The sequence below is a fragment of the Podarcis muralis genome, chromosome 10, assembly GCF_964188315.1.
Source record: "Podarcis muralis chromosome 10, rPodMur119.hap1.1, whole genome shotgun sequence".
NCBI lineage: Eukaryota > Metazoa > Chordata > Lepidosauria > Squamata > Lacertidae > Podarcis > Podarcis muralis.
The window spans coordinates 55,754,935-56,043,292 of record NC_135664.1 but is presented as its reverse complement, the minus strand read 5'-3'; the positions used below and the strand labels follow the sequence as shown (position 1 = coordinate 56,043,292).

The 288,358-nt window shown below is 43.8% G+C and overlaps 1 protein-coding gene across 3 annotated transcripts; it reads left to right on the top strand.

Annotated features, from left to right (window-relative positions):
- The first annotated feature begins 72,305 nt into the window (after nt 1-72,305).
- CHRM2 (cholinergic receptor muscarinic 2) lies at nt 72,306-248,237 on the top strand. 3 transcript variants are annotated; one of them, XM_028746317.2, is made up of 5 exons: nt 72,306-72,576; nt 98,177-98,335; nt 129,178-129,316; nt 242,740-246,883; nt 247,049-248,237. In XM_028746317.2, exon 4 carries the CDS (start codon nt 242,780-242,782, stop codon nt 244,184-244,186), a length of 1,407 nt encoding a protein of 468 aa, XP_028602150.1. In that variant the 5' UTR covers nt 72,306-72,576; nt 98,177-98,335; nt 129,178-129,316; nt 242,740-242,779; the 3' UTR covers nt 244,187-246,883; nt 247,049-248,237. The 3 variants fall into 3 exon arrangements, with proteins under 3 accessions (XP_028602150.1, XP_077791206.1, XP_028602151.1); XM_077935080.1 differs by lacking the exon at nt 72,306-72,576 and adding an exon at nt 97,067-97,274; XM_028746318.2 differs by lacking the exon at nt 72,306-72,576 and adding an exon at nt 97,629-97,780.
- The last annotated feature ends 40,121 nt before the right edge of the window (nt 248,238-288,358 follow it).

The window sequence follows — 288,358 nt, the reverse complement described above, 5'->3', positions numbered from 1 at the left end:
GTTTAAGGATACCATAATGAAAATATTAAAACACAGTAATCAGCCACAGCAATTAAACCTGAACATTTTGCTGCGGCTAACTCAGCAGATGCTTAGCTTTTGTTATGTGTCCTCTGTTTTTGCAGCCCAGTGAAGGTTATCCAGCGGCAATGATGTGCTATAATAGCTACTTGCTTTACTTGTGTTTCTGTCCTGTGGTTCTGATGTGCTCTAATGTGGTGTTTAAGACTGCAGGTGGATCCAGTGTATGCTTGCCTGGGACTTACTACCATGTTAATATGCATGGGGTAGGGTGGTAAGGTTTGTATTCATAGAGAGGCTTTGGAGGGAAAGGACACAGATCATGGCAAATCAGAAACTCTGCATACAGAAGGTCCCAGACTCCAGGATCTGAAACCCTAGAGAGCCATTGCCTGTATGACTTGACACAGTGGCAGACCTGGAGGTCTCAAATTTCTGTGGTGCCCTGTGTGACACCAAAACCCAGCACCCCTGCCTCTCACCTTCCATTCTACAAAATAGTTACGGCGCCCCCGAGGCTCCACATTCAGTGCGACCAAACCAGTCACACTCCCCTAAATCCACCTCTGCTTGACGTATGGCAATTTGCTATATGTTTCCTAGCTTCGAGCAAAGTACAAAATTACTAGCTTGGCCTGCCAGTATCCAGAACATAATGGCTGTGAATCAAAGTGGTAGTGATGAATTTTTAAGCTCAGGAGCTCAACATGACAGCCCCCCATGGGAACATCCCCAAAGACAGTCCACAGCTAAGCCCTCAAGGAAAGTCCAAACATGCAGGAAGCTCCCATGATCCATTATGCTATGCCCCAAACACCCAAAGAGATCCACCCAAGTTTTTAGGATCAACACAATAGCATCCCCATGCAGAGTTTGCCAGCTTTATCTTCAGCCAGCTGAATTGCAACCTTTAGCTTTCAATTAGAAATGCAAACGATCTTGTAAGGAAGTGTTAGTTGAACTGCCAGTGTGAAGAAGTGATCCCATTAAAGAAGGAGAAAGAATTACCTGCCTTCTGCTTCGTTATTTTCTCTGAATTCCTCTATCCCAATCTGTCATGAGCAAACTTGAGAGCCTTGTTATTGCTTCATTCACTTGGCAGGGCATCCATCCATTATCTGGGAGAGAAGGATTCAAATTCCCACTAAGGAATGAAGGGCACCTTGGGCAAGTCACTGTCTCCCAGCCTCACCTACCTCACAAGATTGTTGCGATGATCAGATGTGGAGGAGGAGGGGGAGGACCATGTATGACAAACTGAGCTCCTTGGAAGAAAGATGTGAAATTAATTAATTAAATAAATAAATCTAGCTGGTGACATCATCACTCCTGCTCTGAAAACAACAACAACAACAAAACATCCTGGAGCCACACTCCTCTGAGTTCCCCTAGTACACCCCTGGTAGCAGTATAAGAAACTAGTCAAGGAAAGAAAGGAGAGGCAAGAATAGGATCTATAGAAGCAGATCGCTGACTGCATTGGTATTGTTGTAAGAAAGCCTCTCATTAAAACTCAACATAGGCTAGGAATTCTTGGGGTAGATAACCACATTCCTCTGACAAATCTCAGTTGCTCCTGCAGCAACAAATTTTGGAAATAACACGATTTTATTATTTACCTTGTCCCCCCCTTCTTTGAATACAAAGGCCAATGTTCGAGGGTCACACTCATTAGCACCCTCCCACTTGTAAAACTGTCAAGAAATGAAATATCCTGCATTAAAGGAGTAGCCTTCTTGGCCTGCATTTTTATTATGAAGCATGAATTTAAAAAGAAGTGATTTGGAGCATACTGGAAAGCCAAATCGAGGATGCCCATTATTTAATTTCACAACTGCTTGCCTGCATGGGGGATGTTGTTCGAGGCATTATGAAACAGGACGGCTTGCAATACTCTTAGAATTAAGTCCTTGCCGGGAAGGCTTCATGTGAGGTATGCTGTAAGATAATCCTCTTATTAAATGGATGTAGGAGGACATTTTTACAGCCAAAACAAAAAAGTAAATTAAAACGGAACTCGGAGTCATTTGTTGAAACGGGGCTCTTTCAATAGCTCAGAATGGCCCGTTGCCATCCCATCTCCTAGTCACTTGCTGTCGTTCCCTTTTAACAAATGGGCTGTTTATAAGGGAACCACTTGCGCGTTACCAAAGTGGGCAGAGGAAGGCATAGTTTTGCATAAAAATTGCACCTGCTCATTTACATGTATAGGTGCAAATTTAAAGATGATTACTATGATTTAAATAGAAATAGAATACGTCTCACCACAATGGGGAAGAAGACTGTACAGACGTACCTTGGTTTTCAAACAGCTTAGTTTCCGAACGTTTTGGCTCCCGAACACTGAAAACCAGGAAGTGACTGTTCCGGTTTGCGAACTAGGTTTGGAAACCGAACGTCTGATGGGGCTTCCACAGCTTCTGATTGGCTGCTGGAGCTTCCTGCAGCTAATCAGAAGCCACACTTTGATTTCTGAATGTTTTGGAAGTCAAACGGATTTCCAGAATGGAATAACTGGCCCACTTGATAGCTCCATGTGTGCATGACAGGATTGCCTCAATTTTTTTATTTAATGATATTTTGTCACTACAAAACAAACAAACAAAACAACAACAACAAACACCAAGATTTTAAAAAGTTTAAAAAACAGCATTTGTGTTTTCACTGTGGCATTTTAGGGTATAAATGGTAGAGAATTACTGATTTAATTATTAAAAGAGATGTTGAAACCTGGAGTTGCAAACAATATACAGTGGTACCTCGGGTTACATACGCTTCAGGTTACATACGCTTCAGGTTACATACGCTTCAGGTTACAGACTCCGCTAACCCAGAAATAGTACCTTGGGTAAAGAACTTTGCTTCAGGATGAGAACAGAAATCGTGCTCCAGCGGCAGGGCAGCAGCAGGAGGCCCCATTAGCTAAAGTGATACTTCAGGTTAAGAACAGTTTCAGGTTAAGAATGGACCTCCGGAATGAATTAAGCACTTAATCCAAGGTACCACTGTACATCTTTTCCCCTTGTTCCTTTGTTTCAGCATCAGTTCCTAAGGAGGGCTGTTGTCATGAGAGAATGCATGTTTTCTGGGGCTTTCATATATGTATATGTATATGTATATGTATATGTATATGTATATGTATATGTATATGTGTTTGTGTGTGTGTATACTCTCTCTATCTATCTATCTATCTATCATCTATCTATCTATCATCTATCTATCTATCTATCTATCTATCTATCTATCATCTATCTATCTATCTATCTATCTATCTCTATCTATCTATCTCTGCTGTGCTGGGACAGCTGTCTGTCCCTTACTTTTCCCCTCCTAGATGCTCTCCTATTTATTTATTGATTGATTGATTTAAAAAGGGACATGGTAACGCAACATAAGGCTTGGCATCATCAAAGGAAGAAAAGCCTTTCTCCCCTGGTTTGGACAAATCCACGAGCTCCCTGGCCATTTGATGGAGGATGCATCATTGTGAAAGGTTTTGCAAACATCCACTAATCCTTCCCCAATTCTAGGCCCACTGTAAGGTGGAATGAGAAGGCAGCGAAGCAAAGAGACACCATCTGCAGCTACATGACTGCATAGCAATAATCTCTACACATCAAACGTTCGCTAGGGGAAATTGGAAAGAAATCCAGTTCTCTGAATGAAGCTCTTGACAAAATCTCCATATTTGGCATGGCAATTGGCTCTTGCAGTTTCCCCACCCCCGCCCCTTTGTTCCTGATGAGTGACAATAGCTTGTTCTCCATTCTGTGCAAACAATTGCAAGACTCATCCGCATGGTTAATGTCACTACCAACTTTTCACCTAACTATGTTCTTGGAGTTAATCCCAAGCCAATAGAGATCCAAAAGATCTCTCAGGCCCACTGTTACATTTTGTCTGACTACTATTCATACTTCCTATGCCTCCCTTTACTGCCCTCGCCAAGCAGAATGTAAGGTCTTGCAGACAGGAATCTTCTTGTTGTAAATGTTTCTCTGAGTGACGGCAGCTTATCCCCCCCCCCCCCCGTTACTGCCTAGGAGAGTAACAAGAGGATCCAGCAAATTCCACATCTCAGAAGGGTTTATGACGCACAGCAGTGGTGCAATCGCTCCCAAGTCCAACAAGCTTTGCATGGGAACAGAAGATGGCGCTGCAACTGAGGCTTGTCAAAGTGAGTGTGTCACCAGGAAAGGCAGGTTGTTGCAACATTGGGAAAGGAGTACTACAAGGCTGTATATTGTCTCCCAGCTTATTTAACTTATATGCAGAATTTATCATGTGAAAGGCTGGGCTGGATGAATCCCAAGCCAGAATTAAGATTGCCAGAAGAAATATCAACAACCTCAGATATGCACATGACACAACCTTGATGGCAGAAAGTGAGGAGGAATTAAAGAACCTTTTAATGAGGGTGAAAGAGGAGAGGGCAAAATATGGTCTGAAGCTCAACCTCAAAAAAACGAAGATCATGGCCACTGGTCCCATCACCTCCTGGCAAATAGAAGGGGAAGAAATGGAGACAGTGAGAGATTTTACTTTCTTGGGCTCCATGATCACTGCAGATGGTGACAGCAGCCACGAAATTAAAAGACACCTGCTTCTTGGGAGAAAAGCAATGACAAACTTAGACAGCATCTTAAAAAGCAGAGACATCACCTTGCCAACAAAGGTCCATATAGTTAAAGCTATGGTTTTCCCAGTAGTGATGTATGGACGTGAGAGCTGGACCATAAAGAAGGCTGATCGCCGAAGAATTGATGCTTTTGAATTATGGTGCTGGAGGAGACTCTTGAGAGTCCCATGGACTGCAAGAAGATCAAACCTCTCCATTCTTAAGGAAATCAGCCCTGAGTGCTCACTGGAAGGACAGATCCTGAAGCTGAGGCTCCAGTACTTTGGCCACCTCATGAGAAGAGAAGACTCCCTGGAAAAGACCCTGATGTTGGGAAAGATGGAGGGCACAAGGAGAAGGGGGCGACAGAGGATGAGATGGTTGGACAGTGTTCTCAAAGCTACCAGCACGAGTTTGACCAAACTGTGGGAGGCAGTGGAAGACAGGAGTGCCTGGTGTGCTCTGGTCCATAGGGTCATGAAGAGTCGGACACAACTAAACGACTAAACAACAACAAGTGCAGAGGAGTGTAACTTCAGGGTTCAATAGGGCCAGCTCTGCCTGCTCTGTTGCACTTCCTTCAAGAGTGGTTTTTTGTCTGGATAGAACTTCCACTTATGGGGAATACCAGAGGGGTAATGATATGTGGTACCCTGAAAGGGAACACCCAATGCTGCAACATTTTGCTGCAGCTCCCGCTTGCATTTGTTTGTTTGCTTGCTTGCTTATATGAAAACAAGAGGGTTGTTTGTTACTTCCTATGGAGTCAGAGAGCATGGTAAAGACAAATTGCTTCATCCCATCTCCAATGATGTATCCTCACTAAAGGAAGCCTTGACTTAATTAAAGGCAGCATAAAAGGTAAAGGTAAAGGGACCCCTGACCATTAGGTCCAGTCGTGACCAACTCTGGGGTTGTGGCGCTCATCTCACTTTATTGGCTGAGGGAGCCGGCGTACAGCTTCCAGGCCATATGGCCAGCATGACTAAGCCGCTTCTGGCGAACCAGAGCAGCACACGGAAACACCGTTTACCTTCCCGCCGGAGCGGTACCTATTTATCTACTTGCACATTGACATGCATTCAAACTGCTAGGTTGGCAGGAGCAGGGACCGAGCAACGGGAGCTCACCCTGTCGCGGGGATTCAAACCACCGACCTTCTGATCGGCAAGCTCTAGGCTCTATGGTTTAACCCACAACATCACCCGCGTCCCTAAAGGCAGCATAGTGACTCTCAAAAAGAAACAGGTATCCAGATTGGTTATACTTAGAGAATAGCCATTGAAATCAACAGACACAAGGCAGTTATCTAAGTTCACTCATTTCCATGGGCATACGCTGAGTATGTCTAACATTCTACATCACCCAGTCTGTTCTTGCATCCTTCTATGTAAATTTGCAGCCACAGGGAGGTTATGGAAGTACACAACACTGCTGAGCACAAATAAGGTGGAGGCCGTTTTACATCCCATAATAATCACTCCTAAGGAGGGTAAGATAAGGGTGATCGAGGCACAAGTCTCATGCTGCTCCCTGCAGGAGATTTTAAACATCACATGGCAAGAACTGTGGTTAAGAATTGAGGATGTGCACTTTATTTGTTTTCTTTCCTTTGCTTTCACTTGGAAGTTGAAGCACCACCCACAGTTAGAGACATGACGCCCAGTTTTATCAAGCGGAGGCCTCACTCAGCACAGCAAAGTGTGGAATGTGCTGAGTTTGACCTTTGGAAATGTTTCAGGTAGTGTGCTAAGACATTAAGAACATCAGCATCCCCAGGAAAGGAAGGCTACACAAATGACGGCCATAAAACATTGCCTGTCCACCTTCTGAATTGGAGCCAATCTAGAGGTGATGTTCACAGAGGACTGTTATTTTCTAATAAATATATAGCAGGAACCAGGAGCTGTGTGTATGCCAAACCAGATCATGAAGTATAATGTCAGGATCAAGGGAAGTCATAGTACCACTCTATTCTACCCTGGTTAGACCCCACCTGGAGTACTGTGTCCAGTTCTGGGCACCACAGTTTAGAAAGGATATCGACAAGCTTGAACGTGTGCAAGGGAGAGCAACCAAGATGATAAAGGGTCAGGAACCAAGCCTTGTGAAGAACAGCTGAGGGAGTTGGGTATGTTTAGCCTGGAGAAGAGGAGACTAAGAGGTGATGCGATAGAAATTGGATGGCCATCTGCCAGGGCTTCTTTAGCTGTGATTTCTGCATTGCAGGGATTGGACTAATTGACCCTTGGGGTCCCTTCCAACTTTGTGATTCTATAATTCCCTGAAATCAGGTTTTATTGAGGCTGTTCCTTACTCTGCAAGCTTTAGCGTCTGTGGTTTAGAACATGAGGATGCTTTTTCTGTGCTGTAAATATTGTTTTCTGTCACTAGGTGTCACTATAGTGCTGCTTGCATAGCAAACTGCGCTGTAGCAGCAGCAGGTGGTGAATAAGATTAATAAAAACACATTTCCTTGAAAACAATTGCTCATTTATTCTCTGTGGTTTTAATGAGAACCCACTTTCATTCCATGTTCTCCTCCTCACAAATAACCTCCACAGGTTAAGCTACAGCCAATCAACAACATGACAGAACTCTTAATAAAATGGAATATTTAGTGAGATGGGAAACATTTTTGTCACATATCTTACCTGTGGTATGCAGGTAAGCATACAGACCCACAAACAGGCTTCCGCACTTCTATCACATGTTGGATTGGAACTAGGGGTATAAGGAGGCAGATATTTCTAACCCATCCCGTGCATGTTGCAACCAGAGCAGTTGTCAGAAGCAAGGCAAGTTTTGTAGCTGGAGTCAGTCAGGGCCTTGCCCTCCCAGACCAGGTGGAAAAGGTCTGCAAGGCAGAGAACAGGTCTTCTAGGACTCACAGCCAAGATATACCATGAATCTACATTCAGGAATGGATGTTGTCTACCTAACACCACTGTTTCCAAGGAATGTCCATCCCTTTCCAAACTTTTGCACGAGTCAAGTGTAACACACTGAACACATGATCAGAGCTGGACTGGGTTGCTCACAAGCAAATTCACAAAGGAACCTGTTCCAGGCTAGGAATGTGGTGAAGCTTGGCCAGAAAGTAAACCTAGATGCCAGAAATCAGGACCTTGGTCAGCTCTTTGAGATCAAGGATAGAGCAAGACTCTGTGTTCAACTGAGTGCTTTAATAATTCCACAGGCCGGATGTTCTCACTACCTCTGCCTCCTCAAAGGGAAGCTGTTGGGGTTTCCCCAGATGTGGCTCCAGCAGGGCTGCGGCTCACTTCTGGTGGGTGGTAGTGATAATCTCCTAAACCACAGAAGATTTTGATGTTGAAGAGTTCTCAAGATCAGATGCTGGTAAAGCTGGCTCAATGGGCTCCATTCACAGAGTTTCCAACAAGACAGGTGTTTCTAGAGATTTCTGGCAAGTCTTCCCTGTCTTTTGAGTCAAGAGTAGCCAATATGGTGCCTCTAGATGCTGCTGGTTTCCAACTCCCATCAGCCCCAACTGGCATGGTCAGTGGTCAGTGATGATGGGAGCAATAGTACTGGGGTGGGGAACCTATTAGCCCCAGCAACCATGGCCAATGGTCAGGAATGATGGCAGCTGGAGTCCAGCAACATCTGGAGGAGCAAAGGTTCCCCATGCCTGTTGTAGTCCAACAATTTATGGAGGACACCATACTGGCTACCACTTCTCTGAATCATTATGGCCCAATTCCAGGTCCATAACATTTGGCCCTTGGCTATGTAAATTTTCCTTTACAAAGAACACATGACAAGGCTTTAGCAACAAGAAAATTTGAATTAAATAAAGCCATAGAGGGAGTTGTTCTGAGCATGGTATTTTATCTTTGATCACACAGATCAGAGTGTTCCACTGAATATCTGCAAAGGGCTTGAAATATTTATCTGAAGGACTTTAAGCTTCTTTTAAAACACCCTCTTTTAACAGATATTTTTAACTACACTCCTTTTAAAACAACAGATATTTGCTAAACACTAATGCCAAGCAAATTCTTTAATTCAAACCTAGCCATTCCTTAGAGGAAGAAAATTAGACAAAGCTTCTAAATGGGTTTTTTCAAAGTGGAATTTAAATAAGAAAGATTACTCATAGATCAGAACAGATATAGAGAGAATAATTAAATGGATCCAAGGTCTGTCTTCAACATCTAAAATGGATTTGCTTTTTGTGTGTCTATGTTGTGAGGGGATTCAGTATATGAATCCCATGTGGGTGAGTGTACAGCAAAAGAATTGACTGGGTGCCTAGATTTAAAAGGTGGAGCTACCACACAGAAAGACCCAACAGAGTTTAAACTCACAAAAGTCAAGTGTTAGGAATATATGTTGTTAGACCTTTCTTATCCTGTTTACAACACTCCCCTCTTTCTACCACTTTTGCAAGGAACAGACCACACACTTCTAAGTAAGTTTAAAATGATTTACTTATAGGTTCAAAGGTCTGATACATGCGTTGTCCCATGCAGCTGCAAGGAGAACGCAGGCAAAATACACTTGGGTAGATAATACAGAATATAGTTCCAAGCACATGGTCTAAGCTTGGGAGGAAGCTTACACAAGTCCTCCTATGTCGGTTACATGGTGTATACAGAGTGTGTGAGTGAGGGAAAGGAAGAGAAGGGTTCACTTTCTCCCTCTCCAGATGAGAGAGGGCATGACCTAGCTGAACTTAGGAATCTAACCCTGTGCTCTTAACCCCTTCATGCACTAACTAGTCTTATTATTATTATTATTATTATTATTATTATTATTATTATTATTATTATTATTATTTTATTTATACCCTGCCCATCTGGCTGGGCTTCCCCAGTCACTCTGGGCAGCTACCAACAGAATAGTAAAAACACAATAATTTATGTTATGCTTGATGCAATTTCCCACATATATAACATTATGTATAAGTTTGAATGTGCGTGGGGAGGATTGAGCAAAGAGATGAGGGGTCTGTGAGCATCCATTATCCACATAGTTAGGCATCCCTGCTTAAACTGAATGCTTGCCTTATTCTTAGCACAGAGGTTGCAAGCAGAGCCTGTGGGTGTGATCCTGCTCCACTGCATGCACTCAATCTATTGAAGATCTATAATGACTGCTTAGAGCTGTAGGATACTGATTTAAATGTATATAGTGCAGACAAGACCTCAGTTGCAAATCTTTTTTTGTTTTGTTATTTAAGTAGGTCGTTAATATTTCCCGCCCCCCGCAGCATCTAAGAAGCATCCAGCTGTTTAAAGCCTTTAATTGATTAATCTGTACTTTGCGTACCTCCTGCGGTTGAAAAACAAATAATTGTGATGTTTTCAAAAGCAGAAGATGAGGTCTGAGGAAAGAATCCTCAAGGCAGGCTTTCCCAGCTACAGAGAGTGTTGCACATATGTTGAATGGTTCATCATCTGACTATTAGTCTGGGTTGGGGATAGAAATCTAATGGAGTTTCATGACCCAATGTTCAGATTGAGGTGGTCTTATATTAGTAGGACATGACTAAGCTTTTATATGTATGTATTTTCAGCATTCCCATCCAGCATTTCAATAAAAATGAACCCAACAAACAAAATTATATAGATAACCAAAACCAATCAAATTAAAAGTACAGTAATATAAATATTATAACACAGTCAAAACAAAAACATTATCAGTCAGAATTTAAGAGCCACATTATAATCACATTATAACACATTAAGATGTGTGGAACATCTTTCTATCAGATGTCAAAGAGATAAATAATTGTATGACCTTTTGTAGACATCTGAAGACAGCCCTGTTTCAGGAAGCTTTTAATGTGTGATGTTTTGTTGTGTTTGTGTAAATTCTGTGTGAAGCTGCCCAGAGTGTCTGGGGCAACCCAGTCAGATGGTCAGGTTACAATTATTATTATTATTATTATTATTATTATTATTATTATTATTACTAAAACTACTACTCCTCTACATTTCTATTATTCTATTATTATTATTTTGAGTAGGAGACCACATTGTCCTGCCCTTAAGTATGGATGGTAACCAACATGGTGCCCTCTAAATACTGATGGACTACAAATCCCATCAGCCTCAGTCATCATGGCCAGTGGTCCATAATGGTTGGAGCTGTGGTCCATCAACATCTGGGCATTGCCTCTTGGCTATTCCTCATGTAGCAGAGCCCATAGTGTCCTTCTCCAAACAGCCAGGGGAAGAAGGGCAACTGGACGGTTCTCCATACGCACTCCGTTTCAGGGGTATCAGCTGGGTGCAGTAACAGGCAACAGAAGACTCTCCTGGGGATGATAGATGCTCTGTGAGGCTTCTCATTGCCTGCAGACGAAATGCAAGACTCATGGGGCATGAGGAAATTGACCAGAGAGAATCCAGAAAAGTTTTCTTAAGGAATGATCTTACTACCATCATTTTTAGACTGAATCAGCCTGGGACCATCTTCCTGGCTTAGCCAGCCATCCCCAAGTCACCCATGCAGGTCAAGGGCCATAAACACAATTTCCACCATCCTCAGCTGGGTCTGACAAGAGTTGTAGTCCAAAATATAAGGAAGGAATCCCATTAGCTACCTCTATTTTAGATTATTGTGAGTTCACCCCCTAAGGTTTTGAAACCCTTGCCAATGCAACAATGATTCCATGCCTGAGAGTTAGGGGGAAAGCTTGCATTCCATTCAATGAACTGAAAGCAATTTAGGCACATGAATGAATCTATCCTTCCCATAATCTTGTATGGTAGGATAAATGTCTGTTTTGTGGCCTTTTGAATTACAGAGGCAAACACTTAGGTTTTCAAAGCAGTATGGCGAATTTAGTTAGACATATCTTAAGCTCTTCTAACTAGCATATAGCCTCTAGCTTTGCATTTCCCAGATCTCCACATATCCAAAACACTTCAGCTGTCCTTATCTAGCTTCTATAGGCACTTTCCGCAGCACAGCTTCTGTTCATGCACAGATCAACAGCACATAATTTTAAACAGCACATCACAGGAGCTACAATATATTTTATTATTCATTTTTATTTCCTGTATTTACAGTCAGGTTCATTTTTAATCTTAGCAAGGGGATGGCCACTGCCAATCAATGCCAGCACTCCATCACCGGCAGCGGGTAGAACATAGAGACCACAAAACAGGCAGTGGTACATAGTGACGCAGGAAGCTGCCTTTGTCCTTCCAACTTAGTTTTGTCTACACTGACTGGCAGCGGCTCTCCAGGGTTCCAAGCAGAGGACACTCTCAGCTCTGCCTGGAGATACTGGGGATTAAACCTGGGACCTTCTGCAAGCAAGGCAAATGTTCTACCACTGATCTAAAGCCTTTCCTCAGCAGTTTTAGGAGCCAGTGTGGTGTAGTGGTTAAGAGCGGTAGATTTGTAATCTGGGGAACCAGGTTCATTTCCCCGCTCTTCCACATGCAGCTGCTGGGTGACCTTGGGCTAGTCACACTTCTCTGAAGTCTCTCAGCCCCACTCACCTCACAGAGTGTTTGTTGTGGGGGAGGAAGGGAAAGGAGAATGTTAGCCGCTTTGAGACTCCTTCGGGTAGTGATAAAGCGGGATATCAAATCCAAACTCTTCTCTTCTTCTTCTTTTCGGCCCTCAAACTTCAATGCAAGAGTTCACAACAGAGAACTTTTAGTGCCAATGTTCTCCATTCCCACATTTGACCCTATTTGTGAGTGAGCAGGGGACTTCCGGAGGCGGCGCCATCGGCAATGGCGGATTCCCTCTAGTCTGGAGGGAGAAGCTCCGCGGAAACTGGGTCGTGCTGCTACGGTGAAGTGGGGACCCTATTGAAAACCACAGGCGGGTGAAGCCTGTGACCGTGGGACTCGGTGGGCACCAAAAGCGCCCCCCCAACTTGCAAGGGAAACCCGAGAGGGGCTCCGGAGCGGAACGGGGGATGGCGCGGTGCTGAGAGTAGATCGCTACTTCCGTGGAGTGAAGCCGCGCAGCTGTTGCCAGAGAGCGCTGACCTCTTTTCCTGTGACAATTCGGCTACTAAACAACAACCCGTGAGTAGGGCAAGCTTTAAGATTGGAGGCTAAAGGAAAAATAAGGTGTAATTTGGCACTGAAGCGGGAAGGTGTAAACAGGAAGTCCACCTTCCGTTTTGTATAAAGATCAAAGCAAAGACTGTTTAAGCTAAGACCGGGTGAGGCGCATTAAAAAGACTTAAAATCCAAATGTCAAATCAAAGGAATTCCCTCCCTGAATTGAAGGAGAGGGAGGGAAGAAGGGAAACTATTTTCTGCCCATTAAAAATTGAAAGGAGAAAGAAGAGAAGGACAGAAAAGGGATATAAGACCATCACTCAATTCTTGGGAACGGACTGCCAAGTTTAAATAGAATTGCTGTATTGAGAGTCGCACTATTTATGGACAATGTAACTTTCTGACAGTCAACTCTGCAAGGGAGATATTTTGGACTTGAAACTGTTATTTATTCTGCTGAAGGGGGGCTTTTGAGAAGTTGGTAAGATACTCTGTTCCATTTTTACTGACTGTTACTGTGTCCCCCTAGAGGCTCACTGAAATTGATACAACAGGTTGGGGAATTTTCCATTTCTAACTAGCCTGGGAAACTTCCACTGCAAAACAAGTTTGATCGTGGGATCGACCTTGACTCTCATACAAAGTGTTATGGATGAAAGGACAACAAGATCGGGCAAGGTCAGACAACAACAGACTAGTGCAGTATTGCAGCAACGCAGAGCATCTGCATCCGGCCCTTCTGTATCACAAGGGGAAGACTCAGCACAAGCTGGGGCAAAAGGTATGACATCAGAAGAAGGATTTACTTCAGTTTTAAACAAAATTTATGAATCCTTGGATAAACTAAGCAAACAAGTCACTGAAGCGACAAATAAAATTGACCAAAACACTACAAGTATTAAACCAAATCAAAACAGCAGCAAAATTATTGTTCACTTTGCATACGTTCCTTTAGGAAACACTGTTCAATTTGGAGCTGCCATTTCTGCAATTTTGCTTCTCCGATTTTGGAATATCAAGCTGCATTCTTTCTACATCAACTTTTCATCATGAAGATCCTGCGTTCAAAACTGGCCTGACAAATTAATTAGCAATGTGCAGAATAAAATCGAAGCCATCTTAGTCATCCATAAATCTTCTGGTCCTGAAGTAGCATACACACACTCTCTATCACACACAAACACTTTCTCTCCAACCGACACTGTGTACATTTTGTAAGCATAGATATTATGCTCCTAAAGACTACTGGAATCCTTCCAAGGCTGATTCAAAGGTGTGAAGGGCAAGAGATCCATCATAGCTCAATGTACTTTTCTGTGTGTGCTTTGCTCTTCCCTGTGTGTAGAATGCTACTTTATGCTGAGGGTATATGCTTCTGAAATTCCCCACAAGCACCTTACAAATTTTTGGGGATATTCTGACTATTGCTTGCAGTTTGACACCAATGTGGACCGATTCAGCTTGGGCTTTGGCTATGTCTGGTGGACAGCTCTAGCAGACATTCATTATTACTATTTTCCATCCTATTTCCACCTTTGATGCATAACAAATCTTCCTTTCCAATATCCACACCAGTCATGAAGTTAGGCATGGACTTTATTGTCTCTCTCCAACAGGAAGAGGACAGACAGAAGAAACTTCTGACTCCACCCAGATACAACTAAGTCTACTACCATCTAGTGATAAAACAAGGTAATAATGCTGTTCACAGAGGCACAGAATTGGGGAAACAGTGATCTCAGCAATGACTATTCAGATACAAATGCTTAAAAATTCACCTATAGACTCCTGCACTCAGATTTGCCATGTGGTGAGAAGAGCAGCAGCTGTTAAATGACTGGTTTTAATCTCAAAAAAAGCATGTAGCCACAAGGTAGTTCTGAGGTTCAATGGAAAAAAGAGATTTCTCCTGCAGTTGTTCTAAGTATGGAGTGGGCCTTTCAGGCTAGCATTAGGTGGCTGTTCATGCATTCCATTCCCCTCTGAAGAAAATGTGTGCAGTAAAAGAAATTGAAGTGCACGCTTTGATGACAGCGGGCCCCAACAGTTGCAAGATATCGTTCGGAAAGGAACGGTTGTGAGATAGGTGAACGGAATTTCACAAAGCTCATTTTGCAGATCCTTAATACTGACTTACCAAGTCTACTACTACTACTCCATGTTCCCTCTATTAATGAAAAGATTCATTTGTAGCTTGCAAAATGTGGCAAGTTTTGGGTATTTTTTGAATAGCAGCGCACAGTATATTTCCTCTGTGGATACATGGGCTGAGAAATACAGAGATTGTACCAAGGTTGCCTAGTTCACTCATTCTATAATTTATGCTTTAGTCCAGGGACTAAAAAACTCTCCAGGTAGGTTCTCATGATACCATTAAAATGTTACAAGTACATACTTGTTGAACACAGAAGTCGCTGGGAGAGATCATCAGGGGGTTTGGGCTGGGTGTCCATCAGTATGTAGATGACACCCAGCTCTACCTCTCTTTAAAATCAGAACCAGTGAAGGCTGTGAATGTCCTGTGTGAGTGCTTGGAGGTGGTTGGAGGATGGATGGCGGCTAACAGATTGAGGGTGAATCCTGACAAGACAGAAGTACTGTTTTGGGGGGACAGGAGGCAAGCTGGTGTGGGGGGCTCCCTGGTCCTGAATGGGCCATGCTTGCTTGAGTTGATGGGATCTGTAGCTATCGTTTATTATTATTTATTAAATTACACTACAATGCAAATGTCATTTGAAACCATTTCATTTTTTTAAAAAATTAAATTTGCTCACCACTTTATCTTGCCCAATGCAGCCCAAAATGACTTACAGCCAACCAACCAACCAAACCTTTGGAACCACTGCAACCTGGATCCTTTAAGAGCTGCCTCATAATGCTGGAACTTTGTGGTTATGTGGGAGGAGCATGTGGGGGTATTTGAGTGAACCATTACAAATGCCTATCTTATCAGAAATCATGTGTCCATGAGGCCACGTCATGAATCTAAGTTAACCCATAATGTGCCATTTTGTTCTACTCCTGGATGCAGATAGTTTGGCCTCCGTTGCTGAATTATTTCCCATCCAACAGCAACTCAGATGAAAGCTCTGTATTGCCTTTGATTGCTCCGTTGGCTCATCAATGCACTTGTTCCCGTTGTTCGAAAGAACAAAACATGAATAGCTGACTGGTTGCAGAGGGTTGATTATCCTCAGTGTGGTGCCTTTAAAATGCACCACTTGGGAGTCCCTGCCAAGCCCCAAAGCATGAGTATGTCATGGAAACCATAGAGCAGGTTTGCTTTAAAATGCCTTGCTAGTGAAGGGTGAAAGGGTCAGTCAATTTACCACTGTCCCTTCGAAGAACAAGAGACGTGCCAATCATGCCGTAAATACTTTCTCTGAGTTGACCTGCATTTCTAACCCTAAAGGATCCCTGCAGAAATCTCTCACCACTGCTCTTATACTCCTGGCAGATGAACAAGGTGGCTGGCACAATCAGCAGGGCATAAACTCTGCAGATTTAAATTGGTTTAATGTTCAGCTAACCATGAGTGGTGGTTCTGAGGAGGAGGGATCGAACAGAAAGCTCACAGTAATGTCACCAAAATACAACCCACAGGTTACTTTGCGGGAAGCCAAGGGAACTAAGTTAGTATAAAATTGATGCAAGTTTTTTTGGGGGGGGGGCACAATCACTGTTCTGCCCACTGAATTGAATGGAGCTCACTCTCAGGTGTATACAGGGCCAGATTTAGGTTTGATGAGGCCCTAAGCTACTGAAGGTAATGGGGCCCTTTATTTGTCCAAATGTCCTTTGTCAACAACAAATTGTCACTGTATTTTTTTTGTGTGTGTTGTTGATGTTGTTGTTTAGTCGTGTCCGACTCTTCTTGACCCCATGGACCAGAGCACACCAGGCACTCCTGTCTTCCACTGCCTCCCGCAGTTTGGTCAAACTCATGCTGGTAGCTTTGAGAACACTGTCCAACCATCTCGTCCTCTGTCGTCCCCTTCTCCTTGTGCCCTCCATCTTTCCCAGCATCAGGGTCTTTTCCAGGGAGTCCTCTCTTCTCATAAAGTGGCCAAAGTATTGGAGCCTCAGCTTCACGATCTGTCCTTCCAGTGAGCACTCAGGGCTGATTTCCTTAAGAATGGATAGGTTTGATCTTCTTGCATTCCATGGGACTCTCAAGAGTCTCCTCCAGCACCATAATTCAAAAGCATCAATTCTTCGGCGATCAGCCTTCTTTATGGTCCAGCTCTCACTTCCATACATCACTACAATTTATGGAACTAATAGGTATCTAAAGCCATTTACACATAACAAAATATGTATTTTATCAAAGTAATTGTTGAACTGAAATACAATTAAGAAGCATATTAATAGTGAAATACTTTAAAAAATTTGGGGGAGGGGGCCCAAGAGAGTGGGACCCTATGCTATAGCTTGTTTACCTGATATGTAAATCCGGCACTGGGTGTATAGCAGGAGTGGGGAATTTTTTCCAGCTCAAGGGCCACGTTCCCTTTTGGAAGACTTTCTGGAGGCCACATGCAAGTGGCAGAGAGGGCCAGAGGCAAAAGTGAGCAGAGCAACGAATGCAAATTTTACCTTTGTATGATCACTAATTTCTACACACACATACACACATCCCTCTTTATCCAATCAAGCGAGAGCCATTATCAGAGTTCAATGGCACATTCTAGCCAGACAAAAACACCCAAGGAGAATGCAAAGGAAGGCTGGTGAGGGATGCGACCTGGGCAGAGTCTGAAGGGCCAGATAGACAGGCCTGGAGCCAAATTTGGTCCCCCAGCCCTAAGGCTCCTGACCTCTGCTGAATAGAATTGTGGTATATACACATTTGTATGGAAAGAGGTCCCATTCAACTCAAAGGTGATTATTTCTAAGAAGACACATCTCAAACTATTATTATGACTCTTGTTCATGGATACTTATGTTTGTACATGGCCAGTGATCATAATATATTGCCCTATTTCACTGCCATAAACAATTATGGCATGAAGATCGATGGCCACCTTCTACTGACGTCTACTGTTTGCCCAAAGCCTGACTTTGCTCGACAATATTCTTGCTCCAAATGTGATGGCTGTATAAAGCTGCTAGCTCTACGCCAGTATTTGATGTAGGGACTCTGTAGCAAAATATTACTAATACTAGAGGGGTTGTGAAAGGTTGTGAAAGGAATATGCTTTTGTAAGAAAATCAGGAATAGGACCTCTGAAAACTGATTCTAGGATTTTACTGTATAAATTCAATTTAAAAATAAAGTTACTTTGGATCCAGAGGTGGTTTGTGGACCATTGCTTGGCTATTTATGGTCTGGATCTAGCTCATGAAACCTGTCCCTCTTGGAGCTTTTGGTTGATTTTAAGCAATATGTGCTTGTTTTATTCCCCACCTCTCTGCTTCACTTTTAAGGAAAATAGCAGTGAGGCTATTTGACACTTTAATACCTTTCAGATGCCTTTATTGTATGCATAGGAAACATGTGGCCCTCCAGATGTTTCTGCAACTCCTATAAGCCCAGTCAAAGATCAAGGATGATAACAGTCAAAGTCCCATAACATTTCAGGGAGTCATTTTGGGTATCCCTGCTTTAATGCATCATCCCTTTCTGGATTTTGCATGCAATGGTCATAGTTAAGATAACCCAACTGAGCCCCAATGCACACCTTCTCCGACGGAAGCCAGTTATATCATCTCACTATTCTCACATGATGACATAAGTTGCAAAGTTGGGCTTTTGCAAAGCCATTGCCCTTCATCCTAGTTATTGAAAACCCAGCTACTCATATCAGGCTCTTGAGAAGGTACTGGTGCCTTGTAATGGAGTGCTCCACAGGATAATCCCAAAGGGGGGTGGGGAAGCTATTTGTTTTGATCACACATGCATTATAGCTCCAAAAATGGCCACGAGAAGGGGATTAACTCTCTTCATCCTTTTATGTTAGCAAATGAGCTTTGAGTGCATTTCTCTTGGATCTATTGTGTGGTCTAACCATTTTAATACAGGCATTGTTTTGTTAATGCTCACTAATGCCTAAGGAAATGTGCAGTGATGCACAAGTGTCCCCTGTCATTCCCTCTGCGCCCGTGGCTGCTCTCTGCTAGATTATCAGACAGCCTACCAAAAGTGATGATTACACCTTAAAAAAAGTTTATTGCAGTGCTTGTCCTCAGGCCTAAGAGATGCCCACCTTTACACATAAATATTTTGCCGCTTCCCTTGTGTCTTGGCATAAATACTTTTGCAAGCAGAGAATTGATAGTATGAAAACAGCAGGGTTTGGCACTTCTGTCCTAGTTTCAAATGCCTGGATTCAGCTGTGATCAAATCACAGAATTTCATTCTGTTGACACTGACTCTTCTCCAGCTTAAAGCAACTGATCACTGCTTATCTTTCCAAGAATCAAGGACTATCCTACTGAGTAAGACAGAAGGGGAAAAAACCAATCACAGTGTGTGTGGTGGGGCAGAGCTGTGGAAGTGAACCAAATTAATCTACTCTCCCTGAAACAATATGAAACCAACAAAATGGCCACACTTCTCCAAATTATGTGACGTGGTTCTCCAACTGTACAAAATGTGTACATTAGTGCAAAGCATGCATATGAGTTTGCGTAAATAAAGTACAAAGTATGCTATACTAAGGAAAATTGCTTGCAAAAATAAAAATGTGTCGATTAGGCAGAAATCAAAATTGATGGATTCATCAATCCCTACCTTCAGCTCAGCAGAAAGGAGGATGCAGCTCCTTCCTCCGTCAAGCTGCCACGATGGTGCAGTGAATAAGGCACCTTGGTTGCGGTGCCTGCCACAAAGGCCCTCCAGTTTAAGACTTTTGGTAGGCAACTAACTGGTGCACCTCAGCCCCTTCCAATCTATGCCCTGACAATCTTCCAGAGAGAAACTAAATGCAGCATTGAAGTTATGAAGCAGCAACAGGGGCCCAATCAACAATGGCATAATGCATTGGGCATGTCACTCCATGCGCCTCTTTATATATGCAAGAATCTATACAGCAAACAAGCTCCGATCTAATCGGGGACACAAAGATAACGGTATCGGACAGGGCTCTTAATCCAGTTTGTTTGCTGGCTGAGGCTTTGTCAACATTTCCATTCAGGAATTGGATTAATGCCTGTTAAGCACTAGCCCACTGACACCTTCACTTTATTAAAACGCAAGGGCATTTTGGGAAAGATTTCCATTTGCAGCAAGTAACTCAGCTTTATGGGTTGCAGGAGGAGGCTCAGGATATGACTATTGATTCCATTAGAATAAAGAGCAGACTTTAGTCACTATTAGACTATCGAACCATTCTGTCCTTAAGGCTAAATGTTGTATGGTTGTTGGGGAGCTCTATATTTCCCTAGGAAAGAAAGACAAGGTGGGGAACTTTTTCTGGAATCATCCCAGCACAGTTTTTTGAGGGAGAAAAGATAAAAAGTGTATGTCCACAGATGGCATGATATTAGCTACACACAAAGAGCAGGGCTGTTTCAGACCTATGTCTGCCCAGGTCCACAGACTAATCACCCACTTGCCAGATACCGCCTAGCTATCCATGTGTCAAGGACTGCTGGGTCTGTGTGCAGCTTCCCATGTAGTGTAATTCTGAACTGCAAGTGACTAGTTCTGAAGTACCTTCAGACCCTGGATAGACTCTGTCCTCCTAGGCTGGACATTCTATCCTCTCAGGCAGGAAGGAGTAGCCTGTCAGGGTTCAGACTTGCCAAAACCTACAATATGAGGTCTTCTCAGAGAGGGGCATGGGGAACAGGGTCCTTGCAGTAGATCACCATGCTACCAGCAACCCTAATGAGCCAATGGCTTCAGATATTCTTGGTCTAGGATTGGAGGTCCCTACACAAGTTGCCTGGGTTCCAGGCTGGCTCATGGTTGCTCCTCATATTCCCCAATGAGCAGAAGAGACAAAGAGACAGACAAGAGCTTCAGAACTCCCAGGAGCTTCAGAGAAGCCAGACAGAAGCACTGCAGCTGAAATGCCCAGTTAGCAGAGTGGGAAGAACATGGAAGGCTAGATCAGGGCCTGGCTGAGAGCCAGGAAGGGGTGGAACCACCAGCTGCTACATAAGCTTCCAATACGAGCTGTCTCATTGCTGAAGAAACAATTCTGTCCCAACCTCTAGCATTCCTGGCTGGGGAAATGAAACAGTTCCTTTTCCAGTTGAGTTTCCAATTGCAGCACAAGGTCTCCCTGAGATCTGGTGGGTTCCCATATTCATGGTTTTTCTTGACTTCTGGCTTGCTCCACAGTTTTGCCTGCTGGTTTATCCTCTGGCTCTGACTTGCTCTTTGGCCCTTTCTACTGGAACGGGATCAGCCTTGCTCCCATATTCCCACCCCTGGAATGTAGCATTGAAGACAAACCTTACATATTATGAAATAGATATTGAAGGACATGCACCAGATACATTTTTTCCCCTTTTACTGAAGAAAAGGAGTCTGTTATTGGGCTTTAAAATTCCAAGATGAGGAGCAACCTTGTATTTTATTTTCACATTTGACATTCTATTTAAAATAGAATAGTAACCAAGGACACCCAATAAGTGGGTGCAATGCTCCTTAAGTCATAACTGACTTTTTGCATATGGATGCATGATATGAAATTATATTTATATTTCACAAGACTTTATGTATTGTACTATATAATTTAAAGCAGAGGTAAGTCCTAAGCATGCATATACTGTACAGTTGTACAACAAGAATGCTGGATGCAACACTATGGCAGGAGCGAATTCAACAATTCAGGATTGCCTTTTCTTTCTAGTAAATGCAGAGTTGCAGAATGTAGATCCTGAATAAATGTTTCTCTGAAAGGAAGTCAAGAGCATATCCGATGAGCAACTTTAGCACTGTTTTGAATTGGCAGATGAGAAGTACTGATTTGACTCCAATAGAGAGTTTACATCATGAGTACATGATATGCAGAGTTGTTGAGCATAGGATGTCAAGTGGCTCTTCCCATTAGATAGGATGACACCAAGAGGAAAGGAAGGCAGTTTGTAGGATGAATATAATGATTAGGTACAGGCAGCTTCTGATTTAAGAGGAGCTTGAGGAGATAGAATATTGCTGAAGGAAGAGAAAGAAACCTATTAACATAATCTCAACCTTAAATGGAGAAGAAGGGGCTGTTGAGACCCTCATTTAATCATTGGTCGCAGACCATTCCAGTTCTCCAGTGGATCCCAGGGAAAGAATTTTGTGCATTTGTTAACAAGATATCAGCTTCTAGTTCTTATTTTAGGGACAAATTTCTCTATATTTTTGAAGGGTTGTGTAGAACTATCACCGCCCCCAAGAAATGTTGCCAGACATCAAAAGGCTCTTGGCTTTCCCTGAAAGCCTCCAGTGTCTTCCTAAGGAGTAACATCAAAATCCGCTTGAAATTTCACACTGGCTCGATACCATCTGCAATCCCCTAGGTATTGCAAAATGCAGACACATGACAGACCAAACTGTCATGAAAATGGGTTATATTTCTTCACAATATAACAATAGACAGGATCTCCAAACCAATAAATCAAAAGAATTAACTGAATCAAAAACAAAGTACAATTGTTATGCATGTGTGTGTGTGTGTGTGTGTGTGTGTGTGTGTGTGTGTGTGGCAAATGCTGGAGATCCCAAATACTCTCTCATGACTTCATTCTGGTGGAAAGTGAGAATTCCTAACACATAATTTTCACCAGGAAAAAAAAACCAGGTAATTCTGAACTTCAGGATCTTGGAAGATATTTGAATGAGAATTTTGGAAGCACTCCTGAGAAAGAGGGCATGGAAGATGAGGCTATGAGTTAACCATCGTTCCTCCAACTTCTTGTATTAAATTTTTAATGAAAAATACTTCAGGTGCCTGGGATAAGGATTGTATATTGATGATGTGTCAACACTGCGGTGATGGTAATGATGGCGACAGCGCTGTAGGACTCATATTGATAAGGCAGAAAGCCTAGTATTTCCCCAGGAAAACGTTGGTCACAGAATGCAAGAAAAAGATAATGAAATGCTTCTGGTCGGAGCAGCTATCTTACCTGAGCTGAATGCTTGAAATAAAAAACCCCTATCTATCTGCAGATGGAGATCTATTCACTGGAATGCGTTCCACTAATAATTATGATGAACAAATTAATTCCGAGAAAGCCATAAGGTCTTGGGTAGAAATAGTATGGGCTGAGAGAGAGTGAGAGAGAGATTCATACAATGTGTTATTTGCTGTGGCTTATTTGCTCAGCTTTACTTCATAAGCTTCAAACTGAACTCCGAATGCATGGCAGTGTTGACTCTTGCTTGCATCCATGGAACAGCAAAGCCCAAGTTCATTTTCTGAAAGGGCATGGGGATAATTATGATTTCACATGAGATAGTTGAAATGTTCTTTCACAGGGGGAGTTGGTGAACGAAGGGCTGGTTTGCTGAAACATGCTGGCCTGCTTGCTCAGTCCAGCTCCTCAGCGTGAAAAGTCTCTCACATCTCATCAAAGGAGGTAAAGGGAGTTCACGCATTGCATCCCACAAGTGTACAGTCGGTGTACCTGCATGCCGTAGAAATGAACAAGTGTATACTCCTGCGCACACTTGTCCGTGTGTAGAGACAGCATGTGTAATGTGTAGATGCGGCTAAAGTGAAGAGGTCAGAGGAAAGGGCATTTTTGAAGACTAGGGTTGTGAATTCAAGGTATTGAAAGTGGGGGGGAGGGAGGGAGGGGGAAATGAAATGGATTCTGGGTTGTGGGTGATAGGAGGGGGGCAGAGTGATGGCGGATGCGATGAAAAGTGAGTCAAGTTGGAGGCTGCGGGGTGATGTAAGCAAGACAGGTGGGAAGGCAGGAATCATTTCCTGAGGTGAGGAACTTTTTCTTTCCATCTCACACATTTTAGAAGATTTCCACTCGTTTTCTTTAACGACAAGTCTAATTCTGAACATATATTCAGGCAGGGTTCATTACATTGTGCCATACAGTAACCTTACACAGAATACCTATTTTTAAAAAGGAAATGTGAAACATGCAGACCAAGTCAGTGCCAATTACTTTTTCCCTATTAGCTTTTTTTTTTTAACAGTACGACTCAGCAAGTGAGAATTTGCTGAACACTATGCAGTGAATATTCACGAAATCAATAGACAATTCTTCTCATTGCTGAGTCCAAAAGGAAAATGACCCAGCAGAAAATAAAAGATGCTTGGCTAAATCCTTACTAAGTTGTTCTTGTCTTTGCTCAAGCATGACTCTAAATCAGCGATGTGCCACTGTGACTTTTATTTTCCTTTCCTAGCAGGCACACGTAGGTCTATTTTTCTTCCTGATTGCATTATATGATGAGCCACTCTGCTGAGAAAGTGCATCGGAGGATGGGGCTCTAAGGTCGCAGTGATCAGGATGGTTTGTTAAATTCCTATTCTGCTGTTCCTCCCAAAAGGGTCCAGGGAGACAACGGAGCTGTAAAGGCAACACCATTAAAAATAAAATAAAAATAGATTCAAAACAATTAAAAATAACTAAGAATGTCTAAAGACGTTTTAAAACTGGTACATACCTTCACGACAAATCATTTTAACATTGCTGGGAACAGTATCTTTCAGGCATTAAATACTTGGGTAAAAAGGAATGCTTTTAAAGTCTCCCTGAATGTTGATAATGAATGAGACTGATGCGTCTCAGCAGGGAGGACATTCCACAAGTGGGAACCACCACTGAGAAGGCCCTGTCATGACCTGCGGTGGCATAAAGGGGTGGGGAAGTTGCAGTCCATGGACTAATTTCAGGTGGGTGGCAAGGAGAGGGAAAGATGACAGAAATAGCAGAATATTGCTTCATCTAGCTCAATATTGTCTGCATTGACTGGCTATGGCCCTCCAGGATTTCATACAGGGGTTACCCATAGCCCTACTTGCACATGCTTTTTAAGCTGAAACCTCTCAAAAGTTAAAAAAAGGAACCATACATAAAAGAATGAACAACAAATCATTTTAAGATCTACCCCCAAATGAACTTAATTCACATTCAGTTAAGCTGGCAGTTATGGGATCTACTTGTCAGGAGCTTGTCCTACACTCGAGTAGGACCTTGGCAGAGACACATGACCAACTGGCATGTTCCCTCTCTCCTGGTCAATCGCTGAGGAGCTTCATTAGCTTTCTTCAGCCCGAACATCACAGCGACTGATGCTAACAGACACCGGCACACTTAGGGATCCGCAGAGTCTTCACAGCTTGCGTAACAGAACCCCAGCAACTCAGCATTTTGGCTAATCTACTTTATTCACATATAAATACACACGGAGCACTGCAACATGGCTCCCTCTCTCTCTAGCATCAGATAGCAGAGAGAAAAAGAACAAAGGACAATAGTCCCACTTCATGGAACACAGTAACACAAACATCCTGTCTCCGTCACTTCCCACTCTGTGGAGTCAAAACATATACCGTCATGTGATAGACAACAATCCTATAACTGCAATCATGGAGCAGGAATTTTAACACTACTTTCATGTGTAGTTCAGAGATTTTAGAATAAATTCAGTGAACTTTGTTGAACTGAACGAATTCATTCCAAGCACTTACTGTAATACAGTTATTCTAACACCGAGGAAATGAACTTTAGTATCCACTGAATGCCTCAAAAGCCCACCAAATCTCTTCTGGAAAAACATGAAAACTTCCTCAGCCAACAATATTTTGTTCTTTCCCCTTAAGACCAGAAAATGGAAATGAAACCATTTTTGAATGCAGAGGATTTCCATCCTGATCAACCAGGGCTTGGGACAGAAGGGTCTAAACCTGCAGCCTCTTTCCCCCCAAAATATCAGCCTCTTAAAACCAGCTTTTGGGAACTTTCCACTTGGTTCCTCTTAGGCTTAGGAAAGCTTTCTTACCAAAAGAAATGTCTAAAAATCTCTCTTGGCAGGGATTGAACTGGCAATGAGATCATTCCTTAAGTCCTCTTACCACAAGACGTTATCGGCAGAAAAAAATTAATGAAGGCTTAGACATTTCATTGCACTGTTTTTAAGGGTTGGGGTGCTGCTGCTGGAAATATATAGGGGGGTTTCTCTAAGAGTTCTATTAAAACATTCTGGAAACCTCAATTGAAGCTAGCTACTAGATGCACTGCGGACCTTGCTGTCTTTTCCTGCAGCGCCTTTCAAGAAGCCCTCGAAAATCTCAGGTCATTCACAGAAAACATCTTTTGCTTTGCTGTGATAGAAGAAGAATTCAGAACAGAGGGGCATGGAAGTAAAATATTGTCATAGTCCTTTCTTCCCTTGTTAGGTCTACTCTTAAGGTCCAAGCAAGTCCATAGTTGTTTGAGGTGCTGCTCTGGCTCCCTTGGGAAAGTACAGCTAGCGGAAAAAAAACAATCCACAGCTTCAGGCTAAATAGTACGAGTCATATAGGACCTTGTGTTCCATAGAAATAAGGCCATAGCTTCATTTTCAGAGAAAACATGACCCACGCTGGCAGTACCACCCAGGAGAAGTACACAAACTCTGAGAAGGATCAGGCATCAATTTCTGTTCAGTGACAGCACCATTATATCTTAAATAACATGTTCTGTTGGCCACTGAAATAACTCAAAGAATGCTGTTTCCTTTCATGAATGCAAAAGACTTCAAGAGCCCTTCTGAGATATTTCAAAATGCACAGGGCTCACCAAGCCTTTTTGACCCTTGGGCAGAAAGGGGAGAAACTGTCCTGGGCAACATATACCTCAATTAAGCACAACTACATGCTTCTCTTAAGCCCAGTTTCCCAGACACTGACCAGACCCAGATCTGCTTAGCTTCAACATGGTTGTGGTTCCCATGTGCTTCGACTGGGGCTTCCCATTGGACTTCCCCCTTTGAAACCAGAAGAAAAGGACAGATAGAACTGGATATTATCAGCCCACTGAAAGCCTCCCCCACCAGGCTTATATAGATCAGAGATCAGGAACCTTTTTCAGGCTGAGGGTCACATTTCCTTCTGGGCAACCTTATGAGGACCACATGCCAGAGGTGGGCGTGGAGAGAGACAGTAGTGGGTGGAGCAGCTTTTGTACAGTAGGCCCGCTTCTATTCATGCTCACACACCCCTCTCTATCCTCCACCCTGATAAGGAAGAGTCATGAGCCTCGGCCCAGTATACCTGAAGGAGTGTCTCCACCCCCATTGTTCAGCCTGGACACTGAGGTCCATCTCTGAAGGCCTTCTGGCTGTTCCCTCCCTGTGAGAAGTGAGGTTACAGGGAACCAGGCAGAGGGCCTTCTTGGTAGTGGCACCCGCCCTGTGGAACACCCTCCCATCAGATGCCAAAGAGATAACAACTACCTGACATTGAGAAGACATCTGAAGGCAGCCCTGTTCAGGGAAGTTTTGATGTATTTTTAAACTTTGTTGGAAGCTGCCCAGAGTGACTGGGGAAACCCAGCCAGATGGGCAAGGTACAAATAAATAAATAAATAAATAAATAAATAAATAAATAAATAATAAATAAATAAATAAAGGATACAGGCAAATGGAAGCACTTGGATTTGAAGCAGGGACAGGGAGGGTTGTGGCTTGAGTAGAGTTCCCAGGGCTATCTAGAGAGGCTTCAAGAGCCACATTTGGCCCCAGTCCTGACATTCCCCACCCCTGATGCAGACAAGACAGGAACCCAGCTTCACCTTTGGCTCCTGTCCTCAAATAAGAGCAGAAACTACACACACAAACCTATTTCCCAGATGCATCCTAACCAGTCTCATTGAAACACTTCCCGCATCCCTTGAAATTCCTCAGATGTCTTATCTGAGCGGGAAGCTGTAAATGTGCCTCGAGATTTTGCTTTAGGCAGCATGCAGTGGGAATTCTACCTGTTGTAAATGAAAAGACCGAGAGTTTATTTTGAGACAAGGACGCTGGCAGAGTTTTGACGAGGGTAAAGCAAGATAAAGTGATAGTGGTGACCTTACGTTGGGAGTGGGGAAGAAAGAGTTCTAGAAGTATTGTATTGCCAAGTCTAACAGTGCAATCTTATGTGTGTTTGCTCAGAAGTAAACTCTCTTCAGCTGGGCTTCCTCCTGAGTAAATAGATATAAGATTGCAGACTGACAGTGCAATCCTATGCACGCTGAAAGTAAACCCCACTGAACACAGTGTGCCTTGCTTCTGAGTAGACCTTGCATAGACTTACAGCATAAGTCACCACCATGAATCTGCTGAAGGAATTTCACTGGCTTTCAATTAGCTACCCTTTGACCAGGGTCATCTGCATGATGTTAGGATCAGGCCTTTAGTGTGGCGCTTTGTCTCATTACCTATCAGACAGGTGCTTTTTGTTGCCTATTGAAACCTTTTAAGCTGACATCTTTATCCAAGTTTTAAAAATAATTTAATAATAATTTATTATTTGTACCCCACCCATCTGACTGTGTTGCCCCAGCCACTCTGTATTTATGTTGGATTCCAAATTGTGTTTTTTTTAAGGAATATTTTAATTGTTTATATATGAAATTGTTTTATAAATGTTTTCAGTTGTTGATGTTTTCATTGCTAAAGGTATCTCATAGGAAGCAATTCATGAATGGAATCAAAGAAGCGACTTTTTTATTGGAAACATGCAAATCATGTTTTTGTTTTTAAAGTCTGCTTTCGCATTTCTAGTTTGGCTCCAGCTCAGCTCTCTGACTCCTATTTTGAAATCTATATGGCTGATATTTTATCTCAGGGCCGATTCACGTGACACTACCTTCCATCTGCCCAGCTTTGAAATTGTCCCCTAATGCCAAATAACATTTATCAACGTCAACAGGAGCTGACCTTTTCAGTAGATTTGCACATGTCACCCTGGTGTTTAGATCACTGCAGATAGCATTGTGGAAAGTCACTGGAAATTGAGTTGAACCAGGAAGATGTGCTGAGTTTCAGATGGGACATGCATTAAATCAGCTACTAGATTGCTTTGAGGTTTGACAGTACACTGCAAAAGGAACCCCCATGACGATTTCAGCACATTTAAAGGAGTATACTGTTTTCTCCCGTATGATTTTTGCCTTTTTCCTGAGATTACTGCATCAATGGCATGCGTATTTTCTCTTCCTCTTTCAAAGAGGTGAGGTTTGCTTTAAATATTTAACTATATAGGCATGCACACATGCACACATTTGGATGAGCTTGCACAGGAACACTATTTGGTGAATTAATACACACCAGATTACCTGAAAAATGTCCAAGCTTGCCTCAAACTCAATTAATCTGTAAGCCATTAAATAAACGAAAGAGAAAAATGTTTCCTTGTTGTGCCAAACTATCAATACATTAATGCTGTTTGCTCCAGCTCCAGGCCATTAAAATGACAAAGCTAGACTAGCTGTACACTCATCATTTTCAGGGAAACGAGACTCATGTCCTAATCTTCTCATTAGTCTGAAGGCACAGCAAAGTTACCCTTTTGGGGTTCATCTTCTGGAAGTCTTTCCCCTACAGACAGTGCTTTCCATCTCTTCAGCTCTGAGATTGCCCTCTATCTTATGTTGGAAATAGAGTAGACACAGGACAGAGACAGAGGGCAAACTTTGCAAGGCCTAAGGTGCTGTTGTCACCTCCTTCTCCTCTGAAACTTTAGAACAGTTCCCTAGTTAACAAACGGGACTGACATGAACTGCCCTCATGTGTTGAGAGAGGTGTGGTATTGTTTTCCTATTGGCCATGCATCCTATTGACCATACCCTCTCACGGCGGCGAGTATTAGAAGGGGCCCTTCTCATGTACCCAGGAAGAGCTCCCTCTCATGAAGATGATCCTGCCCTGGCATAATTCCTCTTTCCCAGCATGTATAAAGGAGCTCTGTGTCCATGAGAAGAGTCTCACACTCACTAAATGTGCAGCTGGTGGATAGGGATGGGTGAGTCTCCCAAATCTGCGTGCTCTCTGCTTCTCATTTTTCCAAGCATAAGTTCAATTCTCCACATTTCCACCTTTAGTTTGTGGATTTGGCTGTGATTCCTGCATTGCAGGGGGCTGGAATAGACTAGGTTCCTTTCAACTCTGTGATTCTACACACACACACACACACACACACACACACACACACGGAGATTCCTCAACATATTGATGCAAATTTAACCCAATATACTCATGCTTGTGTACATTTTTTGTATAATGTACACATTTATTCAGAGTAGTTTACCCCAATATAGTCCATTTGTGTGTATTTTTATTTTATTTGTGTGTGTATTAGTTTTCACTAATATGTGGATTTTTATGATCTACCCCAGGATATGCATTTTTGTGCACATAACTTGGCTGGAGAAGTGCATTCTCAGACCCTCCAAATGTCCCTATTTTCCAGGGCTCTCCCTGATTTCATAGAATCATAGAATCATAGAGTTGGAAGAGACCACAAGGGCCATGGAGTCCAACCCCCTGCCAAGCAGGAAACACCATCAGAGCACTCCTGACATATGGTTGTCAAGCCTCTGCTTAAAGACCTCCAAAGAAGGAGACTCCACCACACTCCTTGGCAGCAAATTCCACTGTCGAACAGCTCTTACTGTCAGGAAGTTCTTCCTAATGTTTAGGTGGAATCTTCTTTCTTGTAGTTTGGATCCATTGCTCCGTGTCCGCTTCTCTGGAGCAGCAGAAAACAACCTTTCTCCCTCCTCTATATGACATCCTTTTATATATTTGAACATGGCTATCATATCACCCCTTAACCTCCTCTTCTCCAGGCTAAACATGCCCAACTCCCTTAGCCATTCCTCATAAGGCATCGTTTCCAGGCCTTTGACCATTTTGGTTGCCCTCCTCTGGACACGTTCCAGTTTGTCAGTGTCCTTCTTGAACTGTGGTGCCCAGAATTGGATTTAGAGAAGCCGTCCTGGTTTCTGATTTGATCCTGGAATGTCCCACTTTTCCTTAGGATATCCCTATTTTCATTGGAGAAATGTTGGAGGGTATGGAGTTATTTGACCCCCCCCCCCGAGCCGTCTGAAGGCAAACCTATATAGAGAGGTTTTTTAAAAAAAAATTTGTTTTTTTATTATGTTTTTATATGTGTTGAAAGAGGCCCAAAGTGGCTGGGGCAACCCAGTAAGATGTGTGGGGTATAAATAGTAAAATTATCATTATGGAATGGGACATCCCTATTTTCATCGGAGAAATGTTGGAGGGTATTCAATTCATTCTAAAATTCAGAGGATTGCGCATTTTGAAGGATGGCTGCATTTTGGTCCTTGTATTGCTTTAGAAAGTGTGAATTAGGTCAGTTCACCTTTAAATGTGAACAGAAGCAGATTTATCTCCCACTGCCCCCAATCCTTAACCACTACAGTGGTACCTCAGGTTACAGACACTTCAGGTTACAGACTCTGCTAACTCAGAAATAGTACCTTGGGTTAAGAACTTTGCTTCAGTATGACAACAGAACAGAAAACAGCGGCAGCAGCGGGAGGCCCCATTAGCTAAAGTGGTACCTCAGGTTAAGAACAGTTTCGGTTTAAGAACAGACCTCCAGAACGAATTAAGTTCTTAACCTGAGGTACCACTGTATATGCAATACCTACCAGTGGACGTGTGGTCCACAGACATGCTGGATGCTACAGCAGTTCGGACAGAGCTAGGCTGTATGTTCCCAGAACCCACATCATTCTTTTCAAAAAGTGAAAGCAGTGCTTGAGTAATTCCATATTGATCCTACTGGTTTAATGGGCATAATGTGTTTTGGCTGAATGGGTGAAAAAGGCTACGATCACACAGGAAGTCAGGTGCCCAAGCAGAACATAGGACACCACAGAGCCCTGTTTCAGCTCAGCTCTGTTTATTTCCAATCTATCATAACACAAAAACACCTACATCTCTTTTTACTGGGTTTTATATCATGACAGAGAGATAATCAGATAGAGAGAGATAGCGCCGAGCTATGTGGCTTTGTCCTTGATAAGCAGGAAGAAAAGGAGCTCTCCAGAGACAAGAAGGTGGGGTCAGATGTGCAATCTATTATCAACCCACAATGATCTTCCTTTTCCTTCCTTTGAAATTTGCCAAAGCAGGTATCACAGTGCAGTGCAAACCTTAGAACCTATTGTTACAGCTCATTACAGCCCTGGGAAACCACCATGGCAATTTTCAGTTCCATTTACATACATATGTGTTTGGGAGTGTTGGGTGGAATGAATGAATTGAACATTTAATCTGCTCTGCCAAGGGATTTCCCCCCCTTCCATTTAGCGCTTATGTTTAACTAGCTTTGTATTATAAGCCAATTGAGGATTTAATGGGTTCCTGTTTTGTCACTTGCCTATCTCTCAGGATGACATGTTTGTATCATTGCCACACACAGACCTTGGGGATGGCAGTTAGCTCTGTTAAAAGTAGTTACCGTGCATTGCAATTTCCACTATCTGGTAAATTTAGAGAGCTACAGAGGTAGCTCCAAAATAAGGCACCTGTGTATTAAGCATTCATACTGATTTGCTTGCACAAACATGTGGAGGTGAGACTATGGGCTCTTCCACACTATCGCTTGTCCCTTGCCTAGTCAGAGTGGTTTTCTACTTGGCCCACGTGTCTAGGTATATTTGTGAATTGTTTTCCCCTTGTCCCACTCCTTTCTCAAGGAAAACACACTCTTTGGTGCTAAATCAGAGCAAACATCAATCCGGAGAAAACATGAATTGCTCTTTGTTTTGACTGAGTGCTAAAGAAAGGTTTCCCCCAAGGGAAAGCAAGACAAGAGGAAATGTGGATAAGCCCTGTGTCTTGCCTTTATTGAGCATTCATGTTGTTTGTGGGGTGGTTATGCCACCACAAACATTTATCCTGATTTGCTTGCAGAATAATAGTACAGTGGTACCTCAGGTTAAGTACTTAATTCGTTCCGGAGGTCCGTACTTAACCTGAAACTGTTCTTAACCTGAAGCACCACTTTAGCTAATGGGGCCTCCTGCTGCTGCCGTGCCGCCGGAGCACAATTTCTGTTCTTATCCTGAAGCAAAGTACTTAACCCGAGGTACTATTTCTGGGTTAGCGGAGTCTGTAACCTGAAGTGTATGTAACCTGAGGTACCACTGTAGTAGTAGCAGTAGTAGTAGTAGTAGTAGTAGTAGTAGTAGTAGTAATAATAATTTATTATTTATACCCTGTCCATATGGCTGGGTTTCCACAGCCACTCTGGGCAGCTTCCAACAAAATATTAAAATACAATAGTCAGTTAAACATTAAAAGCTTTCCTAAACAGGATAGTTGCTGGGGCTGTGCACAGCTGCCCCAACCCACCCTGTGGCCCTGATCCAGAGGGCATCAGGCTGACCCATCTTGGGTCAACCTGGGGAATACTAGCCCACCCTGGATCTGGTCCCCAAAAAATTCCAGGGACAGGGCTAATGTTGAATGATAATGATCTCCGCCAACAATTCTTAGACCACCTAGACAGAGGTTATACGCTTCTTATTACAGGGGAGAGACCAGGAGTTCACCAAGACAGTAGCCAAGTTCCTCTATTTGATTTTCTGCCGCCAAAGTACGCTACAGGACCCTGCCCTTGCTGGACAAGATCGCATTGGCCTATTTATTCTGAATGTTTGTAAATGATGCCAATAAAGGTTTGATGATGACGATGTCAGTGTGGAACCATCAGGATTCTGGTATATGCTACCCCAGGCTTTGAGATTCTCTTCTCAGATTGCTAGATCTGACAGATTTTGCTTGTTCGTTTTTCCTTCAGTGCTTCCTGCATTTTCCTTGCTAAATGCAGCAGTGCGGATAGCTGCGGGAGCCCATTGTATATAACTATGATGAATGCTAAATAGGTAGCACTCAGGACTCCAAGTAAAATAGCAACAACAGGAACCATGGGAGCTATTGTCCCTGGAGCCATGCTGTGTGCAGCCTCCATTCATTTCAATGAAGATCACACTGATTTCACTTCTATGCGTATTTTTTTAAAAAACCAGCAACCGCAACAACCCCACAAAGTGTTGGAATAAACCAAGAGGTCATTGATAACCACTCACTACATATTAGCAGGAAATATAATAATAATAATAATAATAATAATAATAATAATAATAATAATAATAATTCATTTGTACCCCACCCATCTGACTGGGTTGCCCCAGTCACTCTGGGCAGCTTCCAACATATATGAAAAAGGTAATAAAACAATAACTGCTTTGTAGTTAAGGGCATTAGCTATGAGCTGGCAGTTCTTGCTTTGAATCCCCTCTACACTCTCAGGAACTCAGGATGGTTACATAGCTCCAGAATTGGAAGGAGAACAAGAAATTCATGAAAAAAGAGAGAAGGTACTTCATAGGATCAATATTTTGCACCAGAGAGGGCATGTCATCTGTGTTGGGTGTAACCTGGGAGTTAGCAATGTTCCCATGTGGATTGTGACTATCAGGCACACTGATTCAGCATACTAGTACCTGCAAATGCTTCTGCCTGGAAGGACATTTTAACATGATGCATGGCATGGGTGTGGGTAGAGATACGTTTTTATCCCTCTCTCACTAAAACTAGGAGATATCGATTGCAGCTGAATGTTGGAAGGTTTAAGACTTCTTCTCATAGGAGGCAGTGATGGCCACCAACTTTGGTGGCTGGAAAAGAGGATTAGATAAATTCATAGAATTAAACCTATTGCCCGCAATTGTCATGACAGCTGAACAAGCTGCAGCCAGGATCATCTGTGTGGTAAAATGTCAATTCCTAATGTTCTTTTATATATATATATATATATATATAGTAATTTATTTATTTTTATATAAATTTTATTAGTTTTTTAAGATATCATTTTATATCTTATATAGTTTTTCATCAATCATATCTGAAAATTTTCCAATCTATTCACTTAATTTACATTTCTTACTTTCACTATTACGTTTAAATCTCATAACTAATATCTCTATTCTTTCTCTACTTTCCAATGTTTCATATATTCCTCCTTACAAAACTTCTTGTAGTCCTACTAGCGTAATTTGTTGATTACAGTTGCTCTTCAAATAGTTCGTATATTTCTTCCAATCTTCTGTGACTCTCTGGTCCCGCAGGTTTCGAATCCTTCCTGTCTTTTTATCTAATTCTGTGTAGTCCATTAATTTTGTCTGCCATTCTTCTTTCATCGTCAATTCCTAATTTCCAGTCATAGATGGAGATCTTGTGACAACTCCAGTAGTGGTGAACCTTGGGGAAGTGGTGAAACTAGGCTTTATTTCACCCAGGTAAAAATAACCCGGGCTAGTTCCCCTGTAGCTACGGCTCTGCCTTGGGGTCTTGACTTTCAGTGGTGTCCTGGCAATGCAACAATTCAGTGCCCCCCTCACACACCATTCTAAATCATAGTTGCAGTGCCCCCAAGGCTCTGTGCCCAGTGGGACCACTCCCCTAAATCTACCTCTGACTACAGATGTTGTTGGCTTACAATTCCCATCACCCCTGACCATTGATTGGCCATGCTGGCTGGGGGTCATGGGAAAGCCTCGCCTCCTCCTGGAGGGGAGGGGTTGTGAGCGGGAGACGATTCCAACATCATGCAGGGGGCGTTCCACCACCTGCTTCAACCCCAGGGCTGGCGCGCCACGCCCCTCCTGGTTGTGCACCCAACAGGGAAGCTCAGCGGGGGCATGGCTTGCCGCTCAAATGCGGCCGCGCCAGCCATCCCCGCCATTGCACACACATTTTCTTCGAGTCAGTGGCCATCGCCTTCCCCAACAATTTTGGGTATTCCGCTAAAGGAATCCGGTGGTCGTGGATCCTGTCCAATGCCCGTGTGGCGGGGGGCCATGGCACAAACCTTGGTGACATCAGGAGAGAGGCTATAGTTGTATTCGCATCAACAGGCTCCCCCTACTGGTGGTTAACCCCTCCTCAGATTCACCCCTCTCCGAGCGGGTGGAGTCTAATGTTCCGTGGTCCAATGCCTAAGCCAATACCTTCTCACATGCTGTAATCAATAAAGTTGTGGCCTTTTCCTTACCTATTAACCTTACATACTGTGTCCACGTGTCTTTATTCCCGAAGCGGGGATCGGGTCCTCGAATCACAACTGGAGTCCAGCAACATCTGGGGGAGGGAGGGCAGAGGTTTTCTCCTCTTTTTAAATTATGCCTGCTTTTGCCTTGTTGTTACCAAGAAGCATGGTGAGGGCTAAGTAACTTTTATTGTACCACCTGGCCCCTTAAATGTTCTGATACTTCAGGCATAAGTATTCAGAGCAAAAGCAAGTTTATTGGATGTTCTTATACTTTGTCATTTTACAGCTGTTCTGATCAAGCGCAAAATCATATAAAATTGTCAATTCCACCTCCAGCCCATCTTTGCTTCAAACCCTCATAACTTTTAAACAATCAGTGAGTCCAATAAAGAAGCATCGTTTCAGCTGCTCTGTTTCTCTGCTGATGTGGGCTGAATGCAGTGACTGGCAAATGAATACACTGGTCTCCACAGTCCCTTTTCCTGGCAGATGTTGGATTCATGTAGGTAGCTTATACTGAGTCAGTAAGTTGACCCATTTACTTTGATTGGCACAGGCTTTCTACGGTTCCAGTCAGAGGTCTCCCCCCCACCCCCAATCAGCCCTGTAACCTGTCTGTGGTCCTTGTAAGTGGAGATGCTATGCAAACTCTGCACTCTAATCCCGACCTATGGCTCATCTGCCAAAATTACATGAACTTCCTTTTTTAAACAACTACAACACTTTTTTTGTAACATACAAAGCAAGATATGCAAGTTCTAGTCATGTGGTCAACACACACATTTTAGCATGGGGAAGAATACATGAGTGGCTGCTCCAGAAGCTCTACTGGAAGTTCAGAAAAATGGATGTAACTCATAGACCTTCTGTTGCTGCTTCTTCTTAACATTCAAAACTGTGTTCACTCGAACGGACTCCCCCAGAAGGTGGTAGAGATTTTTAAGCAGAGGTTGGATGGACATTTGTCATGGATCCTTCCAGCTCTACAATTCCATGATTCAATGAAGAGAGGATCCACAAAGAGTCTGTTGCCCCTTAAAAATCTGAAAACAACATTGTAGTATAAGCTTTCATGGACTAGAGTCCACTTTTGTCATATATATGATGTGGTTGGCTTGGTAGGTGGATGAACCAGGTAGACTATGGCGGGTCTAATTTGGTGCTTGATGTCTTTATAATGGATCACAGGATATGGTTTGAAGGCTTGTGCGGTCACCACCTTGCTGAAGCTAAGCAGGTCTGGGTTTGATCAGTTCCTGGGTGGGAGACATTCTGGGTTCCATGATGGAAGAAAATTGGGGTGTATGAGGAATAACATAAAATAAAAGATTGTATCCAATTTGGTTAAGATATGCTCAGAGTAGACTCACTGGGCTGTATTCAACTAAGTCCTAATTAGAGTAGAGCTATTGAAATCTATGTGCATAAGTTAGTTGTGTCCATTGACTTCAATGGGTTTACTGAGTAGGGCCAATGTTGAATACCACTGATTGAAATCAATGAACCTAAGTTGGTCATATTCATTCATTTCAACACCTCTGCTGGGACTAGGATTAGCAATGGATACCCCCCAAATAGAACAGGTCAAGCAGGCTGCTGGCCTTGGGTTTCCCATCCCCATTACTTTCATCTGACTAGATCCTTAGCACCTTCAAATCTCTACTTCAGCTTCAGTTCTAATGCCTAGCTGTTCGAGTGATACCAAAAATAGAAGGACAGATCCTCTGAGATATTTTGAAAAGGGCACATGTGACAATGCAATCTGTCTCCTGTTCTTAATAAGACAAAGAACTCATGCAGGGGCTTGGCTACTTCTAAAGCTGGTATTATTACTGGAGGCAAGACTACGCACATAGTGATCTACTTCCAGCCTTTAATATTGTATATAAGAGGGACTAGGTCTGAGAAACAAAGAAACATTGACGATGATGTGAACAACACACATATCATGCAGTGATGATTAGAATAAACTGCAAGTGCGGGGTGCATTTGCTTAACATTACTAACTTGCATGTTTTACTGTGTTTCATGTGGGTTGCAGCATGGAGGGAAGCATTTATTGGCAAAACCTATTTGGTGTTTCGCAACTTTCTGACTAGTTGCAGGACCTTAGCCAGACCTAGCAGAGTACACACAGAATCCACGAAAGCGATTGGCGACTTGGCTGCAGACAGGATAGACGAAGCAGGAACCAGGATCTTGTAGTTAAGTGTTTATTATATACAGTGGACTATTTACAGGAACAGAACACGGATCTTTTGCTAGCTCTCTCTGACACGAATCACAACTCCTACACTGACACAGAACTCTGAACTCAAACACTGAACTAACACATTCCAGTTAGTAGGCTATTAATTATCACTCCCTTGAGAGAGCTTGACCAATCAGGGAGCAGTCTCCATGTCTCTGTTATCACCAGGCAGACTTACTCCTTCGGATTGCCTTCTGGCTGTCTGCCAAACCTTAATCGACTCTGTGTGAAACACGTAAGCATCACGTGAGCACAAGGGCTGGCTGCTCGCTCAGCCTGTCCCAATAACACTGTGTGTGGTACTTTGGAAATCATAGAAGCATAGAACTGTAGAGTTGGAAGGGACCCCAAGGGTCATATCATCCAATCCTCTGCAATGCAGGAGTTTGCAGGTGAATTGAACCCACAACCTTGAAATTGTCAGCACCGCGTTCTAGACAACTTAGCTAAGAAAGTGACTAAGTAAAACATCCAGCAAGCTCAGGTCAGCAACAAGCAAACTGTGGCCTGTCATGTATATTTAGACTTCAGCTCTCATCAGACAAAGTCTAAATGGTCAATAGCCAGGGACGATGGGAGTTGTAGTCCAAAAACGCCTGGAAGGCATCAGGTTGAGGAGCTGAGGAAGAATTGTGTTCATACTCACTGGTCCTCCCCATATCGCTTGCTTGCGCTGACCTAATGTGCCTTGCCTCTTGGAGCTCAGCACAGACAGGCCACCTGCTTTCCATCACTGTCACTCAAGATGTTGCTTGCAGATTTTAGGGTGCTTGTGCCAGTAATTAAACTGTGCCAGCAAAGCACTATTAAATTTAGTTATTGCAGAAAGGAGCAAAAGTAATTGATTGGGTCTGACTGGCTCATCAATCCCCCCCTCCACCTGAACACAATAAAACTGGGGAGGGGGGAAGGGAGGAGTTGGAAGGAAGGGGGCACATCAATTAAAAAGAACATGCCAGCGTCTCAGAAGACATTAACATTGATTTCATTCTAGGGGACTGGCTCTAGCAGCATGGCAAAAAGCTGGGAGGGTCAATTAAAGAGGCACACACCCCAATATATATGGTATTTCTAGTGGCAGAATGCAAAAACACTGCAACCCCACAAGAAGTGGAAATGAAAGGGAAGCACTCCAGAGAGCTATAAAGGCTGATGGGCAGCCGTTGTGCTGGTTGCTGTTGTTGATTGCTGTGTCTTTGTCACAACCTTTAAGCTTTGGTCCTTCTGCTGAATATTTTGCTTTTTGTTATTTTGGATCAGGACTCCCTGACAGCCCAAACGACCTGAGCAGCAGATTGAACATGAGAACACATTCACCAGGTATGCCAGCTGTGGCTAAATCCGAATCAGGATAACCTGGCCACTGTAGTCCATGCATTGGTAACATCAAGGCTGGATTACTGCAATGTGTTCTACATGGGGCTGCCCTTTGGCCTGGTCTGGAAGCTCTAGCTGGTGGAGGATGCAGTGGCGAGGCTGCTGATTGACACCAGGCAGCTGCCGTCGCTCTATTCTTTTTTATGCCAGCTTAAAACATTTTTGTTTAGGAAAGCCTATCTAGACAGGTTGACATTTTCTCTTTTTATCTGTTGTTGATTTTAATCACCTTTTGAATATTTTAAAATACAATGGTACCTCAGGTTACATACACTTCAGGTTACATACGCTTCAGGTTACAGACTCCACTAACCCAGAAATAGTACCTCTGGTTAAGAACTTTGCTTCAGGATGAGAACAGAAATCACACGGCAGCAGCGGGAGGCCCCATTAGCTAAAGTGGTGCTTCAGATTAAGAACAGTTTCAGGTTAAGAACGGACCTCCAGAACGAATTAAGTACGTAACAAGAGGTACCACAGTACCTGTTTTTTTTACCAAGAATTTTAATGTTTTATTCCTGATATGTTGTAAACCTCTTAGAGGTTGTGGCTTTTACAGTCAAGCGATATATAAATGGAGTTAATAAATTAAATCATTAAACTTGTATTGTAATAATAATAATAATAATAATAATAATAATAATAATAATAATAATAATATCTTTATTGTCATTGCCCCCTCTCGGGGACAACAAAATTACTTGGCTGCTCCATCCACCCAGGTAGGGCACTCCACACAAGTGCTTGAAGAGTTGCGCGCCACCAAGGAGACATGGGCAGGAAGGCCTCCCCCAGCCTTGTGGGGGTTTGAAGAAGGTGAGACACAGCTACCCCTTACCTTCAGCAATGGGGTCAGCTTGCCCACATTATCAGGCTTAGATTACACCCACATTTAAAGCGCATGGCTTCTCCCAAAGAATCCTGGGAACTGTGTTTACCCCTCACAGAGCTTCAATTTCCAGCACCCTCAGCAAACTACAGTTCCCAAGATTCTTTGGGAGAATTCATGTGCTTTAAATGTATGGTGTGAATGTGACTTTAGGAGCTACTTGCAGATTAGATTCCCAAACATTTTCCTTACACACAGATCTGTTCTGTATTAATAAAAGGGGCCCTTTATGGCTATCTCCCATTGAAGCAATTACAATTAAGAGAGTTAGTATGGGCAGACAATGGACAACCTACAGGGAACTGCTGGATTTTATGTGTATGTGTGTGTGTATAACCCAAACTGAAATCAATGGAAAACTTAAGGAGCCATGTTAAGGATGGGTTACAATATCACCAGTTATATGACTTGCTTAAATTAGATAGAAAGAATGGATTTCTAGACCAAAGCTCGCAATTTGAAGAAAAAAAAAACTTTTACAAAATAAGGATAAACTTTTGTCAAAAATGTATAATTTTCTGCTAGAATGGGAAACAAAAGACAAACTTGTTAAATATTCAGTGACACACTTGGCAATAGATATAGGACACAATATAGATCTCAGTCTCTGGGAGAAACTCTGGAAAAGTGACTTGAAATTTACTGCATGTTATTCATTGAAAGAGAACTATTTGAAAATGATTCATAGATGGTATTTAACTCTGAGTAGGTTGGCTAAGATTTATAAAACAGAATCAGACATTTGTTGGAAGTCTAAAGAAGCGGAGGGAATGATTTTTCGTATGTGGTGGGCATATAAGAAGGTAAAAGTGTATTGGGAAATGATTTATAATGAATTGGAAAAAAAATGTTTAAAACTACTTTCCCTAAAAAATCCAGAGTCCTTTTTGTTGGAAATAACCCAGACAGAAATTCCTAGGTGTCAGAAAAGCTTATTTATGTATGCAACAACTGCGGCCCATGTTTTGTTAGCCCCAAAATGGAAAATGAGCAAGGTCTCCACCAAAGAGGATTAGTAACTTAAGTTGACAGAATATGCAGAACTTGCAGATTTATCATATAGAATAAGAGAGCAAGAAGAACATACATTTAAAGAAGTGTGGAAAACATTTATTGGCCGTATGGAAAATAACTGTATACAGCTGAAAACACTGGCAGCATTAAGATAAATTCAACAGAGTAAATCATTTTTGATGGATGTAAAAGTGTAAAACTGATTTGAATAGTTATAGCAAAATATGCAGGGGTGTGTGATAAGTAAAATGAACCATGGAAAGAGAAGAAGGAAAGTCGCTGGATATTTTAAAGTTTATTTGGAATTGCAAAATTGAGAATTTAATAAAAATTACCAACAAAAAGGGGAGGGTCCTAGTTCTCCCATGTTATTCTTGCCTTGCCACTTACTTCCATTCTTCCACCTGCAAAAACAAGTGTTCTAAGGGAACAAAAGCCTGAGAAACACAGACCTAATTGAAACACCAGTGCAAGTGGAAATCCATGTAACTCATTAGGTCAGTTAAAGGCAATTTGTGTTGTTCTGACCAAATGACACTGACCTTTCTCCACCTGACAGTGGGAAGGAGGAATCTATCTAATCCATGCCACATCTGCCTGTTGGGGAATGTAGGAAGTGACCTTATATTGGATCAGATTAATTTCCCATCAAGCCCAGCATTATCTACTCCAGTCCCCCCCCCCAATAGGTACCCTACAGGTGTCTTGGTGGCCAAATTAATGTTTAAAAAGAGGACTAGAGGATTCCTGGAGGATCAGTAGCTTCTATGCTTTATCTCCAGTGCTGAAGGCAATGTGCTCCATGTTGCTGGAATCTCAAGTAGGGAGAGTGCTGTTGTTGTCAGGTCCTGTTTGCAGGTTTCCCCGTGGGCATCTGGTTGAGCACTTTGAGAACAGGTTGGGCCATTGACCTGGTCCAGCAGGCTCTTCTTAAGTTCCTAAGAAGGGCATTAATAAGAAATGGGAAAGTAGGAAGGAAGAATATGCACTAGAAGTCAACAGCTGCAGGGAGAAGGTCAGGTGGGCCAAAGCTCAGAATAAGCTCAGGCTTGCAAGAGATGTTACAAATAAGTTTAAAAGGTTTCTTGCTTAAAAGGGATGTTCAAAGCAAAAGGAAGAACAAGGAAATGGTAGGTCCTCTGGGTGGAGAAGATGGAGAAATGCTATTGGGTGACAGAGAGAGGATGGAACTGCTCAACACCTACTTCATCTCTGTCTTCACCCAGAAGGAAAGCAATGCCCAACCTGGTGATAACAGAAGAAACGATGTAAGGAGGGAGCTGCAGCCCAAGACAGGAAGAGGTGGTAAGGGACCACCTAGCTACTTTAAATGAGTTCAAATCCCCAGGGCCTGATGAGCTGCATCCAAGGGTGCTAAAAGAGCTTGCAGATGTAGTTTCAGAGCTTCTGTCTACAATCACTGAGAATTCCTGGAGAACAGGAGAGGTCCCTGCAGACTGGAGGTGGCCAATCTTGTCCCCATCTTCAAAATGAGGAAAAAAGAAAACCCAGGTAACTTCCTTCTGCCATAGGAAAACATTTCTTCACTCTTCAGCCCTCACCTCTTCATTTGACTCTTATTAGTTTTTGTTGGCTGCCTGAGCTTAATATATTATTGCGAGCCGCTTGACTCATTTTCCCCACCTTCCTGCAATTTACACCATCTAACATCAGCCAGCATGCGTTGTTTAATTTTGCGAGGCATTTTGGGCTGCAGATGTGTATTGAAAGGAGCTATGAAAATAAATATGTTTTGTATTCTTAATAGCCCGCTAAGCTGGGCTGGTTCTGCAGCTGTCTGCTTCTTTTGATCCTCCTGTATCCCCATCAGAGCTCCAAGAAATCCTTTCCCAGTGCACACTTAATCTATTTCTCTCTCTTTTTCTGGACTCTTACTTTACTGATAAAGACACTCCAGACCTGAAAATCAAATCCTCCAGCCCAGCCCAGCAACAGGCTTCTCCTCCTTGATCTATTGTGGGGAAGGGCAGGGGGAGAAGGAAATGGAACGAAGAGACGTCACCCAAGTTCATCATTATCTGCTTTGGAATACAAATGTGTCTGGCTCAGAATGCTTCCCCCCTCCCCTGAATGTCTTCTATAGCTCAGGATGTAAAATGTGATTCCTTTCTGCACATGCACAGAGAATACTTGGGCTGATTTCTAGGTGCAGGTCAGCAAATGTTCTAAGTCAACCCTTGGTTGATCTCTGTGAAAAACTACAAATCCAGTTGCTTAGTAGGGGGAGATATTCATTGTCTTTTTATCTCACCTTTCTTGCAAGGAGCTCAAGGTGGCATCCACAGTTCTCCTCTTTCTCCCCATTTTATCCTCACAACAACCCTGCGAGGTCAGTTAGTCTGAGAGAGAATGACACAGAAGGGGTTTTTGTTGTTGTTAATTAAGGTGAAATCTTTTCTTGTTTGCTGTGGGTGGCACAACCAGACCACCCAACAAAGTCTTTTCTTTGGGGAGTACGGGAGTAGCCAGTCACCCAATCAGGACCGAGTTCTTTGACCCTGGGTCCCCATGTGTTACTGCACTAAAGTTCCCATCATCCCCAGCCACCTTAGCCAACGGTTGGGTATGATGGGAGTTGCAGTCCAAGAACATCTGGAAACTCAAGATTGAAGACCTTCTGGGGGCTCTGCATTAGGAGACTGAGTAGAATTGGGAGTGGTATTTCCCATAATTTACTGAGGGAAATGTCTTTTCTAACCTGTTCCATACTGTCTGTAATCATGGATATGGTGGGTTCATGGGCTCATTTGGCTGATTTGCATTCTGACTTCATTGCAATGGCTAGGTAGTGTGGGCAGAGTTTGCTACCCTGGTAGTCACCTTGAGGCACCAGCATGGTGAAGAGATGCTGGCTACCCCTACCTCTATTTTTCTGTTGGCTAAAGGGGGTGAAAGGAGAGCATCCTTTTGGACCTGGAGGCTTCATCCTTCTGAACAGAGGAAAGGGAGATGAATCAGGTGCTTCTTCATGTTCCCTTTTGGTGAGCAGGCAAGAAAGGGCAAGAGTCAGCCCATCTTCTGATCCGGTGCTCAGAGAGGAGACAGAGCGAACTGCTCCCATCTGTCCAAGGAAAGGGCTGTAGCACAACATTAGAGCAAGTGCTTTGTATTCAGAAGGTCCCTGGTTCAATCCCTGGCATCTCCAGGTAGGGTTTTGGAGTAGACAGTACTTTGCTGGAGTGGCCAATGATCTGAATCAGAAGAAGGCTCCAACATCCCTCCCAGGTAAGGTTGTCCACATGGACTGAATTAATCACTCCTGCCTCACTGCAAATCCTTGTGCAGGTCATTAATAAAGTTGTCGTCTTATGTCCTTATTTCAGATTGTGGGGGACAATCCAAAGCATGGTTGTGTAGATGTAAGTCTACATAACAGTCTTACTCCAGCCTTGCAATGCAATCCCATGAATGCCTATGTGGAGATAAGCCCCAGTGAGTTCAAGGAAGTTCTACAGGCGCAGCCCTAATCGTGTTTATTCAGAAGTAAGCCCTCCTGAATTCAGTGGTGCTTACTCACAGGTAAGTGGGGCTCGGATTGCAGCCCAAGTCTGAAAGCCTTATATCAAGGAGAAAGAAGGCAGAGAAGGTCATTTGGTAACAAGCAGTTCTTTTGACCAGCCGAACAAAAGAAACAGGACACATCAAGTGAAGCAAACTAATTTTTGTCTCATCAGGTTAAGTGTGTCTTTGTGTGCATATGTGTTTAATCTTAAATATATGCCTTTCAATTCCCACCGTCCCTTGCCCTATGTCAATTCCTTATCCATGAATGCATAACTCTGAATAGAATTCATCAATTAAGACAGAAGATTCTTCAAAGTCTTTCATCAAATTCTCATTTAGCTCTCTCTTTTCGTCTCCGCTTTCTGTTTCACTCCTTTTCATTTCGCTTGCAATTACCAGCACGAACCTTATTTATATGTTTAATTCACTTTATGATTACAGGTACCTTCTTGCACACTCTGGCAATTATCAGCAGGGTGGGATGTGATTGGCATGGGTAATGAGGGCCGCTCTCCATCTCAACAACCAGGTGTCTGATCCTCTGCTTCCCTGAATGAAAAGGCTGTTTTCTTTCTATGAAGGTGTAGCGAGTGTCTATGTGCTTAGGTCAACCCACATGAACAGGGGCTTTCAAATGCCACAGCCACCACCTGCTGCACCCATTGTGGGGGACCAAGTTTCTGGAGAGGGCTGAAACATTTGAGCCAATTCTGAGGGTGCAGGAAAACAGAAGGAACATATGAAAGAGCCTTCAATACAAAAATGGTTTATACTAACTTAAACCATTGGTCCATCTAAGACTGTGTACACACCATACATTTAAAGCACAATTTTTTGCCAAAAAGAATTCTGGGAACTGTGACCTATTAAGGGTGCTGGGAATTGTAGGTCTTTGTAGTGGAGAACTATAGAGTCCAGGAATCTTGGCTGTGTGTGTACACAACCTAACTCAGTATTGTTAACAGCAGCTGTTAGTGGCTCTTCAGAGTTTGAGCTGAATCCTGACACCTCCCAGTCCTCCCTGGAGATGCTAGGATCTGAGCCAGAGACCTTTTGTGCATAAGGCATGAACTCTACTACTGAGCTAAGGCCTTTCCTCTAAGTACAATCCCTTCTGAGATACAGTTCAGCTCAGCTACAAGTCTACATGGCCACTTTTTAGAAGTAGCTCCAGATCCAAGTACGTAAAATAAAAGAGATCCTCCCCTGATACCAGCCATCTAAGGCCTATGGTTGACAGAGATGACCCTCTGGCTGCTGCCCATTTGGTGATGACCCATTACAGGGCCTTCTCGGTGGGGGTTCCCTGTTTGAGGAACAGCTTCTCTGATGAGCTGTGTCTGTTTCTGTCATCTGTCACCTCTGTTTCGGGAGCAAATTTTAAAAGTTACTCAGCCATGTGATGCCTGAGAGACAGCAGCCCTGACATTAATAACTGAGGATATGTGATTGCTTTTAAATGCTCATCTAAAAACTAATTGCCTTAAATGTTTTTAGACGGTGTTACATTGTTTTTAGAAGTGTTGGAAAATGTTTTTTGTTTTGCTTTAAATTGAACTGTTTTTATGTTTCGGTGTTTGCCACCCCGAGCTCCCTTGGATGAATGGGAAGAGTACAAAATTCAACAAGTAAATAAGTAAGTAAAGCAGCATAGAATCATTCTGCAAAATGTTAATGTTACTACTTCTCACAAACGAAGGGAGCAGACCCTGTAACAAACCTGTCCCCCACAGGACAAATGGGCCAGTCCCTGCATAAAAGAATAGTAAAGGTAAAGGTACCCCTGCCCGTACGGGCCAGTCTTGACAGACTCTAGGGTTGTGCGCCCATCTCACTCAAGAGGCTGGGAGCCAGCGCTGTCCGCAGACACTTCCGGGTCACGTGGCCAGCGTGACAAGCTGCATCTGGCGAGCCAGCGCAGCACACGGAAACGGCGTTTACCTTCCCGCTGGTAAGCGGTCCCTATTTATCTACTTGCACCTGGGGGTGCTTTCGAACTGCTAGGTTGGCAGGCGCTGGGACCAAGCAACGGGAGCGCACCCCGCCGCAGGGATTCGATAAAAGAATAAACACACACTAATATGTCAATATTCAGAAACCAGGAGTCAAACATTTCAGCCTAAAAGGCCACTCTGTGACTAATCTTGACATGGCCGTTTAAAGGAACTTCAGATGGAAACTCTACTGAGAAACTACTGGAGTGCAGATGGTCAAAGAGTTCAGTTCTAATCATTTGGGTCTGAAGCGGGACAATGATTCCAGTCCTGCTGCAGGTATTAATTTACTCAGCAGCGCGAAGATTATTCTGCTATCACCTTTTCTCTTATCACCTGCTACACCTGAGTGTCACTCGGCTCAGTTTGCATACATCCAAGCTCTAATTATATTGTCACTTTTCTTAGCAGTGCTATGATGACTGGGTCATAGCCAGTTCCTGCCGACATGAAAGGTAATTTTGCATACATGCAAGCTCTGGCTGAATTAAAGCAAATACTTGTTATGTTTGCTGCAACAGTCTAACAGGCTTTCCCTCTGGAAAGCATTAATTAGTATTGCTGTGATTATAAATGGCCTCAGCCCAGTATACCTAAAGGAGCGTCACTTCCCCACATTGTTCTGCCCAGGCACTGAGGTCCAGTGCCAAGGGCCTTCTCAGTAGTGGTACCCGCCCTGTGGAACGCCCTCCCATCAGATCTCAAAGAGATAAACAACTACCTGACATTTAGAAGACATCTGAAGGCAGCCCTGTTTAGAGAAGTTTTTAATGTGTGACATTTTAATGTGTTTTTAATCTTTGTTGGAAGCCGCACAGAGTGGCTGGGGAAGCCCAGCCAGATAGGCAGGGTACAAATAAATTATTATTATTATTATTATTATTATTATTATTATTATTATTATTTATTATTATTATTATTTGACTGGTTTTAATTCAGCAGTATATGTGCATGGGTTTTGACTTAAAGGGAAAGGTAAAGGACCCTTGACATTTAAGTCCAGTCGCGGACAACTCTGGGGTTGGGGCGCTCATCTCACTTTACAGGCCGAGGGAGCTGGCGTTTGTCCGCAGACAGTTTTTCTGGGTCATGTGGCCAGGATGACTAAGCCGCTTCTGGAGAAACCAGAGCAGCACCCAGAAATGCCGTTTACCTTCCCGCTGGAGCGGTACCTATTTATCTACTTGCACTTTTTGGCATGCTTTCGAACTGCTAGGTTGGCAGGATCTGGGACTGAGCAAGGGGAGCTCACCCCATCGCAGGTATTCGAACTGCCGACCTTCTGATCGGCAAGCCCAAGAGGCTCAGTGGTTTAGACCACAGCGCCACCCACATCCCTGGGTTTTGACTTAGACCTCATCAAATTTGGCAGCATTTTTATGGTGAAGGGCATCTCTCTCTTGAAGACATCTCAGTTTCAGTATTTGTTTGATGAATGGGTGAATATGTGTAAGTTCGTATCTCCACGATCCCACCTGGCATAATCTGTCCTTTCTTGGAATCACTTCCCTTTATAATGGCCAAGCCTGTGGCATCTCATTTCTGCAGAGCAACTTGCATGCATAAGTCTTACAGAATGCTTATTTTCTTCCTTATCTGATAGGTACGTTCCTTGGGGACAAGCAGTCCATCTTGTAGATGCAGGCAGGAGCAAAAATAAAAATATGGTTTATGTAAAATATGAACAGATACTATAGCAACTGGGGTGAAATACTTAAAGATCAAATCAAATGGCACTTCCTGTGTAAACATAGGCAGGGCCTGGGCATAATCAGTTACTGATTATTGTTTTATTTCAAATGTGGTTACATACCAACCAGATGAAATAAAACTGGGTTTTAAATATATATATATATATATAATTAAAAAAGCTTTAAAAAGTCTCTTTTAATAAAGTTCCCACTGAATGTTACCTAAAGTGACATTTGAAGGTGAAATGTTGGAGCAATTTTGAGGGAAAGAAAAAAGGACTTCACAGCATAAGTTCACAGAGTGGCTGAACATCTCTTATGGTTGGAGAGAACACAGAAATTCCAATGAATCTGTGAGATGACCGAGCCTGGTTTAAATGAATGGGGCAGACTTAAATTGGTCAGAATCAAGAACCTTTTGTCATTGCACAGAACCTTGTAAAAAAGAATGGGTATGATGCACGTGTACCAATAATTTGAAAAAAGGAACAATCCAGTATACACTATTAAACAGTAACAGGGAATGGTTATCAGTTACATGTTATACATCAGGGAAGTATTGTTGGAGGTATGTTTTTTTGGGGGGATATCATGTTAATCTTGGAACACTTTTGAGTGTTAAGAGGGTTGTCAAATGGAGGATGGAGCAAGCTTGCTTCTTCCTGCTCTGAGGCTAGGACCTGAGCCAATGGATTCGGGTTGCAGGATGGGAGATTCCAGCTGAACATCAGGAAGAACTCTCTGACACTGTTCAACAGTGGAATAGACTCCCATGAGAGGCGTTGGACTCTCCTTCCTTGGAGGTTTTTAAGCAGAGCCTGGGTGGCCATCGGTCATGGATGATTCCATAGTTGAGATTCCTGCATTGCAGGGGGTTGGACTAGATGACTTTTAGGGTCACTTCCAACTCTACAATTCTATGATAAGCAAATGCTGCAGATTGTCACAATAAAGTGTAATCCTATACATGCCTACTAAGTTCAATGGGACTTGCTCCCAAATAAGTGGCATTTTAGTCTTACTATTTAAATTACAGTTGTGTTTGAAATTCCTGTACAGTGGTACCTCGGGTTACAGACACTTCAGGTTACAGACTCCACTAACCCAGAATTAGTGCCTCAGGTTAACAACTTTGCTTCAGGATGAGAACAGAAATCGTGTGGTGGCTGTGCGGCGGCAGAGGGAAACCCCATTAGCTAAAGTGGTACCTCAGGTTAAGAACAGTTTCATGTTAAGAACGGACCTCCAGAACGAATAAAGTTCTTAACCTGAGGTACTACTGTAATATGAATTTCCCCCCTGGAATTGGGATCTTCCAAAGTATGAGAACTTGTTGCCAAAGTAGAAGCAATAGGGAATATCCAATGTTAATCACATTCAGAGTAGACCCACTGAAATCAATGACATTAACGTTAGTTGATTGTGTACAACTAAATCCTACTCAGAGTAGACCCATTAAAATTAATGGTCCTAAATTAGTCATGTTCATTGATTCCAAAGGCTCAGCTCTGAGTCTGACTAACATTAGATACAACCCAATGAGTCAGCTCTGAATATCGCTTAGCCAGATGTCACCCAAAATTTGGAATCCTCTTCCTTGTTATTTCCAAACTTTGTACATGCAGAGTTTACCACAGATTTTGGTTCCTTCAGTTCATTGGTGCTGTTTTGCGCTCTCTCTCTCTCTCTCTCTCTCTCTCTCTCTCTCTCTCTCTCTCACACACACACACACACACACCCCACACACCTGTACATCTATGTGTTGCTGCAACACTAAGGGGAGAAAAAGCAGACTTGATATGATCATATTATCCAAGTGCATCTAGATTATTTTTACGTGGTGTTTCACCAGTACTTATGTAGAAATGCTAATCATTAAGTGGTATATAAATGTATTGAATACATACATATAATGTGGATTGCTCAGAGTTTAGGAACATAGGAAACTATTGGTCCATCTAACTCATTATCATCTGACTGGCACCGGCTCTCCAGAGTTTTAGGAAGGGGTCCAGATCCACCAGGATCACAGTGGAACTTGGAGCCCCTCTGCATGCAAAGCAGAGAATCTACTACTGAGCTTCTTTTTAGGGAAAACATGTTCCTGGCAGATGCAGAGAAGTGGACATTTTCAATCAATTACCATGTCCTAATTACTCATACCCAACAACACACTGAAATTGTTGCAGTCATCCATTACAGACTGGATGACTGCACTTCAGCATAATTTCCATTTGGATGTTCAAAACAGAAGGACAATAGTCAAATGCTAACATTTGGCCCAACCATTTTCTTTCTTTCTTTTTTCTTTTTATTAAAGATTTTGTTGATTTACAAAAGTGTGTGCAATGTCTCTCTCTCGTATTTCTCCCCCATGTAACATTTTTACAAATCAGTTTCATTTGTTGAGACATTAGGAAGAAAAGGGGGACAGAGCCCAACAAGACAATGACAAAAATCCACCAACAGCATACAAATCAATATGGCTAACCTCACCCAAAACACCCACCCACCCCACTCACACACGAAAACAAAGATCAGCACAGTCAACCACAAATGAATAACCACACCCTAGGCCAACTCCAACCTCTCTCACCACCAAAGGAACACAAGTGAACATCAAAGAACCTGCACAAGCAATGCTGACACCAAACCCTACATATAGCAAGTAAAATAGAAACATCGCCACCCGACCCCACCCCCACCCATCTTTGACCCAACCATTTTGATATTCCGCAAACTGTTTTGCTTTAACATTAGAGGAGATTTTGCTCAACTTTCTATTTAAGTGTCTGATGGGGTTTCTAATTCTTCTCCATTTTGTAAACACACCCTACCATGAAATGCCACATAGCATGAGGGAGCATCAGAATGTAAGAGGACCCTGCTGGATCAGGCCATTGGCCCATCTAGTCCACCATCCTGTTCTCACAGTGGCCAACCAGATGCCTGTGAGAAACTGGCCAGCAGGACCCAAGAACAAGAGCAGTCTCTCCTCCTATGGCTTCCAGCATCTGGTAAAATGCAGAGTGAAATACAGGCTGGTTGATAATGAAGGGCCAACTGCAAAACGGAGGATGCTCCCCCATGTTTTCCCCATGCCTCTCCTGCTGCCGGCATCTCCATTTATTACCTTGCAAAAATAACAATTCTCAGTTTTAATTATTTGCTCCTCTACATTCACCCTCCAGCTCCGTTAGTCAAGGACCTGCATGTCGACTTCCCTGAGGCACGCATTTAATTGTTTGCAAACTTTTATTCTATGGACTTCTTGGTGCTGTTTGTATGCCGGGGAAAAGGGTGGCATTATTAATCTGCCCTGTTTTCATAGAAAAAAAGTTGCTTCTAAAACAAACAGAAGACGCAGACCCAACTCTGCAAATGCCTGCTGCCGTATATATTTATTTATTTGTTGTTGCCGTGGACACGCTGTCGGGTGCTTTCTAATATAGGAGAGTGCCTGGTTTTTATTTTATTTTTTCCTTTAAAAAACTCAATTAATTCAGGATGAAAATAAAACTGTGTGTGGAGCAAGAAACTGCAAGGCAGAGATAAGCCTGCCAGGATGTCGAGAAATGGCTAGCTACCAATACCTTAAGTGGAGAATGGGCAAGGGCCCTCCTGGATGTGAAATCCCACCTCCAACTACATGGTATCTGTCTGTGGTGGATATGCTTCCACCCATACTGGGCTCATCAATATCTCCGTATAAAGTTAGGCAGAGTTTGAAATATGCCAGAGTTGAAAGCACTAATTGCTTGGAGGAATGGAAAAATAATGAAAAACCCCTCTATAATCAAACTCAGCCACATGAGAGATGCTCTCCCACAGTGCTGTCTTACAGAATTTCAAAAAGTGTGTGAACATAAGACGAACCTGATGAGTCAGACCAATGGCCCATTTAGTCTAGCATTCTCTTCTCAGTGTGGTGAGAAGAGAGCCAGTGTGGTCTAGTTGTTAAGAGCGGTGGACTCGTAATCTGGTTAACCGGGTTCGCTTCCCTGCTCCTCCACATGCAGCTGCTGGGTGACCTTGGGCTAGTCACACTTCTTTGAAGTCTCTCAGCCCCACTCACCTCACAGAGTGTTTGTTGTGGTGGAGGAAGGGAAAGGACATTAGCCGCTTTGAGACTCCTTCGGGTAGTGATAAAGCGGGATATCAAATTCAAACTCCTCTTCTTCTTCTTCACAGTGGCCAACCAGGTGCCTGTGGAAAACCTCCAAGCAGGATTTGAGCACAAGAGCACTCTCTTCTCCTGTGGTTCCCAGCAACTAGTAAAGAAGGTCTGGGGTTCCTTCTCTCTCTCTCTCTCCAGAGGAAATTGACCCATTAGGGAAAATTGGACAGTGCTCCACCAACTTCAGCTACTCCTCAGCATGCTGTCTCACATCTGCCCTCCATTGAGTAGACCTGCTCATCAGTGACCTCCTCCTCCATCTCCTAGTCTTGGGTTCCCTGCCTTCTGTCCTACCAGTTCCAATGGGCCTTAGTCACCACTGTTAGTAGACCACAAGAATCTGAAGCAGAGTTGGGGCACTCATGGTGCTCCAGACATTGGTGCACTAAAATTCCCTTCACATGTCTTCCAATATTTTGGGAGGGCAAATTGGGACACACACACACCACACCATCCTGACCCCCCCAAACTCTTTTCTTGCTCCACACCCTTTCTCCCACCCACTTTCCTGATCTCTGCACTCTTTCTCTGTACTCCTTCTCCCTTCTACCCACTCAATCTCCACACCCCTTTGGAAAGACTAGATCTTGTATCATTGCTCCTAATAATGTGTGTGCATTTACAAAAGCTTTAAAATATTTTTTTCAACTATGGAGTTGAAGGAAGAGAATTCTCAGACGAAAGCTGTGATCTAGTGCACACTTCCTGGGGAGTATGTCCCTTTAATCTTTCTTGAATTTGCTTCTGAATAATCATTCACAGTATCTGGCTGTAAAGGGTTGTAATAATAATAAGAATAATAATACCTGTAATTCAAGCATTTTCTTCTTCTTTTTTGAGCAGCATGTAATAGTTGGAAGTGCTTTATTCCTGGGAATGTACTCTGGTTCTGCAGAAAGATCTGAAAGAACACCCTGAACAAATGCAGAATTTAAGGAACTATATGTGTGACACGGTTAAGAAAATCATTTCAGGCTTAATCCCATTACCTGGGGGAATATTTGCTATATTCCAAGCAGTGACAATTTCTGAAGTGAGCAATCAAGAGAATAATTATGTACTATTACTGAACAGCTCAGAAGGGGAATGGAAATTATTTGTTTTGAGGGTATGGAAACAACATGATTTATTTTTGCTCTGCTGCTGAGGATCATTTTCAAAATATTAGTAAAGCTACAAGCCCCCTTTACTCAGATTTCTCTCTCCCATTGCCATACTCCCTGACACCCCAGAGCATGGATGCTGACAATGCCATGTTGGCTATATCTGTGCTAGATGACAGGTAAATCACCATCTTTCGACCTTGTCCTTCACCACCTTACCTTTAAAACCCTTTTCTGGCTTAGCACCAAGCTGTTCAAAGGGGTTGTCCCCTCCCATGCGAATCTGAATATCCATTCAGATGAGTTTACACAGTCCTCTGGCATATATTGTTGCCATTGGGTCGATGGTTGGTGGGAATGAGTGAAAGGATTTAATCTATGGTCCACCCCATTTATGGAACTCGCTGCTCCAAGAGTTTAGAGCAGCCTCTTTCCTTGTGTCCTTTCCCTCTCTTTTTCAACAATTGTTGGTTCTATTGCAGTTTAAGATACAGGCTGCTCTGTGTTATTATTATTTTTTAAAGATATTTGTTAAAGTTTTTAAGGTATAACAAAAAAAGATGAAAAATAAAAAGAAACATACAAAATAAAAACAGTTAAAAACACATTAATTTTCATAACATATCTTCCTTACGCTTATTTCCCCAGACCTCCTCGTACCTCCCTTTTTTGTATTCCAGTTTAGTTTGTTAGTTCAGCAAATCCTTACCATTCAACTTTTACCCATTTGTAAACCTTTTTTTCATATCTCTTAAAGCATTACAGCTGGAAACCACTTATTTTCTATCCAACATCCTTCTAACATTCATTAATTTTACAATATTTCTGTAAATAGTCTTTAAATTTCTTCCAATCTTCTTTCACCGACTCTTCTCCCTAGCCTCGGATTCTGCCAGTCATTTCCGCCAATTCCATGTAGTCAATCACCTTCATCTGCCATTCTTCCAGAGTGGGTAAATCTTGTGTCTTCCAATATTTTGCAATGAGTATTCTTGCTGCTGTTGTAGCATACATGAAAAAAGTTCTATCCTTCTTTGGAGCTCTATCCTTCTTTGGTGCTCTGTGTTATTTTTGCTGCTTTCCGTTTATGTGGTTAAAATACCGGATGGATTTAAAAGGGGGTTAGAACACGTGAACCTGTAATTAAAGAGATTTCAAGATACCAGTATAAATAATTCTAGTCCTACATTGTGTGGACTTTCATTGCCACGATTTTTATGTTCAGCAAAGACCCTTACAAAAAATAAATTACTCGCGGGGGGCGGGGATGAATAAAACAGGAAACGAATCCTTTCAAATAATCTTTTCAAAGAGAGGTTCAGGAATATGTCTAAATAGCTGAATATAAACATTTTTTACAGTAATTACCCAGCATTAATTATAATAATCTTTTGATCTAATAACAGAACACTCTAAACTTTTTTTTCTAATTCCTTTTTTTTTTTTTTTTGCAGTCCATAGAGCCGTTCTTATGTAATGCTAAAGATGGGGAACTGGACCTTCTGCTGCTGAGTTTCTCAGAAGTTAATCCAATTAATGACAGTGTCTGCTTTTCATTTCAAGTTTTTGTTCTCAAGGCTAGACAGAAAATACTAAGCATCTTTCAAAGACCTGCTAAATAGAGAGCAGTGGTACAATTACGGCTGCAGTCCTAGGCTTACTTACTTGGGAGCAAGCCCTCTGAACTCAGTTGGGCTTCCAAAGAAACAGGCATAGGAATGGGCCACCCAGGTACGTTTCTTTTTTAACAAGTGTGGGCATAATTCATCTGTCATGAGAATCCATTCAAGCGGTTCATTTCCCAGGTAGGAATCTTGAATAAAAGACAAGACCAAGGGATCTAAAGCAAAGCACCTGGCAAGCACCCTAATTTATTTTAGACTGTGCAGTAAGACTGAAGCAAGTCTGAAGGGAACTGCACTGAGCAAAGGGTCTCCACAACTTTTATATATATCTATACTTTTATATCTTAAAGTGATGGTGTTCCCTGTAGTGATGTATGGAAGTGAGAGCTGGACCATAAAGAAGGCTGATCGCTGAAGAATTGATGCTTTTGAGTTATGGTGCTGGAGGAGAGTCTTGAGAGTCCCATGGACTGCAAGAAGATCAAACCTCTCCATTCTTAAGGAAATCAGCCCTGAGTGCTCACTGGAAGGACAGATCCTGAAGATGAGGCTCCAATACTGTGGCCACCTCATGAGAAGAGAAGACTACCTGGAAAAGACCCTGATGTTGGGAAAGATTGAGGGCACAAGGAGAAGGGGACGAGATGGTTGGATAGTGTTCTCGAAGCTACCAGCATGAGTTTGACCAAACTGCGGGAGGCAGTGGAAGACAGGAGTGCCTGGCATGCTCTGGTCCATGGGGTCACAAAGAGTCGGACACGACTAAACGACTAAACAACAACAACAACATACTTTTATGCATCTCTATAACTTGCCTGCACTGCAGGCAATTGGACTATATGACCCTTGAGATCCCTTCCAATTCTATGATCCTAACCAACAAACCAATCAAAATAAGGTGCATGCACCCATCGATTCTCTTTGTATTTGACAACTGGCACCAACCGTACACGTGGCACAAAGTCCAATCTAACAATCTTTGTTCAAATGCAAGGTTTCCAACTGCACACATGGCACAAGGTCCTTGGTTGCTTACAAGACAAGCTAACAACCTTTACTCTGACGTTACATAGAAAGTTAAACTTTAAACAGACAATTACAAAGCACTCCCCCCCCCATAATTTCCTTTGCACATTCAAAGCTAAGCCCTTTAAAATCTCATCAGTTTCACTTAGAAAGTTAAGTATGTGCTCCCTTTCCCCCCATTCGATGGGCAAGTGTGCAGCCTTAGGTGGAGCATATCCTATGTTGCTTTGATAAGATAAGACTGCTAACCACCACTGATTTGCAGCAGCTGGCCTGATGCTAGACTTTTGGCTGCATTTGGGAGGTTAAATGGGCAGGTTTTAGATTGCTGTGAATGGTATTGGGCTAGGGAGGGGGTGGAGGTTTTGTTTATCTGCTAATTAGTGGGCAGGAGTGTTAATGCTGTGAGCCCTTCCATCTTATGCTCAGGTTGTATACATGTGTAAATAAAATCATATATCCTAAAGACATCACAGTCTCCAATGACATTTATTTCCATGAAACCGACCCTTGGATAAGTGCTGGCACTCCGGGATCTCTCAGTGCTTGGAGATTGGGGTGTGCACAACACTATGAATTGCAGCCTAAACCAAGCACACTTTTTTTTTTTTAAAAAAAATGGAAAATCTGACTTAATTTCTATGGAATTTTAATCCATTTCCTCTTTTAGAAAATATGAATTAGATCCTTGAGAACAAAGGTACACATTTCTTGTTTCTATTCGTGGATACACTCACATCAGCACAATGAGACCCTCTTTGTCTCCAAAGCCTATATTTCACTTTAGCCCTGAGCCAACCTGAAAAAGATGACTTAGTAATTGTAGCATTTCTTCCTTTGCTTTTGTCTGTGGGGGCTGCATTGCCTTCAGATCCATAGATATGGCATAAAGAGAACGTTTTTAAGAGGAGTACAGGTTACAGGAATCAAACAGGTTTCACTGAATCCCAATGTTATATAGCAATTATGATACAAAAGGGGGGGGGGCAAAACCCTCCTCTTTCTTGCTCCCAATCTGAGAGCTTCTGTAGTACGTGGAGAGACTTAAGAGTTGTTGTTTTTCCTGTCAGTTGAAGCAGATCTTGACATTTCATTCCTACAGACATCTTCTACACATGGATGGTCAACAACATCTGAAAATAATCCCTATAAACAAGACAGCATTTTGAATCTCTCATGCCTTCTGAAGTGCATTTGCTATTTCATAATGAATACATTGGAGGTGGGGCATGCGAGTGGGAATCAGCTGAGTGATAGGGAACCTGGGGCAATAAGACATGGTCTACTGGGACAGTGGTCTGCTTCAGTAGGGACAATATAAGTTTTTCAGAACATCCCTGGCTCTATCCATTACTTATTCTGACTCTTTATGAATGACATTTTGTACACCTGACAACCCTTTACAGGATTTTGTCCCAAATAAGCAGCTTCCTTATCCTAGGTCAGACAATATGTCCCTCCAGCCCAGTATTGCCTACTCTCCAGGTTGCCAGGATTCAAAGGACAATCTGAACCTCTTTGGCTTGCCATGGGAGATCCATATCTTTGGAAATGATCTGTATTGCCAAGGTTCAGCACAGAGCTGATGTGCTACTGTCTGGGTTGGAGAACCCATTTCTCTCCTTTTGTATTTTTCTCCTACTAAGTTTCCCTAATGTGTCTGTAGCCCCCGATAAAGGCAACATTTCCGAGAACAGCCTAGCATGGCTTTTACAGGGCTTTAGACTTCGGTTGGCATTAGTTCTTTCAGCAGCTGTTGGCTAATATGATGTTGGATGGCCTTTCAGCTACCTGCCTGAACAGCCAGTTGGTTGCCTAGTGGAACGACCCTTTAACTAAACATTAAACAGGAGTGTCACAGAAACCTTAGCAATCTGTTAGCGTGATCTGTTTGGGTGAAAGGTTTTCTGGTAGAAGAGGGCCATTAATGGAGATTCAGCACTATGTGTAGCTAACTGTTATCTGGCAAGAAAATGGGGACTAATGTGCAAGTCAGGATGCCTTAGTTAACATATTTTATCTGTTTTCCCCTGTTATCTACAAAGTAGGATAAACTAAAGCATACCAGCTTGCTAAATACTTTACTTAATCCCAATGAAAGATTAATTAGTAAATATTAGTACAGAGTTGTTTTTGTAAAAAGAAAAGAAGCTGATGCTTACAACTTTTAGAGTTGCAAACTGACTTGTTGCTGGAGGAGGCAGGAGCAAGGCTCCAAAGTAAATAGGGTTGCCAACTGATGAGAAAACTAACAAGTCTGTCCTGCTCTTGTGCTTTGAGCAGCAGTGTTTCCTGGCATAGAAACACTGGTAATGTCTGCAGATCAAACATATGCTAAAAGAACAGTTTCAGGTGCCAGTTCAAAAGCTAGCAATCCTAGAGGCAAACAGCATATAAGCCCTGTTCATGCATTACTCATGTGTAGAAGGCCGAACACTTAGCCCTGCCTCCAAAGTCACTAAGCTCCTCCTCCAAGCCCCATCTTTATGGCCATGATGTTTTGGTTAATGCATTCAATGGGGAGCCTTCTCTAAGAAGGAATTAGAATTAGGATTCAGGCCCTGGACACTGCTGCAGGCATGGATAGACATGAATGTGTTTGATTTCAGAGTGGATTAACTCTGAATGGCCACTGACCATCACCAAATTTTAATTAGATCAACCCCAATTCACGTTTGAGGTGAGGGGAGTCTACCCAACTTTAGTCTGGTCATTCCCACCCCCTACATAATTTGAGATGCCTTTGGTTCAGTGGTAAGGCATTGAAGGGTGAAATGTTTAAGGAAACTAGTGCTCTGAAGTCCTTGTCTATTGAGAGTCAGAGGGCCAGCATTCACATCTCTGGAAGCCTTACATACAGTAGAGAACCAGCTCCTATAGGAAGTTGCCTTATCGGACCCACTGGTCCATCCAGCTCAGAACTGCCTACACTGACAGTTGCTCTCCAGGGTTTCAGGCAGGAGGTCTCTCCCAGCCCTACCTGGGCTATGACATAGTCCTGGGAGATCAGGTTTCAAATCCCCACTCAGCTGTGAAGCTCACTGGTCACCCTGGGCTATTCACTGCCTTTCAGCCTAACCTAGCTTACAGGACTGCTGTTCTGATAAATTTGGGGGAGAATCCTGTGTACCACCTTGAGTTCATTGGAGGAAAGGTATAAATGTCATAATAAAGGCATAAAACTAAGTAAGTGATTCTGGGAACATCAGCTGTAGAAAACACCCACTTCAGATTTCTTCTGGACCCTGGAGGAGTCTGGATATCATCCAATGTGGCTGGGGAGAATCTAATGGCTGGATGCCTCCACCCCATTTTCTGGATCCACTCACCACCACCCAAACCAGATCCAGAACCAGATGCACTGATTTCTTTCTCCCGGTAATAAACATTACATAAATAGCAGTGATTCATTACTCTCCTTTTCTTGGCATGAATTGAGAGGAGCCTGGGAGTGATTAAACAAAGTTAGTGAGTTCTTATTCTGTGCTAATGGCTCTGAAATCTCTGTGTGGCCAATAAAGCACTCATGCAGCTGATGGCGCTGGAATGGTTTCCAGTGGCAAGGGAGAGTCGTTTTTACAGTTAGAGCCCTAAAGCAAATGCAGTTCAGTCAGCTGGCTCAGCTCACAGGGAGACTGGAGCAGGTAGGCATGAAGAAGTCTCCTGTTGCAAGCTGGATTCTGATCTCCTCATCTACATTTGGAGCTATGAAACGCCTTGCTCCACCTGTGCATCCTCACACTCAAAGGGGCTTTATTAACTGGACTATGGCAGGGTAACCGGTGGGACCACTCTCAGCGTAATCAAGGATGGTGATGATATAAACACCTTCATCAGGAAGAGCTGAAGGCTACTACTAATGAGAAAAAAACAACCCAAACCTCTCATTTATTTTCTAATGGAGTCCATTTTATGATGAATATTCACTGCCACTTTTTAATATGACGAATTCAATAGCTTCTTCACAAGCCATTTTTGTGCTCATGTTCTTGTAGACCTATGCTATACATGTTTTTTGGGGTGGGCAGATATGGATGCCTGTGTTAATCTGGTGAGCAATGTTAGTCCATGCCATGCTGAAAAACCTGCCCAATGTACCAGCACTTATCAGATTCCAGTGAAAGGTTTGATTTTGCTCAGTAGCAACCCGGTGGAACTTAATGTAGGCGTTTTGTTTTTTCACTGTGTAAGCTTTACTCCTTATTCCACTGCCAGTCCATGTAGGTAATACTGAGAGAGATGGACCAATGATCTGACACAGTATAAGGTAATTTCCTATGTTATTATGCAATGGGTATATGTCACTATGCAATTGTGGGTGGGAAAGCCTCTGTGATTCCAAACAGCTTCTGGATCTGATTCTTTGTTGTCTTCCTGTTGCCCTCCACATCTGCCTCCTGATTGATTTCCTGGCCCACTGTTTTTCCTTCCCACCCCCAGAACTGTGGCTCTGAGGTGGCCTTTTCTCAGGGCTACAGATGTTAGTCCAATTAGTCTTTCCTACTTCCTGCAGCTTCTCTAGCTGCTGAGAACCTGACCCTGCCAGCATTCTAAACTGGGCTTCTGAGAATCCTGTGCCTTCTCATCTGAGGCACACATGATCTCCTGATAGTTCTTACAGTTTTCTGCACCCTCAAAACAATCTGCTTATATCTTGTGTCTGGATATATGCCAGAACGGGAAAAAAGCCTGCTAGATCAGTTTAATGGTGTATCTAGTCCAGCATCCTGTTCTCCCTGTGACCAACCAGATGTATCCACACAGAGAAAGTAGCATGAAAACCATCCCTTCAGGTAGTCACTGGGTACTGCAAAATTCTGCCAAAGAACTAGGGCAGGCAGATTTTGTTTCCATGTTTACAGTCTAATAAATCTTCAACTTGCATTGAAGTAACCCAGAGAACCCCCTGCTTGCATAGAGTTCCTTAGCAAGTGTATTAGGACCACATATGTGGATGTAGAAGCCATTCGTTTTGGAACATCCTACAGCAGAAGGCAACCGATTTAGGATGGCATTCAGCTAAGCTTCAACAGTTGAAATTAATGAAGAAAGCTAACTTAGGACTATTCATTTCTGAGTAAAACCTAGTTGAATAGCACCCTTAACCTTTTGCTCTGTCACACTGATGTTTCCCCCCACTGGTATGGTTATGAAAAAAGCTTGAAAAATTACCTGGGACTAGTAATTGGACTTCCTCTCCCCACCCCACCTCCAGGGATTACTTCTTATTGCTTAGGGCTTGTCAGAATCTTTTCAAATATCTTCCTTTAATGTCAATAAGAAGCTGAAGGGCCTGTCATCAATGAAGCCTTGAGTATAATATACAAAGTTTGGAAAGATGCTCAAGCTCAGGAACAAATTAATTGGAGTGAAAGATGTGTGTATAAAATATGTACAAAGGAAGCATTTCTGTGGGGGAAATACCCACTGACAAGAGTGGAACAAAGGCACCGGCTACACTTCTTCCTCAATTATCCATGTTCTCAGTTATTGCTTCAGTATTCTGAAGCTGAATAAAAAGTGTAGAGCCCAGCGCTGTAAAAAAAGGCCAGCAAAGCAAAGCAAATTAAGAATGGTCCCAGGGCATGGTCTCAAGGCACATAATTCAGCAATCTCTTCTAAGCTAAGCAGGTCTGGGGCCGGTCAGTTCTTGGATGGGAGACCACCTGGGAATCCTGCCTTGAGTCTGATGGAACAAAGGTAGGGATATGAATATAATAAATAAAAAGAACTGGCTGTATAGAAGAACTCTGTGCCTGTAGAGTTGCTTTAAACATTGCTGCAACCAGAAGTAAGCTTGAGAGGGGGGGGGAGGGAGGTTACATAGCACATAATTAGACTTCAGACTTGCCTCCCACAAAATGTAGTAATAGCCACCAACTTATCCAAGGAAGATAAAGCCACCAACCATAAGAGCCATCTCTCTCTGGTGTCATGCCAGGTAGCACGCTAGGAATCTCAAGTGGGGAGAATGCAGTCAGGTCCTGTTTGCATGTGTCCCATAGAGATCTGGTTGGCCACTGCAAGATTATGATGCTGTACTAGATGGACCTCCAGCAGCAATCTTCTTATGTTCTTACTGGGGCTTTGCATCTGATTTGGCCAAAGCTTGAATTCCAAACTGAACTGAGATGGTGCAGAGGAATCCTGGCTTGGTCCAATTTGGGTTGAGACAGCTCTGGACTGCCCTGGTTTGGGCAGCCCTGAGTGATTTGTCAGGGGGCATGACATTGGGTGGGAAAGAAGCAGGGTCTGCTTTGCCTGCATGTTCCCTGCAGAGAATGCCCTGAGGAGGCAGAGCCCAGCAGCTGAGCAGAGGATTCAATCCTTCAGGGTTCAGGGCTCTCATTTGCAAGTGTCTTCCCTGCAGGATTTAACATTCCTTCTCTCCATTGATGGGGAGGAAACATGGATGGAGACATACCTCCATCTTCCAAACCTTGTAAAAAGTCAGCCATCTATGAAAGCAGGTAATGACTCTTCATTGAGTTGATGGTAGTGAAGCCAGTCAGCACCATTGGGTTGATGGTAATGAAATCAAACACACTACACAGCTTGCCAGCTTGCATAAAGCTTCAGTTGGGTTTAGGTAAAGGTAAAGGGACCCCTGACCATTAGGTCCAGTTGTGGCCGACTCTGGGGTTGCGGCGCACATCTCGCTTTATTGGCCAAGGGAGTCAGCGTACAGCTTCCGGGTCATGTGGCCAGCATGACTAAGACACTTCTGACGAACCACAGCAGCACACGGAAATGCCGATTACCTTCCTGCCGGAGCTGTACCTATTTATCTACTTGCACATTGACGTGCTTTCAAACTGCTAGGTAGGCAGGAGCTGGGACCGAGCAAAAGGAGCTCACCCCGTCATGGGGATTCGGACCACCTACCTTCTGATCGACAAGCCCTAGGCTCAGTGGTTTAACCCACAGCGCCACCCTCAGTTGGGTTTAGCTCCCCACTATCTCAATGTCTTATGCTCTTTCTCTAACTACCATAGTAGGAGACAATAAGGCTCATATTGGACCTGTCGAAGGGCTCTTTCCTTCTGCCCTTCACATAAGAAAGCTTCTGAACAGACTTTTACCTAGCAGCCTCCCATGACTTTGCCAGCTTTGACTGGCCTTTACCAGCTTGATTTCACCAACTGATTCTCTCCTGCAAGAGGTCCTTCTGCCATGGGATCTCTGTAAATAGTGGTATAGGTATTATTGCAAAGCTAACATTGGAATTCTGTCTTTACATCTAGCTACCTCCTTAAAACATTTGGTAACATTTATTCAATCAAGGGCCACATTATCTCCCGAGTAAGCTCTTGAGGGCCACATGCTGACTGCCAGTGGTGTAGCGTGGGTTGTCAGCACCCGGGGCAAGGCAAGTAATTTGCGCCCCCTAACCCGTGGATTTGCGCCCCCTAACCCTAACCCCCAGATGTTGCGCCCGGTGCGGCCGCCCCCCCTGCACCCCCCACGCTACGCCACTGCTGACTGCAGGTGGATCCCAAGTCAATGATGCACAAAACCTGTCCTGCTTCAATTCTCACCAAATTAAGAATGCACTACTTTTTTTGCACAGCTTTTTTGTTACATTCATAGACCACAAAGGAAAATATTTAAAATGACCTTTTCATATTGGTGTTAAACACAGGGCAGAAAGCTTCGCATATTCAGTATATGAAATATGGGTCAACAGCCCAACAACACAAATTAAAAAGACAATAATTTTTCTAAAAGCCACTCATGACCTTTCCTTCTAACAATGAGCAGGGTCCCTGCCCCCTTATCATCAATAAATGCTGGCCTGCCTTAAATTTGAAGACCCCCCCCCAATACACTTATACAAAGGGGATTTGCTAATACGCACAAATCTACATTTAATTAGTAAGCTGATTATCAAGTGATAATACCTAGTTAAAAGGTTTTTAACTAATTTTTTCTCACTTCCTCTGCAATGTCAAAGGGGAATTAGGATGAAACGATGCACAGGCTGTGGTTTCCAGATGTTGCTGGGCAGCCCCTGGCAGGATGGCAAATGGTCAGAAGTGATGGGGTTTTGGTCCAACTCCAGTATGTGTACCATGAGTTTGCACACCCCCCCACTGGCCATTTTACATAGACACAAGTCCTTCTTTGAATTTTGCAGCAGTGTGGATAATGGAAACTTCCTTTCCCTCATTGGGAATGTCCAAATCCTATCTCTGGTTCATGGCATGTTGCACAGTATGACTTGTTCTGATAACTTGGCAGGATGGAGAAAGGCTTAACTGGGTCTATGTCTCAGGCTGCAGCCCTGTGCCTCCTTACCTTACCTGGGAGTGAGCTGAACGAAATCAATTAGGATTTATGCTACTGAAATCAGGTAGACATATATAACAGTGTTTCTCGACCTGTGGGTCCCCAATGTTGTTGGACTACGACTCCCATCATTCCTAGCCAGCATGACCAGTGGTCAGGGATGATGGGAGTTGTAGTCCAACAACATCGGGGGACCCACAGGTTGAGAACTGCTGATGTATAAGGTTTCACTTTCATTATCTTTCTACAATATAATGAAAAACGTGCCATAAGCATGCTCGAGTCCGAATGGCTTTTCAGTGACAATCACTCAATATCCTGTCTGCACATAATTAGGCAACCCAGGGTCATTGTTATTGTCACGTTTCACATTATGCTTCAGTGATCTTCTGGTGGCGTTTGTTTTACCGTATTTATATACAGATCACCATGAGAGCCCATTCCCAGGTTGAAATGTGGAATATAAACAAGGCTGGCTCTATGACTTTTTGTGAATGCTCAGGTCCGGTGTCAGAGGTTGATTGGGTTCTTTGTTTTGTATATTTGTATCCTGCCTCTTAATCATAATAATTAACGAAACAGGTAATGAATATATAATCATTTCAATAAAAGCCCAAAATTGCCTAGAATTTTTAAAAAACAACAACAACCATTAAATACAGTAGACAATCATGACCACCACCCCATATTAAAGACTGGCACATGCATGTCCACCACCTTGACATCTTCAAGCCATTTGGTGTTTAAGTGTTCCATAGCTTATTTCTGTTTACCAATTCCCTTCAGAGTTCCCTTACCCAATTTTGGAGCCTGTAAGCTGTTGCCAGCCTCTTCAAGGGAGGCCCTTCCTAGCTTTGTAAAGTAATTCAGGTGATGTATTGCTGGAGGGGGAGTTCAGAATTTAGGTAGCATTTTAGAGACAGTTTCATCAAGCAATACCAGAAAGGTTGCATATATCTTATGCCTGAAGGGTTACCTGCATCAGCAATGTACTTTTAATGCAACCTAATTACACAAAACTGTGGATAGCGAAAAGGAGATAGGGGGGAAATGAGTTGTGAAACTCCTGTTTGAGATAGATTTCTGCTCTTCTGGAAAGAAACAGGCTAGATTTCAATAAAGGTGGGAAATTTGCAAAGCCATTAGATCTCTTCAGGGCATTTCAAATCATTTCTGTAATAATCATATTAAAGAAGATAGATTTTTTTAAAAAAAAGAATGTGTGTGAAATGCTATTTTTCAAACTGAAAAGAAAAAAAAAAGACTTGGATTCAGACGGAGACGTGAAATTGCTCAGGATATGATAAGCTTCATTCAAAGTAGTCCATGTGGGCTGTTTAGTTTATTTAGAAAGATTTAGCAGTTGCTTAATTGCAAAACTTTCTAAGCAGTGTGTGTGTGTGTGTGTGTGTGTGTGTGTGTGTTGTAATGAAAAATATTGATAAAACACAGTTTTATCAGCAATGCAAGCAATGCTTACAACCGTATAAGGTAAGCTAATATCAACAGTAGCATTTATGGACTGGGTGAAAAGGGGATATAGATTGCATTTCCCAGAATGGTCTTTCTAGTTTTCCTCCTTTTGTCAGTGGAGAGAAGGGCAAGATTTATAGGTGAAACTTGGTCAGAAAAACAAGCAGACCTACTTTTACTTCCAAGACATGGTCACTAAACAGCTGAACGGGGAGCAGGGGAATTGTTATTTGCTGGATCTGCTCGCTGAATCTGGATCTGTCCTGGTGGCCAATAGAAACAGTGAATGGCACTCTATGCTTAGACAGCTATGAACTTCCCTGTGTTACTGTCCTCAGCTTCAAAAAGGTTGCCCACCCCAATGCATAGGTTCCTCAATGAAACTGAGAAACCTGTACAATGTGCCCTGTCCTTAATGATTGTCTCTGAGCTCTGCGGAGCAGAACAGCCAGTGGATTAGCATAACTCCCCCCCCCCCCAAAGATGAATTTTATTGTTCAATGCAATCTACCTCTCTTTTTATTATACAGGGATAGCTAGCCTGTTTCCCTAAATCATGTATTGCACTGACATTTTCTTTGACTGTCAAATGGTAGCTCCATAGCATTGTGGGGAATTAACGGTGCCCAGAACCATTCACTGTGGGTCAGAGGCTACCAAATACTTGATATCAGTCCTACCAGTGGCTCCATTGATCAGTACCACAGCTGCCTCCTCCTGTACACTACTGCACCTGCTGATTTCTGCTGGCTCTGACTGGTGAAATATAACAGAGCATCCCAGAGTGAGAGGAGGAGGCAGTAGTAAAAAATGGACCCAGCATGGATGGTCAAGACTTAGAGCTGCCATCATCCACTTACCTGGGATTAAGTCCCATGGAACTGAACGGGACTGGCTTCTAAGTAGCTATGTCTTGTATTGGGCTGTGAATGTGTTTTCACTTCTCAGCTATCTCCAGCTACAGCTGTTGTCTAAAACACACATCTGTCCACAGGCTATAGGATTCCTGTCTTGATACACTATTCCATGCATTTGAAAACAATATACACCATGTCCAAGGAGAGCTTTGTAAATTGATATGAAAGAAAGCACTGAAAAATGCTGTCTTGAAAACATTCTAGAAAATGATACTCACCAGTTAAGACACTTTGAAAACAGAAACAAAAAAATCCCCTTGAACACTCTATTATACAGGAACCTCTCCATTATGAGAGCAGTTTATGTAATGATCGTCACACTTTCCAGACATTTGTCTGAACAGTATTGACCTATAACAAACTTGATGATGTATTTCATACTCTTTAGGGATCCTCTCCCTTTGGAGGGACAAAATAAATAAATAAAGGAGTATTGCTTGCTCACGCTCAGCTATTAAGCTGTCATGCTGCTGAGGGTTTGTTTGTTTTTTTACATTATGATTTCTACTTGATGAACGTGAATTCTGTTCAGCATGTGTCTTGTTCTCATTTCCATAATGAATCTGATTTCTTTTGCAATGCCACCCCGTTCTATTCCATCAAGGCTTTTGCCGGTACGCACTTTGGTGTGGATGTGTCCCTACTTTACATTGGCCATATCCCAGACTTTTTAAATAGTCTTGCTTTTCGTATGTAAGTTACCTTCATTTCCACAGCTGATTGTATGATAAAGTCTCTGTCGTTTTATCTCCACTCTAGTCATTTGCACCGGAAGTGACATTTCCCACATACTTGGGTACTCTTGAAAATCCATGCAATGTTGCTGCCAAAACAATGGCATTCTAGTGTTTTCTCTGGTATCCTTCCATCTATTTTGAAAGGCATATTTTATTCCATTTCTTTGGACTTTCAACGCAATTCCAGTGCCAGCCATTTAGATGAGAACTGGCAAAGCACTCCTGATTCACCCGGCATTGTGGAGTGGTCTGTGATGCAATGGATGACAAGATGGGAGGAATGTGTTGCCAGTATGACATGTTTTACACCAATAAAGATTCTTTTGCAGCCGAGTTCATTATGTCTGAGAGTAGGGATACATGGGGGTGGGGTGATTATATTCAGTTTGCATTTCAAGGTGGATCTACCAAATTTGCACTTATGGAAACAAAAATGCAAACAGTGAAATGAAACACAAGCACCGATCGAAATTTGCACTTCTTCAAATTTTGCCATGCAGTTCTCCAGCCAAGCAATGTGTACACAAATGCATATGTCAGGATAAATTGTGCATAAAATGCATTTATTGTTGAAAATAACATTCAAAAACACATTACAGTCATACCTCGGGTTACAGACGCTTCAGGTTGTGCGTTTTCGGGTTGTGCACCGCACCAAACCCGCAAGTACTGGAACAGGTTTCTTCTGGTTTCGGCGCTTTGCGCATGCGCAACCGCAGCCGCAGCGCTGCGGGTTGCGAACGTGCCTCCCGCACAGATCATGTTCGCAACCTGAGCGTCCAGTGTATATTGGGGGGGATTGCTTGCATGAATGCATAAATTAGGCAAAACTGCATACAAAAATGTGTTCATTCAGATAAAGTTGCACCAAAATGCTGGCAAATTTTCATGAGGAAAATTGCAAGCTGATTTGAAAATGTGGACAACTGAATTTAGGACTGGGGAAAAATGAGAAAATAAGAGAACAGCAATTGACAGATTTGTCCATTCCTATCTGAGAATGCACTTGAAGAATGTATTAGGCTTAAGAAATTTATTTCTGTGCACCTAGAAGCTCCCCTAGTATACCCACTTACTAATAGGAGAGGTGAGTGACCAATATTCTGCTGACCAATATTCTACTATTCCACCAGACCCAGTGCAATTCATCTGTAATTAGCATTAACCTTCCACACTAGGCCTTCAGTAAGTCTGACATCCCCAAGTGATATAACCACAGAATTGCAGAGTTGAAAGAGACCCTGAGGATCATCTAGTCCAACCCCCTGCAGTGCAGGAATATGCAGTTGTACCATACAAGGATCGAACCTGCAGCCTTGGCATTATCAGCACCATGCTTCAACCAACTGAGCTATGCATGGTCTATAAATCAACATTGCCCCTTCCTTGAAAGGGATCAACAAGCATGGGCAGGTAAGCCTTTTTAATCCTTGCACTGTGCAAACAAACAGTATTCTAGGAGCAGAGCAGAGCCTTTATTTCAGTAAACCATTTAAAAAGAAACAGTACTGATTTTTCATTAAAGGCTATATGCAGCGGTGTCCAAAGAGAAAAAGTCTAGAGGTATAAATGTAAAGGGAAATAGTCATTGTTAGTGCTTCAAAGCTGTCAATGGATCTTCCCATTTAAGTTACTATATCCACCCCCCAGCTGACCCGCAGGCTATATTTGGTTTATGAGGTGAGGTTTTTGCAAGCTAAGTATCCTTGATACTTCCTCTTTTAGTCTTAACTATGTTTTCCCAGGTTATTAGGGTCTAGAACAGTGTTTCCCAACCTTGTGCCTCCAGCTGTTTTTGAACTACAACTCCCATCATCCCTGACTAGCAAGACCAGTGGCAAGGGATGATGGGAATTGTAGTCTAAAAACAGCTGGAGGCACAAGGTTGGGAAACACTGGTCTAGAACACACCTCTACCCATGCATTAAGAGAGCGTTCTTCTTCAACAACAACAAAAATCTGATTTAATAACCACCATAATTACTGCCCATTTAAGTGCTCTGCTTTGTGGAAAATAAAGGAGAAATTGTATATGGTAACAGAGATGGAAAGCAAAGAAAGAAAAGAATAAAGGAAATGTAATGGTACTTCAAGAAAAAGAATAGCATTTCCGGTGAAAGTCCACAGTACCAATTTTCCAATCATGACTAATTGGTGTGTGTGTGTGTGTGTGTGTGTGTGTGTGTGTTACACACACATACACAGCTATAAATATGCCGAGAGAGTGGAAGGGGAAAGGAATGCTAAGCATCTCAATCATGATATTTGAAATTACTGGTTATCTCAAATTACTAGTGCACTCCTATAACCCTACAACCATCAAAGCAATTCTTAACCATTCTGGCACCCAGTGCCACACACCAAATGATCTGAGTATCCAGTACGAAGTTATCTAGATGAACTACCATCCTCTCTCCAGTTCCGATAAAACCATTAATGCAGAGTAGAATCCTCACTCCCTTTATGCCAACATTGAAAGGATGGGAAAGATGGGAAATGGCTGCTCTGATTTTGAGCACAATGGGACAAAATTGGTGAGTAATTTCTCTTAAAGTATCTCAAGCATGTACACCAGGTACTTAGATGATTCCTGGGGATGCTGAAGTGACTGTTCCTGTTGATTACCTCTCTCTCTCTCTCTCTCTCTCTCTCTCTCTCTCTCTCTCTACACACACACACACACACACACACACACACATATGTCCTGATAGGGTAAACTGCAAACACTGCCTGATCCTTAATTCAGCATGTCTGACCAAATTAACTTATTTATCCTTTTCCCATAGACAAATATTTATAGATAGAGCTTCTGAAGTTAAGAAGGGTTTGGAGCATTCGAAAAGGAATATGCTTTCCAGAACTAGTACTGATCTGATGAAGTGGCCTCTAAACAACAAATGCTTATGCTATAATAAAATTTGTTAGTCTTTAAGGCGCTACAAGACTCACAGTTTTGAGGATCACAAACTAATAGGACTACTCCCCCCCCCACACACCTTTGGATATAGATGGTGAGAGGGAGGAGAAAAGGGAGATGGGATCCAAGTTTATCAACCCTAAAGAAAAAAATAAGCTCATATTTATGTGGAAACAACTCACAGGGAAACCATAGTTTGTCCCCTATAAACAATAATGACGAGCAAGATAAAGACTTCGAAAGATACATCCTGCTAAAATCCTTGAGGAACTGTCCTTTTGGGGCACCTTCCAAGCTAGAAGGCAAGGGAGCTGTCCAGCGTGCTGAAATTGCTCCGTGAAAGTTGTCCCGATCCCGGGGGCGATAGGACGACGTTTTACGTTCATTGCCTCTGTTTGACTTTGAGCCTTGGCATTCACATTCGCCGGAGTTTAGGTCATATGCGGCTGCGCTTCTACACGCAGTAACCTGCTCAATAAATCCGGTAATTATTACACTGTTAAACTGCTGGCACCTTTCCAAAAGCAAGGCATTTAGGTGCAACTGGAGTTACAACAACCGCGGGAAACTGATTGTGTATTAAACTCTTGCAAATGCATGTCGTAAATGTGTTCCTTTGCCACACACACACACACCCCTTCCCCCAGTTGTATATTCATCGGAGGATTTTGGAGAGGGCATAGCCTCTTGCTAAGAGAACTTCCAACCCCGCTCGCAGTAAATCCATGGAAAATTCTGTTTATCGAAAGGGCTGCTATCTCAGCCTCTGTAAATATGCTTTGCGGCTAAATCTGTAAGGGTCCTCGGGGTCATTCTCAGCGTATGCGACCCTTCGCGCTCACTTAAGTCCCCGTGATGTTTGAGTATGTCATCAAATACCGAGTGTACCGAGGCAGTCGGCCACGATCTGTCAGGCTGCACAAACACCTTGCTTGCTCACAGAGCTATGTCTAACCAAAACCTTCACGCCCCACTCTCGAGTGACCTGTGAAGGGGAAACCTCTTCCCTTGGGCTTCCAACCCACCTGCCTACTCCCCCCCCCCATGCCTATTTTGCTTTTTTGGGGGAAGAACTGCATGCATGTTAATAACCAGATCCACAATTTAAGAGAACGTGTGCATGCACAACACGGAAATCAGCCTCGCTTAGTCCATTTGATCCTAGTCACTCCTACCAAGTAAATGGAGATGGGGTGGCAGTTGTGCAAAACCCCGTCTCGGTCACGTTTACTCGGAATCAAGTCCCCACTGCATTCCGCGGTGCTTACTCGTAGGTAAACGTGCATAGGATTGCAGCCTAGCGGACTTCCCCTATGGCTAGATCGCTTGACCACATTGGAATGGTCTCGTTTTACACGATGGGGCGATCTCACCCAGAGCTATTGTTCCTATGTCACCCCTGATCCGCGCGCGCGTGTGTTTGCTTATGTTTGGGTTCTGCAAAGCAAAAGATTTCCCAAAGAAATGCGAGACACTCGCGCAGTCCTCCTCTCCGAAAGCTGCGACCGGCTTGTCACTTCCATCACTAACAATCTGGTTCCGATCGTTCTGCTGGCGCGTTGGGGGCTGCTAGGCACTCAAGGGTCTCGCCAACAGCCGTCATCGGGGTGGGGGTGGAGTAGGGGGTGTGGAGAAGAGCGCCTGGCTCTGGAGTACTAATGCCGCGTTGAACGCCTCTGGAAAGATTTGGAGGAAAACAACGCCGCGTCTCCACTAGCGAGGAGCAGCTTTGGGGGGCGCCCTGAGCGGCTCTCGGCTGGGCAGCGAAAGAGGCTGGTGGGGCGCTTTTCTGAACAGCGGCTTGACTGAACGCACCCCCTGATTGAGCGCACCCCACTTCCCCCTCCGACGATGGTCTAGGGCCCCTTCCAGGTTGGGGTTCGGTCACTTTCTGCTTCTCCAACGGACAGCCCGATATGGACCCGCAGCTAGCCCAGCGCGCGCCTCTGTCTTTCCAAGGTAGGGCATTTCGCCGTTTCACCCGCTGCATTTCAAGGAACGTCTGGCTCGCTCGTCTTTTGTTCCCATCCGCGTTAATGTAGATTATTTTCATTGCGCACATTGCACGACGAATCTCGTCTCTGCCCCGAACTTGACATTCGCTCACACTTCTGTAGTGCAGGCTCTGGATGGCCACGCATTGACCTGGGCTGGGAGAAGAGGACGGGGGTCCTACACCTTTAGTCGTCTCCTAGGGAAAGAGGGGAGTTCCCAGGGATGGCTTGTCCCGCCGGTGAAAGACCCTCTTTTGCGACGCGGCTATTGAAGGCGTAGAAGCTCTTCTGCATCTGGCTACCTTCCATGTAAATCGCTTAATTCCATTGCAGCTGGTTGCCAATTTCCATCAGCTCACAGAGCCAGCATGGCCAATGGTCAGGGAACATGGGAGGTGTGCAACATCAAGGGGGCCACTCCTCTTGGGTCCCTTACCCTGACTTAATTTTCCAGTCAATTGATGTACTCAGTACTGGAGGCAGCCAGACGTGTGAGTTAGCTAGGCTGCAGGGACGCAACGGGGGTTATTTTGTAGTATTTCTAATGGTTCTATTTTCTGATTAATTTACATTCTCTTTATCTTTCTGCCAGCCGTTTGGGACATATAGTCAAAAGCAGGGTACACATTCTTTAAATAAGTAGGTAGATAAATGTGGAAAGTCCTTCCATCCAGATGTGTACTCTGAGAAGGCTCTTTCACACATGATGAACTTGTTGAAGTGCATGTGTGGAGGAGCCCACAGAAGGATCTTTCCCAAGAAGGGTTGGCGCTGGGAGAGCGAGAGGCAGTGGTGGTACTGAGATGCATGAAGGTTGGAAGGCGGTGAAGGTAGAGAGGAGAACGGATGGCAAAGAAGTTTGTCATTGCTGATGTTTATTCATGAAGGGGAGTACAATAAAATAGATGCAGAAGTTTAAATCAAAGTGGGAGTTTGGTGCTTCGAATGAGTTATGTAAAGGAAGGAAAAGGGAGTGCTAGATTCCAAAGCCAGTATCAAGGATTGGATCAAAATTTACAGGGCAACCTTAAACATTTCTACTCATAAGTAATCCTCGTTGAATGCAATGATACTGACTCACAAGTACATGGGGTTAGGATTGCAATCTTAGCTGTGTTTTAAATTGGTAATGTCTACACAGCCTAAGTCATTCTTTTTCTCCATTTGGATTGAAGCTGGTTTGGGGGGAAACGCATCAGAATGCAGTATTTCATAAGAAACAACAGGATAGGTGTAGATTGTAGCCACCATCCTGTCCTATGTGCACACACAACTTCCTAAACCATCATTGGGAGTGTACTGGGTGTGCAGTAAACAGCAGTGTGTACATAGCCTTAGTTATGTTTATAGCAGACCCATTGAAATCAATGGGACTTTAAGATAGTCATGAATAACTCAGGCTGCAATACCCATTTATCTGACAGCAAATCCCATTGAATTCAGTGGGAATTCTGAAATTCCGGGGAAACAAGTCTGTTAAGTCCGTGCTGATTTTGATGGGTCTATTCTAAGCATTGAGTATGGATCCAGCTGCAAAACAAGTGCAACACAGGTGCAAAAAGCACCACAGTTGATGTAAGGAAGACGTTTATGGACAATGCAATCCTTTCCACATTTACTCAGAAGTAAATTTCACTGAAGGTTATTCCCAGGTAAGTGTACATAGGATTGCAGACTTCAATGCAGTGATAGAAAAAATGCAAAAAAATAGCTTAGTTAACTTCTATATAGCATTTTTTTTCAGCCTTGCAGGAGGGGGTTATTATGCATAGGAGGAGTGGAGTAAAGTGCAGCCAAAGCATGAAAGATGGAAACCGGCAGGGGCTGGAATTAGATGCAACAAAGAAGTTAAACCCAATGCTGGGGTTCTGTGTACTGATGGGATCAGGCATTGAGATTTAGTTACAACTATAAAGTAAAATTGGGACTGGACAGGGAAGATAGAAGCATGGCAGAGTTGATGTGGGCAGACAAAATATGAACCGACAAGCTCCAGCCCCCCACCACAATGTAGGAAAATGTTTTCTGAACAGCCTCCCTAGTGCAGCAATGCTCCAGAAACGCATCTCTGTGCCCCTGTGGGTGCCTATCAGGGATGCCTTCAGAACAGTTATTGCAGAGGTCTTGAGAAAACACTTCTGGGAAGGTCAGATGGGACGGCTCTTGGGGGGGGGGGGGGAGAGATGGTGACTGTCATTCCCTGGCTAAGCTCTAGTCAGAAACTCTATTAAATATCTCTCCCTCCAATAGATCGTGCTTACGTTCCGGTTAGATAGCCTTAATAGTGCTGCCTTGGCTGCTCTGGGGTTTTGCAGTCAAGAGCTCCAGGCATTCAGATCAAGGGACCATTTCCAGAGTTTTATGGTCATTCGAATGCCCTTGAATCAGCTACATTTTTGCCCCTGCTACACTTCCCCTGCTACACATACCTCTAATTTTCTTTGGTAGTGAAGTTGTTGTTTTTTAAGTAAATCTCAGATCGCATTTATAAATGGATTGGTTTGATTTCTAAGATGGGGGAAATGGAATCAGCCAGCATTGCCAATTCAAAATCAGCAGTTATTTCTTATCTTGGATAGACACAAAGGTTTATCAAGGCTATGCTTGTGTACATGAGCATAGTCAGATATTTGGTTGTGTCTAATTGAAGAGGCAAGGGCTCTCCTTCCAGGGTCTCTCAAGCCTGCAACCAAACCGGAGGAGCCAGTCTGACTATTGCTGCTTAAGTGAGTCAGAACCATCACGAGTCTACTAGGCTCAAGTCCTGAACACATTTACCTGTGAATAAGTCCCATTGAATTGGAACAGCTGGGTGTTCCTGAATATGAAGCATGCTGTAGTATCATCCAAGTAGAACTTTAGGGCAGATGCCCAGGTCCTGTTAAGCAGGAAGGTCCCCAAATGCAGCAAGGTTAGTTTTCAATATGTTCCTAGAATCATAGAATTGTAGAGTTGGAAGGGACCCTGAGGATCATCTGGTCCAACCCCTGCAATGCAGTAATCTCAGCTAAAGCACCCATGACAGATGACCATCCAACCTCTGCTTAAAAACCACCAAGAAAGTGAAGCCCACCATCAGAAAGATCTTCCTGATGTTTACTTGGGAGTCTCCTTTCTTGTAACTTGAAACCATTGGCTCAGGTCCTACTATCCAGAGCAGGGGGAAACAAGCTTGCTCCATCTTACATTTGACAGCCCTTTAGATATTTGACTATCACATCTCCCCTTAGTCTCCTCTTTACCAGGCTAAACATACCCATTCCCCCTCAACTGTTCCTCATAAACCTTGGTTTCCAGACCCTTTGTCATCTTGGTTGCCCTCCTCTGCACACATTCCAGTTTGTCAATCTCATTCTTAAATTGTGGCACCCAGATCTGGACACAGTACTTCAGGTGTGGTCTGATCAAGGAAGAATAGACCGGGACTATTACTTCCAATGATCAGAACACTATACTTCTCTTGATGCAGCCTAGAATAGCACTAGCTTTTTCTTTTGCTGCTGCATCAGAAGGTTGACTCATGTTAAGCTTGTGGTCTGCTAAGACCCCTAGATCCTTTTCTGCACCAATGAAAGCATGCTATGTACTACTGACCTGCGATCCATGACAATAGCTCAGCAGCTCCACTTCTTTTACCCAGATCCACTTCCCAACAGCCCCGAGGCAAGTTGCAGAGTCATAGTTTCTGTGGTAGGTACTCCTACAACAAAGGCAAGACCCACTGTGGAAGAGGATTTTTTCAGTACCATCCTAGTCATGTTCCAAATCTCTCCAAATCCACCAGACCTTTTCATTGGAGCTCTCATGTTTTTCTAGGGAATATAGGAATGACATATCTGCACTTCAAAAGTGCACATACCACATACGCATATATCAGCATTTCACTAAAGACTTCTTGGACTAGTCATTTGGTAAGGACATCCAAAATTCTCTGCAGGAGAGCTCAGCTCCTTCTAAAAGAGAGGAATAGGGACCAGTGGTCCTTCATATTTTACTGGATTTCACCAGCACCAACCAGATAACCAATGGAAGTTTTAGCCTAGCAAAATCTGGAGAGCTATAGGTTTCCTCTCCATGCCCTAACAGTATTACAGTTCACCAAGTTCCCTAGTCAAAAGGAGTAACTGTTAAATTAGTTTAAGTCCACACCATGGATAAGCCTTCAAATGCTGTGGCTACTACCTTTCAGGCGAGAAATTCTGTGGTCTGAAGCTCCTGATGTGTTTCTAAACGAGACTAAGTTGCTTTGCTGCTGTTGAAGATACTGCCACAAAATAGTGTTTAAATGGTAATACACTGCAGAAATTGCCCAGTTATCCAAATGTCTCTTGCCTGGAACTTTCAGGCCATTCCCACAAATGATGCTTACATAGGCTTTTTTCATTTCCTGCATCGGGGATTCAAATGAAAATCTTCAGGCAGCCTAGAATGTGCATTCAGTTTGAAATTGGCTTCTATACTGCATGAAAAGACATTCACGAGTTATAGTTGCCGGTCTAAAAACTGCTCTTATAATTGAACTAGCACTGTGCAAAAGTGTCCATAATTTTTTGGGTGCAGAGTTATTAAAATCCATCTTGAACTCTCCATGCTTTAGACTAGGGCCAATGCATGTGTAAGGAAAAGAACCCTCCTCATTTAACTGAGCATTCAATTATCTGAGTGTCTTGGATGTCCCCTGGAGCATTCCGATGAATGGTGCTGTGCTATTATACTAATAATGATGATAACAGCACTGAAAACAATTCTGTAACGATGATCCTCACATGAATTAACGTCACCTACGGGCCCATCGTCTAACATTTTGTCACTGCTGTTTCTTTATTTGATCAGTTCCTTAACAGGGAACGGAGAGGCATCCTTTAAGGCTAGCCTTAAAATACACAATGCACAATTTGGTACCCAGCAAAGTCTGAACATCCACCATAAAAAGGCTCTTGGTGGGTGGCATCCTTATGTCTGATGGTCCACAAGCTGCGTATACCTGCAAAAGAACTTTCTTCTAAGTAAGGGGTTTAGGACTAGTAAAGGGTTTAGTCATGCTGCACGATCCAATACAATTTTTCTTGGGAGTGACTCCAATTGAGTTCTGTTGACAGGGAAACTTAACACCCAGTAAGCATGTCTAGACAGCAGTTCTGTGTTCTATTGGAGTCAGTGAAAATTACTCCTGAGCAGATATGCATAGGCTCGGCGGACAAGTGTTTCAGCATAATGCATTACTGCCCAACCATAACCATGTTTACTCAGAAGCAAATCCCACTTTGTTCATGAGAGCTTATCTCCAAGCAAGTGTTCCCAAGACTGTGTCTTCCATGCTCCATGTTCAAATGTGGGCTTTGCCTTCTGACTGTTTGTGTGCTGGTCATATATTTCTAAATCTGAGTTCTCACCCACATACCATAATACCCCATTCCCATTTCAGTGTTCTAGCACAAGCTCTGGCTTTTTAAACTAGCAGAGTCAAGTGGTTTGAGCCAAAGGTATACTATATAATAATAATAATAATAATAATAATAATAATTCTGTTGCATGCAGAAGGCAGAGTGGTGTTACTAGGTAATTCTAGACCCTGGACTTAAGAGTCTTACAAGGGATTTAGATTGCCATGCATATTATTGCAATTGCAAAGCACACAACTGACATTTCTCTTCCCCTCATACCCCCTCATTCCATGCTTTACAACTGCTTCTGTAATCCTGATACGCAAGACAAAAACAGAGCTTGCCAACCCTAATCATACACTGAACATGTGTGGTTTGGCATTTTAAGTTCACTTAAGTTTAGAAGAGGGGTGAAGAATCTCAAGTCTTGGGGCTGAATGTGGCTCTCTAAGCCTCTCTGTCTGGCCCTTGGGACTCTCCCCACAAACAGTGATTTGGGCGGACAAATCAGGATAAATGCTGAGTAAACAGGATGTCTGGAAGCTGCGTAGGCTACAGAAGAATGAAACCAGATCCAGAAATGTTCTTCTACCTTGTGCAACTACCTGTGCCCACAAAAACATCAGATTCTAGATAATTTTATAGCACTGCTTGAAATTACTCTGGTGTAAGTTCTGGTGCAAGAACTTGTGGAACACCGCTGGCAATTATTTTCCTTCCACTCATAGCTCCTTGGATCCAAGCCATCCCTTTCCTTCACCTTCTTTGGCTTACATAACACAGAATCATTGACATTTATGCAGAAGAATGTCCTGTGGTGTATACACTCAATCAAGTGTCTATAGCAGGCATCCCCAAACTCGGCCCTCCAGATGTTTTGGGACTACAATTCCCATCATCCCTGACCACTGGAGTTGTAGTTCCAAAACATCTGGAGGGCCAAGTTTGGGGATGCCTGGTCTATAGAAAGGTAACCTTACACCAGGAGCCACCAATCTTGTGGAGCACATTTGGATATTTTGAGAGTGAGGTGGGCACCACAGATTATTTGCTTTCCCATAGGGTCTGGGTAAAAGTGGGGTCCAGTGTAATTAAAACAGATCCTTTTGCATTTGAATAAATTTACTTAGCCCCCCTCCCCCCCCGGCAAAAGGTCATCAAATTAAACCTTACTGCACCATAAAAAGTCCCAGATCTTATGCTTGCCAACATCTTGTAGTTTTTATGGTTCAGTAAATGGAGACCAATGTAATCTATAATTTGGTGGACTTCGTAAGAGTGGACAACCCTAGGGGAAAAAAATATATGAAATTTCAAGAGGATCCATTTTAATGGATCCTACCTGTGTTGGATCCATGAATGCATGTTCCTCCCACTCCACTTTCTCTCCCTATCCCTAAAGGTAAAGGTAAAGGGACCCCTGACCATTAGGTCCAGTTGTGACCGACTCTGGGATTGCGGCACTCATCTCTCTTTATTGGCTGAGGGAGCCGGCGTACTGCTTCTGGGTCATGTGGCCAGCATGACTAAGCCGCTTCTGGTGAACCCAAGCAGCGCATGGAAACGCCGTTTAGCTTCCCACCGGAGCGGTACCTATTTATCTACTTGCACTTTGACGTGCTTTCGAACTGCTAGGTTGACAGGAGCAGGGACCGAGCAACGGGAGCTCACTCCGTCGTGGGGATTTGAACTGCCGACCTTCTGATCAGCAAGTCCTGGGCTCTGTGGTTTAACCCACTCCATTTACCTCCCCCAGTCTCCCAAATTGCCCCCTTTCCCCTCCCACCCCTGCTTCCCTCTCAGTCATTTTGCTTTCTGCCCAGCTACTCAGGTGCCAAACTGAGTCTTCAAAAGCACACAGAGTTGAAAGATGTGAGAAAGCGTGTCACTCTTTCAACTTCCTTATTCTGCTCTATGTGCTTTCCAGGAGCAGAGGTGGAGGGGGACAGACATAGCTAGTTTTGCCATCTCATGATAAAGGGAGCAGTGAGTGGTGATGAGGTACCGAAGCTGTGAGGGCCCCAGGAAAAGCCTTCAGGGGTGCCATTGGGCCCATGGTCACAGGTGACCCTAGGGTTGCACTTTCCTGGGAATTTCTCCAGAACAAGCATCACCAGAATCTAGGAATGCTGTGCAAGGGTAATATCACACTTACATCCATTTGGCTGGGGCTTGCACAGAATGATGATTTATGATTATTATTAATTATTACACTCTGTGCGTGTGAACTACAGTTCCCAAAATTCATTGAAGGAAGGCATGTGCTTTAACTGCGATTTAAATGTATGGCGTGTATGCTGCAATTATCTCCTTATTGCAGATAGAAAACTGAGGTTAAGAGAGAGTAGCTTGCCTAAAGCCTCTTAATGCATGCAGGGGTGGACAAAAACCAGGCATTACCTGATTCATAGATCAGACGGTTGTAGTGCAATCCTCATGCCTGTATATTCAGAAGTGAGTTCAGTGGGATTTACTCCCAAATTAGCATGCATAGGATTGCAGCTTTAGCTACTCCCCTGTATCAGCTCCAGGAGAGCTTTCAAGAGTCCTGCGCACTTTCTGTTCTAAAAATAATAAAAAAAAAATAAAAAAATGAGTTTGTTGATGACAGATGTTATACCAGATTTAAAAGAACGTTGTTTACCAGAGAGCCACAGGATTTCAGAGAAAGAAAAAGAGGGAGGGAGAGAGAGAGATCTGCAGAAATGGCTTACTAATACAACATAATTCCTAATTGTTTCTGATATGAATGCTGCAGCAAAGAAGGCAGCGAAGGAGCTCATGGGTGTTCTAATGAAAAACAAACACAAGTACTGCAAAGTCCAGAAATTGGACTATGAAGTCAAGAGTTAGATGGCTTTAAAAGTCTGGTCTCATATTTCTTTTCTTTTTAAAACTAGAATATCTAAGGTCTATCAATATGTTTCAAGATAGATGCAATGCTAAACGTAGCTCTAGGAAGCACATTAAGAATCCCCCCCATGGCAATTTCCTTAGGACTACAGCATGCAGCTTTTTGCATGTCTCATTTTTGACTCCAGTCAGGACACCACAATTGTTCTCTTCCGATTTCAGCTCTGATGCTTCAGTTATACCAAGCATGTCACCCCACCCTATATAAGCACATAAATACATGCCACAGTAGCAAACAAATTCAATACCCTGCCACACACACAATCTAGGGGCTAGCTTATTTAATTAACCAAAGGCCTGGGAGTAGATATATCTTTAAGCACCAGGCAAAAGCATTTAATAAAGGTACCAGGCGAGCCTCCCTTGGGAAGGCATTCCACAAGTGGAGAGTCACTGCAGAAAAGGCCTGTTCTCATGTTGCCAACCTCTGGAACTCTCACAGAAGAAGCCCATGAAGGGCCTCAGGTGATGAATGCAGGGTCCAGGTTGGTTCAAGGCTTTATAGGTCAAAACCAGCATATTGAATTGGGGCCAGAAACTACCGTATTTACTGCTCTATAAGACGCACCAGACCACAAGACGCACCTAGTTTTTGGAGGAGGAAAACAAGAAAAAAAAATATTCTGAATCTCAGAAGCCAGAACAGCAAGAGGGATCGCTGCGCAGTGAAAGCAGCAATCCCTCTTGCTGTTCTGGCTTCTGGGATAGCTGCGCAGCCTGCATTCACTCCATAAGACGCACACACATTTCCCCTTACTTTTTAGGAGGGAAAAAGTGAGTCTTATAGAGCAAAAAATACGGTAATTGGCAGTGCAGCTGGGCCAGGATTGGCATTATATGCTCAAACTAATTTGTACTGGTGAGCAACCTGGTCGCTGAATTCTGAACCAGCTGAAGTTTCCAAACTGTCTTCAGAGGCGGTCTCACATATAACGTTTAGCAGTATTCTAGCCTAGCAGTTACCAGAACATAGACAACAGAAGTTTGGCTATCCCTGTCCAGATAGTGGCACAGATGATGGAAGGCACTCCACACCAACAAGGCCACTCAAGCCTCAAATGACAGCAATGGATCCAGATGCATCCCCACGCTGTGTACCAGCTTCTTCAGAGGGACTATAACCCCATGATGAGTAGGCAACCTCCCATCCATCTGGCCTAGGAAACCACCCACTAACAGTAAGGTAAAGGGTAAAGGCACCCCTGACCATTAGGTCCAGTCGCAGACGATTCTGGGGTTGTGGTGCTCATCTCGCTTTACTGGCCGAGGGAGCCGACGTTTGTCCGCAGACAGTTTTTCCGGGTCATGTGGCCAGCATGACTAAGCCGCTTCTGGTGAACCAGAGCAGCGCACGGAAACGCCGTTTAGCTTCCCACTATTTATCTACTTGCACTTTGACGTGTTTTCGAACTGCTAGGTCCTGCTAGGCAGGAGCAGGGACCGAGCAACGGGAGCTCACCCCGTCGCGGGGATTCGAACCGCCAACCTTCTGATAGGCAAGCCCAAGAGGCTCTGTGGTTTAGACCACAGCGCCACCCAGTCTTACCTGGATTGAACTTCAGATATTGGTTCTCATTACCAGGGCAGGACAATGATTCAGCACATCCACTGCCTCACGTGCAGATGCAAAGGAGAAGTAGAGCTGTGTGTCATCAGCAAATTGCTGACAATGTACTCCAGACCTCCAGATGACCCCACTCAGCAGTTTCATGTAGATGTTAAACAGCATGGGGAGGGGGGATAAAATCAAAACTCCGTGGGGCTGAAGAAAACACCCCAAACATCACCTTCTGGAAATGACCATCCAAGTAGGGCAAAGTAGTGCCACCCATCCCTAACTTGGACAGCTGCTCCACAAGAATACCATGGCTGATTTGACCCACTTGCTAGCAAGGACTGTGGTTCTGTTAACTTGTAGATAGCTGAGAACCTATCCCTGAACGATTGCCAGAGTGGTGACTCTTCCAAGAGTAAGACTGCAGTCTATTGCTGGGAGATGGTAGCGGAACAAGAGCTGGACTGGCAGGTACAGAGACACCACAAAGTATCAACTCTGTGTCCGCAAGGTCTACTCCAGCCTTTGCCAACCTGGTGCCCTCCAGATGTTGCTGGATCGCAACTGCCATCAGATGTGCTGGCGGTGCCTGTTGGGAGTTGTAGTCCAACATCATCTGAGGGGCTTCACACTGGTGAAGTGTGGTCTACTCTTTACTCGCACTGACTGGCCAGTCTCTCCCAAAGGATGACAGAGCAGCAAACATTTATTTCTTCTCTGCTTAATTTCAAAATCTGAGACCGCAACTGCATGGGGAAAGCAAAGCTTATGGGGGGCATTGTTTCATTTTTATTATGTTATGCGTTCTGTGTTTTTATGTTGTAAGCCTTCCCGTGATCGTTGGGTGGAGGGCAATATATAAATCTGAAAAATCATCATTGCTATCATCATGGAGCTCAGTGAGATTTCCTTCTAAACAAGCATGTATGGGATCCTACTCTAAAGCTGCTGTCTGTGAAGGTAACACACCTGTTAGTGAGAAGCAACATTGAACACAGAGAAACTTGCTTCTAAGTAAACACACATAGGATTACAAGGCTACAAAATGTTTACCTAGGAGTGAGACATGTGTAGGATTGCAGTACATGACTGATCATAAACAGATTTACTTTGGAGGATAAATGAGTACTCCTGTTACTTTCAGATTCTCATGTCCCCAGTCTTTAATCCAGTTCTCCACATCAGATTGCAATTTATTTATTTTTAAAACGAGTCTTAATGGAAATCTATCAGCATTTTGGTGCAGATTTCTCCTAATATACATAATGTATTTTTGCCTAATATACACTTTTTGCAATTCTATTTGCCCTATCATCATCCTTTTTTAAAAAAGGTCATTTTCACAAATATATACATTTATATGCACACTTTGCCCCAAGAGGCAAATTTTTGGACACATTACTTAGCTGAAGAACTTCACTGCAACATCTGGAAAAATGCAAATTTTGAAGGAGGCCGTGTTTCAGTTTACATATTGTTTCAGAAAGTGTGAATTAGTAAAAACATATTTTTTTTTAAAAAAAGAAAGTGTGAATTTGGCTTGTGTTCCAATGCTAACTGAGTTGAATTTCTGCCCCATCCCTACTTGAGAGTAAACCCCATTTAATGATGTGGTCCAGCTCCGAGGGCCTTCTGGCAATTCCCTCAATGTGAGATGTGAGGTTACAGGAAACCAGGCAGAGGGCCTTCTCGGTAGTGGCGCCTGCCCTGTGGAAAGCCCTCCCACCAGATGTCAAGGAAATAAACAACTATCTGACTTTTAGAAGACATCTGAAGGCAGCCCTGAAGGCAACTTAGGGAAGTTTTCAATATTTGATGTTTTATTCTGTTTTTAATCCATTGGGGTTAATTGATTTAATTTAATTTAATTGAGTGAGTGAGTGAGTGAGTGAGTGAGTGAGTGAGTATTTTAACTCTTGGATGTTTTAAAGTAGGGTTGTAAATCTTTCTTAATTTCACTGTTTGCTTTTTTCAAACTGCTTTGAGGGTTTGTTTGTTTTTTACAATCAAGTTATGTATTTTAATAAACAGGCATGCTCTGGATCTTGCCACATTCTTTATGGTGCTACCCGACTTTTGCTATGTTGTGCTTTTTCTATTTTGTATGGACAGGAGGACTTCTGCAAAGAGGTCAGTCACCCCCAAGAAAAGACGCAGGGGCATCGGACAGAAAGGGAAGATGAGCACATAGACAGAGTAGGCCTGCCGTAGCTCTTAATCCACCTTGCAGTTGAAAACACTGATTTGCGCATCTGATTATTAAGGCATGATTAATTCTACAGGAATCAAGGTGCACAATCAAATATTCACAGTGCTCACCGGAGACAGCAGAAGTGTGAGTGTGGTTTTCCCCACTGCTGCCCCCTTAGCAACTTAATGATGACCTTGAATAAAGAGCTTTGGCAAGAGGAGGAACGATTGAAACGTATAAAAACCAACTTGTCGCCATCTAGCCTGTCCATCGGACCAGCTGTGATAGCACAAATGTATAGGTGTTTTCAGAGCTCTACCAGGAAAAGAAAATACTTAGACCCTGATCCTCTCCTCTATTTTAGATGGAGTCTTACATAACCAAACACAGCAACCTGTTTTTCATTGGCATATGGGGAAGAGCTACCCATGTCTACCCCTCTTTTCTCTCATATTTTGTCTCTGCAAAAGCTGCCTATTTTTTTGCAGCTTTTGGCCACTGGGGAAGGACTGTAGTTCAGCATTAAGACACATGCATTGCCTGTTGACCACGGCCCAGTGTTGTTGGACCACAACTCCCATCAGCACCAAGCAGCATGGCCAGAATTACTCCAACAAAATCTTTAGGGCACCACATCAGCTACCTCTGGTGTAAAAACCACCGAGATAGATGGATCAGTGGTCTCAGACCTGGCTCATTTAAAGGCAGCTCCCTCTGTTTCAATATAATTAGAACTGTTATAGCGGACATACTAAAATAAATGAACTGTCATTGCTTTCTTCCAAAAGGCCACCAGTATACAATGGCTCTCCCAATGGCCACTGGAATGCATTAAACACAAAGTACAGTAACTGATTGCTTCTAGTTACAGGTAGGTAGCCGTGTTGGTCTGCTGTAGTCAAAACAAAATAAAATATTTCCTTCCAGTAGTACCTTAGAGGCCAACTAAGTTTTTCATTGGTATGAGCTTTCGTGTGAATGCACACTTCTTCAGATACTTGAAATTGCTTCTATTATGTTTCTTCAGGACTCTCCACAAAAGACAACACACACACACAGACATCTAAATGGCCATTGGAATGCATTGGTTTGGGGAGGAAGCCTGTGCACTCATTAATTCAGTCAGTCATTCATTCATATACTATCCCCCCTTCTTTCCAAGGAGCTCAGTGTGGCATACATAGCTTTTCCCTTCACAATAATCTGGTGAGGGAGGTTAGGCTGAGAGTCATTGACCCACCCAAGTTAGTTTCATGGTTGAGTGGAGATTTGAACCCTGGTCTCCCAATTCCTAGTCCAGCACTTTAACCACTACACCAGAATGGCGCCTAGTCTCAGGGTTGTAAAAGGGGAGTGTGGGATAAGAGTACACCAACCTTCTTGCGAGACCAGACCAATGTCTAGTTAAGCCCACCATTCCAGTCTCCAGCAAGGAGGTTTGCCTGAGAAGCTTACAAGCTGGAATGAATATGCTGACCATTGCCTCTTCACCCAAAGCTTCTTGATGCAGCTAAAAGCATCACAGCCACTCCCCTCCACCTCCTCTCCATCCTCAACCTTTTATGCTACTCCAGAAGCACCACTGGCTACTGGTACCTAGCTATAGTTGGCTTCCAGTGCCAGAGTGAGTGGGAAGCTAGCAAGACATCTTAGGCAGTGTGCCTACAGCACAGTGGAGCATAAGATTGGGCTGTCTAGTCTTATTGATCACATCCTTGTGTCTCCTTACACAAAACACTACAGCTGCCAATGTACATTTGGAGCTGTACTTCTCATTCTGCCTGCCTGCTACAGTTCTGGACGTCCCATCTAAATATATATATATAAAGTGGGGGGGGGGGGGAAGGATATCATATCACAGATCTGGAAAAGATACAGGAAAGGGCAATTCTTCTGCTATTGGGATGAATTGCAGTGCCGTTCTGAACGTTCTAAAGCATATTTTTTTAAAAAAAAATGTTTGAAGGTTCAAGAGGGAAATAGAGTTAGCTTCCATTGTGAACATATTGTGCTTTGCATGTCACCTGTGAACAGATGTACTGTACTGAAAAGTGTGCTATTATTACCATAGAACTTTTCCCCAAGCATCCCAGCTAGACAGGTGTGTGTGCTTTATTACGTATTTCTAATTGTGTTTATATCCTACTCCCCCCCCCCCAAGGAATTCAAAATGGCACACCTTGTTTTTTTCCTCCAATTCACAACAACCCTCTGAGGTAGGTTAGGTAGAGAGGCTGAGACTGGCCCAAGGGCACCCCTTTGCACATCATGGCTGAGTGGGAGATTTGAACCGTGGCCTCACAGGTCCTAGTCTGATACTCTAACCATTATTACATCATGCTGGCTGGGTGGAGACAGCTTGAGTCAGGAAAAACTTGAGAACATTGGAAGCTGCCATATACTGCACCAGATCAGACTATTGGTCAATGTGGCTCAGTATTAACTACACCAGCAGTGAGAAAAAGGTAGCTAGGGATCCACAAAAGACGTACAATTCAAATTAAATAACAGGGTGGCTCTACCAGCTTATTGAGCCTAGGAACTTTTGTGTACCAGAACTGAAGTTTCATACAAATGTCTACTCCTTAATCCAAGCTTTCTTCATTTCAGCAGCCTAACTAAAGGGGAGAAATGTCCTTTATTTTGCTGTTGGCATTGAGAACCAGAATCCCTTACTAATCTATTGCCAGCCAGCCATACCCTGTTCTTTCATTTTAACTGTACCTGGTTCCAGTTGGTAGACCTCAGAGTTCTAGTGAAAAATCTAGCTAAATCCAACAAACCTGAAGTCAGCCCACCCCTTGTCTACATTGACTGCCCTTGGCTCTACAGGGTTTTAGGCTGTTTCCCAGCTCTAACTAGAAATGTTGGAATTGCACCTCTGGCATGCAAAGCAGGTGCTCTGCCACTGAGCTACGATGAACAAAAATACTGCAAGTAATCAAACTATTCCAGATCATCACTGAAGTGCTTTTATGATTCATGTGTGAAAATGCTCTGCAGCAATGAGCATAATTAAATCCAAAGTGGTTGTTGCTTTGTACCTACACAGTAACACGGCACAGGCAAAAGTCTGAAATTTGGTGCGGATGGGGAATGATGTGGCATTTTGGCAAAGGATGACAGCTCAGCAGTGCAGTACATCTTTTGCATGAGGAAGGCCCCTGGCTCAGTCCCTGGCATCTCCGGTTAGGGCAAGGAAAGACCCCCATCTGAAAACCTAGAAAGGTGCTGCCAGTCAGTGCACCTGAACTAGATGGACCAGTGAGAGAAGGCAGTTCCCTATATTCCTGCATTTTTGGAAGGCCGTGCCTTAAGGATGACAGCATCTCAGTACTGCATCTAGAAGAGTTTGTATCTGAGCCCTAGAAGAGTTTGTATCTGAGCCCATACAAAATATTCTTCCTCGAGTCCCAAGTTGTCCTGAACCCCCTGGCCTACCTTGCAGCAAGTCAGTAGAATGCCAAGTCCAATGTCCCATGGTTAATCCACTCCAGCAAAGTCCAAAATCCAAAGGTCAGGAAATGCAATCCAGGGTAAAGCCAAGTCTTAAGTCTAACAGCCATGAAAGATAGTCAAACCCAAAACATGGTCCTGTAGAGGTCCTGGAGCATCCAAGCAGAGGTCCATCAACATGGGCAGTTGAGCAGACAGCACCTCAGCTCTACTTTGCCTGCTGATTGCCACATCTGGGCTTGATGAAGCATGTGATCCTCACCTGTTCCAAGCCTACTTCAGCTGAGGAATCACACAGAGCTAGTGAGCTTCACCTGGCCATCTAGGGAGCTATGGGCCCTTCTTTGCCTCAGTCTCCCTCAGAGCCCACCGTATTCAAGGATACCAGGACCCCTCAGTTCTGGTGATGGGTCCTGCTGCTCTGGTTCCTGTGCACTGACCCCCATTCCCCTGCCATCCTCCGTCACCCTGTGAGTACTTTCTTCCCCACCCCCTGCTTGACCCAGTGTGTCCCAGTCCCAGCTACACCCCTCACCAGGATGCTCTTCCTCCTCCCCATCCTCCTGCCAGTTCATGATACAAGTTTCCACTGCTTGTATCTGGGGCAGGATAGCTTTCCAAAGTCATAAAGTCTGCAGCTTCATGGGTTGGGAGAGCCAATCTCTTGCAACACCTCTCGTTTGAGACATCTGCATTGCAATCTTATGTGTGGGTGCTCAGAAGTAAGCCTAACAAGTGAAACAAGCTTGCCTCCCTGGAGGAAAAAAAAAATCTATATAGCATTATTTCCAGGTACAATTAATCAGCTAGATTAAAATAAATCTGCAGCTCCTCTAGCATGTTTACTTGGGCTATTGCCATCCAGCTTGAGAAGACTTGCTTCAGGGAAGGTAAGTTTTGGATGGGATTGTTGGTGTGCAATATGCTGGTTCCCTTTTCAAAGATCTAAGATGAGGGTCACCATTTGCAGCTCAAGGGATGCCTTCCCTCTGAGGCAACCTTACAAGAGATGGGTGGGGCAAGCGACAAAAGAAGGCAGGGCAATGAATGTATTTTTTTTTTTTTACCTTTGTACAGTAGGCTATTTTCCACACATAGTCACACACACACACACACACACACACACACACACACACACACACACACCCTTTATGCAGACAAGCAATAAGCATTATCAGAGTTCAAGGACATGGGGTGGGTAGGTGTGAAAGTGAGGGATGTGACCTGGGGACAGAGTGGAGGTGGTCTGGTGACAAGTCTGAGGAAACTCAGAAGAGGACCACATTTGGCCCATGAGCCAGCATTTCGCCATCCCTGATCTAACACATTGGACAAACTAAATTCATTTTATCCCTTCTGTGATATAGATATATAGCTTTGCCACCATACAGTGGTACCTCGGGTTAAGAACTTAATTCATTCCGGAGGTCCGTTCTTAACCTGAAACTGTTCTTCAGGTACCACTTTAGCTAATGGGGCCTCCCGCTGTTGCCGCACAATTTCTGTTCTCATCCTGAAGCAAAGTTCTTAACCTGAGGTACTATTTCTGGGTTAGCGGAGTCTGTAACCTGAAGTGTCTGTAACCTGAAGCGTCTGTAACCCGAGGTACCACTGTAGTGGTGGTCTACTCAAGAGTAGCATGTCCCACCACCACCAGGTACCCTTTCGCTGATGTAAGGTGGTGACTTCTGTCAAAAGACGGAGGCAAGAAGTTCACGGGCCACTTGCTGGCCATCTCTGATTCAGATAAAGGTTACTATTTCTTTATCTAGCTGCATGCCTTTTCATGTTTCCCCTTCAAACGGAGGCTCCATTCAAGCTGTGAAGCTATGCAGGGTCTCCACAGCCCCTGTGTGCTCTAAATAAATGCCATTCAATGGAGGGGATTCTTGGGAGTCAGTTTTATTTCAAATTACATGCCATAAAAAGGGAGAGTAGACCAAACCAACACAACAAATGCTTTATGTTTATATCTAGCTCACTCCTCCGCCAAAATGGCCAATTCCCTAAAGCCAAGTAAAAGCTTCTTTCAGTCTAATGACTATTAATCAAAATGGAATGGTTTTCACCCAAGGAGAATTAACTGTTGTTTGCCAAAATGGATCTCCTCACCCTAATTCGTTTGTCGGGGTGCCAAGAAGGCAGGCTTCATGAATATTTCAGCACGAGGAAGGGTTTTCAGAAAAGCCTCCACTGGATTAAGGAGCAATAACATATTATTCCCCACACTTCTCTCTACCCAGAGGGTCAAATATTCTATAGGAAAAACCCTGCTGAATCAGACCAAAGGTCTAGGACCAAGGCCCACATGGGGGGGGCACATCTGACCCCCCCATATCACTCTTTCTCCCATCACTGTGGTGACAGTAGTAAGTACATCAGTCCACTCATGATGGGGGGGGGGCTATTAAGGGCATCTAGCCCAATGCCCCCTCCCCTGAAGCCATTGCTTATCTAGCAATCCATGGCCCTCCTGATGTTGACCCCATCATCCTTGACCATTGGTCATGCTGGCTGCAGCTGATGGGACATGGAGTTCGATAGCAGCTAGAGGGCCACAGCTTCCTCAGTCCTGGTCTAGTTCTTGGCTTATTCACACATTGCAATGAACATACGTACAAGTGCTTGTGTGGAAAAGTGGACACTGACTGATTTAGACACCCCAGCTATTTGTGCATACAGGTTCACAGATGCATTGAAGGTAATATGTGAGCACCTTCAATGTTAAGTTCCCCTCTTCCATCACCACCACACTAGGTACTAGTGAACTCAGAGTTGCTTTTGAGTAAGCATTTTTAGGATTGGTTTCCAGGCAAAGCTAAGACCCATCATGTCTTAAAATGTCACTTGGCACCTGCTCTTTGAATTTTGCATTTCTTAATCAAAACAGGCATTTCCCACCAAATTAGGAAGATGTTCTTGTTTTTAGATTCATTTTTCTGCCTCAAATTCATCCTTATATCTCACACTTTCCAAGACCAAATGACTGACAAGGGCAAAGGTTCATCAGACTTGTGGGCACTAGAGACACAGACTCTTTTCAGTGGTGACCCCATATCTCTGGCTCTCTTTCCAAAGTGAAAGATGTATGACCCCTCTTTTAGCTTTTAAAATAATATTACAAACTTTTGTGTGTGTTTCAGTCCGTTGTTATCTGGGTAAGAAGTGTGTGCTGGGCTTTTAAACTGCAGCTGCTTTTGGTTTTGTAATTGGGTTTTTTAAGTGTTATATTGCTTTAATTATGCTTTCAAGCTACTATGAGAAAGCATTGTTTAATAGAAATGTCTTAACTAAATGAATAAAATTGATTGGGAGATGATTCAGGATAGACTGAACAGAGTACGATTTCCCACATAATATACTCAATGGAAACCACAGACACAAGAAAAAACTGCCTCAGCCCAGGAGTGTCTCCACCCCCATCGTTCAGCCCGGACACTGAGGTCCAGCTCCAAAGGCCTTCTGGCAGTTCCTTCGCTGTGAGAAGTGAGGTTACAGGGAACCAGGCAGAGGGCCTTCTGAGTAGTGGCCCCCACCCTGTGGAACACCCTCCTATCAGATGTCAAAGAGATAAAAACTACCTGAGATTTAGAAGACATCTGAAGGCAGCCCTGTTTAGGGAAGTCTTTAATGTTTGATGTTTTATTGTGTTTTTAATATTTTGTTGGGAGCTGCCCAGAGTGGCCTGGGAAACCCAGCCAGATTTGAAAGGAGACTAGACAAAGACTTAGAGGACAGGTGTGTCAGTGGATCATGGTAGTGATAATGGTCAGCAATATGTAGCTGCATATTTTTGGAGGCTTTGTGCTTCTGAAAGTTAGGGGAGAAATTATGGGAGAGGGCTACTGTTAGAGGCTACTGTTAGAGGCAGAAGGGCTGTTCACATGTTCCCCGTGCACACAAAGAGTTGAACTGTACACTCATACAGCCATTCACATGCACTGTTCAGCAAATGTACAATCCGTGTACAAGAGCTGAGCTGTATAAATCAAGACGTGTACAGTCTTTCACATAAATACTTATATATCTTGTACATCTCAATATACCCCAGATATTTTGATCAGGGAGATAATGGCATGTCCCAAGGAGTTAATTACTCATGAGGACCAGTATCGCCACTCAAAATAATTCTGTGGAGGATGCTGCCCCTTTTGGAATTTCTAACTTGATGAACTCATTTTTTTTTTCATGCTGTCTTCAACATGGTCTCCACTAAACTCAACCACTTATGCACAAGTTTGTGATGGACAATATAGAGAAGAAATTGACAATAGGTTTATTGAAAATACCAGCAGAAGCCCATTCATTTGGCTGGCCCTTCGTTGTTGTTTAGTCGTGTCCGACTCTTCGTGACCCCATGGACCAGAGCACGCCAGGCACTCTTGTCTTCCACTGCCTCCCGCAGTTTGGTCAAACTCTTGTTGGTAGCTTTGAGAACACTGTCCACCCATCTCGTCCTCTATCGTCCCCTTCTCCTTGTATTCTCAGTCTTTCCCCAAATCAGGGTCTTTTCCATTGAGTCTTCTAGGTAAAGTGAACCAGCTGCCTCAAGCATTGAATGTTGAGAGACGGTGACAATAGCAGCTCCACACACACATGGATAAGATCAGGCAATATAATTCCCCATGGGTAAATATAACAAATTGAGATGGAAGGATCTTTGAGTTTGAGTTCTCCCAGTTTCTCATTTTTTCCAATCTTAAACTCAGTTTTCCGCAATTCTACAACAATTTGTGATTTGTTTATTTTTAATCTTTATGAAAATTCTCCAGCGTTTTAGTGCAGATTTCTCCCAACAAACACATTTTTGTATGCAGTTTTGACATACATTTTGCAAGCAGTGGTATATTTTGTATGTTATTTCCTCTAATATATTTATTTTACGCACACTTTTACCTAATATATGATTATTATTTTTAGAACATTGATTGGAGAACTGCATCATAAAATTCAGATAACTGCAAATTTTGAAGAATGGCTGTGTTGTAGTTTTCATATTATTTCAGAAAGTATGGATATGATAGACTTGCCTTTAAATATGAAGTGAAGTGAATTTCTCCCCCAACCCTAGTAACAAAGAGGGGTCCAAAGCATTACAAACCCATGGAACATACTGTCATCTAAGAAAATATTTATCTCTGGCTTCACCTAAATTATTTGAGATTATGGAGGGGGCAGGATATCTTCAGCCCTATTAGAAGAACAGGCATAGTAATGTGGATTGTGTTTGTTCTACTTAATGATCTTACTTAAAATGCTGCTTCAAAACTAGTTCTGTGCATGTTCAGGGCAGAGGAACCAGCAAAAATTATTTGGTCAATGATCTGTGGCTCTGGGTACCCACAAACAATGCATGATCTTTGATTGTTGGACATCACCAGCTACGATTCAAAGAAATGTTGATTCTGTACATATTTATTGGAATTTAATTAATCATTGTTCAGAATCTCCGCATTGTGCCATCCTGCAGCAACAAAATTCAAAGGATTCTGTGTGTGAATAGATTTCCTGATTGAAAGAAACAAAAGAGAATTGCAAAGGGGCAGACCATCAGATTCATTTGTGTGTTGAAATGTGATTATTATTATTATGTTTCAAGGTTCTGAAAATTGAGATGCGCATTAGATTCGATGGTGCATTAAACTCGTGTAACTATGGTATGCCCACTACCTCAATGCAATCCTCCAAGACCAAGAATTCCAGTTCACCTACCGTATTTTTCTGTGTATAAGACTACGTTTCCCCCCAAAAAATAATGTCCAAAATTTGGAGGCGTCTTATACACGGATAGATCTCTCCCCATTTTCTTAAACCAGAGCCCCCCCCCAAATAGGGGGCATCTTATACATGGGGGCGTCTTATAGATGGAAAAATACGGTATATTGGCTCAGAGGCTTCTAGCATTAACATATGGACAAATATACAGAGTCTCTTTCCGAGTGTTTCTGGAGCTTGTGTTTTGACCTGCAGTACTTTGGCCTCCCTAAGTTGCTGAACTCACAGTGCTTAGTTCTACACCCACCTCCTGCATTTAATTCTTCACTCACCCCCCCCCCCCATCTTCATCCCAGGGAGAAGATTTGTTCTGAACCGATCCTTACTCAGCTCCTCTCAGTTCCCTCTTCCCCCCTGTAATCAGTTTAAAAGCTTCTCTGCCACTTAAAAAAAAAAAATTAAGCACCAGCAGTCTGGTTCCATCAGAGTTCAACTAGAGCCTGTACAGGTCCAGCTTGTTCCCAAATGCTCCTCAGTGCCAACAAATCCAAATCCCTCCTGACACTGTCTTCTCATCCACCCACTAAGACCTCAAAGCTGCACTGTTTAGCTGGCCTTGTAGGTGGAACTGGTAGCATATCAGAGAAAGCTACCTTGGAAGCCCTGGCTTTAAGCACCCTATGCAGCAACCTACATTTTGCTTCCAGGACATCACAACTATATTTCCCCATAAAGTTGATGCCAACATGCATCATGACCACCGAGTCCTCCACTATCAGGCTATCTATTCAATGGACGACACAACATCCATAACTTTTGCACCAGGTAGGCAATTCACCCTGCAGTCCGCATGGCCATCACACACCCATCTATGTTCCTACTGATTGATCAGATCTCCTGCCACCAGGATTCCTTCACACTCTGGAGAAGAATCCTCAGCACAAGATGATGGCTGCTCCCTTCTAAGGAACCATTTCCCTCTACCTCAGAGTGACACCCTCCTTCTCTGAGTCTCCTCTTCTCCCTGACAACAGGGAAGCCATCACTGTAGAAGTGGAACGCTGCTATGTCTCTGAAGGTCTCACCCACCAACCTCTTTGCCTCTCTCAGCTTCTACAGGTCTGCCCTCTGGCCCCCAGGGAACACACTTGTTCCTGTAGAGTCAGAAGCTCTTTGCGCTGAGGACAAACCTGCAACTTCTGTCCAACATGCAGATAGTCATAGATGTGACACACACTGTTGGCTGTCTACTTGCATAACTGTTGTGTTTTGTTTTGTAGCTTATTGAATAACTTAAGTTTGGTTTAGGTCAAGGAACTGAGGGTTGCAATAGTGTGCCTTGGCTGCACTGGCTTGGTATTTAACTCACCAGGATACTTTGTAGGGTAGGACAGAGACACTTTGTGAGCCAGGGCTCCCTGTAGCTAAAGGCACTAGAGTTGTGAAAGGTACAGTAAGAATGTTTGTTGTGCACAGGGTTGCATCTATCATCTATCTATCTATCTATCTATCTATCTATCTATCTATCTATCTGAACCACATAGGTGGCTGGGATACAATTCAAGCTCTCCTTTAAACCTCAAATGGCTTGGGACCCAAATACTTGATGGGCAAAACAGCCTGCCCGTGCCTTAAGGTCCCCAGAGGGGGCCTTTTCCAAGTTTCCATCATCTAAGGCAGACTTCCCCAACCACACTGGCAGAGGCTGATGGGAGTTGAAGCCCCTCGATGCAGAAGAACACCAGGCTGTGGAAGATTTAATTTACTGGAGCGAGTCTTCTCTGTAGCACTATCTGGGTTGTGCAATGCTCTATACCCGTCTCTCCCCCCCCCCCCCCCAAATGACACTGTTGTCATTTTGGCACCAGGTTTGTTTGCCAGGATACTTTTTTTTAAGAGTTTTGGTGGTGAATTCTGAACCTCATCTGCTTATTGTTTTCCTCTGCCTCGGTTTCTGTTTCTGTTGCTGCTGCATGAGTGTTTTATTTCTAACACCCGGTCCTTGTATCTGCATGCACGAAGGGCCAGTTTATAAATATTTTTAAAGAAATGAATAAGAACTCTGCACATGCTCAGAATGTAAGAACGTAGGAAGAGCCCTGCTGGATCAGGTCCAAGGTCCATCTGGTCCAGCATCCTGTTCTCACTGATGCCTATGGGAAGCCCTCAAGGAGGACTTGAGTGAAACTGCCCCCCTCCATTCATTTCTCCAATCTTCTGTTTAAGCCACCCAAGTACGTGGCCATCACTGCTCCTGCGGGAGTGAGTTCCATAGTTTAACTACCTTGTTGTTGTTGTTGTTGTTTAGTCGTTTAGTCGTGTCCAACTCTTCGTGACCCCATGGACCAGAGCACGCCAGGCACCTCTGTCCTCCACTACCTCCCGCAGTTTGGTCAAACTCATGCTGGTAACCTCGAAAACAGTATCCAACCATCTCGTCCTCTGTCGCCCCCTTCTCCTTGTGCCCTCCATCTTTCCCAGCATCAGTGTCTTCTCCAGGGAGTCTTCTCTTCTCATGAGGTGGCCAAAGTACTGGAGCCTCAGCTTCAGGATCTGTCCTTCCAGTGAGCACTCAGGGCTGATTTCCTTAAGAATGGATGGGTTTGATCTTCTTGCAGTCCAAGGGACTCTCAAGAGTCTCCTCCAGCACCATAATTCAAAAGCATCAATTCTTCAGCGATCAGCCTTCTTTATGGTCCAGCTCTCACTTCCATACATCACTACTGGGAAAACCATGGCTTTAACTATACGGACCTTTTGTTGAATAATTCCTTTTCCCTGCTCTGAATCTCTCCTCATTCAGCTACAGGAGTTCTGGTGTTCTGAGAGAGGTAGGAGAACTTCTCTCTATCCACTTTCTCCGCAAACTGTACAACATTTCATACACCTCTATCATGCACCCCTTGAAGCCAAGGTGTCAGGAAATCTGAAGAAGGAGCACATTATTGGGGAGGCGGTGAACAGGGCCAAAGAAGCAAAGAGAAACAAAATGGATCTCCGATGTGAAAATCTGAGATTCTTCCCCAACCGCCCGCGCGCGCGCGCGCTTCCCCTGTTTTTGTTTGGGTGTTTAAATGGGGGTGGTGGTGGTGGTGCGGCGGCTGGAAAGCCAACCTGCTCCCCCCCCCCCCGCTTCCCTTCGGAAGTGGCGCCGAATCAGCGAGCAGCGCCACGGCCATTGGAGGAGCCGCGTCTAATCCCGTCCGCGGGAGAGAAAAGCGCCCCGCACGCCAGCGCCTGCCGGCTGCTTGCTCGCTCCCGGTCTCCGTCCCTTTCCCCTTCGCACTCCGCCTCCGAGCGTCGCGACTGGCGCGCAGTCGAAAACAGCCAAGCCCGGGCGAAGCTGGCCAGCCGGCAGCCGCCGCTCCGGAGCTCCTCCCGCAACTCCCATGCCGAGGAGGCGAGATCCTCGACGGGGTCACCGCCTGGGCGCTCGCTCTCCTGCCAAGGTGGAAGCGCGTCTCCTGTTCGTGGGGAACTTTGGGGGAAGGGAAGGGGAGGAAAATCCGGGAGACAAGCATCATAATATCCATTTATTATTTATTTATCATTTGTCATCATCATCATCATTATTTCTGCATAAGGGACTCCTGCTATTTGGGTTGATCATGCCTGAATTTTCTAAGTCTCTCCTAGCTAGGGGTGGTGGTGGTGTTTATGTGGCTTGTGTGCCTTTGGAAAGCGGTTTCAATTCGGAGTGGGGCTGCAAGGAGCAGCGCCAATTCGGGAGCGGGGTGCGTGGGTAGCTGCTGCCCCGCGGCCGATGGGGATTTTTTTTGGCTGATGGCAAGGCGAGATGCCTCGGGTTTGAGGAAGACAGGACCTCGAGTGGCTTGCCTTGGCGCGCGCGCGCACAGCGCGATCCACAAGCCTGGTGTAAAGGCGAGGGCTTCTCTTGGAATCGATCGGGACTGGGAGCAGAGTCTTCGGGCGAAGCTGGCGTGAGCATCGAGCTGTGAGTTCGAGTTCGTGAAGCGGGGTGGGAATCCGAGACCGTCGCTTAAACTAAGTCGAGGGATCCGAGGGCGAGTCCTATATGGATGCTTATTGGAGACAGGCTTCCAGCGTTTGAGGGGGTTTAAATATTGGCTCAGGTAAGCTGAGGATCGAGCGGTGGTTGCTGTCTGTGGCATGATGAGCTAGCGGCTTTCCTCGCTTTCTAGCTGTGCAGCAAGATCCTGTGCACATACGGCTTACTCTCAGGGAGCCACTGAGTTCATTTAGGTTTACTCACGCAAGCCGGCATGCCTAGGACTGCAGCCAGCGCTCGTCTCTCTCCACCTCCTCTACAGCCCCAACTAATGTGTTTTTCATCCTCCTCCTCCTCCTCCCCCCACCCCTTTTTGGAAAGATATGGAAGAACAAGATACTGAGGCTACCGCTGGATTCTGACTCTTCCGCCGTCGCCTTCCTTCACCATCTCGCTCCCAGCTTTCTGTGGACTTCCCGATTTGCTGAAAATCTGCAACAGTGTGGAAAAGGAATGAAACTTCTTGGAACTGGATTACAGGTAGGAGGAGATTCCCCCCTGAAAAAAAAGTTCTTGCGATTTATCTACTGTTTATCTTGCATTTATCTCCTAAACCCTTTGCTCCCCACCCTCTTCCTGTTTCCAAATTCATGAGGACTGGAGGCTTGACTTTAGAAATCTTTCCAGGTTCAATCGTCTTCTGAAACAGGGCTATTTCTACATGAAACAAGAGCAGTTCGAATCTCCTTAAAAGAATGCATTCCTTATGAACGGTAGGCTGGAGTAGCTCCAAAATAGGAAGGGTGGCGGTAAATAGTTGTAGCATTTTAAAGACCAGCAGATTTATTATGGCATAAGCTTTGCGGACTAGAGTTTGCGTCATCTCTGCCAAGTTCTTTTGGCTTGTGGGACTTACGTTGCAATCCTGTATCTACTTACTCGGGAGTCAGTGTCAGTTAACTCAAAGGGCTTGCTCCGTTGAGTCCTGTCTCACAGATTCAGGCAGGAAGGCCAAGGAATATGCTTTGTGTATTTTATTTCAAAAAATGGATTGCTGAAAGAGCAAAGTTTGGGATCAGGGCGGTCTGAAAAAAAGGAGGGGTGATCCCTTATCAGGAAGATTAAGGACTGGAGATGGGGAAGAACAGGATGATGGAATGGGGACAATGCAGGACAATGCAGCCTGGCTGGTATTAAACACTTTTCAACTTCCTTGATCCCATTGCTAAGACTGTTCAGCCAGATCCAATTTGAGAATATTTGGAAGTAAGTGCTGGAGTTTGCTTCCTACTAGCAAGTTTAATTCGTGCATTTTAGGACCACTGCATTAAAAGCACTTCATGTCAGAAAAATTGTACTCATAGTTTGCCTGGCAAGGGCTCTTGAGTTCTAGATGAGCACAATTGAGGATGTAGTCCTATACATCCTTATATGAGACTAAGCCTCACCAAAGTCAGCTTCACTTGCTTCTGAGTAGACCTATTTAGACCTATTTAGGATTGTAGTATTTGTAGGAAAGGTCCATGCTAGAGTACATATTTTGCATGCAGAAGATCCCGGGTCCAGTTCTTAGTACCATCAGTTACAGAAGGGCTGGGAAAGGCCTCAGTCCCAGTTCCCGAACAGCCACCTCCAGTTCAAGTAGACAGCACAAGGGTAGGTGAACCAATGGTTAGAGTCACTCTAAGGCAGCTTCAGATGTTCCCAGTAGGAAAATCAGGTGCAGAACTCAGTGGGGTGGGGGAAGAGTAGCCAACCACAGGAGACTGTGCTAACACTGCATTTTCATAAAAATATTATTTGTGTAGTAGTGGGTTTCCCCCTTTCCCACCTGTGATCACTTTTTAAGCAAGCCAATTTTCCGTCCGGGTTGAATTTGCCCATGTAAGTAGTCTTGCTTGCGAAAGAAATAGGGAGAAGCCTAGGTTGAAGGGACCTCAGAGGTCATCTACTCCAACCCCTGCTCAATGCAGGATCTGCAATGCAGGGTGTTACTACAGCATCCTTGACAGATGACCACCCAGCCTTTGCTTAGATAAGCAAAGGAGAGACCCGCCACCTTTTAAGGCAGCTTTAGCGCTTCCTAATATTTAGCAGAAAGATTGTACCGGATGAGATTCACATGCCACTAATGGAGTTTAAGAGAAGATACCTCTCTGCGGGGGGTGGGGGGGTGGGGGTGACAATCAATAGGACCAGAGATGTATCATTGGAAGGAAGAAAGGAAGGGACAAAGTCTCTGGACCACTCTACAGGTTACAACCAAAATCTCCTCTTGTATGAATGACATTTATGTATGCCAAGTATACTTCTAAAGGGTGGATTGGCAAAGGCTTAGGGAAGCATAAGGACAGCGGCATAGTAGTAAATTCTGAAGTGTAGCAATCCCCGTGACTGAGCTCCTGCACCCATGTCCCTTCTAAGATATTAGGACAAAAACAAACTTTTGTCTAAATGCTGACATGATGGTTTCAATGCTAAGGCAGTTTTATTTATTCTTCCCCTGCTCCCGCTTTGCCTAACATTCAGCCCGACAAAGAGTTGCGATAAACTCAAAAGATTGCTTACTATTTTGTGACGCTTTTAGTTGGCCCTCATAAAGAGATCTTGGAATCTTTCAAAGCAATCACGGTGGTTTAAACATGTAGCCATGCATGCTAGCATAATCTATGTTTCCCTCTGGTGCATTTCACTTTTTTGGGGGGGAGGACTTTATCTGGCATGCAGGGGACTGGCGATTTAGCACCCCAAGAGACTTCATCATTGTCTCTGCTCTTGAAGAAGTGGTGGCGCTTTGTCCCCGCCTGTCCGTAATCTACTGCACCACTGTGTGGTTTGGCAGGGGGAGCTTCTCAGGTTCTAAGAACAGGTATCTGAGGAAATTGCAGGCGGGAGACTGGAAAGAGATGGAATTCTGTGTCTAGAGGAAACTTGACTCCTTTCTCCCACCCCACCTCACCTGCCTTTGTAATGCTCATTCCGTAGGTTATTGCCCAGTATCCACTAAGACTGCTGGACCACCTAGCGCAATATTATCTTCACTGCCTGGCAGTGGTTTCCCAGGGGTCTTTCCCCAGACCTTTCTGGAGCTCCCAGGGTTTGGACCAGGGACCTTCTGCATCCAAAGCAGATGCTCTGATACTGAGCTAAGGCCCTTACCCACCCCCATATAGATCACCCGCCAGGGCTTCCTCAACCATATGGTGCATGGGTATTGCTCCGTTCAGGTGACCCACACTAGCTTGCAAGCATCCCACTTGCATACCAATTTTAAAGGCGCTTGCTCTGGGATAATTGGCTTGAGGACTGTAATCGTGTGCTTCCTCTTATGATGCACCATTAGCACAGAGCTGAGGAGAGGGGGCAAAGGACTAGAGTGCCTTCCAGAGCAAGAAGGCAGCATAGGCCAGGTCTCCCTCCTTGTGTTTGATTTCAGATTTAATTCAGCCAAGGAAATTATTTCTATTTCTTTGTGGTTCCTTGCCAGTGTAGCATTGTTTAATGTTGAGCAGCTATGTCATTTGTGGGTTTCTTCCATATTTCCTTAAGAATAATTTCTTAGAGAGAGTCTTCTTGCCTAGAGTACATTTCCCCTGCCCTAGTGTGCGTGCAGTTTTGAAGGCATGCATCGTTTAAATGTGGTAGATGAAAATCCTTTAATCCTTTAATCCATGCCCATTCCAAGACCATGGGTGATCCAGTCCATTTCTCCTGATGCAAAGAGTTTTGTTTTTAAAAATTATATTTGGTGAAATTTTGGGATGTTGATGGAAAATGGCAAATGTTCCAACCAGGAATGTACTATTCTGTTTGTCCACTCATCAGTAGCAGTACAGAGCTCACAATCTTGTCACAGAAAACTCACTCCTGGTTTTCCGCATCACAAGATTCCTTAATCTCATCAGCCTAGTATAGGGGTGTGTGTGTTGTTGTTGTTGCATATCTACTGCAAACTAATCCTAGGTCTACCAATAGATCCCAATCTATCATCCTTGAAGCTCTCACTGCAAACCACTCAGAGATCTCCCAGTAGATCTCCTACTACCCCCCTTGCAGATCTACTGCTGACCATTTGAAGACCTACCAATAGGTCCCAGTTTCTACCATTTGGCCACTCCCACACTTAGGGAATTCTGCTTTGGGGCAGCGTGGCTGTCACCGGTTAGTATTTCATCCCCTGTCCCCTTTGTGTTAAAGAAATCCTCCCACTTTTTCCACGCTGCAGCTGCTGTTGCACAAACTGAAAACCTTCAGCACATTTGCAAGACGGGGGAGAAAAAAATAGTCCATTTGTTCCAAATGCCAAAGCAGCCCTCAGCCCAGGAAGCTGTTGTATGTGTTGGAAGAAGGAGTGGCTGGTTCTTAAAATAATAATTGGGGGGGGGGATGCTCCTCGTCGTTGCAAAGAAGTTTTATTTATCCTCTGTTCGTCATCAGAAAGCTGGTTCCATCTGAAGATGTTTTGAGGTCTGGGGGTGGGGGTAGCCCTCAAATTAAATGCTGCCGTGGAGCTTCCACCCCCCTCTCCCTGCTTAATGGGGAACCTGGTTGCAGTAAATCAAAGATTCACTCATTTGGAGCCTAATTAATCAGCATCCCACTGTAGTGAAACAACGCTTTCTTCCTAATGGAACCTTTGAAACTAGCATGTGGATCACAGCGAGGTCTCCAAGAGACATCAGGAGGGGAAAGCTCTTCAGTGTGAAACACATTTTATTTATGTTTGGCTACTGTGGCTTTCGGCTTTATTCTGAAATGTTTCTGTTTGCCTCTCCCTTGGTCTTCTTCCTCCTTTTTTTGCTGCTGAAACACACAAAACTCCAAGCCCGTGGTCACAGTTCCTTTAATGTGCACTCACAGTGCTGGTTTTTAAAATCTGCATTCATGTGGCAGTTATCCAAATTGCATATGGATCCTGCGTTTTATTATAAAATACCACCATTTGATGCATTGTTTCTCAAACCAGTTTCATGCCAGCTGGAGTCCTCGAGCCATTCCTGATTCCTCTCTAGCCAAGGTGTGGACTAGTATAGGGTCAAGACATGCCACCCTGTCAATGTCCCTGGTCTGCACACCAACAGAAATGAATCTGACACTAATGAAGCTATGCTGGTGTGAACTGCTAGGGGAGAAAGGGCTGTGAAATGCACCGAAAACAAAAACTTGGATGTGCTCAAAAGCAATGATGTGAACACACCCTGGGACATTGGGGTGCCCATGTATTTTGGACTTCAATCACTTTCTGAGTCCCCCAGTAATAAGCAGGTGGAAAAGAGAGAGAGAGAGAAGTTTGGTATGTGAGTGAGTCTTTACTGGCCAATGTGACTGCAGATTTGCATCAGAAATAGTTTTTTTGTTTGTTTACAGCTTGGCATGCAAAAACGGCAGGCAGCTTAAAATCTCTCTCTCTCTCTCTGCATGCGTAGTAAAACTGCATCCAAACCCCGTCTCAAATAATAAGAGGTCTTTTAAGAAATATATATGGTTTCCTTTTTAATTTCACTTTTTGAGGAGACACAGTAGAAGCATCTGAGACTTTCAGAGACACTCGTCCTCATCTGGGTAAAGGAGGTTTTCCAAATAAAACTCGCTGCTGCTGTGCAACGCTCAATGTACTGAGACAGCTCGAAGACACAGGATAAGACAGAAATCCAGATAGCAGATAAGAAGGGCATCCTTTCGGCTGCTAATGAAACACACCTTGATGGTTGCATAGGGAGAAATGGGCAGCCGTTCTGTTTCTCCAGCTTTCCCACAGGAGAACACTCAAAACTGCAAGTGAAACATGGCACTGCTGCAACGGACAGCCAAAGCCTCCTGCTAGAGGAATATAACAAAGTGGGACCTGCAACAAAATGTGGCAGAAAATCTTTGCCCGCTCATAGGAGTGGTCCAGTTCAGGGTTGCAACTAGCCACCAATGCCTTCAGTGTGGTGTGGTGGTTAGAGCGATGGACTAGGGTCTGGGAGACCAGCGTTCAAATACCCACTTGGCCATGGTTAAGCTCACTGGGCCAGTCACTACCTCTCAGTCTAACCAGCCCCGTAGGGTTGTTTCAGGGATTAAATGAGGAGGGACAGAACCATCTTGAGCTCTTTGGAGAAAAGGTGGGGTATAAATGAAAAAAAGCAATCTTATAAGCAGCTGAGGCTGCCCCACCAACCTCAGTTTGCACCCACCTGCTTGACTTTATGCTTACTGCCAGTTGAGATGGGGGAATCTGTCTGCCGTTGGCTCTGGCTGCACCTACTGTGGGCCTGTCCGTTAAGGTTGTTGCAAGTGGATTCCTTGATTTGGACCTCGTGTAGAGTACAAAATGAATTTGCTTTCCACCACAATAAAGATTTTCAAAGCTTTACTGGAAACAGTTTCAAGATGGTTACAAAAAAACTTTGCAAAATACAAAATAGCTCATTGCTCTTAAGCAAGCAATGTGGTCCCATCTTCTTTTTAGTCCTTGGTGCAGTTCAATAAACTTTCCTCTTTCTGATCCCAGAGGGAGATGCTATGCTTGTTCATCACTCCGGTTTCACTTTCCTGAAGAGAGATTGCAGCTCCGGTTTCCGGTGATGAGTCATCAGTTAGTCTAAAGACTAAAATGGAAATATCCAGCCGCATTCGCCAGAGACAAACCTCTTGCCTGATGGACACCTCTCTGCATAGCATTTTAAATTCAAACATTGAAACAATTGCATTTTATGCCTATTAAATTAATACCTTTAGCCCTCCCACCCTACCAGTCCCAAAAGGCACCAGCCAGCACTGATTATAAGCTGTTAAGGGTTCGGACAGGCCAAATCCTTTTCTGCCCCCACTCCCTCCTTCAGTTTTACATCATTCATTTGCAATGGACATAGCGTTCCATTGCTTCTGGACCAAATATGCTTAATCTTCACTGGGCTGCTCTGCGGTGGGTGGAGGATTCCTCCTTGTTTTTTGGTTTTTTGTTTTGTTTTTGTGTGTGTTTTTTACTGTACTGCTTCAAAAAAGCCAGCATTCCCTGAACATGCTGATTTCTCCTTATTAGTTCTCAGTGGCCCCGTTTAATCTCCAGTCCTGTCGGCACTGAGTCTGCCATTAGTGGGGAGAGTGATGTAACAATGCAGATCCCTTGCTCTTCTTTTATGGAGCAACATATCCCACGATCTCTTCCTCCTTAAGTACCTGAATGCCTCCATCTCATGGTATATGGCGACATCGCTCCCCTTCCTTTCAATGACATATCTACAACCTTTGGGCTTGCTGTTCCAAGAACATCAGCTTCACTATCCTTTCGGTTACGATGACTGCATTCTGGCTTTTAGTGCTCTTTCTCCACGTAACCTCCTAAGTGCCCCATGGGCTTTAGCAGCCCGGTGAGATTGGATTACCTAGGCCACTTGGCAAGTGTCATTTCAGGGAAGCGACTTCTATTCTGCAGTGTGTGCAGGGCTAATGGGAATGTCTGCTTTGCAATCCCCGAGGGTACCGAATGCTCTATAAATGCCAGTTCTAGGTTCTGGGGTTCTCTTGTACAAGATGCTCTCTGCCCTCCCTATGTGTGCTCACATTCTCCTCCTCGCCACTCTTGTGACTTCCACTCCACTTGCCTTCCCTTTTGGACCCCATTCCAAGAGCAACCCAATGGGATGTTTATTGCTATTAAGGGCCCCAAATCAAGGGCTGCTCACCTTTGCAGGCCCACAGGCTCATCTGGATTTTTGAGAGAGTGCCATGGGTCACTTTTTACCATTGCCCCCTCTTTTCATAGGGGCTGAGGGAAGGGACCAAAGGTCAATTGAAGAGCACTTAGAATGCCCCATGGAGGACCTTAAGGTCCATAAATAGCCACACTCTAGAGGTCCTGGGCCCTAAGGAAGTTAGATTAGCCTCGACCAGAGCCAGGGCTTTTTCAACACTGGCTCCAGCCTGGTGGAACGCTCTGCCTCATGAGACCAGGGCCCTGCAGGATCTGATTTCTTTCCGCAGGGCCTGTAAGACAGAGTTGTTCCACCTGGCCTTTGGCTTGGAGCCAATTTGATTCCCTCCCCCTCTTTCTTTTTCCTTTCTCCTCCTGTGATGAGGCTGCATTTTAATGTTTCAATGTTGTATTTTAATCTTGTTTTTAAGTTGTATTCATTCAACTTGTTTTTATTATTGCTTTTTAGCCACCCTGAGTCCGGCCTTGACTGGGGAGGGCGGGGTATAAATAAAATTTATTATTATTATTAATCATAGGATTGTAGAGTTGGAGGGTCCCTGAGTATCATCTAGTCCAACCGCCTGCAATGCAGGAATATACAGCTGACCCATACAGGGATCGAACCTGCAACCTTGGCTTTATCAGCATCACGCTCTAACCAACTGAGCTATTTTGCATGCGGAACACATTCCAGGTTCAATCCCTGGCATCTCCAGATAGAGCTAGGGCTGATTCCTGCCTGAAACCCTGGAGTCGATGGTGGCAATAAATGGAGCAGTGGTCTGACTCAGTATAACTTCCTGTGCTCCTCTGTTGACGCTGATTTTTAGTCTTTGCTTGGATTTGGGAATCGATTTAACATTGGAATTGCTGTGATTTTCACAATTTTGTCTATATTTTTTCCAGCTGCTTTAAGTGAGTCCTTTGGAGGGCATAATGCGCACGCACACTTGTACCACCTCTCCAAGGGTAGAGGACTAAGCTTGTGGGAGGCTACAGCTCCTCCCGTCGCTCACCTGGAGAAAGTGAGCAACAAGGAGAAGGAGCAGCAGGAGGCTTCGGATGCTAGTGTTGGACCTTCTACCAAGTAGCAGTTTTTGGCAGGGGCCCAACAATGCCGACTTCTGATGCCGGCTCTGATTCTTCCATCTAGAGATGTGCTGCGTTGCATCCGGTCCTTTGTCCAAGTGAGGTTGGTGAGGACACGCACCTCTGCTTTCTCAGAGCTAGTGCCCATGACACAGAATGTGAATCCTGGCCATATCTGCTTGGCTTCTTCCCTTGCTCTTTTCTCTTTGACAGGTGAAAAATGTCTCTTGGAGTGACATGGGACCAGGCCATGTTTTTAGCCCATCACAGATATATTTATGGTAGCTTTAGTCCAGCTGGACCTTTCTGCTTCTAAGATTGTTTATGTGTGGGGTTTTTTTTAAATACAAATAAAATAAAATTATGCTGTTTAATGTTGCGTGCCTCTCCGAGTGCCATTTGGCAGAGAGATAGGTCTATAAATATCCGAAATAAATTAGTGGCTGGCGTGTAATTGCAAAGAGCATTGAGTTGCGAGTGATCCAGGAAGCCCATATTTCAAACTTCACCCAGTCCTTGAACTCAGTAGTCTGCCTTAGATAAGCCAACAGCTCAGAACTCTTTACTCATTAACTCCATTTGCAGGACATAAACACTGGCCTGCTGCACAGAGTTGTTGTAAGGAATCCTGAGATGTGGAACATTTTAACTATGAATCTAGCTATCTATTTATAAATCACCTTTTGCTAACAATTACGCGCACCAATGATACCCTGATATGGCAGTAAGTAAAAACAACAACAGGGAACTGATGGGTTGTATCCACAGTTCTTCTAGACCAGGCTTCCTCAACCGCATCCCTCCAGATGTTTTGAGACTACAATTCCCATCATCCCTGACCACTGGTCCTACTAGCTAGGGATCATGGGAGTTGTAGGCCAAAAACATCTGGAGGGCCGAGGTTGAGGAAGCCTGTTCTAGACCCATTGAAGTTAGTGGATATGGCTCTAACTTAGTTTCATTAAATTAAATGAAGGTCTACTCTGAGTAAGGCCAGCATTGGAAACAATCCAATGTTTTTATGTAGCAACACCCAAAGTTGTTATAGAATTTAAGGCTGTTGCCCACTGAATGACACTTCACACTATTGATTACATGACTTTTAGTTGATGGATTTAAACAGATAGTTCAATTGACATACATTACTATATGGGTAAAAGCAATATTTCTGAAACAGGAAGTGTTCAAGGCTGCTGCCCTATTCATACTTATATAAGAATAAGTCCCATTGGACTCCATGATTCTTATTTCTGAGCATATATGTATAGGATAGGACTGTAAATTATATATTCATGAGTCAGGAAGGTATACTTTAGAAGAAATATTCTTTGTCAGAAAAAGTGCTGGGGGAGATCACTATCTGCAGTTTTTAAAAGCACTTTCACCAAAAGTGTGTGTGTGTGTGTGTGTGTGTATTCAAACCTGCTGCCCAATTAGCGAGGGACACCACTGTCAATTAAAAGTTTTTAAACTGATTGATCTGATCGATCAGTTGATCGAACATTGCAGCCCTAATGTAATTATTTAATACATAGATAAAAATTTGTACTCCAGTTAGCAAGTGGATAAGGTTGCAGTTGGACTGTAAGACTGCAATCCTATATGCACTGACTAGAGAACAAAGGGGATTTACTCTCAAGTCAAATTAAGTAAAATCTCAGTTGGATTTTCTTCCTTCCTGTAGGATTTATTTGTTTTTATTGACCTGTAGAAGTCTTTATATACTGTCCTCTCATAAAATATCGGGTAAGTGTCTAGCAACACAAAAACATTTTTCAAAAAACCATTAAAAACAGTACCAAAAAAATCATTAAAATGACTGGCTCCTCAAGAAAAAATTAAACAACTGCATAAGTCTGCCACCATAAAGTCTTCAGGAGACGCCTGGAAGTCTAAAGCAAGGGTGCCTGCTGAATCTCTGACGGAAGAGTCGTCCACAGTATGGTACCAGTGACACTAAATAGCAGACTTCTGGTTGAGGCCAGTTGACTCGGCTGGGATATAAGGGTTCAGGCAGGTAATCTGGGCCCAAGTTGTTCAGGGCTTTGCATATCAATGCAAGGGCTTCAAATGTGGCCTAGTAGTCTATGGGCAGCCAGTGCAGATGTTTTAACAGGGCTGCTGAACATCTGTCCCCATCAACTAGCTACTGAATTCTGCTGGTGCCTCCAGGCCATGTCCAGGGGCAGCCTCACATAGAGTGCATTACAGTAATTCAGCCACAAGGTTACCACTGTGTGGACTACAGAGCCCAGGTTCTCATGATTCCTATAAGGCCATTCCTAGCCACAGAGGTCACTTGGGCCTCTAATTACAGATGGGTCCAGGAGTACACATGCTCCTCTAGAGGGAGTGCAACCCCACTGAGAAAAGTCAACTGGCCTATCTTCTGGACACAAGAACCACCCACCCAGAGAGCCCTCATCTTCCCAGGATTAAAACTCAGTTTATTGGCCCTCACTCATTCCCCAGCATTAGAGCTTTGGCTCAACAGCCTCCGTTGATCATGCTTGTCGTGTTGCACTCAGAGCAGGATTTTGGCAGGGAGACATCCAGGACGTAGCTCAGCAGAAAGGTTGGTTTATCACATTTTGAAGTGAAGTGAGACACACTACTGCTGAAAAAGATAAGCCAATGCAAGACCATTTAAAAATCTGGAGTCTAAATTGCCATAAGCACACCACTGATTTCAGTGTGAGTGTGTGAGAGAGATTTGCAAGAAAGTCAGTCATTTTTGGAGACAATTGGAGGGATAACCTACCCATTCTGCCAGTTCATACATTTTGAGTATCACTTTTTCATAACCAGATAGCCACATTCTGTGCACATAGCACACATGGGTTGTTAAGCTGTCAAAGCAGGGAAGTCCAGATGTACTTTCCAAAATTTCTCTGGAACTGTAAGCATCAATCGGGTGTTGTGATTTTTGTACCTGATGTTTTCTGGGCAAATTTGTAACCACCCCAACCATAAATACCTATGCACATAACAGCTCATTCTATAGTGCATAGGGATAATGGGAATGACAGCTCAAAACATCTGGAGGCATCGGTTGGGGAAGGGTTGCTTGATGACGCCTAGGTTGTCCAGGTGTGCTGTATTGGTAGATCTCCTGCAACTAATGGGTTTCCTATAATAATAATAATAATAATAATAAATTTTATTTATATCCCGCCCTCCCCAGCCAAAGCCAGGCTCAGGGCGGCTAACAACAATAAAACAGTACAAAAGTACAGCATAAACAACATTCTAAAATCATTCATTCTAAAATTAATTAATTAGAATAAATGCACCTCAAACCCCTTTGATTGGTACAAGTAATAGAATCATAGAATTGCAGAGCTGGAAAGGTTCATTCTAGTCCAACCTCCTGCAATGCAGGAATCTCAACTGAAGCATCCATGAAAGATGGCTGTCCAACCTCTGTTTAAAAACCTCCCAAAAAAAGTAGAAATCTGCAAGCATAACTACTGCTCATCAGAATTTGTAATTATGGGAATGCATTTACTACCCTTGGATAAATCACCTTATACTCTATAAGAGCTTTTCAAGAACATCAACCTCCTTTGGCAACTGCTGTTCATTCTTGCACATCCGTTCCCTTTCAATGAACTTGACCACTGAGTTCTTTTTTTATCCCTCTGACTCATTTTTTTTCCAGCTTTGTGTTTCCTTTGCTCCCCCCCCCCCTTTAAAAATGCCTGACGGGAACCTCTTAATGCTATTGATTAATCCCAAGCACGTTAGCTTGACTGAAGTCACCCACCAAAACATTTTTATCTTCCTTTATATGATGACCTACATATGCAATATTCATGTGTGTGTGTGTGTGTGTGTGTGTGAGAGAGAGAGAGAACGAACACACACACACACACACACACACACACACATACACTGTTACCAAAGAGCTCAGTTACAAAAGATAGGAAAGCTGGGTCTTAAGATCTCCCCCCTGCATATATAGACCTGCTAGGAATGTTTTCTTTTGCTTGTGAGATGGAGAAAAAAGTAGACTCCAAATGGACAATGGTTTCCAGTAGGGGTGAATGGCTTTCCTCAAAGAATTATGGGAGCTGTAGTTTGTTAAGCGTGCTGAGAGCTGTTTGGTGGCCTATTCAAGGGTTGCCATATGTCTGGATTTTCCCAGATGTTACTGGGATTCCAAAGGCAGAAATGCTCAACAACTTTAGGGGTTTCCTTAAAAAAAAAAGTTCAACAACTTTCGGGGCATCCTGATTTATACTTTCAGAAATATGGCAACCCTACCTTATCCCCCTCCCAGAGCTACAGTTCTCAGAGTTCCCTGTGAAGAAGGCTTGACTGTTAAACCGCCCAAAGTTCTGTAGCTCTGAGAGGGGATCTGAGGTGGTCTAACAACTCTCAGCACCCTTAACAAACCGCAGCTCCCATAATTCTTTGGGGTGAGCCATGACTGTTTAAAGTGGCATGACACTGCTCTAAATGCATGGCTTGAATGTAGCCAGAGACAACACTCATCTAGATAATCCCATGGTCCTGAATGGGGTATCTGTGCCCCTGAAGGACCAGGTGCGCAGCCTGGGAGTCATTCTGGACTCACAGCTGTCCATGGAGGCACAGGTCAAATCTGTGTCCAGGGCAGCTGTTTACCAGCTCCATCTGGTATGTAGGCTGAGACCCTATCTGCCTGCGGACTGTCTCACCAGAGTGGTACATGCTCTGGTTATCTCCCGCTTGGACTACTGCAATGCACTCTACGGGGGGCTACCTTTGAAGGTGACTCGGAAACTACAACTAATCCAGAATGCGGCAGCTAGACTGGTGACTGGGGGCGGCCACCGAGACCATATAACACTGTACATTTCCGAGCACAATTTAAAGTGTTGGTGCTGACCTTTAAAGCCCTAAATGGCCTCGGTCCAGTATACCTGAAGGAGCGTCTCCACCCCCATCATTCTGCCCAGATGCTGAGGTCCAGCGCCGAGGGCCTTCTGGCGGTTCCCTCATTGCGAGAAGCAAAGCTACAGGGAACCAGGCAGAGGGCCTTCTCGGTAGTGGCGCCCGCCCTGTGGAACGCCCTTCCAGCAGATGTCAAAGCGATAAACAACTACCTGACATTCAGAAGACATCTTAAGGCAGTCCTGTTCAGGGAAGTTTTTAACGTGTGATATTTTACTGTATTTTTGGTTTTTATGGAAGCCGCCCAGAGTGGCTGGGGAGGCCCAGCCAGATGGGCGGGGTATAAATAATAAATTATTATTATTATTATTATTATTATTATTATTATTATTATTCAGATATTTGCCTCCTTATGACATCCCTTATTTGATATTTAATTGTTTTGTGGGTTTCCTCAATTCTACTCTTCCCCAATTTCAGTTTAACTACATAGGAGATGTTTTACTATTCAGTACCACCTAGCAGAAAAAAAGATGGAAAACCACACAGGTGCAGAATACCTGACTATTCTCAAGCAGAAAATATCTCTGAAAGCACAGCATGAGATATAATGATATAATATCAATCCCACATTCCACATTTTCACAGATGGAATTATTATATCTCACTCCATATTTCCTTAGATTTATTTTGCTTGAGATTACTAAAATATCAGTTTTGCATCTGAAATGGTTTCCCACTTTGGCTTCTTTTTACATTCAATCCAGAATTGCAGCATATACATTTTGTCCTTTTACTGAGGCACCCATGTCCTGCTTCCCATTGTGAGGTAAAATACCTCACGAAAGCAATCTCAGCATAAGTATGCAGAATCTCATTGATATAATCTCTCTTTTTGGGTGGGGGTGGCAGTGGCAGGGGTGTGTATTATCAATGCACATAACTACAAATATATGTTGGTAATAGGAAAATACCGGTACGTGAATTGAAATCTGTGGCAAATGGTGGGCCCAGCACTCTATATGCCATTATGTGTGACTCTATTTTTTAAAAAGAATTGGTTACTTTATAATTGGTTACTAGAAGCAATTTCAGCAAGTATCCCAATAAAGAAAAAATGAAGACACACACACACGACCAAATAATTTGGAAACCCGTAATCCAGAGAGCAATTCATAGGAGGAGAATTCAGGAAACATTCAGGAAGTCTGATCCAGCAACAAATCATCGAAGTATAGTGTTGGAAGGGACCCCATGGGTCATCTATTCCAACCCCCTGCAATGCAGGAATCTGCACCCAAATGGGGTTCAAACCTGTAACCTTGGCATTGTTATAAGAAAAAAACCTGCCCTTTCCTCCTTATGGGGTATTCAAGAGTCCGTATAGAGTGGGTCCCCTAGCCAGAGTATATTGAGAAGCAAAGCGGCTAGTAAGCCTGATCTTTATTAACTGTTGCAACAGGGTCCCCACTCACCACATGCAGAAGGGAGGAGGAACCCAGAACCATGGTGTGCGAGCCCTTTATATAACTTTTGAAGTTGTCCACCCTGCAGCCCAAAACCACCCACCCCAAAAACATCATACATACATCACAGAAGGAAGTGGTCTACATTAGAAGAGGCGGTCTACAGCAGAAATCCTGTTTGCCAGGATACCTGATAATGGTCACTGATTGCATTACCTGGGCAGCCTGGCCATTCTTTTGTGTTGGTTAATACTTTAGTTCCTGAATGCAGGTCACAGGCTCACCCTATTCATACACAATTACACCCTTAAGAGAGGATTTGTAAGCGAAAAGACAAAGGGAAGACTTTCCCCAATCCCACCCTCCTTTCAGAGAAATATATTGAGGTCAATTTGGGAGAGTCAAAATGGCTTCAGGATTGCTCTCCTGTCCTATTTCAGACACGTGGTTTATATACTTATGTATGTGTTTGCCTTGTACATTTATGAACATTTAACTTATACTTGAGACCTTAGAATTCTTATAACAGCATTATCAGTACCACACTATCCAACTGAGCTAACCGGTGCTATTCTTAAATTCTTAGGTGTGACTTAGGAAAGGGTGTGGCCTGAGGAGATTTCTGAGGGCCAGAGGCGGAGAGAGAGAGGTGTCTGGATGGCTGTATTTGGTTGGTGGACTTGAGGCCTCTGACCCTCTTGCTACAGAAGAGTAAGTTGGCTGAAGCAAAATGAATTGGGTAGCAGAACTGAGTAATGAGAAGTGTGTCTGCTTCTCTTTACTACCTCCCGGTCATGTCTGAGAGAACTAGGAATCACCTGAGCTCTTTACTAATTCTGCAAGGAGTTCAAAGGGTGAGACCCTACCATGGGAACAAACATAAAAGAGATTCCAAAAATGGCTGGCTGGTTGCTTCACAATTGGAGCCAGTGCAGAATCATTCTGCTTCTATTCACAACTGGGTTTTGCAAGAGCAGGATTAGTCATTCTTAGGACCTCAAAATGTGTAAAAGGACAGTGTAAAACATTTAAAGAATCCCACAGAACAAGTTTATTGCAGTGTTATTTGCAGCACAATAACTCATTTTAATTACAAGACCTTCGGAGTATTAAAAAAAAGTCAATATATTGGTATGCTTCCTGAATCTCAAGTTTTCCCACCATTGTTAGCTAGCACGAAATATTAGTTCTTCCTTCTTCTTTGTTATTCATTTGTTTTGACAGGTCTTAAGGGCCAATCTGTTAAAGTCTGAATCACCAAAACATAGGGGTGGGGGAATGAAATAGCTGTGATAACCCTGGCCCCCATATTTTGGGGGCCACCATGTCTGGCAATGACAGCCATAAGCAGCCATAAACAACATCTCCCATCGACCTTGCAAGCAGGATCCCAACCTCCCCCCTTCCTAGAAAATGTCAAGGAGGGAGGAGAAATCGGAGGGCTTCACACTGCCAGTATCACAGAGAGAGGAAGGAGATACATGCTGCCGCCACTAAAATGACGGCAAAGCAACAACAGAAAGTAAACCACTGCCACCACCACCATCACCACAAAGAGGAGGAGGAGAGTCAGGGGAAACATCAAGGCAATGGGAGACCCACACGCTGTGATTTGCCCCCGACCCCTCCTCCTAGGAAGGGTGCTGCCCATTCACACACTAATCCTGATTTTGGGGTGCATCAGATGTGACTTGGAATGGCATCTTCTTCTCTGGCGATCACTCATAGATGAATAAGATTGTCTTCCATAAACACAGTTTTAAAAGTGAGACTGTGAGTGATTGTGGAGGCTAATTCTGGATCCACACATCTTTCCACAGCGGGGACATAGGTTTCTGTGCGGGAGTTGATCACGGTGTGGATTTGCCAAATGTGTCTTCCTCTTAGCGCGTTTCTCCCTTTCATCTTGAGTTTGAGTGTCTTCAAAACCCATGATACCTTTGGGTTTCCCTGCGAATGGCCTGGTCCTCAAACACTCTGCACTTCAATCGGGAGAAAGCTGCACTCGCAGAGCTCAGGTGATGCTGGAGTTCGGCATCACTATTGGCCCTTGTGGAAAGATAACTGCCCAGGTAGGAGAAGTGATCAACATTTTCCAATGTTACACCATTGATTGGAGTTGTGGTGCTGCAGAGGGGTTGTTTTGTGCTTGAATGGCATCACAAGCTGGTCCATGGCATCATGTTGGTAGTGAGATGGCTGTCTGCAGATGCAGGGGAGCATCATTGTGCAAAGCTGTCTCACAGCACATAATGCGGTCCAGAAGTTTCATGGCTCATATCTGTTGAAACGTGAGAGACTCTTTGCTTCAGGAGGCTGGAGTCAGTGCTGTTATTTTGTTCTACCCCAGACCATGATTATTTCCTGGGAGCTATTATGACTCTCACCTGTTCACTGCTTCTACGGGCTGAACGTCTAATGTTGCAAACAATTAAGTAGACCTCTGTAGTAGTTTGCATCCCAAAGTCACTAATTCCATTGAAGTGTGTCTTTTTATAATGTTGCCGCAATTAATCTTGCAGTTTTGCTTTGTTGTCCCTGGGAGCTTAAGGTGAAGGGTGGGAAATAAATAAATAATAGTTGTAATTCAACACAACTAGAAGAAGTTAGCTCCTAAGGCACCACACAAACACTCCAAGGTGGCTTTAGCTCTTGTCAAAATTCTTGTCACCATGCTGAAAACTGAGATGACACCCTTTCTGGTATCGGAAAGGTGATCCCTGAAGAGCCAATCTAAACCCATCCTTGCAGACTTCTCAAATGAAGTGTACAACTTTTATTTACCCAGACTTTTAATTAGTTCTCCTGCTTTAATATCTTTGTCCTTCCCGTATTGCAAGTTTTATTGCTTCCCCATTGTGATAACAATTATCTTCTCCCCCTTTTGTTGGTGTTGCTGTAACGTCCTCTAATGTTGTTAATTGTTGTTTTTTTATTGTGCGTTTAAAATTTTATGTGGTTATATTGGGCTATGTGCCTTTCGGCAGATGGGTAGAAGATACATGATTGAAATAAATAGATAAGGCTGCAATGCCAACGTCACTCGCCTAGGAGTAAAACCCGCTGAATCTCAAGGCTGGGAAAATAAGAAACCGAGAGAATTAAAATTGACATCCCTTGTATTGCTTTATTGGAGATTCTGCAACCCACAAGTCTGCTCACATTTTATTTCCATGAGTGCGCATTCTCTCTCCCCTCCACATACCCTGAGTGACTTTCATCTTTTTTTGTCATGTATTCTTGAATCCCCCTGATAATGTGACCATGTGGTCCCCAGCTTTTTTGGCCCAGAGGTGCATTTGGGAATTTGAGAAATCCCCGTAGGGACCACAGGATATCCATCTCACACAAGAAAACCTGATGATCCTCATAAGGTAAAGGTAAAGGTACCCCTGCCCGTACAGGCCAGTCTTGACAGACTCTAGGGTTGTGCGCCCATCTCACTTAAGAGGCCGGGGGCCAGCGCTGTCCGGAGACACTTCCGGGTCACGTGGCCAGCGTGACATCGCTGCTCTGGCGAGCCAGAGCCGCACACGGAAACGCCGTTTACCTTCCCGCCAGTAAGCGGTCCCTATTTATCTACTTGCACCCGGGAGTGCTTTCGAACTGCTAGGTTGGCAGGCGCTGGGACCGAACGACGGGAGCGCACCCCGCCACGGGGATTCGAACCGCTGACCTTTCGATCGGCAAGCCCTAGGCGCTGAGGCTTTTACCCACAGCGCCACCCGCGTCCCGATGATCCTCATAGTGCCCCCCTAAAACAATAGACATAACACCAACTCCCCCCCTAAAAAAAGTGAAGAATCGACAAAATTAGGCAATGTTCCCCCCTCCCCCATGGGCAAAACACCCCCAATCAAAGACTAAATATGTAAATGGCCTCCAAAAGCTGCCTCCCCAAAAAGATTGGACAATCCCTCCAAATGAAAATAAGCAAGCAAAAGACAACGCTTTTTAAAAATCCAAAATGTAGGCAAGATACACACACCAAAGAAAGAAATAAAAAAAAAAACTAGGAAAGCAGCCTCATGAGGGGTGTTCTGGGAGAGGCAAGAAGTTGGGGTACCTGGAAATGTCAATTTCCAGCCAGGTCAGCACCTTCCCTCAGCATTTTCCATGCTGCCTGGGGTTGAAGGGAACTGGAGCCCAACAACATCTAGAACACACATAGGGAAACTCCAGCCCTCCAGATGTTTGGGACTAAAATTCCCACCATCCCTAGCTAACAGGTCCAGTGGTCAGGGATGATGGGAATTGTAGTCCCAAACATCTGGAGGGCCGGAGTTTGCCTATGCCTGATCTAAAAGGCCAGAGGTGCCCTTACTCCTGACAGAAGAGGATGCTTGAAAAGTTCCCGGTTGAGATCCTTCCTACTTCAGAACCTAATTATGGGACAACAACTGCTCAAATGGTGGTTTAAGGCTGTTATCCTAAACCTTGAGAGGAAGCTCCATTACATTTAACAGGATTTAAGTAGACATAGTTAAGATTGCGCTGTAAAGTCTCCAGTTATTGGGGCAGAGGTAGGGACCACTTAATGAAACTCACTAACCTCGCCTTCTGCTTGCCCACCCAATTCAGTCAAATCATACCTTCTAAATAAACCAGTATGAGGACCATCACAATAAGTGCAGGAGGCATCTCCCTCTGACTCATCAGTAATTTGAGCGCTGCATATTTTACACCAAGTTCAGGTAAATCAAAGCCCCAAAATCGGAGAGATATTTGGAAAGTGAGAATTCCATAAGCACCTTTAGAAATGACAGTGTACCAGTGCAATGAATAAACACATTAAATTGACTCTTCTCGCATTCTTCGCTGTATCAGCCACTTTAGGCAGGCAGGTCTTCAACAATGATATCCTGTATACTATGAGCTCTGTTTGCTGAACTTTATGTAGCTGAAATGACACTATCGATGCACAAGCAGAAGGTATAAGCTGGCTTGGGGAAGCTCAACAATAGCAGAACAACAACAAAAATCCCACTTTGGTCTCCTGAAAGAATGTGCAGCTGGTTGAACCCGTGCACCAGAGCATACCTCAGTGGTAGAACAGCTGCTTTGCATGCAGAAGGTCCCAGGTTCAAACCTTAGCATCTCCAGATAGGGCTGGAAAAAGTCTCCTGCCCTGAATCCTGGACAGTTGCTGCCGGTCAGTGGGGGCTGTACTGACCTAGATGGACCAATTGATCTGGCTTTGTATAAGGCAGTTTCCTTTACATTTTGATGCAGGTCCTGCCTGGCAGTTCCTCAGGCTAAATAGCTGATGGCCTTTTTCTCTCTCTTTTTTTCTCTTTTTTCTTTTTTGAAAACTACCCGGTCTCTGCCATCCAAGTCTGTTCCAAATGATCTAGACAGCACAGCTTTCTTATCAGGCTTGGCCACTTCATTTCTGAATTCCTTTGGCATTCTTGGCTCTCCCATCTAGGACTTGTGACATGGTTGCTTGTTTAGTTTCCCAGATTTTTCCATCACCTCCTCTTGGACACCTCAACAGCTATCAGTGAGTGTATTTTTAAAAGAAGGCGGAAGGGTATAGATAGCCCTTCCACATCCTCTGCTCTGTGCCAAGATGCAAATAATCCTTAGTTTTCTTTCTGTTTCTGTACCTCCTTAAGCATGCCCATCTTTTTTTTATGTCGGTTTTTCCCTTCCTTCCTTTCATGCATTATTACTATGACTGATCAACCCTATACAGCTTAGGCCCAGGCTATCTGAAAGACCATATTATCCCATGCAAACCTGCCCAGGCTCTGGCATCTTCAGAGAAGGCATTTCTCTCTCTCTGACCACCCTTAGAGGCTGGCTTGGTGGGGAAGCAGGAGAGGGCCTTCTCGGTGGCTGCTCCTAGACTTTGGTACTCCCTTCCTAGAGAAGCTAGATGGGCTGCTTCACTGGCGGGTGAAGAGTGTTCTTTTCTGACAGGCCTTTTTTTAAAAAAAGGAAAGTATAGTGTTGTGCTGCTTTTATTATCTGTATTTTAATAGATTTCTTTGTTATATTGTTTTAATTCTATTTGCTTTTTAATGGTGACCTTCTATATGCTATCAGATTTTTGTATGTTATCTGCATTGCTTTAATTGGTGCAATATGCTTTGAGTTCCAGCCTGGGGGAAAGGTGGGATATAAATAGAGTGGTACCTCGGGTTAAGAACTTAATTCGTTCCAGAGGTCCGTTCTTAACCTGAAACTGTTCTTAACCTGAAGCACCACTTTAGCTAATGGAGCCTCCCGCTGCCGCCCCTCTGCCGGAGCACGATTTCTGTTCTCATCCTGAAGCAAAGTTCTTAACCCGAGGTACTATTTCTGGATTAGCAGAGTCTGTAACCTGAAGCATCTGTCACCTGAGGTACCACTGTAATAGAATAACAGAATCTTAGAGTTGGAAGGGACCCAAAGCTCATCTAGCCCAACCCCCTGAAATGCAGGAATCTCAGCTAAAGCACCCATGACAGGTAGCAAAAACCTCACCACCCCCAAATGTTAAGTTGGAATCTCCCTTCTTGCAACTTAAAGCCGTCGCCTCGAGTCCTACCCTCAAGAGCAGGAGAAATCAAGCATGCCCCCTCTTCCATGTGATAGCCCTTAAGATATTTGAAGATGGCTATCATATCTCCTCTCAGTCTCCTCTTTTCCAGGCTAAACATACCCAGTTCCTTCAAGGCTTCCTTGTAAAGCTCAGTTTCCAGACCCTTGATCATCTTGGTTGCCCTCCTCTGCACTCGTTCCAGCTTGTCAATATCCTTCTTATAAAAAATAAAATAAAATAAAATAATAAAATAAAATAAAATAAAATAAAATAAAATAAAATAAAATAAAATAAAATAAAATAAAAAAATAAAATAAAATAAAATAAAATAAAATAAAATAAAATAAAATAATGAAGAAATGCAGCAACATATTGATGGTCTCAATTGTCCTGGAAGTACCAATGTTATGCTATGAGGTGATGTCAGCGTAGGAACCTGGGCAGTTGCCTTAGGCATTGCCCAAGGCCAAGCTCATCATACCAGCTTAATTTATCGCAGATCCACTTTTGATCCTGATTAGCCACTCCATCTCCCCCCACCAGTTTAACCTTAGAACAACCCTGTGAGGTAAGGTAGGCTGATGAGAGAGTATGGCTGGCCCCAGTGGGTATGAATTCTGGGGCAGGCTTTCGAAAGAGAAAGGAAATAACAAACTGAGCAGAGACGCCTGGCGCCGAACCTAAGGTTGGGGAAATGAAAACCTGAAATGGACAGATTCCTTCACATCCATCTGACCTCCAGAACTGACCCTCTCTTTCACCCTCTTAGAGAGATGTGGGTGATATAATAATGAATGAATTGTAGAACAGTTTACATCATTTGATAGGCTCGCGATCACCCTCCAAGATGCACATTCACCCTTAGCTGCAAGAATTGTAACTCTGTGTGTATGTTGTTGAACTCCCCTTCCTCAGAAGCAGCCACATGAACAACCTGAGCCTCTTATTCTGCTTTGACATCTTCTCTGGCTCCGTGAACTTAAATATAGAGTAGAAATCACCAGCTCCCATTTATTAGGCTTATGTTTGCTTTCCGTGAGCACAAGGTACTTGACATATCATGCTTCTCACTGGGTACCAGGGAACTAGAAGTATGTTCCCCTCCCCCAATGATGACTGCAAGCATTCTTTCCAAGCATCTACTTTTCATCCAAGGTTTCAGAGTTAATAAGAATAATGATTATATCCTGTGCTTTCTTAATGTCCTTGGGAGAAGGCAAGGCATATGGCAATTTGCTTTACAGCCTGTTAAACTGGAGGTCGAATAACTTTGTAATTCTGTGACTAGACCTCCAAAAGACTATTTTGTACAGACTTGAGCATCCTTGACATGACTATTTTTGCCCTGACAGCTAAATGGAACCTCCATATTCAGAGGCAGTATATAATGTGTGAGGTGGTGGGTGCACAACAGAGCTCATGCCTTCATCGCCTAGAAACTAGAGTGTTGGGCTAGCTAGATCTTTGGTCTGATTCTGTAGGGCTTCATCTTGTGTTATGAGACTCCCAGAGGTGTTTAAAACAACCACCACAAAATTTCTATTGCTTATGGTTGCAAACATTTGCTTGAATCTATGTAGATAATGTCGGGTGAAATTTCCAAAGCTGGGGGAGTCTGAGCTTAGTGGACCTGTGCGTGTGTGTGTGTGATAGTGAGAGAGAGAGAGAGAGAGAGAGAGAGAGAGAGAGAGAGGGAGAGATGCTCTCCATATCTACTTGCCCTTTGCTGTAGCTAGAAGGAGAATTAATAATGCACAGCTAAGAGGGTATTTAGGGACGCGGGTGGCACTGTGGGTTAAACCACAGAGCCTAGGACTTGCCGATCAGAAGGTTGGCAGTTTGAATCCCCGCAACAGGGTGAGCTCCCGTTGCTCGGCCCCTGCTCCTGCCAACCTAGCAGTTCTAAAGCACGTCAAAGTGCAAGTAGATAAATAGGTACTGCTCTGGCAGGAAGGTAAATGGTGTTTCCGTGTGCTGCTCTGGTTCACCAGAAGTGGCTTAGTCATGCTGGCCACATGACCTGGAAGCTGTACGCCGGTTCCCTCAGCCTGTAAAGTGAGATGAGCACTGCAACCCAAGAGTCATCCACAACTGGACCTAATGATCAGGGGTCACTTTACCTTTACCTTTAAGAGGGTATTTGCACATGGGTTCTATGTGTACAATTGATCAGGTTGAAGAAGTATTCTTGTCTTGGTTTATAATTTAGGGTGCAGAATTCAAAAGGGTTTTATCATAGAGTGGAAGCCTTGCCTTGCTTGTTTACCAGTCATGCTTGGAAACCTGTACTGCTTCCCACCAAAACAGACAAAGCCCAATTCAAAGATGCATAAGACTCAGTTGCACGTCAGATGATGGATATTGGGGATGCAGCAGTGTCCACTCCTTCCCTCTATCAAGTTTCCGAACCTCTGCGTCCTCTCCCTCTCACCCATCTGCCTGCAATGGTTCTCTCTTGCACTTCCTCATCTAGTCCTTGAGATTCTTAATTCAAACAAAAGCCTGAGATGAGAGGAAAGAGAAGCATCTCTTCTCTCCCCCCACCATCCTGTTACTTCTCCAGCACCAAGGAAAGTAATTGAGATGGGGTGGGAAAGGTTTGAAGGCAGACTGGAGGGAGAACCAGTATTTGCTGGTGCTTATTGGGAATGATGGGCTGGAAGGCAGGGAAGTCAGCAGTAGGTAGGGCTAATAGCAGGCAGAGGTGGAGCCAATAGAATCTAATAGCAGGTGGAGCTGGAGTGAATCAAAGTGGAGCCAGGGCCAATGACAGGCATAGCCAATGACAAGTAGTGTCAGCTGATTCTAGTTTTGTCCCCACCTTCCTCCTCTACAAAGGCCAATCCTGAAACTACGGAGGAAGAAATTAGCAGGCAGTGCCACTCCCTATAATTTTAGGTAAATAAAAAGGCAGGCAATTGGGGGCTTGGTGAGGGAAGACAGGGGTTGCTGGGGCAGTGTCATATCTGCCATATTGGGCCAGCCTCCACTGGGGAGGAAATGACGTCTTCTTTGGGTTGCATTGAAATCTAAGCCGGAGAAGAACTTTCAGGGTTGTGATGGTTGCCTTTTATTTGGTTCAAGCTTTCTGGAGCCACCGAGACACCTTATTTCTGAGCCAGGAAAGACAGCATTTGGTGACATCGCTAGCCTGTACGTCAATCAAACGGGGCTGGGGGAGAAGTATTTGGGGGCGGGGATGCAAAAAAAGGGGGTCTGAGATTTTTTTGCTCCCCTACTTCCCTTACTCATTGCCTGGCAATTCTCTGTCTCTGTCCTAACGGCATCCTTTGCTACCAGTATGTCCGCTTTTATGGCTTTAATGATGCATTCAGAGCTGGCAAAAGCTGTCAGAGTGACATTAAAGGGGAGGCCGAAGTCAATCTGTGCGCTATATTTAACCTGACACTGTCAGCTGAGGGCCGGCACTTGAGCCTCTGTGGCAAGAAAATAAACCGGGCACCTCACTTGTGATCATCCTCCCTATCTTCACAAACACTTAGAAGTCCTTTTCTCTTCTTTTCGCATGGGAACAAGGAAGCAGAGAGGAGAAGCTTATAGGTAACACCAGAGCTGGACGTCCAGTCTGCTTCTGACATTAATGATAACTGACCTGTTTAGCTGTCATTAGGGAGGGAAAGGACTGGAAGGGCTCTCCATTCAGTTCTCATTAAAACAAACGTAATTTGCCAAGGCTCATCCACTGCGAGGGAACTTAGAGGACTCTAACAGAGAAGTCATAGCATGAGAGAAGAAAGCTCCTTCAAGAAGAACGTCCAAATGTTTTATCTGCCCTGTGACCTCAAATCCATCAACATGCTGCAAGAGGTGGCGATGTCATATTGAAGCAACCAGGAGAAAAACAGAATAGACCTCTTTCGAAAATCACCTCATTCGAAAACAGAAAGGACATTTCTCATGGAGTTAATTAATCGAACCATCGGTCTCTGGTTGATGTCATGTGTTTGTGCCTAAGCCTGTTCTGTCTCATTTCCATATTCATCTGTTTTTGAAAGAAACCTGTACAAGAAGTTGTGTCCAATCCCTTACATCTCTAGTTAGGATTAGGGAGAGACCTGTTGGAATTCCCAGAGAACTACACTCAGTGTAGACAATACTGAGCTAAATGGACCAGTTGTCTGACTTGGGATAAGGCAGCTTCTGTGTTCAACACACACACACACAGGGCCATCTTACCCATAGAGACTAGTGGCACGGGGCGCCATGACACCAAGTTCTGGAGGGCACCAGGCAAGAGACCGGGGAACACCGAACAAGTACGTTGATTGAGAGAGGGTGTGTGCACTGCTCCCGCCGAGCTCCAGCTTGGTTTTTTCCCTTTTAGCCTGCAGGCGCCAAATTCTGTGGGATGCCAGAAGGCTAAAAGGGAAAAAACCAAGCCAACTCTTAGCGGGAGCGGCGCACACACCCTCGCTCACTCAGCGCACTCATTCGGTGTTCCCAGGACTCTCGCCTGGTGGCCTCCAGAACTTGGCTGCCCACCTCCTCCAGCCCTAAAAAAAAGGTTGAAAACTCTGGGAAGGAGGGGCACTGGAGGGATCTTTGCACCATGGCACCGGATATGCTTAAGATGGCCCTGCACACACACAATCGCTACAAGGCAGTTGGCCATTGTCAAACAGCTCTGACCAAAAGGAAGTTCTCCTAATGTTTAAATGAAATCTGTTTTCTTGCCATTTCCATCCATCAGCTTTAGTTCTGGCCTTTGGCCAAAGGCTTCACAGAAAAAAAGGATTTCCAGGAGGGTTTGGGAGGAAGAGAGAAGTGGTTCTGTGTGGGTGTTGGGTTGGGAGTCTCAAGCAAAAGCTCAGCAGTAGAGCATCTGCTTTGTATGTCAATTCAATCTTTGGAAACTCCAGGTAGGACTGAGGGAAAACCTGCCTGAAACGCTGGAGAGCCTTTGTCAGTCAGTGTAAGTTAGATGAGCTAGATGGACCATTTGGTCTGATTCAATGTAACCCAGTTTCCTATGTTCCCAGCAAGGAAAATTTGATTTCTTTAAGGTAGCAAGATGGTCTGCATCTCATATGTAGGCTCCACATGAATCAGGTCTTGTATCCTAACCCTTGAATTTGACCAAGTTTGCATTGAAAGGCAATCTTCCTAATTCACACTTTACAAAAATAAAATACAATACAGGAACCGAAACAGAGTCATTCTTTGCAATGTTCGTTCCTGTGAATTATTGCAATGCAGTAGTCCAGCCAAGTAATGAGTGTGAAGATGTAGCCATTCTTTGAAGCGTTGATTAAAATGCATGCATGCATGAAAGTAACATGCAAATGTGCACCACAGCAAGGAAAACAGGTTTGCAAAGAGGTGCAGATTAGTGAAAACTGCATAGTAAATGATGAATGTTAGGTGAAAAATGCACTGAAATGCTGCTGAATTTGGTGAACTGAATTTAAGACTAGGGAAATGAGAAAGGGAGAGAGGATGAAATTGACAGATTCGCCTATCCCTATTACTGGAACAGCATGGCAGGGCTTGGACCTTAGAGACCTGGTGCCAGTCAGAATAGACAAGGAGACGATACTGAGCTAGACAGACCAATGTTCTGACTCAGCAGAAGGCAGCCTCTTGTGTAGGAGACCTACAGGCAGCTGGTGGTGGCAGAGTTGCTAAGAGAAAGCAGATTTTGTGAAACTGATGAAGCTTTGTGAAACTGATGAAGCTTTCTGAAACTGATGAAGCTTCCCCCCACCCCACCCCCAAAATACCCCACAAATGTCCAGAAGAGGTGTGCATTGCACAATCACAGAGGGGAAAGCACAGCCTTTCAGATAAAATAATAGGAAAGAAAAAGGTTCATGGCATGATGGGGACATTGTCAGAAGAAGTAAGGACACATTTTTGTTGCTAATGCTCAATTTTCTTGCTATCAGTTGGAAGGTCAAGAGATCAGGGCAACCGCTGCCAAATGAACACAACAGGAGGATACTTGCAGGAAGAGGATGTGGTGCGAAATGCAGCTTCAGATTTTTATATACAGTGGTACCTCGGGTTACATACGCTTCAGGTTACATACGCTTCAGGTTACAGACTTCGCTAACCCAGAAAGAGTGCTTCAGGTCAAGAACTTTGCTTCAGGATTAGAACAGAAATCGTGCTCCGGTGGTGCGGCAGCAGCAGGAGACCCCATTAGCTAAAGTGGTGCTTCAGGTTAAGAACAGTTTCAGGTTAAGTATGGACCTCCGGAACGAATTAAGTACTTTTTTAAAAAAATCTCTTTTTAATGTGTTTTTACGCACCTTTCCCACTACTATACACAGTTTAATGCATTTCTAGCGGGTTGAGAACTGCATCTCAAAATGTGGAGAAGTACAAATTTCTAAGGTTTGCTACACAGAATCAGGTGGTATGCCTTGAATCCCATTTAATCATCAGAGGTGATGAAGTTTTCTATTGCTCTAGAGCAGTGGTTCACAACCTGTGGGTCCCCAGATGTTGTTGGACTACAACTCCCATCACACCTAGCTAGCAAGGCCAGAGCTCAGGGATGATGGGAGTTGTAATCCAACATCTGAGAACTGCTGCATTAGAGGCAACCGTCTGGAAAGTCTCTTCATTGGTTCAACAGCAACATGCAGATTAGAAGGTTGCAATTCACCTTGGGAGATTTAATCCCTTCTCCTCCTTGTCCCCCTGCCTGTTTATGCTGCGTGTTTGAGTCAACAAATGTCTTTTCTTCTGCTGCCATGTGTCACCCCTTCATGCAGATTGTGGGAATGTGTACGCCCAGCAATCACATTTGTGTGGGAGAGACCGTGTGTTCCTCTGGAACAGTTTCTCGGTGTCATTTCTTTGCTTTTTGGCAGTTGCTCAGCTTTTTGTTCTCACCTTTGGATCGAAGGCCATGTAACTCAGCGGCTGAAGCCTGATTAACGTTGCATAATTAAAAAATGGGGTGGGGGGATGCCAAAGCCAATATATACAATCTGTGTAGACGGTCTGTATTATGCTGTTTATTTGCCGGTATTTATAGTGGGGCAGCGCGGGTGGCGCTGTGGGTAAAAGCCTCAGCGCCTAGGGCTTGCCGATCGAAAGGTCGGCGGTTCGAATCCCCGCGGCAGGGTGCACTCCCGTTGTTTAGTCCCAGCGCCTGCCAACCTAGCAGTTCGAAAGCACTCCCGGGTGCAAGTAGATAAATAGGGACCGCTTACTAGCGGGAAGGTAAACGGCGTTCCGTGTGCTGCGCTGGCTCGCCAGAGCAGCGATGTCACGCTGGCCACGTGACCCGGAAGTGTCTCCGGACAGCGCTGGCCCCCGGCCTCTTGAGTGAGATGGGCGCACAACCCTAGAGTCTGTCAAGACTGGCCTGTACGGGCAGGGGTTACCTTAACTTTTTACCTTTATAGTGGGGCAGTGCACTTTGCAGAATGGGAGAATCATGCTGACTTAAGTTATTTCTTCACAGAGCAGTCTCTATTTATTACTTTTCTACCACACCTTTCTTCCAAGAAGCTCAGGGTGGAATACAGAGTTCTTCCCCCTCCCCTACCATTTTATCTTTATAAGAACCCTGTGAGGTAGGTTAGGCTAAGAGATCGCCATGTGAGCATCCTGGCTGAATAGGGATTCAAACTCTGGGTTCCCAGATCCTAGTCCAGTGCTCTAAGTGCTACACCACAATGGGAACCACCCCTGCTCAATGTTCAATTGGCCCTAACAGTTACCAATATATTGTTGATGGGCAATTTAGGAATCAATTTAAAATTATTGGGGGTTGGGAATCAGAGCTTGTTTGACAATGGGAGGTTTATTTTTATTTTTTAATGTAAAAATATTCCTGAGCTGCTTCCAAATAAAACTGATGAGACTTTGCACATCTCTCCTTTTTTTGGGAGGGGGGGTAGCTCTGTTTCATCTTCAAAATGTGGAATATGGTCCAGGATCAGGGCCACCATGCTTAGGTCAATATAATATCCCCACTTGTAATGGTTTGGGTGGGTTTCACAGACAAGTCAGAGATTTCCCAGAAGGTCGGCAAAAATGCCATCACAGGCCATTGCGAAGTAGAATAGAAACAAACTGTTCTTTTGGAAGGTCTTGGCAGTTTTCTCAAAACTATATTGAGAAGCTGAAATGGAGTGTTGGAGAGGGGACGAAAAGTTGAGCTGTGTGATTTATTCATTATTTCCTAAAACAAGTTTCTCCGTTTTCCATCTTGAGCAAATTGAAGAGCTGAACCCAGGAGTGAAAAATGGTGTGATTTTTCAAATCGCCCTGTAGAGACGAATGGATGTATAACTTACGGGACTGCACTTCAGCGGCTGGCAAAGGTTAACATCTTCCTCCTTAGGGGGTGGGGGAGGAAAGGAACAAGACCTTGTTTTACCATAACTTGGGTATGATTCATACAGCATTGGAATGAACAAAAGCGAACAGCAGTGCAGCCAAAGAGTCATGTCGCTGGCTTGTAAAAATGATATAATAGTTCTTCTCAGTGAATGTGAAATATTTTAATTGGGAAACTTGTCGAGCATTCTTTTGCCGGGTTTGGTAACCTTTGCCAGCTGAAGGGCCAGAGTTCCTCCTGGGCAACTTTCTGGGGGCCACATGCCAGTGGTGAGTGGGATCAGAGGCAAAAGTAGGCAGATCAACATATGTAGATGTAACCTTGTACGGTATGCTAGTCTCTACACTCTCCCCTCTTTATCTTTTGTCCAGGTGAGCAAGAGGCATTAACAGAGTTCACTAACATATTCCAGCCAGGCAAAAACTCTCTGAGATGCTGCCAAGGGGCGCCTGGGCAGAGGGTCTGTGGGTCAGACAGAGAGGCAAAGAGTTGTGGAGTAGACATTCACAGTTGGTGCATGAACCATAGTTACCTGTTGAATCTCTGTAATTTTTATATGACAAATGTATGTGTGCATTGGCCTGCTTTTTACAGAATCATAGAACTGTAGAGTTGGAAGGGACCCCGGGGGTGGTCTACTCTAAGTTCAGGCAGGAATCTCAATTGAAGCATCCATGAACAGCTAGATAGTTCAGTCCGTAGAGCATGAGCCTCTTAGGTGGAATCTACACACATAAAAAAGTACTGTGAAAATGCTTTTTTAAAAAACATTTTGAAAAAGACATTGGTTTTTGCATAGCTCACTGTTGCCATCTAGTGTCACGTTTGCATATTGCACTTTGCAACACATTTAAAATGTTTTATTTGCAACTGTATAGCTGAGTCCTTAATCTCAGGGTTGTGGGTTTGAGCCCCACATTGGGCAAAAAGGTTCCTGTTCTGCAGAGGGTTGGACTAAATGACCTTTGTGGATCATTTAGTCCTTTGCAGTTCTATGATTCTATGACAGATGGCCATGCAACCTTTGCTTAAAAACCTCCAACTTTGTCCTCACTGATAATGGGCCTAACAGGAAATCCACGATGGTGGCCATCACTGCCTCTTCTGAGAGCAAGTTCCATCGTTCGGCTATGCACTGTGTGAAGAAGTATTTTATTTTGTCTGTCCTGAATCTTCATCTATTTGGCTTCATTGGGTGTCCCCAAATTCTTGTCTAATGGGGGGGGGGAATCCACCCACTTTCTCCATGCCACTCAGAATTTTATAAACTTCTACCATGTCATCCATCTCTTACCTGCCTTTTCTCCAAACTAAAAAGCCTCAAATTATTGCATCAATGGCATGTTGCAGAATACGCACACAGAGACATAATCCATCTGGAGGGAATCTTAGATTCTACATTTCCCGCCTTTGCTACAGGTGATGGCATCAGGAGAACAGGCGACGCAGCACTGCAGGAGAGCAGCATTCCCTTCATGCCTCCGGTTAGCTTAGAAGAGGCCAATGATACGCCTGACAAGCGGCTAGAGCACTGAACATTGAACCCAAGTCTCCAAAGGTAAAGGAAGGTTTCAGTTCCTCTTTGATTCTAACTAGGCAAGCGGGATGAATAAAGATGAAACGCTTCCCCATTCGCTTGAATTCTTGCTGCCCTTCTTTAAGGGCTGGCTGGCTTGGTGCGTTGTTATGGGGGAGGGGTTAATACAAGGTGGCAGCAAACGTAACTGGGATATCCCAGGAGTGCGTTCCTGGCTTTTAAAAGAACATCTCACTGCAGCAGTCTCGGGGACAGCATTTTCTCTCGTTATGTCACATTTCTTTCCCATAGCCAAGGAAGGAAGGAAGGAGAATGGATGATTAAGTAGCAATGGAAGGTGATGAGAGTAAATAAGGCAAAAATTAATTACTTATTTTGATGGCTCATCCCCCCCCCCTTCACGGGTTGCCCCATATATTTGTTTTTGGTTGTTTTGCTAATTAATGAGCTTTCTTCCTCCCACTGAGCACTGCTGCAAAGTGCCGTTGCTGCAGTATTAAGAGATTACATTTTTAAATAATCATCTAATGATTTAGCTAACTTCCTGTACTGGGCAACATAGGTTTAGCCATTGTGGGGAAACCCCACTTCCCCATCTCTTTTCAATGCATCACTTCTCCCACTCCAAGCATGGCTTTTCCCCCTCTCTGAGCTAGTGCTTCAAACCTGTTCTTTTCTCAACATCCATGTGCCTGAGAACATAAAATTCCAACATAGCGTTGGAAGGGACCACAAGGCTCATCTAGTCCAACGTTCTGGAAGTGCAAGAACAAGACAGGACTTGGTGTAGTTAGGCTGAAAGAAGGTGAGATGGGGAACAGTAGAAGAGTCACCTTGTTGTTCAGATTAAGACAGCAGCTCTAACCCAGAAGTTTTGCTGTGGATTGGCTTTAACGTACAATTGATCTGCTCTGGCCTACTGATGTTCAAGAGACTTCCTTTATTGAGGGGCTGGATACCCTTTAGTACCCTTCTTTGACCAGAGCTTGGTGGTGGCGCTCTACGTAACATCCCGTGCATAGGCCTTGTGGGTCTGAGTCCAGACCAACTGGTTAGCTTTCTTCTGGTAGAGTATCTTGGTATTAAATTGCAAATGTAAATTGAGGAAGATGACTGTGTTTCATGGGATTTCTCCACCCCAAAAAATATTTTTAAGGTTATGGTCACTCCCTTGCTCTTCAGCCAAGATGGCCATTGATTAAGCTTTATTCTCTCAAAATATTGGTGGGTATCTTCTGTAACCATTCATGTTTGTCTTCCATTTCTGTGTCGACTTCTTTGAAAAATTCACTGACAAGGCAGCCTAGGTATTCCCTGCTCATTCTCAATGTGCGTGTACATCTAGGATACCACGCATTCTTTATACCTCACTTGTTCGCCATGAAGTGTTTCATCATCAAGGCAGTTTTCCCCAAGCTGGTGCCCTCCAAATATTATTGGACTACAAATTCCATCAGTCCAAGCATAACCAATGGTCAGGGATGATGGGAGTTGTAGTCCAAAGCATCTTGAGGGCATCAGGTTTGGGAAGGCCAGATAAAGATTTCAGTCAGGACAGGATGTTATGCCATGCTGCAATGTAAACACAAATAAATGTCTATACCTAGTCTGAAAGCTGAGCAATTTGTCTATCTCATACTTCCCGCTGCTACAGTACCTTAAAAGTTTTGTGCTGAAGAAGTGCAAAGTTTGATCAGAGTTACAAAAGAGGTCAACAGCAGAGATCTGATTAGCTCACCCATTTCCTGTCCTAAGTTACTATCCAGTTAATAACTCTCCATATCTCCATATCTGTATGTCAGCCAGACTGACCTCTAAGCCACCATTGGACTTTAATCTTTCCTTTATGGACTCAGAAATCAGAAGCTAATACTTCTCCCTCCTAAAGAGAAAGAAAGGAAGGGAACAACAGAAAACTCAATAAAAGCCTCTGCGTTATGGAAAGCCTATTAAGTAAAAAATGTATTTTAGCCAATTAGCAAGGGTCAGTGAGTTATCCTCACAAATCTGGCAGCAGAGGAGCGGAGGGGGTGGGTTGAGTTTAAAAGTAGTCAAAAAATTATTTAGCAATGTATTTTATATCCAGATCTGAGTTAAATAATGGATCCTTGCAGCCAGATCATGCAACGTTAACTTCAGAGGTTGCCAACCTTCCTTAGCATACAGACACATTTGCAAAGTGGAGAAACTTCTGTGGCTAGCAGACACCCACACACACACCAAGTCAACACACACCGGAACCTTTTCTACTGGCTACAAAAGAATGAATGCTTCTTGCGTGCCTAATTTCAGTGAGAGGAGCAGCAGAAGGGACTACAGCTGTGGGCACTGGCCAATACCTTTGTGGGTGCATGTGTACCTACAGGTTCGATGCTGCTGACTCCTTGACCTAATTTATGGCTTGGAGCTCCTTTCCTTCCTCATATTCTTCCATTCTTCCATAGCAAACTGATCCATGGCTGGAGACAGTAATGCATCTGGATACTAGTAGCAGCAAACCATGGGGTGGGGTGGGGGGCTGCTCTTGTGCTTGGGTTTCCTACCGGTATCTCCATCTCCTCAGAGTATTGTGAAAGAACAATGTCAATCAACATTTGATGATCTCCTTCTATTGGTCCACAATAGAAAGTGTCCTTTCATACTGCATCACGGTGTTGTATGCTGGTTTGACATCAACTGATAGGAAGTGCCTACAGAGGGTGGTGAATACAGCACATTATGGGCTGTCCCGTGAATCAGCTGGATGACATTGTGGAAGAATGTTGCCTCAGGAAGGTGAGGAAAATTATCAGGGATGATTCACACCCTGGCCAGCACTTTCTTGATCTCCTGCCCTCAGGCAGAAGATATAGAAGCATGATTAGTTGCACCAACAGGGTAAAGAACAGCTTCTATCCATGGGCTGAATGAAAAGATAACAACAGGGCAACTGGCTTCTGGGTTTGGTGGGTGTGCGTCAGTAAACAAGGGGAATTAAGACTAAGAGAGCTGAGTGGGGGGTGCTCGTGTAATCTCACTGTATACAAGTTGTACAAGTGACAATTAAGTATTTCAATGTGTCTGGTAGGCCACTGTGAGATCAGGAATGCTAGCCTGGGTGGGCCTTTGGCCTGATCCAACAAGCTCCAATTATGTTCTTAACATACCCCACCTATTTTCTTAGGCTCCAACAGGATTCAGCTACTCTGCATTATGTACAATCATCTCTTGCTTTCTATCACTTTTCGGTCTAGCATTGAAGAATGCTTTTGTAAGCCCTCCATGCACATGTGACAGTGGGTGGGTGGGTGTTGCTGTTACCACTTCACATGGGTGGGCTGACTCACACAATTTATATAAAGGGAGGCTGCCTGAACCTTTGATTTGGAGGTTTGGGGAGGGGCTCTGATAGCCTTTGGGGGCTATCTCAGGGGATAAATTACTTTCCCTGGAGACTTGGGAGCTTACAAAATTGTGACGCCCCCCCCCCTCCTTTGCAGTGTGTCGTGTCCAGGACAGAGGGTGTTCACATAATCAGTTTGCACATAATTTTCATACTACTTGGACCTCTTATTGAAAATGAAAAATTCAACAGGAAAAACTTCAAACTCAGCCCATGATTGCATGTATTAGTTTGTTTGGTACTTAATTATATGCAAAGTGTGGTGATTGTGTGGGGAAAACCATGTTGCCTAATGTTATTGTGATGTCAGGCTGCTGACAAGGGATTACAGTGGTATCTCGGATTAAGTACTTAATTTGTTCTGGAGGTCTGTTCTTAACCTGAAACTGTTCTTAACCTGAGGCACCACTTTAGCTAATGGGGCTTCCAGCTGCTGCTGCACCTCCAGAGCATGATTTCTGTTCTCATTCTGAAGCAAAGTTCTTAACCTGAGGTACTTTTTCTGGGTTAGCGGAGTCTGTAACCTGAAGCATCTGTAACCTGAAGCATATGTAACCCGAGGTACCACTGTAATATTGTAGGTGAACCAGTTGCACTGGAATGAGTAGGATTTCATTTCACTTTGCCTGACAAGCAGACCAGTGTGACTTTTCCCTGGGTGTCTACATTGTCGCTTAATAGGGGCTTGTACCTGGTTGTGAGTGCTGTGTTGAGGGCATCTAAACAGCTTTAGGTTGGCCACCGTGTGTGTGTGTGTGTGTGTGTGTGTGTGTGTGTGTGTGTGTGTGTAAGACAGTTAGATAGGGATGTGGTGATCACTCACAGGCACTTTTAAGGTGATGGGGAGGGCCTTAGGTTTGTTGCTCAGGGTGGTGGGACTTATAGGATTCCTTCCAAGGCCAACTATTCCATTTACCAGAATCTGGGGGCCTGGAGGTGGGCTCTGAAGTGGTTAAACAGTCAAGCCCTCTTCCCAGGGAATTGTAGCTCTGTGAGGGGAATGGGGTTCTCCTAACAGCTCTCGGTGCAGTGGTACCTTGAGTTACAAATGCCTCAGGTTACAAACTCCGCTAACCTGGAAGAGTTACCTCAAATTGAGAACTTTGCCCCAGGATGAGAATGGAAATCATGTGCCGGCGGTGCAGCGGCAGCAAGAGACCCCATTAGTGAAAGCAAACCTCTAGTTACAAACTGTTTCAGGTTAAGAACGGACCTCTGGAATGAATTAAGTTCATAACTAGAGGTACCACTGTACTTTCAATAAACAACAGTTCCCAGGATTTTTTTGTGGGGAGCCATGACCGTTTAAAGTGGCACGATACTTGAAAAACAATTGCAATCAATTGACTATGCTTGTAGGATTACAAGAAGTTTTGTAAGGAGAACTATATGAAATATTGCAGGGAAAATTTATGAGAATGGATTTTAAGTTATGGACTGTTGAAAGTAATAGTGGAAATAATGAAATGCAAGGCTAAGTGATGAAGGTTGAAAATCATTAGACGTGGTTGATGGAAGTCCTAGGCTTATAGCCAAAATGTTGTATAAGATGAGAGGAGATGTTATGTTTTGTTTGGAAAATATATATAAAAACTAATAGATAGATAGATGATAGATTGATAGATGATAGATAGAAGTGGCACGATACTGCTTTTAAGGCATAGTAAAGATGAGGCCCGTATTTTAAGCAAGCTATGTGAGACTATGGAACACTTTTATTGCTTATATCAGGGATGGGGAAACCTGTGGACCTCCAAGTGTCTCTTCATCTCTGACCACTGACCATGCTAACTGGGTCTGACATGAGTTGCAGTCAAGCAACATCTGAAGCACCACCGCTGGTCCACATACCTGGCTTACATTAAGACAGCTGTGTTAATTTCTGCTTTCCATTCTTTTTGGTGCATGAATAAATGTGTATGCACTTTCACTCTTCTGTCAAACAAAAGGCTTTTATTTTAATCCTAAGGGGGAGGAATATAATAAACCCGGCTTCAATAAGCTCATATGCTTGATAGGCTTAATCCTGTGCAAGGTATTTGGTTATATCATTATCATTAATTTTATCCCTTGCTTACATTTACATAAGCTGAAATACTTAAAGCGTTATCAGTTTTGTTTCAGAGGTCTTTTAAAAATGATGTTTTGTAACGAACTATGTAGTTAGTTTGAAGATTTATAAATTTGATGGAATGTTTTATATATATATATATATATATATATATATATATATATATATATATATATATGCTTTCGTAGATTTTCACGGGTATAGGAATGCAGGTTTTGGTGTCCTCGGGTGTCTTCCCGTGTAAAAGTTGGGGTGTCTAGGCGACGTTTCGACGAGGTCTCACTCGTCATCTTCAGGCTGGTGCTTTCGGCTTCTTGTTACTGGAACAGAGCAGGATCTCAGTGTTTGAGTTCCTATAAATACTGTTGAGGGGTGTGGTGTATAGCCTCCAATGTTCTGGGCAGAGAGGAAGTTCCCAGGCTAGTGTGCCTTTTCTTCTTTTGTTCCTTAATTGCTTGAGGGATATCTTGAGTGATTTCTTGAGTGATATCCTGAGTACCACTTAGGTGGGTCATTAGGTATGGATTAGTTGCTAAAGCCTTTGTGTCTTGACCTCTTGAACTTTGTGAAGAGTTTTTCTGAGAAGATGGCTGTACTGCATTTAGTTGTGCTCTGGCTTGGCTTCGTGTATAGGGGCGAGCTGTGGTTTTGTGGCCTGTGCCAGCCAGATCTGTGTAGGGATTGCAGGGGGGTGCAGCATCCGGAGGTGCCACCATGGTTTGGCTACTGGATGGTGTCTGTAATTTATCTGTGGAGAGGGTCTGGGTTTGGGTCTGGTGTGGTTGATTGGTGATGGCGTTCTGTGTGCCTCTGGATCTGGTGTCAGTTTTTGTGGGGAGGGCTAATTTCCAGATGTCTGGCAAGCGGGATGTGTCGTCACGCTTGTTCATGTTGTGAGGGTGTTTCTCTATCTCGATGGCTTCCATGATTATTCTCTTGTGGTGATGTTCCATGTTAGAGAGCAATTTGGAATCTGCAAAATTAATTTCGTGTCCTGTTTCTTTCATGTGTTGGAAAAGAGAGGAAGTTTTTTCTTCTTTTTTGACGGCATTCTTGTGTTCTGCGATACGTGCATTTATTCGTCTGTTTGTTTGTCCAATGTACGTGGCTGGGCAGACTTTGCAGGGTATTTCATAGACCCCTTGGTTTTCCAACTGGATTTTATCCTTGGGGTTTCTGAGGATATTGGCTATTTTTTGGTTGGCGCAAAAGGCTGTTTTGATATTGTGTTTATGGAGGATTTTGCTAATTTTATCTGTAGTGCCCTTGATATAAGGAAGGAGGGCCATGCCATTGTTTTCTTCTGTGTCTTGGTTTTTGGGGGGTGTTTCTTTTTGGATTAGCTTTGTAACCCTGTTTTGCTGGTATCCATTGGCAATTAACACATTTGAGAGATTCTGTAACTCAGTTGTCAAGTGGTCTTTGTCAGCCAGGCGTTTGGTTCTGGAGATGAGAGTCTTGGCTACGGAGTTTATTTGTGCAGGGTGGTGGTGTGATTGTGCATGTAAGTAGCGGTTGGTGTGTGTTTTTTTCCGGTAGATAGTGTGTCTTAGGGAGCCATCAGGTTTTTTGTAGATTAGGACGTCAAGGAAGGGAAGTTGGTTGTTGGCTTCTATTTCCATAGTGAATTGTATTTTGGGGTGTAGGCTGTTGAGATGTGTGAGGAAGCTGTCCAGTTTTTCCTTCCCGTGTGGCCAAATTACAAAGGTGTCGTCAACATATCTGAGCCAAAGTTTGGGTTTGTGTTCTGACTTGTCTAAAGCATTGGTTTCAAAGTGTTCCATGTACAGGAACAAAAGAAGAAAAGGCACACTAGCCTGGGAACTTCCTCTCTGCCCAGAACATTGGAGGCTATACACCACACCCCTCAACAGTATTTATAGGAACTCAAACACTGAGATCCTGCTCTGTTCCAGTAACAAGAAGCCGAAAGCACCAGCCTGAAGATGACGAGTGAGACCTCGTCGAAACGTCGCCTAGACACCCCAACTTTTACACGGGAAGACACCCGAGGACACCAAAACCTGCATTCCTATACCCGTGAAAATCTACGAAAGCAAATATCTCACCTCTACGGGGAGGAAACCTTCCAGCTGACAAGAACCTACGAGAAACTAGAAATCCGAAGAGCCACCATCTTATGTGATCTCTTGTTCCTACGCAACTGCCGTGACAACAACTTAATTCCCACATGCTTCCAACTTAAATTCCACTCTAAAACCCCAGCTACCGAAAGGATCCTGAAACGAACTGAACTATCCCTAATCAGAAACGAACTACACAAGAAAAGATACCTACTAAACCAAACCAACAAAGATCTGCTCACTCTTCACCTCAAACTCTGCAACAAAATCCACCCTGCACTCTGGGACAAATGCAAACAACTAGCCGTCTGGAGAGCTGAAACGGAGACCTCACATAAGACAGACACACACACCAACAAACTCCACAAACTAGAGAAACGCCAGAAGCCCAGCCACCCTCCACAACAACCCATGAAACAAACAGTACATAACATATCAGACAGGATCCTCACCTCAACTGAAACCAAAGTACTCTCCAAAGGTTTCAACTTTGCAGTCGCCCCGAGACGCATCCCCACGGAAAACATCATATGCGGAGTCGAAGCTAGCCTAACCAAAATCAACCCAGATGAAGCCAATAAAATCAGACTTGAAGTCACCAACATCCTCTGCTCCAGCAAACCACCCAGAAGCAATTTACACAAAGAAGAACAGAAAGCACTCACCAACCTGAGGAAAGACAACAACATAATCATTCTCCCAGCAGACAAAGGTAATGCCACTGTTGTGATGAACACATCGGACTACCAAGTAAAACTATCAAATCTACTCCAAGACCCTACCTACCAACCTATAAAAACAGATCCCACCACCTATCTGGAAAAAACCACCAAATCCAAAATAAAAGCCTCTCCTATCAGTGAAGAAATCCAGCTAAGAATCATCCCCAGAGAAAAATCATCCAGATGCCCCAAACTCTACGGCCTCCCCAAGATACACAAAGAAGGAACACCACTCAGACCAATAGTCAGCTCCATTGGCTCACCTCTACAAAATCTCACTAAATTTCTCGCCAAGCAACTTCAGCCCTATGCAGAATCCATCTCTTCACACGTTCCAAACTCCTTCCAGTTCATAGAAACAATAAAGAAGCAAAACCTACATCCCAATGACCTACTTGTGAGCTTCGATGTTGTATCTCTCTTCACACAAGTGCCCATTAATGAAGCCTTGACAGCCATTCAAAACAAATACAATCCCCCCGAATACATCTTGGACCTGACCAACCACTGCCTAACCAACACGTACTTCATCCACAATGGACAAAGATACAAACAGATAGAAGGAGCACCTATGGGATCACCCCTCTCACCGGTCATCGCAAACCTGTACATGGAACACTTTGAAACCAATGCTTTAGACAAGTCAGAACACAAACCCAAACTTTGGCTCAGATATGTTGACGACACCTTTGTAATTTGGCCACACGGGAAGGAAAAACTGGACAGCTTCCTCACACATCTCAACAGCCTACACCCCAAAATACAATTCACTATGGAAATAGAAGCCAACAACCAACTTCCCTTCCTTGACGTCCTAATCTACAAAAAACCTGATGGCTCCCTAGGACACACTATCTACCGGAAAAAAACACACACCAACCGCTACTTACATGCACAATCACACCACCACCCTGCACAAATAAACTCCGTAGCCAAGACTCTCATCTCCAGAACCAAACGCCTGGCTGACAAAGACCACTTGACAACTGAGTTACAGAATCTCTCAAATGTGTTAATTGCCAATGGATACCAGCAAAACAGGGTTACGAAGCTAATCCAAAAAGAAACACCCCCCAAAAACCAAGACACAGAAGAAAACAATGGCATGGCCCTCCTTCCTTATATCAAGGGCACTACAGATAAAATTAGCAAAATCCTCCATAAACACAATATCAAAACAGCCTTTTGCGCCAACCAAAAAATAGCCAATATCCTCAGAAACCCCAAGGATAAAATCCAGTTGGAAAACCAAGGGGTCTATGAAATACCCTGCAAAGTCTGCCCAGCCACGTACATTGGACAAACAAACAGACGAATAAATGCACGTATCGCAGAACACAAGAATGCCGTCAAAAAAGAAGAAAAAACTTCCTCTCTTTTCCAACACATGAAAGAAACAGGACACGAAATTAATTTTGCAGATTCCAAATTGCTCTCTAACATGGAACATCACCACAAGAGAATAATCATGGAAGCCATCGAGATAGAAAAACACCCTCACAACATGAACAAGCGTGACGACACATCCCGCTTGCCAGACATCTGGAAATTAGCCCTCCCCACAAAAACTGACACCAGATCCAGAGGCACACAGAACGCCATCACCAATCAACCACACCAGACCCAAACCCAGACCCTCTCCACAGATAAATTACAGACACCATCCAGTAGCCAAACCATGGTGGCACCTCCGGATGCTGCACCCCCCTGCAATCCCTACACAGATCTGGCTGGCACAGGCCACAAAACCACAGCTCGCCCCTATACACGAAGCCAAGCCAGAGCACAACTAAGTGCAGTACAGCCATCTTCTCAGAAAAACTCTTCACAAAGTTCAAGAGGTCAAGACACAAAGGCTTTAGCAACTAATCCACACCTAATGACCCACCTAAGTGGTACTCAGGATATCACTCAAGAAATCACTCAAGATATCCCTCAAGCAATTAAGGAACAAAAGAAGAAAAGGCACACTAGCCTGGGAACTTCCTCTCTGCCCAGAACATTGGAGGCTATACACCACACCTCCTCAACAGTATTTATAGGAACTCAAACACTGAGATCCTGCTCTGTTCCAGTAACAAGAAGCCGAAAGCACCAGCCTGAAGATGACGAGTGAGACCTCGTCGAAAACGTCGCCTAGACACCCCAACTTTTACACGGGAAGACACCCGAGGACACCAAAACCTGCATTCCTGTACCCGTGAAAATCTACGAAAGCATATATATATATATATATATATATGTCTACTACAGATATAAAATGTAGAATATAGAAAAGCATTATTATTCAACTCAAATTTTCAAAATCAATATTCGTTCTAAGATATATGAGCTTTCTGAGATCTGATAAGGTAGATGCTTGCCTGTGACACTTCATGTATTTTTTAAAAGTGCTGTAAGACTCTATTGTCTGAGGGCCGCAGAATAACACATCTACTCTGCTAGAATAGAATAAGCAATGGTTATAGCTTTTTACCAGCCTAACTTAGTTGTTTGAAGTATTGAAATACACAAAGCTTTCTCTGTGGCCCAGGTGTTTGGTACAGAAATCAGATAAAATCGATTTACCTTTCTGAACATTCAGACTTCTTGGCTTGTCAACTGATTGTTCTGAGAACAAAAAGAGGGTGTGTGATGTCCCCAAGTTGCAGTTTTCATTTGCTGTACCATTTCTGGGAATTAAAAAGAAAAAAGAAAAGTGCTGCACAGAAAGATTGTTTTCAAAATGTCTACCTGAAAACTGAACAATGGTGTGTTGAGAATCTTGGCATATCTCTGTCTGATTAATGAAAATACTCATGGCTTTTTTTCTTTTTTCTTTTAAGAATCTCTTGTCCAAGCTATGATGGGAGGAGGGTGTCTTAGTGGATCATTTTCATGGGCGAGCGCAAAATCACATAGTCCACTGTTGCTTCTTCTAAGAGGTTTCAGAATAATACAATATTGCAGTGTACATCAATATTGCCCCATTTTGAAGGTTCAAAGGCTGAATCACACAAACAAGCGCAAGACCCAGGGGGCACATTTTCAAGACTTATAATGTAAACTTGTGCATGCCTGCTCAGAAGTCCCGTTCCATTCAGTGAGACTTGCTCCCATGTAAATTTGGATATGGATTGCAACGTCAGCGGCTCGTTCAGCTTACTGCTATGTGTCTGACCTATCTCTGTGGACAAAATATGCTTGAAGTCTTTGTGGGGGGCTGAAAAGAGGCCATTGTTGCAACTGGCACAAGTAACCTGTTGCTTTTGATGGCTGCTGCACCAAAGCCTGGCTGGTGTTTATTCCAAGGTGTCCTCCTTTTTTCAGTGTTGCCCATGTGTGAGTCAAAGCTTGACTTAGGTTGGCTGTGCGTCTTACTTTACGCAGGACAGTCTTCTGTTTGAAGGAGTCCTCTATTTGAAGGGCTGTCCCATCTAAGTCAACTCTCATGTAGGGTTGCCATGTTTAGAAAAGCGAAGTTCTTGAGTTATTTTAAAGGATGTTTGCCAAAATATACACTTCTGACATTGGTTGCCGTACGCCCAGATTTTCTCGGACATTTCAGCGATTCCTGCCTGGATGCTGTTTACAGCGGCCGCATCCTGGCTATGTCCAGGAAATGGCAACCCTATCAAATGATGAGGTTCCCCTAGAAGGGAGAGCCAAAGGGAGACTTGAAGTTGCCATGACTCACATCCTTGGCCACTATGGGGAGATGTATTATATTTCTTTTGAAAATTATAGTGATTCTACTGGAGCAAGGACTTTTGGCTGCGTAATGAACCTTCCCCACTGTCTCCTCTCTCCACATGCCTCCTAAAGCTGCTCTGAGTGTCCCATCACCCTGAAGCAGATTTGGGAAAAGCAAGGGGGCACACATGGGGGGAAAAGGAGGGGACGTTATGGTGAACAAATAGAAATTCTTGCATTGGGGAAGCACTTTGCTGGATCCTGCCTGTAGTAATGATTCCTAAATTTGTCACTCTGTGTCTAAATTGTTGTGTGCACCTTTCCTGCAAATCAATGTCAGTTTTTGTCCTCTTTCCCCCCAACAATGCGTAAATGGCCACCCTGATTTGACTCCTCATCTAGAAAACAAACACACACAAAAGCTTCAGGAGCATAACTCCCTGCTCAGGAACAAGAGATCTGCAATAGATTGGAAGTGTCAGTTTCTTAGAGAAGAGAAGAAAGACGTGAGACCACGAGAGATCTGAAGAGTGATTGTGGCTTCATTACAATGGCTGCTTTGCTGCTGAAACAGGTTATTGCCTGTCACAAGTTGTTTTTATTTTCTAGCTGCTGGCTGGTGCAGGTCTTGTCCTGAAAATAAAAGCAATCCATCCTTCCCCCCACCATCTTTTTAGGTTTTTTATAAAAAAAATCTCATCACTCTTCCTCTGCTCAGGGTTGATAGAGTCTTGTGCATCCCCCCCCCCCCCAATTCAGCTTCTCTCCCTGTCTCTCTGTTATACAAAAGTAGATGGGGTGAGCCAGAAGATCGTGACTCTTTCCTCCAGGTCTGCCTACTGTGCTGCATTAGCATTGTGTTCTAAGCTATGTAGACAGTATAAGGCAGTGGTCACCAACATGGTGCCCATGGGCACATGTGTACTCACTGTGGCCTTACCTGGTGCCTGCAGGGTCCCTGCTGCCCACTTCTGCAATCCTTGCAATAAATATTCTATTTTGGCCCATGGGATAGGTTGTGGCATGCATATGGCTGCAAGGTTTGTGTGGGGTCTGTGTCCGTTTATCCACTTTGCAAATGTGCTCATGGATCCAAAAAGGTGGGTGACCTCATGGGTACAGCACTGTACTCTTCAGCCAAAGCATGAGTGATCCTGAACAGATCAAATTCCAAAGTAGCAAGTACAAAAGCAATTTTAGATTAGCTCTTCATTAGAAGTGCTTATACCCTGCCTCTCCTCCTAGGGCAGGTAATGACTGTCTTTAAAATTCAATCTAAAAAAAATAACCCAACTTCAAAAATGCAGCGTCAAGCAACATGTTTCCTTTGTAGCAGTATGCCACTAACAACTGGGTGCCTGATAAAATGAGAATGTTTTAAGGTGATTGTGGGGACAATCTGATCTCAGCTGGGAGTTCCATAAAGGGGGAGCTAGCAATATGAAGTTCCTGCACCACCATTCCACTAGGAAAGTGTCTAACCTGCATTCTGGAATTGGTGTTCTCTTTCTCCTCCTTCCCCCTCTTTGCAAGATGGGAGTGCTTGCATCAAGGTTATTGTACCGTTGCACACATGTGCTTCTAAAGCATCAAACACCAAGAGAAGCTTGGTTCAACTATATCACATCAACACTGGTGTGGTGGCGGCGCATGTTTTATCCGTGCCCATTTGTGTGCCAGTAATGCGGAAGAGGGAGATAGAAAAGAACTGGGAACCTGAGAAGGGGGACTTGTGGCCTTCCAGATGTAGCTGGACTGACATTCCCATTATCCTTGGCCATTGGCTATGCTGGATGGGGATGGTGGGAACTGGAGTCCAGAAACATATCCAGGGCCACAGGTTCCCCAACTTTGCTGTAAACTGCCTGCAGTTCCTGTGTACATACAAAATTCAGAAATTTAAAAAGAAAGAAAGAATAGAGGATGCCAAAAGCATCCTTGTGCTCCGGAAGCAATTCATAACTCTGAATTCAGATGAGAAGAAGTTCAGAAGCAGCCATAATCTGAAGGAAGTCCCAGAGTGAGCGTGCCAGAGGCTTCTGGCTGTCCATTGTTTGAAACAGAATATTGGCTAAATGGGCCTACATTAGGTTCAGAAAAGGCAATTTCTTATGTTCGCATAATTATACTGGGATTTAGATTTGCTCTCCAGGCTATTGGCTTGGGGCCAATTCAGATGTTACATTATGAGCAAAAAGAGAAGAAACAAGAATTTTCTTCAGGGCTCTAGTGCCTTTTCCACTAATGAGCTAATATGTGAATCACAGAAATACAAAATTCACTCATGGTACTCATGAGCTGTGAATATTCCGGTTCACACACCTAAATGTGTACAGCCTCGATGACTTACCTAAGGATACACGAGCAGCTCTCTGCTTTCTCTGAAAGGGGTTGAGCCTTTGTGAGTTTGACTGGCCCTACCATTAGGGAGAGTGAGGTGACTGCCTGGGGCAGCAACAGTCTATGGCGATTCCTCTTGAACCTCCCATCCATGTCCATCTGTTGCTACATGGCCTATAATGCCCCCTCCCCCATCCTGCCTCAGGGTCAGTGAGGGGTGGCAGTGTTAGCTTCAACTGCCAGTTCCATTGTGGTACCATCTTGTCCTTTGCATCCGACAGCAACATTTCTGGGGCCAGCCCAGTGGCTATTAGCTATGTTCTTCCTCCACTGTTGGAGGCAATATGCCTCTGTAAACCAGTGGCTGGGTATCACTAATGGGGAGAATGTGGTAGGACTCAGGTCCTGCTTGTGGACTTCCTGTAGGCATCTGGTTGGCCACTGCGAAGACAGGATGCTGGACTAGATCATTGGCCATTGGCCTGATCCACCTGGGTTCTGTTCTCAAGTGCCTGGTGAAGCCCCACCAGAAATGTACCTGGGATCAAGTGGAAGGTGGAGGTGGCAATTCTGGATGATCATGGGTGGAAAGAGCTCAGTGCATTATTGCTTTCACCACTTAATATCTCGTATCCAAATAGGTGAAATGTTTCCACGGAAAGCCCATTGTGCTGGAGGAGCTATGACCATTCTATCCCTAGGTTAGATTTATGATGGCTCATTTACATGTACAAGCCGCCATTGGGTACTGCACTCATCACAGGATAGACATGAAGTTTGCGATTCTGACCCCGGGGTAGCTCTCGACTTCCGGGAGGTATTGGTAGGGGTTTCATTCCCACATTCCCACTTCAGCCCCCACTGAGGAGCAGAGGTCTGCTACTACACTTGGCCAACTCCCTGCTTTCCCTCTGGTTCTTAGCATATCACTCACCGCCTTGTCTCTTTGAACCATAGTCATTTCTTGTGCACTGCATGGTGGGAGCATGGAGAGAGCGTCAGTAGTGGCAGAATGTATTACAGGCAGAGGACTGTTCAATCATGCAGGATAACATGTGAGGGCTACTGTGTAGAGGCACCAGAGCTTGTATGCAGACCCTTGTCCTTAATGTCCCCAGATGCACTGCCTCTCTTTCTCTCCTACATATTTGTACATTGAGCATGAAGGTCTGCAGGGACAGTCTGACATTGTTTAGCTGAATGTGACCACAATCTTCACTTTGACTATTTTCAGGTGCATTGCACGATTTGAACCTCTCCACATGTTTTTGAACACCTGAGTAGATTTTGTTTTGGGGGGAGGGGGGGAGAAAGATTGCATGGTTTCTCAAATCTGATTTGTGAAGGATCCAGCATTTAGATCTAAGATCCAAGTCATCCCAGTGTGGACCGATTTAGTTCTTACTGAAAGCCATAAAGATATCAGAAGCATATTTCTCCTCCCCACTTCTCCCTTATAGTAATGAGTAAGCTTTGTTTATTTCTTTTCCCATTTTCTCTGTAAAGTCAGGGAGCACCCATGATTACATTCCCATTTAACGAATGAGGCAGTCTTCATAAACAGTTGATTTTCTTCAGGTCGTCGTCTAGAAATAATGAGTACAACCGTTTGTTCTTCAATCTGTCTCGCTGTTCTGTTGCTATCCTCCCAGCAGTCCCTAATTCTTTTATAACAGGGTGTGTGTGTGTGTGTGTGTGTGTGTGCGTGTATGCATGTATTTTATCACTTGCAAAGATCCTCTGGTTTCAATTTCAAGTGTGAGACAGAAGAGGGAGAGAGAGGCAAAGACAACATAAACAAGGTTTATCAAGTGAGCAAAAGTGTTCCAACCCCCCATATGTCCCATCTCATACCTCAAGACCCATAAGCAATGATATCTGCATAAAATAAGAAAACAGGCAGATAGTGGAATCTATGCATGCATGATATCACTACAGATACAGGTAGCTAGTCTCCATGGCTGCCGAGGGCTAGTGCCTTTGGGTAGATACTGGAGGGAATAGAGCATTTTAGGGGGGTCTTGTGCAGGATCTGGGTCAGAGTCCTGGAGCCTTGGTTCTGCAGAGGATAGCAAGAGAAACAGCAACTGGAATATCTTATTGCACTTCACATGTTTTGTATTGGATATGTAATACAGTGTTTTATATTGCAATCAGTATTTTATATAGCTGTTGTGTATTGGATTTTTGTTTTGTGGTGTAAGCCACATGGAGTCTTATTTTAATAGAAAAGTGAGCTCTCTCTCTCTCTCTAGATATAAAAAAAAATCTAAATTGATACAATACATTTGCTTCCCTGTCAAAGGCCTCAAACTGCTTGACATTCTATAATGATGACTTATAGTCTAAAGAACATGATATAAAATGAAGAAAAGAATGTGTGAGAGGAGGAAGAAAAGCACAGAAACAAAGGAGTGTACAACCATAGAATTGTAGAGTTGAAAGGGACTAGTGTAACCCCCTTGCAATGCAGGAATCACAGCTAAGCAAATCAGTGACCAGCATTTTCATCCTTCTTCATAATGGCTAGAGAATGATCAGGTGACATGACTGCTGATGGAGACATTTCTGGGAGAGGAGAAGCCAAATGTCAGTTGATTCTAGGTAGGAAGGGGAATCATTTTCTAAGGCATACACTAATTTAAAGAGGGAGGAAGAAAAAATAACCAGAGAAGAAAGAACTCCACTTATTGGTTTATTTGCATTCATATTTTGTGATGATCAGCCGGAGACTCTCTTAAATATGGATGTCATTTTTCACGGTCCAACAGCTGATGTGTTCAGTGAGTAGGAACAAATAGTATAATCGCCTACAGGTTGTGAATTTCTCTGCCACGGTTGTACCACAGGTTGCAATGCAGCTAATGTTACTTAATGGGTGTCAGCTGGAGTGCACAAGCAGAAAAAGATCAGCTAGGTCTCACACTTAAAAAATATATAGCAATGGTGAGCTTTTAGGATGTATATTGTACCATTTCAACTGCCTCTAAAATGGGGCCTCCTCTGCCAAACTGTCAAAAATTTGGCTGCCCTGACCTTATGAAGGAATACTAGAATGCCTGGAAATGCCGTGCCAGTTGGATGGTAACACTTATAGGCTGCAGAAGATGGTCTGAGTCTCACCTTGAAAGCCATGGGAAATAATGAATGAATTGGAGGAATGAAAAAGGAATGACTGAATTCCAAATCTGTTTTGAAAACGAATGCGATGCAAAGCAAAGAAATGACTAATGAACCTTACAATGATGAAAATGAATGGAATAACTAAATGCGGGAAGGAGGTGGAATCTGGCACACCCCTACTAGAGGGGAGATAAAGTTCTGAAAATAATGCCTTGCTTCTCGAAGCAGCAACTTATTCTTGCAGTCTATTTTTCTGGGATCAGCTGAAGGGAAATCATTATAGGGTCTCTGGGAGGATGCATTACACACACACACACACACACACACACACCATGGCTTACACTCCTACACAAGCAATCTTCTTTACTCTGTTTTTCCTTTTGGGTTCAGGCCAGCTCAATATGCCTGCCAAAAACCCATTCGGTGATACAAAGAGCAGCCATGAGCCTCTTGATTGTTGCCCTTTTCCTGTAATTTTAAAACATCTCCAGCTATCCTCTCACTGTACCACCTTGGCTGTAGCGAAGAGAACAACGGGCATGATTGGAAAAGAGAGATCTAAATGAGACACACCACCTGCGAAGCTCCTCTTGCCCTACTGCCCATGCATAAGAGGGGGCTGAGGAATTGGCACCCCACATTGGGAGCACAAAAGGAGGATATCAGGATGTGCCAAGAGACTTGATCACCCCCCAGTGTTTCCACAGTGATAACCTTTCCCACAATCCCCTACCTTGAGTTGCAGGAAGTACTTAGGTGGCATTTTATGGCTAGGTAAAGGACTCCTGACCATAAGGTCCAGTCGTGACCGACTCTGGGGTTGCGGTGCTCATCTCGCTTTATTGGCTGAGGGAGCCAGCGTACAGCTTCCAGGTCATGTGGCCAGCATGACTAAGCCGCTTCTGGTGAACCAGAGCAGCGCACAGAAACACCGTTTACCTTCCCGCCGGAGCGGTACCTATTTATCTACTTGCACTTTGATGTGCTTTCGAACTGCTAGGTTGGCAGGAGCAGGGACCGAGCAACGGGAGCTCACCCCGTCGCAGGGATTCGAACCGCCGACCTTCTGATTGGCAAGTCCTAGGCTCTGTGGTTTAACCCACAGTGCCACCCGCGTCCATATTTTATGGCTAGGCATGGACAAATCTGTCAATTTGGTTTCTCAGTTCTTTCTGATTTTCAATATAAAGGTAAAGGGACCCCTGACCATTACGTCCAGTCATGGACAACTCTGGGGTTGCTGCGCTCATCTCGCTTTACTGCCCGAGGGAGCTGGCATACAGCTTCCAGGTCATAAGGCCAGCATGACTAAGCTGCTTCTGGCGAACCAGAGCAGCGCACGGAAACACCGTTTACCTTCCCGCCAGAGCGGTACCTATTTATCTACTTGCACTTTTACATGCTTTTGAACTGCTAGGTTGGCAGGAGGATCTTCAGTATAGTTCTCTACATTTTGTCAACGATTTGCATTTTAAAAATATATCAAAAAATCATCAGTATTTTAGTGCAGTTTCCTCCTAATGTATACATTTTTATGCCATTTTGATTAATTTTGCAAGCAATTCTCATTACCACAATGCATTTTTGTACATTATTGTTATACATGCATGCCTTTTTATGCACAATCTTCTCTAACATATCCCTTTTTGATTGGACAACTGCATTACAAAATTTGGGGAAGTGTGAATTTCAAAGAATTGCTGCATTTAGGTTCACATATTGCTATTAGTTACATTTGCCTTTAATTGTGAACTGAATCAAATTTCTTCCTTACCTTTTTTTTTAAAAAAAAAATTATGTTGGGAAAATCACAGACAAGAACAGAGGAGAAATGGGCTTTAAACAGATTTATGCACAAAATTTGGCAGCTCGCTCAAGATGGACTGGTGCTGTATTGAGCAGTCATTTTTATATTTATACATGTCGTTCAGTTGGAGGTCTCTTTCACAAAAGTGTGGGCTTTGAAGCATAATCATGTTTTTTTGCTTTGTGTGCTAGATAGAGAAGTGTGGATTATGTAGTTTCTCATTAAAATGTAAAGAAAAACAGATTTCTCCCACAGATTTTTCCCTGAACACTGATCTTGCTAGCTAGGGATGATGGGAGTTTGTAGTCCAAAAACAGTTGGAGACTCAAGTTTGAGAAACACTGGCTAGATGGATCAATGTTCTGGCTTGGTATAGAAAAGCTTCTTTGCTCCACTGCACTGGTGCACAGAATGATTGCACCAAATGAAGAGACCCACTGTTCTGGCTGCCACCGTGGAGTACAGTCATACCTTGGAAGTTGAACAGAATCCCTTCTGGAAGTCTGTTCGACTTCCAAAACATTCAGAAACAAAAGCGTGGCTTCTGATTGGCTGCAGGAAGCCAATTGGAAGCCACAGAAGCCCCATCGGACGTCCGAGTTCCAAAAAACATTCGCAAACCGGAACACTCACTTCCTGGATTGCGGCATTCAGGAGCCAAAATGTCTGAGTACCAAGGTATTTGGGATCCAAGGTGAGAATGGACTGAGGGGTTGGATGACTGATCGAAGAGGCTCTGTTCGGCTCAGAAAATGAGCCAAATTATTTCCCTGTGGTTCTTTTTTTAATATTTTCTCTTTTCTGAGTTAATCTGAGAAAATGGAGTAGTGGATTTGTGGACACTACAAACAGCTTAGTGTCAGGAGACAGGAGTCCGGATCCACAAACCATATTCACACCAGCATTTCAATTGGAGTGGACCCAGAAGCCCCTGTTAGGTCCTGGGTCCATTCTGGAAATGGCCCAAGACTAGAGTTCCCTGGGATGTCCATGCTCTGCAGTTGCCACTTCCATAACATTTCAGAAGCCACAAATCATAAGATGGTGGAGGTCTTGTCAAGCTGCTTTGGGCTATATACTGAGTCTAGGCCCCTCAACATACATGAGGATGCTATTCTGAATGCCAGCATTGTCTTTGGAGTCTTAGTGGAGCAGACTCATTTATTTCCCTATCAAAACTTTTTTTGTGGGAGTGGAATATGGTTCTTGGGCTCATCCACCCACCCTCTCCACCAAAGAAGGCCAGTGTCCTCTGTACATCTGGCATCCTCCTGTTCACTGCTTGTTTCCATCTCTATGATTTCATGCCTCTTGGATCATGTCTCTCTCTCTCTCTCTCTCTCTCTCTCTCTCTCTGCACTTCTTTGAGCAGTCCCTATAAAGGCTAGAGGTTAACTTTGTTCTCCTGTTTGCTACAATTGACTAATCTTTACCATGTAAATGTTGACAGTTCCCTTCATTCCCCTTTTTTGTTTGCCAGAAGCCATGGCTTTTTGCATGTACACTTTCCTCTTTCTTCTGCTTCCCCTTTCCATTTTTGGTGTTGTCAGTTGAGCTTTTTGCAACCGGATCACCAGGGACATATTGACACTGATCGCTATTTAAAAGAGTAGAATGTAGGCACTACTATTTCAATGCTCAGGTCTTCAGTGCCTTTCCTAGGAAAATAAGACCTCTATTTACAGTGGGTTCTACCTTCCCAGTTAAGATCTTGAGCATCAGGAGGACCCAAAGCTTATTTTCTTTCTTTATTTTTTTTTTACTTCTCCACTGTTCAAATCCTCAGAGGTCTAAACACCCCTGAGCAAAACCCTGAGCCTAAGGCAAGCCTAGAGCCAGCTCTGTCAATGTTTATTTTGTTTTCCTCTCCATTACAGATTTGTCTGTCCCTATATTTAGAAAACAAGACTCGGTTCCAATTGTATTCATTGTCAAGCATTCCTTCCACCTCGCTTCTCTTCTCCCGGGCTTAGTTTTGCCTCCTGCACAGAGAGAATTCATCATCATCATCATCATCATCATCAGTCTATTTGTTTGCCACTTTCCCACAAAATTGAGCTGAAAGTGGCTCAGAATATGTCATTTCTCAGTTCTCCAGATTTTCATATCAGTTAGTGTGTGGGGTTTTAAGAACAAGTTCTCATGAAATTTCATCAGCATTTTGGTATCAAATTCTCCTACTGTATATATTTTTCAATGCAATTTCCTCCAATAGACACATTTTTGCAAAACTATTCTCCCCAGTAGAATGCATTTGGTATGCTGTTTCCACTACTCTATGTGTTTTATGCAAACTCACCCCCCAATAGATTTTTGAGCTTGTGTGTTTGCATTATTTGGCTAGAGATCTGCATTATGCAAGTGTGAATTTTGAAGGATGGCTGTATTTCACATCTGGTTTCAGAAAGTGCAAATTAAAGTAGGTCCTCTTTTGCCCAGGCAGACACATTGTGTGACTCATGAGAGCAGCAAAATAGCCAGACTGTACAATGGTGATGGGGAAAATCAGGCCAAATCTTTATTGACAGTAACAGGCAGGGCTAGGGTTGGCATGGCATTGGGTCCCAGGATCAGTCCATTATTCCACAAGCCCCATGTTGATGGAATGGATCCGCTGGGTTTGGATCGCTCCAAACTTGTTCGATGGGAGTCAGCAGTGTCGAACCTTGCTGTGGGGCAAGCCAGATTCCAGCCAGGCAGATATTGAACCCATGCTCGAGTTTGCCATAGTCAATCCTCCCCTCAGGCCCCTTATGGGGGCCCTCTATACTGTGTTGATCCTGACCAATGCCATTTCCGCCCTCATACAAACAATGTTCTTCCACCTAACAGAGGAAAGCCATAATTTCACTGAGGGAAAGGCAGGAAAAAAAACCCAACCGAGTGTCAATCATTTTTGAGAGAGAGAGAAAAATCCTTTCTGGCTCTGTCAGCCAATGACCCAAAATTGCTCAGTGAAGGCTCTAACCTAAGGGTGGATGGGTGGGCAGCTCTCAAAGCAAAATGGCTGTGAGCTCCAGGGGATGCAGTCTCGTATAGGCTTTCCCCTCCCCTCTTCAGCAAGGGCTCATGGGACAGCTTTTTCCCATGAGCCCATCACACAGAGAAGATACTGGGCAAAACCTTGCCCAGTATTTTGCTGCAATCTATAGGCTACAGCACCACCAGGCAAAGGAGTCCTGTGCTTATTGGGCACACAATGGGGCTTAGATGCAAACTGAATTGAATCTCTTCCCCCATCCCTACTCATAATATACCAATTGAACAGTGATAAATGTAACAGTTGGGGGGAACCACACTGAGAACAATTAAAATGATCATAATTCCAATAAATGCAGACAATAAATCCATACAAGGTTATATGGAACATTATACTAAACAATACAAACAAGGCAACTGAATTTAACACATGGTAGAGAGAGCAATGTCCATCACAGAAATAAAACAGTACTATGCAAAACTAAGGGGGAGAGGAAAGTACCCAATTTAATTTTAATCAGCATAGACCTAGTTAACTTAATGGAATGAAGTTCTCCAGGGCCATTAATTTCAACGAGTCTACTCTGAGTAGGGCTAGCTTTGAATGCAACCCATTGTTCCCAAAGGACATCCCACTGAAGCTTGCCACAATTAATTAATTCCTGGACAGAGCGAAATGGAGCTGCCTGGAAAGATTCATGTCTAGTAATCAAGCTGGGCTATTCTTGCGCTGAAGAAATTTACAACTGCCTAGCCAATCCAAGAGTTATCAATACTACAGCTAATAACTCAGAGGTATTAATCTCCTGACTAGGGGCCTACAGCCAAAGGCTTGCTAGTTAATTCAGATCAATATGTGAACTTCATTTCTTCTCTCTTCTGCAGCTCCTGGCAATCTGCCTCTTTTTCCTCTGCTCATTCTCACTACCAGTTTTTTGATTGCTGACAGATGTCTCTTCTGGCCTTCTGTTTCTTACATTCTGTCCAGCAGGGAGCCTTTTCCCTTTGATATCTTTCCAGGTACCAGTGTAGCTCCAACCACCCAGATTCCCCTTATCGGATGATAAATGGGGAGCAAGTCAAGAAACCTCAGAAACGGCCTTGAACTGAATCAGACCATTCGTCCATCCAACTCAAACTGGCAGCAGTTCTCCAGGCTTCCAGGCAGGATCATTCTCAAGCCCTATATAGAGATGCCAGTATGGGATGCTGCCACAACAGGGTCAGGCATCAAGGTCAGAAAGGGAGGTACCACTTATGCATGAGAGATAAGGCCATCAGTGGCTACCTGCCCTGGTGACTGCACCAGACCCTCCAAGTGTTCCTATTTTCCAGGGACGTCCCTGATTTAGAGAAGCTGTTCCGGTTTCAATCCTGGAATATCCCACTTTTCCATAGGATGTCCCTATTTTCATTGGAGAAATGTTGGAGGGTATGGTGAAGCATATGTGTTGCATGCAAAAGGCCCCAAGTAATATCCTTGGCATTTACAGTTAAGTCTGGGAAATATTCCCACCTGAAATTCTGGAGAGCAGCTGCTAGTTAGTATCCACTGATGATGCTAATGTGTCCCCAGGTTTTTTTGAATACCAAATCTTAGTGTGACTCACGAGATTTTTTTGCAGTCTGGTAAGAGTTCCATGTTTTGTGACACTGACCTTTTTAGTATGTGACTACATCTGAAAATACACTGCTATTAAACTAGCTTTCCCCAACCTGGTTGTTGTTGTTAGGTTGTTGTTTTTATTTTGCTTATGTATTTTGTGGTTTTATATTTTGATTTTATTCTATGAGCTGCCCTGAGACCCACCCGGGGATAGGGCAGTATATATATTCAAGAAAGCAAGCAATGATATCCAACCCCCGAGCTATCGGAAGGCAATTCTGTATAGGGATTTTAAAAAATGTTTAATGTTTTATTGTGTTTTTATATACGTTGGAAGCTGCCCACAGTGGCTGGGGCAACCCAGTCAGATGTGTGGGGTATAAATAATAAAATTATCATTACAGAATGGGACGTCCCTATTTTCATTGGAGAAATGTTGGAGGGCATGCTGTGCTCTGCTCCCACTGATGGAGACAGTATACTTCAGAATAGAAACCACAAGGGGGGAGGGGAAATACCTTCCAACATGACACAGTCCAAATCTGGGACACCGTTTTCTGGGTCCGCACTCCCACGTGAGTCACGTGACCCACACAAAATAAAATGCCCTCCCCCAAACTCACTTTTCAGGCATTTTCTTCTTCTTTTTTTGCATGCCAAGCTCGGGGGAAAAATGCAGCCTGAAATCGCACACGATCATGGCAGCCATTTTCTCTCACGAGAGAAAATGGGATGTCCTGCGTTTTCCAGGGTGGCTGGGTGTGAAAGTGCTGTTGTGCGCTTTCCCATAGGTATCTCCTTGTCAAATGTGAGAGCAGGGTGCTGGACTAGATGTGCTTTTGGCCTGATCCTTCACACACACAGCACATATATTAGGCATAACTGAATAGAACCAGACAGCTGGACAAGACCTCAGAGGTCACCTAATCCAAGCACCTACTGATGCAGGAAATCTGCTGCTATAGCATCCCTGATGGGTGGTCATTATATTAAAAAAAGCATCCTCTCTAGCTCTACCAGACCCCGTGGGATCTAATTCTGTGTAAGCATGGACCAGATGGCACTGTTAGCTACCTTTCCTTCAGGCCCCACCTGTTTTGCAGAAGAGCAGCCCGAGGACAGTAAATCACTTTGCAAACTAATCCACATTTGGCATTCATTACAATTGCTGATGGTGGATGGCAGCAATAAATTGCAGGGGAGTTTCTGCAAGTCAGTACTGACGCCATCAGCTGTGCGTGGGCAAGAAAAGCCTCTCCACGTTAACAGTAGTAAGAACTGCATTCTCAAGCATTCTCAAGCTGTCCCCCCCCCTTCTTTTCCTTTTAGAGCAGGGAAATGAAAGCTGAGAAACGCAGCCCAGATCCAAAATATATATGTTTCAGTCCGTTAGGTTATTGCAGTTGCCACCTATAAAAAATCCTATTCTTTTCCCCGATGTGAAATGCACAAAACCTTCTCTCTGTATCTTTTCTTTCCCTGCCTCCCTTCACGTCTTCTTCCCCTCTCAAATGAATATGCAAAGTTTCATTGAGATGTCGCTAAATAAGCTGCTGGAATCAGGGCAACACCCATCCACCCCTCTAGGGTTAGTGTTTGATTAGTTTTCAAAATAGCTTAGCGCTTCTCCAGAAGCAGTCTTTCCCCCAGGAAATTTGAGGCCGCAATCCTGCATGCTTACCTGGGAGTATTTAGTTATATTTTATACTTAACTGAATGGCCCCGAGGTGAGATACAAAAATGTTACAATTAAACCAAACACAATTTACATTCAAATTGTGAAATAAAACCTTGGGGTGGGGTGGGCAAATTAACCCACACATACACAAAGGCAATAAAGAACAGCATCGCAGGAGGAGGGAAGACAACTCATTCAACCAAAAACAAAGCAATGAGAATCATACAGTGGTGATGGAAGACACACCTCAGAGGGGAGGTCTTTCCACAAGCTGGGAGCCACCACAGAGAAAGCTCTGAGTGAGATTTACTTCTGTGCAGAGGTGCATAGGCATCAAACTTCTGAGCAGAAATGCACTGTGTTGCAATCTGCGTTACAGGTTTACCTCTTTCACTCTTTAGGTAGAGAAAGTTGCTCTACCTAAAGCAAACCAATCAGTTGCTCACATTGATTGGTTTGTTAGAATTGCACTTTTTCAATCTAAAGAATGTCCAAACTGGCTCACAACATCAGAATGATGTATGAGAAGAAAATAATGCTTAATAAAATGGAACAGTGTTCCAAGGCAGTTCATTAACAAGGTAGTTCAGGCCAGCAAAACTTAAATCAAGGAAGAAACATTATTTTCATTGTCCCATCAACACATCCCATATTAAAACATTTGGTCAAGTCAAGACTACACTAAGGTGATAATTCCCTGCATGCACTTAACTGGAAGTGTGTTCATTAAATTTGGTGAGACTTACTTCCGAGTAGACATTATCAGACTGGACAATCCATTTGCAAATCATATTAAAGCATAGCAACAGAAATAACAAGACAAAATCTAAATTACTAGTAAAGTTAGATATCTCCGAAGAGAGGGGTAGGCAAAATGTAAATCTGGATATGCTGATAGTCCTCTAGCTGATTTCTGACTTTTGACTGTTTAAGAACAGCAACAACAAAATGAAAATGTGGACGGAGAATGGATAACAAAGAATGGATTTGTGCATGGAACGGATGCAAATTCAGTTCGCTTCTGATACTCAAGAAATATTCCTGGGTTCAGAATTCTTTATTTCTATGTCTCTGATGCCATTATCTGGTTGGTGGATCGTTGGGCTCCAGTAAAAACCAAAGTGGGACACGGGTGGCACTGTGGTCTAAACCACTGAGCCTCTTGGGCTTATTGATCAGAAGGTCAGTGGTTCAAATCCCTGTGACGGGGTGAGCTCCCATTGCTCGGTCCCTGCTCCTGCCAACCCAGCAGTTCAAAAGCATGCCAAAAAAGTGCAAGTAGATAAATAGGTACCACTCTGATGGGAAGGTAAATGACATTTCTGTGTGCTGCTCTGGTTTTGCCAGAAGTGGCTTAGTCATGCTGGCCACATGACCCGGAAAAATTGTCTGTGGACAAACACTGGCTCCCTCGGCCTGTAAAGCGAGATGAGCGCCCCAACCCCAGAGATGACTGCAACTGGATTTAACTGTTTTTTTACCTTTAAATACCAGAGTAGATCCCACAAGCTTGAAATCTGTACACACTCTTGAACTAAGGATTCATTAATCAGTTTGTTGATGTTCTTGATAATTTTGAATATGTATGCTAAGGCCATTCTGCCCTGCTTCCACATTAATTTGTGTTTTGTTCTGTTGTTTAAAGAATAGCGCTGTACAGATTTTCATACCAATTTCTAAAACTATTGTATTTCAAAATACACATTTCCCCATCATTTCCAATATTTCTGAATAGTCAAGGACTGCATCACAGCATTCAAAGGAGTGTAACATCCAGGGAACAGCTAAATCCCAATCCACAGACTAAACTGAGAGGTGCAGATCAGGTCCACAAGCATATTTAATATTGACCCAGACTCAACAACAAGGTAATAAATGGCACGAAGCACAATGTAAGATCTCTTTTATAACAATTCATTTCAAGATAAATCAAGAAAACCCAAGTAAGCTTACAATCAATGCACCAGCCAATGAATCAAAATCAGCTCATACATATACGTCCAAGGCAGGGACGCAGAAGCTGTTTGCTAAGTCTCTTCGGGTACATCGTTAAGATGTGATGTTAATTTCCCACTGAGCCGAGTGATTTGGGAAGACAAATGTGATAAAGTGAATGAGACTTGCAATCCAATAAATCCATTGGGGACACACCAGCAAATGCCTAATTTGTTAAGGGTTCTGAGAGTGGTTAGGAGACCCTTATTCCCCTAACAGTGCTACAATTCCCAGAGTGGTTTAACAGTCAATCCTTTTTTCCCCAGGGGACTAGAAATTGTAGCTCTGGGAGCAGAAAAGGGCTCTCCTAACAACTCTCAGCACCCTTTACAAACTCCAGTTCCCCTGATTCTTTAGGGGAAGCTGTGACTGTTGTGATAGCCCTTCAAATGAGTAATGCAGGTGGATAATATTCTACATCATGTAGAATGCATACTGAGTTTCTCTTTTAACATTCTGTCTCACACGAACAATATTCATACATGGTGCAAGTACCAGAAGAGCAGCTCAATTCTACGTTGTTGTTTTTTCATCTACACTTCTGAAAAAAGGCCCCCAATATATCTTTTGCAAACCTTTCTGCAAAACGTGGGGTTTCCCTAAGCCTGCTGATATTTTCCTTTTGTGCGCAGTACTTTTAAATAGCAGTAACCGCCAGACTTTAAAAGCCTTTGAAGAAACGTCTTCCAACCATCGGTGGCCACTGAGGAAACATCTTTAGCTGTTTGCTTGTAAAAAGATGAGAGAAAAGGTCATCTCTTCCCTTGGTGAGCAAGGGTGGGGTGGGGGGAGCAATGTGAAATCGAGTTGCGTCTGAATCCCATCCCAAGCTAATTTGGAAGGAATTGCTCCAGTGAAACATCAGTGAGAGCTTCGGAGGAAGTTAATAAAATAATTTCAGTGTGATTGGCAAAATTTCTCAGGGGTATAGATGCGTTTCTAACTTGCTCTTGGATTTTTGCCCAGGATGAAATTCCAAGGGATTTTGAAGGACCAGGTAAAACATCTGGAGGGGTGTTAAGGGAAGGATTTTCAATAAAACTTCTTCTGAGGAAGTGTTGTACATCTATGCTCTGAGAGGTGCACATGTTCATGACTGTCTCACTGTGGCAAGAGTAACTTTGGATAATTTCCAAACTCAGTGCACATATTTATACTGGCAGAGGGGACTAATGGGAAGAAGTACAGAGAAATAACAACTACAGACCAAGCAATTACGATTTAATGAAAACACATAGTGGCCTGGTTTGCACATAATGCTAAATCGTGGTTTAGCATTATGTATGAACCCCTGGTTTAGTATTATGTAGGATTTATTAACTTTAGTTCAAGGTTGCTCATAAGCCAAGGTTTCCAGTTGGTTTCCAGACATTAGTTAATATTAACCATCGCTTAGTATACACGCAGGTCAAACCTTTTTCTTAAGTGGCGTTAAAGAGCTGTTACTGCTGCAGAGCTACAGAGCCATGAGGGGAGAGCAGCAAAAATCCCAGCTGCTCTCAATGTTCTGTTGCTTTGAGTGCTGCTTTTAACTATTTGTGACATCATAAACCAAGGTTCAGGTGATCATTTGCCAGATGCTACAGTTTTAACTATGGTATATTAAGCTCCATTGAAAAGAATGGAGATTATTTCCAAGTCACTGTCTGTGTTGAAGCAGGTAGATGATGTCATCCTAGAGGAAGCCAATGCTGTATCTTGATGCTACAAGAAGTATCCAGTGTGAAATAATAATAATATTTTATTTATATCCCGCCCTCCCCAGCCAAAGCTGGGCTCAGAGCAGCTAACAACAGTAAAAATAGCACAGTTTACATAAAATCACAGTCAATTAATTGAAATATATTCTAAAATCAGTTCAGAATCAAATTAATGGCAACCATTGGGCTAGAGTTCTGTGAAGATTACAGAAGGAAAGAGGGGGTCAGACTGTGCCTTGACCAAAGGCCTGGAGGAACAACTCTGTCTTGCAGGCCCTGCAGAAAGATGTCAAGTCCCGCAGGGCCCTAGTCTCTTGTGACAGAGCATTCCACCAGATTGGAGCCACGGCCGAAGCTTCCTCATGCTATTTCAGATTGTTGGTCCATCTAGTTGAATATTGTCTGCATTGACAAGCGGGGTTTCACAGAGAGGAGTTTCCCAGTCCTACTTGGAGATGCCAGGGTGATTCTAGGAAAACCCTCTGCATGCAATACATGTCTCTGCCACTGACCTATAGCCTCTCCCCTGACATATTATGGGAATCGTGACTGCATTTCACTGAGAAGTAAAGCATGGAGAGTATGATATGTGCAGTATTTTGGCTCCTCCATGGTAGACCCCTTGCTGAGCATGTTCCATGTATTGAGGTTCCTGCTAAGTTTCTCATTCCACTGTTGGAATCTCTGCAATGCAGCACTCCAAGAGATCACAGTAGTAGAATAACACTAGCTGAGGCTGATATGATGCTTTTGGAATTATGCAGCTGTGAGGTTGGAATGGTTGTCTTTCTGGTAACTCAACGCAGTGCTCAGTTGTGGATCGTGATTAAGGAAGCCTATGCAAATCTGTTTCCTTGCATCTGCCTTCAGATAAATCTTTTCATGTGACTTGTCCTCTGAACATCTTCCAGGTTCACCAAAATATATTGTAGAAGATTTTGTGGAACATTCTCCAGGCAGTAGTGGCTGCTGCCCATTAGGATGGATGAGGCAGAAAGACAGAAAAGCCAATCATAAGTGGAGCCTGAGGCAATGAAAAGCAGAGCCAACTGATTCTAGATAGGTCTCCAACTTCCCCTCTGCTGAGTTCCAGATGTGAAACACTGGGACCAGTGCTATTTTTCTAGAAAAAGAGGTGCTGGAACTCACCATGAACACTTCCCTCATTCTCTTAGAATGGCAATGGCGCCCACCTGAGATGTGCCAGAACTGAGTTCCAGTGAGTTTCCTCTGAAAAGAAGCCTTTACTGAGACTGAGAGAAATAAGCTGAGTATGAACTGTGGTTGATGGGGCAATGACCTCTTTCTTCCACTTGTTCTTCAGCACTTACTCAGCTCTGCAGGACTCTGACTAAGCCTATTGGGATTCACTCTCACTTTCACCTCCCCATTGCCTCCTACAAGACATCCCACATTCCATTGCAAGTGTAGCTTGAGATGGGGACAAAGGATGCTTCTGAACTCCTGAGAAGTTTGCAAGGGGTGGAAACACAGTTAGAAAACCCACGACTTAGGGTTAGCTATTCCATATAGCATACCACTGCAGCCGTCTTGTGAATTTGCTTGCTGCTCTACTGTCTTCACTGTCTTTACAGCTACATTTTTTTCTCAGCATATGATACAGCCAAGTGTGAAGATAAGCTAGCATTAACACCTGCTTAAAATAGAAGAAAAAAAACACTCCTTCATAAAATATGAACTGGGGAGTGCATAATAATTTATGTGTGACACTACAGATAGTAAGCTATTTCTGTAGGTTTGCAGAGGTGTTGAAGAAAGATACGCAATCCAATCCTAACCACATTTTTTTAAAATAGAAGTGCATCCCATTGATTTCATTGCCATTTGTATTCATATAAATGTGCTTAAGTCTGCAGTCTCGTTAGGTTGCTTAGGTTTTTAATATAGCTTGAGAATGGTAATTGCACAGCACAGATTAAAAAATGAGAGTATTTTCTCAACACTTTCCATAGTGATTGTATCTTCAATTATATATGTTGCAGCATATAAAATTAGGTGCATGTCGATTTCCAACACCATCATCACCAGTGTGAAATGACAATAGATGATAGATGATAGATGATAGATAGATAGATGATAGATAGATAGATAGATAGATAGATAGATAGATGATAGATAGATAGATAGATAGACAGACAGACAGACAGCTAGATATAATTCCCATTTTGGGGGACACAAACACAGCTAGATGCTGACATTCACAGTTAGATGACTACCAGCACTTGCAGGTATAGCTCTGATTTTTTTTGAACATTTACAACATTTCTCTGTGATTGTTAACAATACTTAAATGTTTATTTCTGTTCGTTGTTCTCCCTTCATTCTGTTGGCATCACAAACAATATTATTAAAGGCAGGAAGACTTTGAGAAGAGAGGAGGAACATTTCTCAGCCCGAGAGCCACATTCCCTTCTGGGAAAACTTTGGAGGGCCACATTCAAGTGGAGCGTAGGGCCAGAGACATTGGAAGCATGAACGTGAATTGGACCTTAGTATAATTGGCCAGTGTCTGCCCTCACTCACTCACTCACTCACTCACTCACTCACAGGAAGCTTTGAGTTCCTTGACTCATTCCAGCCAGGAGGGTGTGGATGGGGAGGGGACATGAGCTGGGAGGAATCCTGAACACTGGGTAGAGAAACATGGAGGGTCACGTTTGGATCGCTGGCCTCAGATGCCCCATTCCTGCCTTACCGCCCTCCTCCATGTGGTACAGTTATTCCAAGACTGTACCATATTCGGGTGCAGATGCACATAGTGGGAGAAGCAAACATTTTAAATGCTCATCTGCATAAAAACTAATCTGTGCTCCCTTCTGGGAATCAGTTACCTCATATTAATAGAACGACAGGTGTGGGGGGCTGTGTTCTTTCTGTGCACAGACCTCTCTGTGATGTGTGTCTTTCATTTGGAGAGGCTTCTCCCCATTTCCATGTTACAAGCAGTGCTTGAGATGCACTCTGTGTCCTGCTGCCCAAGCAATCTGACATCTTGTAATAAGGGTAAGGAGCAGATGGAGAGGGAAGAGCTACAGGCTTCATGGAAAAAAATAAAAATAAAATAAAGCATTTTCCTATAAAGATACTGAGGGCACATGGATCTTCCCCCTCGATCGACACTAAACAGGCTGTACCTGTTAGAGGGTCATGTTGCCACAGGAGAATTCCACCCACCCCCTCACCATATGATCACACCTAGATATATTCAGGTCTCTTGATGCCCACCTCATTGCACAAGGGGCTGGTAGCTTTCAACTAGATCCTGACTCAGAACAGGAGGAACAGTGGGGGGGGGGGGAGAGAGAGAGAATGATGATGTTCCAAGCTCCACCTCCCAAACCAGCTTTGCCCATCTGAGTCACCAGAGTAGGATGCCATGCAGTGACAGATGGTGCGCAGAGAAGAAAAATGCAAATGAGCTCCACGGTAGATTGCAAGACCTATGAGCAAGGACCGTGCCATTGCTATGCCGTGCAACATGTTTATCTCACCACAGGCACTAAATAAGACTCCGACTGTGGCGATGCTGCTGTGACCTTTTGGCATGCATTTCCGTTAGGCAGATCTGAGCAGCGTGCCTGCTGGCTCAAAAAAGCTATAACTGTATCTCTCTGTGTGCAGTGTTGGCTGCTGAAAGCTGGCACTGGTAGGGCAGAAGGCAGAGAGGGCAACAGGGAGCGGACCCAGAGCCAATGGCAGGCAGAGCCGACTGATCCTTCTCCATGCTGAGTTATAGAGTGGCAACCCCGAGACTAAGGGTGCTGTCAAGGGTGCTCCCCAGCCAAAGGAATGCTTTGTTGTTGGTACAGGGGCCCCACCACCACCACTGCCCCTCTCTCCCGAGTCAAACGCCGGCCCCAATTCCCTCTGTGCACACTCATCAGCGTCCTGCCAGTCCACAACAGGGGCATTCAGACATGTGGAATATTGCATTTGTTTTCCTGGTGTTTTCTGAAATTCCTTTCAAACTACAGTACCTGCTGTGCTATGGAACTGTGGATGTTAAACCCATACACTGGCTTGTCATGCTAAATTTCATCCACACTAGTGAGTACGATGTGATACAATGAGTGTCATTGGATAACATTGCTACTCCCCTACCGTGCTTTCTATACACATGTGCTTCTGTTCATGAAAATGGCAAGAAAGTGTTGGGATTCGCAGGATACTGGATAAGTCTGCAGGCTTCAACAGGATGATGCAATACTCTGCTGGGTCAGAGTGACTCAGCAGGAGTGTGATTAGTGTGATTGGCTATCACCTGTTTTAAAAGGAAAGCCTGTTTAACAGTAGGTGTGGTGGTTGTGCTGTAGTGTGGTGGTGCTGTGGTGGAGAGTATTCGTTTGTAAGTACTCTGTATGGACTGTTTCTTTTGTAAATGCCTGTATATAGCTCACATTAAAAAAGACTGCACTGGGAAAAACCTGGAACTCTTAGTGTCTCGCTGAAAGCGCCGCGTGGAATACGCAACAGAAAGAACTACACGCTAGTATACCACCCCAAACTTTGTCATTTCACCCCCACTATTTTGGAGGTTCAGGGGGCTACAAGTGGATTTTTCTGGGATCAAATAACAAAGGATCACATAACACAGAAACGAGCAGTAAACCTGCACTATATTCCATGAGTTTTCCAGAAATGGTTTTAACATTATTTGAAAGCTCAAATGCAATGCAAAAATTAGCAGTTAGGGAAACAGTGGAGAAGTTGAATAAACAGATGTGTGAACGCAGCCCAAGAAGAAGTAAACTGACAGCTAATGTCTGGACTAGATGTAAGAAGGCAAACAGGAAGCTGGGGGCAGATTGATAGGGCAGTGAGCTATTTGCCCTAATGGATCAGCCGTCTGTCTGTCTGTACCATCTATTATATATCTATCGTCTATTACCTTTCCACTTTTCCCACCCCTTCTCAATAATGAAAACAAAACAATCAGAGTAAAGTCTCTGTTTATAATAAGCAGTCAAGGAGGGCCAGTCCCATTGCAGGAGTGGAAGGACCACAGCCAAGTGGTAGAGAAGAAGTTGGTCCTTGCAGGTTCAGCCCAGGTAGACTGGCAAAGATCTCCTCCCAGTCAGGGGAGTCCTTCTGTCGGTCAACAGAAACATTCGTAAGCTGGATGGACCAATTGGTCTGACTTGGTGTAAGGCAATTTTCTGAGATCACCTAGCGAAAACTGTACAGGGACGGAATAACGCCGTTCTGCATTAGTGCTGGGCTGTGTTTGCCCAGTTTTGTGGATTTTACAAACTGTGACATTCATTTCAGCCCTGCCCTCAAAAGAAGAAGAAGAAGGAGGAGGAGAAGGGAGGGTGTGTGTGTGTTTCGAGACGGAGGCCAAAATGTTGCAAATTGTTTGTTGGTGAAGGGAGTGCTTACCATGGCAGCTGACTGTGTCCTCCCACCCACCCACCCCCTCCTGTTTCTTTTTTACAGTTTTAAAAATAGTGCCTCTTCCAGTCTTGGCAGCAGCAATTTCTCTCTCTCTTTATGGTGTTAAAGCTGCCATATCCCCCAGCACTGGCAGCTGGAACAGAGTTCCAAGCACCACCTGGTTTTTCCTCCAAATGTCCCTAGAACGACATTATCCATCCCAGAGGATGGATATGAGGAGGCCACCACTTTGCTGAAGCTAAACAGGTCTGGGCCAGGATGGGATGGTAGACCCCTTGAGAACCACACGTGGTCTGCATTGGGTTGAAAGGCAGAAGAAAGGTGGGCTGTAGATGCCAGAAAATAAAATTATTGTTATTATTTACTATTAATTACATTTGTCTCCCTCTTCCAAGGAGCTCAAGGTGGCTCACATAGTTCTCCACCCCATTTTATCCTGACAACAGCCCTGCGAAGTGACTGAGGTCAAGGTCACCCAGCAAGCTTCATGGCTGAGTGGGGACTTGAACCCTGGTCTCCCAGGTCATAGTCTGACACTCTCATTACTGTGCCACACTAGCATTGTTCCAGAGGCATTTGGAGAGGCACATATGACAGCAGCTGGGATCTGCCTCTGGTCAGCAGTCATGGCTTGTGCAGTAGCTTTTAAAATGTTTAAAAGAAAGGTGACGAAGAAAAAGGGGTTGCCCCTATTATTATTTTTAATTGCACAACAGGAAAGACAGGAAGCCACCAGTTGTCATATTAAGCAGCCCCTCCCTAAAATTGTTTCAACCAGCTTTTCTAGAAAAAGACATGTTGGAACTCACCATGAACTGCTCCCTCGTTTTCTTATAATGGCAATGGCGCCCACCTGAGAGTTCTAGTGAGTTCCGGCTGAAAAACAGCCCTGATTTCAACCTCTATTGCCCTCCTTCCCCAAACAAAATGGCATACTCAATATCCCACATGATAGCAAATTGGGGAGGGAGGATATCCATTCTGCCTGAGAGAAGGTGGGTGGCTTTGCCTAAAGGGTAGAGGTAAAGGTAAAGGTACCCCTGCCCGTACGGGCCAGTCTTGCCAGACTCTAGGGTTGTGCGCTCATCTCACTCTATAGGCCGGGAGCCAGCGCTGTCCGCAGACACTTCCGGGTCACGTGGCCAGCGTGACAAGCTGCATCTGGCGAGCCAGCGCAGCACACGGAACGCTGTTTACCTTCCCGCTGGTAAGCGGTCCCTATTTATCTACTTGCACCCAGGGGTGCTTTCGAACTGCTAGGTTGGCAGGCGCTGGGACCGAACGACGGGAGCGCACCCCGCCGCGGGGATTCGAACCGCCGACCATGCGATCGGCAAGTCCTAGGCACTGAGGTTTTACCCACAGCGCCACCCGCGTCCCTAAAGGGTAGAGAATAAGTAAATAAAATAAATATAGAACAAATCACCAGAAAGTGGGAGCCTTTGACCTGAAACTGGAAGCTCAGGTGATGTATGGCCCTGTTCTTGATCTTCAAGTAAATAATAAACTTCTTCAGGTAGCCTAGCAGAACAGGCAGGTGTTCACCAGATTCCCAATTGTCAGTAAATGTGGAACAAAGTTGATCCGTAAAGGGAGACCATTTGACATTGCTGGGCAGAATGCAAAGGCAGTAGGGAACTTCTCAGCCTTTACAAGTCATCACTCAATTGCTGCCGCATCATTTGCGAAATAGCCATCACATCCTGGTCACAACAGACTGAGCTTTTGTCTCCTCGCTTTTCAACAGAGGCCATTCGCTTGCACAGGTGCAATTCATTGAGTGATGAGCACCAATGCTGTCAATAGCCAAAAATAATAGCTTGGAATAAGGTGGGGTTTCCCCCCTCTCCCCAGCTCAGAATAGTTGCAGCCATTGTGAGTCGAACTCCCTTGATTTGAAATCCTTACACATTCATCCCATTTAAGAAAAGAGCCGAAAGGAGAGCTTGCACATCTTTAATGAGGCATCCAGCAATGTCAGTGCAGGTGTGAATCAGCTGTGTGAGGCTCAGACAAATCGAGAACAAGGTGCCTACTGTTTTCTATTACTAATGATCTTGTGGCTCGATCCCACACGTCCTTTCTCAGAAGTCCCAATATAGTCAGTGGGACTTACTGCCTTGTAAGTGCATACAGAGTTATGGCTAAACACAAAACCTAAAGAGCAGGGGTGCAGAACCTTTTACTCTTTAAGGGGCCATTGACCAAGGGGGGTGAAACTCATCTGGTGGTGGTCAGACCCAGATCGAAGGTGGGCAGTGACAAAAGTGGGCACAGCTTGCAACAACTGGAGAATTGCTGTCTTCTTTCTCTCTCTTTCTGCCATTCTGCTCCCACAATTTCTTGCTCTCCCCCACATTATTTTCTTCCATGATCATAGGACTGAACTCCTTCCTCACACATCAGATCACCTGCAGCACAGTTCCCTCATATCTGCATAACAGCATCCTTGAGCTGTATGCCATGCACATTGTGTAACATGTGGCTAGAATTCCCTCTCTGTATTCAACCCATTTTTCAACACACTTACAGCTTATATATAGCATTATTGCCAGGCATGTAACCATATATTTTTCCACTGGAAGTTCTTTAGTGAATGCACATGAATCATCCCATGATTTCTTGATGCTAGCAACAAAACCCCACATTCGGCGCGGAAAGTGAAATAGTTAAACACAGCAGCATCTGAATTGTCATCTTGCAACACCTGAGCCTAGCTCTTGCTGAGATGATTGGAGCAAGTAAGAAAACGTCCCAGCTATTGTCTACATCTCTCCTCAACCCCCCCGAAGAAGTCAGCTTTTAGTAGCGGCTCACACAGTTCACATAGCCAAAGGATCCTTTGCCACCCTAACAGCCAGAGATCTTGTTTACTCTAGAAAACTGGTATTTTGCAGGGAACAAGCAAATTGCTCCAGAGAGCTAGAGATAGTGAACTGCTGTGTGCCCAGTGGCTAACAAGCACTTATTCCTTCAGCGACCTATTCATGCATTGCATCATCTGCTGATTCCCTGTGGTCAGAGAGTATTTGCAATGTCCTAACCACGGAACGTAGGATGTGATATATTGATTGAGTTCCTTTGCATCATCTTGTGTATCGTGGGTCATAGGATCAAACTTCCAGCACAGGTATCTTGCAGCTGTCAGATTCATAAGAATCCTCTGTGTGTGCGCGCGTGTGTGTGCGTGCGTGCATGTGCATGTGCATGTTTTTAAATTTTAGTCCCCAAGAGTCTTCAGGAGGTGGGAGTGCAAAATGAAAACCTCCCCATTCAAATAAACTAGCCCCAATTTGAGTTGCATCCAGTTCTCTGCAAGCTGAGACCATGTCAAATTAGGGCTCACTCCCTGCTTCCGCAATGCCACCTATTACGACCTCCCCCAAAGCCAAGCAACCTTAGTTTTGAAGAAGCCAAGGCAGGTGGAAGGTTCCCTTCAAGGCAAAATAACTCCTGGGTGTAGCTTCATTTGCAGCTAAGGGAATTTAAGGAAGGAGCATGGAGGGAATTTTCATCAGGACCACAGTGCACGTAGAAAGTGGTAATTACACTCTTGCACATCTCATTGCCAATATCAATCATTATCTCTTTTCTGTCTTAAAAAAATAATAATCCCTACTATAACCACCCTCAGATATATGAAATAGGATCACACACACTGTGTGTGTGATCTCCCAGTTTTGGTTTGTCTCAGTTTCTCATTTTCCAAATCTTAAGTTTAGTTTGCGACATCTCAACAGCAGTTTTCATTTTTTAAAAAAAGTTCTCTTGAAAATTATCAGCATTTCCCCTCATTTTGTATGTAATTTTGCCTAATATAATTACATTTAAAATGTTCTTTCCATTAATATCTGCATTCTGGTGCTCTCATTCCCCTAATAAACACATTTAATTTGTGCAGCTTTTTGATGGAGAACTGCATCAGGAAAATGAATTTTGAAGGATAGCTGCATTGCAGTCAGTTTAGTGCTTCAGGAATTTCAAATTCATTACATTTGCATTTCAATGTGGACCATACTGAATCTCTCTCTCTCCCCCCCCCCCATCCCCATCACACATTTGATATACCATCTACGATTGCTCAAAGTGTGAGCGAGAGCTGATGGGGCTACCCTGGAAGAGGCACTGAGTATCACAGCATTTTGGGACCACAGTGGCTGATTGGACTGTTTCCTACTAGTCGGTTTGGACTGGCATCAGTGAGCAAGGAGACTGGCAGAGGCCTCACATAGCCAGAAGCTCTGATGTATTCTGATTCAGCATATTCAACACTTCCAAAAGTCTCCATCTGGAAGTGCCCAAATATTCTCGGAGGCTCTTGGATTAAAGTCTTTTTGCAATGTTAGCATGTGCAAATGATCATCAACCTTTGCATCCGCCCTCCCTGCTAGCATTTTGTTCCTATCATGATCCTATCTACCTGCCTTCATTGAGAAAAGACTATACAGACCAGTGATCAGTGCCAAGTAATATTCCATCACAATGTACTTTGAATAATAGCATTTGACCCAGATTTTGTAAAATGACAAGGTAGCCAGTTGGGCAGTGCTTAAAATGAACAGTACTATCTGCTGTCTCCTTTAGGACTTGGAGCAAGCTCTGTCTCTTGCTGGCCTTCAAAACCAAGGCTCGCCCTTAGAGAAATCGTCACAGGTTTTGACAGGAGGAGACAATGAAGGCGACACAGCACAATGAAAAGCCCTTCAAGTCACAGTAACATCTCATTAGTTCAATATTCCTCAGAAACAAAGAGCTAGAATACAATTGGATTTGGCTGGGCCTTCAGCAGACATAAGAACCTAAAGCTGAGACATAGATACTGCAAACTTTTGAAAACAAAACAAGTAAACAGATTTTTAAAGTTCAAAGATGTGTGGATCCATTGGTTTTCTATGACCAGTTGGGTGGAGATAGGCACACAGGAAGTGATCTAAATATTGGATTGTTTTGTGCTTCTCTTGCTGTCCTCACCTTCCTGAGTGTGTGTGTGCGTGCACACACACACACACACACTTTTTGCACATCAAAACTGCGCCACGAAATAGTTCATAGTCTGCCTTGAAGGTTCGGGGGCGGGGTTGGACCAGCCTTTTATAGGGTAGCTTTCCTTGTGACAATTAGTGACTGATACAAACATAAAGAGGAGAAGTCAATTGTGTCTGTTGTAGTCACCAGCCATATTCAGCCACCAGTGCTATTTTCTAGCTATTACTGTTGATCAAATAAACACCTATAGTTGTTCTACAGAAGCCTACGTCACATATGTGATCCCCTGGGTTACTATGATATTTCCATTTCTTTTTGAGAAGGAAGCCATGGAGCATTGGGCAAGATACACCTGATGGCTATCCAAACAGGCCGAAGTGAACACTTCAGTTAAATCATTATTTATTATTAAACCAAATCTGTTAAGCTATTATGCTGCTGCATAAACTTCAGTTGGCTACCATGGAATTGTGTAGCTTTCTATGTAAACTTGTGTGTGTGTGCATGTGTGCACACATGTACACATTTGTACACATATGTGGGGGAGGGGAGAAGTGGGGAGACACCCCAGGCACAGTCTGTTATTTAATACCACCGGAACCAAGGAAAAGAAACACTGTGATACAAGTTCCATTGGCAAAGGAAGCAAGCTCTGTGGTTTTTCAGCGGTGAGCCTTTCCTTCTCTCTCTCTGTTTTGCTGTGTCATCCCTAGGCAGGGAATTCTGAGCAATATGCCTCAGCTGGTGCATTTGAGGCTAATATACTATTACAGTGACAAGATCTAAGTGAAAGTGACTGAAAGTAGCACAAATTACCTTTCTTCTGCGATAGGGAATCTTGTTGCAGCAATATTTGAAGTGCTCGCTTGCAGCTGCTCGAAGGCTAGGAAGGGAGATAGGGGAGTCCAAGGGAAATAAAAAGGGATGCGGAAGAAGGGAACAGCACATGCATTTCAGCCTTAAAAAGTAAAATAAAATCTTTCGGCTGCTATCTGATAGTAGGAACTCCACTTCCAAATGTGCTGGCGTTGAACTCTGACAGCGTTTCCCAGATGCTGTTTTGCCTCTTGGAAATGGATGGAAGGCAATCAATCCATTCTGCTGCGATTCAATAAATCCATCAGGTTCTTGCTGATGCTTCATGGGGAAAAAAATGTTAAAAACCGCTCACTTTAGGTACAATTTAGCTGATGGATTGGACACTGCTTTATTATTTATTCTTCATTTCTCCCACGGGTCTGCTTCGGCTACTCTTGTCACCGTTCATTAGGCAACTGTTCACTGGGCACTCTTCAAAATAGCTCCATTATTTCAGCCAAGATGACTTGGATATAAATACCTCTGATAGCCAGAAGCTGGCAGTTAGTGGCGGAGAATCGATTGTGCCATCATGATTGGTTTGCGGATCTTCCTGAAGCATCTCTCTGCCTGCTCCTGGGAGGCAGGATGACAGAGCAAGACGGATCAGTTCATCTGATCCAATACGGCAATTCTTGCATCCTTAGAGCTTTCGAAAACCATTTCCATATCTAGGATATGCATTTTCTTCTCCCAGTGTACATGACCTTCTTCACACCGAGGAGGTCTTTACAGACTCCAGAGTGGTGTACAACCTCAACAACAAAATGCAAAAAAATCATCCTTTGCCTTGAAACGGGGCACCACCACAGAAAAGGCCCTCTTCTTTAGAAACATAGGAAGCTGCTTTATGCTGAGTTAGACCATTGCTCTGTCTGCATTGCCTACACAGACTGGCAGTGGATCTCCAGCATTATGGTCCGGTTTCTCTCCCAGGCCTGCTTAAGAAATGCTAGGGATTGAACCTGGGACCTTCTGCATGCAAACCAGATGCTCCTCCACTGAGCCCTTGGTGCAAACATAAAGCAATTCCAGGAAGTGACTGTTAGTTTCTGTGTGTTGCCACTGTGCAGTGCTCTTGGAGTCACAGGACTCTGTTTACATTCCAGAGACCTTCCAGGCTGTTGGAAGTCTCACGGGAGACGGATGTGACGTTAGTGTTTTCCTGTTCCTTTGTTCCTTTGTTGTTTCAGTTGCTCTCTGCTCTCACAGGGAGAGGGTGTTTTTGTCTTTGCTCTCTGCGTAGCTTAGTAATAAAGCATAGCATGTAGCCATAAATCGCATCACTTCCGCATGCTGTTTTGGATTCTCTGCTGAATGGGATGTGCCTGGAGCCTTATCAGAGGCTCAGGTCATCAATCACGTCAGAAGGCAATTCCGGAAGATGAGCTTTATCAGCTCGGTCGAACGGAGATCCCAACAGTGACAACACTCATATAAGGGTCTCCGTTGAAGATCTTCATGCACAGACAGGACATTAGGTCCACCAGATGTCCATGTTTCTGAATTCGAGAGGGTCTTCACATGTTACAAAATCCCACGACTAGCTCTCTGCAGAATTTCTGGCATGCCTATTTCTTTTTCTCAGGTGGTGAAATCTAGGTTGGGCTTCCTGCATGCTTCTTCTGAGTTTATCATTGGACCCTTAGACTGGAGTTTCAAAGGTACTCCCTTTTAACAGAGCTTATAGGGAAGTGATGTAATGCCAAAGGCTACTTGTCTTCTGCTTTTGAGTTTCCATGTACTGAAATGTGCCCCCATCCCAGATGCTGCTGGATTCCCACTCCCATCATCCATAACCAGCCTGGCCAAGGGTCATGGAAGATGGTGTCAGGGATTGGAATGCAGAGGCTGATGAGTGAGTGAGAACACCTCCCCCTTCTCCTGCCGCTAACAGGGAAGAGGGAGGGAGTGTTGCTTTACAGCCAAGCCAGGAGCAAGATAAACTGGCGAACAGCCTAGTTATGAGGATTTAACATAAGCAGGAACAGAAATGGGGCAGGTTGCGGACACTTCATTAGAAAGAATAGGCGATCCGCCTTCCCCTCAAATGCAAAGGTCTTGTAAGGATACAAGAGCAGCGTGTGCAGAGGAATTTCTCCAAGGGAAGACTCCGTAGAAGCAGGTGTTGCTGGCAAAGAGGGAAGGAGGAAGAGTCAGAGTGAGCAACATCATTATGGCGGCAAGACATGAATTATTGTCTGTTATCATAAGAGACTGAATACATCATAATTAAAGCCATCTTGTTTCCTCTTGGCTCCTTGAAACCATCGGGAGGGGAGTGGGGGAATTCTTCAGTCCCGACAGATGGGAACTACAGTCCAGCAACATCTGGAAGCCACGGGTTCCCCATCTCTGCTCTACAGAGATGCCACCAGTGTCATCTAAACCTGAGATGGGGACTCTTGGCTTATTCTTCTTCATTTGACCGGGGGGGGGGGGGTGAGAGATGGAGAACACAGGGACATGGAAGGTGCTGCAAAACAAGAGATGAAAAAACGAAGAGGCCAAACTCACCTTTGCCTTCTGCCCTGCCCACTACTGGTCTTAACCCCTCCCAGCCCTGGCTCCAGCCCCACCCACTGCCACCAGTATGTAGCCTCCAACAGGCTAACCCCCAAAGCGATGTGGCGCTTGGCAGAAAAAAGAGGTGTAGAGACTCAGGTGTAGGGTTCAGTGATACAGAAATGAAGCAAGACTCCTATTGTAAGCCATAAAGCTTCAGAGAAGCTAAGGGTTTATTCAAAGAGGCTGTACAATGGATTTTTCACTAGCGTTGAGCCAAACATTAATATGTTTTGATTTTTGTGTCAAAATATACATGTTTGATGGGGGCAGCTTTTCATCAAAAACCTACACAAGTTGCAAGGAAATCAATAACATTTCTCTTCTCCTAGACATTATTCAGCATTTGAACCCAGTTTTGGAACCCACAGTTATACACCCTTTGCCTGTCTAGTCCAATATTGACCACTCTGATGTGGCTGTGGTTGGCAAATGTTGAGACTTTCAGTGCCAGCAGGTAATGCATGGCATTTACTGATAAAGAGAGTGTTGGCCAATGCAGAAAAGGAGATTATGTTTGAATGTACTTGTGTTGTTTGCGTGAAGCATGTGCTATAGACCAAACCAAACACATCTGGATGGCTTTGTGGCAATGGGCAAGCAAATCAATCAATGCTCCTTTTGGCAGCTGATGAATTACTTAGTGTGTGCTGGGAGCAGCCATGCAGTAGATCTAAAGAAGCCATTACATGCCAGTTTTATGATTACAGAGGATCATAACAGGATCAAGGAATCATTTCTCACAGGTATGGCCCAAGACATTTTTGTAACATTGAACACATTGAACTGCCGCACTAGCCATCCTCTCCTGCCACACCAGTCTGGCATGCTACATCCTTTGAGAACCACTGACTTAGGGGCTACAAGGTACACACTGGTCCCATGCAAAGAGAAATGGCCAAAGGGCTTGGGAAGGATTGGTTGGAAGGAAGCTACCATTACCGCTGAATGTCTGAGATGGTAGCCTCACTCTGCCTAATGATAGGCTGATTTCTCAACTATCCCTAACAGACAGCATGAGAAGTATGAGAGACCAAGAGTGGCCCCAACCCCAGGGTTTTCTGGAGATCACTGTGGAGTGGGAGAGATAGCAGCTTTACGTTAAGAGAGATGGGTCCAGGAGAGGAGAAGCCCCACGCTTCCTGTAACTGCCATTTTCATGGTCAAGTTAGCTAACTTTTGTGAGCCACCTTTGGAGGTCTGTATTGGTGGAAAGGTGAGGAACAATTGTGCGATTGACAGATGGATAGAGGTTCCCAGATAGCGTGCGGTTGTGTTGTGCTTTATAGAGGACATTTCTCTTTTTGAGTGCATCATCTGTTGAAGGGCTGTCCAAATCCAGAAAGAAAGAAAGAAAGAAAGAAAGAAAGAAAGAAAGAAAGAAAGAAAGAAAGAAAGAAAGAAAGAAAGAAGAGTAGCAGGCACCTTGAAATTGCCCACCAACACTTGGCACCTAGACAGCAGACTGAGCAAACACACAGGTCACCTGGTCATGGTCTTCTTCTGCTAGGATGCATTTCTATCTAAATTATAGTAATTATTTCTAAATTTGCATCTATACAGGCAAATTGACACATGCAAATTCTATGCAAATCCATTTGATGTTTTGTCCCCCCTGCCCCCCCCCAGTGATGGATTTCCTCTTTTTTGTCACCCTAAGCTGAATGCAACAGGCAGTGTCAATGTATTTTTAAACCAATGATGTGCAACACATAGGCATCTGTCTCCAAACATGGGTGCCTTTCCACAAGTGGATAATTTAAAAGGAATGCAGTGTTGTGTTCATTTAACTGTTGCATAATATCCCCCAGAGAAGGCATTTTGGGGGAGGGAGAAGCATTTGGAATCATCTGTTAAATGTACCAAAGAGTCATGTGGCCCCATAAATGCTAACAAAATTTATTGTGCTATAAGCTTTTGTGGGCTGGAGTCTGATTCATCAGATGAATAGAGTCTCATCCTGATCCTGTTCCATTTCTTTGTGTTATTAGCACCATCCTCCTTTCGGTGTTTCCAGTTTTGAGCATGTGCAGGTCAGTCCCCAAATCTCAACTGGATCAGGCTGCTCTATTCAGTGCCATCTTTGTGACCCAAACAATTGTATAAGAAATGCTAATTCCATTGTAAGAATATAGGAAGCTGCTTTATACTGAATCAGATCACTGGTCCACCTAACTCAGCATTGTCCACACTAACTGGCCGTGGCTCCTCAGGGGGCATTCCCAGTCCTTCTAGGAGATCCCAGGGATTAAACCAAGGTTGTTCTGCATGCAAAGCAGATGCTACACCCACTGATCAGTCACGAGGATCCTAATAAGGCATTCACATATGGACGCCTTATACCCCCCCAACTCCAACCCACAAACTGCCTTTGAGCAAATGTCCGTAGCAATACAATACCAAGGGAGAGAAGTTATCTAAAAATATCTGATAAGAGGAGCAGAATTTCCCTTTAGGAAATGAAATATTTTTAGCATTTTCTGTGAGGCATCATCGGTCTTCCTCTAAAATGCAGTGACATTCATTTAATGGGTGGATTAAGAAGCAAACTGTAACTGCCTAATCCTGGAGCAAGGAGGAAGCAAGGAGAAATGTATGCCTCCAGGAGACCATTGCAATGAACCATGTCTCTAGGGCTTGTTTCCGGTGAATTAAATGCAATTCTGCTGTTCTTGAGGCCTCACCTAAAAGAAGAGTCCAATTCTTCTCATGAGCGCTGTACCCTGAAGGTTAAACAGAACTGTTCCACGGGGTAAATGTGTTCACCTGGGGATAATGCCCATTCACAGAAATACATTCTGTCATCAAGGATCCCACTCCAAAGGCAACCACCAAGATCCCATTACCTTGCATCGTTTCATCTGAGTGCTTATAAGCATGTAGAGATATAATGTGACGTTAAGCTTTTTGTGTGTGTCCCAGCATAATCTGCAGTGAGATGGATAAAACGAGTGCGCTGTGCATTTTGGTGCCTGCTGTAAAGGAAAAGTGGTTTCAGTCATTGCGTATTCAAGGGACACGGCCACAAAATGGAAGGTGTTCAACTAAGCCATATTCTCTTGAATGATTTCTCATTAAAAACATTGTATCTCTTGCACTGACCTTTATATTTGTAAGTCGAAGCTCAAGTACAAAGTATCCATTTAGGGTGATGCCGTTTTCCTAGAGCACAAACTCTGAGGCCCAGTTTGCATGTTATCTGCAGGTGTTCCTATGTTGTTGAGGGTACCATGTATAGCGTCGATGACAAGGATAGAATGAAAATGTGTGGTTGCATAGCACAGGGTTGGTGGCCACATCACACAAACGAACAGCCACAAGCTTACTGTAGGAATGTGGAAACCCATCTCATTGAGAAAAATACCATATCAGAAGAATGTAATGTGTGCAAATAGCCAGACTAAATGGAGGGTGAGAGTTACCTTGTAGCCAGCCTTCCTTGTAATAATAATAATAATAAATCAATAAATCAATAAATTTATACCCCCATCTGGCTGGGTTTCCCCAGCCACTCTGGGTGCCTCCCAACAGAATATTAAAAACACAATAAAACATCAAACATTAAAAACTTCCCTAAACAGGGTTGCCTTCAGATGTTTTCTAAAAGTCAGATAGTTGTTTATTTCCTTGACATCTGATGGGAGGCCCTCTGCCTGGTTCCCTGTAACCTCACTTCTCACAGGGAGGGAACTGCCAGAAGGCCCTCAGAGCTGGACACCAGTGTTAGGTGGTGCAGCCATATTTCTAGATGGGACATTTGCAGGGTAGGGGGGGTTCATAGTGCCAGCCAATCCCCCACCCACTCACAGTCCTCTTTGACCCGCAGTCTGTCGGTTCAAGTCCATACTACAAGTTTAGGGCAAACATATTTTAGGGTGTGTTTCTCATTGAGGGTCCCTCCTTTTAGTCTTGCTCCTGGTCATGTTTTGGTGTGTGTGTTCAATGTAACAGAGCCTGAGTTAGTGCAAACAGGAATTGCGGGGGAAGAGCAAGCAGTCTCTCATGAACTGTGGGTTTTTAAGGGAATATTTGCTGAGATCTTTCATAGGTGCCACATTGTCAACTGCTGTACTGAGCATAATTATGAAAATAATTAACAGGCAGGTGCAAATAAAAGAAAATGGGAAATACCAATATACAAAAAAGTCCAATAAATGTCATTTCTTTGGTGTCATTTTGAAACTAACTACCCACCCAACTACAGTGTTTGTTTTTAAAGGTATAATCTATATCATATCATGTTTCTGGACATATTTAAATAACTGGTGCGCTCTACAACCCTGATTAGGACTCCTCTAGTTGAGTTTCTTTCATCCTAATCTTAGCCATGTTTACACTGAAGTAGATCCCACTTAGTTCAATGGGACTTACTCTCAGTTAAGTGTGCATAAGATTGCAGTGTTTGTGTGAAAGCCAGCGTGGATTCAGAAGACTGGGAGTCAAACTGTCAAATCTTCATTTCTTTGGTGTGAAGAGGAACTCAACAGTCCCAGGTCGCCTTGGAAGTCAACAATGGTGTGATACGTTCATGACTCGACACCATGGATCTCCAGGTGGGTCAAGATTATAGAGAAACACCAACCTGGAGGACTCCATGCTGTTGAGCTGTTCACGAGCAGCAGAAACCAAACGGGCCCTCGGCACCTGCCTACCTCCAGGTAATTTCTCTGCTCTGTACTGAAGCTATTGGGATTCTGTACTTTCTGTCCACATTGCTGAGAGTCAAAGGAGCAAAACAAGTCTTCAGACTGTCATCGTGCAAAGCATCCATATTCTCTCAACTAGAAGAGGACAACAGAAGGACAAGGGTTATCACTGTAGCATGTGATGTTCCTTCATGATATTTGCTATTACCAGAATGTTGGTCTGTAAATCAGTGGTCTAGTTCTCACTGGTGGGGGAAAGTGTGTATGGGTACCACCACATCAGAATTCAATGATGAGGCTCATGCAATCTTAAACATTACATAAATAAACTATTGCATGTAGAAAACTATCGGGAGAAAGACTAAACTAGAACCCTTCTCTCTAACACAGTCTTCTCCAACTTGCAACTCCCATCAGCCCCCACCAACATGGTCAATGGTAAGGGTTAATGGGGGTTGAAATCCAAACATCTGGAGGACTACAGATTGGGGAATGCTGCCCAGACATCTAGTTTTCTGTGTAGATGGGTTAGTTTCTTTGTTTTTTATGGTATGGAAGAGCATTTAATTAGCTCTGCCCACCCTGCAGTTGGAAGTAGTAAGGCCCAGAGACAGGTTTAGCATGTCAATGAGAACTAGACCATTGAGTTTGTCTACTTAGGCGACAGTTTCCTCTCCCAGTTCCCAACAATAATTACAATGCTTTGATACCATTACCAGTTTAACTGAAATGTGGGATATAGATAGAGCTGAAATGACTTTTTGGTGGAAGTGTCTCAGAAAGGTTATCTTCTCATCCAAATGTGGGGGCTTTTAATCTCCTGATTGCCATTTTCCAGTTGGGGATTTACACTTGAATGTGCTGGCTTTGTTAATTTGTTACTAAAGACATATAAATACATTGAATTTGGACTTTTAAAAATGCAAATTGATGCAGAAATATGGTGAACTGGACTTAAGATTGGAAAAAATGAGAAAGTGAAATTGGCAGATTCATCTACTTCTACTGTTATCAGCCATCAGCATGTCCAATTCATGGTGATGACAACACATCCAATGTTGTCTGGGTACATGGTGATGTCATCTTCACAGAGGTGACATCCATGAAATCACATGGGTTATTACAAAAATCATCAGGTTATATCCAATGTTAGCTTTGTTCTTGTTTTATTGTGTATTTTAGATTATCATTTTGTATTTTTCTCTTGCAAACCGCCCCGGGATCTTCTGATGAAGGGTGGGATAATTTTTTTATAAATAATATTAATAGTCATACTCAGAGTATACCCATTGAAACTAGCTTAGGGTCAGTGGGTCTACCCTGAGCAGAACTTACTTGGATGCATATTGATCAGCAGTGAGGGAAAATGAAAACAACAAGGTCAAAAATGGAAGAAAAATGGTATTGAGAAGGACAGCAGTTAAACAACTGAAATGTATTTGCAACTTTTGTATCAGATTGTTCCGAATAAGGGCAATGAAGATGAAAATGAGAAAGGGTGATATATTCTGTATGTATTTTCCGTCATTTCCCACTTGTAATTAATTAATGTATTTTGTTGTGTAAAATATATGTTATTAGCTGCTATGTGAGATATAATATTTATTTATTTATTTATTTATTCATACATACATACATACATACCCTGCCCACCTGGCTGGGTTTCCTCAGCCACTCTGGGTGGCTCCCAACAGAGTTACAAGCACAACAAAACATCAAACATTAAAAACTTCCCTAAACAGGGCTGCCTTCAGATGTCTTTTAAAAGTAGGATAGTTGTTTATTTCATTGACATCTGGTGGGAGGGCGTTCCACAGGGCGGGCGCCACTACCGAGAAGGCTCTCTGCCTGGTTCCCTGTAACTTAGCTTCTCACAGGGAGGGAACCACCAGAAGGCCCTTGGCACTGGACCTCAGCGTCTGGGCAGAATGATGGGGGTGGAGACGCTCCTTCAGGTATACTGGGCTGAGGCTGTTTTGTTTGGTCAGAGTAGGATGATATTTGTAAATAAATTGGTGCCAAAGGGCTTCAATACTCTCTCAGTATTGGACCGTAGCCACTGTGAGCCTTGGGGAGGACAGTGATGGAGTGACCTGCTTACTAGCTGGCATCTTAGAATCATAGAATTGTAGAGTTGGAAGGGATCATGGGGGTCATCTAGTCCAACCCGCTGCAATGCAGGAGTGCTGCCCATAGCTGTCCCTTGGTGGGCACATCCACCTGGTTAACAGCCAGACACACTGACCCATGTACCTGCATTCTGTTTCATCCTGGATAAGAAATTGAGTTTTCTCAGAGCTGCTGCCCGTGACAAAACAGAGGCAATAAGAAACACTGAATTGTCTATGGCATGAGTTCCATATTTTGGGAAATTGCTTGATTTTGGTAACAACATTTATTTAAATACGTAGTTTATCACAAAACACATAATAATTATGTTTTTTTAAAATCTCAATCTCTGAATGCATTTTATCTTGTACTATTTTTTTTCCTTTTTAACCAAGCACTGTGTCGCAAAATTTGGAGAAGTACAAAATCCAAAGGGTAATTTTGTTCTGACCCATGTATTCCCTCCCCTGGGAGGTGCAAATTAGGTTGGAGTGAACAAAATTTGCACTGATTGAAACCCTCCTCTATCCCTAGGAAAAAACTGTTGTTTCATTCTTGCAGCTATTAAGTGTGCAGGATGAATCCTCGGGTAGAACGTTTGGTTAACTTTTTCTTTGGGGTCTGATATCTGTTTGTTTGTTTCTGGGGAGAAGGATAAATGTGAGGTAGATATTACACTTGAAATTACAAGACACATGTTCCATCTCTGTGCACTAAACTGTTGTCCTCCTAGGACCAGCCTGACACCAACATTCCATTTAAGATGGAGGATCTTCTGCATCTTTTTCCTTCCCAAAGATTTTCATTTCTTTCTTTCTTTCTTTCTTTCTTTCTTTCTTTCTTTCTTTCTTTCTTTCTTTCTTTCTTCCTATCTCTTGAAGAACGGGCAGGATAGGGGATGGATGGGGTTAGACTCTGACTCCTGTAGACAATATGTTTGTATTCTCCTGTATTCATTGTGACAGGATTGTGCAATTACTTAGAATTACATGGTCGCTGGCTCAATATTTTGTGAGTGACATTCCATGCGCTGCGAAAATCCATAAAGGACGGGCAGCTGAGTGGCCATTTGTTTCTCTGAGCTCTTCAAATTGCCTGTAATGACTGGGAAAGGAGAGAGGGTGCTAACCACGCAGAGTGGTGTTAGTGTATTAGTCACTCTGGAGTCCTTTATTAGCATACTGCTGAGCTGATGCTTGCAGTGGTAAGAGCCCATGCTGAAGCAATTGGCACTTCACAAATATTCAGGGAGTGGGCATACCAGGAGTCCTTTTTGCCTTGTGCCACCTCAAAATTGCTTGGCGTTCAATGGGGCCCAGAATGAGTAAAGTACGTGTGCCCCCTTACTCATGCACAATAATAGATGATGGGTCTGGTTGAATTATATTCTCTCCTGCTCTGTTAAAAGCAACAACACGTGTTTGCTTAAATGTGTGTGTGTGTGTGTCCTTTTATTGTTTTTAATTGTAAGCTGCTTTGGATAGTCATCTGCCCAGAAAAGCAACCTAAAAAACAACAACCCATTATAAATAAATACATTAAAAAATTAGCTTTGATGGGGGAAGGGATTTGCAAATAATTTCCTTCATGTTATTCAGTGATTACAAAGTGATGACATAAAAGCTACTGCTTTCATGGAAGAGACACACCAGTTATGTTGTAGGAACTAACCTGGGATGGGGATGGCACATTTTAAGCCAAATAACAATAGTGTAATAGCATGGGGGGTGTCTTCATAGAACAATAAAGCAGAATGATATATGGGCAGTCCAATATTAATCTACCACTCATGCACTATTATTCCCTCAATTACATGTTGCAGAATATACCAGGTGCACACATGAAAGTTTAAGAGGGGCCAAAAGTTTCTTCTTTAAATCTTGGAAATCCTCCTGCTGATTAGCATCAAATAACTCCTGCAAGTGCTTGTGGAATATTGTGGGGACTGTTCTGATTGCACTGTTTTTAATATGTTGCAGAATATACTGTATACACCGCAAAATGAAACAAAAAACAAAAACCCTCAGTCTGAAAGGGCTTTAAATATTTTATTTTTTTCTTATTCCCCCCCTTGTCCATTTGGATTAAGCTCAGCACTAAAATAACGCATTTGTATAGGTTCCCATATCTCCCTTCTGTCTGCCAGTTAAGCTAACAGTGTGTGTACACACACACACACACACACACACACACACACACACACACACATGAACATTGTTTATAGCATTTTGCAGCATATGGATCTTGCTTTGCAGGGTAATTCATTGCAGCTGGTGCCTGATGAGTTGTGATATAAACATTATGTGCCATAATGGACGGATCAAATGGCTCCTTTCAACATTCTACTGCTTTGTGGCCATGAGGGCTTAGCAAACAGCATGGCAAATATATTATGGTGACTTTCTTTATTCCTTGAAGGAGCCCAGGACAGCATATAGTCAAGAACAAACCTGTTCTGTGCAAAATGCCAGATTGTTGAGAGACCTTGTGCCTTTCAAAGAAGCTCCTCCTCAATACATAGTCTTAGGAACCCTTGTATCGTCTTCAGAAAAGCCATCGGGGTGGGACTTTGGGGCCCCAGTCGTAAGGATGAGCTGGAGGGTTCCCAAATGCAGCAGGGCTACACAGAAGAAGGGGTCCCTCATGAGACCATTAAGCCCAGACTCTAAAATGACCTAACTGCTCTTTGAGAGCCAGTGTGGTGTAGTGGTTAAGAGTGGTAGTCTTGTAATCTGGGGAACCGGGTTCGCGTCTCCGCTCCTCCACATGCAGCTGCTGGGTGACCTTGGGCCAGTCACACTTCTTTGAAGTCTCTCAGCCCCACTCACCTCACAGAGTGTTTGTTGTGGGGGAGGAAGGGAAAGGAGAATGTTAGCCGCTTTGAGACTCCTTAAAGGGAGTGAAAGGCGGGATATCAAATCCAAACTCTTCTTCTTCTTCTTCTAGGTAGTTCTGTTGGGAAGATCAGAAGTGATTGTAGGAGAAAGGAACTGCTGGATGTAAGGCAACCTTGGTGTCTAAGGCTAAGGGCATTACTAGATTCTAAAACTCACAGATCACAAGATCACAGGCCTGGGATATCATCCAGATTAGCTCCCTAAATCTAGCCCAGCCCTGCCTCTGGTCTCTCTACATAGAGGTCCCACTCCAGCACTTCCTCTTTCTTCTAGACCTTAGCCAGTCTTCTCTGCATCTCCAGGGGTGGATCTACACACAGGGGGAAAAACATGCTATAAATAAGTCCAAAATTAGATCATTATAACAAAAGAGAGAGAGAAAAAAACCCTATGGAAAATGGTGTTAAAATATTTCCTGCTCTCTGGCACCATCTGGTGTTTCATGTTTATAGCCCATTCAAATCGTTGTTTCTTTATTAATGTAGCTGAGTCCCAGATCTCCCATGAGAAACTACCCATCAGCTTCCCATCTTGGGTGGTTGGGCACTATGCTTTGCATGCTCAGTATATTTGCTAAACATCCCTGCAAACGTGAAACAACACATTGCTGTGTTCACTCTGTCTCTTTGTTGCTCTCCCTTCCTTCATCTCACAAACATCCCAGCAGTGAAGAGTAGATTGTAAGCTACTAAGCCAGAGTTGGCACGATGGTAGTAACTCATGCAACGTAACCTCTGGTGCCATTCATCCTTGTCATTCCGCCCCTTTCTGGGCCCATTCACATAGGCAGCAGAAGCAGCGTTTAGCAAGTGATAAGCTTAAGAGTTGATGAGTTCCGTTCCTTTTAGGAGCACTTCATCCATATGACCAGAAGGCTCTGTCCATGCTAGATGATAAGAGGGTAAAGCTATCAATGGCTACTTGTCATCCTGGCTTATATTACTTCCAGTGTTGGGTGCAGAATGCCTCTGATTACCACGGGGGACATGGGTCAGAGAGTGCTGGTGGCTCCATGTCCTGCTATTGGACTACCCATACAGGCATCTGGATGGCCACTTTGGGAGCAGAATGCTGGGCTGGATGGGCCCTGGCCCTGATCTGGGAGAGCTCTTTTTGTGTTCTGGAGCCTAGCATCACTGCTATTGCTTCTCATCCCATTATGAAACGCAATTGCCCATCCTAATGAAACAATGCAACGAAACTAGAGAGAAATTACAGTGGTACCTCAGGTTAAGTACTTAATTTGTTCCAGAGGTCCGTTCTTAACTTGAAACTGTTCTTAACCTGAAGCACCACTTTAGCTAATGGGGCCTCCTGCTGCCGCTGTGCCGCTGCTGCGCGATTTCGGTTCTCATCCTGAAGCAAAGTTCTTAACCCGAGGTACTATTTCTGGGTTAGCGGAGTCTGTAACCTGAAGCGCCTGTAACCTGAAGCGTCTGTAACCTGAGGTACCACTGAACTAGCAGGAGAAAAGTGGAAAATGTGAAAAGGTACCAAATAGGCAGGCATATTTCCAGCCAATTGAGCTCCTGCTGCTCTCTCTTCTTATTGCTGCTTTATCTTCAAACCAAACTTGGACCACACAGTCCTTCAAGCAGAGGACTGCCCTTTGTAAAGTAGGACACATGGCATAGGATTGCTTCCAAGCACTTTGGTAGGAGTTGACACTCCTATCAAATTCTGAAGAACATCTAGACTAGGAAAGGCTTACCATGCTTCCGTTGTATCCTGTGAGCCCTCCATGCTGGTGGTTGCGTTTCACAAGGGTAAGCTTGCTGTGGAATTGGCAGGGAGAGCCGGCTAGCAGCAGAAGGAACAGGATCAACAGCTGAACCCAAATGCAGAGGCATCTGCGGTCAAGTTTATAATGCTGCACGAGATTTCAAACTGGGGGAGGGGGAATCCCCCTTATTTGTCAGTCCTTTCCCAATCATTAGAGAAAATGGGTTGGGAGAAGCCACAGTTTGCCTCGTCTGCCAATTTAGCAACAGAATAAGGTCAACGGAGAGGGAACCCCAGTCAGTGGCCTTTGGGAGAGGCATGTAGCATTCTCAGAGTGGCATTCCCACCATCTCGCTCTGAACCAAGGGATTCCAAGAGCTCTGCCAATTATGGTTAACAGCCTCTCATAATCTTAAATAGAGCCAATTTGACAACCCTTCTTGTCCTCAAATATTAGCTTCTGGTTGAAAATCAGAGCCAAGCACAAAAAGAGGGGGATATAAGGAGGGGGACGGAGCCAGTTTTTTTCTTACTACACAGGATCATCTGCATGTCCTTGAGAGATTTCCACTCCATTGACTCACGAAACCCAATTTTTTTACTATTGTTAGCAATGCAGAGCTATTATACTCTCCAAAAGAATGAGCTGGGTATTATTCTGATGCCATCAGCGCAATTGCCAGCTAAATTCTAATCACTGGGGCTTTATTGTTTGTGTTGACGAACGGAGAGGGAAAGCCAAAAGCTTCTGTTTTCAGCCACCCGGCTGGGCTTGCAAAGATGGGCAGGTAAAGAGAGAGAGAAAGAGAGCTTTAACGTTTTGTTGCAATCATCACAATGGTGGTGGTGGTAGAGGAGGAAGCTGAGGTGACATTGAGCCAGAAACATGCTTCATTGCCACATTTTGCTCTGAGACATGGAGGGCCTCTTCACACCCTCCTTTGCTCAGTTCAGTCTCCCAGCCATCCTGCCATGAGCTGCTCTGCAATTATGCAAGATTCAGTCTTGGCGCTGGCAGTACTTTGAGATCACAGTGGGTACCTCCAGTCTGGTTTTGTGTGGGTGTCTTCTGTGACATACCACTGACGCAATGATAGCATGTTAGTGGTGGATTTATAATGGACATAGAGTTGTAGAGTTGGAAGGGACCATGTGGGTCATCTAGCAGGACCCCCCCCCCCGATGCAGGAATCCTTTGCCCACCCCACATTACTAGTTGCTGCATGATGCTTTTCACATTATTGCCATCTTATAATAATAATAATAATTTATTATTTATACCCCGCCCATCTGACTGAGTTTCCCCAGCCACTCTGGGCGGCTCCCAATCAAGTGTTAAAAACAGTACAGCATTAAATATTAAAAACTTCCCTAAACAGGGCTGCCTTCAGATGTCTTCTAAAGATAGGATAGCTGCTTATTTCCTTCACATCTGAAGGGAGGGTGTTCCACAGGGTGGGCGCCACTACCGAGAAGACCCTCTGTCTGGTTCCCTGTAACCTCACTTCTCGCAATGAGGGAACCGCCAGAAGGCCCTCGGCACTGGATCTCAGTGAATGATGGGGGTGGAGACGCTCCTTCAGGTATACAGGACCGAGGCCGTTTAGGGCTTTAAAGGTCAGCACCAACACTTTGAATTGTGCTCGGAAACGTACTGGGAGCCAATGCAGATCTCTCAGGACCGGTGTTATGTGGTCCCAGTGGCCACTCCCAGTCACCAGTCTAGCTGCCGCATTCTGGATTAAATGCAGTTTCCAGGTCACCTTCAAAGGTAGCCCCATATAGAGCGCATTGCAGTAGTCCAAGCGGGAGAGTGCCCTGTAGTTCGCAAAAGATAGGCAGAAACAGCAATGCCAGAACACCAGTGCTATGAAATGTTGCAGGACTTCACTGGGAAGTTACAAGGCGTGAGCTGCTTGGGAAGGAAGCAGTATGACCACCGAAAACCTTTTGCAGATGCACGTAGTTTTGAAAGCAGGATCTGCGTATAACCACCCCTATACCAACATCAGCACAAATCATCATCACTACACAAGTAAAAGCATATCTGGCAAGGCTTGACTGGTTCTCTGTTCTGTGAGTCACATTCTGACTTTGCAGACTCTGCCCTCTCACAGAGGCCAACCAGATGCCTGTGGGAAAGCCTTAAGTAGGACACAGGGGAGCAGTGTCCCCTCCTGCAGTTTGCAGCAAGCAGTATTCAGAAGCATTATTGCCTCCAGCTGTGGAGACAGAGCAGAGCCATCATGCTGGCAGCTATTGAAAGCCTTATCCTCCATGATTTTGCCTTATCCTCTTTTAAAGCCACCCCAGATGTTGTCCTTCATTGCTTCCTGCAGGAGCAAGCTCCATAGTTTAGCTATGCATTGCATGAACAAGTACCTCCTTTTATCTGCCCTTAATTTTCCAAATTTGGTTGGTGCCATTGGCTTTTCCCTAATGAAAATAGGGAGATCATCCTGGCCGTGTTGTCTTGTTCTCCTAACTCAACCCACTAACGTAATTAATGTTTGTTTTTCTCGAAAGTGACACATCCTGATAATGCTTGATATCATTTTTAGGATGAGATATGAAGGAAGGTAGTGGTGGCAAGACCATTTTAGCGACAGAAGAGCTATTAATGCATTGCAGCTGCAAAGACAGATGTTATTAATAACCCAGCTATGCTGCCAACTACCCAGGCCAGAAAATCCATCATGATCTTGAAGCTGACGGTTGCTGTGGTGGGGAAAACGGGGAGAGAGCCATCTTGATTGAGCTACACAAATTTCTAGGCCTCCTCTAAGCCCTCAGAAGTTTGTGGTGTATATAGCAGCTTGGTAGCCCCTTGTGTTCTGAGATTATTGGTCTGCTTGCCTGGGGCATCTTGATGTAGACATGAAAAATCGCAAGCCTGGGAGAGGAGAAAATCATTGTACGCTTCCATACATCATCCCCAGGATGCCGCTGTCTAACAGATTTTCCCCACAAGCTCCACCAGGTCCCCACACTTCAAATAAAGAAAGTGATGGATATCATTAGCAGTTTAAAAGCAGGAGAGAAAATCCCTCAGTGTGCTTCATCAGGACCGACCCCACCATATTACAAAGCAAGGCGATTGTCTCAGGTGGCAGGTGCCAGCAGGGGGAAACACCAGCAGGAGTCCCAGTTTCTGGAAGATAAAGCTGTGTGTGCTATATGCAGAAGGCCCCAGGTTCAATTGCATGCCAAGTCACCCGAGCCACAAACTTCCCAGGAGAACAGTAAATCACACTGACATGGAGTATTTTGGTTTATGGGTTCAAATAGGCCACAACTTTATTGGTTACAGATGTGAGCGGTTTGGCTTAGGCATTGGGGTGAAGCCAGGCTATATCTTGACTCCTGCCTGTCTGCAAGGAGTCCACGGAAGGGTAAACCACCGATAGCGGGTGCCCTATAACTTACATCAGATGGTGGCACCACCCCGAGGTGTCCCCATAGGGGCTGTGACATGGCCCTAGCCCACGCCCAGGCTTCAGGCAGTATTCACACCCCAGATCCCTTTAACAGGATACCCTTACTAAGGAGGGGCAGGAGAAGACAACCTCCCCTCCAGCCAAACAAAGGCTTACCCAGTGCCTAACCTCACAAAAGTTGTGACGATTGCTACTAGGTAGGCAAGGAAGAGGGAGCCAGCCAGCCATGCCATGATTAAGTGGCCCGTGGCCACACCCACCCTGGGAGCAGATTGGCTGGGGCTGTCCCCAGCACAGATGACATGGCCGGCCGTGGCGTAGGGGGTGGGGAGGCAGTGTGCTATGCTGGAAAACTGTTGAGGCTCAGCTGACTGGCTGCAATGCTGTACACCAGATAAAAGGTGAACAGACTTCCTGGCATCTCCAGGTACGGCTGAGACAGACCCCTGCCTGAAACCCCAGAGAACCATTGCTGGTCAGCATAGACAATACTGAGCTATATGGTCCAATGGTCTGACTCAGTATAATTTAGGTTCCTGTTCTCCTACATGGCTGGCCCTCTGGACTTTGTAAACTAGTCCGCTGCCTCAAATGCAGTGGAAAATACTATCTCGCTACCGTTGTTGAAATAAGTCTCAACTGCTTAGATCCAGTACATGTGAAAAGGATCTAGGAGTCTTGGTTGACCACAAACTTGACATGAGCCAACAGTGTGACGCGGCAGCTAAAAAAGCCAATGCAATTCTGGGCTGCATCAATAGGAGTATAGCATCTAGATCAAGGGAAGTAATAGTGCCACTGTATTCTGCTCTGGTCAGACCTCACCTGGAGTACTGTGTCCAGTTCTGGGCACCACAGTTCAAGAAGGACACTGACAAACTGGAACGTGTCCAGAGGAGGGCAACCAAAATGGTCAAAGGCCTGGAAACGATGCCTTATGAGGAACGGCTAAGGGAGCTGGGCATGTTTAGCCTGGAGAAGAGGAGGTTAAGGGGTGATATGATAGCCATGTTCAAATATATAAAAGGATGTCATATAGAGGAGGGAGAAAGGTTGTTTTCTGCTGCTCCAGAGAAGCGGACACGGAGCAATGGATCCAAACTACAAGAAAGAAGATTCCACCTAAACATTAGGAAGAACTTCCTGACAGTAAGAGCTGTTCGACAGTGGAATTTGCTGCCAAGGAGTGTGGTGGAGTCTCCTTCTTTGGAGGTCTTTAAGCAGAGGCTTGACAACCATATGTCAGGAGTGCTCTGATGGTGTTTCCTGCTTGGCAGGGGGTTGGACTCGATGGCCCTTGTGGTCTATTCCAACTCTATGATTCTATGATTCTATGCTAGTCCTGGGGAAGATGCATCAACTGGTCCTTCAACTCAGGCACGTCCTGTGCTCAGCTATGGGTGGAATTCACTTGGTTTCCTGGTCCTTGTGGATCCAGCAGACCCCTCCACTGATGAAAGAGAAGAGGAAGCAATTTCTGCCAGCACACCATTCTCTCTGCAGCACCCCTCCTTCCACCTTGTGCTGGGAGGCATGGGAGTCAATTCCCAGAGGGCACTGGGGACTGCAAAGTAGAGGGAGAAATCAGGAAACATTGCCTCCCCTTTTTCCATTAGAAGAGCTGCATTCTGCTTGCAGACTTCCCATGGGTATCTCATTGACCACTGTGAAAACAGGATGCTAGCCTGGATGGGCTTTTGGCCTAATCCAGCAGGGCTTTTCTTATGTCTTGGAAATATGATATTTCGCCGAATACATTTTGACTCTGCCATTGGTTCAACAGAGCAGTTATCTGAGATAGTACAGATTGAATATACTTCTTTGCTTAATCCAAGACGAGTTGCAGCTTTGCATTGGGCAGTGGGCCAAATCAAATCCAGCAGAGGCTGGTCCATCAGGCCTCCACCTGCCTCCCTTTTTACATAGTTCCTGCCACCCTGATCTGGTTATCCTCCTTCCTCCTTCTTAGGCTCAGTGTTGCATTTTTGCAATTCAGCAGTGAGGAGACCAGGGATGAAACTAGAATTAGTTGGTTCAGCCTGTTGTTGGCTCCACCTAGCGTTGGCCTCCTGCCTTATGCTTTACCAGTCCCAAAGGACACCGACCACCACTGGTCAAATCCAGTTAACCTTTCAGTGCATCCTTTCATTGCATTGGTTCTGCAGTGATGCACACCTTCCTCTCATTCTAAGAATGGAGATGCACACTGCACATTGCCAAGCAAAACTAAAATCCCACCTGGACATTGGTGTGAGCAACGTGCATGGTCATTGAATTTATTACTACATATTCTCCCTTTTATAGGGACTGAAGCTGCCATTGGTTTGTTTGTTTTTTTTCTTTCCGAACAAAGTTCCACTGTTTTGTTGTTGTGTTGATGTGCCTATAACTGCAGTACCTTATTCAAAAATTAACAAGCATTACAAATACCATCTCTGTTGGTAGAATGAAATGTAAGCAAAAATCACCAGGGTGATTTGGGTCCTTGTTGAAGTAATTGGAAGTTTTGATGTTTCATTCATGATTGATAACTTGGATTGCTTTTGCAACAGTCTTTGCAATCTCCGTCATGTCAAAATAGACCAAGCTCCTTCCTTCCTTTCTAGCAAACATTACAATCCTCTAAAACCCAGTTTCTTCTTATTCTTATCTGTATTATGATAGTGTTCTAAAAAGCCACAATCAGTGCTCCATTGTGTTGAAAGCTGCACAAAGAGACAAGCCATTGTAACCTCTGCCCCCACAGTTTAACTCAAGATTTTAAATCTCCAGAAAGAAATTGCTTTTGCAATAAGCGTGAAGCCTGGTGTTCAATCTGTAGGGCTAATGTACAATGGGCTTCGTATCATACCACTGCATTTTATAGTGACTCTGATTATGTTTCAATAGCCAAGATGCACACAGGGAGGGTATATATGATCTTTCTTTCAATTGCTAATAATTTTTTTCAAGAGAGCCCTTTATAGTATCTGCTTCCCATCCTAAGATTTCCTTCTTCCACATACACACACACACACCTCTTACAGCAGCAAAGTGGAGTGGTTTCAAAATGGGGAGTAAAATGAGTTGAACCTCCTCTTTGCTTTTCATTCTCTTTATATGATCCCCTCCCCCTGAAAAAAAGACATATAGCCAAAGCAATCCTATGGGTAGGGGGAGATAAGAACACAAAACCTGAATCAGACCAGCCTGATTCACGCTGGTCCATTAGGGCAAATGGGATGCTGCCCCACCGACCTCAACCACCCCATGCTCTCCAACTTCTTACTTACAACTAATCCTGGGGGTAGCACTGCCTGTCAGTTTCCTCCTCCTTAGTCTTGGTGTTTCACTTTTGGGAACTAAGCAGGGAGAAAGATGGGGACAAAACTGGAACCAGTTGGCTCAGCTTTTCAATTGGCTCTGGTGCCATTAAACACTGTTACAGGTAGAACCTTGAAAGTCAAACGTAATCCGTTCCGGAAGGACGTTCGACTTCCGAAACATTCAAATTCCGAGGCACGGCTTCCAATTGGCTGACAGCTAGGCTTTTTGCAGATCGGAAGCCATGTCAGATGTTCGGGTTCTGAGGAACGTTTGAAAACCATAACACTTACTGCCAGGTTTTTGATGTTTGGGAGCCGAAACGTTCAGGAACAGAGCAGTTCGAGAACCGAGGTTTCATTGTATCCTTGCACTTCTAATGGGCACCAGCGGCCACTGTTATATATTCTGAGTGCCTGAACAGGTCTGTTTTGTTTATTATTTGTTAGTTATAGAGGAGAACAAGAACATTTCAAGAGTGACACGAAATAGCCCACAGATACCAAAGTCACCTAAAATCCAAAGTTAAAACAAAGTAAAGCAACTTGGTCATTTGAAAAGAGGATTTGAGAAATTCATAGAGGATAAGGCTATGAATAGCTACTAGCCATCATGGTTCTATTCTACCTCCGGTGTTAAAGGCAGCATATCTCTGGATTCCAGTCTCTGGGAATCACAGGTGGGGAGATCCCTCAGGTCCTGCTTGTGGGCTTTGCACAGGCATCCAATTGTCTACTGAGAATGGGATGCTGAACTAGAAGTTTTGCTAGGTGGGGCTTAAATGGACCACGTTTACAGTACCCAAACTTGGTCCATAAGAACCCTAAAATCAGAAGCGGCTGGAAAAGCAAAACAAACTTTCTGCTTGCTTCTTTGTTTGTTTGTAGCGAGTCCATGCGATGGCTTGTTTCTTTTAAAAGGTGGACTTTCTGAATCTGGGGAGTTGGAAATCACAGCATGGAAGACGACAGCAGTAAGCTGGGAAGTGCCAGCAATTTTCCTTTTGACATTTTGCACCCCCTAATAATTTTGCACCCGGCGCCACTGCCCCTCTGCCTCCCCCATGCTAAGCCACTGCTTAGTATGGCCCACATTGACTAGCAGCAGATCTCCATGGTTTCAGGCAGGGTCTTTCTCTGGAGATGACAGAGACTGAACCTGTGACCTTCTGCATGCAAAGGTGTGTTCTCCACCACTGCTCTGCCTCCCATCCCCTACTTGAGCTTGGTTTTGCTCAAATCCTTCAAGCATCTTTGGTGGGGGAGGCAGAGACGCAGAATCAAAAAGTGCCCATCTCTTTCTTCCAGAAATACCCAAGCACAAAGTCGTCCTTTTTTCCTTTTGTCAGCAACTGTGAGCAAATATGTCAAAGTGAATTTTTAAACTTGAACCAGCTGTAAGGTTAAATCTATTTTAAAATAAATCCATCCTGAACTGATTTCCTCACATTGAATGTCTGTCTTAACACTCCTTTCTTTTCTAGTGTTAAATCAGGAAATGGGATAAAAGATAAGAGGCAGAGGAGGTGAACGTGAGGGGTGGGGAGGAAGGGAGAGAGGCAGGTGGCAAACTAGGTTCTGGCTGAGAGAAAAGAACTTTTTCTCAAAGGGGACTGGGGAAAAGAGCTTGGCAACACAAGGAAACTGGGCCTTTGCAGCCATGGTGAATCTCACCTACCGCAGTCTATCAGGTCATAGTAATGCTGTTACTGTTAGCACCACCTAATCCCTTATATCCCTGCTCAGTCACAGGTCTTTTGGGGAGTCGTTGCTTATGGTCTCCCGTGGCTCAGATGCATAACTCGTATATGCCAGCAGCACTCTGTTAAGTATTATGGCCCCAGTTTTATGGAATTCCCTTTCAGCTGAGGGTCAGACAGACCCTGCTCCCTACAGAACTTCCAGTGCCTACTGGACGCTTCTTTTACTATTCCAACAAGCATTTTAAATTGATGTTGATTTTATAGTTTAAAGTGGTTTTTTATATTTTGTTTATTGTATCTTTGCAACCACTTGTGGAGGCTATTGTGGTTAACTGGTACATTAAGTGTTCAAATAAATCAACAAATAACATCCTAGACTTGGAAGAAGAAGCTGCCATCCATCTTGTACTGTCTTGGGAACATAGGAAGCTGCCTTATACTGTATCAGAGCACTTGTCCATCCATCCAATACAGCACGGTCAACACTGGCTGGCAGCAGCTCTCCAAAGGTTCAGGCAGGGGTATCTCCCATCTTTACTTGATGCCAGGGAATGAGCCTAGGACCTTGAGCATGCCAAGCAGATGCTCTGTTGCTGAGCTGCTGAGTTGCTATTGTGGTGTTACAATTCAGGATTCTTTGGGTAAGAAATAAGTTGTTATGAGCTAAGCTTTAGATAAGGAGTAAACTGGTACTTTATCTGAGTTGTTTATTATAAGTGTTGGCACATACTTGATTTACCAATAAATAAACAAATCGTTTATTTTAAACATTTACATTCCACTCTCTGTTTTTTTAAAAAATAAAAATTGCAGAGCAGATTACAGCAACACCCTAAAACCAAACGCAACAGACCATCTACATCACAGTAACAAGACATTTTCCTTTCTGAAATTATTCTCTTTGTCGCTGTGGTATTAGGCTTTTGAGAACTCCCATTAAGAGAGGGTTCTGTCTATCCCTTGGCTGCCACCCTGTTTGTGCAAGCACATGTGTCAAGGAGAGTCCAGGGCACTCACATTTCAAGCGAAGCTGTTAAGACTTGAACAGTGTAGACCAAACAAGAGTCTAGGAGCCCAGGTCCCAGAGAGCTCCATATGACTCAGGGCCTGCAAAGCCTCCCTCAGACAGTGCTGTTGCCTCAGCAGCCTGCACCCAATGTAACCTTAATGGCATCGCAAGCAGGGTGCTGAGGCCTTCTGATGTTTTATAAAGCCTGGCCAACCTGATACTCCCCCATGTTATTCCCACCGCCTTTAAGGAGCTATTTGTTATTTCAAGGGCTATCTTCTTCTGCACCCGCTGGCTCCTACAGCATGGGGGTGGTGAAAGCTGTCTAGGCGAGGCAGAGCTTTCCAAACCATGTGTCGCAACATGTTAGCGTGTTGACTGCAGTGTGTGGGTGTGTCGCATGTACTCTCCCCACGCTCCTCCCAGGGCCGGAAAAAGGTTAGTTCAACCTCCAGTTTCCTAGTAAAACTGAATTACTGTGTCACGAAATGGATGCATGTCTAAAAGGTGTGCCACCAATATGAAAAGTTTGGAAAACTCTGACATGAGGTGTCCTCTGAGCTGGAAGAGTTGGGCATGGACACACCCTCTGGCCTGGATGGTCTAGGACTGGGAAGTGATGGTTTCAAGGGCACTGCCTCCTCTTTCTCTGAACTGGATTGAAGATCATGGCCTAAGAATATGACAGAATGTTTCATGATATATATGTGTGTTTAAGTATGTTATTTCTACAATAACTTAAGTTGTGTGTGTTTGTGTGTGTGTGTGTGTGTGTGTGTGTGTGTGTGTGTGACGAGAGAGAATAATCTGCATAGTTCATCCTCCCATATTGAAGTCAGATACTGAACCCTAAAAACTGAGCCACCACTTGGCACAAATTCTCATCCGAAACCAGGGGCGAGGAGCCTGCTGTGGCTCTCCCGATGTTGTTGGACTCCAATACCCATCAACCCCAGCCAGCCTTGGTCAGAGATGATGGGAGCTTCAGTTCAACACTGTCTGTAAGGTCACAGGGTTGCTGTCCCTGTCCAATTCTCCTTACAATATATTCAAGAAGAAGAAGAAAATAAGTCCTAAACAGTAGACTCCACAACGGATTTATACCAAGTCCGATCATTGGACCATATATCTCAGTATTGTTTACACTGACTGCCAGTGGCTCTCCAGGATCTGAGGCAGGGAATTCATCTTCTCTTCCTGGGGACTGAACCGGGAAGTTTCTGCATGCTTAAAAGATGCACAACCACTAAGCTGATTTTGAGCACCAAGTAAATAGATATTCCTGAATTACAGGGAGTCTGACTAGATAACCCTCAACTCTATGATTCTGTGAAAGTGCTGTAAAATCCACTATGAAGATCATAATGACGAAAAGGCAGGGAGACACTGATTAGACTATGAGTCTCTTTGCACATTTCTCCCCCCTCAATTCATTCCTTTATAAACTCTGGTTCTAAATGTCTGTGGGAAGTGGAGTTCCCTCCCTTCCCTTCGAGAAAAATACCTTTGCTATTACTACAGCTGCAAGTAGGCACTCAAGCTACATTTCCCCCATCTTAATTTCATCTCATTTGTATGCCCTTTTAGCCAGGCAAAAGCAAATCCTCCTGCTTCGTTAATATTGCCACATTTGGTAATTGCAGATGGTGCACCATGTCCTTTTGGCTCCATCATCCAGCCATCCATTTATCTTATCCCCCACTTCTCTTTTAAATGCCCTATCTTTGTCTACACCTTTGTGTGAGGCACCTCGGAATGAATGTGCTTCTCTCTATGCTGCCTCATCAGTGTGATTATGGCAAGATGTGCGATCTCCTTTCTTCTCCATGACAAAATGTTTCTCTGCATTGTAGTTGACAATTGCGCCATTCTTCTGATGCCACTCTAGCACACAGAAAAGCCTGTATCCAATTAATGTCCACTATTGCTCGCAGGTCTCCTTTCTGCCTCGCCTCTTTTCAAGCTTCCTGTTGAGTAATGGTTGCTTCCGATTATATTTCTGAGAGGTCTTAATCTTGCAAATGGAATCATATTTGGTTAGCTCCAAATCTCCTCTCGTTATGCACAAGCCAACTTGTGGAAACATGAACTGGAAAGAGTTTAGATCAAGTTTCTCTATCATTTAAAATCATTTCAGAGAACATTCAGATTGTAGACGAGTTTTAAGTCTTCCCCACTCCATATCACACAAATCTCCATTGTTCAGGCGGGACAGACAAATCTGTCAGTTCTCTCCATTTCTCCTCTCCCCGCTTCCAAATCTTCAGTTCAGTCTATCTCATTTCTACATCAGTTTGCATCTTTTTGCAGTTAAAAAGTCTTCATGGAAATTCATCACCATTTTAGAGTAATTTCTTCTAATATACACAGTTTTGAGAGTCATTATTCCGGAATAAAATATATTTTTGTATGCTATTTTTCGTTTAAATATGCATTTTATGCACACATTTGTATATATATTTGAGTTGGAGAACTGCATTGCAAAATTCAGACAAAAGTGAATTCGGAATGATAGCTGCTTTTTGTTTTGGAAAGTGCAGTTTAGGTAGGATCTGATTAAATTAGGAACAAAAACAGAACTTCTCCATTACTATTGCTGGACCACAATTCAAATTGTGCTGCCAAATTATGGCCAGTATTACTTTCCATCTTTTTTTGTATGTATGAACAAGACCTGGAGGGCAGGGGTAGGATGCACACATATCTTAGCTACTATTGTTCTTTTTATTTAATATTTCTGTGAAAGAGATACCATTGATTCTTGGGAAAGATTTATTTCAGTGTAGCACACTCCCCTTTTCATGATGGCCCAGTGGGAACAGAATTGTTTATTTATCTATTTATAACATTTTTTACCCCACCTTTTTTCAAGGACTTCATGGTGTCATGCATGTTTCTCCCCTTCTCTATATAACCCTCACAACAACCCTTGTGAGGTAGGCTAGGCTGAGAGTTGGTGACTGGCACAAAGCCGAGAGGGGATTTGAACTCAGGTCTCCCAGGTCCTAGTCCAACGCTCTAACCACTACACCACATTGGCTCTCAGAATTAGGTGAAGAACAGAATTAGATTATTCCAACTTCTATTCCATTTTACTGGGTCCTCTTTAGTATCCAGTGTCTTGCTTTTATACTTTCATCAGCTTTAAATGAACAATGAAAATGTGGTGTTTTTTAAAAGTCAGTTGGGGTGAGTGATTAGTGATTCTCCGCTCACACATTCAGTGCAAAACAACTTCAGTCTTTCTTCCTGAATATGAAAAAAAGCAAAGAGCCACAGTGCTTCTGGCTAGAGTGTAATCAAAAAGTGAATCGAAACTTCAGAAGTTTTAAAGATTTGATATTTTGCCAGTTATAATCACTAGAGCAGCTCTTCAGGGAAAAGCTTTATTGTGTCACTTGCCAAGGGTACTGCTGGTGGACGTACATTTTCCTCAATCCCTTCTGTTTCTTTTGCTCCCTTCCCCTATTCCACCTCATTTTTTTGTATCTACCTCCCAAGGCTGCTTCTTCTAGCCTACCTATATTTTCAGATGATTCTTGTAGATTATGATGGCTGTGATGGTGTCTGCTGAGGTCTGTCAGAACATTTGCAGGTCACATGAATGATGCAGGGATTTGGGACAATGACAGTATTAAAAAGAAAATGATTGTTTCCTTTACATGCATTTTGGCTATAGTTTTATGTCATTGTTCTGCAACCTTGGTCCCAAAGTGTTATTATATATACTACAACTCCCACCATCCCTCACCATTGGTTCAGCTGGTTGGGGATGATGGAACCTGTAGCCCAACAACTTATGGGGAGCCAAGGTTGAAGAGCACTGTTTTATGCCATCTGCAGACAAACCTGGGATTGAATACCTGGGCAGCAACAGCACAGAGGGTCAGGCAGGAACTGATCAGCCTCATCCCCGAGCCATTAACTGTTTCTAAGTGGTTGTGAGCATTAGAGTAATCTGCTTATGCTGATACAAAATGTAATAGTTGGATGAAAATTGCATTTCGTAAATTGCAACAAATATTCCTTCCATCATAAAATAAAATAAAATAAATATTTTAATGAGGCTTTTGCTTAGTGTTTATGTATGGTACTTTGCAAACCTCAAGGATGTCGCCGCCACCCTGCCTTGTTCATTGTCTCGACCCTTATCTAATTCTTTTTCCTTTTGTAGCAGTGGCACCAGCAAAGGCCTTTCACTCTCCAAGAAGGCTGGAGATGAAGAGTCATGCTGGTGGAATGGGAGATATCAGGGCTTGCCAGGCAGCAAGAATGTTGACTGTGGTTGCCTAGGGCTGTGCACAGCTCCCCCTCTCACAGCACAGGGCTCCATTCATGCACCACCACTACCCCACGATGGCCCTGTCTGTACGTTCAAGTGAACCCATGATACACTAGTTGGCATTCAGCATATTTGAGTGCGCTTGTTGCCGTGTATTTGCTAACAGAACATTGCTGTTCATCTTTTGTATTATTTTGTTATGGGGAAATTATTATTTTTAAAAAAACAAACCAACAAACCCAACAGCACTTTATTGGACCTTATGCATGGGCGAATCCATCTCTGTTGAAGAAGTCCCTCCCCCTCCCCAAATGAGATGTCATTAAAGGAGAGGCTTTTAAGCTGTTTCTTTCTGGTTGGCAAAAGATTCAGAGATGTGTCTGGAATACAAAGTGTTCCAATAAAAATGCAGCTGCAAGGACTCACAGTGTTGCAGATTTCTCGCTTGTCTGCAGGGCTAGTTAACTTATTCACTAACCTATGCATGCTGAGGTTTGCTCTTCCCCTCTCTCTTTACACACACACTTTTCTAGATCTGGTTATATTTGTCTTTTTACATCCTTTGCTTAATCAAGTAAGCAAAATGTTGAAGAACCAGAAGATGTCTTACACCAGATCAGTCCATAGCAGTGTTGTCTGCACTGCCTGGCAGCACCTGTCCAGTGTTTCAGACAGGAGTATTTTCACATAAATACCTGGAGGTGCTGGGGATTGAACCTGGGACCTTCTATGTACAAGGCGAATGCTCTGCCACTAAGCTGTGGCCCATCACTGGCAGGGATTTACAGAAATCCTGGGGAATAGCAGCTGTGTCTAACTCTACGTTACCTGGACAGCAATCACATTAGCTGGAGGCCACTTTTGGGAAGGGGATGGATGACCCCACTCCTTCCCAGCCCATGCACATATTAGCCACAACTCCTATTCCTTTCACGATACAGTTTTCCAATTGGCAATTGAGACAGGAGTGCATTTAAACACAAGGAGGATACCACTGGATTAAGCCAAAGGTCCATCACTTCAACCATCTGTTTTCACAGTGACCAACCTGTGGGGAGCAAGTAAGCAGAACATCAGTGCAACAGCACTCTTCCTACTTGTGTGGAATGGCAACTGGTGCTCAGAGGCACACTGTCTCTGACAGCAACACCAGACTGAGGACAGTGCAGGTGGTTCCCCCACACAGGACACTGAGCTGAAGGGGCACAGAACAGAAGGCGGAGAGGGGAGAGGGCATGAAAATAAGAAATAAGAAATTGGAGGGGGTGCCAAATTTTGCCCTTATCAGGGTGCCATATTACCAAAGTTTGCCCTGCCAACAGTGAGGGTGCAACATAGCCATCATGGGTTTGTTGTTGTTGTTGTTTAGGCGTTTAGTCGTGTCCAACTCTTCATGACCCCATGGACAAGAGCACGCCAGGCACTCCTGTCTTCCACTGCCTCCCGCAGTTTGGTCAAACTCATGCTGGTAGCTTCAAGAACACTGTCCAACCATCTCGTCCTCTGTCGTCCCCTTCTCCTTGTGCCCTCAATCCTTCCCAACATCAGGGTCTTTTCCAGGGAGTCTTCTCTTCTAATGAGGTGGCCAAAGTATTGGAGCCTCAGCTTCAGGATCTGTCCTTCCAGTGAGCACTCAGGGCTGATTTCCTTAAGAATGGATAGGTTTGCTCTTCTTGCAGTCCATGGGACTCTCAAAAATCTCCTCCAGCACCATAATTCAAAAGCATCCATTATTCGGCGATCAGCCTTCTTTTATGGTCCAGCTCTCACTTCCATACATCACTACTGGGAAAACCATCACAGGTAGCAGTCACTAATAAATTTATCTGCCACAAATTTGCCTAACCCTCTTTTAATGCTATCCAGGTTGGTGGCCATCACCACATCGTGCGGGAACAAACTCCACAATTTATACACTGTGTGGAAAAGAGCTTCCTTTTGGCCAGGGGTTGCTAGTTCTTGACCTCCTGCTTGCACATTTGGCTGATACTTCCATTTACTCAAAGACCTGTGCCAGAATATTTTACTTGGCTGCTCAATGAAATGCTGCCTAGGAAGATATAGCCTGAGCTACCTGTAAATATATAGCAGCTGCAGAAAAGGAGAGGTACTATTATGCAGAGAACAATCAGGTTATGGGTTTTGGACATCCCTCAGCCTCTCAAAGGTTTCCCAAGGAGAATGTTATCACAGTATAAACTGATTTGTATTCATCGGTTAGCAAGTAGGACCATTGGTCTGCCATAATAAGGCGTGTGATGAATGAGGTCAAGCCGTGTAAGAATGCCTGGCTGGGCTGCACTGTTTGTCTCTCTGAAAGATGACAACTTCAGCTGACAGACATTGATTGCCTCTTAACAGGTATGGGAGGAAATGAAAACAAGGTGCGTGGTTTTTTGTATTTAAAAAGATTATGTCTTTTTAGAAAGCATAAAGGCCACCAGTTTCAAAATGCAGAACTGTCTACAGAACTGTCTGCATAACTTTTGAAAATGATGTCATGAGGTCAGGACTCCACCCCACAGCAGGTCCTGAGGATGTCAGGTGGTGATTCAGCTTGTTTTGCATCATCCCACTTTGACCAAATCAGGAAGCCGCAGGAGGAGCCATTGTATGAGATCAGAAAACAAAAACAAAACAAAAAACCAAATCAGGTGGTATGCCTTGAATCCCATTTAATCATCAAGGGTGATGAAGTGAATTTGTTTTCTATTGCTCTAGAGCAGTGTTTCCCAACCTTGTGCCTCCAGCTGTTTTTGAACTACAACTCCCATCATCCCTGACTAGCAAGACCAGTGGCAAGGGATGATGGGAATTGTAGTCCAAAAACAGCTGGAGGCACAAGGTTGGGAAACACTGCTCTAGAGCAGCGGTTCTCAACCTGTGGGTCCCCAGATGTTGCTGAACTACAATTCCCATCACCCATAGCTAGCAAGGCCAGAGCTCAGGGATGATGGGAGTTGAAGTCCAACAACATCTGGGGACCCACATGTTGAGAACAGCTGCTCTAGAGTGTAGAACCCAAGGCAACGGGTTTGAATTGTGAGATAATTTGAGCTCAACTCTAGAAGGAACTTCCTGAGGGAGTGAGCTGCTTCACAATGGAGCAGACTGCCTTGGAAGGTTGATGGACTCTCTCTCATTATCAGGTTTTGAACAGAGGCTAGATAGCCCACTAACTTTCAGGTTGCTTCCAACTCCCAGCTCTGCAAGCCTCATTCTCCACTCCCCTTCCCTCCCTGCTTTTTAGCCCTCTTTCAGATCTCTTTCCAAAGGAGAAGAGACAAGACATTCATTAGCTATGCTGTGTGTCCTCCCCATCAATATCCAGACAACGTCTCTTTTATTGCAGCCTGAAGGACGGCTTTCCCAACGAGCCCTAATCACATGTACATTTATCAAGGGAAGAGGATTTTAATTGAGTTGCCTGTCTAGATTAGAAATATCCTCTGTTGTATCCTTGTTAGCGGGCAGGGGGGCCGAGGAGCAAGGTTTTCAACAGTGACCTTTGATTTCAGAGGGGTGCTGTATAGCCACTCTGGGATGTGATTCCAATGTTGTCCTCAAAAGCACAGGTCGCTGATGAATAGTTCTTGTCATTGACTTTGTTATTTCTGTTCTTGAAGGAGTGGATGGAATTTTAAGGCAAGAAAGAAGAACCAGGAGGTATGTGATGTGTGTAAGCATGGCCGGCTCTACCCATAGGCAGAGTGAGGTGACAGCCGCAGGTGAAAGCTGCTGGTTGTGGACAGTGATTGGAGCCCGCCCCGCCCCCAGCTATGCTTCTTGAGTCTCCTAGTCATGCCCTTCAGTTGGAAAGACAGATGGATGTTTGCTATGCAGTCTGTCATGCATTCCCCATAACCACCCTGCTGCCTCGGGTGTGGCAAGGGACTCTATCCCACTGGTAGTATTGATGTAAGATTTAATTTCCAATTCATTTGGCTTCTGTACATGGAATGGAGAGGAGTGGGGAAGCAGATTAGCTTTCATGTAGGCTGACAAAATGCTCTGCTTAAGGCTTGGAAAGTCTAGCAGCTTCTGTCATGTGTGAAGTATTCAGTAATCAGCATGAGACTCTTAACCTCAGGGTTGTGGGTTCAAGCCCCACATTAGGTGAATGATTCCTGCATTGTAGGGGGCTGGACTAGGTCATCATTGTGGTTCCTTCCAGCTCTACAATTCTTTGATTCTGTGACAAGTTTTGCATTCTGTGTTGCTATGATGCAACAATTTTCAAATTGCTTTGAAAATCCAGGAAGTAAAACTATCAACAACTGGATGACAAAGAACAGGAGTGAACCAGATGCAAAAGCACATCTGATCTCTGAAACAAACATCATGTCCTTCTGATCCAGAGGTCTCTTGTAAATGTGGAAAGCTCCACTGTTGGCTGGAGCTGATGGTAATTGTAGAACAAAACATCACAGGGGAGCCAGGTTGGTGAAGGAAAATGTAGATTGAGGTAAACTTAGATAAGACAATGTAGACCCAAAGTTTTAGCCTCATTCTTGCCTCTGGTCAGTTCTCCACACTGTCACTCAAGTCACATCACACCCACCAGCCTCCAACAAGAAGACAATAAGACAATACCACAGATCTCCTCAAAAGGGTACCCATTTTAAAAAAAACCACCACCACAACAAAACCATTTCACGATCTTTCTCAAATATAAATTAGCTGGAACAGCCATCTCTAGCTTTTAGAAACAAATTAGAGTTCTGTTATCAGGTTAGAGCAAATATTCCAAGAGAAAGAGAGTATAATTAGATCTTCAAACACACAACCTTGCCTGTGAAAGCAGGCTGTGACCTAGAACATTAAACTAAGTCGTGGATACAGTGCAATGCTTATTGCTTCTTGGAGCGTGGCTGGCAGCTGCCTTGTTTCAAACAGTTAGGATGTTCTTCGTCACTGCCTCAGGAGGGAGCAGCTCACTGTACCCAAAGCCAGCTTAGTTGTTTTCTTTGAAGTTGCATGAGAATACACATAGGACCGAAGTGATACTCTGTCATTTCCTTAAGAAGCAACCTTCCCTGATTAGGTTGCTCCCGTGGAGATGCCGTGTAAATCAGATGCAGCATAGTGTGCGTATTCTACTGATTTCTTGTCACTAGGAGGGTGGTTTGGGAGTCAGTACATAATAAAAGCCATTCTCCATAGATTGCACACATTAATTCTCAGGGCCGTCTTAAGCATATGTGGTGCCTGTGTGCAAAGATCCGCCCTGTGTCCCCCTTCCAGGTTGCCCAGATTTGTTGACTGTTTTTTAGGGAGCTGACACCACGCTTATCTCTGCTCAGGAAAAGAAAACAGGAAACATAAGGAGCCCAGCACAACAAACCAGCCCGAGGCGTTGGCGTCAACAACTGAGTGAAGCCAGGCACCTTGTGGTGTAAGCAGCGTGCACTGGGCAGGCCTTTCCATGACCCTACACCAATCCCAGGCACACAGGAGGTCGGAGCTGGCTGGCCACCTCAGCACCTCGCTGACTCGCTTGCCCCCGAACTCATGGCACAGAGCTGCCCACAGTAGAAGAGCCCACCACAGCACTCCAACCGACGGGCAGGCTCTTCCCCAGACTCCAACTCAGGCCCCGGACTCTCAGCCTGGCGCCCTTGAGAGCCCAGCGCCCAGGTGCCCCACACCCCTGGCGCCTATGGTTAAGGCGGCCCTTTTAATTCTTCATCTAGCCCTTCCTCCAAAGACATCAGGCTGGGTTTCCCTCAAAATTCTACCACCACCACCAGAGATTGCTTCTCATTTTAATACAAAACTCCCTGACTTGCGCCTCCCAAAACATTACCATAACAAAACCACACTTTGAAATTGGCACATTTCCAATTTTGCAAAGCAAAACTTTCCAACAAAACCATATGCGCAGAATATGTATATTAGGGGAAAATGTGCATGGAAATGCATATATTCTCAAAAAAATTACATAATAATGCATTATATATGGGGAATTTACCTGCAATAGTGTGCAGATCAGGAAACAGTTGCACTAAAATGCTGGTTTATTTTCATGATGACTTTTTTTTTTTGCGAGAACTAAATTTATTATTGGGAAAATGAGAAACTGAGAATAATGGAAATTGACAGGTTCATCCATCGCTACCCAAAGATATAAGAACATAAGAATCCTGTTCTCACCGTGACTAACCAGATGCCTATGGGAAGCCCATAAGCAGGCCCTGAGCACAAGAGCACCCGCCCTACCTATGATTCCCAACTAGTATTCAGAGTCATACTGCCCCTGCTGGTGGAGGTGCAACATAGCCATCATGGCTAGTAGCAATGGATAATCTTGCCCTCCATGAATTTGTCCAATCCTCTTTTAAAGCCATCCAAATCAGCGGCCATCACTGCCTCCTATTTATCAATGTTCTTCATGAATAAGTACTTTCTTTTATCTCTCCTGAATCTTCCAGCATTCCAATTCATTTAAACATCCATGAGTTCTCATCCTACAAGGGAGGGGAAAAAACTTTTCTCTTTCAACTTTAACCGTGCAATGTTGACTTTATAAACTCTGTTTCGGCAACACTTGTCCATCTATATGCTTTGTTATTTTATCTCTAACACTGTTTTCCACAACTTTTCCCAGGCCAGGGCAATCCCCAGGTATGGAGGCTCAAGGACAGGTCACATACTGTTGCTAGAAGGTCAGCAATTTCACATCTGAGTTCTTTGAGAGCTCTCAGGTGGATGCCCTCCAGACCTGGCAATTTGTCCATTTTTATTTTGTCTATTATGTCCAGAACCTCTTCTTTCATCACCAATATCTGCCTCAGTTCCTCAGACTCCCTTCCTTTAAAGGTTAGCTCACATACCGAGATCTTCCCTATATCATTTGGCTCCTCAACGATTCTTAGAATCCTTGTCAAAAAGTAAGTACATTTCCCCCTGCCCCAGAGTACCCCCAAATAATACAATATTTGGAGAGGGCTACAACCTTCTACAAGGGACGTGGGTGGCACTGTGGGTTAAACCACAGAGCCTAGGACTTGCTGATCAGAAGGTTGGCGGTTTGAATCCCTGCGACGGGGTGAGCTCCCGTTGCTCGGCCCCTGCTCCTGCCAATCTAGCAGTGCAAGTAGATAAATAGGTACCACTCCGGTGGGAAGGTAAACGGTGTTTCCGTGCGTTGCTCTGGTTTGCCAGAAGCGACTTAGTCATGATGGCCACATGACCCGGAAGCTGCATGCCGGCTCCCTCGGCCAGTAAAGCAAGATGAGCACTGCAACCCCAGAGTTGGCCACGACTGGACCTAACAGTCAGGGGTCCCTTTACCTTTACCTTACAACCTTCTACAACCTTGAAAGAACCCCCTCCCCTAAAGCTAGGTCAAATACTTTGACTTAGCACTAGGCGTGAAAATCTTGCGTTCCTTTTCCTCTCTCCTGATCATTGATATGAAAAGCAGAACAGAACAGGATGACAAACTAGGCAGTTTGGGGAAATCACTGTGATAGATTCAGAGAGGCAGGATGACTCTTCATATCTCCACACATTGTCTGCTCAGTGCTGTCCAGGTTTATGATGTGTTTAATATTGTCTTCCTCAATCATTTGGCATGTCCTCACCTTGTTGCTTCCTATCAGATGGCGAAAAGTTAATAGCCTTCCTGAGACAGTCAGGTGGCTTATAGGTGAAACCATCACCTGTCTTTCTCCATTCACCTGTTTGACTTTCTGCAGAAATTTGCTATGAGAGTCTCCCGCGATTTTCTAGCTCAAGGTTAAAAACTTTCCATTTAAAGCTGTTGAGAGGTCATGAACTGAGTTACTAGAAAGTAATTGAAACTCGCAGGACCCTGAACTCATTCTGTTTTGGGGTGGAATGCTAATTTGGTTCATTTCCCCAACAAAATTTAGAAGCACTTAATAGGGGAACCTTCCAAAGCAAAGGTTTTATTTTCCTATTTGTAGGAAGCCATGTAAGGGAGCAACCTACCACAAGAAGCAAGATTAATATTCACCTGGATTTTAAACAATATCTCTCCATAGAGTTTTAGTTAGTTTGTAACTCCCCCCACCTAACTTACCATATTTACTCGATTCTAATTGTGATGTTAACATATGAGAGTGCTGAAGATGAATTAGTTAAACAAGTTATCCAATCAGAACCCAGTGGGGTGGAGTCAGAGGGACTATAAAACCAGCTCTGGGAGGGGCAAAAGGGGAGTTTGTTGGGAGGTTGGTTGGAGTGGGAGTGAATTGGGATAGAGTCTGTGGGTAGGTTGAGTTAGCATAGCGAAATAAGTTGAGTCAGGAACAGTTAGGAGCTAGGAAGACTAGTAAATATCTGAGAGGTGGTTTAGTGAGTGAGAGCAGGTAGCGGAAGTTATAGGTCAGAATAGGCAGCCTATGGTTGTAATTGACTGATATCGTTTATGAAACCACATGCTTGTTAAACTGCAATAAATAAACAGAAGTTTATGTTCCAATTTAAACCTGACTGGACTCAGTATTGTACCAGGTAGGGCCTGGGTGGTGGCAGCGAGAAATCAAGTGGTGGCACAGGGATCAATAGACAATGAAACGTCCGGGGACCCTGTGTGGTCACCACACTAATGCTCACCCTTTTTGGCCAAATTACATTGCAAACTTCTGCAAACTTGCCTCTATTGGGGTTCCTTGGAAGAACTCATGCAACAAATCAGCCCTGGGGATGTATTCAAAGAAGCACTGTGTGACACTCTGTTTCTCCTCTTCCTAGATAATGATAATAATAGTAACATCAACAATAATACATCTATATTCCATTTGTCCTGAGAACAGCACCAAGTTTGCCCTTAGCGGAAGTAATGGTGTCCTGTGCCTAGTTAAAGATCTGCTAGTGCAATCTAATTGAAACAGTGATGTGAAAAAAATCCAGCAGGTTAAGCACCTGACTATATGCCAGCATCTATCAGTGTAACATGTTCGTAGTGCAGGGCTGGGCCATCAGACTAGTTATAGCAACACCCACCTACAGTATCTGATTTTTTATTTTTTTAAAAACAAACAAACCTGACTGTGAAATATAGCTGAGAGAGTCAGACAACACCTAGCTCTTTTTTAAAAAAAATTCATTTAACTATTTGCTTGACATTATTTAACTCTGCACTGCCCACTCCTGAGGGGAAGATTTTTGTCAGGGTTGTTGTTTTAAAAAAAGCTAAAGCTGGCATTCCCAGTGTTTCCCCAGGTGCAACAGGAGCTTTCAAATGGAATGAACAGCACCTGAAATTCTCACCCCTGTAATTATTGCAGTGAATATATATAGATATGGTTTAACTGTGTTTGACTTTAAAGAAAGCAAATTTTGTAACACCAGCAGTGAATAAATGTATGTGGCTGAACTGTATCGGTGTGTGTGTCAAGAGCGATAGAGATTTACAGTGCAATCCTACATATTAATCAGAAGTAATTATCACCCAGAAGTACCATAGCTCAGTGGCGGAACATCTGGTTCATTGCAAAAGGTCCCAGGGTCAATTCCTGGTGTCTGGGGAAAATTCTTGTCTGGAGAATGGGTAATAGGATTGAAGTGAGATGAAGTATAGCAACCAGGCTTCTCTAATTTGATTTTTAGCAATTCAATTAGGAGGCTGTGTGGGTTTCATTGTATACCACTTAGATTGTTTGTTTGTTTCATGTGAAGCCATCTATAACTTTTTAGCAAATGAACAAGAAATGCCTAACTATTCCACTAGTTACAGAAATGTTCTGCAAGGATCCACAGTAAAATTTTACACTCTCGAATAGCCTCAGTTTTTCTATTCTGATCTCCCACCTGTTACGCTTAAAATAAATTAATCCCCCCTTTTTAAATTTTAGGTTGAGTGATAACAGAGCATTACAATTAACTAGCCTGAGTGGTTAAGAAAAACAAAACAAAACAAAGAAAGTCCCTTCCCTTTTATTTCCAGAAAAAAAGAAGAGCTTTATGGGGGGGGGGGGTTATTGCATGTTCCTTTACTGCTTAGTATGTATTTGGTTGCTCAGAAGCTAAGCTGTGGGTGTTTGGGGTTTTTTTTTTTAATCAAACTTACTTGGTTGATTTTCAGTCTAATGCAAATAACTGCTCAAGAGAAACCATGTTAATAGGGTCAGAGATTAGAAGTGCGTCTGTGAAAATGAAAACACTTCACCAAAAAAGATCAACAACACAGAGAACGGGTAGTAGGGTTGAAGTGAGATGAAGTATATCGACTAGGCCTCCCTAATTTGATTTTTAGCAATTCAATTAGGAGGCGGTATAGGTTTAATGACTCTTTGTTGACAGCCCACCTCCCTCGGCCATTAGTTTGGGAAGTGGTGCAGAACGTCGGCATCTGAATGAATTAGGGCATCTGGGCAGCTCAGAGGGCAAAGGAGCTCAAGACTGTGGCATACCCTGGACATTGACGACAGTCTTTTCTGTGCCCTTTGAGCTGCTGAAATTTAGGGCAAATTAAGCGGTGACTCGATTTTGCCTACAGTGACGTTTTGATGGAGGCGAAACCAGTTCTGAATCTGGCCAGCAATGTTTCTCAGAGGCACAAGGCGTCTGCATACCTTTCATATACTCGTGGCATAGTGGTAAGAGTGCACAGAGAAATGAGTATTGAATCCTGCTGTTATGCTCGGGAAAGCTTGCTTATGTTGAGTCCTCTTATACATATTCTCTGATGCTTAGAGTTTGAGGGACAGCTGCCAGGGCTAAGCCGTAGGCTGACATCCGGTGAGAGCTTGGGGGGGGGGGATGTGGGGAACCAGTCGCCAGGAAGGCTATCGCATAATCTCCAACCGCCCTGAAAATGCCAGGACCATCACAAAAACCCATAAGCCTTCACAGCTTCTCACTTTGTCACAGAGAGTCCTGAATTCCCATGTTTGTTGAGGCAAGCTAACTTGAAATGGCTTCATGTTGGGAGAAGTGGGGGGAAGAGAGAGCTGCTGACTGAGGCATCTTCCTCCTCCTCCTCCTCCCACTGGGTGACTTTCAGCCACTCGCTCCCACACCTCTCTTTTATCCTAACCTACCTTCCAGGGTTGTTGTGAAAATAAACTGGACAGGGGACTCATGTGTGCCACCCTGAGTGCCTTTGAAGAAGGGTGGGATAAAAACACCACACAGAAATAAATAAATAAATGCCTTCCCCCCTCTTTTTTTGCCTGTGGCACTCAAGGCATCTACCTGTAACTGTACAACAAACAACAACAACAACAAACAACAACATTAAAATGTAAGCATAAAAGAGAAGATTTTTAAAAACAATCAAAAGCCCTTGGCTCCCCCCCCCCCCCCAAATGCAGTAAATGGTTATAATAGCATGAGTAGTTAAAAATAAATAAATCAGTCTTCAATCCTATACATGCTCACCAGGAAACAAGCCTCATTATTGATCATTTCAGGAATCTTCAGCATTGGGTCCCCAGATGTTGTTGAATGACATCTGACTAAACTGGCTGGAGATGATGGGAGTCGTAGTTCAACCTCATCTGGGGAAGAAGAACATGGGATTATTTCATTATTTAGAATATGTTTAGACCACCTTTCCGAGCAAAAGCCCTCTCAGGGCAGCTTGCATGGTCAAAGTGTAATGTAATCACAATAAATGCTCCTAGTAAAAGCTAGTCAATTTAAAAGAATGTTCAGCTGAGCCCAAATAAAATTGCTCAAATGCAGACAAAAAATTATCCCCGGTCCTACAAAGCAAAGAGCAATTTCATGCAGTGAGAAAGGTGGCTTTTTATGACTCTCCTGATAGCCTGAATTCTTATCTGAATGAAAATGTCTTTGCCTTCCACCAGAAGGGCAACAAAGAGAGCGCCAAATGAATCTCAGGCAACATACACACTACTTTTTCTGATTTTAAAATGACAATTTTGGTGCTACAACCAGGACTCATTTGTGCTGATCTTCAACATACAGCTTCCCGTCTAGATTGATTCTAGATTCTGCTGGTCACAAAAGTGGGTGTGGTTACTTAATATGCAGTTCAAAATCATACCCAGGATTAGGTATGCCTCCCTTCATATGCCCCAGGTGAGTGTAGGAGGAAGTGGGAATTGCGATCTTGATATATGCCTACCCACAATGTCATAGGGCAGGTGTAGGTTCCACCAGCACCACTTGCCATAGAACCATAGAATTGTAAAGTTGGAATATGCAGCTGTCCCATGCGGGGATCGAACCTGCAACCTTGCCGTTTTCAGCAGCACATTCTAACCAAGTGAGCTATCCAAGCCGTGGATGATACATCTGTTTTCAAATGGGCATACTGTGGAGTAATGCAGAATTAATGAGCTTCTATGTTCAGGATGAAACCCATTTCTCAAGAAGTGCTTTTCAGAGGCAAGTGAGAGAGACAGAGAGAAAGCAATAGATCTAGACTGTGTATGGGCTATGCAGAAAAATCAAGACCTCATTCTGCATTGTTTCTAGACTAAAATGTTGTGTCTATACAGAGAGGAGAGTTCCAATGCACAAGCACCAAAGAGGCTCTTTCTCATTCCCACTCTTCCCAACAATGCTGACCCCTGATCCCTTTTGCAGCTCCCCAGTAAGCTACATAGCTGAGCAACAAGTTGCCCGTGGGATTCACACATCAAAGTCCACCTTCTGGCATTGCACCAAACTGGCTCGCAGCGGCTAATACACTAGACTGATGCTCGGGGTCATATTGCTGATTGCAAGGTCAATTCCAATTTAGAAAAGAAGATGTCTCTGTGTGGTTATTTCTCCATGTGCCTCGATAACATCAGGAAAGTATGTCGGCTGAAAGCCTAAGCAAAAAATAAATCTTGGAGTGCAGTTCATTGTGCTCTCCAGACAGGTGGTTCCGGCACTTGCAGCCTGATTGACCCAGCCTTGACATCTTAATGTTGCTTTTGGAAAACCAAATCAAATAAAAATCCCTTTCCCATCTCCTCCGATGTCCTAGCTGCAGGATACCTGTGTGCAACCAGCCCAGTGACTCTGCTTATAATTGTAGCAGTATTAGCAATCAGCATAAATAGGCCAGCTTTCTTGATAAGTGTGAAAGCCCTCAGCAGATTGAAACACCAAAGACAAAAGTGATTTTTGGAGATGATAAAGAAAGAACCAACTAGATTGTATTTTTCCTTTTTAAATTTTATGTTGGGCTACTTTTATTTTATTAATTGGTTAAGACCCCTTTAAATTGACTAAGTATCCCCATGTAGGGTAACCTCTTTTTTTAAAAAAATTAAAGAGTTTATAAATACTGCAGATGGCAAACACCATCTTAGAAGAGGCATCTCTGCTTCACTCTCTCACACAAGGGGATGCCTCTTTTAAAATGCTGCATGCTATGAAAGCAGATCCAGACCATAGATTGAAAAGCACACCCAGCACACCTGTAAAGCACATGACTTGCCCCAAATAATCAGGGGAACTGTAGTTTCTCCCTCACAGAGCTACAATAACCAACCAGAGATGCCATGGTTCATTGGGGAAAGTCAGGTGCTTTTAAAATGTGCATTGAATATGCTTTAAATCTGTGGTGTGAATTTTCTGACACCATTCCAAAGCATACCCTTCTCAAAACAGTTGTGTTGGATACAGTGGCGTAGCGTGGGTTGTCAGCACCCGGGGCAAGGCAAGTAATTTGCGCCCCCTAACCCATGGATTTGTGCCCCCTAACCCGTGGATTTGCGCCCCCTAACCCGTGGATTTGCCCTAACGCCAGATGTTGCGCCCGGTGCGGCTGGCCCCCCCTGCACCCCCCACGCGACGCCACTGGTTGGATACACACACTGCAGTGGGAATTAATTTATGACAAATGCCCAAATTATTTTCAGTGGGACCTAATTTCAAGTTCCTTAAGCTAGATGCAGTCCATTGTTTCCATCACAACTGTATCGGATAGACTCAATGCATTTATTTAAACTCTTTTGATTAATCTACAAAAATGTTCTGCCATAGTGTGGAAGCCCTTTTCTAGACTAGTCTTGCAAACTAATCAACTGCGGTCAACTACATATGCCTGCTCCCTATCTTGGAGAGTAAGCACTTAGTCTATGCTTTTGCGACCTCTTGGATCAATAGCCATATTGAGATAACATGGGGCTAATGCTGAATGCACTTCACATTGTGGATGGATTCTTGCTGCAGGTGGGTCCGTTGTTTCGTTTGATTACCCTGCTGATTTCATGATGATCTTCTGGTTAGCTGCCTTAAATAAAATCATCATCACCCTCCTCATCATCACTATTGTTAATAATGTGGCCCTCCACATTATTGTCCATTCCCCAATAGCATGGCTCATGGCAGGGATGGTGGGACTTGTGGTCCAGCACTATCTCAAGGACCACAGGTTATGACAGCATTCTCCAACCTATTGTTCTCCAGCTGTTTTGGAGTACAACTGCCTTGGCCACAGACACCTCAACCATGTTGTCTGGGACTGATGGGAGTTATAGTCCCAAACAGCTGGAAGGCAACAATTTGAGATTATGCTGCCATAACCTAACAGCTATCAAACTAAGCAGCCAGGGCATTAAAAAAAAACAAAAAAGCCTATTGTGTTATCTGTATTGGGATTTGTCAAACCAGTCTTATGAGGACATTTCTGCGGAATGCATTTTAATCCTTTTATTTCTTAAGACTTGAACAATGTTTATTTTGGTGGGTGGGTGACCCCCTCCATGTTTCCATAGGCATCCCTTGGGTTCTTTTCTCTCTCTAAAATAAAAGTAAAACCTACAGGAAAATGTTGGTGCACTTGTGATTCCCAGCAACTGGTATTCAGAGGCACACTGCCTCCGACAGTGGTGAGAGAGCATAGTCTTCATGGCTGGGGACCTAATGATAGCTTCCTCTTCCATGCAATCCTCTTCTGAAAGCCATACAGGTTGTGATGAAATATTTGTGCAGACCAGGTGTCATGCTGTGTCTGGCTGAACATTCTGTTTTTAGCTGTGATCATCAGGAAGCTCATGCATGGGCCAAGAAGCATTGGTGTGCATGGATTTTAAAAACTAAATATCAGGCGCAGGGGACCTGATCTACAAAGAGATCAAGGAACAGGGTGACTTCCTCACTTCCTCCCCGCTGCCCCTGTGGTTCCAATCCAGATGGAGGCCCTAGCACCTGCTATTTACATTAGAAGTAAAACTTCCATGGACACCAATGGAGACCTTTTCTTCAGGTGCAAATAGCAGGTGCAGGAACCCCAATCCATACTGAAACTAAAGGAGGGATAAGTGTTTAAAGTCCACAAGGTTCCCGTCTGGATGAGCACACATGCACACATCACATCTGCAAGTGGCTTTCTAAATGCCGCCCTCCCTATTTTATGAATTGTACAAATGGCATCTTGCCTGGTTTGGTGTTTGAATATATACTTGGAAGATCACTCTTTATGCTGACACCTGGACAGCTGACATTTAGGCACACCCTGTCTCTAATCATTTTATCCAGCAAAAGAAGAAATGCTTTTTGTTTTTGTTCATCACCTGTGCCATCTCCCAGATTAAGTATATAATTAAAGCATTTTCATGGTGGCTGGCTTGTTCCTTCTGCCCATCACGGGATCTGAAGTATAATTGACTGTTCCACCCACCCGCTTTCCACTTTGTGTTGGAAGGATTTTGCATTGTGGGCTTTAATGCTAGCAAATGATCTGGAACTCCATGGGGAGAAAACATCAATTATGATCCATGGGCAAAGCAATCCTATACACATGTGATACTGGGCTTGTGTGTGGGGGAGGGAGAGATATGCCACTCCTATGCCTAGGGAAGGAGCCAAAACTCATAAAGTCTGTATCTCAGTAGGAGAGCATTTGCTTTGCATACAGAACATCCAGAAACCTCCTCTCTGAAAGCCTCAGGCACTGCTGCCAGTCAGTGTAGACGATAGTGAGCAAGATGGACTACAAAGGTTCTTTGGCTCACCACAAAGGTTCTTATTTAAGACAGAAGAATGGTCTCCATAACTAGGACTGTGCCCAGATTTGGCCAAAATCTAAATCCTGAACTGAATCAGGTCAATTCATGGACAGCCAGGCTTAGCCTGAGTTGGGTGGAGTTAGCTGCAGACTGACCCAGAGTTGTTAGGGGCATGGCATTGGGCAGGAAGGAGAGGCAGGAAGAAGAAACACCAAGAAGTCTTAAGAGAGTAAGAAGGACCTACTGAATCAGCCATGTCCTCTTTATCCCGGCCTTCGGCTGATTGACATCTGATGCCCCTTTAAACTGTGTTGTGAAAGGGTGTGTGTGTGTTATTGAATTTGTCTTTTTTTTATTATGTATTTTGCATTTTTTTATGTTGTGATTTTATGTTGTGAACCACCCTGAGTGTTGGTGCCTGGGTACATGGAGCTGGACCTCACTGGGCTTCTTGCACCAAGTTAGAAAACGCCAGGCAGCTGCGTTCTCCCCCACAAGCGACCCTCGGGATGATTCATCACTATTCTTTCCTGACGTGCTTCTGCAACATATATCTGAATATATATGCACGCAATACAAAAACAGAGTCCAAGCAGAAGCTAGGCATTGGAGGTGTGGATTTCTGAGCTACTTTATTATGTACAAAACAGAACAAAGGAAATCATGGCTCCTCTCTCCTTCTTCATCTCTGAGAGAGCAGAAAAGCAATGGTACAACATAACGGAACAGGGTTACAGAACTTCTGTTCTCATGACTCCAACGGTATGGAATGTCAACACAGACATGTGATGAAAACAATCACATATCCAGCAACGGGAGGAATGAAATCCCAACACTGAGGTTTACAGGTATAGGGCATTATAGAATTAGAATTAGAATTAGAATTAGAATTAGAATTAGAATTAGAATTAGAATTAGAATTAGAATTAGAATTAGAATTAGAATTAGAATAGTTACTTCTAGCTCACTGACACCAGAAACTGCAGTGACACTGAGAGCCAGTGTGGTGCAGTGGTTAAGAGCGGTGGACTCGTAATCTGGTGAACCGGGTTCGCTTCCCCGCTCCTCCACATGCAGCTGCTGGGTGACCTTGGGCCAGTCACACTTCCTTGAAGTCTCTCAGCCTCACTCACCTCACAGAGTGTTTGTTGTGGGGGAGGAAGGGAAAGGAGAATGTTAGCCACTTTGAGACTCCTTCAGGTACTGATAAATTGGGATATCAAATCCAAACTCTTCTTCCTTAGTCCTAACCTTGCTTTGTGAGACATCCCTGTGACCAAAACCCTAACCATCCACGTTCCTCGGAGTCTGAGTAGGCTGGCTCAATTTGCTTATTTTTCCTTCTCTGCTTGCGCACCCCAAAGTGGAGGGCTCAGCTTTCTGCTGAAAGGAAGCCTTGTCTAGTGGCACACAGTGGGATCTCCAAAGACTGGCATCTTTCCCGCAGGTACATTTAGGAGAAGCAAGCCGAAACCACACAAACACTGAATGGAGCTAAGCAAGCAGCGGAGATGAAGGATGCATTATTGCAGCTGCCTGCTGTCCACCGCAGCCCCGGAGAACAACAGGACAAAAGCCAGGAGAGTAAATTGCAAAGGAGCCCATGCAGTTTTATGACACACTTCATTTGCAAGTAGCTAGGCCACCTCCGTGCCTCTTTACCGAGGAGAGGAGAGCAGGTGAATATAGATTAGAATTGTAACCCAGCGCAAGATGTATGGGCAGCATTAGGGAAATGACACTTGGAGCTGAACATAATAAAAAGCATCTCACCAGGGGAGCTGGCTGGCTGGGCAGCTTTATGAAATGCTATTACCATGCAGTTTATTCCACTCATTTCTGTATATACGTATGTGTAAGATTTGCTAGATTGTCATTTCTCTCTCTCTCTCCCTTCCTAGTTCTACATAATGAGCAATGGAAGTGGACAAAGGGCAGCCCTTAAGATGAGTAGAATGGAAAGGGAATTTGTTCTCAGGGATTAGGGGACTGAATAACTTTGCATGAGCCCCTTGCTTAAATCGTTCTCAGTGGTTCCAGGTTGGAGGAGGTCCTTGGGAAAGCGCATTCTGGTAGATCTCAGGAACACAAAGAGCTGCCTTCTAGGGGAGTCGGACTAGATTGGTGTTACTGACACTGACTGACAGCAGTTCTCCCTGGTTTCTGAATGGCTGCTCAATAAACAGCCAGCATCATCTAACTGCAAACCTGGTGCAAACCTATCAGGATGAATGCTCAATAAACAGGTCATCTAGAAGTAGCCTTACTTAAGTAGCTTCCTCTTTCATCTGGGATAATACATTTCAGTGCCATCACACTTAAACTGTTTAACTAAAAGGAAAAAGAGTAGATTATATTTTCCTTTTCAAAGAAATCTGTTTGTCTGATGCTTTGATTATTCACAGTAGATCCCATAAAACCTGGTGGAGAACTAGAAAGTTATTTTCTGATTACAGTATATTTTAAAATATGAGGAAAGTTGGAGTATTGGTACTAAACTACTTCAGCAAAGAAGGTCCAACAGCAAAAGTTCAATTGCTCCCTAATGTAGAGTGTAATGGCAATACCTGGAGATATTATTTATGTATGTACATATGTGGAAGATTTATGACTTGCCTTTCACTCCAATGATTCTCAAAGCAGCAGCTTACAGGTTGTAATAATAAAATGCCACTGGCATAGCAGTAAATTCTGAGGTGTGCGAATGCTTCAAATAGAACCCATTGGTGCAGCCCAATAGAGGCAGTGCCTCTATTTTTTTATAATATAATATAATATAATATAATATAATATAATATAATAATAATACACGCAGATGCAACAGTGAGCAGCATTGCATAATACCCAGTTGGCAATCCTAAAATAGTGAAATGTCAAAAGTTAGTGCAGCTATTAGCAAGCTGGGGAGATGTTAATTCATATCCCTGCATGGCTATGAAGTTCACTAAATGACCTTGATTGGGACCAGCTTAATGTTCTGATCACTTTCCATCAATTAGTATGAGAGAGAAAACTATCAAAGGGAAGAGAAAAATCCAGTGCTCTACCATTCATCTGCAGCCTTTTCCCTTTCTGGACAGTCACAATCACAGGCTTAAATGGCTACGCAAAGCTTCTTTCCAAGGCAGGGTTTAAAGACCAGAACCTGGAAGTCGGGGCCTGTACCATTAGCGTGAGACCCACACAAAGAATGAGCATTTAGATCTTTGCAAGAAATAATAAAAAAGCAAATCGTTCTTGATTTTGTTTGTTTGTTTGTTTTAAAGCAAAAAAGAAAGCAAAAAGCCAGCGCTGGCTTGATAAATTCTTGCCAGCTTTTGTTATTACAGCTGGAGTTTAGCTCCTGCTTATTTACAGTTTCATTGAACAAAGATACAGGGAATAAAGAGTCCCTTACTGTTCGGCTCCTAAAGATGAAAGACAGGAGGGATGCTAGGAATGAATCACCTTTTATTTAATGCCATCCTTGGCCCCGTACCATGAGACTCACGCCGACATTACTGTATAGCTTGAAGACTTTGATCCGGGTTTTAGACCAGTGCTGCTGTATTAAATGAATCCTCTTATCTTTCCTTATGCCTTTCTCAGCGCCTGTTTTCTCCTTTATCTTTCAGAATGGCCCTAATGCATTTTAAGAAATGGTATCTCCCTGTGTGCTTCGAAACGCCGATTGCCGTTGCAGAATTGCTGCACATTTCTAAATATAGAGGTGGGGCCTGGGAGCGGGTTTGTTCTGGAGCACCATTTAAAAATAAAGGGCATGCACTTCTAATTTAGAAGCCTAGGTTGTTGTTGTTGTTGTTGTTTAGTCGTTTAGTCGTGTCCGACTCTTCGTGACCCCATGGACCAGAGCACGCCAGGCACCTCTGTCCTCCACTGCCTCCCGCAATTTGGTCAAACTCATGCTGGTAACCTCGAAAACACTATCCAACCATCTTGTCCTCTGTCGCCCCCTTCTCCTTGTGCCCTCCATCTTTCCCAGCATCAGTGTCTTCTCCAGGGAGTCTTCTCTTCTCATGAGGTGGCCAAAGTACTGGAGCCTCAGCTTCACAATCTGTCCTTCCAGTGAGCACTCAGGGCTGATTTCCTTAAGAATGGATGCGTTTGATCTTCTTGCAGTCCATGGGACTCTCAAGAGTCTCCTCCAGCACCATAATTCAAAAGCATCAATTCTTCGGCAATCAGCCTTCTTTCTGGTCCAGCTCTCACTTCCATACATCACTACTGGGAAAAGAAGCCTAGGTATTTCCCTTAAATATTTGTCTACCTGGGAGACACTTGCAGAAGGTGGCAAGGTTGGGCATTTGCCAGCACCCCAAGACCAGCAGAGGGCCTATTGCCCTGACAGTGCTACCATTTCTGCTTTGCAGAGAGAATCCAAGATCATCTGCAATCTAAGACAATTCTCTTTCCCTGTCTGGCCTCTTCCATGTAACCAGGTTGGGCAGGGGAATGCAGGCTGAGGGTGCCAGGCCTGATGACACCCCCCCCCAAAAAAAATCCTGGAGTTGTCATATTATGTGAGGTGGAAATTCTGTCTTTCCTGAAAGGTCTTTTCAGCTTCACACTCATGTGGGAGTTGAGTCTGCTGCGTCCAATGGGACACATTTACAATGAAGCTTGTATAGGATTGCACCGTTAATGTGTGGAAGTGCATTTTCACAAGGACCAGGTTCTGATGCCACAAGTTTGGCCACTGGGCCATTTCTCAGGCTTGCATTCTCCCTCCTCAACCTCCTTCCTCTGTAATGTGCGTTGATTTCCTGCTTGCTGGCTTCCCATGGCCATCTGCTTGGCTGCAGTGAGGACAGGTGCTGGACGAAATGGACCTTTCGCCTGATCCTGCAAGGCTCTACTTACGTTCTTATGTCATGTTCAGGATGGTCAGTGGGAAGGGGGTGGCAGTGAAGCGGCTGCTGCTTACCCAAGAGGGAGAGGGACCAAGAGATGCTGAGCTTGGCACAATACAGGTACTGGTCATTATCTTCATGGCCCACCTTGGATTGGTTTCATTGACCATGTCGAAGGCAGAGATGGGGAACCTCTGCTCTAGGGGACAGGTGTATCTCCCTATTTGGCCCTTGGAATTTCCCCAGACTATGCCCCCTCACCAGGCCACCCCACTCAACAGCCCTGCTTTGCACCCTCCTTGAGTGCTTTTGCCTGGCTGGAATGTGTCCTTGAAAAGAGATAGAGCCTCTGGCTCTTATATGGCTGGAATATAGCCATATACTGAGATAAGTTACAGATAGGTAGCCGTGTTGGTCTGCCATAGTCAAAACAAAAAAAAATTCCTTCCAGTAGCACCTTAAAGACCAACTAAGTTAGTTCTTGGTATGAGCTTTCGTGTGCATGCACACTTCTTCAGATACACTGATATACTGAGATAAGTTCACATCCATTGCCACACCCATTTTTGCCTCTGGCCATACCTACTATTAGTCTGCATCCCCCAGAAGGTTGCCCATAAAGGACTGAAAACGCTCCCCAGATGCATGGCCAAAAGCAAAAGTGGGTATAGAAACAAATGCAAATCTTACCTTTCATAGAATCATAGCATTGGAAGAGACCTCAAGGGTCTTCTGGTTCAACACCCTGCAATGCAGGAATCTGAAAACTTGGTCCCCCCTCCAGTTTGAAACCATACCGCAACCTGCTTAGCATTGCAAATGTGCTGGCAGTTTATTGTTGAACCACTTGGAGGGGTTTTGTATAGTTTCTACATTTGCCCCTCTCAGTGGCGTAGCGTGGGGGGTGCAGGGGGGCCCGGCCGCACCGGGCGCAATATCGGGGGGGGGGGCGCTCGCACTCGCAGCTCTCTGCCCCTACCTGGCTCACTCACTCACTCTCACTGCAGTGCTGGCTGTGCGAATCGGATCCGAGCCGCCGGGTCGCCCCCCACTGTGGAGGGTGTGTGTGCCAGCCGTGCGGTGCAGTGCAGTTAGGGGGCGCAAATTACTTGCCTTGCCCCGGGTGCTGACAACCCACGCTACGCCACTGGCCCCTCTTTATCCTCCATCCAGAAAAGGAAGAGGAATTATCAGAATTCCAGGACACTCTGAGCCAGGCAAAACCACCCAGCTTGTGAGTCTGGACCAGTGAGGAGGGGTGGTCTGGGGGAGGGTCCTTGGAGGGCCACATTCCCCACCCCTGCCTTAGATAGTTGGGCAGGCTTCAGCAAAGTTTTGATAGGAACGCGGGGATTTTTTGTATTAGTTCTTTCCTGCTGCACAGCTCTTAAGGAGAGACTCATAACGCCGGCGTGCTATAGAGACGCCGCAGGGCTTCATTGATTTTGGAGCGACAAATTTGCATGTATATTCCAGGATCTTTTATATGGCACTGCTTTGGAACACAGCATGTTTAATTAGTGACCTTTGTATTATACTCAAAAGTTGCACCCACCTTGAGATCCTTCTGGTGGTACTCAAAATAAAATGTTTTTAAAATTAACTAAGCAACACCAAGAGATTAGTCTAGACTCATTGGATTCTCTAAAGTCCAAAGTCACGCTGCAGACTTAAATGCTAAAAAAAATGGTATTTTTGGTAAGCAGTCACTGATGGGTTTTTTTAAAAAAGTGAAACTGAGCTGACTAGGGAAAACCCTGAGCTGTAGTGGAGGGGTGTGTGCATGTGTGTGTGTGTTCATGTTCAGGGGGGAATATTTTATAATGACAGACAATTATAGATACAAAAAAAGAGATACAAAGTTAGCTGGGAAGCAGTATGCTAAGAATTGAAAGTTAGTGTTTAGAGGAAGATATATTTGGTATTATTGTGTTTTATAGATTATTACACTATATAGTAATATTAGAATTGTATTTAAAGATACCCTGCATGAAAACCCCTGACTGTATCTGCCCAAAATTTGGCAGGCTTAAGCCATACTATGCCTGCAAATTTCACCCACTTCTGCACAAAGGGGAAAGTTAGTGCTGTTTTAAGGTTCCCCCTTATAGTGAACAGGGATGGCACAGAGTCTTGTTTTAACAGATCTAATACCTTTCCAAATAATGAGTCAATTTGGAAAGACACAGAACATCTCAGAAACTGCTGATGCAGTGGAACTTTTTTCTGTGCATTCCCTGTTACCCCACCCCACCCCAAAAGGAAGAAGAAAAATCTGCTCCAGAGGGCTGTGAGAGGACCCAGAGCAGATTTGGGGGGGGGGGGTGAAGGAAGAGAGTAAGGGGAAGTTCCTTTGCACAAGCAGAAGTCCTTGTGCAAATGGTACAGCTTCATTTTATGCAATCCTTTTATTGCAAGGTTCCCAGAGCAGTTGGCAAAGACAAGATCAGATTGTGCTACCTGGCTGAAGATATGCTTTACTTTAAGACCAGTTCATTCATATTCTTACGGCCTCTGAGTTATTAAGCAACTGGTATAACAGCTCACCCCCAAGAGGCATCTAATGGACGAAGTGAAGCTTTTGGATATAATTGGTGCCAATCTGAACTGGGAACTTTCTGGCTTGCTGTGATTGTGCTGTGCTAGTTCGTAATATTAGGCAAATTAAAATGTCTGAGTATTAATCCTTGGCTCCGTCTCTTCCTCGTGCGTGTGTGAATAATAATATTGTTTACAGTCTAATTATCCGGTTCTTTATTATTTACAAAGATACTCATTTAGGGCCTTTCTTCACTGAGAATGGCAAATGACTTTGCAAATGTAAAATGTGCTGCCCCAATTACATACAGAGACATTGCCTCATCCATTACTGGAATGTGGGTGCCTCTTGGGGGTGGGTTATTATACCCCTTGCTTAATATAACTCAGCCTAAGAAGGAAGGCAGCACATGAGAGACCCAGTCATGAAGCATAATATTATGGGAGAACACCCGCTTGGCATGCAGAAGGTCCCAGATCCAATTCTCAGCCTCTGCAGGTACAGCTGGGAGAGCCACTGTCTGAAAACCTGGATAGCCACTGCCAGTCATTGCAGAGAAGACTGAGCTAGAAGGACTCAGTAGGAGACAGCTTCCAATGTTGCTAACATGCTCATTTCCTCATCTATGTTGACATGGTCCACTTACCTGGCAGAGCTGCACTGAATTCTATGGCCTCTATTTGGCAATGCTAAAGAAACATTTGCAGGACCTTTTATTATTCTTGTTATCATTATTAATTAAATTTCTATACCACTCTTCAACTTTGGATCGCAGGGCGGTTTACAATATGCAAAGACAAAAGTGCATACCATTTTGTTGTTGGCACCCATCTGTCTTGAGAGACAATGGAGTGTGCCTCTAGGGGTGAAGTCAGACTGCTGGAGAATCACAGCACGTGCTATGGCTGCAGAAATGGGTAACTCATAACTGCTGCCTCCTGTGTTGTTTTTAGTGGGTTAGCAGCACCAAAGTGACCTCCCAGGGGTGCAAGCCTGGGCAGTGTGCATGGAGGTCCCAGGCTGCCCAGATGACAAGACCCCATTCTTGGCCTCGCTGATGTGATCCAAAGGAAATCAGAGCAATACATTTAACACCAGCTTGGCTGCAGGAGTTGCCAGAAGGAGTCGTATAAGATGCTATCCAGTCATCTTCCACTCCTCCTCAGATCCGCCTCTCCTCATACGAAGCAACCCAGACCCTGTAATCATCTTCAGAGGCCCTATGAGAGGTCTAGAGGATGGCAACACAAGAACAGGTTGCTGCCAGTGAGTTTTGATAGTACTAAGCTAGACAGACCAATTATCTGACTCGCTTCCCATGTTCCTGTGATAGAACTGGACATCCAATCACTATTCCGTAATAGAAGTTATGGACATTTCAGCCACGATAGACGCTAATATGGGAACAGCGTTTAGCATGAGTAGCCTCAGGCCTTGTTAGGTGTTATATATAATCTTCACACAGAAGATAAAAATATTGCTTCCCACTTGATTTGGATGTAGATGTCACATCCCTGCTGCGTTGAATTCGGCACTAACAGCAGCTTGGAAAACTTTTCTGGTTATAAACCTAGCAAGAACAGTGAGTTCTTTCTTGACTGCAGTCTTGCATATTCTCGCACCTCTCTCAGTCTGCATTCTCTCCACTTCATTCAAAAAACCCAGATGGGCTATTGAAAACCCCCAATCCCAAATTTGTAGTGCTGTCATAGAACAGAACTCCCCTTCTGATACTTCATTGAGTATCTAGCCTCAAACAATGGAGTCGGCAATCAAAACACAGCTGGTCAATTTGAATTTTATGCCTACAAACACTTGCAGAGATTCTGGATCATTGTAATGGAGCTCTGTGGGAATCATCATTCAGAAATCCTAGTAGCTAGGGGAAGGAAGGTATAGGCCACACTGCTTCTCTCAACCTTCAGAAAGTAATTGCGTGCCAAGGCCCTCCTGCCCCAAAGTTCCCAGGAGAACAATAAACACCCAGACACGAAGTATTTTGGCTTATGGATTCAAATAGACCACAACTTTATTGGTTACAAATGTGCGCAGTTTGGCTTAGGCATTGGGGTGATGCCAGGCTATATCTTTACTCCTGCCCATCTGCAGGAAGTTCACTTAAGAGTAACCCCCCGATAGGGGGTGCCCTATGACTTACATCAAATAGGGGCTGTGACATGGTCCTAGCCCATGACCAGTCCCCCAGCCAAGATGATGCAGATGGCCTGACACAGGGGGGAGGCAGCAACCCTCCACCCCTGACTTGGAATGCTATTGGGACCCTGTTGCTGCCCAGCCGCATTGCCGCCCACTGGGAAAAGGTGAGCGGACTTCCATTACATACGAATGTGAAACATCATCTCTCAGTTGGTTCAGGTGCCTTGTGAAGATGTCCAGGCCATAATAGGACCCTGTTATCTCTAATTTCCTCTTTTTGCCTCTTCCTTTTTTCCCCTCTTTTTTTTTTAGCTGTTCGAAAGCATGTCAAAGTGCAAGTAGATAAATAGGTACCACTCCGGCAGGAAGGTAAATGGTGTTTTCGTGTGCTGCTCTGGTTCGTCAGAAGCGGCTTAGTCATGCTGGCCACATGACCCGGAAGCTGTACACCGGCTCCCTCGGCCAGTAAAGCGAGATGAGCACCGCAACCCCAGAGTTGTCCGTGACTGGACCTAACGGTCAGGGGTCCCTTTACCTTTTTATTATACCATTCTAATTTATTATGTTTTTTTGCTATATTGTTTAGGGATATATATATATTTAAAGTACAGTAATGCATGGTGGCATAGGATGATGGTACTCACCTGACCTTTGGTGGAGCCACTCTGGTCAGGCAAGCACCGCCACCCACTGATTTATTTATAGAAATGCTTTCCAATAAATAATGTGGGGAAACTACCGGGGGGAGACCCTAAAAGTGATGTTAGCAAGCAACCGCTCATGTTCAGCTTGTCATTTCAGTGTTTCTAGGAAACAGAGGGGGTCTTTGGAGGAGGGTGGAGTGGAATGGCTCTGGAGATGAGGCCAACTGAGGCTGAAATGAGTCTCAACATGGAGCTATTGACTAAAGCTTTCTGGGCAACCTGGTGCCTATGCTCTGTAGCACTGCTCCCCCATGAAAACTAATAAAAGGAGGAACTCAAAAGTGGGAATAAGTTTATTTATTTATTTATTTATTTATTTATTTAAAAAGCAGAAGAAATTCTTGCTGGATTAGGCCGAAGGACCATCTGGTCAACTGCATGCCTGTGTGATGCCCATAAGCAGAACCTAAGTCCAACAGCACCAGCTCCTTCCAGCTCCCCTAAGACCCTGAGCTTAGGATACACTCCACCATCTTGGGCACCAGATTCACCTTGTATCAGCATCTGTCCTGTCTTAGCTTGGATCCTGTCAGCAGCCACCACCTTAGATCTCTAGTAGAAGTTACTTGCTAGGAAACGATCTCCCACATTTACACTAGCTTTAGTTTGCATTTGGCTTAGGGGCAAGGATTGGACTTGGACAGCCTTTGGTCACTTTCTAGCATTTTGGTTTTATGTCACTTTGTACCAGAAGCCAAAGAGGCCCCACAAAATTCTCAATCAAAGCAAGAGCTGCTATAACAATTCTATAACATCTGTGATGCGTTGGCACTGCCAGGAGCAGACACAAAATCAACTAAGTTGGTATATTCATTTCCCTGCGGGAACACCGGCTCTATCTTCTTTGTGCTTTGACAATGACAAATTGTAAAGCAAGCGGAATTAAATTGTTCATTTAATCATATTCTCATTTTCCTTATGGTTCGTTCACACAATCCGTTTTCTCTCTAATGTTCCTCAGACTTGGGAGAAATGTACCATGTGAAAAATTCTGGATCTTGTGAGCAGCAATTCACATGTCAACATTCTCCATTGATTCCACCTCTGCAATTGTGAGAATTGCAGCTCACTCTTACCTGTGAGTCATGGGACGCGGGTGGCGCTGTGGGTAAAACCTCAGCGCCTAGGACTTGCCAATCGCATGGTCGGCGGTTCGAATCCCCGCTGCGGGGTGCGCTCCCGCTGCTCGGTCCCAGCGCCTGCCAACCTAGCAGTTCGAAAGCACCCCTGGGTGCAAGTAGATAAATAGGGACCGCTTACTAGCGGGAAGGTAAACAGCGTTTCCGTGTGCGACTCTGGCTCACCAGAGTAGCTTCGTCATGCTGGCCACATGACCCAGAAGTGTCTGCGGACAGCGCTGGCTCTCGGCCTCTAGAGTGAGATGAGCGCACAACCCTAGAGTCTGTCAAGACTGGCCCGTATGGGCAGGGGTACCTTTACCCCTTACCTGTGAGTCACAAGATCACTCATGCTGTCCCTTCACATATTGGGTATATAACCAGGGAAAGATTTATCAAAGGGGAAATGATCAGCCAAACTTCACAGTACAGTGGTTACAGACATTTCAGGTTACAGACACTTCAGGTTACAGACACCGCTAACCCAGAAGTTCTTGGGTTAAGAACTTTGCTTCAGGATGAGAACAGAAATAACACGGCGGCAGGAGGCCCCATTAGCTAAAGTGGTACCTCAGGTTAAGAACAGTTTCAGGTTAAGAACGGACCTCCAGAACGAATTAAGTTCTTAACCCGAGGCACCTCTGTATCTATATAGCAGTGCATTCATTTTCAATTGGTGAGATAGGACCTACAACCAAATCTTTGTTGCTATTTGTGGCATCCATCTGTCTCGGGAGACAATGGAAGAGTGTGCCTTTGGGGATAAAATCACACCATTGGAGGGTTAGAATGCCTGCTATGGCCATGGAGAGACATGTTTTATTGCAGGTGGGGCAGATAAAAGAGTTAGGTTTTGCCGCTGCAGATGCAGCGAATCACAGCCCAGTCTAAGGTATCATGAAAAAAAGGAATAGGTCCTCCTCAAATGTTTAGGTTAAAGGTGGATCTCGGCCTGAAAATGTTGAAGACTACTGTGTCAGTGAGTCAATAGAGTAGCAAAGGGATGTCTGCACGTTCGGATTGGGAGCTCTTTTAAAAATACATCATTTTAAGATGTCTGAAAGTGGTTTCTCCCCCCCCCCCCGCCAAATTCTTTTTCACTTTCTTCCAATGGCAAGTCTCTTATGTCAATGTTTTGGAAGCTGATTTTATCATGAGAGGAAGGGAAGAAATGGAGCACATGTGCTATCTTTTTGCAAATATTTTCTTTTCAAGCACTTCTTTGAAGTCCTCAGTGCAATGCAAGAGTGCTTGAAAGCAGGGAGCAACAAAATCAGTCACAAGCTTCATCAATGGCATTGCACCCCTTGCTGAGATCCGTGACAGCTTGCAAATGGATGCCGCATCGCCAAGGCTTTGTTCAGTTTCAGATGCAGAGGGTTGTGAGATCACAGTAAACATGCCCATGTTCTTTTCTTGGGTGGTGGTGCAACTGTAGACATGAAAAAGGGGCAATGCCTCTTCTCAGGGCAAAGGAAGCTGCCATAAACCAAGTTGAGCCATTGATCCATATAGCTCAGTGTTGCTGATGGACAGCACCTGTCCAAGGTTTTAGGTAACTTACCTGAAGATGCCAGGGATTGCAGTTAGGACCTTCTGCATGCAAAGTAGGTGTCTACCACTGAGCTAAGGTCCCTCCACCCCAAGGGCTAACTACCTGGAGCATACAGATGTTCTACACATACAGAATGAGATGTAGAAAGAGGTGTCAAAATTCTGGACCGCACTATGGCAGATGGGGAACTAAACAACTAATTGGTTTTCCTATGTAATTATAAATACATGAAATAAAACGAATACTGGTAGCATTTTGTCATCAGCTCAGTAGCTTCAGCCATCGTTCCATCAGGACTGTTTGCTGTTGATTGGTGCTTTATGCTTTTGCAAAGGCAAAAGAGTCAGGTTTGTGCCTCATAGAACTTACACCCTTAAGATAATCTCTCCTGAGGAAACTATGGTCAGATGGGCTCAGGACATCGGGCATACGATATATCTGGAACAGTGGGAAAAACTCTGGCGGGTAGACATAAAGTTTACCGCCTGTTATACGATTAAAGAGCTAAAATTTAAATTTAAAATTTAAATTAAAATCCAACCTATGTTGGAAGTGTCAAGAATTGGAAGGGACAATGTTCCATGTCTGGTGGGGCTGCAAAAAGATAAAACGGTTCTGGAATATGAAGAAATTTAAAAAAAGAAGTAATTTTAAAAATATATGCTTAGGAGCCCCATAGAAAAGAAACCCAAGCCTTACCTACTGATTCTATTGGGGAAAGATATTCCACAAGAAAAGAAAGTCATTTTTCTATACTCTACAGCAGCTGCCAGAACAGTATTAGCTAGTAAATGGAAAAATGAAATAATTCCCTCCAAAGAGGAGCAGATATGTAAAATAAGTGATTATATACAATTGGCAAAACTAACAGACAAACCAAAAGTTAAGACTACAATGGAAATGCTTTGAAGATTATATAGATAAACACTGTTCACAAAATGATATGTTGATATGTATAGATTAAGACTGTAGAGTTTATAAGAAGAATGATGTCTAAAATGTGATACGAAGATAATTAAGATAAGGAATGCAATGTTAAGATTTAATATAATAGGTAACAGAAATCGGGATATGGTAGGGGGCAGTCAAAGGCAGATGGTGGGATTATATATGTAATCTTATTTATATTCTCTCTTTTTTTTTGTTTCTCTTTTGTCCTTTGTCTTTTTTGGTATTCTTTTGTTTTATTGTATTATTTGCATTATTTAAAATAAATGTAGTAGTAATAATAATAATAATAATAATAATAATAATAATAGATAATCTCTCCTGGTGGAAATAAATTAGCAGTTCAGCAAATGACTCCTTCTAGAAATCAGGAATTAGTTCTGCAGTCTTGTTCGGAGGTCACCGAAAGATCAGAGAAAACGGGAGAGTACGATGCATACACACCGTACATAAAAAAGCACATCTCAAGTGTATTTCTCCCCCCAGAGAATCCTGGGATCTTTATTTTACCTCACACAGAGCTATAATTCCCAGCACCCTTAACAAGCTACAGTTCCCAGGGTTCTTTGGAAGGGACCACCTGCTTTAAATGTAAAGAGTGTACTGAGCCACAGACAGAGAGACTGGCTTTCCAACCCACGTGAATCTCCAAAGCCATTTCTTCTTATTTTAAGCAATTCACATCTTTCCCAAACTAAGCAAAGCTTTGCCTAACTACTTGGCATGCTTCCAGTTTAAGGAATCGCACAGCTTTCCAACACATTTTGAAAAGAGAATTGCAGTGGTTAAATATGAATGAGGAGCAACCGTTGTTCTTTCGAGCCAGAGCTTTTCTCTCTCTCTCTTTTTAACAAGATGTAGCTGTGGAGGATGTTATCTCAGCAGGCCTACAGTTACATATAATGAATCGGTCTTTTTACATTATAAAAGTAGTTCAAAGAGACCATTTAAGGACATGCCCAGACCTAGGCTTCGAGCAAGCCCAAATTCAGTGTCACGTACACAGCAACATCTGGGTTATTTGTGTAAATAAAGTCCAAGTTCAGGGATAACTTGGATTGGGACCATAGCATGCAGGGAGGGGTGCCAGAGTGGTGCATGCTCTGGTTATCTCTCGCTTGGACTACTGCAATGCGCTCTACGTAGGGCTACCTTTGAAGGTGACCCGGAACCTGCAGATAATCCAGAATGTGGCAGCTAGACTGGTGACTTGGAGTGGCCGCTGAGAGCACATAACACCGGTCTTGAAAGACCTACATTGGCTCCCAGTATGTTTCCAGGCACAATTCAAAATGATGGTGCTGACCTTTACAGCCCTAAACAGCCTCGGTCCAGTATACCTGAAGGAGTGTCTCCACCCCCATCTTTCTGCCCGGACACTGAGGTCCAGCGTCGAGGGCCTTCTGGCAGTTCCCTTGCTGCAAGAAGCCAAGTTACATAGAACCAGGCAGAGGGCCTTCTCAGTAGAAATATGGCTGCACCACCTAACACTGGTGTCCTGCTCTGAGGGCCTTCTGGCAGTTCCCTCCCTGTGAGAAGTGAGGTTACAGGGAACCAGGCAGAGGGCCTTCTCGGTAGTGGTGCCTGCCCTGTGTAACACCCTCCCACCAGATGCCAAAGAGAAAAACAACTACCAGACTTTTAGAAGACATCTGAAGGCAGCCCTGTTTAGGGAAGCTTTTAATGTTTGACACACTACAGTGGTACCTCGGGTTAATAACTTAATTCGTTCTCGAGGTCCGTTCTTAACCTGAAATTGTTCTTAACCTGAGGTACCACTTTAGCTAATGGGGCCTCCCACTGCCACCGTGCTGCCGCCACGCTACCTGAAGCATCTGTAACCCGAGGTACCACTGTATTCTTTTTTAATATTTTGTTGGAAGCCACGCCAGATGGGTGGGGTATAAATAATAAATTATCATTATCATCATCACTCCCCTCCCCCCATGCAAATAGTGATGTAGTGGATTGCCCTGGGGGAGATTTTTTAAATTATTATTCTTATTCTTTTGGATCACACTGGAGTGGAAATATTGAAACCCCCCCATTCCTGCATGTTGAGCTCCCAATCCATTTTTTCTCTGGGGGATGGGGAAACACATAATTTTATCTTTCTCCACTTTAGTCTTTCCACATTGAGCATCTTGAACTGCTGCAGTTCACCAGCATTTGGTAGCGAGCCCAGGGGGACACCGCAACAATAATTTAGGGGGGAAGGCAAGAAGTGGGGGGCGGGGGCGGGGAGGGCACGAAAATTGAGCATCACACAGGGCACTGCTGAAATTAGAAAGCCCAAAGTCCACCACTGACCAGGTCCTGTTAACATCCTGCAAAAATGACGACGTGGAAGGTTGTCCATTACCTCTAAGACCATAATGCACAGCGGGTGTGCTTTCAGGTGTGGGTGGGAGGTATTGTGGGAGCATTCTGGATTATAGTGCTAGCACTTCTGTCTCATTTTCTGACATTCCTTTCACGCTGCGGTAACAGCTTACATTATGGATCTTTGGCTTTTTGTTCAATATACCATCGGGTCACGCTAGATTTCATTCACTGTGTGGTGGGGCACAACAGTGAATGTCATTGGAAAGGTCCCTACTCCCCCCACACATACACCTGCAAATGTGTACTTCTGTTCTCCCTTGATACACCTGTGAAGATGGTAAGAAAGAACTGTATGCTGGTATACCGCCCCCAAATTCTGTCATTTTATTTCCACAATTTTCTGGGTTGATGGGGTTGCAAACAGGTTATTTCTGGAACAAATTAACACAGAATTGGGCACTTCTACTACATTCTGCTTGGTTTCCAGAAGCGGATTTTTTTATCATGTAAAAGCTCAAATATAATATGAAAATTAACAGTTATGGAAATGTTGGGGAAGTGGAACAAACTGCCATGTGAATGCAGCCCTGGTGACTGGTGATGCTTTTCATAAGGTGCCAATTTTCCAACTCTGTCCTTTCTTGTTCTTTGCATTTCAGATTGCATATGTTAAACCAGGACATCTGAAATATGCTATTAAACAAAACAAAGAACTTAAAAAATAATAATGCAGACATGTCCTAAATATTGGAGGGGGGAGGGATCTGTCAAAAGGGAAATGAATAGCTGGCCTATTTTGATGGAACAGATCGGAGAAAAAAATCAGATTTCTTTTTGGCAGCAATTCTCAAGTGAGCCATTGCTAGCCCGTTTCTCCGTGCTAATAAGTACATACAAGTTATTACTGCAGACAAACAAGATACAAGGTGGGCCAGCCAATTATTGATTTTACTAACCCCAGGAACGCCTCTCTTAAATATACACAACTGTAGCAGGAAGTGCCTGAGGCTAGCTGCTCATGGGGAGAAATGTCTCGCTTTTTTATACCTGTGCACGCCGCCATCTACATCCTCTACAGCTACTTCATTCAGAAGGCTGTGACTGTCTGGTTCATAGAGAAAACATATTGAATGAGTCACCAGCAGACCACTAGTATCGTTAGGCTTGCTATCCCAAATCCAAAGGCTAATGATCCCATGCTTGTGTCGTGCTCAGCATTAGTCCTGCTGGGATGTTTTAAATATGTGGTGAAGTTAAAATTCAATTTGATTGCAGCCGCAGCCTCTGTAATTAAAACAGGTACAGATTGCTTATGAAATGTGACATACCCATGGTGTTTTAGGGATTTATTAATAATGGAGTCACTGTTGTGAATTTTAAAAGCTATATGCACAGATACATTGTGATATGAATATTCATGTGTCTCTGTGGGCCTGTGGTGTTTCAGTCTATAGTGATCCCAGGAAAATGTAGATTTATGGCAGAAGAAGAGTATAGGGCCTCAGTAAGGTCCATTGCCGGTCATTGGGCAGGCTGCTTGGGACTCATGAGAACTGGGAGTCCAGGAAAATCTGGGAGGACACAGGTTCCCTATTCCTGGTCCAATGGGCAAGTACTAAGTTTCATTCTGGAAGATCTGTAGTTATGGACATTTCTCAGATTTTGGAGGAAAGATAGAGGCCCTTTAATGAAACTCAGAAACCCCACTGAGTGTCTTTCTTAAAACTTGGCAAAGCCATGCCTCCAATAGCCTTCTAGTCTAAGCTGTCATCAGAAAAATTAAGACTGAATTCACTCATATATGCTCTCTTACTCAATGAAGACAGGCAACATCAACCAAAGATTTTTGTGTGAAATTCATGGCTATTACAGATCAACCACCCCAAGGACTTCATATCAACCAAATAGTTCTTGATAGGGACAGAGAAGGATTTTCTTGGGTCTGCATTTCTAAGCACCACTTCAACTAATAACATGGATTGAAATATAATTATCCTTTAGGTTTTTGTACTTATCTGAATTTTGCAATGCATTTCTTGGATCAAAACAATCTACCAAATGCATAAAAATGTGTGTGTTTTTGGTGGGGTACATCTAGAAATGTGTGCATTGAGATAAAATACATATGTTAATAGTCTCCAAATATGAATATTTCTAGTTTGGGATTTTTAAAAAATAGTATAAGTAACTCACGCGGGACGCGGGTGGCGCTGTGGGTAAAAGCCTCAGCACCTAGGGCTTGCCGATCGAAAGGTCGGCGGTTCGAATCCCCGTGGCGGGGTGCGCTCCCGTTGTTCAGTCCCAGCGCCTGCCAACCTAGCAGTTCAAAAGCACTCCCGGGTGCAAGTAGATAAATAGGGACCGCTTACTAGCGGGAAGGTAAACGGCATTTCCGTGTGCGGCTCTGGCTCGCCAGAGCAGTGATGTCACGCTGGCCACGTGACCCGGAAGTGTCTGCGGACAGCGCTGGCCCCCGGCCTCTAGAGTGAGATGGGCGCACAACCCTAGAGTCTGTCAAGACTGGCCCGTACGGGCAGGGGTACCTTTACCTTTACTATAAGTAACTCACAACTTACATGGGGATTATGTTCCTGGTCATTGCGCATATAAGCAAAATCAGGTAAAGCCAGAAATCCCCTGAAAACCATAAAAAATGGCACTTACTGGTATAACCACCTCTCCTATACTCTAACCTCCTTTTATGTCTCTCCAAACTATTCTGCACATCCCTTCTTCTTCTTCTTCTTCTTCTTCTTCTTCTTCTTCTTCTTCTTCTTCTTCTTCTTCTTCTTCCTCCTCCTCCTCCTCCTCCTCCTCTTCCTCTTCCTCTTCCTCTTCTTCTTTGATCACTCATAGCTGAGTAAGATTGTCTCCCATGAATACTGTCTTAACAGTGAGTCCGTAAGCGACTGTGGAAGCCACTTCTGGCTCCGCACATCCTTCCACAGTTGGGACATAGGTTTCTGGGTGGGAGTTGATCACAGTGAGGATTTGCCAAGCATGCCTTCCTCTTAGCTTGTTTCTCCCTTTTGTCTGGAGTTAGTGCTCCTTCAAAGTCCACAACACCTTTGCTATTCTCCAATTGGAGTGCTCACAGCCCAGTGTTTCCCAGTTGTTGGTGTTTATGCTACTTTTTTTTAGATATGCCCATTCTCCAGTCAACCTCTCCAACTGCCTCTTCTGTACCAAAGCACTCTCATGAAGGTTGCTGGCTGTTCCCCCCTCCCCAATCTCCCCTATTCTCCCACCTACACCTTTTAAAATGCCATTTTCTGGTCACTGCCCCTGTGTACATCATTTTTGCATCATTTTAAATTTAACAATTATTATTTTTTTTGCAACATGCATAAAGCTGTGGCCGCATATGTTAAATAAGCATAAGTTGTGAGTTAACTGTATATTAATGTGGAAACGGAACATAACAGAGTTACAAATTCACACATGTAAAACTGACATGAAGCAAAGATAGACTAATGCCGAGTTTTTTGATGGAGTCATTTCACACAACCAGCTGAGCAAAGCTGAGTGATAAGTCTTCCAGTGATGAGATGTCAGTAATGAAAATTCATGGTAAAATTAAAACAGTTGTTAGCTATTTCTACTCTCAAGCACATTTATTCCAATGACTGCTGCTTTGTAGAGCACTCAAAAATCACACAGCCCTAGCCTAGATTATTTGTAATGGGCAGGGTGTCCCATATATTCACTTACTGAATGTTGCGTTGGGGAATGATTTGCATGTGCGAATCAGCCTTCACAGCTAGAGCTTTCATTTCATCCAGTGACAACTCAGGTACAATATTTATGCAATAGAGGAAGCTTGCATATATTATTTCCCTGTACGCCATCAAGTAATAAGACATTGTGTAGGTGTGAATTAGTCCTGCATTTCATAATCAAGACAGGGGAGATTGAGGCAGGGTGGAGTGGAGTGTCAGGGATACCTAATGAAGATCGTGTAGGGCAGCACTAGGGTGTCAATGGAGATGGGAGTGAGGCAAATTTGACTGATAAAAGGTTTGCTAGAGGCAGTGCTTTTTTCTGGGGGGACAAAGGGGGACACATACCCCTAAACATTTTGTAAATCTAAGTTTGGCCTCATTGAGGGGGAGGTATTTCAATATGAGTAGGAAAATGAGAGTACCCCTAAACATATTTTTAGGGGGGAAAGCACTGGCTAGAGGAAGTTTCAGTTGTAATGGCCATGAGGTTCCAACTAGTACTAGGCTGACATGCGATCTCCAGTTTCTTGAAAGTTTTCTTCCTCTGCTAAATAGACTTCTGCTTTTCTTATTTACAGGAGAGACTATAGAATTTCTGTGGGCATGGGGTTGAGCTGACATTATGATTGAGGGTGATGGGTGTGTTTTTCTTCCTATTCAACACTCTGCAACTTCTGAGCCAGTGTGGTGTAGTGGTTAAGAGCGGTAGACTCGTAATCTGGTGAACTGGGTTCGCGTCTCCGCTCCTCCACATGCAGCTGCTGGGTGACCTTGGGCCAGTCACACTTCTTTGAAGTCTCTCAGCCCCACTCACCTCACAGAGTGTTTGTTGTGGGGGAGGAAGGGAAAGGAGAATGTTAGCTGCTTTGAAAATCCTTAGGGTAGTGATAAAGCAGGATATCAAATCCAAACTCTTCTACTCTTCTTCTGCACCTGTCTGCTTTTCCTAATCTCAGAAAGACCCCTAGGAGGAATTACTTCATACCCTCCAACATTTCTCTGATGAAAATAGGGATGTCCTAAGGAAAAGGGGAACATTCTGAGATCAAATGAGAAAATGGGATGGCTTCTGTAAATCCAGAACTGTCCCTGGAAAATAGGGACACTCGGTTGGTTTGCTTCTTCATTAGGTCTTCTCCTAAGCTTTAACTGAAATGGAGGAAGCTGAATGCTAAGCACCTGAGATTGGTGCAGTTGCTGATTTTGTTGTTAAAGGAGATTATCCAGATATTCCCACTTTGATTTATGTAAAAGTAAAATAAGACTTCACTTAAAAAAAAAACAACCTAACAGCTGTCAAGAGCATGAGAGATAGCCTTCCCTGCTTCTGAAACTTACAGAAAAGCCCACGTGTGTGTGTCATTCAGGAAGTGTGGACACCCAGGAAGGCTATAAAGTGCAGATCACCAGAAATAGGACCTACAGGATGAAAGAAAGGGCACTCACAAAATCTCCCAGCCATCTTGAAGGTAGGGTGAACTCAGTCTATAGGCCAACCATGAGAATTTCACTGGAATTTTATCTCTCATTTGATAAAGGCAGTTTCATTCATTGATAGAGTGGTTGGGGAAACATGAGAGACATTTGCGGGATGGAAAATCATAAAGGAGGGGAGTATGGAAAGGAAAATTCTGGGAGAGGGATGGAAGGATTTGTTAATTTCATTTAACTCGGTTTTTCATGTATCCTACCGTCAGTTCAGTTCTCCTCATTCCTGCAGCAATTGGGGGAGAAACTAAAATAAGTGGTTCCACTCTGCAATGCAGCATTTAGTTGTAGCTCTCACTTGCCTTCGTTTGTCATTCCTTGGAACAGCTATTTCTTGCAAAACAGCCTTGAAGCCATTGAAAGGTTGTGCTTTAAAAGAAAATCAAGGAAAATAACTAGTGATCTATAGCTCCTTCAGCTGTTAAATATACCTTCCATTGTGTGAATGAGGCATGCATTGAAAACTGAAATAGCTATCAGCTTGAGTCAGCAATCCAAATTTGCTTTTTTTTTTTTGCTTTTTCAGCCTGTCCCTGGGAGTTTGTGGGTAGCTTAAGTAATTCCCCTATTCCTTAAATCATAGGAATAAATAGCTCAGAGGTAATGGGGTATTTGGGATCAATTTCCCATTTGGCAGCAAAAGAATGTTGACTATGAAGAGACTGATTATTCAGGCATGCTATCCTTGGAATCTGGAATTGTTCCATCTGAATGCTTACAGAGAACCTTCTTTTAACCACACATATGCATGGTAAGGCTGCTTAAGGAAGGTTTGCCATTGGTGACGGATTTCAGAGCCTAAGTCTGGAACTCTGAAACACCCATCAACACACACAAACATGCACACACACACACACACACACACACACACACACAGATAGTGCCTTGAAGCATAGCAAGAAACAGCCCATCATGTGCACCCACCAGCAGCACATGGGGGCTGACACTAGTCATTGCAATCTGGTGCCCCTGTCAGCACATTTGCAGTGTCCTGTCCTCACCACTGTTGTGCCCCTCCTGTTCGAAGTCCTGACATTGACTGCAGTGACTCAGAGGTCAGGTGGACAGAGGTCAAGTGAGCACTGCAGCCTCACCAGGCCATCCGCTGCTGCTTGGGGTGTGGACTGTTGACATTGCACTTCGGCAGGGAGGGAGTTCCTTAATCATCTGATTTGCTTCACCATTTCCCCCCTGCAGAGAGCCAATCCACACCTGTCTGGCAATCAAATATGATTTTGCCTCTTTCATTTGTAAGACTCTATGGCAAGGAATGGGTGTGTGTGCATTTTTCAGCCTGAGGGTTGCATTTCCTTCTATGGGGGCCTCATGCCAATGAGGAGTGGGGTCACAGGCAAAAATGTGCAATTGATGTGATGATCTTTGCTCAATACCCTGTGCTCCTGCTACACACAGGCCAGAGGTTTCTACTCAACCACCCATCCCCACCCCTCTTTCCATCTAGGCAGGCAAGAGGCTCAAAGGCACTTTCCAGCCAGGCAAAAGCATTTCATGAGTTTATGCAGCAGGATGATGATAGAGGGTGTGGCCTAGAGAGAGTTCCAAGCGGCAGATAAAGAGGCCTGGAGGACCTCAAGTGACCCCTGGATGCTTCCTCTACTCTATGATTTTTTTCTGGTCCACTTTCCTCCAAACTGCTGCCCAGAACTTTATGTTCTTCCACTTTGGTGTTTTAAAAAGCTGTTAATAGTTTTATTCTGAAGAGCAGCCGAATCCAGTGGATGCTTTATCAGAATTAAGTTCAGTTGTGTCCCAGCTTTAAAGTTGGGAATAACAAACTAAACCAAACCCCAAGTTCTCCATGCTCACCATCCCTTCTGCCTTCCCAACGAGTCTAGTGACAGAATGCCTTGATTGTTGCTATACTTAAAATATATGTAAACCATGTTTCCAAGTTCAAGCTAGCTTGGACTTACAATAACTGTGGACTTTCTGATCCAGGATTTATCCTCAAATGATCCCAGCAGGTACAATAGCATTTTCTGCTTCTTGGTTGTTCTTATCATTCGTTCTTGAGCATTTCCCTGTCACTCTTCTCTTTGAGATGCAAATGGGAAAATGGACAGAGCTTCTCTTGGAAGGCAGCTAACTTGCCCTTTCCTTTTGCTGGCTCTTGCATTAGCAGCTGAAGGTAGTGTCAGGTGAAATGCTACACAGAAAATGAGCAGAGGACATGAGGAGGAGAACAAAGGCTTCTCCCTTCTGTTTTAAGTGACAGCTCCAGTTGCTTCCAGATCTATAATCACAAATCTACAATTGCACAGCCTCTTCCTGTTTCAGAATTCTGATCCTCCTGGAATATTTTTTTCTGAATTCTCATTCATTTAACATAAGAACAGCCCTGTTGGATCAGGCCAAGAGTCAATCCAGTCCAGCATCCTGATTTCACAGTGGCCAAACAGATGCCCATGGGAAGCCTACAAGCAGGACCTGAGTGCAATAGCTTTTCCCCACCTGTGTTTTCCAGCGACTTGCATTCAGAGGCATACTGCCTCCAACAGTAGAGACAGACCATAGCCCCTGTAGCTGGCAGCCATTGATAAACTTATCTCCCCTGTATTGTCTCCTATATATTGTCAAGGCCACCCAAGTCGGTGGCCATCTTGGGAAAGCAAATTTCATTGTTTAACCATATGCCGTGGGAAGGAGCTCTCCTGAATCTTCTGGCATTTAGTCACTTCCAGCAGCATATGTCGATTGCCTCTTTCCCACTTGCCAACCTCTGAACTGTTTTACACATGCAGACTGACATAGACTATAGCCACATTCACACCATGCATTGAAAGTGCTATGATACCACATGAAACAGGCATGGCTTCCTCCCAAAGAATTCTGGGAGCTGAAGTTTGTTCAGGATGCTGAGAGTTGTTAGGAGATTCCTATACTTCCCACACAGCTCCCGTTCTCACCCTGGTTTAACATTCGATCCCTCTTCCCAGGAAACTTGAGGAATTGCACCTCTGTAAAGCAAATGGGAGTCTCCTAACCAGTGCTTTTTTTTTCCTAGGAGGGACGCAGGGGTATGCATACTGTCAGGGAACGGACATCGCAGCGAGAGGCGAAGGGAAGGCTCCCAGATGATGCTGGCGAAGGGCCCAGCAGGGGGAGAGGCAGCTCAGTAGAGGGGGAAGCAAATCAGCGCAACACCAGGGATAAAGGGGGGCAGATGGGGGAATCGGCGAGAGGGCTCCAGGACTCTTCACTGGACATCAGCGGAGAGAGCACAGGTCCTCCGCTACCCACGCCCTCCCTGCGCAGAAGACTCCCGCGCAGTGAGAGGAGGAGGAGACTGGGCGTCAAACAACTTTTATGTTAGAGTAGGAAAATGAAAGTACCCCTAAACATTTTTTTGGGGGGGAGCACTGCTTCTATCAACTCTCACCCAGGATCCCAGGATCCTTTTGTGCAAACCATGACTGTTTAAAGTCGTCTCTTAGTGCTTTAAATGTATTGTGTGAATGTGGCCTGTATCACGTCAGACTGCAGGAGAGGCAACAGTATTGAATTGCTCCATTAAAACAAACAGCTGGTGCCCTCCAGGTAGGAAATTGGTACTACCAGAGAGACAGAATTCTCTCTCTCCCCAATGTGCTGGTTTACAAGATGTGACAATCAGAAATGGCTCACCAGGTACAGCAGAGTCACTGGGATACCCTGCTGGCAGGTGAGTTACTATGGTGTACTGAGAGAGGCGGCATGGCCCAAAGTCCAAATGGAGAGGCCCTGATGGATGCATTTAACTCCTGTGCCTGATGCTCCCTTTCCCTAGACAGTGTTCCCCAAACGTGTGTCTCCACCTGTTTTTGGACTACAGTTCCCATCATCCCTGACCACTGGTCCTGCTAGCTAGGGATGATGGGAGTTGTAGTTCAACAACAGCCGTATACCCAAGTTTGGAAAACACTGCCCTAGCATATACTGTGAGGTGTTGTGAGCATCCAGTCCCACAACCCTTAACAAACACCAGAGCAGCCCCAATCCCTGTTTCAAAGCACATTTCCCACACTATATGGATAAATAGCTGATTGTCAGGCTAGTGATGTTGAAATTGCTCAGAAGGGCAGCTTTGATCTAGAGTAATTTGTGCTTAAGTCATTCTTTTAACCAGTTCCAGACAATTAGAACAGCGGTGAGCCAGCAGTAATTAAGTGCCGTGCAATTCCTCAGGCTGGAGTAAAGGCAGGTAATAGGGAGGCAGACCATAGCCTTCCATTAATAAACCAGCTTTGCTGCTCTCAGGGGAATATTTTTATTTGGCATTATTTCCGTTCTCACCAGAGGCATAATGTACATTTGTTCAGCTAATGTTACACAACTGTGAATCATCACTTGCTGCTTCAAAGCATGCACAAAAGTTTCTTTGCTGTGCTCTTAAAAAATCCTATCATTAGGGTAGTCAGAAAATGCCAGGGTTGTAAATGCCATTGGTGTTATGGATCCTGCAGGAAATTCTAGGTGACAGGAAGCTAGGAAAACGGGGTAGGAATCTGAAGGAGCACAAAGGGTGGCTACAGCTATACACCCGTCCATAGATATACAGAATGTTGGAGACAGTCATGTTTCTGAAAGTGCTGTAGTGCTTTCGTCCTGCTTGCAGGCCTTAGAGGAGATCAGAGCGATCACTCCATTTCGATCCCAGATTAGGGATAGGTCTTTCCCTCCCTACCATGTTCATAGCAGCTGACTCTTGCAGGAGCCCAGTCTTAACCCCATTGACTTAAAAATAAGCATCAGAATTGTTATCTGTCTTTTCTTTGAAATTCCTCAAATGTTTCTCCTGTGGAGAACCTCCAAGTCCTTGTTAAATTTTGTGACAGTTGAGATTTCAGTGAAATTCTGGGAAACCCATTGAGACATGAAGAATGCATTCTTAGCAAAGCTCGAAAAGAATTATGAATACACATTACTGGGATTGGATTGTAACCCAATCCTAGTCATGTATACTCAGAATGATGTCCTATTGAGATCGATGGGCTTTCTCCTTGAAAGTAGATATGGGTTGCTGCCTCAATGTCAGATTTTGCATCTAATATAGCTATTTTCCTAGCAATATTCTTTAATACAGTGCATTTTTTTGTATTTTCATTAATACGTGCATTTATATACCAACTTTTTCTTAATACATGTATTTTGGTACAATTTGGTTGGAGAACTGCATTGCAAAAGTCAGAGAAGTGTGGATTTTGAAAGGTACCTGTGTTTCAGTTTAGCATATTGATTTGAGAAGTACAAATTAAGCTCGTTGCTCATTAAATGGCAAACAGAGCCAAATTTCTCCCCAATCCCTACTATGGACTTGATGAACTTACACTCCCTTATCTTTAGATGGTAATGGATTAGCCAGCCCTGCTGCATTTGTAAGCCCTCATGCTCATTCTGCTTAGTGGACATCTGCCCCCAAGTCTTGCCCTGGTAGCATCACTAAATGTACATTTCTAATATCACACGTTCCATGAAATTTACAGGGCCATAGAGTACATTTCCCCACACCCTGTATGTTGAATAATCTGCACAGGTATTTCCCCTTCATAACAATGGAACTTTGAGGGATCCAATGAAGCTGGATGCTGGAGGGTTCTGGACAGTCAAAAGAAAGGACTTCTTCACATAGTGCAAAATTAAGCTATGGAATTTGCTGCCATGAGAAGTAGTGATGGCCACCAACTTGGATGGGCTTAAAAGAGGATGAGACAAATTCAGGGAGGAGAAGGCTTTCCATGGCTACTAGTCATGAAGGCTATGTTCTACCTCCACTTTCACAGGCAAGTATGCCTTTGAATACTAGCTTCTGGAAACTGCAAGACAGGAGAGTGCTGTTGTGCTCAGGTCCTGCTCTTGGGTTTCCCAGAGGCATCTGGTTGGTCACTGTAAAAGCAGGATGCTGGACTAGATAGACCGTTGGCCTGATCCATCTACTTCCTTGAGAATCACACATTATTTCCCTCTCTCTCTGTGTGTGTGTGTCATATTGTCTTTCTCCTTTGTTGCCACTATCTCAAAAAGGCAAAATCGGCAGTGAAAATGTATGATTCATGTGGTGAGAGATGGAATGTGCTTGTCATCAGGTTAGGAGCACAAGACAATTTTCTCACTCCCGTGGTATGCAAAATGAAGTCACTTTGCTGTGCTTACGCCCAGGCGGATGAGTTTTTCCTTTCCTTTTGTCATGTACTAGTCAGGAATGGGAGTGTGGTTGGCGAGAAATCAGGTCAGAAGCAAAGGATGGCTACTTCATAGAAATATTCCAGTGTCACATTTTTATTGCTTGCATTCTCCAGCGCCATCCCTATCATTAGGCACAGTGAGGTGGCCACCTCAGGCAGTTAATTTTGAGTGTTGTGGAAAGGGCAGCAACTGTCGGGTTGGCCGGGGGCTAGGACGACCCCCAGGCATACGACAGGAACGATTCCAGTCTGTCTCTCCCATCAGCGTGCAGCTTGCAGCTCTAGGGAGTTCCGAATCACCTTCCCCAACGATTTATAATGACTCATGTCTTGGAGACCCTGAGCACATATTCAGAGTCCAGCAGAGATAAACGCACACAGAGCTAGGCTGGGGTTGTAAGCACTAAAGCTGCTTTATTAAGCATAAGGCAGAACAAAAGAAAACATGTCTCCTCTCTCTGGTCTTCCTCGGAGAGAAGTCGGAAGTGAAAGCAAAAACGAACGGAAACAGAGTACAGTAAACATCCGCTCCCATGATTCCAACAGTCAGTGCTGGAATGCACAACACAGACATATGATGAACCAATCCTACATATCTGCACAGTGAGAGGAATAGAAACCCAACAGCAAATGGCTATGTGATTTATTATTACTGTATGTTTTCTGCCAGGGAGTGGGAGAGGTACTTGTCAGATTTTCTACTTCAGGTGTTAAAATAATTTAGCTACTCTTGGGTACTATGTTTGATGGGGTGGGGTGAGTGATCATTAGCAACATGTCTTGGGCCAGCCTGTCCCCTAAGGTGCTATATTGGGTTTGGGTTTTTTTAAATGTAGAAGAGGATCTCTACCTTCTGCAAGGCAGGCAGAAGTCAACAAGTACAGACCAGAAGAAGAGTTCTCATCAGGTCCAGCTCACCCTGCAGGGTGGAGTCACAGCAACAGCCTTTTGGCAGCAGTGTCACTAGAAGGGTTGAGACAGATGTGCTGATTTCCTTGGACATTGCCAGGGATTTCTGAAAGCTGGTGCTTTGTCCTGGATCTTAGGCAAGTCAATTGACTTGGTGTTTTTGGTGTTTTTGTAAAAACCAACATTTGGTGTTTTTGTAAAAACCAACATTTGGTGTTTTTGTAAAAAACAAAAGACACCCTTAGACAGTGGGGAGACTCCGGCTGCACAGATGCACTGGCAGAGTAGTGCTTCTACATTTTGGTCAGACAGGCTACCGTCTGTCTGCATGTCCAAAGCATGTAGGAAACACCATCCCAATGGAAGGAGAGCCTGCCAGCAACGGCAAAACAAGGCAGGGTCAAGGGACAGTTCAGGGTATTCCAATGAAAATTTGCAGAGGGATAAAAGGATTTTCCTTCAACATGTCTCTCAAGAGTTTTGCACATCTCCAGAAGGAGTCTTACCTGATACACTAAGAGGGCAGCAGGTGTCTTAAATTTGGTCTTTAACTGAGCCACCTTCCTCCACATGTCATTATCAAACTTCCCCTACAGCTACACCATTACAAGGAAGAGGCCACACTTCAGAGTTTTGAATTAAACATGTACTTTTTTTAATAATAAATAATACGTTTCCGTGTGTACGTGTGTGTTTCATTTTAACATTATCCTTTTTGTTCTTTCCCCTAAATAACTTAATTCATATTTTGCATCTTGAGGCGTAATCCAGGGGAAAGTAAACAGGCCAAAGTCCCATTATAATCAATGTAAGATGAAACATTTAACTTGAGCGTTGATTGATGAAACTCCTGAATTTTCCTTGGGATTTTCATTCCTTTGCGTCTCACCTTTCCTTGAGCTCCATTTGCCAGAAATTGCATAAACTGAAATGCCTCACCATCTTTGTTTTCTTTTTCTTTCCTCTGCAGGCTTAAGTGATATTTATCTACCAGTTTGCTAGACGCAGACATGAATAACTCGACGAACATAAGCTATTTGGAGGATGTGATGCCTTTGGGGAGTCCTTATAAAACAGTTGAGGTAGTATTCATCGTCCTGGTGGCTGGCTCCCTCAGTCTCGTGACCATCATTGGGAACATCCTGGTGATGGTGTCCATTAAAGTCAACAGGCACCTGCAGACTGTCAACAATTACTTTCTTTTCAGCCTGGCATGTGCGGACTTGATCATCGGTGTCTTTTCCATGAACCTGTACACACTTTACACTGTGATTGGCTATTGGCCGCTTGGACCTGTGGTTTGTGACTTGTGGTTGGCGCTTGACTATGTGGTCAGCAATGCCTCCGTCATGAACCTTCTCATTATCAGTTTTGATCGATATTTTTGCGTCACCAAGCCTCTGACTTACCCTGTCAAGCGGACCACTAAGATGGCAGGTATGATGATCGCCGCGGCCTGGGTGCTGTCGTTCATCTTGTGGGCACCCGCAATTCTTTTTTGGCAGTTCATTGTAGGGGAGAGGACTGTCCCCGATGGGGAATGCTACATTCAGTTCCTGTCCAATGCAGCCGTCACCTTTGGCACAGCGATTGCCGCTTTCTACCTGCCTGTTATCATCATGACTATTCTTTACTGGCAAATATCTCGTGCCAGTAAGAGCAGGATTAAAAAAGACAAAAAGGGGAGTGGGCAAAACCAGGATCCAGTTTCTCCAAGCTTGGTCCAAGGTAAAATAGTAAAACCAAACAATAACAATGTTCCAACTAATGAAGATGGGGTAGAACATGGTAAAATTCAGAATGGTAAAGCCACAGGGGAATCAGTGATGGAAAATTGTGTTACTGCAGAGGAGAAGGAAAGTTCTAATGACTCCACCTCTGTCAGCGCTGTGGCTTCCAATGTGAAAGATGATGAACCCATCAAAGAGGACACCAGGGCTTCTGCCTCCCAAGTCAATGCCAAAGTGGAGAACTCCAAATTGACATGTATTAGGATACTCACAAAGTCCCCGAAAGGTGACTGTTCTGGTTCTACCAACACAACCGTGGAGATTGTAGGTCCCGATGGGCAAAATGGAGATGAGAAGCAGAACATTGTAGCACGTAAGATTGTCAAGATGACTAAGCAGCCTGCCAAAAAGAAGACACCTCCTTCCAGGGAGAAAAAGGTGACCAGGACTATATTGGCTATTCTCCTGGCCTTCATCATTACCTGGACACCATACAATGTCATGGTCCTCATCAACAGCTTCTGTGCGTCTTGCATCCCCAACACAGTATGGACCATTGGTTACTGGCTGTGCTATATCAATAGCACCATCAATCCTGCCTGCTATGCGCTCTGCAATGCTACCTTCAAGAAAACCTTTAAGCACCTCCTTATGTGTCATTACAAGAACATAGGAGCTACAAGGTAAAACAGTAATAAGCGGGGTGTGGGGAAGGGAGAAGGAAGTTCAAAGTTTTATAAAACTATGCCACAGCACTTTATGCTCTAGAATGAAACCAAGAAGGCTATAGGACACATACTGATGGGGTGGAGGGGGGGACAACATGTGCTCCATCTCTGACAACTACACTTCAGAGATCACCACTTTTCTGTCAGTGAATCACTAGGAGGCAGGAAAGGGTGGGCAGGCCAGCTGAGGATATGAACTTGAGGCAACATGCCCAGATCTCTGGTAGTCTCATGCAGAAGGGCTTTTGAATCCATTCTTCTTTGGGGAAGCGTTCTCTTGTGTGAAGCCCGTTTAGGTTTGCTTCATCTGAAAGGGATCTGCACAAAAGCACTGGCATTTCAGTGAGAAGGACAACCCCACTGAGGGTTGCGTCTTTGTCAGTTCTTCTGGCCTGGCAGTTGCCAGTTTTGTTTGTCTGTGTGTATGTTCACTTGAAAACAGTGGTGGTGGGGGAATCGTTCAACAATATCCTTCCTATATGGAATGCTTCAATGACTGGAAGAGAGAGACACGGAACAGTCCAATCAGCTCAACAGATTCCATAATTTTAAAAAGTGGTGGGATTTGATGGATGTTACTATTAATTATTTACCTCTCTCCTGCTGCTTGAATCTGCATCAGAAAAAAAATAGTATATTACCTCATAACGGGCATGGTTTCAGCCAGGCTTTTAAGCACACGCTACACTTGCTCCATCTTAAGTCAAGAAGACTTAAAAGTGCTGGGATTTGGCTAGGTTGCAACCACTGGAAGCTGTGATTGGTTAACAGGTGCCACATGGTAACTGATTCTTCCTTTTTAACTGGGTCAGACTTCGCATAGCACCGATGGGCAGTCCAATGGAGTGGGGAAATGGAACCAAGTGGCCCCTTTATCATTTGGCAAGCCACAGTGACTAGCCAAAGGCTTTTGAAAATGAAGCATTGGGGGCATTTGCAGCCCAGTCAGTTTGGTCTGTGAAATGGCAAAACATCCCAATGAGTCTCTTTAGCTTGTGCACTTCAGAAAGAAAAATGGCCCCCATTGAATTTTGCCCATCCATATCACCTCTTAATTTTATGTTTCCTGCTCATTAAGCAAATAAATCTTCATAAGTTTTTTGTTTCCAAAAACTACCTTTGTACAGGTTCTTCTCCCTGCCCACCCCCAAACTTGGGAGATACGAAACACCAACTGTTTGAAGTTCACTAAACAAATAAATTGATTAGTTATCTCAGTATGTAGTCTTCCAAAGTAAGATTTCAAAATAGTAGCTTTTTCATTGAGGCACCACACCTTGTAGGCTTTGTTTACAAGCCCAAGTTCTCAGTAACAGATGTGGTATACCTGTCACTGTGCTGTATCACTTTAGATCCCAAGTTGTGGGGTGGGCAGGTCATCCATTCAGGGGGGGGGAAATCCCTACACATAGGTTGTGTTCAGATGAAACATCCACTGATCCTTCAAACCATGGTTTGGAGCCATGTACCCAGCCATCATGGTGTCCTCCAGACTACAACTCCCATCATTCCTGACCATTGATCACACTGGCTGGGGATGATGGAGTCCAGCAACATCTGGAGGTACCACATTGACTACATCTAGTTAGGACGCTTAGAAATTAGACACTTATGTTCATACTCCCACCTGTTCCCCTTGCATTCACCGCTTAATAGATTCTGTGAAACAAACATTGCCTGTGACATCTGAAACAGCAAACTGTAGTATGAAAGATTCCTCCATACCAATATTCAAAATATTGTATGCAAACCCTGATTTGGAAGAATCATTCAATCCACATCTAATCACTTCAGATATCCTGTGACTTGACAAAGATGGGCATACAAGGAGGCAGGAGGGAACACATGAAGACAAGGCTTGCTCCTCTTCCTGCAAACAATTATTTGGATGTGACTCCTGAATGCAGTTGTAGCAAACTGACATGTCAAAAAGGATTCTAGCACCGTCTTCCATCTAATGTTTTAAGTAGAAGGAATTCAGTTTTATACAGAGGAGTATTCAATCACACAAACCCCAAACATCTAAAACAGTACAGCCTGAATTAACATTTACCACCTCAGCCAAAACTAGGCCTTTGTTGCATTGCAATAAGACTTGTAGAATGCTCAGTAGGCAAGAGAAAACAGAACACAACAAATCCATATTCACTGGGTGTTATTTGGGGACCAGATCAGTTTAAAGCTATGATAAGTTTGCTCTGCAAACAATCAGCAGTGGTTCAAAAAAAATTTTTCCAAGCCAGAGAGAAAGAGAGAGAGAGAGAGAGAGAGAGAGAGAGAGAGAGAGAGAATTTTGATTTATTACACACATCTTATAAAATGTGCAGTGAAATTCACAGAAGTTCCATTTGCATCAATTGCTGTTGGATCACAAAAAGGGAGAGCAGCAAAGGCCACTAGGTAGCCACTGGGGCAGCAGACTGAACAGGCATGCAAGTCACCTGTTTATAGTCTTCCCTGCTATGGTGAGATGTAGTATATTTCTATTTAAATTATAGTGATTCTTTCTACATTTGTACCTATGCATATAAATTAACACATGCAAATTTTATGTAGATTAGAGTCCTCCTTTGTATTCTTTTTTGATGATGCATCCCCAGAAGGTGGGTTGCTATTGCTTACCATCAGGGAGAGGAGCAAGGCAGCAGTGAGGTAGGTGAGGCAGTGGCGTAGCGTGGGGGTGCAGGGGGGGCCAGCCGCACCGGGCGCAACATCTGGGGTTAGGGCAAATCCACGGGTTAGGGGGCGCAAATCCACGGGTTAGGGGGCGCAAATTACTTGCCTTGCCCCGGGTGCTGACAACCCATGCTACGCCACTGAGGTGAGGTGCAAATGTATTGGCAGGAGCACCAGATTGGCTCTGCCAGTGTGTTTGCACCGCACCAACTTCCCTACTGCCTTATCCCTCCTCCTCCTGGCAATTGCTGAAATAGCAATCAAAACAACAGAGCAAATGCCTCAGTACTTCAATTCTCCCCAATCCTGCTTTGAAGTACAAACAATGCAGATGCCGGGGAGAACCAAAATGCTTGGAAGATGATGCCTAAAAGATAAGAAGCTAAGGGCTGTGAGGTCCGTCTTTACAAGGAAATTTTTTGAATTAATGTTCTAACAGCATCTTACTTTGCCTTATTTTTCTCTTCCCTGGCTTTGTTCTTATCATCCCTATGCCATATATATATATATATATATCAGAGGGAGGTTATTTTCTGTGATTCAGAAAATAAATTATATTTTCATACGTATCCCATCATATCCGTGTCAGTCATAGGTTTGTCTCCAACTTTAGTCATAGTGAGAGTAGACCCACTGAAATCAATGGATTTACTTAAGGCTATTGAGTTGTTTCTAACTAAATCATACTCAGAGTAGACCCATTGAAAATCAATGGATCTGAGTTAGCCATATTACCTTTTATGTTTTGAGCATGTAGAAACTGCAGAAGGATCTGAAAGTGTTATCACTTCATTCACTTACCAGAGCAAGGAAGGTCTGTCAATTTCACTCTGATAAATAACATCATCACTCCTGTTCTGAAAACAATCTCAAGCTATGCTCTTCTGTATTCCCCCTCCATTACGCACTGCTCACATGAGCCAGAATAACTGCAGATATACACAATGAATAGATGTATCATATATTTGTACAATACTAATCCAACTCTCTTCCCTTGTTTGACAATCAAAACTATTCACCCTTTAAGGATTCATGCTTCTCTCCCTCCGTCTTTGAAAACTGATAGATTTTTAATTCATTCTGGTGGGTGGGGCTGGGGCTGGGAATCAATAAGAGCAGAACCATTGAAACAAATCCCTCCTGGCTACTTAATGATTTCACCTTTCAAGTAAAGATTAAGTCATTGGGAATCTCTAAAGGGATTGTTCGATTTCTCATGGCTTTCCTTGTTGTCTCAGGCCTACATGGCTCCTTGGCATTCACATCATGACATCTCCCCTTTTGAAGTCTGCTTCTGTTGGATGTAAATGCAATTTCTTCTCTCTTTTTTTTTTTTTTTTTAAAAATGGTGCCTTTGAGCTTCCCAATTGTCACTTGACTCCTGACTGCTTAGCAGGTTGACAAAGCCAATTACGTGTTCCCAACTTGCTGCAGCTTTTGACGGGGCACTGCAGTGAAAGAGACGAAAGAATCATTGACAGCAATAATAAACCTACCTCTGTTTGCAGAATCTACACACACTGAGAAAGGATCCTGCACCCCTTTACTTAGGATCATTTTCCTTGCATGCAAACAAGGCAAAATTGGAAGGTTAAGCTATCAATTATCCTTACTCATTGAAGGAAGGATGACCAGCCCTATGATTTTCCCAAATGAGATTTGTATGGAGAAAACAAGTAGGTTATTTCTAGGCTATGTTGCCAAGAGAGGATGCACTATTGATGTTCTATACCAATCATTCTTGAATGGTGACTGATCACCAACCAGCTGTGGTCAGTGGGAAGGTGGAATTTACCTGACCTCCCATCATCAAGAGGGGTAGGGGTGAGGCCAGTGTGCTGCAGATCCAACTTGACATTCCTGCTGATGTGTTTGCATCGCACTAACCTCACCAACTATCTCTTGCCTCTCCCTCCCAGTACAGTGCAGTGACACTGGTGATGGGAGGTCAAATAAGTGCTCCCACTGCACCTATTGCTGCTGTCACCAACAAGACCGTATCATATCAGGAATAATTTGTGAGCATCTAAATCACTCTGAAAGGGTCACTTGCAAGAATGCGTCTCATTCAGTACTGATCTATAGCACTGTCCACAACCTTGGGTCCTCAGATGTTGGTGGACTGTAGGTCCCATCATATTTGACTATTGGCTGAGCTGGCTGGGAGTGATGGGAGTTGTAGTCCAACCACATCTGGGACCTCAAGGTTGAAGAACACCAATCTATAGCATATGCCTTCCACCCATCTGTTTCTCTGATGATTATATTTGTAAATCAAAAGTGTTTCATGGGATAAAGTAACTGCATTAATGAGACAGGGTGGCCACATAAGACATATAGCAGAAATCAAGCTGAAGCTTTTTATTGGATGGAGATAAATGGGGTCACCTGTAAACTTCTACAGATCAAACTGATGTTTAATTAATGGCAACAGGCAAATTCAAAAGTCGGCAGCTCCTAGTCCCATTTTTCTTCTTTTTAACTCCCAGGCAATAGCTATATAAATCTGTGAGGAGCTCCAAAAACAATGCATCTTTCCCCTGAGGGATATATGTGCAAGTTTCTGATTCAGATGCTATAAAGGGAGAGAGACAAAAGTAGAAATGTGACACAATTGTGCTTCCTGTCCTCAGCCCCTTTGCCTACTTCAGTGTCGCATCCAAAGCCATCAACACAACCCCTACAATTGCTTCCCGCTTTGAAACATTATCATCAGACGTTTTGAAGGAAGCGGAAGCAATTGAAATAGATTCCCCAGCCTGCTTCCCCTAGCAATAGCCTTCTTTCCAGTTTCCATATATTGTTTCAATGTGTCTGAACTGTATCATGTGAAAACCCTATTTCTGGCAAGTGGACATTTTACCAAAACATTGTAGATTGATTCCTAAAGGGTTTTGCAGCGTGGAATGACAAAACATTTACCTGCATTGAAACAAATCTGGACTTTGGTGTGGATGGAAGCAATCTTATGGCAGCTTACCAAATTTAGGCCTCTCTCGTGTGAGGCATCCTTTAGGCATTTCATTATTGCAATGTTTGAAGGTCTCAGCCTAGTGGGAGCTGGAGTGTACACCTCTGAACTTAGCTGGGACATTACTACGTGGGAAGGTTGGCCCTATTCAAGAAGCCAAGAGCTTTCAATTGTACCTGAAGTCAGTCTCATATTTATATATGTAGCAAGATAGTAAAATCCATTTCAGGTTGAGTGTTCACATAGCTACCATTTCTAAAACAGAAAGCATATTGCAGAAATGTGGAGAAACACTTGTCTCGAGGACAGGGCTGGCATTGGCACATAACATGTTTGGGCAAGGCCTGGGGCCACTGCAGCTGAGGGCTATAGTAGCAGCCATTTTCTTCCTTTCATTGGCTTTGGATCTAGTCCCTGACATAGCATTCCTCTAGGCTTGTTCAGACAATACAATGAACACCAGTATAAGCTGTCTCTACCCATGCACAAGTGTTTGTGTGAGAGTGTACTCTTTTTGATTTGTACAGCTCAGCAGTTGTGTACACAGGCTGCACACTCATGAAACATCACAAGTGACGAGCGTTGTGACAGCCAAACTGTTTGTGTACACATCTGTGTACAGACTGTACGCTTGTTGAATGTAATGTGTGAACACACTTGCAACAGGGCCCAGAGGCACTGTGGGGGCATTAAGAGGGCAACATTGCAGCCACACAGCCCAGTCCTCTCAGCACCCCTACAAACTTTCTGTGGTGGTGGGTGGGTGACCAGCCACTAGGGTGGTGCTTGGGTGTGTATGAATTGGGAGAAGGAGGCTCTTGAAGGCTCTACTTCTTCAAGAAAAGAAATTGTCTCCAATACTGGGCCTATTCAGAACAGCCCCATTGAAATTAATGAACATGTCTAACTTAGGCCCAGTTATTTCAGTGGATCAACTCTAGATACAACTCCAAACCCCACTGGGTGTGCCCAGCATCTTGCATGCCCCTCAAGTTGCTAAAAGAATCGGCATTTTGTACAAAATTATTCACTTCTACCTAAAGCAGTTTAATTCTACTGGATTCAATGCGACAAAGGCCCAGTTTTTGTGTCATCCTATTGGTGGGATGGGCATTGGGAAGACAGAACATCTGGGCAGCTAGATGCTGCATGATTCACATGAAGGGATACTCACATGGTACTCCCTATAGTAAAAGGCTTCTCTGGCATGATTATGGCTCAGTTGGGCAATGTGATATGCTCTCCTAATCATGGAGACAGCCTTCCAAATCACATTGGGGGGGACAGGACCTCCTGGCAGTCAATATCCTGGTGGAATAATGAAGCAAGCATGAACAGAGTTAACACATGGTTTCCTATTGTTGATTACGGAAAGAACCATGTTCCAGAGTGGGTTCTTCCCTCCCTACCCTTCGCCATAGCCAGCAAGAAGTAACTGCAGGTGCTCACCATCCTCAAGACAAAGAAGGGGATGTTGTGTCATATGATCACAGGCAAGAATGTGGTATGAAAAACCTTACATGTTGGAAAAGTTCTGGTCCCAGTATCCATTGTGGAGAAATGTATCTTATCATGTGTTTGATGTACTCACACTTTGACCAAATGATGTTTAATTACTGGAAATAGACAGTTGAGAAATGGGGGATCCAACTGTGTTTCCCCAGCCCTGCCAAAGGGACAAACTTGAGAGTGACTGCAGACAAACTCCTTTATGCCCTCCTACCGTATCTTCTGGGAGGATACAGGATGTCTGGATGCCACAGGTGATTCCATGTCATCTTTACAGTTGCACCCCAAAGATTGGTCATCCTGTACCGAACTGCATAATAGTGTTAGTAAGGGGCTGCCAAGGGTCATTAATAAATGGACTTTCAACAATTTATCTGTAACTACTGGTGCCATATTGAGGAGGACAGTGTTGAGCTAGAGGCTAAATACCATCTGTAAATACCTACCAGTGACGTGTTTTGACATGATCCAACCATCACTTGGCTATGTACAGATATAATACAACACCTGTAATATTGTTGAACTTTTGAGTTACAATGTAAATAAAGCTACAATGAATGTCTGATTACTCTTCAAACTATATGTACGAGGAAGGGTGCAATCCTTCCTGAGATCTTTTGGGTTGTGTTTTGGGTTTTCACTTTTCCTTTCCTTTTCTTTTTAAAATCCTGTTGTTCCTTTACAAAGGCTAGAATTCTTGTCTTAAAAACTACTGTAAGAATGAGAGAGTGCATTACTCATAAAGGATGTGTGGACACTGACGGCAAGGAAGATAATGAGCTGAATTAAGATCATTATTGGCAAGGCTGCTGGGTCCGGGCTGCATTCTTGATGATGCCGTATCTTTGATCTCATAGAAATAAGATAAGCACAAATGTTATGGTTGACTTTGCAAAGCCCAACCATCGTAATATACATATATACATATATATATTATAGATATATATTTATATAATCTGTATAGATATACATATAATTTACACAGTATTCATGCAGAGAAAGTGAAGCATGATGGAGAGAGATACCTCTGAGAATCTTTACATAATGTTGCCATCCATCCAAGGTGGAGGGTATGGGAGGAAAGATCACAGGATTCAGCATTAGTGACATTACGATGCATTATGCAGGACATGTGGAGCTGTAACCCATTCAGAGGCCAGGGCTTCAACTTAAGAAACCTCATGTAGGGCTGAATTGAAGAGAATCTGAAATATTTTGGAGACACACACAAAAATCTACATGCAATATATGTGTATGTACTTCTGCCAAGTTGTATTCCTAGTTTGAGCATTGCATTAAGAAGCAAAATATACTAACTAATAAAAATGTTTTTGTATGTGGTACCTCTGCTTATTTGTCCACTGTATTGTGAGATGTGAAATTAGTATTCTCTGCAAATTAAGAGAGCAAGAGCGAGCACAGGTTGTCTTTGCACCAACTCAGTGGTCCCTGGAGAAAGTATTTCTGCTGCACGAGATCCATAGTCTCAACTCAAATGATAACAAACTTTATCTGGAGAAGAGAGCTCACAAGCCATTGGTATAATTCAGCACTGGACTCAGCTCTCCATGTGTGCAAACAATTTTAGAGATAAGCCACTGCAGAAGAGGCCGAGTTTCCTTCAGTGTGCACTACAGGGAGGCCACAGAATCACAGAGCTGGAAAGCAGTGCAGCAAAAAGCTATCTAGTCTAACATATTCGTTAAGAGACTAGGTTATAAATCAGTTCCCCAGCCTCCCACAGTAACCTACAAAAACCAGACCACAGTGAGCCACACCACATAAGGAACTGAACACAACCTTACTCTCCCCATTAGTGATTCCCACCAGCACCTGGTAGTTAGAGGCATACTGCCCTGGACAATGGAGGTATAACATAATCACCACAGCCAATAGACATTCATACCCTCTATGGATTTGTCTAAACCTCTTTCCACTTCATCCACATTGGTGGCTATAGCTACATCTCTGACTGCATTCCCCCCCTCTAGTATTTTTTCATTAGCCCTCTTCAAGCAATGACTTACCAGTAACTGTTGTATGTCATACTCAAGGATAGGGATGAATACTTGTGTCCAGTTCCCATATGCATATGCCCCAGCCATCATGGCCATTGATCACAGAGGATGTAGTCCAAGATCTGGAGGGCCATGTGTTCTCATCTGTCTCCCTGCTCTGGGTCTGTGGCTCATCTTCTTGCATGCTTGAAGTCATGTCCTTATTATGGGAAACACCTCCTCAGAAAGGATGCAAAGCTTACTGGACCTTCTCCAACCAGAGGATGGTCTCCTGCCTGTATACTAGGCTAAAACTTCGGGATAAGCCCAACTTTCCATTGTTGGAAAGTTGAGTGTAACTATCTTCTGTTCATGACATGCAAGAACTATCCTGGCAAAATGGAAGGAAACACTGATTGTGTACAGAACCATCCATTCTGAGTCTACTTTACTGACAATATAAAGTGAAGGAATCCTACTAGTCTGCAGCAGAGATGGTCTTTGCTTCTTTTCTCCCTGTCAACATTGCCAGCTTTCACCTTACAAAGGGTTCTACAGGTTAACATACACTTATTCTAAAGGTTTATGCAGCCTAAGACAATTGTGAATTAGTGGAGAGGCAGAAGGAGAATGGTCAAACATGCATTCTCACTTTTGTGCAGGACCAGTGCACACTTAAGTTGTATATGCGTGATCTGTGCATATGATCAGCAGCTAATGAGGAGAGGGAGGGAGAAAAGCCATGTCTCTCTGGTAAAAAAAGATTTGGTCTATTTTATTTATTTGATTGCTCAGTCCTTTCAACATATTCTTTGCTGTTTGCTCTTTTAAAAATGAATGCAAAAGGTCACAGAACAAATTGGAGGGAAGCAGAACCTTTGTCCAAGGGTAACATTAGCAACTGAGCATGGAAGCTTGATTCAAAAGGTTTAAAAGCTACATTTATTTTGATTGGATTAAGCAATCCACTCTACAAAATCCCTTCCTTTGAAATCCCTACTGATGTTTCGGGCAAAGCAAATCCAACAAACTTGTTCACTTTAGGTGAAATTTAGCTCAATTGGAGATATACAAACTCGGCCCCCTGAGAAATTGCTCTGATCTGAATGGGATTATTTTAGCTTCATTCAAAATCGTCAGGGCTGTGTGTGTGTGTGTGTGTGTGTGTAGTAACACCCACCAAAGTCATATTGAATTTTCAGTCCAGCGAAATATGGTAGCAATTCTATTTTCGATGTATGCACCCTTCTCTTTAACAATTTTAAACAATTCCGTATATATCCCTAACACATATATGGACGAAACTAAAGACCACCATTTAAAAGGCTTGTTGGAAAAAGAAGGTTTTTGATAGGAGCCAAAAAGACAACAGAGACAGTGCCTGTCTGGTGCATAAATGGAGGAGAGAAAGGGATTTGCAGTACTGGAGCTGGAGGCTTGACACAGCCCTAGCAGAAAGCATTCCCTGAAAGCAAAAAGTCTGAAAACCACAGAAGTCAGTGAAGAGAAGAGAGCACCTCCTCCTGAAGTACTGATTTGGGGGGAAAAAAGAGAAACAAGCAGAGAATTCTCAATGGATTTTTCTTTGAGAAGGGAAACTCACCATTGACCCTCCCTGACCATCCTTTTTGTACAGGTGAAGCTTACACTGAAATGTGGCCAGTTGCTCATCACTCATGGCCCATCTAACCTGAGTTAGGCATGGCATTAGCAGTGCTAATGCAGCCTGACAGCCCATTCACATTAGCTCCCCTCCATCAGTCTGCATTAGCATTCGCGTTAGCTAATATGCTATGAAAGTCACTTTCCAATAATATTACTGCTCATGAATACTAACCTGAAATGATATGAGCCATACAAAGGAGGGGGGCTGCTAATATGATTGGGTTGGCTAATATGACAGAGCCCTGAAGGGGGAATAAGTGGCAGCCTCTGGTTCCAATGCAGGGCGCCTCCTGACCCTGCTTTGCATCATTCACACAAGTGACAAAGAATAATGGATATGCAAAGATGCATTGCAACCCAGAGTTTTCAGGGCAGCAAGGCTTGGGGGCAAACCAATCAGCTTTTCATTGTTCTAAGGCAGAGAGGGGGAGCCTGTGGCCCTCTCAGTGCTGTTGGACTCCAACTCCCATCAGCCCCAGCCAACATGTTGAATAGCCAGGGATGATGGGAGTTGGAGTCCAACAAACATCAGGCGGCTTAGGGTGGCCCACACGACTCATCTCAGTTCCTTTTAATCTTCACAACAAGCTTGTGAGGTAGGTTAGGATGTGAATTAATGTCACCTGGTGAACTTCTTGGCAGAGTAGGGATTTGAACATGGGTCCCTACTAAACACGATACTCCACACCATGTGTACCCTTACCCTTGTTTACATTTTACCATACATTTTACCACACGTTGGCACCTGATGTGTGGTGCAATGGATGGTGAAATGTCAAAATGATCAATAGACCTTTTTTCCTGGGTAGTTTTGCCAGCTCAGCTGAACTCAAATTAAACCTTGGCGAGTAGACTCAGCGATGGGGAAGAGCTCCCTCTGCCTGTTGCACAGAGAAGTGCCTCTGACCATCATTCGTATTCAAGGAGGCGAGTCCAGCTCAGTCACTGCCTTCCCCTATGAAGCAGGAACTTTCAAGACTTGTTTGGCACCCATTAGGGAAGGAGATGAAATCCAACCCTTTAAAGGCAATCCTCCCTAATTCACACTCTCCAAAACAATATGGGAACAGAAACATAGCCATCTTTGAAAGTTGCACTTCTTGAAATTTTGCAGTGTAGTTTTCCAGCCAAAAAGGCAGACACTGGTCTAAATGTGTGCAAAAAATAAAATAAAATAAAATAAAATGCATCCATTAGTGAAAACATCTAATGCATTGTATTTGGGGAAATTGTTTTGCAAAGATGAATGTGTTAGGCAAAATGTGTTTATTTTATTTATTTAAGAAAAATTGTGATTGTGATAAAACTTCTAAGTGGTTTACAAAATTGCCCACAAAAATGTGTCTGTAGAGAGGCATTTGCACTAAAATGCAAGATGACTTTAAAAACAACAACAACAAAACTACAAAGTGTGGTGAACATGTGGAGAACTGAACTTGAAGACTAGGAGGGAAATCAGCAACTGAAATGGACAGACCAGCCCATTCATGCTGCCTGTCACCTGCTCTGCTACAGGAAACAAAAAGCATTCTAGCCAGATGGTTGACTATATCTTTGTATGTTTCCCCAACAATTGCAGTTGCAACTGCTCCTTTGTGTGGAGGACACCAATGAGGACGTGCCTAAAAACAATACAATCTATTACTGTTACAGATAGGTAGCCGTGTTGGTCTGCCATAGTCAAAACAAAAAAAATTCCTTCCAGTAGCACCTTAAAGACCAACTAAGTTAGTTCTTGGTATGAGCTCATACCAAGAACTAACTTAGTTGGTCTTTAAGGTGCTACTGGAAGGAATCTATTACTGGTTTATGTAGACTGTCACTCATCAAGTTAACCAATCAGAAAGCACACACACGTAAGTGAAGGATGTAGCCATTGTGAAATTTCATAGAATCATAGGGTTGGGTGACCCCAGAGAATCATCTAACCCAACCCTCTGCAATGCAGGACTATGTAGCTGCCCCATACAGGGGATTGAAGCTGCGACCTTATCATTATCAGCACCATGCTCTACCCAGCTGAGCTACTTCAGGAGCAAATAAGAGGCTTTGCCAAAAAAATGACCCCATAGAAAGCTTGAGTCCCTGACACACCCTAAAACCAGCTCCCACAGCTTGGTGCCTTCCAGATATTGTTAAACTACCTTGACCATTGGCCATGCTGACTGGGGCTGAGGGGAGCTGAAGTTCCTAGAAAGCAAGCTTGAGGCAATGAAGTGCCATGGTTGGAAAGGAAATTAATTAGGAAAAAGGAAGAGCCTGTGAAATCATTCTGCAGTTAATAGAAATAGATATATATGCTCTGCTATTATATCCCCTTCGCTCTTTTCCTCTACCCCAATAAATCTAGCAAGCCTCCTGGTCTTGTGAGTAAAGTGCCACTCTCCACAGCTGCCATCACACAATTCTGCAAAAGATCCATCACTTCACACTGGAAAAAACAACAATTGGTGTCACAACAGATTAACATAAACCCCCTTTCCTTTCCAGAGCAGGGAATTTCTTGATTACCATAAGCCTCAGCCTCATTAAAATATCACAAGACGGAGCATATTTCTGACATTTCCAGAGTGCATCTCTCCCTCCCCCCCCCCCCTCGACTGCCCACCCTCAACTTGCTCATTGTTGCCAGAAGCCATTCTCAAAGATGTGGGAGGACGATTCATTTTAACCAGGAGCAGTTTTTCAAGGATGAGCTCGTCTTTATTCTAATACGCTTCCAAGGTAAGGACTAAAAGACTATTCCCCAAACAGAGCAAAGGATGGCGAGGACGCCAACAGACTCAGGAGCTTTTCCCAGAGATGCAGAGCTGAAATATTCACATTTGAATGTACTATCAAAAATAATCATAGGAAGGTCCTCAACCTAATGGATTCTTCGGTATAGGCAGAGGGAAAATGAATGAAGCCGTTTTCAAAGGAAAACATAGAAATTTTGAGGATGTATCAAAGAGCTTCTGGAATTGCATGAGAAAAGCCCACACCACTCATCCAAATTCCTTACTATTTCAACGATCTTCATTAAAAAAAAAAAAAATCCTAGATGGTTTGCAACACATAATACAACTATACAGTCTGCTGAAATCTGATAAATCCCATTAAAGCAGCAACAGCCACAGCAGCCAGATGTTTCTCCATGGCAGGTGCATCAATCACCAGCCAAGGCCTGGGTGAGCAAATACATTTCCTGGGGGCACTGAAAACTCAGCAGAGTTGATGCAGGATGTCAGGATGAGAGAGGCCGATTTACATGAACAGGATGGACCCTCCAAATTCCACCCATCAGTCACAGCGTCTCATTCCTCTAACAGCTGTGCTCCTGAGCATCTACGCTCTGTCCCCGTATAGCTGAGTCCTGCCCCTTTAGCAACAGGTGCTGACCTCTGATGGTTACTAGGCACAACTGTTATGCATCTGCTTCTACTTCATTCTCTTATGAGTTTTGTTCTTTCCCCCCCATAAACAGAAAGGGGAGGCAAGCAAAGGGCCCTGATTTCTTTTCACATTGCTTTAAATCATTTCCTTTAATTAATACTTACAGACAAGCAACGCCCTGAGAAACGTTACACATTCTTTCCCTTTCTCTCTTCTGTACATCTGACTCTGAATTATTCAGATACCACAAAGAACCAAAGATATGTCCCCTTAGGAATCTCTCAGGAATTTTGTTGTCTTAAGCAGACAATCCGATAATAAAACAAGTTGCCATCAGATTATCTTGAAAATCTGTTGGTGCAGAATGGGTGAGGTGTGCCTTGACAGGAGCACACTGCTGAATTAATATGGATGAAGATTCATGCATATTCACATTTCAATTGTTTGATGCCTTTGACTGGCTTTGCTTTAGTCTCCTCCATTAAGCAATCATAAAACCTTCAAAAGCTCAGCTTTATTTAATGAGCACTTTATTAATTATGACTTTGCATTTGGTTAGATTTTTCTTACACTGTCAACTGTGCCATAATAATACTTGTGGCTTACACTGGGGGAAGGGTTAGATTTTTAACTATATCATCATAATGCTTGTGAGTTATGTAACTCTTTTTTTTGAGTGTTCAAATTTTTAAAAACATGTCTCAGTAATTCTCACAATAGCCTTGTAAGGTATGCAAGTGATATTATGCCCATAATGCAGGTGTCTAAGGCCAAGAGCAGGGACGCGGGTGGCGCTGTGGTCTAAACCACAGAGCCTAGGGCTTGCCGATCAGAAGGTCGGCGGTTTACCTTCCCGCCAGAGCGGTACCTATTTATCTACTTGCACTGGCGTGCTTTCGAACTGCTAGGTCGGCAGGAGCTGGGACAGAGCAACAGGAGCTCACTCCATAGCACGGATTTGAACTGCCAACCTTTCGATCAGCAAGCCCATGGTTTAGACCACAGCACCACCCAACAAAAACCTGAGCATCTGGAAAAGTGTAGCTAAGCATCAGGCCCAATGTGATGTTAGTTGTGGGAATGCAATTAACACACACAAGTGCTGAGTAGTGTGTTAAGCCCCGAGCAGGGAGTTAAGATTGGCTAAGCCAACAGGAGCAAACACATTGCAGTGGCTGTGCGCTCATCTTATCACATCCAAGTTCTGCTTTATGAATTCCTTCGCCCTATTTATGCAATGCATATCATATATCATATATGTTGCTTGGACTTATGCAATTTCAAGCTACAGTAGATCCGGTGGAGGAGGGAAAGTTTCAAAGACAAAGACAAATGATGTTGTGACACATCCCTTAATAACTGTATTAGATACTGGAGCTATTGTGGCATCTTATGATATCGTGTGACATACACCAGTAATTACAGCAATTCTGCCAAACATCATGAAATAAGTCCCTGAAATGAAGAAGTGGCACCCGTCTCAGGAACGGGAAACGGATGTTCAACGAAGACTGCTGCTGAAGTTATGGAAAGGCAGACATTTATAGAAGGACAAATTTTGTTCGACAGCTAATACTGGAAGGGTGAAAAGGGAACCCAAATGAATTTATTTCTTTACTTATTAGATTTATATAAAGATCCCAGGGCAGTTCGCAAGATAAAAACACAAGATAAAAGCACAAATGAACAGATAAAACAGGAAAACACACAAACACCACCTATTAAGTCTTAGTTGTCCATACTGGACACATTGGTTTCCATTTAAATCCATTGTAGAGGGGTGTCATTTTTATTTGTTATGAAACCAATTCATGCCCTAAATTAAGAATAGTAAATCAGATATTCTTCTAAAACAGAGAGTGGTTAACCTCCTGACCAGAGAGGTCTGATCTGGCTCACCAAGCCATTTCCTCTGCCTCCACCAATTCTGAAGCCAACTACAAGCCATAGTCTGATACTGTGGATTGCTCTGAAGTCAATGACCATGCTTTCCTGATTTAGACAAAATGGGAAACGGTTGTACATTAGAGTCATGGTTTGATCACATGTTGCAAAAATGAGGAGTGGAAAAACTATGGCTCTCTTCCTTCCCATTTTATCCTCAAAACAACCCTATGAAGCAGGTTGGGCTGAGAAATTGTGACTGGCTCAAGGTCGCCTAGCAAGTTTCATGGATGAGTGGAGATTTGAACCCTGGTCTCCCAGGTCCTAGTCTAACACTCTAACCACTATGCCACCCAGGCTCCTATGCTAGAATGGGCCTTTCACCTGATCCAGCAGGCCTCTCCTCACATTCTTATACCTTTTCTTCTGGAGCTGGACATGCCAGAACCCAAAACAACATCAAAGGCAATTCTGCCACTCTTTGAAAATCTCTTGGCTAGGTGCTGTGATAGTTTCCTGCCTGTCTTTCCCTCCCTCCAGCAAACCGGCTGTCAGAACGCATCTGTCTCCCAACACAATGGATAAGTTAGGAAAGCTTTTGGCTAGCCTGCTTTCTGCTTTGCCGGCACGCTTCCTTTCCCCGCAATTGGCAGTTTACAACCAGGAAGCAATCCCAAAGGGCGTTCCCAGGTTTCCCTGCCTGTCCTTGCAGAAGAGAGCGATATGTCAGTGCCCTTGTGGAGAAGACACCGTCAACAAGAACCGCTTCTGGGGAAAGCTGAAACAGCCATAGCAGTGCTTTATTCTATTTTCTCCTCCAAAGCCCAGGAACTTATGAATGGGGACAGTCGAGCAAACTATTGGAAGCATATTTGGGGCAGAGATAGGGGATCTGTTTTTCAGCTCGAGGGCCACATTCCTTCATAAGCAATCTTCCAGGGGCCACATCTCAGAGGTGGGTAGTGCCAGAGGCAAAAGGGGGCCCAGCAGCAAAAATGGCTTTTAATAGTGCTTGGTGGGCTGCATTCTGGTCACACAGAGATATGTTCATGTTAGTCCATAGTCAGATTTGACGTAAAGGTCTTAGTTTCAATCATTGAGCAGAAGTCAGAAGTCAATTATGGATCAGAAACCAGGACAGGACCCTGTTTTGATGTATTCACCTTCATCAGCTAAGTGAAAACGCACAGAAAAGCTCAAGATACACATTGATCTACCTACAACTATGGCTTCCCCCCCTCCCCAAAAAAGCTCAATAGAAGTTAATTTGGGGGCTGCTAAACTAAATTTGGGGGCACTGGGAGCATATGCTAAAGACGGCCGTGGTTGCCATCCCCAGCAATCTCTGTCATCTCCAGATAGGACTGGAAGCAAACCATTGGGAACTGCTGCCCAGGTAGACAGTACTTAGCTTGATGGACCAATGTTTCTTATATTCCTGTGCACCACCAAAACAGTATTGAACCAGTTACTGGCTGCCTGGTCTGCATGTTCCTCTACAATTATTCACTTGAAGGAGTGTTAAGCAAAGGAGCCAACTCATAGGGGCCAACTCCTTCGGGCTCCTATTTGAGGGACCACCTCACCTCCCCAAGTTAATGGGCATTGTCATTCAAGTGGTGTGTATGTGCCGTGTCTTGTGAACGATTATAAGGGTGCTAAGTGATGTCCTGACATAGCTTCATGTCAGACACATTGTTCAGGAATTTTGCTGCCTGAAGTGAAAGATGGAAGGCCTCTCTGGTTTTCCACATCCAAATCCAACACCCTTGCTTGTTGCACTACACAAGAACCATTTTAGTGCTTTTCAAAAAAGAAGAAGTTTTTTTATACATATAATGAATTTAAATAATAACAACAGCAGCAACTTCCCCTGGAACCATTTGCAAAACATACCTAGACAGATTTTTCCAAGATTGACTTTCAAAGCAGAGGTCAGATAAAACATTGCGAGGTCCAATCTCTTGCCTTTTCAAAATGTCATGGTTGTCAGTTGCTCAGAGACACGGGGATGTGTTACCATTATCAATGGGAAATGCTGGAATATCAAGAGGCTGCTTTTACTTTGAAGGTGAGATGCCTGTTTGTGACTGAGAAATATATCAACCTAGGGCAACAACAGGTCATACCTGTTTGCAGATCTGTTCTCTAAACATGGTGAGGGGTGAGAGAGCATCTTTTGTATGCCCTTCTAATATTCCCAGATGTCCACGAAGAACAGAATTGCTTGAATAGGTCCCACAAATGCAAAACCCAATGCATGAATGGAATGGTCTGAAAACCTCCATGTCTAGCTTAACTGCATAGATTCACCCCCCGTGCGCCATCAGGGGCTGGGCTGAGGAGGAATGGTGGAAGCCCCCACCTTTCTCTGCACCTTCCCGGGAAGAGCAGGACAGTATAGATTTGGAACAGTGGTTTGCTGAAGGGCATAGTTCAGAGGCTGACGAAGGAAATAGCTGGGATATATTGGGGGAGCAGGAGGAAGGAGAAGCATCATGGCAGTTAACAGACTCAGTGTCTCTTAAAAGCATTCCTGACCCCCCTCCCCAAAACCAGACTGACTGTGTGAGTAGCAGAACAGAAATCTCAGAGGCAGAAAGCACTGACCAGCCTGTGCAGGGGTGACATACATTGGGGGAGACTGAAGGGGAGCAACAGCATCATTATAGAGACAGCGTTCCTTTGTTGCTCTCTGTGAATACTGAATAAATGACGTGGTAAGAACTCCTTTTGGTTATCTGCCTTTTTACTGCCACTGGGGGAGGGACTGTAATTCCCCGAAGACTTGCCAGAGCCTTGACACCCCCATATTTCCATATTGTTCCTTGATCTCAACGAGAAGTGTTTTTTATTAAAAACCAGCTCTGGTGAAAATAAAAGCAATTATTGCCCATTGTATGCCCATATTATTGCCCATATTTCCATATTGTTCCTTGATCTCAACGAGAAGTGTTTTTTATTAAAAACCAGCTCTGGTGAAAATAAAAGCAATTATTGCCCATTGTATGCTTTGTTGTTGTTTAGTCGTTTAGTCGTGTCCAACCCTTTGTGACCCCATGGACCAGAGCATGCCAGGCACTTCTGTCTTCCACTGCCTCCCGCAGTTTGGTCAAACTCATGTTAGTAGCTTAGAGAACACTGTCCAACTATCTCGTCCTCTGTCGTCCCCTTCTCCTTGTGCCCTCAATCAGGAACTGTCCTTCCAGTGAGCACTCAGGGCTGATTTCCTTAAGAATGGATAGGTTTGATCTTCTTGCAGTCCATGGGACTCTCAAGAGTCTCTTTCAGCACCATAATTCAAAAGCATCAATTCTTCGGTGATCAGCTCTCACTTCCATACATCACTACTGGGAAAACCATAGCTTTAACATTGTATGCTTCAGTGTATGCCTATAACACACATTATTACATGTATTGTTATAGCTATAATATAATACACCTACTATAAAGATATACAGGTTTCCCAAATATATCACCAGCACGTAAACTGATACCTATAATGCATTTGTTCCAGAGTGGTTTAACAATCAACCTCCACTTCCTAGGGAACTTTGAGGAGAGGTGGGATCTGCTAACAGTTCTCAGCACCTTTAACCAACTACAACTCCCAGAATTCTTTGGGGGAAGCCATGACTGTTTTAAGCAGTGCCATCATGCTTTAAATGTATGACATGACTGTGGCCCTGGAGAGGCCAGGGATTGAACTTGGCACCTTCTTTATGCAAAGCAGATGCTCTTCCAGTGAGCTTTGGCTCTTCAAAATAGAAAATCTCTACAGTGGTACCTCGGGTTAAGAACTTAATTCGTTCAGGAGGTCCGTTCTTAACCTGAAGCACCACTTTAGCTAATGGGGCCTCCTGCTGCCGCTGTGCCACCACTGCGCTGTTTCTGTTCTCATCCTGAAGCAAAGTTCTTAACCTGAGGTACTATTTCTGGGTTAGCGGAGTCTGTAAACTGAAGTGTCTGTAACCCGAAGCATCTGTAACCCAAGGTACCACTGTATTAGTATCTGTAGTGCTTTTTTGCTAGAAAAAATAGGTGCTGGTATTCACCATGAGGTTGTTACAGTAAGTGCCACAACAACAACAACAAAGAGGTGCTGGTACTGCGTACCCCTGAGTACCCCCTGGAGAAAAAACAACACTGAGCATATCACAGAATTTAGCTTCTCACAAGCTTCCCAGAAGTGCAGGAACACACTCTTAAATGATTTTCACTCATCTGTCATTGAGAACTCACCATCTCCAGAGTCTCCTGCAGGTCTTTCTTGCTATGGGGAAGAATGACAGATTGTTCCAACCCCCCTTTATTTGCTCCCCACTACAGAGTACAGATTCTGCCATAATTTAGTTTCCTACTCTTCCAAGTTTGCTTTTCATTTCTCTAAGAGGTTGGGACAACACAGGGAAGCGAACATCAACGCCGTTAATTATTACTGAGCAAAAAATACAAGACGCTTCATAAACCAAGGCAGAAATATTCCCAACAGAACGGCGTTCCACTGGCAGAGGGAAATGGGTTTTTAAAAACACTCATGCTCAAGTCGACTGGCAGAAAGCAATTAAGGCTGTTTGGCTGCATTTAAAGGCAAACAGCAGCGGGCTTGGCGCACTGCACATTCGGAAATCAACTAAGCAAGGAACACACAAGTGCATGGTTATAACCGAGCTGTCATATCTCAGCAGATTCCTACCAGGGGCAGTTTGAAGGTTGACTCCGTGCCCTCTAGGGGGCACTGCCCTCCATTGGGAGCCCTCTGGCTGGTCTGAACAGCCATGTCTAGCTCCTATTTTGATTCCCCCCAAATATCATGGAGCAATGCTATATTGGGGGTGTTGTGGGACCCGAAAAAGCCAGCCAACCAGTGTTGCTTGGACCAGACAAAAATAATGAAAGATGGTGGACCCTGCCAACATGCTGATAGATGCCCAATGATGCCAAGTGTTGAATCCAGTCCTGGGACCATTCTACAAGGTTCCATAATGTCCCTATTCTGGCTGAAGACTAAATGACATCATTCAGAAAACAATAAACAGTTTTTAATGTCTGATGTATTATTATGTTTTTATATGTGCTGGAAGCCAGCAAGAATGGCTGGAGCAACCCAGTAAGATTTGCCACGTATAAATAGTAAAATTACCATTATGGAATGGGATGTCCCTATTTTGATCGGATAAATGCTGGAGGGTATGAGATCTATATATAAATAATAAAAATCATCATCATCATTTTCCATCTATAAGCTGATCACACCCTGCTCTACTTCATTTAACTCAGATTGTGCTCTCAATAACAACTATCCATTACAACTGGGGGATTTCTGGAACCAAGATAACTGAAGTTGAATCCAGGCAACCCCTTTCCCCTTTGACAGGAGTAATGATGGAAAGCATATGACACGAGACCATTATGAGTCCAGAGATAGATAACCTGTGGATGCTAGACTAGATGGGACATTAGCCTGACCCAGCAGGCTCTCCTTATACTCTTATGATATTATTGTACTGAATCCATTGGCGGTTACAGCCAGGTAAGTGGGGTCAGGATTACAGCCCATGCCATTCAGTAAAATAAGTTGAGAAAAGTTCTAATCCATGCACACTTTGAGGGTGACCAGCAGTATTTGCTGCTGCTGCCCTTCGCATGCAATTTGTGATCATCAAGTGCTATTTAGAACCGGCAACATTTCCGGTGGATTTTCAATTAAGATTAAGTGGATAACATTTTCATATCAATTGCAATTTAATGGCGCCATTAGCACAAAATTAGCACTAAACGGGCATGGTGTGGCAAGGAGCAGGTCGAATGCAAAGGAGAACAGGGATCCCACAGGTGTGCTGGAGGGAAGGGGATTTCAGCAGGTGCACAGCGATTCAAGCAGGTGCGGTTTTTGCCACCAGCTGCAATCCACCCTTCAGCACAATCTAAAGGTATGTGAGTGACGTCCTTGCACACACTTTTCCATTGAGGAAAAGCTGCCCTGCCTAAAAGGGATTCCATTATAGAAGCCATTATGAAAGTGTCCCAATCACTGCAGTATAATGTGCCACTTGAATCCAAATTAATTCCAGACCTGCCTGGCTCCTGCTGGACGACCTCAGGTGCAGTGATCCCCAGGTGCAGCCTCAGAACCCTGAACTCTATACAGCTCCTTAACTTGCGCCTCTGCAGCCTCCGACTGTGTGTCTGGATTGATGCTCAATTCTGGGATCATGACACTGCCCTTTCCTCCACATGTTCTTGGCAAACACCTGAACAAGGCTTCATATAAAGGGATAAATCTGTGTCTAGCTTGTACTGCTTTAGACTGAAGGGAAAGCTCATCACTGAAAAGACATACAGAGATTTAAAATGTCAGGCAGAAGACTAAGGAAGAGGAGGAGGAGGAGGAGGAGGAGGAGGAGGAGGAGGAGGAGGAGGAGGAGGAGAAGGAGTTTGGACTTGATATCCCGCCTTTCATTCCCCTTAAGGAGAGCCAGTGTGGTGTTGTGGTTAAGAGCAGTAGACTAGTAATCTGGTGAACCGGGTTTGTGTCTCTGCTCCTCCACATGCACCTGCTGGGTGACCCTGGGCTAGTCACACTTCTCTGAAGTCTCTTTGAAGTCTCTCAGCCCCACTCACCTCACAGAGTGTTTGTTGTGGGGGAGGAAGGGAAAGGAGATTGTTAGCCACTTTGAGACTCCAGTCTTTGAGAGCCAGTGTGGTGTAGTGGTTAAGAGCGGTAGTCTCCTAATCTGGGGAACCGGGTTCGTGTCTCCGCTCCTCCACTTGCAGCTGCTGGGTGACCTTGGGCCAGTCACACTTCTCTGAAGTCTCTCAGCCTCACTCACCTCACAGAGTGTTTGTTGTGGGGGAGGAAGGGAAAGGAGAATGTTAGCCGCTTTGAGACTCCTTAAAGGGAGTGAAAGGCGGGATATCAAATCCAAACTCTTCTTCTTCTTTGGGTAGCCATAAAGCGGGATATCAAATCCAAACTCTTCTTCTCTTCTTCTTCTTCTTCTCAAAGCAGCTAACAATCTCCAAGGTCACCCAGCAGCTGCATGTGAAGGAGCGGGGAAGCGAACTTGGTTCACCAAATTACGAGTCCACCACTCTTAAACACTACACCATGCTTGACTTATACTTTTCTATGTGCATAAGGAACTGAGATGGCTTAGTTGGCAGAGCATGAGACTCTCAAACTCAGGGTTGTCGGTTTGAGCTCCATGTTGGGCAAAGGTTTCCTGCATTGCAGGGAGCTGGACTGGGTAACTCTCAGGATCCCTTCAAACTCTACTATTCTATGATCATCGGATTCTGCCATGCTAAATCTCAGCTGCAGCCCAGGACCTTCATACACACTGCCCAGGCTTGTGCTCCAGAGAAGTCACTTTGGCGTTCCAATGCAGCAGAAACAACAACAGGAGGCAACAGTTATGAGTTATAGGTTTTTATAGGCAGTCTGAGGAAAAGTTTTTGCTAATTGTTGTAAGGCATGAGTGGTACAGTTTGCCTTTGTTGGTGGGAGAGATCATCGTGTCTCGCTGGTCAGCTATTGCCCACCTTGAACCGGGCGGGCTATGATCAATAAAGTGCTGAACCGGTGGTAAGACCCGCCGCTGTCTGCCTGCTTCAATCGGTGTTTAGAGCTCAGAGAATCGCTCCTAACAACTCTCAACACCCTTTAGAAACTACAGTTCCCAGTTTATTGGGGGGGGGGAACCATACCTTTTCTGCAGATGGGGCCTAAGTTCTACTCTGGGTAGATGCACTGCAATTGATTGGCCTAAGCTAGTCATGAAATACAACTCATCATCATCATCATCATCATCATCATCATCATTTACTATTTTATTTTAAAACTTTTCTCAAAATACTGTCAGATGTTGCAGTCTGAGGAAAAGTTTTTGCTTTGGGGTGGTATTCAGCAGCAAGTCTGAGTAGGCCTCTTTATACTCGGTGGTATTTTTCTAGAAAAAATAAGTGCCGGGGCTCACCACGAACTTCTCCCTTGTTCTCTTAGAATGGGAATGGCACCCATCTAAGAGGTGACAGAGGAGAGCTCTGGTGAGCTCTGGCTGAAAAAAACAAAACCCTTGCTTTTCCTAACTCATATCTTTCCTGAGGATATGATCTTGAGAATTGCAGTTTTGAACAGCCCACAGCCTGAGATGTTTACCTGTAACCCGCAGTTAAAAATTAATGGCTGCTACCAGTCTACAACCATCAATGTTCCTCAGAAACAAAAATGTCTCCACAAGGAGGAGCCATATTCTCATTCCTGGGAATTTCTGGGATCTGGGTGCAATTACCCATCATGCAGCTGATGTGGATTTCCATGTTTGCTGTCACTTGCCTTTGCTGAATTGCTGACACTGTGTCTCTGAATAATGTTGTATAACAATGCACCAGCTTTTATTTTTCTGTATATAGAAATTTGAGTTCAATGGAATAAGTGAATTATGTCTTCATTCTGCAAACAGTGCGTCTTTGGGGACTTTGGAGAGAACTAAAAAATATATATAAAGAGCATGGCAAGATGAATTTTATGCATAGCAGCCTATCCAGAATTTGTGATATGATGGCATGTTAGAAAACTGGCGTGACAGTTTGATGGGTTGCCATGGAAACTGCCAGAGTTGAATGCCTGGATGCACAACTAAAGTTGCCAGCTATGCTTTATTGGGAGAAAAAGAGTTACATTCAATGATAGCTACATATTAGAAAAAAGATAGGTAAAATATAGTGACCTGAAGACCAAGTCCTGTGAATAAAACTTGAAGTTGGGTATATTTTGCTGGAGGTATAGGCAATTATTATTATTATCTATCCTAAGGTCCTCCGGTGGGTTACAACACTAAAACACAATATTAAAAACCATATAAAACAACCCACAATCACAGAAATAAGGTGTCTCCTAAAAATATACAGTTCAAATGTCAAAAGCCAGGGTAAAGAAGTGTGTTTTTCACCAGAAGCTATATAATGAAATTGCCAGATTCACCTCTGTTTTCACAGCACTGCAACATGCATTACGTACTTTCCCTTCTTTTGTTTACTAAATTATATAGAGGGACGCCAGTGGCGCTGTGGTCTGAACCACTGAGCCTCTTGGGCTTGCTGATGGGAAGGTTGGAGGTTCGAATCCCCGCGACGGGGTGAGCTCCCGTTGCTCTTTCCCATCTCCTGCCAACCTAGCAGTTCGAAAGCACACCGGTGCAAGTAGCTAAATAGGTACCACTGCAGTGGGAAGGTAAATGGTGTTTCCATGCGCTCTGGTTGCCATCACAGTGTTCTGTTGTGGCAGATGCGGTTTAGTCATGCTGGCCACATGACCCGGAAAGCTGTCTGTGGACAAACGCCGGCTCCCTCGGCCTGAGGTGAGATGAGCACCACACCCCATAGTTGCCTTTGAGTGGACTTAACCATCCAGGGGTCCTTTACCTTTTTAGCTTTACCTACTAAATTATATCTAAATTAAATTGAATAGAAAGAGAAATCCTTGGACATGTATTTAATATGCCTGGGTGAATGAGTGCTAGGAAATCCTACATGTTTAAGCAAATTATTTTTCTCTTTTTGTCTATCTCTGTGAGCACACACACACCCAACCCCGCATCCCACATCCATTGCAGTAATTCTGCTTCTGGCTTGCTGCAATTCATAATTGATCCAGAGATTAAAGCTTGGGTGAAGATCAAACAAACAAAGAAGTTAAAGTTCCCGAACTCTCCTTCTTCTTCCTGGGAAAAAGGCATTGAGGTTGGAGCAAAGCAAACTCGACTACAAGAAGCAAATAAAACTGGTGTATGATGTCAAAGGCAAACATCTCAAGGGGGAATGCTTGATATCAAGAAGCAAAGGAAGTCAGGTTTCTCCTGCTGTTCCTATATGGGAGGGCATACCAGGATGTTAAAGGAAGCATGTTGCTAAATCCAAGGCACCTTCTATTTATTTAGAATGTTTCTTTCAGACAAATGCTTCCCAAGAACAGAGAGTGAGCATGGAAACAAAAAAAGGGAGGAACTCCCCGAAAATGACTGAGAAAGGAGCAAAATACCTGGGGTATGGAAAGGAGTAATTTTTCATGCAGCACAGTTTGACCATCAGGAAAATCTACCATTTAAAAATATTCATAATTGAAAAACTGAATGTCGTATAAAGAAACTCTTCACGAATAGCATGTTAAAAAAATAATAATTCTGATAAGGTTAAAAAGCAATTTTTGAAAATAGACATCCATCAAATGGAAGTATGTATATGTGTACACACACACACACACACACACACACACACACACACACACACACCACCATTCCTTATATATTAATATCTTGGAAACATGGTTATAGTATTGGATTTAAAACTGGAAGATCTGAGTTCAAATCCTCATTAACTAATATTTAATTTTTTTTTTGTAAACCACTCAGAAGTTCTCTTTATAATCAAGTGGTATATAAATAAATTTTGTTAAATAAAAATAAAAGCTTCACTCAGGCAGCCGCTAGATTTCAGCATAACCTACACCCCAGGGTTGTTGTGAGGTTAAAAGGTGTCTGTGACTGTGTGGAGATGGGTGAGCAGCATCCATCTGTGATTCAATTGTTGTTAATTTGCTTTAAAACATTTTATTATTCCTTTCTTAGCTACCACGGAAGTGTCAGCTGAAAGGCTGCCTGGAAGTCCTTGAAATAAATAAAAATAAAGCAACACAACTGACATGAATTAAAAAACAAAACAAAACCAAAGACCAAAACAATGTTTTAATGCCAACTCTTCCCCCTGTGGAGCACTTGAAAATTGCTGAGATTTTTCTGCCTGCTGTAGCAATTGTAATGTGTTGTGCTAGGTACTGTACACGTACAGTATGAATTGCATTTCTGTTGCTTCGTTTGTTTACTTTTATTTATTCGTTTCCTTTCACTCTTCCTTTCTGGCTTCTAATCCTTTCCACTCCTTTGACCTGCCTCTCCCCCCCCCCCTACAGTCCATCCCTCTCACCTTGGAGGCAGATTAAAGCGACAGAGCACCATCAGCTCCTGTCATTCACAGCCACTGCTTCCACCACTCTCCACACAGACATGCCATGGACCACTTGAGTGGAGCTTTTAGACCATTGGTGATCTAAGGACCATAGCTTGGGAACCCCTATTTTAAAATGTAAAGTCAAGTGCAGCACAGAAAAGAAGAAAAAACGCAGAGTTCAGCCGAAAAAAAACCCTATTTTCAATATCCCCTAAACCAAAGCAAAAATACAGCGAGAATCTTTTGAAATTGCTTTCTACATTTCCCACCCATTAACCCACAGATTGGGTAATTAATATTAATAATTGTAAAAAGAATGAATATTGATTAAGCCATTACTCTGATGAGTGCCTGAAAACCCTGCAAGAAAACTGAAACGAGCTCGTAAAAATTCTACAAGTAAAAAAAAAGCCCCGCCTCAGCAGTAAACTACCACGATATTAACAAGATATTAATGAAGTGGCCGAACATCTTCTGTGAATAAATATATGGTACTCCCAGGGTGATCTAGCCATGGTTTGTCAGGAGACAAATGTGGCCCATGCCGCCTTCTCTACTGGAGTTATCTATGCACTTGGTGTTATCTACGCTGTTGCGAGGAATGACTGCAGGAGGATAAAGTCCTAGGGCTGATTAATTTGTATTTGTTATCTTAACGATGCTTCTCAGATTTGTTTATACTTCTGAGCAAATAAATAAGTTGCAAAGAGAGATTGTGGTGTGATCAATGGGCTTCCCTCTCTGCCTCCATTCATCTCATGCACTAACGCTGGGAAAGGAAAAGTAGGGTCTTCTCCTCCACCTCCTATCCTTGAGAACTTCCAGCATGGTGTCAGGCTTCGGAGAATCGGCTTCCTCCCCCCTGGCTGTCAATGAGCAGATGGAAGAGGAAGAGTTTAGATTTGATACCCCCCTTTATCACTACCTGAAAGAGTCTCAAAGCGGCTAACATTCTCCTTTCCCTTCCTCCCCCACAACAAACACTCTGTGAGGTGAGTGGGGCTGAGAGACTTCAAAGAAGTGTGACTAGCCCCAGGTCACCCAGCAGCTGCATGTGGAAGAGCAGAGATGTGAACCCGGTTCACCAGATTACAAGTCTACCGCTCTTAACCACTACACCACACTGGCTCAGATCAAACGGGAGGGAATTCTTACCAGTTAGTTTCATTAATAAAGACAGCAAAAGACAACAGAAAGCATCTACCCAGAATGGCGGTGCTCCCAATGAATGTACCTCCCCCCTCTGTCCCTATTAATCTATGTCATACTTCTGTGTTTTGTAATCTGAGCTTGTAGCCTCTGCGCTTTCTGTTCTGACACTTTCTGAGCTCTCCGTGACTTTGGGGAAGGAGGGTGGATACTATCCAGAGACTGTGAATCTGTTAATTTTCTCTCTTCTAGTGTGTCTTCTGCTAGCTGTTCCCCACCCAGTATTTCCCAGCTTCTGCCTTCTGAACTATGCCCCTCTGCAAACCACTGTTCCAAATCTATACTGTCCTCCTGCTTCTGAGAAGATTCAGGATCAGGATCAGGAGGAGGGGGTGGCTCTCACCATTCTTCCTCAGCACAGTCCCTGACACATGGCACCCATAATTACATATAATGTATATATAAGCATTGGCCCAAGCCAGGTCCCCACCATCCCCCAAAGCAAAGTTCACTAGTGTGTACTTGTGAAGATGAGAGCCCAATGGGTAATCCTGTGCAGTGGTGGAGGGTATCAACTCCCAGTCTTCTAGTCTTGAAAATAAGCCAATGTATATTATGCATAATTTATTGTAAAAGTTTGCAACTTTTGAATTTAATTAACACCATAGGTGGACACTTTGGGGTGCCTGGTCTGCCCAACCGACTCATAAACCGGGATGGAAATTCACTGGCTCAACTATTAAAACATCTGCTTTTGGTTCTTATCTCCTGATTTATTTTTTGTGGGAGCAATTTGTACAACCCTTGCTTGCTTGCTTAAAAAAAATATCGAAAGAAAAGTCCATAATGTTCTAGTAAGAATTATGAGGTCCCATAAAAGGGTTTTATTTCCTTGCAGGTGCACCATTAGCAAGAGGTCACTTTTTCACCAAGATTGCGATCAGATGGTGTCAGCAAAGGGAACAAAACGAAATGTTAATGACGGAGGCCATGCTCTCCAGTTCTTTGGTGATGAATCAGTGTTTTGCAGCTTGTTCATGGAGTTACGGATCATCAACAAGCTTCTACCATTGTGTCCAGGGTATGTTCTTCCACGTAGGGGGAGTAGGGGGAAATGAGATCACAACAGTAATCAGATTCTGCCTTCTCTCAATTGAGTTATATGCAGAAGCACATCAGAATACTTCTATCAGGAACTGACTGAACTTTTTAAGTGAATTTGTGTAACTGTTCTAGAACATAAGCAGAATGCTCCTTCAACCTTCTGTGCTGGATCATCACCTTGTCATGGTGAGTGGGTTTGTATGTTCCTATGATCCTTGTGAGTGAAGCAATCAGGAATCTCATCCTCCCAGCAGGGTCACCCAAAGCGGTAGGAGCTAGACAAAGAATGATCCAAGAAGTCCTCAGTGGCAGAACAGGCGGATGATGACAAGCGGTATGTTACAATGGCTGTGAAGGTGAATGAAGGCTGCATCAGATAAGAATCTACCGGTTGTCGTGACTACTCATGCCATCGAACAGAACTTTACTGCGAAGACTGTGCGTTGGTCAGCGTACACTGATTTACACACATAAAACAAATCCACGCGCAGGCGTCTTTCAAAAACCCATCACAAACCCCAAAAGTCCCATTGCGATCGGCAAATGGTAATGGCGGCAGGATCGTGAAATCTGGAAGCCCCTAGTCATGAACCGGCACATTAATGTGAGATACAAATCAGTCGTTCTGACTCAAGGAACGAGGCATTTCAGCAGCTCGGCAGCTGTATCCATGACTGAGCAGCCCTTTTTAGGATCCACTCTGCTCACCCTGAAAGGGGGAGGGGCTAGAAAAGGCACCCTAAACATAGTCTGCCTCCCTTTTCCCTTGACTGGATTACCGCGGCCAGTCGGGTCACCACCTAGTGGTCATAAAAGACAATTGAAAATGTAGTATAAACACCAACAATTGGGAAACACTTGCCTGTGAGCGCTCCAATTGGAGAAAAGCCTTAACCAAAAGTGTCATGAGCTTTGAAGACACTCAAACTCAGGATGCAAGGGAGAAACGTGCTAAGAGGAAGGCATGCTTGGCAAATCCACACCGTAATCAACTCCCACCCAGAAACCAATGTCTCAACTGTGGAAGGACATGTGGATCCAGAATTGGCCTCCACAGTCACTTACGGACTCATTGTTAAAACCGTGTTTATGGAAGACAATCTTACTCAGCTACAAGTGATTGCCAAAGAAGAAGAAGGTGTCTTGGAAGCTCTGGAGCAAGACAAGTTCATCCTGCTCTCCATTATGCAGTCAACGGTCAGCAGCCATACAGCCCCAGTGGGGGCAAATCAGACCAGCATACCAACAGGACACTTCCTTGCTGGGAGTGGGGAGAGTGATGCTGCACTCAAATCCTGCTTGCAGCCTTCCCACAGGCATCTGGATGGCCACTCAGTCAGTTCTTGGCTTGATCCAGCAGGCTTGCCTGTGCTCCTAATTGTACTTAAATGCTAGAGCAAAGACTTTGCATGGAGAAGGTCCCAGCTTCAGTCCCTGACAACTTCAATTAGAAGGATCATGTGGCAAGTGATGGGAAAGACCTCAGCGTAAAGACCTGAAGAGCCATATCAAGGGTGCCTATGCTACAATATATCATTGCAGAGGAGTAGCTCCATCCACTTGACCATTTTTGTTGCCCTTTTCTGGACCTTTCCCAACTCTACAATAACCCTTTTGATTTGAGGCGACCAGAACACAGTATTCCAAATGTGGTTCCTCCATATCTTCCTTTATCACTAGTTTTTAGGAAAAGGCTCATTCCCAAGAACTTTCACTAGTTTCCTAAGAACTCATTTAGCTTCCCTTAGAATTCTTGATTTTGCCTTAATCGAAATTCCCAACTAAATTCCCGCCCACGTTTCCAGTTTAGGCAAAATTCAGTAGGCACAGCCTTAACCCTTCACTTTGTCGGCCTCCAAGGGGTGCTAAGCAGAATGCTGACACAGCCAGATATTTATATCTTCTCAACCCTCCTTAAAGTATCTGTCTAGCCTCAGTTGTTACGACCTGTCAAATTCCAACGACGTCTTACACAGCTTTGTTTGAAATAAACTAGGCATTGCTAAACCAAAAGGGATTCTTTTGAAAGGCTCATCTCCATTGTCAAAGTGAGAGTTCTATACTGGGGTGGGGGAAATAAGAACCTGGAAAAATATACAAGATACATGAACTGAAGGTCTGATGGCAGGAAATCATGTCACCCAAACTGGAGAAATGTCATTAGTGTATCCAACTCCTGACCATAATCTGTTCCTCCTCTTTCTTGAACCCATATATAGATCTTTGTCTTAGGACTGCCATGATGTTGACCCATTTTGGAAATAACTCAAGCTACAAATGGCCCCTCAAAATTCTCCATCTTGGTTGCCAACTCAGTTTTAACATTGGCCATATTTTCAATTTAGCAAGCAAAACTGTCAGCATCCCAATTCAGGTGAGTCTCTAGACCACCCTTCCCCAACCTGGTATTCTCCAGATGTTTCAGACTGCAGCTTCTATCAGTTCTAGCCATCATGGCCAATGGGCTGTGATGTTGAGAGTCATAGTCCAAAACAGCTGAAAGGGCACCAAGTTTGGACAGACAATTACATTCCATTTCCAGCAACACAGTATACACATACAGGCATCGAGTGCCTATCATCTTTCTCCATTGAGTGTTCCAAATTTACCAGCAGGAGACTTAAATGGACAACAAGGAAGAGAGTGTTGTTCCCCACCCCTAGACAATGCCAGTCAAAGCAGAAAAATAGACAGAATGACACTAGCCTTAATGGAGAGAGATAGCTGTACAATACAAAATGGGCCAATGCTGTCAAGCTGCCACGTTTAGCTAGCTTCCTGCTCCCAGCTTCTGAAAAGGCTAATTCAAATTGGGGCCTTGAGGGCAGTTCAGTACAGTGATAAGGGAAGCAGCCATGTCAAGGTTCCTTGTAATCTAAGATGCCGGATGTGACATCTTTCACAGTTCCTTTTGCTCCCTTTTCTATCAGACAATGAAGGACTGATCTGAGGAGTAACTGAAGGAGTGGATGAGAAGTTCTTTCACTCTTCCCTTTTGTGTGGAGAGTTGCTTTGATGCTTGCTTTGTGCCGGAGGTGTGCCAAAGAGTCTTAGGCAATTTATGGCTTTCACATATTTGTTAACAGTTTTCCCCCTTGGGGGCAGAGCTGAACAGCTGCCTGCCAAGTGCATCCAGAGGTGATGGACAGATAGACGGCTTTCAGTCAAATGACCTATAGCTGCAAAATAAACAGAGATAGGACAAATAAGCAGCCACGGACCAGCATCGAAAAACATGCTTGGAAAGTGTGGTGGTTCATCCTATTTCAGTAGAACTGCTCATCATGAAATAGTTGGTGGCATTTTACCATTGTACTGTTGAGAGTGTATTAACTTATGGTCTCTGTGTGTGGTTTGGGAGCTGCACGGTCAGGGGAAAAACAATGCTGTCCAGGGTTGTAAAGACTGCGGAGAGAATAATTGGGTGCACTCTTCCCACCTTGAATCAAATCTACGCTCCCAGGTGTCATAAGAAAGCTGCAGAGATAGTGCAGGATAATGCACACCCCGGAAATGATCTCTTTCAGCTTCTGCCTTCTGGAAGAAGGTACAGGGTTATAAAGACTAGGACTAGCCGCCTGAGAAACAGTTTCTATCCAAATGCGATTTTGGTTTTAAACACAGTGTAAGGTAGTCTCTATGGGAGTATATTGTATTTAATTATGGGGTATCAGAGTTTTTAGGGGATTAACCAGGCTGGGATAGCTGGGATGGTAGGCTTGTTGGTTTTTGAATGTCTGATGTAGATTTTTCAATTTTGTTGTTCTGTATGGGACAATGACAATAAAGATTATTGTATCGTATCGTATTGTATCGCATAGTCACATTACCCTTTTAAGGTTGTATGAGATGGTTAGAGCAAGATGCCATATGTAAGCTTCCACCCCCTTTAATCTGAGGTTTAATCTCAGAGGAAATAAATGCTAAGAGTTTTCAATCTTGAAAAGGTACTAGGATGGGATCCTATGAAGCAGCAGGCAGGCAGCTCACTTACTTCCCAGCAAACCCGCTTCGACCAAGTACTCCAGCTCTATGGGAAAGGCTGTAACCCAGTGGTAGAGCACCTGCTTTTCCTGCAGAAGGTCCCAGGTTCAATCCCTGGGATCTCCAGGGAAGGCTGAGAATGCCCCATGTCTGAAACTCTGGACAGCCACTGCCAGTCAGTGTGGGTAACATTTAGCTAGATTGACCAATGGTCTGACTTGGAGTGAGGCAGCTTCCAATATTCCAGATGTTTTTGGTGTCTGCTCCTCCTCCACATTTAGCCTTTGAGGTGAGGTGGTTTCTAATCCTTAGTACAGTGGTACCTCGGGTTACAGACTCCGCTAACCCAGAAATAGTACCTCAGGTTAAGAATTTTGCTTCAGGATGAGAACAGAAATTGTGCTCTGGCAGTGCGGCAGCAGTGGGAGGCCCCATTAGCTAAAGTGGTACCTCAGATTAAGAACAGTTTCAGGTTAAGAACGGACCTCTGGAACGAATTAAGTACTTAACCCGAAGTACCACTGTATTCATTAATATAGGTACCACTTAAATTAATCTCCTAGGAGGAAAGACTAAGTCAGGTCTTTCCACCTCCAAATGCTAATCATGTGCAGTTGCCACAAAAGGTTTTCCCAACACGATGTTCAAAGATAGTTACTGGATTGTTTTGTAGGCGAAACATCCGATAATGTTGAAGGAAGTAAAGAGTTTCTATAAGGCTAATCACATTTCTTGGAGGCTCCTGGAATTGCTTTCAGTCTCAACATTTTTCTGATGAAGCCCCAGAATTCCCCAAAATTCTAAGAAAATGGTTGAAATGAAAGTGTATGATACATAACCAATTGGTCTCCAGCGCAGGAGACTGAAACAAAGATATGGAAGCAGCCTGCAATTCTCTGGAGGCCTGACAGCCTTTCCCCAAAGGGTCATTAGGCTCTGTCCATCGCCAGCTTTTCAAACTGTGTCGGCATCTCACAGGCCCTTGTTCAGCAAAGCGCTTGCCAGAAGACTGCAGCTGGCATGTTTTGATCCATATTGCTGGGAAGAGGACTATGAGGGATGTTGGAGAATGCTAGTGAAAGCAGAAAACAGGAGTGGAAATCACTGATGTTTGCTTCTTCGTCCCATGTCTGGAATGGAAATCAATCCAATGACTCTGTGATCAGTACTTGCTGTTGTTGCTTTCAGTCCGCAAATGTTATGTAATTGATTACACCTCCTGCCCCTGCTTGCCTTGCATTCCCTTTGCATCGAAATGAACGGGACGGAAAAATATAACGACAATGTAATTTATGTAAGTAAGTTAATACTGCCACAGAGGACAGCCAGATGGGTAATGTAGTTTTATGGAAGAAGACGAACAGCAATGTAATGGAAGCAGTGCTGCATGGGAGCAATACAGGGCAGAATGGAAAACTATGCCTACTTACATAGACATAGATTTGCCTTTCAATGTGAGCTGAATCTAATTTTTCTCCCACTGATTATATCCTCTCCCATTTTATTTATCCCGGCGCAGAGTCCAACAGTGGCAGTCACAAGTTACGCTATTTTATTCTCATATAAGAAGGCTTAGTCAGTTCTTTCCTGGGCTAAGGTGAAGACCGCCATGGCAGATTTGAAAGCCCCCAGTCTAGCAAACGGCTGTGGCAATGCTGACTTTTCTGTTCACCGCTTGGGAAACAGTCTGAGCTCAACAAATATTTGCTAGGAACCTTCAAGTGCCTCACTCGGTGTTTTGTAATTGATTCTACCACCTCATTAACTAATCCATTTCCAGATTAAATAGGAACGAGCTGTAAGAGGCAGAGTGCAAAAAAGGGCGAGGGGGCCACTGAAATGGAAATGTCCTTTTGATGGGATATCGTTTTGGTAAACTCCTTAAATTCATTAGTATTCCGGGAGTTGCCTTGCTTACATGCCTGTGCTTAAATGTCAAGGTTGAGCTGAATGCAGCTGTCAGAGGTGAGCCAGGAATCAAAAGGTAAGAGTTAACCAGTGTGCCAGAGCTGTGGGACACATACACACGGCTGTCAGTCTTGAGGATAAAATTGCCCACTTTCGGAGGAGGCACTCCAGAAAGAAATTTGGGATTCAAGCTGTTTAGGGCCAGGTGGGAAAGGATGGGGAAATCTGTTAATTTCAGTTCTTCGCATTTCTCATTTTTCCTAACTTTAACACACCTCTCCGCATTTCTGCAGATTTCGTTTTTCTTTTGTGGAGAGCGGGGGTTATCTTGAAATTTAACCAGCATTTTAGTGTGAATTTCTCCTAACGAATACATATTTTTTTTTATGCAGCTTTGTCTAATACACACATTTTTGCAAACAATTTCCCCCATCCTTTTACAATGTATTTTTCTCCACCAATATATACATTCTATGCATATTTTCCCCATATGTGATTTTTTTTTGTACATATTGTTTAGCTGGAGAACTGTAGAGCACATTCAGAGAAATATGGATTTTTAAGGGTACTGTAGCTTTGTTTCAGTTTGCATATTGGTTCAAAAAGTATGAATATCACAAGCACAAGCAGCACTTTGATTTTTTAAAAAAATATTTTTTATTAATTTTCCATTTAAACATATATAATCACATCATTATTATCTATTTTACTTCTTTGGCGCCTATTGATTTCCTTCCCTCCCATCACTTGGCTTTCAAAAATAACCTTTATATCACAGCATTTTATATATTTTCCAGTTCTAATATAACTCATTGCAAAATACCTCAAAATTTAAATAAATGTAGAAAGGTAAAAAAAATCTCATTACAAGTCTTCAGATAACCCTACTAGTGTTGTTAATTGCTTACAATGATCTTTCAAATATTGTGTAAATTTACTCCAGTCTTTTTGGAATCCTTGATCATGCTGGTTTCGGATTTTTTCCCGTCAGCTTTGCCAGTTCCACAAAGTCCATCCTTTTCATCTGCCACTCTTCTTTCGTTGGTACTTCTTGTTATTTCCATTTTGGGGCTAAAAGGGTTCTTGCTGCTTACCTCATTACAAGTCCAGCACATATGGCAAAAGATACCTTCCAACACATAGGCAGGCAGTGTAGTGTGTTTTTAGGATCAATGTTATATATACCCATTGCCCATACATGGGTGAATAATCACAAAGCCATACTCTGCATTACCCTAAGTAGTTCTTGACATTGAATATATACATAATATATAAAAAATTGAATTAGCAATTGAAGTATTGAGGAGATTGGTGAGATTTATTTATTTTTAATCAGTGTCTTGATTTAACACATTGCATATTCTAAGCTAGCAAAGGAGAAAACTATACAACTCATTATTTTGTGGTTTTTTTTGTAGATTATTACTTAATAATCATAATGAGTTGTGATGCATTCAACAACTTTATAAATAACTTTGATGAAGGTATTGAGGAGGTGCTCATCAAATTTACAGGTGCAACCAAACTTGGAGGGATAGCCAGTGCCGCTGAAGATAGAATCAGGATACATAGAATCATAGAATCATAGAGTTGGAATAGACCACAAGGGCCATCGAGTCCAACCCCCTGCCAAGCAGGAAACACCATCAGAGCACTCCTGACATATGGTTGTCAAGCCTCTGCTTAAAGACCGCCAAAGAAGGAGACTCCACCACACTCCTTGGCAGCAAATTCCACTGTCGAACAGCTCTTACTGTCAGGAAGTTCTCCCTAATGTTTAGGTGGAATCTTCTTTCTTGTAGTTTGGATCCATTGCTCCATGTCTGCTTCTCTGGAGCAGCAGAAAACAACCTTTCTCCCTCCTCTATATGACATCCTTTTATATATTTGAACATGGCTATCATACCACCCCTTAACCTCCTCTTCTCCAGGCTAAACATGCCCAGCTCCCTTAGCCGTTCCTCATAAGGCATCGTTTCCAGGCCTTTGACCATTTTGGTTGCCCTCCTCTGGACACGTTCCAGTTTGTCAGTGTCCTTCTTGAACTGTGGTGCCCAGAACTGGACACAGTACTCCAGGTGAGGTCTGACCAGAGCAGAATACAGTGGCACTATTACTTCCCTTGATCTAGATGCTATACTCCTATTGATGCAGCCCAGAATTGCATTGGCTTTTTTAGCTGCCGCGTCACACTGTTGGCTCATGTCAAGTTTGTGGTCAACCAAGACTCCTAGATCCTTTTCACATGTACTACTCTCAAGCCAGGTGTCACCCATCTTGTATTTGTGCCTCTCATTTTTTTTGCCCAAGTGCAATACTTTACATTTCTCCCTGTTAAAGTTCATCTTGTTTGTTTTGGCCCAGTTCTCTAATCTGTCAAGGTCGTTTTGAAGTGTGATCCTGTCCTCTGGGGTGTTAGCCACCCCTCCCAGTTTGGTGTCATCTGCAAATTTGATCAGGATGCCCTTGAGTCCATCATCCAAGTCGCTGATAAAGATGTTGAATAAGACCGGGCCCAAGACAGAACCCTGTGGCACCCCACTAGTCACTCTTCTCCAGGATGAAGAGGAACCATTGATGAGCACCCTTTGGGTTCGGTCAGTCAGCCAGTTACAAATCCACTGAGTGGTAGCATAGTCAAGTCCGCATTTTACCAGCTTCTTTACAAGAATATCATGGGGCACCTTGTCAAATGCCTTGCTGAAATCAAGGTAGGCTACAATTCAAGATTACCTTAACAGATGGAACAGACTTCCTTGGGAAGTTGTAGACTCTCCTTCCTTGGAAGTTTTTAAGTTTTATAACATTTACACAACTGCTTTATAATATGATCATGGGACATCCAGAAAGTATTATACAATGCAGCTATATAAGAACATGTATTCTTTCCAAAATATAGTATTGATTCTCCTTGAATCGCCGCCACACTTGCCAGCTCTGTTTAGGGAAGTTATTTTCTGTTTGATGTTTTATCGTGTTTTTATTATTCTGCTGGGAGCCACCCAGACTGGCTGGGGAAACCCAGCAAAATGGGTGGGGTATAAATAAGAACATTATCGTTATCATTATCATTATCCTTTTCTGCATGTGCAAGAATAATAGAGCTTGAGAAAGGAGACAAGAGGAAATAAGTTGAGTAGAGATGGGAGAGGCAAGAATCATGTTTAAATTTTTATTTTTGTTAAGGTTCCTGTGCCCACCATGGAACAAGGCCCTTTAAAAGGAGTTTAGCGCTAGCAACGCATGCCAGCATGCCTGGGAAGTTAAGCTGTTAATTATGTTCGCAGCTGGGAGCAACAATGCAAAGCCACCCCTCCATCATCCTGCTGACAGTGCCTCCAATTTCTTTTCCAGGTGGATTAGCTGTAAGGAAAAAGTTCCATTATGCTGCCCAATCCAGTCTTAGGTTCCACCTGCTCAGATTCTCTGCCCAGTCAAAACCACAGGGCTGGAGCCATTCGTTCCAATTGCTCTATTGATGCAGACTGCTCTCGTTTCTGAATAATGAAAGTGGGTATGCACAAATAATTTATTTGCCATCTGACAAAGCACTGTAACAGAATCTCCTTACGTAACAGTCTGTGGCTGTTTTTTATATATATATAAAAAGAGTTGTTGTTTTTTACTTAAAAAAAGCAATTGGTGGCACATCACAGAAAAGTGAATAGATGAAACTCATTGTAAGCGACTGCAAACTGGCATAATGTATGCCTTTGATGGCTATTCAGAAACATCAGCTCATAACAGGAACATATTATATCAACAGCCTATTATGCCATATGCTCTCCACTATATTGCAAAACTTGGTTTTAGATGTTTTGGGAGGTTCTTCATTGACCCAGTTCAGGTAGGTAAAGTCAGGATGGGACATGCATCTTGGCAGCATTTAAAGGCAACTAGAAATTTCTTATTCTTCTTACAATTCCCTCTGAGAGTGACAGAACATCATCAATTCCTGTTGCTGCCAGGAAGACTTGCTCTATTATTAAGTCCTAGTGTGTGTGGGGGGGGGGGGTAAGGACTCTCATGCAATAGCTGCTCCAGGCCCTGGCCAGACAGATGGCACATTTTGGAGCTTTTAAAAGAGGGAATGGGTTAAAAGGAGAGAGGCAGTGCTGCAGCCCTTGAACCACCTCATGAAGGGATCTTCAGGACTGTGGGTTATGAAGTGGACTCAAGATCTGATCCAGATCATGACCCACCACTCTCCAATCAGGTGAGTTCACACAGTTATCCTCAGCAAGGAACAAGCCATGCATTTGAGAGGGTTCCAAAAAAAAATGAGGGTCTCTCAATGCACAGTGAGGACATCCCTGTAATCTAATAACAACTCCAGCTCAGCAATGTGTTCTCAGTGGCTCAATGTTGGAGGTTTTTTGGACTGCTCAGCAGATACATTTGGATACATTCCAACAACTTGACCTCACCTCAACTAAGGCGTACTCCTCCATTGTCTTCAGAGAATGAATGAATGAATGAATCTTTATTTTCATCAACCATCGGACATAGCAATAAAACAACAATACGATATACAAAGAATAGAAGTAAAAAGTCAATTATATAAAATACATTTTAGGGTTTTGAATCAATAGTCAAATAGTGGATCTTATTCTTATTGCCCCAGCTAAAAACCTTGCAACTTTTGCTGTCGTCTGCTCATCTTGATCTGCCAAGAGAAAGGACACTGTGGCTGTGGTTGGGTGACCCGGAATGGACAACAAAAGAGGGGTGATAATCTCATTTCTCAAGTCTTTATAAAGAGTGCAAGCCAGAAGGGCATGTGCCACCGATTCAGTACTGCCATCTCCTCGGGGACATAAGCGTTTTTTGTGTGAATCTGTTGGAATTGTCCCTCAAGTACAGCTGAGGGCAACACATTCAATCTGTGCAAGAGTAAAAGTGTGTGTATATTTTATAATTGCTAGGTTATGCAGATAGGGTGCCAGAAAGTTGAAATGGGAAGATGGAAAATAGTCAAACCATGGGCAAAATTTTCTTATTGTGGCCAAGTTGTTCTGACGCTCCATATCATTTAGGTGCTGACAAATTAGACTGTTTGCTTTACTAAAACCCAAGGTGAGTAGCTGTTGTGGTGATTCAGAGACAGGTGGCTGTTGGTCACATTTGGACAAACACAGGTATGCTATGTTCGCTAGATGCCCCGTGTTGCTTGAATTTTTAAAATCCTCAATATCTCAGCCAACTTAACTATTGGAAATTGCTCCCAAGCTTGGAAACTTTTGCTCCTGCAGCCAAGCTGAACTGGAATTTGTTTAAAAAATAAGCAGGGAGACTGACTGCATCTCATCACCAATGCCCAGGAGCCAGCTGATCTTTCTCTCTCTTTTTATTTCTCTTTCTCTAGAGTTCATGATCACTCCTCGGCAATAAAACAGGAGCACCATAGTAAAATTTTATTGTTGGGCTCACACAGTTGTAAAGAACAGTTTGTTTTTCAAACTACTTGTGCACTTCTGTAGAATGAGGACCAGGCAAAACCTTAAAACTGGATCCCAGAGAACCCCATATTTATACAGATTTGTCCCAAAAGCTCAAACAGACTCAACACTTGCTATTTTTGCACCCATGTCCCCGTGGCTTCCAGCTCCATTCCTGAGTTTCACATGTTATGAGCTTAGGAAGCTGCCTGATACTCTCCAGGGTTTCAAAAAGTGGTCACTCAGCCCTGCTTGGGAAATCCAAGGGATTGAACCTGAGACCTTCTCAGGCAAAGCAGATGCTCAACTCTCTGAGATATGGTCCTTCACAGGAAGCTCTGAAGTATGAGTGTTCAGCTGTATGGGTTTAGAATCTCCATGTGATCAGGAATCCTAGACCCTTCAAACAGAGGGCAGTCCTCTGTAAAGCACACATGTCCCCCTTACATGTGTGACATCAGGTGTGTGGCAGGTGGACATGGCTTGCTGAAAACAGCTTCATGAGTCCAATGGGGAGACCTGCAAAGCCATGTTTCATCCACAGGCCAGAGGTTCTCCATCCCTGATGTAAGAGAGCAATCCTACCAGGTCTGGGAAGGCAGAACTGAAGGTGGTAAAAGCACCCAATTCCAAGTGTGATAGGGCTTGTTCCCGCAGAGTGGAAAGGAAGGAGTGTCATTTTCCCCACTCCTTTGAAAAGGAAGCTGTGTCTCCATTGACATGTTATTTTGGAATTCTGCAAATAACAATATAAATGAGCATCATTTTCTCAACAAGGACAATGGGACTAATGCCCCAAAGGATGTGCATATTGCCTCGGAAAAGGCACATAAGGAAGCTTTGAGTTAAAATGTGAACTGAACTGAATTTCCCCCCATCTATACATTACAGAATCAGAGGTGGATCTGGAAGCTTCCCTGGGACTCCTTCTATTTGTCCCCTCCAACGTCAGAATTCTGACATCACAGAAGTACTGGCTGCTGACATTTCTGCACTCACAGATAAGGAGGCTTACAGTGTCAGATCTCCATCTCGAAGAGCAGAACTCTCTCTCTTCTGGCCCTTGGAAAGGAAGATCTGAAAAATCCCATGTCCCATGGAACACTCTCCCAGGGACCAGAGGATTGTGTTCTAAGTTGCCTTGATTACGATTTTATCTCTTCTGTTGTTATTTTTGGCTGTTTTCAGCTGCCATTTTTCAATTTTATGGCTTTGTTTTCAATTGGTGCTCCTGCTGTTTTATTTTAATTTTAATTTTCCAGTGTGTTATATATGTATTTGTTGTTGCTATGATTTTATTCTACAGTGCCTCGAGAGATTTAACTGAAGACTGGCATAGACCACATTTATAAGCAACCTAACAATCGAGTACTAGCATACTCTCTGGCAATTCACAAGTGCTCGGAAAACATGCTTGCAGGAGTATAGTTGCCTCTTGAAGTCACTGCTGGGGACCTTCCTGACCCAAAGGTCTTCTGCGGCTCTTGCCCTTGTCAAAGCAGCCATTGCACAAACCAGTGGAGATGCTTCTTCTCCATCTCTCATAATAGTAGAATATGGGGCCATCCAATGAAGATCAGTGCTGGAACACAGCACATTGATGAACCATGGAATATGCTATTGCAATAAGGAAAAATGCTCATCCACTTGGATGGCTTCAAAAGAGGACTGGGCAAATTCATTTATGAAGGAGAAGACTATCAAGAGCAACCAACCACAATGGCTATGTTCTGCCTCCACTATCAGAGGCAATATGTCTCTGAATGCTAGCTGCTGGGAATCACAAGTGGGGAGAGATGCTATTGAGCTCAGGCCCTACTTTTGTGCTTCCCAAACTCATCTGATTGGCCACCGTGAGAGCAGGATGCTGGACTGGATGTGTTGCTGCCTTTGTATCCCTGGGCTTACATTTCGCAGAGTTCCATTGGAAGAGGCAGTGCTTTTTTCTTTAAAAAAAATGTTTAGTGGTACTTTCATTTTGACTCAATAAAATCACCATTTTATAGTTCAAATCTGGGGAAATAAATACAGTAATGGACAAAAGTACGAAGAACATGCATTACCTCATATTACACAGCTGACAGCTCACAATCACTTCCACATTGGGAGTGCTAGATTCCAAATCCTACTTCACACATTAAACGCTCGCTTCTGTCTGAGACTCAGGAAACACCGTGACAGAAAATGAGGCCGCCATCAGGGGCAGCCATGGAACTGACGATTCACCATGCTATTCAACAGAACTAGAGAATTCACCATGCTAGAGAAGAAAGTTTTTGTTTTTTGTTTAAAAAAAGTTTCTTGTCCTGTTAGATTCACAAAATGTTTAGGGGTAGCCCTGCATCCCCCCAGAAAAAAAAGCACTGGGAAGAGACATTGACTGTTAAACCACTGTGAGACTTTCAACTCTGTAAGGAGAATAGGGGTCTCGGCACCCTCAACCAGCTATGGTCCCTGTGATTCTTTGGGGCTTCCCCAAATGACTGTTTAAAGTAGTAGGATACCATTTTAAATGTTTAGTGGTGATAGGTCCTTAGTCATTGGCTCTGGCTCCATCTACTATATGTTTCTCTGCTTTCCACCCTACCAGTCCCAAAGAGTCACCAGTGCAAAAAGGTCTCTGCTTCATTCTCTGACAACTCACATTCCAAAGGCACTGGAGAGCCACTGCCAGACAGAGTAAGCAACACTGTGATTATTTCCCCCCTTCTTCCAAGGGGGCTCAGGGTGGTATAGATGAGGATTGTTCCATCCAAGGAGAAGGGCCATATCTCAGTGGCAGAGCACCTCCTTTCATGCAGAAGGTCCCAGATTCAATCCCCGGTAACTCTATATGGGATTAGAAACATTCCCTATCTTTAAAAAAAATCCGTAGAGCAGCTGCTAGTCAATGGAGGCAATACAGATGGGCAGGGTACAACTAATAAAGTATTATTATTATTATTATTATTATTATTATTATTATTATTACTATTATTATTTATTATTATTATTATTCTGAGCAAAATGTTGTGTTTTTTATAAGGTTGTCATCTGTTCTGGGACCTTATGGCGAAGGCATTAATTGTTAAGAAACGAAATAAAGAGACGCGAGTCCTAGAATATTGATATCACTACTGTGAAGGAATGGGTGAAAATAATGTTTCTGAAAGTTTCCCCGTCATTCCTCAGGTAGGCCAGAGAAGCGACTGGCAGCACTGAGTGACTGCAGAAAACACACATATCTCCTGAAGGCGACTTTCTCGGAGCAGAGCCAAAGCATTTATTTAAAGTATATGTTTATTTCCTTGATAGCCGAAGACAGTCTGGGGGCCTCTTGCGATGGTATCGCAGGGAGGACTGCAAACTCAAATTCCAAATTCCCTTTGATAAGGCTGCCAGACTTGCTTTGCCTGTCGTGGCATGTTTATGCAAGAGAATAATTGAAAATGCAGATTTTATTTCATGGTGCAGGTTGAATGTTT

Excerpts from the sequence above, each read along its gene's own strand:
- CHRM2 (XM_028746317.2), top strand. The coding sequence starts at position 242,780 with ATGAATAACTCGACGAACATAAGCTATTTGGAGGATGTGATGCCTTTG.